The sequence below is a fragment of the Fringilla coelebs genome, assembly GCF_963513975.1.
Source record: "Fringilla coelebs genome assembly, chromosome: 3".
NCBI classification, from domain to species: domain Eukaryota; kingdom Metazoa; phylum Chordata; class Aves; order Passeriformes; family Fringillidae; genus Fringilla; species Fringilla coelebs.
The window spans coordinates 19,500,622-19,788,979 of NC_140030.1; the positions used below are offsets into that span (position 1 = coordinate 19,500,622).

Consider the following 288,358-nt stretch of genomic DNA (forward strand, 5'->3'; position numbering starts at 1 on the left):
TAATGAATGCCATTTAGATGTGAAACACTATGAGTATGAAAAAATTTTGTTGGTTTAATTTTGATCATTACAGGATTACTTGCAAGTAGTTCCCTGTACTAAGATGATCACATATGTGGGCTCATTTTGTTTCATTGTAGCCCTCAGTACCACCTTCCTCCAAAAAAGAAAGAAACCTGCAATATGTAAAACCCCAAAGAGCTTCAACAAAAATTTAACTACCACATGGCAAAGATGAACAGCATTCAATCTTTATGTGTTTGTATAGAATTTTGACATCTATTTAGGTTTGGCTCTATTATGAACTGCTGAACTAATGCATTTTTAGGACAGAGGTAGTGAACTGTCAGCAAACATTTAATAAGGTATAGTTAGGGGCTGCAATAGAGTATACTAATTCAAATGTTCCTTCTTCAAAAAGAACTTCTGAGATCATGCTGTATAAATTTTAAAACTGAAAATCTTGTGCCAATTACCTGCTGTAGATCACTTTTTTTCCCTGTTCCATTGACTGCAATATACTTGATTGTTCAAAACTTATGTCAGTTCTTGAAGAAAAGATGATCTTTTCCTTTCAATAAAAATTTACAGGGTATGAATAAGAACAAATGGCAATTAGAGGGGAATACCTGAGTATTATTTCCACCACTGACTATTTAATCCTAAAACCCTGAGTTCTTAAGGAATGCCCACTGAATTTCAAAGGCATGTCTGGGAGTGGTTTGAAATATTTCCGATAAAGTGTCTACATATCTTTTTCTTCTTTGGGTTAAAAAAACATTAAAAGGAATATCTAAAATATACACCTCTTTCCCCATGAACAACAGTAGCCAGGAATCAGAATTATGCCACAGGAAGGGTTACTGATCAGAATATGAATCAGCTCTGGACATCACTGTCAATGATGCTCATACACTAGAGAAGAGCACTGATTTCATTAAAAATCTCCACACTTCTCCTCCATCACATATTCTCTCAAGTTTTCACCAAGAAGTGGCAATTGCCTTTCACTTTGCAAACAAGATGGCATGATGGAGGGGCGGAGAAGCAACAGCTGCATATTTCAAACTGATTATTTTGGGATGGAAATTCCCACAGATGTACTCTTTGGCTCAGCTACTGATGGTGCCTGCCACTCACACTGAACAAACTGGGGTATTTAAGATAGTAATTCCTGGGAATATTGGTACAAAAGCACATGTAGGAATGTTCCTAATACAAATTTCAAAGACACATAACAAATAGGTTTTTTTCAAATGAAAAGTAACATAGCTTTCCGTTCTTTTCACTTAGCACTTTCAGGAAAGTAGAATAAAGTGGCTTCCATCTTTTACATCTAAGTATAACCTGAGAACATCCAGAGAACCTTAAATTCCTTACCTTAAATCATAAGTGATTTACAGATTGTTATCTCTATCAACATAAGTCATTGGTCATATTTCTGTTGAAACAGGACTAATATTCAACTAATATACTACAAAATATGCAAAAATAGTTAAATTTAAATTAACTTCCCCAATGTCATTGTGAAATGTTTCTTTTTTTTTTAAATTTATTTTCCAGTCAATATAAAGATAAATACAGATCTGAGGATCTAACATCATCAATTATTATTCCCTTTAAAAAAAAATATCATGGCTTGCATAACAAATATCCAATTTGTTCATGTAATGGAATAAAGAGAATGCAATAAGCATGAATAATTAATAATTTAAGTACATGTGATAATGTCATGTGACTGTAAAAATTTGAAATAACTGACATATTGTATTGTCAATATAGTAAGCTATCAGAAAATTCCAAATAGGGCTAAAACTCCTGTCTCCATCTGTCTTTGACAGATTTAAGAATTCCATAATATTGCTTGTAAATAAGAAGTTTTGATTAAATTGATTAAGAGAGGACAAAATTTGATTTCCAGAAGCACTAGACCAGATATGAAAAAACCCTCAACCACTCAAGGATGCTCAGTGAAAAAATACAGAAAACATCAGAAATACATTTAGTGAACAGACACCTGCCATGGGAACAGTGAATGCAGAGAAATGACATGAGAAAATATTCAGTGACCACCATTGATTTGACCTCTTGGAGAATGGAATTGCATCCTTTGAGAGAACGTTTATAATTTTCTCCAAAAAGCATAATTAATATTATAATCTCAGGAACAGGGCAGTGAATTAGACATTTACACTCTGCAAGAAGACATACAGAAGGTACTTGCACTTGCAAAATCACTAACAAGCACAAAAAGGAAACCAAAACACAAAGATTTCACTTTCTCTGATAAGACCACTCTTCCAGAACAACTGAGCAGTATTTCTGCTCACACTATGCAAGTAATTGTTGAAGAATTCTCCTTTCCTGCTCTCCACATTTGTAACCATGTATGCTGCCTACTCTGGTCTGCATAACAGCTTCTCAGGATTCAGCATATTCCCAAGCACCTGGTTCCATGCTGCTCCAGTTGAGCTCATTAGTTTGTTTATTTTGTTTGTTTGTTATCTGTTCACATCCCAAGTTTTTTATTTGAGAGTGTTTTTACAGTTTATATATATTTTCCCCCACCACTGAATTAATATTTAAAACTACTTTTAAGTATCAGTGGTGTACCTAACTGTTTACAGAGCAGAGCTCTTTATTTCAAACACTGCCACAGCTATGGCATAAAGAATATTATTCAACAGCAGTAAGTTGGCCATACATAAAAGGGGGTTAGAAGCACTTATTTGTGCTTTTGCAGAGCTTTGTGTTCTACAGACAAGAGCCTTGTGGATGCAGCTATCTCATTCACAAAATGGTTTTTACATAAGTTTTGCCTTTATGACTGTACTCACATCACAACTACTCTTTTCTCACAAAAAAATTAATTATGCAAATATTAAATGTTTGAAATAAAATGACAAGTCACTCTAGTAGACTGGTCTCTATTTATATACTTAAAATTAGCCCATTGTTGCCTTTACAAGGTGAATAAGGGACAACTGCACAAATTCTAGGCAATGAATTATCCCAGATCTATGTCTTGTCATGAACAGGCACCATTTTCAACAGTGGTGGGTGCTGTGATCATCATGGCAATGAAAAAGCTGAGGATGTTCAGCTAAAATCATGGAATCATATGGAACCAAGACAATACAATGAGGAGATTCAGGCACCTCTCATTTTCAGTACCTCATAACAGTGAATTTTTAATGAAAATTGGGTATTTCCTTGTTTCTGACTGGTTACCCCTAAAGCTCTGCTGTTATTAAATGAGAAGAACTTGCAAGCATCTCTATAATCCAGGGCCTGTTTTCTGAAATGAAGCATGGTGGCAGGAAAACTGACAGCCTAAGAATTCCCCAAGGGCTGGATCCCAGAGCTTCAAGTGTCTACTGTCTGGACTTGGGCAGGTTGATTTCTGGTTGAGAGGTACTGCCAGATGCACAACAGTTGTGCTGGGATGCACGGAAATCTACTTTGTTCATTCATCCCAGTAAGTACTCCTCCAAATTCATCTTATAATTAGCGTTAGAGTATCAGAAAAACTATTTTTTTTTTATGGAGACAGAACAGTTCAACTAGGAAAAGAAGCCAAAAACAAAAGTATAGATGACCAAAAAAAGTACAAGAAAAGAAATCAAATTAGTATATGTTTCTCTAAAAATATTAATCTTCCTTCTCCTAGTAACAGTTGACAATCATACCTTTGTTTCACCCTGTGAGTGTAGAAGACAGGCTGAGGCCACACTTGCTTGCTGGCACCTTTAAACTGCTTGTAATCTCATTTGTCTAATTCATGGAGGCTTGGGGGAGTGTAGAAAATATTTAGGAACACTGTGCTAAACTAAAGGGGTTTTCTCCCCCTTTAAGATAGCTTTTAGTAACATAGGAACCATTTGGGCTGGAAAAGAATATTTACCTTTTTTTTTTTTTTTTTTTTTTTTTTTTTTTTTTTTGTGTTTTACTTTTGATACAAGGCAGGAAAGCATTTTTCTTCTTGGTCTAAACATAAAATTGCCTCACTTCCAAAATCTGAGACAAAATGCATAAAAGAAATGGTGGCTCTTTGCTTTCTGACATAGGAATGAGCAGGATGAAGGGCCTCCAGGAGTAAGTGGCCATGGCTCTGGATAATGACACAAATGAGTCAGGCATGCATTTAAAGAGAGAAACATAAGCAATGATGCAGCTGAACAAGCAGGTGCTCTGAATGACCTCTCACATTTGAAAATGTGACAATACCACAACTTGAGGCATGACTTTCCTACACTGCATAATTATGTTGCCTTCAGTACAAAACAGCTCATTTTTATATGATTAGAAATCCTTAGAGTTCCAAAACCTAAAGATGGATTTCAATAGACTTTTCAAGTACATCAAATGTGCTTAGTTTCTTCTACTCTTAATGCGACTACTTGCTTGCACTCACCTCACTAACAATATTTTGCAGAAAATTTCTTATATTTTTAATTTCATTTCAATCCCACCGCTGAAGCACACTTCTTGTGTGTCTAATCTATTTAACCTGAGAAGTCCAAGGATAGATTCACAGATAAGCAACCATAGGTAATCAAGCTATTACAGCTTAATGTCACCTTCCACTCATCAACTGAGGCACAGCAATCATTTATATGCACACTCCCAGCCGGCTGGAGTTATTACTGAAGTATGCTCAGAAAACAACTGTGAAGGTCTAGGAATGAAAAGTGACTGCCTAGTGTGAGTAGACTGTTGTGAAATTAGCGATTTTCATTTAGGGTGATCTGAATAATCACTTACACATAATACTAGAACTGCTAGATCTACTTCCCACTGCAAAATCTGCTCGACAAGGGGAAAGTTGATTATGAAGCTCTGTTTCTTGAGCTTCCTGTGAAGAAACCCCCAAGGACATTTAACAGTTTGGATTCTCACTGTTCTTACTAACTAGAGTTCACAGAGGGTGATATATACATATTATATATCTATATATAATAGAAAAGATATAACATATATAACACAGATATAATATATATATGTTATATAAAATATATAATATATAACATATCATATATATATGTGTGTGTGTGTGTGTGTGTGTGTGTGTTGATATAACTACAGTAATGTCAACACTCAAGGAAGGTCTTGCTTGACCAACCTGATGCTCCCTAATGACAAAGTGACCTGCTTAAATGGTGAGGGAAAGGCTGTGGATATAGTCTAGACTTCAGTGAAGTTTTGGACACCCTCTCCTAGAGCATCCTCTCAGAAAAACTGGCTACTGGCAGCTTGGATGGATAGGCTCTTCCAAGAGCAGAAGCTGCCTGTCTGGCCGGGTCAGAGAGCCGTGGTGAGTGGAGCTGACTCTGGCTGGCAGCTGTCACTAGAAGTGTTCCCCAGGGCTCAGCGCTGGGGCCAGGGTTTAACATCCTTATTGAGACCTGAGCACTGGGCTTGAGTTCACCCTCAGTAAATTTGGAGATGATACCAAGCTGGGTGGGAGGGAACATTGATCTGATTGAGGAAGGCAGGAAGGCTCTGCAGAGAGACCTGGACTGACTCTGAGGACAACTGCAGGAGGTTCAATAAGGGGAAGAGTCCTGCACTTGGGTCATAACAACCCCCTGAAGTGCTACAGGCTGGGGGAGGAGTGGATTGAGAACTGTTCAGCAGAAAGGGACTGGAGGTGCTGCTTAACAGCCAGCTGCACATGAGCCAGTGTGTGCCCAGATGGCCAAAAGGCCAATGGAGTCCTGGCCAGTATCAGCAATAGTGTGGCCAGCAGGACCAGGGCAGTGACTGTCCCCTTGTACTCAGCACAGCTGAGGCCACACCTTGAGCACTGTGTCCAGTTTTGGGCCACTCATTTCACAAAGGACATTAAGGTACTGGAGTGAGTCCAGAGAAGGACAACAAGGCTTGTGAAAGGACTGGAGAACATGTCCTGTGAGGAGCAGCTGAGGGAGCTCATTTTGTTTAGTCTTGAGAAGAGGAGGCTCAGGGGACACCTCATCGCTCTCTGCAACTCCCTGAGAAGAGGCTGCAGGGAGCTGAGGGTTGGGTCTCTTCTGCTGTGCCTGCAGGGAGAAGACAAGAGGAAATGACCTTAAACTGAGACAGGGGAGATTCAGATTAGATATTGGAAAAGAAAATGTCACTGCTAGGTTGGCCAGGCATGGGAATAGCTTGCCCTGGGAGGTGATGGAGTCACCATCCCTGGAGGTGTTTATAAGAGGCATCTGGAGCTGGATGGAGCTGGGTGATGTGGTTTAGTGGTTACAGTGGCAGTGCTGGGTGAGCAGCTGGACTTGATGATCCTGGGGATTTCTTCCAGTCTTGATGACTCTATGAATCTACCCTGGTTAAAAGCTCTGTATCCTTTCTGTGGGTGTTTAAAATACATCTTTTGCTTGTTCTTTGTTAGACGGAAGCTGATCTCTGATGGAAAATCCTACAGTCTGCAAATTGCAAGTAGCACACAGTGAATGTTGCTGGGTTATATTGTCAGGAAGAGTTCAGCTTTTAAAGTCTGGTATATGATGCTTTAAAATGACAGAGACAAGATGCCTGTCTACCCAAGAAATTTTCTGAAGAGTTGAATTACTCTGGGAAATTCCTTCCTATGCATTTTTTACCGGTCCCTGGCTTTTCTAGGTGACAAAAAACAGCCAGAAACAAATAGGTGGTTATGTCCACATGGTTTGAAAAACATTTTAATATAAAAAACCCCCCTGTGCCTGATACCAAAATGTCCCCTCTTCCTTATGCTATAGAAATGTTCCTAGTTTTTGCAATATTTAATGAAACACCCATTTCCTCAGTTGCAATTTTATTTGCAGTTCATATAATTAGAGCTCCACACAGTTCTGGCAATTTCCAAATTCTGGCGTCAAACAATAATGTACAGTGCCCATGTATGTACTTGTGAGGTTATTTCACACAGTTTGAATTCTTAATTTTTGATTTTGGATGGTGTGTTTTCCTGCCAGAGAGACAGAATTCTGGGCGTGTTTTGGATATAAGGATTAAAAAGGAATGTGGTAAAAAGAAAAATAGGGCAGAGCATGCAACTTATTCCACATATGACTTTCTTATTTTTTGTCAAAAGAAAAAAAAAGGAAAATGAAGAGAAAAAAATAACATCGATGAAGCCATTGTTGGAGAAAACTACAGAGATTTTTTTTTCAGGAAATTGAATTTTTTCAGACCAAGAGATGAAATGTACCTGTAAAAGAAAAAAGTTTGATTGATTTTTTTGAAAGAGCTGTGACAAATGAACACAACATATGATCTTTCAGAAAAATGACCTTGATAAAATGGCCGTGGTATGATAAATCTAGGGGCAGTGTTTATTGCAGATTAAAATGCACAAATAAAAATTAAGAAACTGATTAGTAAACATTTGGCAATAATAGGACTCACTCTTAGACACAGTTTACCGCACAGGCATTTTCAGCTTATTGGCAAAGTAGTGCAGCTTTGGATGGTAGAAAATAGACTGTGCTTATTGAAAATAATTGAAAAAAATAACATCTATACCTTACCTACTTGCCAGTACTGTTACAAAACAAAAGATGTCATGTCCAGCTGGGAGAACATTTTCTTTGAAGGCAGAGGAGCTAAGAAATTCTGAGTGAAAAGAACCACTTGGTGACTGGCCCTGCTATTTAAATAAAGAAAAAAACCCCAGAAAACCTATGTGTCTTTAAGATTGATTAAATAAAATCCCATGAAAGCATGCCACATAAATGGATTTACTACTGATGAAAGGCCCATACTGTTGAAGGTTGTATAATAATTAGCATGGAAAAGACCTACTACACTGCTGTGCATACTATGACATACCAGATAAAACTAAAGTATGGTAGAAGAAGAAAATTAGTAAAAAATCTGCATGATTAAAGCCGAGAAACCTTGTTTAGATCCTTTTCATATCAGCTTTCAGAAACTGTCTCTTTAGGGATAATTTCCTAATTGCAATTGCAGATATTTCTCTACAGTATATAAAACACTGAGTGAGAAACTTATTAAGAAATTAAAAGGAAATAAAAAATATTGAAAGACTAGAAATGTTTAATGGGACAACAAAAGGCATAGATGCGCTTGGGTTACAGAATTAGGGTGACAAATATTGTAATGAAACAAAAGAATGTTAAGAATATTTTGAGCTATTAGTAAAACTCTAAAGTGCAAAGGAATACAACAAACAAATAAACTCAGGGGAATTATTTGCAGGACTGGGAAGAAATGAAGTCTGACTGAACAGGAACACAGAATCTGATGCTGTCATAAGAGAGCATTTTTACCTACCATATGGTGAAAGTTAAATGAAATTCCACAGTGCCTTGGTCCAAAGGAAGGTAAAGGGCGAATTAAATATAAGTTTGGGTATGAATCTGATTACTTTTCCTTTCAACCTGCTATGAATATGGGGATGGGGAGAAATAAATCTCTAATAATAATAATACAAATGCTGATAAAAATCATTGACTTGAATAAAGAACTGAAGCCCAGAAATGTCTGTGACATTTGCAATCATTTGGGTGTTGCTGTTTCCTACTTCTCTCTGGTTGCACATACTTCCTCTTTTGAGTTCTGTGAAAGCATCAATATATCTCAAGCAACATGATGTGATATCTGCTAATAACTGCTGGGCATTTGTGGAAGCCACTGTTCTTTTAGTTTCAGGCAAATGAGGAAAATTCCTGACTTTATTCCAAAGATTCTTCATTGTATTGAAAACAGAGTACAAGACAGATGCAAGTCATAACACTTCTCCAAGTCTTAGTGAGAAAAATTTAAGAGCAGCTTTTTCCAGTTCTATCCAGCAATAAAACACACTGGTTCAGTAAAGAACTTTTACTTTAAAAGACAGGGAAAGTTTTATCCCTGAAACCAATTTGGTATTCATATTTGCTCCACCAGGGAATACTTGTCTGTCTTCTGTGCAAAGGAAAACAGTGAGCTGATTATGTACTCTACTTATGGATGTTGTAGGGTAGTAATTTAGCTCAGTTTTGAATGTTAATTGAACAAAGTGCTTAGAGATACAGTAGAATGTCTCTAATATTTTTTTTATGAGTAGCTCTGTGTTCCAGGAGTCAGAGCATCTCCTGAGACATGGAACTCATCTATGAATTAATACAATTTCTACTATATTATCTTAGAAATTTTTTCTAATATGCCCCAGGTAGTAACTCCCAGCTAGTAAAACAGGCTAAGATCTTTTCTTCCCTCCCCCTGCCAGTTAAATGGGATGACAAACTTCTGATTTAAATTTCATTCACTTCAGCATTGTTTTATTTTATTCCCATAATCCTGCAACATTGCTCATGATTGCTACTTTTACTGTATTGGTACATAAATCTGATATTAAACCTATCTATAGAAAATTGAGCTGTCAAAAATCTATGTGGTAGTATAGTTTGTTGCTGGAGAAAGATGCCTTCTCAGAACATTATTTATTCCATTGGTTTTAGGCATCTATTGCTGTAAGGAATAAAGCACTCAGATTTGCTGGTTTCTATCCACTGGTAATGGGGTTGAGACCAGATGATTAACACAGACTGGACACCTAATTTCTAAATTAATTACTTAGTAAATATCGACTTTAACATTTCCATCATAGTTGGGAATTTAGAGACGTGTAAGAAACAGTCAGTAGCCTAGAAATAAAACAGAAACAATGTTCCAAGAATAATCAGTAGTGAGGAAAGAAAAATAAAGTTCTTACATTTAACTTCCTTTGCCTGCTTGGTTGCCTTGCAGTCCTAGAGATCTATGCAGCTGAATGTAGCCTCTGAGATGCTTCTGCCACTCATACCTCCTGATGTGTAGACTTGCACAATGGATCATGTCTTTGCACTGAAAAAAATATCTGTGGTCCATTTAAACTGGAGGTCGGAGCACCCCCATAAGTGCAACTTGTACAGGGCATCATGACACCTGCTCCAAAAAAAGATTATGGCTTTAGCCCAAATAGCTCTGATTTTGATTCCCTACTGAAAAGTCAGCAGTTTTTCAGTAGGAATGAATCCTTGAAGTGAACATGTAGGCAGCTGTGCACCAAAGGAATATTAGAAAAGCATTTTGGTTCCTCTGTCTGTTTATTATTTAAAATCATGTATCTTTGCTTCAGGCAAAGTCCTGTATGATTTACTGGAACTTAAAACAGCAGTGGATTTTGGCTTATGTCCGTGGAACTTGATAACTTCAAATTTCATAAAAATATTTTACTTAAGAATTTTTTTGTGGTTGAACCATATTAGAATACATATTTGATTTCATTTTGCATGCTACACAAATCTGTTTTGCACTTAATAAATTTACTACAAGGTCTTTAGTTCACATAAGATAATTGCTTCTCTACATGCTTCAACACAAAAGTATCTAAACATTTTGAAGCATTGTTTAAAAAAAAAATACAGTTACATGATACATTTTACATTTTTTCTTTGCAGTCTTTAACTATTCAGCATCCATGGCTCAATAATAGCAATTCAAAGTAAGAGAACTACACTGAAAGATAAATTTCCTGAAGTTCCAAAAATGAGTCAACTGAGTTCCAAGAGGTGTTTTGTATACCTAAGTGAAGAAGTTTTTTAAGATTTCACAGTCTGTCTGTCTATTCCTCCCCTGCTTCCATTTTTTCAGTGCTTTCTCCCATTTCTCAGGCACAGGAAAGAGGAACAGAAATCACCACTTTGCCTCTCATGAGAGTTTGGAGAAAAGTGCTTCCTTCCTAAGATTCACCCTCTCTGCTCTGACAAAGCTTATTGGAGGACACAGGCAAACTATATTAAAAGAAAATCACCCACAGAAGTAAACAGAAAGCAGAAAAGTTGCATTGCCATTATGCACACCTCACTTTGAGCACTGTGACAGAGGAGATACTCAGGTGGGCAGGGAAGTGTTACAAAATACTGACAGCAGTTTGATAGAGGCATTGATGGATATGTACTTAAAAAGAAATTCAGGCAATTTTAAATTCTGCTTAGGCCACTGCAAAAATCAGATTACACATTAAAGGTTTTGTGGAAAAAGCCTACCTTTGTCTGAAGTTGCTTATGAATTAATGTAGTTCAGATATAATACAGGATTTTAGATTAATTGTTGCAAAATTTGGCAGAGCTTAGTCTTCCTCCCATGGAAAATTATTTTTTAAGCTTCAGGCCTACTGGCTCAAGGTTAAGAGTAATTTTGAAATATTTTTTCTAAGATCCTAACCTTAAAAGAATTCAGTCAGATTTCCATACCTTGAGCTTTGGATCAGCACAACCTCAGCCTCCCAGATTTTGATTACAGGCAAAAATAAAACAAAATATTATAGATCAGATTAAGTCCCTGAAATGCTCTGGTAACATCTAAATTTATAACTAAAATTGTCAGGGCTTGTTTTTTATCTCTGAGGCCATCTGGCACAGCCTGGCCATGTTCCCTCTATTAAATGCTCTGGTGTTTTCACAGGCTAGCACAATCATGCCATGCACTGAGAACAGAGCTGAGCTGACTTTAGCTTGATTGTGAATGGGATTTTTTCCACAGATTTTAATCATGTTAGAGCAAAAAATGCCAGAAATTAACAAACCATCAGTATGATTCCAGTCCAGTGCCTAAGTACAGGCTGTACCACTCCTTTATTTATAAGTCACTGATGAGACTTGTTCTAATTTAAATTAACAATACTACCCATTTGCTCAAAATAGTGTTTGTAGATGGGATAGATTTTAGCCTTTTAACCAAGTCTTGAGTTTAAATAAAGGCATAAAGATAATTTGGACATACAGAGACTGTCCTGGCTTTACTCTTTTCTAATCACAAGTGGCTATCTTTGTGATGGGGCCCAATTTTGTAACACTATGTTTGTATGCTTCCTTCCCCAGCCTGCTGTTTATGATTCTGCTTCAGTAAATGGTTGTCTTTTCTTACTCCATATTCAATTCTGCTACACCTTTTTCACCCTAGAAAAATATAAAGGAAAAATATACACAAATACATAATGAGTTTGTAAGACTAAAGCTTAACATATCACAAGAATGTAACAAAGAATATAAAAATGTATGATCTCATTAGAAATTAATATTTGACATTTGAAATGCCTTAAGCATTTCAAATGTCCTCAGCCTGCAATTCCTGAGGGGTGACTGTGGAAGGTATCTACCAGCAGATCTATTTGTGAATCCCACTATTTTCCTATTTTGAGGTGTTTTGTCAGCTGAAATGTGGTGCAAATACTCAAAACATTGATAGAAAAAGATATATATTTGATATATGGTCCACATTCTGAAGGCAATGACAATCTAATATGCATTGACAAAGAAACATGAGCAATGGAGCAAACTGGGAATGCAACATTTTCAAATATCAGGTATATGACTAAGAAATACAAGGTGCTATGGAAGTCCTAAGCAGCCCATATAATAGCTGAGCAACTAGCAATCCATCAGCTTTTCCCAGCCTCTGGCAACTTTCTCAAAAAACTGGCCTTTAGTCCCTGCCTTGAGAGTGTTGCAGAATGTGAAAGAAAGGAAAAAGCAAGTAAGCTAATCGGGATCTTCAAGTTCCTCATTAAAAATATGTTTGGAGAATTATTTCTAAAATACAGTGCTAAATTTCAGAGGATGAATTTATAAGAATTTTTTATCTAACATTCCTTGAGATTGATTTGGGCATGCAGAAGAAAACTGCATGTAGCATGCACAGTAGCATGATATGCATGATATGCTACTGTGTTGCAAAAACAGTAGCATATCAAAAGAATAAAAGAATTTAGAAATTCCATTAAACAAATAAAAAAATTAATTAAAATCAGCATAAGCAACTTTGTATAAGAAATTTGAAAGTGCTAATGAAAAAGTACAATATCCAGCTGCTTTGGAAAAAAAATCAATAATTCTCTTTTTGAATTGCAGAACTTTATTTTGGTAGAAATGAACGATTACCTAATAAATTAGGCCTAATTTAATTTAATTTAAGGTTTTATTACAGTATTTGGGGGAGATATGCTAGTTTATGATCACATGATTCTTAAAACATTGTCTAGATGTCTGACTGTAGTATCAGTTCAGAACTTGCTGGTACAGTTTTCTACTATAACTAGAATGTTAGTATTGAACTTTGTCTATGAGAAAATATTAGGAAAAAAACCTGAATTAATTCCATAATTCTTCATCCTACAGAAAATGTGATGCTTCTAATTGTTCATGCTAATAAACAGAATTGAGAATTGGCTGTAAGAAAGATATTATAATGTTAATGCTGTAATTTGTGACTGTTAAAACCTCAGCAAATACAATGAGCTGAAAATAAAAAAAGAAAGCTGAGAATTAAATGAAACATTTTCAATAAATGCCTGTTCAAAAAAGAAAACTTGTAAAATTATTTTCTTGAAATCAAATTGTTATAAAATTGAGCTTATGTATGTTAAAAAATACAATAATAGCTATAAAGATTTTTTTTAAAATAATGAAAAATATTTCTCGCATTTGTTAAATACTGTTTTACCAGGAGTTAGCATGCCTCAATTCAAACAGCACTGGAATCCTAAACAACACCAGAATTACAAACAGAGTCTGAACCATTCAAATTAATTTCTCTATGGCTAACACTTAGAAACAAGAAATCCTCCTGGCAGGATTAAATCACCTGCATCAGGCACTTTATTGTGCCCAAGCTTTAGGTGGACAGAGAACATCCCTTTGAAGTAAATGCCCCACTGCAGTTTGAAAAGACAGCTCAAGACTCGAAGGAGAGAATTTAGATGACTAAACTTTAGCACTGAGTTTATGTAAAAACACTCCTCACTTAAGACCTTTTAAAAGCACCAACCTCTTTTCGTTAGGCTACAGTAACTTTAGGTTGTAACTTTATCAGGACACCTTACAAGACTCCTAAAATTTAGGGAGAACTTTGATGAATTCACTCCTTATCCATGGAATCTACTTAAGATATTCTACTTGTTCAATTTTGATTGCTTTATTTTCTTGATGCTCCCTCAAAAGTACAAGCGAGTGAGAAAAACTGAAGCTTCAATCACAAAAACCAACAATATCTGGTATCACTTACAGGGAATATGCTCTAAGATTAAATGTCTTCTTTTTTAAATCATTTTTTCAATAGCAGAAAGTATTATCTATTATGTGCATTTAAGATTATGATTTCAGAAGGAAGTTTAGGCATATGTGAAAAGTAAAACGATATTTTTTCCTCAGCAAGGACAAAATCCACTTTTCTCGAATAAGAGTCAAGGTTAAAGCTAAAGGAAAAACAAAGGCAGATGTCCCAGAAAAATATTTATGTTTTGTTATGTTCATCTTATCTTGGAAGCATGTTCCTCCAAATAAAAGCTCTTCCCAAGCCTATGGAGCATTACATCAAGGATAGGTGTCAAGTCAATCTATTAATAAATAAATGAATGGGTCATGGAAGCCTTATTAAAAGATAAGAAAACCCTATGGCAAGTTTCTTAAAACTAAGTGTCTATAGTAAGGCTTAGCTGAGTCTGAAGCTCTTCACAGTTGATAGTTAAATACACTTAAAATTACCTTCCAAATACACTGGGGCTACTGAGTATTCTTAGAGCCAAGTGTGTGCTTAGCCATGTTCCTAGATCTGAAATAGAGTATTTAGTGTTTTGCAAGAGCTAAACTTTCAGGCCTTGAAAGAGTTCAACCACAGAACTACAATTTTTCAAAGATAAAGGAGGAAGATGAAAGTTCAATTCCTACAGCAGTTGTCTTCAATTATTACTTCTTTTCTACAGTGAAGACTGTAGTAATTGTCTGTATGCCCAACACTTTTCAAAACAGACTTAGAGGCCAAATTTTGGACATACACTTTTCAAATGTTACTCCACTTTACTATGTAATAAGGGGTAGAATGTATCATCATGAGAGCAGAATTCAAAATGATTCTACAAATATTACTGAATGAATATTCACTCGAAATTTTAGATCAATGGTGAAGATAACAAGCTTTGACTTAATATTTTTTAACTCATAGATTCAAAATATTTATCAGGTTGTGAAAACTCTTAACATTACAGATAACACAACTATAGGCTTCTTATAAAATCACCAAGTTGCAATATCGTGAAGGAAATAACTACTTTTGTTAAGAAAATAATTTATTTTCCATAGTCACAACATATAATCTAGTATCAGTTACTGTACATATATTTTCTTGCAATACTCTGACTGTCTATGAATACTGGATCCACAGATGCCACTTTTGCTGCTATAAAGGAGTGAATACAGTGTAAAACTGCCGTCAGATCCTGAAATTCAAGTTCCTGAAAGAAGTAAGAGAAAAAAAGAAAAAAAAAATTCAATTCAGGCTTATAAACATTTTACATTAATAAAGAGCATACTAGTTAGAAAACAATAATGGCCTTAACATGAAAATTTATTTTTTATAGGAAACTGTAAAATGAAAATTGTTAAGAATAAAATCTGTATATCCACATTCACTGACAGTGCTATGTGTCAATTTACTTTTCAGTCTGTGATACTTTATTGTTTACATTGTACTCAGCTTGTACAATGAAATCAGTCAACTTGAAAGAACATTCAAATATTGCAACATAGAAAAATTCAGGTTGGAAAAGATCACTGAGTCCACTATTAACCCAGCACTGCCAAGTCTACCAGTAAACCATGCCACTAAGTGCCACTCTACACTTGACATATTTCCTGGGATGGTGACTCACCCACTTCCCTACGTAGCCTGTTCCAAAGCTTTTGGTGTTCTGTTCCACTTTTGGCGTAGACATTTTTTCCTAATATCCAGTCTAAACTTCCCCCGGCACAAGCTGAGCCCATTTCCTTTCATCCTATCCCTTGTAACTTGTTTGAGGCAGTTATGGAAAGTGGTAAGACCTTTCCTGAGACTCCTTTTCTCCTAGCTAAAAATCCCCAGCTCCTTTAGCTACTCCTCAAATGTCATGCCCATCCAATCCTTCACCAGTTTCATTGCCTTCCTTAAGGTGAAGGGTCCAGAACTGGACACAGCACTCGAGGTGCAGCCTCACCAGTGCTGAGTGCAGGGGGACAATCCCTGCCCTGCTCCTGCTGGCCACACCATTGCTGATACAGGCCAGGATGCCATTGCCTTCTTGGCCACCTGAGTACAATGGTTCATGCACAGCTGCTGTCAACCAGCACCCCTATCCCACCAGGCACCCTTTCCCCTGGTCCTTTCCCACCAGGCACCTTGCCAGCCTGCAGAAAAAATTCCCAAAAAGTAACAAAGCTGGTGAAGTAGAGGGTGCTCCATGGCAGAGCAGGTAACACCCCTGAGAGGATTGAAACTGATGGAGGAGCCATAGTGGAGTAGAGGAAAGTGTGAGTGTGTTTGAGCCCATGACATCTTTGTCCTAAATTTTGGGGGCAAAAAGTTCCTGTTTTTTCCATTTTAACTGACACTTGAGGAGCAAATATGGGAGGAAGTTTCTTAAAATACATTTTATTGACAGCAGATGTTGACTTTAAATATTAATATAAATTAATATAAACACTTCCAGGAAAAAACCCTAAAATGCCACTATTTAAATCTCCTTATCTAAGTTTAATAAAACTAAAGTTATATACACAATCATGATTATTAATGAAATATGAAATATATGAAATATGAAGTATATACCTCAATACATAAGTTTTAGCTCAATCAAATGTTTAACATCTACTGAAATTCCATCTTCAAAACCAAGGAATTAGAAAATATAAACATTCCCATTAATGTTAGATTTGCTCCAAAATCAACTGAAATCACCCAACAATTTCACCTTAGGTTCTGATATTCAACATACTGACCAAACACAGCCAAACAAACTGAGAGAAGGGAGCCCTTCACAGAGTTCCCATTTCTCTACTCCAGCTTTATGCACTTCCAATCTACAAATGTTTATGGAAATAAGCAAACAGAGGGAACCTAACACAGACTGTGGGCAAGGTTTCAGACTGTTCTAACAACATTATTTGGAGAGCTTTGGGATTAGAAAAGGACAAAGACAGGAACATCTCATCACTGTGAATCAGTCTTTCCCAGTGTCCCAACTGCAGATCCTCTCTGTTTCCATCACAGTTCAGAGCATGGATCAAACTGCAGTAGCCCCTCCTCTGTATCTGAGAGAAGTTGTCTAATCTGTTGTGAATAACCTTTTGAATAGTAATATGCTCTTGTTTCTGTAAGATATAATCTGCATAGAGGTGGAAGACTAGCAGTAACACTAAACCTTTGTTTTATGTGACAACAGCACTACTTTCCGCAGTCCATACTGCAAGTCCCCTATTTCTAGATTATTCTCAAGAGTGGTGCCAATTTTGAAAGTTATTACAGAGCTGAAAAGCAAACTGTGTGGCATATATAAGTACTCCCCATGCAGTTTACCAGTTGGTCCTCTTGTCTCTTCACTATTTTATGTTAGGTTTGTGCAAGGATGAGCAATGGATCATAAAACAGGAGCAGAGCTCTGGAGATCTTGTATTACAGGCCTCAGTTAGATGCGGCCACCCACGGTGGCATCAGAAAAGTGGGGCTCATCTAAGGCCTCGTGCACCAGAAGCTTCTAGAAATGCAGCTTATCACAGTAGTATTTGATGAAGAAGCCCACTAATGGGGTAAGGCTGTGGAGCTTTGTGTCTGAAGGAGGTTTGATGCCTGTTCTGGCTGCCTTTGCAATCCCACAGCTGGCTAGTCAGGTGTAGGTAATGAGGAATAGTCACACATACCTAAGCACAAGCTGGGGTAAGGATTTGCTTACATGTGGGTTACAACAGGGAAAGGGGAAGAGGACTGGGGGTTAATTTGAAAATATGGATTTAGTAAAAGATAAGGGTGGCTTTCTGACTTAGGAAAATGTAGCTGTTGCATAGCATGGCATTGCATGAAGACTGGGACACAATATGTCACTTTGCTATCTTGAATATAGTTTTATAGATGGAAATGCATCCTCTTTATCTTTGGAATATAATATGAATTCTTCCTAGAAAATAACACCAATGACACTTCTTTCAAACAAATACATTGCTCTGATAGTTTATTTTTTTAAAGTAACCTTTCTCTCTGTAGTCAGTCAGGCAGATGAGTAACTGATCATTTTATTTGTGCTGTACCATCTAACAGCACCCTTATGTTTGCTTTCCTTATCTGAGTTTGCTGCTTTTTTCTTTAATTGAGATTGTCAGTTTTTAAGGAGAATCTGTGCATGTCTAATATTTCAATAACCAAAGCTCTTTCAGTTTACTGTATGTTCTGTAATAAGTAGATTAAGTACAACAAAGGCACTGGAAAGAAGACACTGAGAAGAACACAAAAGATTGGATTAAAGCAGTGGGAGGACAAGACTGCAAAACTTCCTGCTGGTACTGAAAATACAAAAAATGAGCACACTGCACTGACCACCTTCACTGTGTGTGCACAGCCAAAGAAGAAAAATATATGTTCTTATTTCATCCACTCACTAGGAGAGTTGGATTTATTACAAATCATAAAGAGCTTGACAGGCCTGTTGCATTATTACCATGCATGCAATTTTATTGAGAGCTTCTGAGAGCTGTTGAATCACTGTTTGAACAAGACCTGAGCCTGCATCACATGAAAGGCAAATAATGGAGATGCTGACAGACAGTGTTATTGTGCCCTGTGCATTTCATTACTTTAAGGACACTGGTAAGTGTATGTTATTTGTTGACCAGAGCAGAAGTGTTACCACTGGATTGTTCAAGATATGTTTTCCAATCAGACTGATTTTTTTAGTTGTTGTGGGATTTTGTTGTTTTTGTTTGTTTGTTTGTTGGTCTGGTGGGGTTTGGGTTGGGTTTTTTTTCAGGTTAAAAGCCCAAATAAAGATATTCAGGTTTTAGCTGCAGACAACATCAGAGTCAAAATGGAAACCAGAATTCTAAATTTGATTCTATCTCTCAGCAAATATAGCAGGGCTTGGTTGCCATATCATGGATGAGAAGAAAATGTAGGGTTCTTAAGTTATCTTCTTGTAATAGACAAATTTATGAGATCAGCAACATCTAGCTGAGACTTCAGTATGGCTCACAATACTCTATTGACCACAATGGTTTCTTATCTTTTTTCAATAAATATTTAAGACTAAGTAAGATGAAAAGAAGAGGGAAATGCTCAATTCAAATAGGCTTGGTAAAAAAATCTTATTTTTCAGATATATAGCTACAGTTTAGCAAAGGGAAATAAAGCATCCATACAAACCTGAAAGTGTTAATCTTATTTTTTTTCTTTTTTTATGAGAAACCTTGAAATTTTGGGTAAAGAATATCTACTATTACTAAGATTCCTTGTAATTTCTCAATACTAAAGGCGGGGTAAGTTCAGGGAAGTACTGAAGTGGGAAACTATAAGAAGTTGTAGGGAATATGAAGAACCCGAAGGAGAAAAAACTGACAGGAATCTTTTCTTTATTACCATCTGTCATGGTTTGACCCGGAAGAGAGGTTTTTTTTTGGAAAGTTATGGTCAAACCAATCAGTGGCCAGATGTGAAATTGGCATTTGGTGTGGCCACTGAGGATTTGGGTACGCCTCCGAGAACACACTCAGTGGGTTAAAAAGCAGAGGATTTAGAGAAGACCTTCCTTTTTGGAGTCCGGCTGGTGAGTTGCTCTGACCTCTCCCCTGCCCAGCGGCGTCTGGGCGGGGGAGGGGAGGCCATGCGGCCTAAGAAGGGAGGCCGGAGCCCCGGCAAGGTGCAGGGGTGGAGGAGTCCTGGGATGGTTTGGGCAGCCCCCCTGGGAGAGAGAATGACAGAGACTGTGCAGGCTGAAATTTGTTATCTTGTGCTGGGAGCACAGCCAGGAGGAGAAAGTGGGGGGGGCGGCAGGTGCCCAGCTGCCAGCAGACCGGGCCGAGCTTTTAACCTTTTTTTTTTTTTTGTGAATTTTTGGAAGCTGTAAAAACACTGATCCTCCCTAGCTGAGGAGTGAGAGGGGAAAGAGGATGGGAAAGAAGAAGAAGTTTGATTGGGTGAAGGAATGCTTGCAGATGAGAGTGCCCTAGGTGGAGGAGATGATTGGAGTGGCTTTGGCTGGACTTTTCTCTTACACAGCCACGGGCGAAACCAAGTTCTTCTGATAATACAGAGACTGCTCCTTGGGGGAGGCGGTTGGCTAGAAGCCAGGAGTGACAAGGCCGCGAGGAGAAGCGGAGAGAACAGAGACTGAGGGGGAGGGTGTGGTGGAGCCCTCTGCCTCCAGCGAAGGATCTCTGTTCCTGAGAACCCCAGGCCCCAGGGGAGATAATATGGGGGGGACAGGTGTCCCAAATGGTGAGAGGCGGCCACTTCTTGGAACTGGGCAAAGCATTCTTAAAAGGACCTAAGGAGCAGTTTGGATCCATGGACAGTGGTGAGAGCACTGAACATGGAAGGAAGACGGTCACCGCTACAGATTTTCTTCGGGCGGCTGCAGTGTGTGACATGGAAGCACTGGGGACTTTGCAGTGTTTTCCTGGGGAGGCCCATGGTGTGAGAGGAAGACTCCTCTCTCCTGATGAACTGGGGAGAGTGTGTGTGAAGGAGGGTATTGGACTGAGAATTGATGTGTTAGAGGGGATTTGTTTGTTGGAGAGGTGGGGGGAGGAGAAGTGTTTTTGAAGATGTTCTATTGTGGATTGTTGTGTGTAGTTTTTTTCCTTTTCCCTTTTGTGTCTATGTAGATTAATAAAATGTTGTTTTTTTTTCCCTCCATTCCCAAGTTGGAGCCTGTTTTGTTCTGTTCCTGGGTCACATCTCACGGTAACCATTTTGGATATCCACCTTTCATGGGGGCGCTGGCACTGTGCCAGGGTCAACCCATGACACCATCTTTCAAAACTTTTTAAATGGGGGAATATACCATTCACCTAAAACTAAAATGCGCAGGAAGAAGCACTTGGCTTAAAATTTAGAAGCCAAAATAGAAGAAGAAACATCACATCTAGCTAGTAAACAAGACACAAAAATAGAATTCCCAAGTGTGATTCTTTTTACTCCCAAGAATTCATAATAATATAGAATTAGACATAGTTTGGAAAACTCTTTTGCAACCTTGACTTTCTGTTTTCCACCAAGGGAATGTAAGTCATCTGCATTAAGCTTCTTTTGTGCATAGTGGCTCATTTACCCAGGAAAAATAAAACTTCTATTATTTGATAACTTTTTTTTTTCTTGTTATTGGCTGCATTTCACCATATAGCACCATCTGGCCCTATGAAATCTCTTTCAGTGCAATAAGCAGAGGCAAATACTGGATTGTACTCTGGGTATTAGTGCTGGGCATTTTCTAGCCAGCATGGAACTCTCAGGTCTAAGAAATCACACCATTTGAGTGGTGGGCATGCAGTTGATGATATGTACCAGTTATCAGAAATGGAGAGGCTGCACAGCTGTGCCCCAGCCCCATTAAAGGTGAAATCCTAGTGGGTACATTGCACTTTGCAGAGGCACTTGTAAAAGGTGTAATCGCTGAAATTCTGATCAATCCTCAGCTACTTAGTATCAGCCTTTCCTCTGGCCTTTAATGAGCTTTTTCTGGGATCTTCCAATACTTGCAACACATATGTACTTTTAGGTACATAGATATTAAGAATTCTGTATGAACCAATCCCGTATCAACTTCCATCTGATACTTTCAAGGAGAATTTTGCCAACTACAAGATGTTTTCATTAGAGCTATGTAAAAGAATAATTTTTAGTGTTTTAACAAATCTGTCTCTTGAACAAAATTTACAGCAAAATTATCATAAGGACTCGCTTATAATAATTTTACAGATAAACAAATTTTCATAAAAATGCTAAAATTTACAATTTTTCTATCTAAGAGTAAAACTGGGTAAAACCAATTAAAACAATCTAATTTGCACAAAAATAAAATAAAATTTTAAAAATCAGATTGTTTACTACAACAGAAAGAGGAATTATACAGTATTAAAGCAATAGAATTCCATTACAAGCAATGGAATTGCAGCCCTTGGCTAATCACACACAGGGTCTATCTAATGATTTAATGCACAGAGATACACAAATAGTTTATGCATGAGTACAGTCTTCCTGTCTGACCTGAAACCAGTTATGTAAGCTCTCAGCAACAGATGATCACGTCTAAAATGAAGACAGCAGTCCTTTTCTGTCTCCAAGGACTACTGTGAGAAATGAAGTGGAAATAGCCTGCTACTAGATGAATTATTATACATTGTACCTTTTGTAACAGATATTATAATGTCTTTTACAGTAGAGCCAAGAGGCAACACAGGTCAAGCTTGCTGATGAAATCCTGAATAATTTACTAAAACAGATGTATAAAGAAAGATATATTGCATGTACTGTAGCTTTGTGACAAATAAGGAAGGTTATGGACTTCCTTACAATTATTTTAAACATTAGAAGGATAGGATATAACTTTTGTGTATGGTCAGTATAGAAAAATATTACTTTATAAGTGACTTTAACCTGTGCAACTCCATGTGAGAGTATTTGAAAACTTTCATAGGTCTTCAGATACTTTTCTCTTGTTTCACTGGCTTTTGTCAAACAAAACCCCATTGAACCACAGTCTTATCTTCCTTTTCTATGTCATATCACGCCAAAGTTCTCCTCCTTCTTTTTAAAAACCACATAACTGAAAAACTGTCTGTTTTTTTTAATTCAAAAGCAAGCTTGGGATCAAATTTTATTTTTACTTTATCTTTTTTAAACACAATTTTTAGACATTTTATCTACTATAGTTTGACAGAATAACTCCAGAGAAACTATCTTTCTGAAAAAGTAAAATACTATGATAACGCAACTTAATATCTGGCTTGTAGAAATAGTGCAATAATTCTATGGGTATTACGTTGCTTCCATTTACTATGGAGTTTCGAAAGAATTGGCAAAAAAAGATAAGCTGTGATGTGTTCACCATATGTATATCCCAGTAAATGGGATTTCTGATGCCTTGACAATAATTTTATGTCATATTTAACTAAATTGAAAATGAGGATGATGCTTACCTTTGTTTCAATTTGTTTGGTGTCTATATTTTGAAAAAGAAGCTTTACTCTTGTTTTCCCATCATCTGATGAGCCTTTGAGCTGAGAGAATTTAAACCTCCACAGCACATTCTAAAGAAAAAGAAATTTGATTAAGGACTTTGCTACATGGTTTTACCTAGAACTATAGAATGATAATCAATATATGTGTACTAAAATAAAGCACTACAGCAGTAATGTGGTGCATGGTAACAGGCTCTTTGCAGAACAGGTAACATTTCTGTACTCTTTGTGAAAGCAAAATATGCAATATTAAAATTCGTTCATTAAACTATTTTGAAATTCTCTGAGACATAAATGTTTCAATAGCCTACATCACATAAAGTTGGCAAAAGCTTAATTCCATAAAGATCCATTTGTATCAGTTTCAGTAGGAATACAATTCCATGCCATATCTTGATCTTTCATATTTCAGTTGGTTAATTTGCATAACTTAGATAATTGGGACTTACACAGATACTGCAAAGTTGAACTTACTGATGTGTGAAATGTGGTTTGAAGTTCACAAAAAAAGCCATAGAAATGCAAAAATATCATTATTGAACATAGTCTCAGAAACCACAAAAATGTGTCCTGTATTACATAATGCTTTGTAAAGTATATGACTTCTAAGCTTCTTGGTCTCCCACAGGTTTATCCATGGCATCTTAGTAGTGCTGTCAAACTCTAGATTGACAGATATGCTTTAATATTTATGAAAATATTTTGTAAAAACAAAAATTGGGAAATTATTTTTGAAATCAAGGTTATTTTCTGTATTTATCTGAATGTCTTCAATTCATCACCTGAAAATGCATAATTTAAAAAAACCCTACAAGGTAACAACTTACACCTGGACTTCCTGTTGATGTTTCCTTTAATACCTATAATCTTAATGAAAATTCTCTGCACATGTTGAAGTGTGCTTCAGTTCCTGGAGACTGCAGAAGAAACACAATTTAAATACTTGGGAGCTTATTTCAAAAGCACACATGGAAAAAAGTTTGCTCTGTTCCATTTTCCAACATGTCTCTTCTCCAAATATTTTTGTTAAATAGACCAATGCTACTAGTGGGCTTCAGAACCCTATTCATAGTTTAAAATGGAATGTCCTATAAAAAAACCTATCTCCTGGTTCCCTGCAGACATTAATGTCACTGAGTTCTTAGAGAGATATAACAAGTGAAGAAAAACTGAAGTATGCTACAGCACTGTGATGGTGCTTAAACTTTACAGTCATGAACAGATTTTAAGTGGGTCCAGAGGGCCTAATTAGACCACCTGAAAAGTGTTAAAAGCTTAAATGAATTTGGCTCTAAACAGGATAGATGAACGTTTGCTATGTAATAACTGCTAAGGTGGAGATGAATCAAGAACTTAGGAACAATTTAGTAATAATAAGCATTGCTGGAGTCATCATCTCTCTCAACAGTTGACACTGAGTGAGAAAGATGAAAATTAGAGACCACTGGAAGATGGCAGGAAATGCCCACTTTGGGATCCCTTCATATTGGAGTAGCGGCACTGGAGGCACAGGATGGGGAAAATGAACCAAGCAAGCTGCCAAGATAAAAAGAATCTCTACAATGAGGTAAAAAGCAGATGCAGGCTACAGATGTAGTCCAGTGATGAGCCCAAAAAAGATAAAAGCTGAATGAATTAAGTTCCATCAAGAGCTAGGAATAGAATATGCAGGAAAATAAACTGTTCTAGAAAAGGTCTTTAGAGATATTTTTCTTGTGCTGGAGAGATGAATGAGAACATGGGAGAGGAAAAGCTGGGCAGACACCATAGTCAGGGAAGAAGGGGGAGCAGGTGCTGTTCCTGAAGGATCGCATCCAGTGGGAAGGACCCATGCTGGAGCAGTTCATGAAGAGCTGCAGCCCACGGGAAGGACTCACACTGGGTTCTGGAAGGGTGTCTCCTGTAGAAGGGACTCCATGCTGGAGCAGGAGAAGAGTGTGAGGAGTTCTCCTCCTGAGGAGGAAGGAAGGACAGAGACAACATGTGGTGAACTGACTACAGCCCCCATTTCCAACTCGCCTGTGCTGCTGGAGAGGAGGAGATAAAGAAAATTGGGAAGGAAACAAGTGTGGGGGGAAGGTGCTTTAAGATCTGTTTTTTATTTCTCATTATCATACTCTGATTTGACTGGCAATAAATTAAACTGATTTGCCCAAGTGGAGTCTGTTTTGCCCACAATGGTTACTGATGAGTGACCTCTCCCTGCCTTTATCTGGACCCACAAGCCTTTAGTTGTATTTCCTCTCATTTGCCTGACTCATGAGGAAGCCAGGGTCAACCCCCAACACTCCAAAGCAAAAAGTTTTTGTGCTTTTTATTTCAGAATTTGTAATAATAAGGCCCTTTTAAAATTGTTTTTCAAAGTGTAAAAAAGAATGTTTTTCAATGACTACATGAGCTGGTTGCCCAAAATTTGAGATCCAGATTTAGAGTCATAGAGCAGACAGGGAACTGGCCTTTATTTTAATAATCCTCTTTGAACAGCTGCTGGGGTCTAAGAGCATTCTTTACATCAATAGAAGACTTTATTTTTTTCATTAAATTCGAGAAGATTCTTTAGTAAAATTTCTATGTCCCTAATGAACTGTTAATTGCTTGACCACTTTAAGAATCTTTTTTGCATTGGTAAGAAATATTCTAAAATAGCTATGCATATGGGAAAACACAGTAAACTTCAACTGACAATTGTGGGAAGCAAGACAAGCTGCAGAAGCTGCCCATTAGTGCCTCACTCAGGCTTGAGGATGCAGAGAACATCTCCATCTCTCATACAGACAAAGAATAAATGTACTTGAGCTCTCCGGAATTTTTACTGTTTAGCAATGGAATCAGTCTATCTACTGGTATTCTGTGTTTCTCCTTAGGTAAGCAACAATAATTCATCTAAATCCTCCTCATCATCAATACTGAAGGTAGGTACTGTGACATGAAGTCCTATTAATAGAGTAAGGTTAAAATTTTAAAGGTGAGAGTACATGCAATCATTCTTCACATTTAAAAGAAACCTTTTCTATACATTAGAGAGCTTACTTCTTACAGTTTATTTGTGGTGACATGCAAAATGCATATAATTGTGCGAGAAGCAGGATTCCAGAATGCAGTATCACCTGAGGGAGAGGAGTGTATACAAAAGTATGTTCTGAAATTTTATCCTGCTGCATGGGATGCACACTTCATTAGTCTAAATTTTCATGCAATTTTGATCATTATTTCTCTGCACTAAGATTTTGATAGATTTGAAATTTGGGGGCATTTTGGTCCCAAACCCCCAAAATGCCAACATGCAAAAACTAGATCCTGCATCAGTATTTCAAAATGCAGTGTTCCCTCTTTTCTCAGAATGACTGACTGAATTTAAAAAAAAAATATTTAAGAAGACCAACTTTCTACTGAACAGTTCTATTAATGCAGAAACATTTTTTATATATGTTTTCTTCTACTCCCCCAAAAAAAAGTTAAAATCCACTTAGAATAATATAGATTAAAGTACCACTAAATTATACAGAAAATAGTAGCATTATAGACAGGTCTTGGAAGTCAGCATGTATCATTAACCATTCTCTGCTGGCACTTCCTATATAGCCACTGTTTTACAGTATAAGTGCATGTAATCTTTTAGATTCTGACTTTGAAAAACATTTGCCTTTATTCTGTTTATTTTAGACATGACCTAAATTTCTTATGATGGAAGAATAATTAATCCTATTTTATATTCGTAGCTTCAAAACAAATAGAATCAGGTGACATTTCATTTTTTTCATGACCTGTAATCTTTCATAAATCTTTAAGTTTCTTCATTATAACAAACCGAGTTCTCTGCTAAATATAATTTTCCTTTGCTTTTATTACTTGAAAAGGAAGTTACTTTTTTTATATCTTTCTTCAAAATGCATCTTTACATGCTATACAACTATAATTGCCCCTTTGAAGTCCCAAACTGACTACATTTCAGTAGGGGTAAAAAATAAATAGTACAGGATATTGGAGTAATAAATACTGGACATAAACATAAAGAAAATGCAATAGATGATAACTTCAATAACTATAAAACAATACAGAGTTATATTTTCCTTTTCTTTTGCTCTTACCTTTGTTTTACTGTCAAAACAGGTAAATCCTAGAGCAAAGTCGACTGTGAAACACAGGGTATCCCCTTGGCAACTGCACATATATGTTTTAGACTGAAAAAAAAAGGTATGATCTTTGAGAGGACAACCATCACTGTAAATGATCGTATTAAATAATATTTTATGCAGGCATTTTTGGCTGGGAAGACACTCAGCTGACAGCACTGGTACTGCTTTGTATTACCATGTTTGAAAATGGTCAAAACCTCTTACTGTAAATCAGTGTCTCATCTGTCAGCTAGACATTAACTGCAGGTTTTTTATATTCAAGTCACTCTTCTACAAAATTAATATATTCTTGAAAACCAACCCTTGCAAAACACAATACAGAACAAACAAACCAGATCTGACTACTCTAAACTGCTTAGACCTGAACTATTAATGACTTCTGATATCACCCTAAATGTTCAGTCATTGCAATCTAATTGCAGAAAAGCATTCTCCCTGCTTGACCTCTCCATCTGATTTAAACTTTGTAGAGAATCTTTCTATTTTACAACACTTTTTAATTTAGGTCTGGTGACATGCTGACGCAGTCCTATGCTAAAGTTAGTTAACGTCATTTCATAGTAAGATCTAATAGCTATCACATCTTGGTTAGCACTGATACCTGCCAGACACTGCTATCTATTCACCAATTCCATGAGAAGATTTCAGATTAGAAAGGAAAAATTCTGTTTTATTAACAAAACTCAGAAGTTCTGGTTAAACTTAGGAATAAGCTTTACAGTAAAAAGTCAGTTAACTCTTTCCAGGCATTTTTAAGGCTCACTAACTTAGGTATATGACAGATTCTGGAAAGGCATGAATGAGATTTGGTGTGATATGGAGCAGCCTGATGACATTCACTGTTGACAGACATAATAGCAAAAAGCCCATTTCCTTCAGCACAAGTAGAGACCAGATCCTGTCCCCAGACTTTTCTTGCCACACCTTACCAGCTATTTTTAAGATTTTACCATTGTGCCTTATGACATTTGGACTTTTTTTGTTTCTTCCAAGGAAGCATTACTTCCCTGCCATTGATATATCATAAATCTCAATGTTGCCTCATGCTTAGACATTTGTTTACATGGAAGTTTTGTATCTGGATAGTTTCTTTTAATTAAAAAAAACCAAAAAAACACAAAACAAAATCATTTTACATGCAAGAATTCCCTAGAGGAGACTGAAAGCATTAATAAAAGTTGCTTAAAAATGCAAACTGCCATTTTAAAATTTTTTAGTATAGGCTAAAATTTCTGGATGATTGTAAAGGTTTCCTCACTCCAATATTAATATAAAAAGTTAGTTATACTATAATAAGCATTTTTGAGTTACAGTTATGACATTTTAAAAAGGTTTTTGAAAGGGCTAGGAGTAATATCAGTTTATAAGTGCAGATTAGTATTATAATCATCTCCACAATAATGGAGATGTATAACATTTCTGAATAAATTAATTTGCTCATTGGTGTTCAAAGATCATATTATTTGGCATTTAAAAAGATTTCAGTGATTGATTTTCAATTAGAATGACATTTACATATCCTTACATTTTATTCAGTAATTAAAAGGTGGCATTAAGCACCAGCCATAACTTATTCTCTATTATTCTCCAATTAAAAAGGTCATACTAGCTGAGCACTGACTGAGCAAAACAATTTTTAAAGAGGATAAAATTAGATTCCCCTAATGGGTAAGCATAAAATTGCTCAGCTACAAATGTGAATACTAAAATGAACTATGCACAAATAATGAGCTTGGAGTGCTTTAAAAATATTCACTATTGGGAAATAATGGAACCAATTTTGAAATTATTCGCAAATAATAGAGACAAACATAATATGCTTAATTTTCACTGTTATTAAAAATATATATGTGTTTTGTATTTACAAAACTCACTGGGTTTTCTTTACACCAGAATTAGTTTGTATTTTGCCATATAAATTTAAAATCCTGCTCATGGCATCTCCTCAGTGACTTTGAAGAGATTCTCAGAAAGCTCTATGGTAAGAATCCTCATCTTGACTCACTGACTGTAGGACAGAGCCTTATTCCTTTCCATTTTTTCCTTTGGAATAAGATTCCCATACACTTGCAATTTTGACCACCCTTGGCTATCTACAACAATTGTTTGCAACAATTGTGGAAATTTAACATCAGAGGTTTAGGTTCAGGTGCATTTAAGTGCATTTGGAAAGAAGAAAAAAAAAAAAAAAGCACTGAGTATCAGCCAGCTTGCTAAGTCACAGTTTAAACAACAGAGAGAACAGGCCTCATGGTGCAATAGCTAACAAAATTGTACTATATGATCTAGATCAATCATCTGATGTTTTCTGAGCAATGTAAAGATCCATAGAATATTACATCTGTAATAAAAGACAATAAAAAAAACTTTTACCTGTGTAATGTTCAGGTATCAGCATCTCACTGCATATTCTTTTAACTCATAAAAAGATCATTAAGTTGATAATACCACTGTTCAAATATCAAAAGAACACTGTATCTGACTCATTTACGACAGAATTCCTCAGACTGACTTCCTGTTGCTGATCAGAAGCATGACTCCTGTCTATCTCTGGCTCTGTCATCTGTCCTCCAAGACCCTGAGAGGGCTTCATAGCTACAATGACCACACATACACACTCATTCTCATTCCCACAGAGATTTCCCTGAAATAATTCAGCTTTGAACTGTGTTTGGTGGTCAAGAAGCATCCAGGCACAGCACTGGGTCCATGCGGTCTTTGTGGTCCATGGTCTAGTTAACAAGGGTGGTGATCAGTCTGGTTGGAACTGATGATGTCACAGATCCTTTTCACCAGTTTTTACAAAAGGGCAAGGACATGGGACAGTTTGCTTCAGTACTCTAAAAGAAAGACTCATATAGGATTCTGTCTAACAGCAAAAGACATTACAAATATAAACAACGACAAGCCAATTAATTCCCAAACCAGTTTTTATGTTTATGAGTTACCATGACTCTTTCCCTCATGGGAGAGAATGTGTTTGTAAATAGATCAGCTAACACAAAAACAAGGGCTTCAAACTTGGTTTCTGGGTGTTAGGGACCCAAGACAAGAGGTGAGTAAACACTCAAACTAGAAAGTGAATGCATGGGAGGAGATAGCAAGAGGGATGTATTTCCACTCAGAGAGGAGAGCACCAATACACTTCAGATATGTGTGAGAGACAAAGACAAACAGAAGGAGTGACTCTTCATGGGGAGTCACCAGGCTGTGATGAGGCTGCAGCACAAAGACTGGGTGGGTAGCAAGCACCACTGCAGGCCAGACACAGAGGTCTGGGGAAGGAAAGGCAAGAATAAAGAGGAAGCATCCGTCTGGGGAAGGAAAGGCAAGAATAAAGAGGAACCATCCTCTTCAGTGTCCTCCTTTGTGTTGGTGTCCTTGTGTCCTTTAAGCTAAAGTACAATGGCAGGAGGAACATAAGGTCCTCTGGATCACAGAGAGGCCTTCTGATGTCTCCACACACGTGGGTCTCCCATGCAGGCTAAAGCCATAAATATGTTTGGTTTCTTCTGGGACTGTGAAGTCCAAAAGCTTCTAAATAAATCATGACATGCAATGGATTTTTTTTGCAGTAGACTTCTGCTAGAATATCAGTTTATTGCAGTGCTTTAGATGGAGGGTTTAGATTTGCCCATGTTCTGCCACAGGCATCCAGGATAGTATCTCAGGATTCTTTTTTGAAGATATAGAGTCCTTAATGTTACTTAATGATGTGGGATTGTATTCTGTCCAAGAAATAGGGGTTCAACTTGGTTTTGTTTTTCAGTAAAATTATTTAAGATCAAGATTAGTAACAATAACTTTCAGTTGAGATAGTGTATTCTGAGATCATCAACAAAGATTCTTAGTAAAAATACCATTTCACATCATTTTTAAGAATCAGGGCACCAACCTTTTCAGTCAGTACTCCTTTTCCTAAGTTCATGGTAGTAAGTTTTCTAAGGATCAAGTGAGACTCAGTGATGTTGCTCATCTAAGTGTAACACAGAAAAATGACACAGTGTATATTCATTTTAAAGGATATTACTTTTACAACTCTGATGCTGTTGGTCCAAATGTCTCATCAGATTTACAGTTTCAAAAATTCAGCTGGTGATTGGCTACATTGCAGTTAATTATTTTCTTGCATGAAGGAAACCCTCATTTTGCTTTAACTATGGCACTGATATGCAATGTATTCATTAATTTTGGACTCAGCCGTGTTCTATTGAGCAGGCATTTTAGTGTTTTTAATCAGCCAAAATGCAGAAATAATACTTACCTTCTAGTCTAAGCGAATACAAATTGGGCATGCACATGACTTTGCTTGTTTATTTCCCAAAAGCAATTGGAAATTTGGCAGTACCATTATACTTTCCTGCTTGAACTACATATTTTCCCTGCTACGCTATTAACTACTCTATAGATAAAGATATACATTTGCTCTAAGATGAGCTGTAAAGGTTTATAACATGTAAATGGGATCACAGATATTATTTCTCACTATACTCACGATATAGAATTTAACACACATTTTCTAAAACTATATTCTAACCAGACAGGACAGCATTTAGGCAATAGCCATATCCATGCAGTGCACATACTGCATATTGTATTCATTTACTCACTTTCAGTTAAAGTATTTCCTATGCTTCTGTGTGGAAATAATATGCCATCAATGTAAAAAATGCTAAAATCTTTCTGAAAATTTGCCTTTTCTTAGAAAAAGTATTTACATTAAAATTGAATTATGCTATGAAGCCAAAGAATATATTTTTGAAGACTCCAGCATTGCCAATTTGAACAGATAAAATTTTAGTATCCTCCAAATATTACTTCTATTTGTTTCTTTTTACTTCTGAGACCAAATCTCTCACCACCTTACATTTAATATTTTTCTTCATTTTTCTGTCAATGTCAGTAAAAACTGGAAGGAACTTTGTAGGACTTGTCAGAGGAACTTAGATGCATGAAAGAGAGAAGGACTTCAACAATGTGTTATTTTATTCTGCATTAGAAATAAAAAATAATGTACACCAGCATTTAAGATACAGTGACAGGGAGGGAAAAAATTATTTTGAACACAGATTCTTACATTAAGACTTTATATGGCAGCTTTTTAAAGGCTTCTAAATCATACAGGAGTGACAGGAGTAAGGTGTCTTAATGCATCCAATGTATTTACAAAATTATAGAGTTTGGTAAAAGCCTTAATATGGGACCAGATATGTCAAAAAAAGTCTTTTTGAAAATTTCCCTTTTAGCATTAAAAAATCCTAGCAGGATGTGAAAATAAAGATAAGAGCAACCAGAGTTATTACGGTTGTACTGAGAAATATATATCAGCCCACACACAGAGAGAGTACTAGAAGGCAAAATTAATCCCCTTAATTCTGAACACAGCCTGCAAAACCTCCAAGAGTCTTTGTGCATAGAATGACTAATGCTAAACAGAAAGGTTTTCTAAACTCTTTGAAACAGCAGAATCACTGAATTAAAAATGTAGATGCTTTTGCTTTCACATATTTAAAAAAATTGGGGTTTTGGCATAAAATATTTTATATACAGTCTTTTTTTAAAAACAAAACTTTCAGAGCTTGTTTATAAAGTACACCAAAAGCATTGTTTCTCTGAATTCACATTATATATGAGAAAATGAAGCAAAAATGAAATCTGTCATTCAGCAAAAGCATGAGAGTTTTCAGAAATTTCATCTATAACAGACTCCAAAAGCTCAGGTGTATTCCTGTTCCATATATCAGTAAAAAAGGATCAGTGAAATAATTTCAGTGAGAGTGATCAAATGAATATAATCTTCACTTAAAACCACGGCAGATCCACTCATTTGCCTATACCCTTAAGGAATTCTTCATGTCACAATTAAAAGGTTACATAATTTTGATAATTATGGATAGAGACAAATAAAGCCACTTAATCAAAACAAACCAGATCTGATTTAAAATCTTGGATATTCCTTCAAGATCTGTTGTTCCTGCTGCCAAAGGAATTACATCTTAATATCCTAAAATGACTCTTTTTTGCATACCTTGCTGGTATTAGTATGAAAAGTGCATTCTCTTATAAAAGATGGTACTGTAATCTGACGATTTCAAGAAGATGTTATAGTTGTTTTTTAAAACATTTATGCACATTTGTGGTTCAGCATATATGTATACCAGAGACACTCTGGCAGTAAAAGTAAGATTTTTCAAAGGACTCAAATGATGGCTCATTACATTTCCACTGAATTTCAAAGAAAGTTTCTATTTATTTCAGTAGGAGTGGGACTAGCTCAATGCTTTAGAAAATAATACCTAGGTTTAATACATCCATGTTTTAAATGCTCACTTACTTAGGATACTGCTCAACTTGGAACTTTTCCCTTTAGGTCATCTATTGAAAAAATTATCTTATCTATTTGTAATTTTTAATTTTTAATGCTCATGGCATTATAGCAGCTAACTGCAAAAATGATTTGCTTAGTAGAGTACTGATTGGACAGACTGTGTTTCCAGAAACTTTCAGCATCACTGAGATAAAGCATTTAACCAGCATTCAAATATTAGGATTACATGTACACGTGGGATGAAGTGAATTTTACTCCACAGGGAATTGTGTTCCTGTAGGAAGACTGAGGTGAACCTGTAGGTTCAGCTATTTCTTGGCAAGACAGATAATGCAGTGGTGGATACCAACTCTTGGCCGTGGCATTCTCTCCGTGATATGAGCCTATGGCTAAAGTAAATCTGACAGAAGAAAAGACTTGCTACCCTCTTTGCTGAACAGACAGACAATGGCTTAAATTTGCTGTAGGAAAAAGCAGTGAGCAAAATGGACGCAGAAGGACAAAATCTAAGAGCAGAAACTAAGAAATGGTTATCTTCTAGCACAGATAATTCAAATTGTGTTTAGCCTTCACTTATGTCAGAAAGAGATTGTACTTCCTCATCTCTGTGTCTGAGGAATACCTTCATTGTTTTACAGCAACTCATTTTTCCATAAAGAAAAGCAAGAATCAACAGTGATTTCATGTTAGGAGTTTCCTACATGTTTTCCTACATGTCCCAAGCATATTTTCATAAACCTGAGGCAGATTCTAAGTGGTAATCACAGTAATCAAGCTGACACTGCTTGTTTTAGTAGAACCAGTTGACCACTACTAGCTTACTTCATAAAAGACAACGACTTCATTCTGATGCAGTTTGTTATTACATAATAATAAACACTTGTCTTCTCTGGTGATTTGTAAATTCTGGAATTTCACAGTTGAAGAGGGAATTAATCAGAAATATCATCAAGAGACATTCCTGAGTACACAGTTCAGTTGTGAATCAGTGACACTTTCACTGGGATTTTCTTCTTCTGCCTGATTCTTATAAATCGTGGGTGGGGAATGATAGGGAACACCAAAATTAAAACCATAAAATCCAGCATCAAAATTCAAAGGTTATATTACTCTATAAATTTTAAGTTCTGTGACAGTAAATTCTTCACAGCAAATTCTTGACAGATTTAAAAGAATCATAGAATGATTTGAGTTGGAAGGGTTCCAAAATGGGCACACCCACCATAGGCAGGCACACTTTCCAGAACACCAGGCTCATCAGAACCCCGTCCAACCTGCCTTGGACTCCTTCAGGGATGGGGCATACACAGCATCTCTGGGCAACCTGTTCAGTGTCTCACCACCTTCCTGTACAGAACTTTTTCCTAACATGTAATCTAAACCTGCACTCTTTCAATTTAAAGCCATTCTCACTTGTTCTATCGCTATGTGCTCTTGAAAAAGTCCCTCTCCACCCCTCTTGTGGTTTCTTCCTTATTCAAGTCTATAAGATCCTCTGGAAAATAATAACAAGCCTAGATTCCCACGACATCATTTGTATCTAAATATTTGGATTTAGAAATAAATATATGCTATCTAAAATTATTAGATTTCTTCATTTAATATAAATAAATGTAATTTTAAGAGTATGTAGTATTTTCAGAAATAATGGTCAACATTTTATATTAATCATGTCAAAAATACTGAATATAGAAACAAGTTTGAGTTCAATAGCCTTGAAAATTGGTACATCCTCTCACTGTTTTAAAAGTTCTAATAAATGCATTGTTTGATTTTCATCTGTTATGTGAATTGCTGAATTATTAATAATTATTGAAAATGTATTTACTATTAATCTGTATGGTTCTCAGAACTTTTCTTTGTGTTAGAGAACGGTGAGTTTTTTGCATCAGTGTGGAAATGAATTAGAATCTAACACCATTTCTAAAGGTGACCAGTTAAATTGTAATTGTAATTGTAATAAGCTTTCTGTGCATAATGAAAACAATCTAAAACTTAATTGTGTAATTAAACTGAGTGCTTCTTGTAACAAACTGGAGAGTATCTTGTAATGACACTATAAATCTCACCTAATCTAAATGCTATTTAATATCTCGCCTGAATATAAGGAGAATATTTCCTTTGCTTAAATGTTTGTCTCAGAAATTAGTTCTGAAATAAGCAAATGGTGGCATTTCCACGCTTAAAGGGACTCCTACATATAACTCTGTCTCATATATGCTTTGCAATCATCACAGAATAAAAAAAAAAAACAAAACCCAAAAAACTTAGCCAACTGTATTTAATATTTTTGCATTTCAATACAGTATTTGCAGCTCACAAGGCTTACACTGTGATCAACCAATCATTATTTATTCAAACTCTCAGGTCACCATGAAGAATTAATAAAATCATAATTGTCCAATAATGGATCATAGAAATGACAATTGCTACCTATCAAGATTACCTAATTTCTGCTAGGTTGTCTTTATTTAAGTAGACCTCTTTTGGCTCAGTCTCCGAGGGTGGTTTAGTCTACAATTTCTGCAGCACCACTTAATTCCCAAAGATGCCCAGAAACAATGAGTGTGTTTGTTTTGATGTCAGCATTACTGAGAAACCAAAGTTCTGAGTATCTCAGGAGTCAGGTTGTTGGAAGACTTAAGTAAGCTGTGATAGGTAAGTGGGAATATAACTAATCTCTGACCAAGTTCCAGTGGGGATACAGTCTCTAAAATCTATTCTGATCACATCTAACTTGAGCTGTAGTAAGATCAATTAAAAATGTCACTAGAGAATGACTAGAAAGCACATTTTGTATAATGTTGCAGGAAGTAGGCACAGGAACTGAACTTATTGTAGGCCATCTTGATATGAATATCACAAACTCTTCTGTTTTCTCTAAATCCAAAATCTTCAATTGAACTTGTACCTTTCATGCTAAAAAATTAGTTTCAGATGGGGCTAATACCACACTTCCATGCAGCTTGGCTCCCATACACTGGGAATGCAAAGACTCCATAACCCTGACCAGCACACATCACTATTTATATTGGTGACTTGTTGAACACTCAGCGTTAAGCAAATATGAAGGCATGTTGATAAAATATGCATGAAGTTCAGTTTACAAAAAAAAACATTTAGAAGCCATTTGAGCTTCAATGTAAGGGATTTTCTCCATCTGGCTCCTAATTTTGAAATCATGAAGAATTTGTAGTTATCTTCAGTGGACAAAGAATAAATGCCTAACTAAATTAATTTTGGCTCTTTCTTGAGCTGCTCAAGATATGGGAGCTATTTATCCATTAATTTTGTGAAAATGTGAAGTCTTAAAATATCAGTGCAATTTTGTGCAGTTCTTTCTTTTGGATCTTTCATCATTATGTGGTTTTACATACCATAGAAGCAACTATGTGATTTAAAATATAAACACTGCTTTTCATGCTATGAATCAGTTATTGTTTGTGACTGGTTAGTAAGTTGCATGTTTACATACAGTCACTATTACACTGTTATTTTATACAATATATTCAACTGAATGCTTTTAAAGGGAAATTATGACAAAAACCCCTGATTTTCTTGAAAGGTTGTTGAGGTCAATTGGAAAGAACTTATTCACTTCTCTATGTCTTAAATTAATTGTAGTGAACCCTTTAAGAAGATTTTTAACAAAGATATGCATCTAAAGTTAAGTAACAGTCTAGAACAAACAGCAAGCAGGTGCAGTAATGAGGAAATTGCACAGATTATTTCCTGAGCTGAGAAGGAACGATGAGAAGGAAGCATTACATGGACAAGTTTTATAAAGGAAACTTTAAACTCATAAATCTTTACTAGAAAACCAAGGGGTGAAAATCAACACCTGTCAACAGTATTCTGAAAGGATTTGTACAATGAACAATACATTTTTCATGGAAAGAAACTTAATTTTCTCAGATGAAAATATTATGAATACAGTAGAAATTTATTCAAACTGATGAACTAGCAAAATCTATGACAAGGTATTATAAAGAAATTAAAAAGATGGATAGAAGAGAGGATGCCAAAGATAACCAGGATCAGATAATTAATGAAAAATAGTCCATCAAGCAAAAAGGCAAAGACATATAAAGCTGAGGAAAGGTTATTGAGTTAACCATTTCTTCAAAATAGATATGTGATTTTATGGTTGATTGGTTGGTTTTAATCATCAATAACATGATTGCAGATTCCTTATGCACTTTGTACTGATCAGCTTGAAGAAGACACAGTGTATAGGGGGAAATGTTGAAGTAGAATAGGAAGATGGTGAATTAAGCATTGTGTAAGCTATGTCACTCTCATGTCTGTCACCATTTACAAGCATGGAAGACTCAAGTTCACAGGAAAACAGTAACTAGCTGGAATAACTAATATGCAAAAGCAATTAATAGTTGCTTACAAAACAAAACAAAATTATCAATTGCACTTATCTATTATATAATATTTTAGGAATTTTCATCATGGTGTTTTAGTAGCACAATATTTGTAGAAAGAAAATTAAAAGTCTAATGTGGGAATCCTATAAAAAAGAAGCACTAGGTCTGCATGCACAATTATTCCCAATAATTATTTTTGCTTTATCTGGGAACAGATATAATCTGTCTGAGAGCAATTCTGAGTCACAACAATTCTTAGTCATATATGCAGCACCAAGAATCTTACCATAGAGAATGGTTTGGTGTTGACTTCTCAGAAAATAAAAACGTATTAAAAATGCATAGAAAAACATAAACATCCACAGAATATGGGATTTATGTTAACTGGTTTTAAAAGAGGGAAAACACAGGAAAAATGCATTATAAATTTATGTTCATTATGAAATGATTTTGGATTTCTAATTGTGTTAACTGAAATAACTTGCAACATTCATTAATCTTCATTTGTTTGCTTTGCTTGCTTTGTTTACTTTGATTTTATTTGTCATGTATATTCTTCACATGAGGACCCTGTATCATCCCAGGAATATGAATTTTACTGCTAACATTTCCCTATACATTCATATCCCTGACTTAAAAAAAATAAACAATAATTTTATTTCAAGGGTTTATTTATCTGAATCATGTCACTGAATCATGGAACAAAACGGAAAGAAGTTAACTAGAAGTACTTACCTTTAAGCATAGAAAATAATGAGGCAGCAAAAGTTCTTGATTATTCTGGTATAATTGAATGGGATCCAGGCTATTTCTAATTCTTGGAGTAACTCATATTAAACAAGTATTTTGTCCAAGCAACACAAATGGTGTCAATACTGTAGGTTATTCAGCTGTATGAGGATTGGAAAGAACTTGCAGCATCTTCATCACAGCTGGAAGTAGGAAGGGGAAACTTTCTTTTGTGTTAGAATTGCTAGTGAGGAGAGTATGCAACCATGTCTTATCACTATATACCTACTGCAGGTACTTTAGAAACACTGTGGTAGATGATTTGCCCACTGCATGGGTTTTTTCAGTCTCCTGATACTTCTTTCATTTGTAAAGTAGATTCCTCTCCAGCCATCAAACAAAGCTTCCATGTACAAGGTTTCAAGATGACAAAACTGTTGGTCCAATTTTTCTACAGCTGGCAGTAAAATATATTTCTGTCACTTTTTCCTCTGTCCACTATTCCAATACTCTCCTCCATCCTCCTACTCAAGAGAACTGATCCAAATCATCCCTTTGAGATGTTTCTGCATTAATTTAATAATCATATCCAAGACTGATGAGTCAAAATAATTACCTTTGGAAAAAACTAGTCTGAAGTAAAAGAACATACTGATTTAGAAATTTAAAAAGAGACATCATTGAAAAAAAATGTGGAATAATATCCTGTGCTACTGACAAGACCAACCTGAAGGGTCAAAGAATTAGTAAGAGCTCTGAAAAATGTGCTAGGCTCTTATTTTAGAAGATTTTCTGCACCATAAAAATCTTGGAAAAAAGCAAAAGAAAAATTACCTAATCTTAGCATCCTCTATTCATCTTGCACTGTTTAGGATGTTCCAGGTGATACAAGCATTCATGCTGGGATTTGCAGGAGATGATTTAACTTCAAGATATGACTGAGAGGATTTCATTGCCTATCTTCCACCATTGCAATGCTGACTTTTATTACCAGCCTCATGGAAATACTTTTTAACAACTCTTTTTCTCTCTTTCAATTGCCTTTCTGCCTCGCTTCTCCTGCATTTTTATTGCCGCCATCTATCCAAGTTATGCCATCAGCAACTACAATAGTTTTTCTAGGAAAAAAACCCATGTATTTCTAGCACATGGATTCAACATCTCTTTGTTTGTTATCATTGTCTGCAAATAGATTATTTTCACCAGGGTCACTTAATTTCAGAGCTTCTCGATAAAATTTTTGTAAACAATTGTAGCTTGAAATAGGGGTTTGAGATAGCCTAAAGGGGAGTAATATTGTGAGGGGTGTTTCTTCCTGCTTTATTGCATTCTTTCTATCACCTACTGCTGCTGCCATTTTCAAAAGAAATGTAAAAAAATCACACAACATGGGCAGATAAAATTCAAAAGGACCATTGCACTTTAGAATTTCTCTTCATAGACTGTGTAAGGACAGAATCTTCTCAGAAATACCGCTCTTATTATAGAAACACCAAATACAAAGGGTATGTACAGGAAAAGGTTAACAAAAACTCATAGGCAAGATCCTACTTGCCTAACTACACTCAACATCAAACAGGAGCAAGCTCCATTTAAATAAGAGTGACTGAAATGGCACAATGCAATCCAACAGCTGCCATGAATCTTGCCCAATCATTTATGAATAAAAAATAATTTCCAAAATTCTCTAAAATAAAGAACTTTTACAGACTGACACACCAGTGAAAAGCTTGAATTTTCTGAACACTGGAATGCCTGTTCTTTTTCTATGACTTGAAATATTCTATGTAATATTAAATTGTACCTCATTCATGCTGCTCTTGACATCATTCTGAAAAGAAAGGCACTCACGACAGAATTTATGGTTTGAATGGAGAAAGAAAATAGTGCAGTAAAAAGACTTTTCACTGCTGGAGACTGACCACAGTAATATGAACTCTACTGACATAGCAGTTTGCAGTAAATTTGGATGTATCCAGCTATGTGAGAGAAAATGAAGACATAGGAAAACACATATGGAGACTTGAACACTGTAATCAAGATTTTATTTGAATTACTTTCCTGGAGGTTTCAGATAGGTTAAACCACAGCTGCAGAAAATTTCACACAAAAGTCTTTTGTGTGAAATGAGTTTAGATGACTGATTCAAATTACAAAAGATCATTCCACAAGCAAAGAATCATTCCTTAATTTTAAGGATGTAATGGAAAAGCAAGTTTTTAGATTTAACAATAAATATTCAGAAATTTAATCAGATAAAGAGCCAGCTAATCTGCATGCTTGTTATACTTAATTTCAATTATATGTTATTCGGTTTTATATGGATAATATATACGAGGATCAATTTTTTCCTGAAGAACTGCATTCCTTCTCAGGAGTTCAGTATTAACAAGTGTTACAAAATCTTTTTGTTCCTTCATCAGTCTAAAGAGACAAATAGAAGTGTTCAAAGTAAGTACCTTGAAGGAACCCAGAAACTTGTTTAGAATCTCAGAGATTTGGAAATTTAGACGAGCTGATTAACCACCTGCGATAGGACTCCTTCTCCTTGCAAGTTGTGTTAATACAATGCCGTGACCCACTGTTCTCAGAGTTTCAAATGTCTTTAGGAGGCTCACAGGGCACTGGGCACCTGAGCATACCAAATCAAGTTTGCATTTGTGTTAAAATGTGCAAATATATTTTTAATTGGAGAAGGTCTATAGTCTCAATGAATATACTCCAATAACATTCGCCCAGTTCACTTGAGAGTATGGATCTAGATTTATTAGCCAGCATAAAGTGACAATCTGCTGTTTAACTTTGAGAATTCAAGACTATTACACACTTCTTTTCACTTTTATACTGTCTTCAAACTCTCCCAATGTTAACAAGGACAATCCCAATTCCAATTAACAATATAAGAGCAAAATATTTCTTTGAATACAGAAGCAATATATCAAACATCATATTTACCTTATGTGAGAAGAAAATTAGCTTTCTGGAAGAAAACGTTCAAGTTGGACTAAATAAACTCCTGAGAGTTTTCCAGTGGTAAACGATACTAATTTCCAGTTTTTAATAATCAAGGTGAATTTACAAATTCTTACTTTCAATTTTCAATCTGTCATAACATGCCCATTGACTGGTATTATGCAGTCATTGACAGAAAAATATTGATGTGATGATGAAGCTTTCAGAAGTCTTCAGTGTATTAAATGTACTGAGATACTTACTCATGGAGGATATCAATTGAATGAAATTCTTAAACATACAAATCAAAATTTTTTACTATTATATTTATTTTACAGATTAAATGATTTAAATTGTTCACTACTTACCCCTGTTCTTTGAACTTCCAAGAAAATTGCTCTTTGGAATGATTTCTCCCACACTGCCAATTCACTGCCCAGCTCTACATTGAAATAGTGGCTCTTGCCATGTCCAACCATTACACTGAAACAATACGGCCTCTGGTCTTCAAGATCAAAGTCCTGGTGAATACCTAAGTACAAGTTTGCTTGTAGCCAGCAATCATCAGCAAGCCAGAGCTGAAAGATATTTTTCAGTATGTGATTCTTCATCTGGCAAAACCAAACAATTGAAGCAACACTGTCTTCTGTAAGTGATGGGTACTTGGGTATACTATGCCATTATGTCAACAATTATGTTGAAGAAATGTTCTAGGAGTTAAATAGTTATGTCAAAGACAGCTTCTCTCTTTGTTTCTTATTTGCTTTATTCCCTATATTTTAATCCAAACTACTACTGCAGTTCCAAAATACTGTCAAAATGACCTAAGCAATACATATGTAATTTAAAGGGAGCTTGTACAACTATATTGTTTACAGTGAAAAAAGAAGGAAATCCCTGAATGTTTCAATATATTCCAGGAGCTGTGTACCAGCTCTACAGGAGATGATAATTACTCCATTCTGCTTGGGTTCCAATATGCTAAACCCAAGGAATGCAGTAATTTACCAAGCACCCCAGGGCTAATTCTGGAAATGACAACATGAGCATGTCCTGCAATAGCTGTCAATGCTGTTCTGTAACTACAAGGAGACTGAAAAAAGATCCTGCCATGACCTTCAAGGTAAAGAAGAGAACCTTTACATTAACTTTTCATAATAAAAATATACCTGTAATACAATGTTTTGTAGATGTAAACAAATTAATACAAGAAACTTCCCTAATATTTCAAGACTTCATTGATTAACATAAATATAGAGGAAAACTAAATTTAAAAGCTACAACTTATACATTCTAAGTACTTTCACAGCTTGAATTTCCAAATTACACATTTTATTTTTATGTTTTTCAGATAGAACCCTTCCCTATCCCCATTTCTCTGTGATATCATGAAGCAGAAAAGACTGAAACCCCAAAATAATCAGCAATGATTCATGGGGTATCTTGGGAGCATCACATATTGCCACCAGGGTACAAAGCACTGTGTTGTCAAAATTGGCCCTGCTACTACCTGAGGAGAGAACAGACTTGAAGCTCAGTTATTTTACAACACTCGTTTGCGCTGTTGAAAAGAAATTTGAACAAAATTCCTGCATATATTCTGGTGTTCAACAGCCATGGAGTGACAGGTATTGCATCTGCTTCAAGACTCAGTGCTGCATATCCTGGATTTTAGACTATTCTATAAGCATTTTTTTAAATTTGCATGTGAAAATACCAGACAATAAAAGAAAATAAAATGTTTTTAAGACAAATGACTTTTAAAAATGTACAGGATTACAGTAAGAGTTTGAATTATGAGGCAAGCAATAGGAATAGACACATGCAATGCAAGACATTACATTTCAAATCATCTGGCTGTTACCACCAAATGAACAGAAATATGCAAAGGCATATTATATATATGAATTTTAATTCACCTTTTTGTGTATTTATGTATACATACATCCAAATCTCAAATATATCAAACTTTCTGTTTTAAAATTTCAGTTCCATATCGGATTGGTATTTTCCGTGTTTAACTCTTGCATCATAATAAACATAGATGAGAAGCTTACAATTAGATGTGTAACAAGAACACTGCTCCTTAAAATCCACCCTTCATGAAAAGATACAAAACACACTCTCCCACAGCTTTGTACCAGTTCTAACCAGCTTCTGAAAATCCTCAAGAACCCCCTCCCCAAAAGGCAGCTTTTACAACATAAGTCTATCATTCTAATGCAGAAACCTTAATGTCTTTCAATTTTTTGGATTTATTCTGTTTGCCTCATTGTCATTTATACCAAAGAATCAACAGAAAAGAGGTTAAGGAGTTCAATTCGAGCTTTTGCACTTTAGCTTACGTATTCATGAAGACTGGCAATTAAGCATTCATTTACTAAAATGTCAAGAACATTAAAGAGTTGAACCGTGAGTAGTTTATTTCCCAACTTCTTTTTCTTAATGAAAAAGTACTGCAGAAGTTGCAGAAAGACAGAATATCCTTGAAATTACCATAATATTCCAGGAAGAACTGGGTTTTAGCAGTGACATTTATAGGCAAAAAACCAAAACCAAAACCCAAGCCACAGGAAAATCTTCCCAAAAGGCTTAATGTGTATATATTTCATTGGTGCCTGACTTATTTATGAGCCAAAAGTAAAATTATAAAGGAGACTGAATAAATAATCTGTGCCAGAGCATCTACTTTTTGTTGGTATGTTAGTGATGGGAAGGACCTGAATTTGCCCATATGCTCCCAGCTGGAGACATGGTCACACAAAAATAATGCCATGACTACAAGAATATGGCTCCTGTGCCTCTGGAGTTGAGCTCTAGTCCTGAACTCCAGGACTGCTGTTTTACTGGCATGGCAGTGCCAAAACACTTCCTTCCCATGTCCTGAATAACCTGCATCAGAAAAAAACCCCAACAAATAAAAAACCCCTACAACATAAAAAAAAACCTACACACACCAAACCAAACCAAACCACCCCCACCAAGACCAAATCCAAAACCTTGAGCACTTTTGCCTCAGTGCAGGATCTGTTACAGGTAACAGCAACAACCTGCCTTTTCTACCACATCATTGTGTGGTCAAAGAGAAACAGCAGAGAAGGGCAGCAGCTGGTGAGAACTAAAGATGAGCTTTAATTTTTCAGTGAAATAGTATTTTATCTGAAAAGACAGGGTTTTTTTTCTGAAAATATTCTTTACTCTCCTAGACAAATAGGCTCTCACAGTAGCCTTACCTCACCTGCAAAGGTTTTATTTTTGTTGGAGAACAAAAGTAATCTCTCTGATGCAACTTATTAGACAATATATTCCATAAGTCAATTATTTACACAAAGTGCTAATATTTTTATGCAAATCTTTAATTGGGACAAGCTACACAGAAAACACAACTTTTTCTAGTTGGGGGAACAAACCCAACGTGTTGCCTTTATAAAGGAAAAACCACTACAATACTTGATACAACAATCAATACATATGATACGACAAGGACATAATTTTATATTTTTAATTTCTAAAATGAAAATATCTTTACATGGATCAAGAATTACAGCAAGAGTATTTTTCATCATGCTTGCTTGAAAATCTGCCCCACTAAGAAAAAACTAATATCATTATGCTTAGCAGTGTGTCTCACTGATACTTCATACAGCTCTAATACTGAAAACTTTCTTCAGTAAGAAAACATGTTAGTAACTTGCTCACTTAACCTATTTTCCATATTTTCTTATACCTGCACAGCTAATGCACTAGCAATTGCAAATAGCTTTTTATAACAACAGATAAACTATTTGAATACTAGTTATTCCTAGTTAAGATTAATTTGAGCTTATCATCAACGGGAAAAGGTTAACTTTACTAAATAAAATCACTGGAACTGTTGGGAAACCTACCTTGTGAATTTTAAATAGAACCTCACAGAGGTTATAGATTTTTTCAGCTCGTACCCAGTCTAGTGTGCTCACCTATAATATAAAAAAAAATAATTATTAACACATTTTTTATTTGAAAATTGCGGTCAGATGAAAAAAAACTGAAAAGGCTTCACCCATCATTATTCTACTCAATCTTTTAAATACAGGCACAACACTACATTTAATATCCAGCATTTAGAAAAGACTGTCAAATAGTATTAAATTTTTACAGAAACAGGAATTAAAAGGTGTTAAATAATTTACTTTTTCTTTTCCTGTGATGGAAATGTTTTTGTAATTTCTGTGGTTAGTTGCATAAGCATTTTTATTTCTCAAGATGTTAACACAGAGAACTCAGTCTCAAACATGGAGTCATTCAGCTTCATGTCTCAATAGGAAAAAAAATCTTACAATCAAGATGTATTCCCAAATTCAGTTTTGAGTTTACATGCACTAGGGAGGCAATAACTCAATCTTTATTCTAAAACTGGAAAATGACTATGTGACTGCAATATTTATAATCAAGAAAAATATCAGCTGTGTGCTCAGTAACATCAAAACACCTATATTTTGTTTTCTTTTGATTTCATTACCTAATCCTGTTGACATGACAGGCTGTTAAAATCTGAATAGCAAGAATGATTGAAGTTTTTACCAAAATTCTACCTAACAATATGATGTGATAATCTGTTTTCTTTTAAAAACAGTACCCAGCCTACATTGTTCAAGAAAAAAAATAACTCAGAGGAAAAATTCAATGGGAATATGTATCATTTTTGGTTGTATGTTTTAGTGCAAAATCCTAGCTCTTGGGGAATGCACTGGAATGGCTGCATAGATAGATGAAGGATTTGACTAGGTTGCACCTCTGAGGCTTTTGGCATATAGCAATAAGTATTTTGGTAACTTCAATAGTAACTTGGATAATTTAAAATTCTAGGGCTTGTATGGCTTTGTCCTATTCCCACAACCCAACCAAAAGGAAGAAAGCAGAAAAAATAAATTAAAGCGATTAACATGAAGAAAAACTTTTCTGTCAAACATCTGTTTTATGTGGATGAAACTTAGCTAGAAAATAACTATGAAATGCAATTAGAGATTCTTTTTCTATGTGTTCACAGTAGCACATAATTTACCTTTAAAAAATTTAGTATTTCTCCTGATGATTTGCATGGAGCTATCAACATGTTTTGGTTCTTTTAAAATTTATATAATGTTTAATTTTCAAGTCTCTTCAAATTGTAAGCTGTTAAACAGAATCGTAATAACTTGATAAGAATCCAAACCACTACAAGACTAACAGGCCTCCAGTGGGACTTGTCTTAGTTATGAAATGTAACTTCAGAGTTCTTTGGAGGAGTAATGTGAACTTGGTGTTAGTTTCTTTCTAATCTTAACAATCTAAATGAATTCTTAATAATCTAATTATTAAGAATTAAGTCTAATAATCTAATCTTCTCCCACCTTCTCTTAGATTTAGAGTAGTTTTTTTAGATGATTATATTTAGATATTATGGATCACCTACTGAAATGGGACTGAAGAACTCTAGAAGTTCTAGCACTACATCTTTTCAGGATATAGAGGGATTCACATTTTAGGATTTTCCATTTCATATTTCTATATTTTAACAATCAAATGGCAAACATCACTTGAATGCAATACAGAATATATAAAACAGATTATACATTTTGTTTTACTATAAGCAATTTCTCAAAAAATAAAGCTCAAAACATTACATATAGGTAATTTTAAAGCTACATGATAAAAGCATATAGTACTACTTAAACTTTTTCAAATTTAAATCTAATGTCAGCTGGTTTAGAAAAGAAATGTAAAGAAATTTTAGGTACTAACTTGTCCTCCCATCACTTTATAAAAAGGGAGCAATTTTTAAAGATATACCTTTCTATTTCTTAGGTCTCCATTTCTACTTATCTTCTTGTAAGTCCATTCAATATTTTATTTGAGTTTTGCAATTTAATTATTATACAAATAAGAAATAACCTAAGTTTTGAAACAACTGAAACAGAGGACTTATAAAGCCAATTCTTAAAGAAATGTACATTTAAACAGGCTCACAATAGAATAAGCACTGCAGGTCTTTGCTTAATCCTATGTTCAGGGAAATATTTTGTACTTTGATGGCTGTTTTGAAAAGAAAATAATTAAATAATACATGTTTTACCCCATTACTGTTGATCCTCCAAAGGGATATTCATGCTTTTTGCAAAATAAGGTTTAGAGTAGAATGGAGGCTAGTTCATTATTTGGTCTTGAATTTCTCAAAGGGAAAGGATCTTTTCCATCTCAGTTAACAGCAGGAGAACTCTTTATTGACATAGAAGACATAGAAGGATAAGCACTGATTCATTTGCTGTTTATGCCACTGGCCTTGGTGACATAGGCTATGACCTGAAAGCTGTTGAGATATGAATGGACTTTCATTTGCTCATATAATTTGTTTTGATTCCTGAAGATTAGTTTTAACTGTTGGAGATCTTTGCACTCTTAATGATGGATGAAGGTGACACTGCTGTGCCATTAAATTTACTCTGAGTACTTCAGATTTCTTCCTATTATTCCGCACATCTCTTTCATCTTTTGATGCTGTGTAACCTCATATGACTTTTTCAGCAGAGGCAGGCAGTGATAGTGACAACTGCTGTCACCTATATAAGCCTAGGTTTTCTTTACCTGTCTGTGTCAGAGAAAGGCCACCACACTATGAGAGTGAAACAGTCTCAATACCACTGTGTGCAAGGTGCTCAGAACACAAATGACATGTTGAGAGGAATTTTAAGGAGTCAAAATAAAGATATTACAAAGGCATACTAGAATCTAAACAGACAGCTGACATTATTTATTGTTTTATCAGCACTATCATAGTATGTCTAAATTTAAAACGTTACTGTTGTAGACTGCTATACTTTTAAAACCCCACAAACAACCCTATACTCCAGTCAAGAAGAAAAGCTGGAAATAATCAGGAAAGTTCATGAAAATTGCAACATTCTTCATTCGATTTAAAGAATGTTCCAGTTTATTCCAGGCTATCCATCATCACACATGTAATAACTGGTAACAAGTACCTAAGACAAATGAGATACCCAAGTATATTTCTTAGTCAATAAAGTAGTTTTTCCTCATTATTTCCCCTTGGACTTGTTCCTGCAGGTATTTTATACATTGCAATTTCTTGGCATGACAGTGTTATTATTTTTTATGAAGCATTTGACAAAACATTTCAAACAACTGTATTCAGAATAGATGACTCAATGATACATGCTTGCATTCAAATGAATTTAGTTCAGACAGTTTCAGAAAGTCTCAAAATGCATGAGAGTTTCAATTAGCATTCAGTAAGCCTCTACTTTAATTCGTGTTTGTCTACTATATGACTTTATGTCCAAGAGGAGCTGAATGTTGTTTACATTATTGGCACCTCCTTAGCTAGCCCAGTGTAGTATGTGTAGAGTACTTGGTTCTGTAGACATTTAGCTATTTTAATCCTTTCAGGATTAATACATTGCAAAGCATTGCAAACATTGCAAAACTAAGACATTTGTAAACTCACAGGTAACACTGAGCTGATCAGAAAGATAATAAAACAAAACAAGGTTACAAAAAATAGGAATCTGAAATTGCAATTCCAAGTCTCTAATGAGAGATTACAATAGGTACATAGAGTTACAAAAGTTCCAAGTGTTGCAGAAATACTTTAGCATGAGTTTTTTGCAATTTCCTCATGGTTTAAAAACAAGCATTACAGTGGAGTTCTGAAAATAAACAAAATTTTTAATGAAAAAAATCTAGTTTTACACAGACAAGGATTTCATCATCAGTTCAAACTCCTACTCCAAATATACTTACCATTCAATATGTGACTTAGTCATTGGCTTTTCATTAAAAAGTTATGATTTAAAATAGAGAGAAAACAATAAAGTTAAACTCATTTTGACACACAGTAAACAATTAGCTCACCAAATTACTCCCTAGAAGAGAACTCTGCAATTACAAAATAGGTGTTGGAGTTCTGGATGCTGAGAATTTCAGATTTTCTGTGCTGACAGACTCTGACTCCCAGGAGAGCACTTGACCTGAGGCCATGGAGAAGGCTTCCAAAATTGACTGATAGCACTGGGATTACGGGTGTGTCATTCAATTAGAAGTGTGCAATATTGCAGGGTGGAAAACTTAAAGTTTGGGGTCTTAGAACATAGTAATATATATGGAGCAAGATGGAGGTTTTAGGGTGGAGGGTCTTTCTGCTTTACCTTCTTCTTCTTTACCTTCTTCCTCCTTCTTCTGTATGGGTTGGGGTGGTATTTTGTAATTGGATAGAAAAGACTGCATTGTGGACTTTGAGTGATTGGTTTTTGGGTTAAAAGTGGAGATAATTTAGGTACCATTTCTTTAATTGGATAGGTTAGCCTTAAAAGACCTTGTAATAAAAGATAGTTAGCCATTTTGCACCTTGTTAGTGAAATACTGCAGAACTCATTGCCTGTGAGACTGTAACATGGATATGAAAACATAAACCCCTAAGTCTGAGCACAAAATACCATCTCGAGTGCCTTCAGTCCCAACCTTGACAGAGGCAGAGAAAAGTAGCCAAGAACCAACAATAGGCATAAAACACTTTCATGCCTGCTCAGAGATCACCACTAAAGAAAGAAATAGGGGGTGAATGCAAAAGAGAATCATACTTCAAAAATCACTAAAATCAAATTAATATAACTTACTCTTGGACTCTTTGAACACAGAATCTGATTCTAGAAGTCTCCAGAGTCCCCCAAAATATTAAAAATATTTTAATAAATTTAAAGGAAAAAAAATTAAAGTGCCAATAGTATTTATTACTGGAGTACAGCAAATGCTGCATTATCTAAGAATTAAGCAGAAGCATCCAACCTGCCTAGAAGTACTAAAAAGGTCTAAGGAGAAGATGAAATACTTCTAGGTAAAGTGTAATTAATTTCACTGGTCTCTTCACTCCTTAATGGAAAAAAAAATAAACTAAGAATATTTTTTTAAAAAAATATTCTTTTTAATATTTAGAACTTATATGGCAACATGAAAAACACTGCTTGTCTTAATTACATTGTGCAAGCTCCTCATACTGTCACATGTGGAACTATTTCTGTCACTTTCACAATATTCTTCCATTTATTCTTTTCTTAAAATTATACACTGCCCATGCAGTGATTGTTTAGCTGCCTTCATGTTAAATAACTTCGGCGCTATTTATTTAATTACATTAAATTTATTAAATTACATTATTTATTTAATCACATTAAAAAAAGTTTTGCAATTAAGCGTTGCACAACAGATCTAAGGTTAGGGCTACTTGAATACTTTTATGTAAAAATCATAATGAACTGTAAGGGAAACAAAAAAATCAAACAGTAGAAATCTCCCCTCCATCTAGCCCATATTTCATAAAAACATTAAATTTTTTTCTGGAATTTTTCAAAGATAAAAAAAATAGTTTGATTTTGAATGATAACTTAGAATATTTATTCCTCAGTTTCTTCTGGGATATGAATTTAGAACTTTTCCAATATCTGAAAATTGACAAGAATTTTATAGATGCTTTTAGAATGTAATAAAGAACTGATTGTGTATTAAGACTGACACAAGAGTAATTTCTACTCGTTCAGTGGTGTTTTTTCAGATATTCAGGTTTCAGAAATGGGTCACATTTCTAATATAGCACTGTGTAAGTGAAATCTGTAAATTTCTTAAAGACAATCAGCTAAGCCACTTCAGGGATGCAAAACGACCCTTCTCTGTTAATCACATGATTCTTGATATTTACTTCTGTGGTGAAGCCTCTACATTTCTGGAATCACCATGTGGAATATTGTAGAAATAGCATATAAATAGAATATTACTTGTCATAGTGATTTATTTCATAGTATAATATCCACTTTTTTCCACAATTTTCTTTATTTTTGCTCATATATAACTATATTTCCATTCTTATGAAAATTAGCAGCTGTATTTACAGTCATGTCATCTTTTACACACAATGAAATAGAAAAAGAGTGGAAATTGTACTGCATACTTTTACAAGCAGTTGTAAAATTATAGATAAAGATAAGTCTAGAATTTATAGGTCATCTGCTCTGTGCACGTTATATGGATACACTGATATGCAACATTGATTCAGAATACAAATAGCAATAGCAACATCTCTGAAATAAAACGTTAAACTGGGATCTTGTAAAGATCAAGCAAGTTGAAACATTTGTATTTTTGTGATTGAACAATCTTTCTTTTTTTTTTTTCCTGCTTAAAATAGTAAAACCACCAAACCGCAGTAGGAGCAATGGGAAGAGCAGCAGCATCAAATGTCTCTAAAAGCAGTGAAAGAGCTTTATGGGCAGTTTTGTGGGGGGACCTGTGTTTCCAGTTACAGAGCTGGGACACGTGGCACAGAACCAGTGCTCTCCGGGAGCTCCCCGGGGTCTGCCAGGGCAGGGTCCCTGACAGACAGGTCCCAACTCATGGCCCTGCAGTGGATTGACCTTGTCACACAGCCAAACACCCACACAGCCCCTCACTAACTCCCCATCCCCCTGCTATGGGGCAGGAGAGACAATAGGAGGAGCAAAATCGAGAAGATGCATCGGGCAAGAATAGGACAGTTTAATAAGTGATGGAAAGGGGAAGAAATAAATTCATGCAAAGGCAATTGTACACTGCTCACCCCGAGCAGACCAATGCCCAGCCATTCTCCAAGCAATGGCTACTTTTGAATACCAAATCCTCATTGTTTTATTGCTGAGCATGATGTTTCATGGCACAGGAAATCCCTTTTGCTCTATTTAAATCAGCTGTCCTGGCTGTGTTCCCCCCCAGCCTGTCCCAGCCCCAGCAGTTTGATGGGTGAGCAGTGAGAATTGACAGGGCTGCACCAGCCCTGCTCAGCATCATCCCAAACAGGGCTGTGTTAGCTCTGCTTCAGCCCCAGGTAAGAAACCACTGCCACATGGGCTGCTCTGAAGGGGTGGCCTCCATCCCAGCAGGGCCCAGGCAGGAGCAGGGCAGCCATGGGTGTTATGAGTAAAAAAAGGGTTACCCATTTTTTTAAAGATTTACAAGTTGAGCCAAGTTGAGGTTGCTGGCAGAGTTCTTTGTTAGTTTCATGTTGTAATCACCTGTTAATAAGTCAGTTGTTAACTCCCTATTGTTGAGAATTCCCCTTTGTGTCAGTACACCCTGCCTGCTGGCAGGTGGATGGCATCCCCCCCGAAGGTGAAAGGAGGGGACATTGGAGTTGGCATGCCACGACTTTGGAGTCATCATGCCACGGGAAAGCCACCTTGCCAAACCTAGCAAATAAACCCCTAAAAACAACAAGCCAACCCAAAATTGACAGATCAAAGTGATGTCTAGATGTGAGGAACAGAATCCAGAGTTGGCTGAGATGCTGAGACCCGCTTTACCTCTCACCCTAACCTAAAAAGATGTCAGCTGGAAATAGGACCCTGAATGTCAAACCTAAAAAGTCAAGGAATCCCTGGTGCTCTCCTGAGGACAGAAGCCCCAGCTCTGCCTGCAGACCAGCGGACAAAGCTGCATTTTCCTCTTCCTCCGTGCCACCCCTGGGAGCAGCAGTGACGTGAGCGCAGACCCACTGGTTCTCCCCACCTGAGCTGATCACTTTTAATAAAGGTGTTAAAAAGGAGGAAGATCTCCTGCCCTGTTTAATTCAATGGGGACTGGGGCAGCCCCAGCTCTGGGCACCAACCGTGTCCCTGGGAGCAGTGACAGGCTGAGGATGGGCTCGGACATGGGCCCCTGGGCTGCACTGCTGGGCTGCAATGGGATCAGGGAGTGAGCCACACGGAAGGGCATCAGCAAAAGCCAGGCTGGAGGTGGCCTCAGGAGAATGATAATCAGCTTCAATGTGTGGCTTTAGATCCAAGTTTGAAGTCTCCAGATAGGAGGCTGCTGGAAACTGTGAATTTGGTCTTTAGTTTATGGGGTTTTTTCCTTGATGAGAGACATCTGGGGAATGCTAAAAGAGCAAGAACACTGGTGAACAAGTTTTATGATTTATAGACTCTTTCACATTTACTGGTGCATCATAGTATTGAGGACGCAAGGCATTGATCAAAGGGATCCCCTTTGTTCATTTTTTGAAAATCAAGGCTCCTACAAAAAAATTTTTAAGAGGGTAATAGATTCTATCAAGTAATTTCTACTACCAGTCATCCCCACTTTTCTGTTCTTAATAGAGTGCTGAAAATGGTAAATGAAGTAGTTTATCCCAAATTACTACCATATAGATGTACAATTTTAATTATATCAAAAATATGTCTTAGAAAGAGGTCTGAAGATAATAATTAAAATTGATAGAGGAAAATAATTTATGTGGTGTGTTATTTATTTGTTTAATATTTATTAAATATTTTCACATTTTAATGAAATTGTAGTAATTTAATCAAATTTTAGTTCCTTGGCTTAACATATGAAACGCCCAATTTTCAGAGGGGAATCCCCCTGCTGCTCCCAGATGTGTTGTCTCATTTTAAAAATTATATTATTGGCCATTTTAGAATGTTTGAAATTAATTGGAATGATTGGATTAGTAATTTTAATCTAGAGAGGGGGAAATTTTACTTACTGCATTTCATTGAGGTTCACAAATAACTTTTATGCACTTCCCAAAGGTACTGCAGAGAGTGCACATATAAAGGATCAGATTTTCTTTGTACCAGCAGACAAAATTGGGAGACTGAGCAGAACTGTAAAAAAGTTTTACAATTGAAATTTCATGCTAAGTTCCCATTTAATTCTTTTATGATTTGTTTAAGGCAAAAGTTTTCTGGAGAAAAAAGAAAGGATTAAATATTACCTTGTGGTAAGTGTGGGTAATTTTTTAAAACAGTTTAGAATTCTACAGCTCATTTCCATTTCACCCTTCTAAATTAATTTTTAGAAAAAATATTAGATAAGGCACCTGTTGTGAAACAGAATTCTTGTTATGAGGTATATAAATTATCAAAGCAAGACTTGTCCAAACTGTACAATCAGCACTTTGATCCCATGCTTGTGTGAAAAATCCACAAGTATCATCCAAAAGTATGGATTGTTTATTCCATGATATATCTTGTCTTTCAGAAAACAGAGTAGCTACCAGATCATTACATCTATGAAATACCTTAAAATAAGTAAGGGAAGAAATATTAGGCCTAACCAACCAAAATAAAACCTGACTTTGACAAATTCAAAAAACAAAACATACTGCAAGCTTTTCAGAGGACCGTGAAAGAAGATAAATAAATACAGTTTATTGAAAGTCAGTGGCTTCTGTGACATCTGTTTATAGTACATTGAAATCTCAGCTGAAAACTTCCCTTGATAAAGGAAAAAAAAACCCAGACATAACAAGCAGGTTTCCATTTACAATGAAACTGATACAAAAATTTCAATTTTTTTACCGGTGGAGTGCTGAAAATGTAGAAGGAGGAACCCTTCAGGGCCAGAAACTTGAATTTGTAGAGCTGAGATGAATCAGTTCCTTCAAGTCTCTCATTTACCCATCCCATATGTATGACCTGTAAAAGAAAATAATTGAAAATTAAACTTCTCTTTCTCAGTGGCTCATGAGTGGTTTTAGTAGCATGGGATGCATCATCTATTTCACATTTGCCTTGCAACCATTTCCATATTCTTGAAGCATACAGCATAATGCCAGTGTGTCAGAAGTCCTTGAAGGGACTTAAACTTGTAGTACAGGTAGTCTGAATCTTATCTGAAATAATCCCTGTTTTAAAAGCCAACTATGCAGGTCAGAGCAGACTCTCATTTGAGCCAGCAGAAAATCTACATGTACCAAAGCAGTTCAGTAGTTCAGCAGTTTATAAAACCATAATACCTTCTCTATAGCAAACTTGGACATACTGATATTTCTACTACACATACCTCTAAAGAAATCCCTGATTTATCTGAAATCAAAAAGCTTTCACCAGGCTCACGTTTGCAGCTGTTATTAAAAGTCTTTGTCACACTTGTTGTCTTTCAGAGTTTATACAATTTTATATATGCTTTATCACATTTATGTTTTCAAAGAATTAGGTATCAAATCCAGTAGTTGTACTGCTACACAACGGTAGCAGTGTTGCAATGCATGCCTTTAATTTCCAGATAAATGAATGCTAAGAAAAAATGAAATTAAGAAGTAAGATTGCATGCTTCCTTTTTGAAGTAAATACAAATTTATAACAAAATGCCATAAATAAGAATGCCATGGTGTGGTAGCAGAATATCATGAATGTCTTTACTGAAAAATAACAAAGCAAAAACATTCCAGGCTCCATTTTGCATACATTAAGAGGAATATACTGCTCTTGAAACAGGTACTTAAATCTAGAGTGAATCACCAATCTGAGTGTACAAGTATTGCTGAGCAGCTTGCTCATTTTCAACAAAGGCTACACTTAGAAAAGGAAATTATTTACAGGGGGAAGAAATGTCAAAGCCCTCGCTAATTGTATGGATGAATTTTCATACCTACATTACGAAGACCTCACAAATTGTTTTCTAATGCTGGTATTTAATGTATCAATTATGTGTTTTGTCAATCAATTTATCAATAAATGAATAATAAATCAGTATCTTGAGCCAGACAATCATTCTCCATACTGTTCTTCTGACCTACAGCACTAACATTTTAATGAGATCTAAGAAAGAGCAAAATAAATAAAGTAGCCCTGCAGTTCTTGATTTGCTGTTCTGTAAATTGAATAACTCTCACCAAAATATTGTTTCTATAGTAGTCAGCAAAACTGTTGAAGCAGGATGTTCAGACATTGCATCACTTTAAAAAAATACTATATTATTGTTACTACTCTACTACAATGATATTATATATTCAGTTTATCAGGGTCTTAATGTCAAATAATACAGACAAAAAGAATTATATCCAATATAATTTTAGGGGTTTTTACTTTCTTTCTATATATCTTTCTCATTGACTGGTTTATTTAATGGTCTTTTAGATTTCAGAAATGGAGAAAGAATTATTCAGTTCAACAAAATCTGTATGGAACAAAAGCAAACAAATGTTGGTACTTAATTTCAAGCTGTCTGCAGCAGTTTACTGGGTTAGTGAGATTTTAATGTGATCATAGCATGTGGGTGGGAATGTTAGCCTGGGATAAAAAATATTCTGTTTTTTTGATTGAAACATGCCATTTGAAGTTTTCAGGAGTGGTCACAAGGCATTATACTACAAAATGTCCCTTCTCGTCACTGTTTTCACTACTGTTTGAAAATTACCCATATATCATTGACATATTGTTAAGTTTCTAACATGCTCTAGTACACTTTCCAAAAGTTCCTGTAAGAAGAAAATGAGCAATGGCACTCATTACAAGAAGATAAAACAAGTAACTAATAAAATGTAATTCAATCATAGCAGATAAATGAAAGTTCTTATTTGCACTTATTGTTTTCCTGCAGCAATAAAGCATCTAGATGCTGCAATAACTGAAATTTAATGTGTTAAATTTAATAAACAGTCAGTAAATTTTGTATATAGTACTTTTAGTTAAATACTTATGAAAAGTAAATGATGCAAAACACTCAGGAGGGAATTGCAGAAAGAAAATCAAGTAGATGTCTATGTATGACACATCAGAACAGACAGATACAGTTATGTAATTAAAGTGGGATAAGAATCTACAAGAGATGCCAGACTGACCTGCAAGTTAAGAACCAGAGTCATACCATGAGGCACACTGGAACTACAACAAATTAAGAAAGCAAAGAGAAGTACATCTTGAGGCATCTTATATAATTTTGGGGGACCTTTTCCAAAACAAGTGGTAGATGGTATATTTTGAAGAGAGCAGCTATTGGGGCAGGACCGGGAGGGGGGACAAGCAGTCCTTACACATACATAAAGTTTAACTAAAAGTAAAATAAAAATAAAAAATAAGATTGTAATGCTGTAAGTTTTGATATATTACATTACTGTTTTCCATCGTGCATCAGTTGCATTCAGTTATGTCTGAATGGCTACTATTCAAAACAAAATGTTCTAGAGACCAAAGCATAGAGGAACTTAGAAATTATGTCACAAGTGTTCTTTGTGCTTAAGTTCAAGAACGAAATTTATAACTCCAAGCTGGGCACAGTTTGAACACCACAAATAGCAACATATCCACACCATGCTGAAGGGAACTATGAAGATAGGTTTGAACCTGAATTCATGCATCATCCCAGGCATTGTCTGCCTTGTCAAAATTTAGATTACAAGTCCTTTTGGGTAGTGATAAAGATTTCTACTCTTTGTTTGCTTGTTTTAAAAGGAGGCTGGCAAATTGGACCTGATGTCTCTCACCTTTACTCATTACAGCCTTCTTATTCAAGTTAGTGTCCAAAGCACAAAACTCTCTCTTGAAGACAGCTACAAGTAAATTGCCTTACTGGTTATGCATTCTTATATTATAGCAGATCAGTAGCATTATTTATGCAGCAGGAACTAAGCAAACTAACGAAAAATGCAAAACTCACATCCTTCACAACTTTTTTTTTTTCTTTTATATCTGCTTTGTATTTTAGCAGTATTACAACAAGAAGTGGAAAAACAAAGAAGAAACTATTTCAAACTATAGCTGTATAACTCACAGAGCATATTTACCTCACAGCACTGCATATCAGCTGACTGGGGGTTTAAAAGCTCAGTGTTTTTAAGTGATTGTTCTTCTGTTAAAGTTTTTTCAGTTGAGGATTTGATGTGCCAGAAAAAGTCTCTGAAGCAAATCCAGGCAATTTCATTAGGAAATAAAAGCTGTCCTCCTACATAAATAAAGCGAAAAAACCAAAGAAGATCTCAATTCTATCTCTATCTCTATCTTTATGCTTAAAGGAATTTAGTCTTGCTCCCGTTCTACAGGTGTAAGTTGTAAAATTATAGTCTTCAAGAATCTAACTTTTCCAGACTAACCATGAGGATTAAGCAATTTTATTCCTATATGTTATATTTTTAGAAACATTTTTCTCTTTTTTGAGAAAAAAAATAGAGAGAAAGAGAAAGGAAGAAAAAATGCTCTTTCACAAACAGGGTTTCTTGTATGCTGCAGGATGAAGCCAGGCAAACATGTTTATGGCGCACCTGCAGCAGCAGTTCTGCTATGAGGAACAATGAGAAAACCCTTCATACTTGAAAAGCTTATTATATAGAATTATGATTTTATAATTATCCAAAAGAGAGTAGAAAAGAGGATTCTGAAAAACTTATTACCCTACCCTCTCAAGAATGCAGTAGACCTGATACCTATTTTGTTTTTAAAAAATGCTTCCTTAATATTCTCAGGACCTCTGCTATAGTGGAGGCTGCCTATTTTCTCTAAGTAATCTATTCTAGCACTTTATTCTCAACTGAAGCATGAATCAGCCTCACTATAATCACAATTATTGCCCTATCCACTAAAGACTCAAATGATTTTCACCTTAGAGTGGAAGAATTAAATAAACTTACTCAGTTCACAAATGGAGCAAAAATCCACGAAGAAGGATATGTAGCTTGTGCGGCCATCATTCTTTGTTGCTTTTCACATGTTATTCTCAGAGCAAAAAGTTATCATTATTGAATATTTCTTTAATACTTCTGTATTTTTTCAGCCTGTCCACAGAGGCCACAGAAAAGCCCTGGTCAATGCCTTTTCAGAAACACAGTGCACAAAAGCAGAGGCAGTATTCCTGCCAAGTCCTTACAGCAACAGGAACACTTAGATGTTCTGCAGTAGCTGGCTTGGGTACAGCCCACAATACCTGCCTTTCTCAAAAGCCACAGGCAGACATGGCAGTTCTGGCATGCAGGTGAGCAGCCAGCCTGGCCTGATGTTAAACTGACAAGGTAACAGCGTCAGAAACTGCTGGACATCGCTCATGATGTGAAGGGAGGTGCTGGCTGGAAGCTGAAGCCAACAAGGGGGTAAACATCAATAAGGGGGTAAACCAGAAGGTGAAATACACTAAAAGAAAGTGCATAATGGGTGAAGACTGCCAAAAGATAATGAAAAAGAGGACTGATTTGCAGACAGCTGTGGTGCTATCACCGATTAAGGCTGAAATAATCAAATGAGCATGTGGAATTCAGAAAAAATAAGGGCCAATGGAGAAGCAGTAAAGTGTGGGTGAATTCCTTATTTGCAAGGGGAAAAGGGGGAAAAAAGGAATATTAGGTATAACAAAGGAATTCAAGTTTTTGGGGTGTCTGTTGGTCAACCCTGTACCTGATTACAGCATGCTGATGTAATAATAAACCGTCATAATAAACCATAGTAATATGTTCTTTAAAAGGAACCTGTTGTTTTTCATATTATGTCTGACTGGCCTCTGCAGACAGCATCATCTCTGAGTTCTAGTAAAACAAAGGATGAACCAAAATTTTCTAAAAGAATTTATCCCTCCCCCAGATAACCATCAAGCATTTTGCAGTAAAAACCTCTTCAGATTTTCCCAGTCTTTTACATATACTTAATTATTCTTGCATATATGCCATGTCCTAATTGGCTTCAATCCTGGTTTTCAGACTCACTTTTCAATACAGCAAGACCATTCATATGTTTAACATGGTGTTTTAAAGCTTAGTGTCTGCAAAATTAGTAGGCTTACTTTTGCTAATGCACCATAAAGGCAGTATTCAAGGGAACTAGATCCAGGTCACCTCTTCAGAACTTCTAGTCAATATGTCAGTTTTGAAAGTGAACCATCTATACCTAATATTGGATTATCCAACAAAATCTGTACAACCAAATCCATATAATACTTGTTTAAAATATTTAATGTCATAAGTTGTCAAAAACCTTGCTAGAATCAAGATATGTTGCAGCAACATCTTGTCATACATCCACAGGATTTGTTATATATTCACAAGAGAAAATTAGATTGGTTGTCATGATTTGTTATTGAAAAATCCTTTAGGGCAGTTATTTGTCATCCTTCTGCTCCACACAGGTATTTTGTTTATTTATTTCAAATTTCTTTACAGGGATTGAAGTCAAATTGAGTAGTATCTAATTGTCCAATTTCTCCTTCTTTATTCCATAAGCAATAATAATTTTGCCTTTTCCTAATGTTTAGATATGTCACTTGGCAGACACAAATCCCCTGAAATAATAATGATAAAAGTTTAGGTCTTAAAAACATAAAAAACTATCCAGCAAACAAACAAAAAACCATTGCAAGTATTTTTATCTGTACAGAGATAGAATTGGCTAATTTTACTTTCATAAAAAATAAAAATCAATCCAGCGGTATGTATTTTTTTGAAAATTGAGTCCCAAATCTAACAAAGTAACAAGTGCTTTCAAATCTCTAGCATATTATAATAAACGATATCAAGCAAAAACAGAAGTTATGATGCTTAGATGCTGTGTGTTTCATCATTGACACAGGTTACATAGACATTTAGAACCAGAGCTTCAGCAGTGCTACCTATTTAATACCTTTCAAATTTGTGTAATCCCTGAATATTTCTTAAAATCTTGTCATCCTTGACTTGGAGTAATTATCATGACAAGTCCTTGTATAACTAGAACTCGCCAAACAAGTTCCACAGATAGTGTGGGATTTTAGCGTTGGTGGAAATAATTTCCAATAGGCAGTTTAAATGCAAACACCCTACTTTGGTGGGAAAAAGGAATTTAAAAGTGTGGAAGTAGCCAGACCAATTAACTTCATGACCTGGTACTGTCAATATAAATTGATGTGTTTAACAATATTGATATGTTTAACAATATAAATATATCAATAATTACTACAAGTTCTACTACCTTGCCTAATACCTCTAACTTTGGGTCATAGACACAGAGCAAAGTCATAGAATCAGAGTCATAGAATATTTTGAGCTGGAAGGGATCCACAAGGATCATCAGAGTCTAAATTATGGCCCTGCACAGGCTAAGAATCACACCATATTTGTTTGACATCTTTTGGCAAAGAGACCCATAAATAAAGCTGGTTTAGACCCAAGGACCAAAATCTTAGTCCTTTCCCTTTTTCTTTATTTAAATGTGTACAGAATTCATTATGTTCTGGAGATTCAGTTTGCAAAAAAAAACAAAAAACAAAACAGTCAGAGGCAATATAAAAGACAAAGAAAGAGAATAAAGCCAGGTTTAACAAAGTAATTTTTTGCATTCTTGATAACCTTGAAGCCTAGTTTTTTAATGGCCTAAGAAAAACAGAATCTGAAAGAAACCTATCCACAGCCAACCTTCTCCCTTTATGAAAGATTAAGTTGGACTCTAAAAGCAATGAAGAAAACTCACCCCAGGCAACACAGTAATGAAACTCTAAGGACCTGTTTAATTCTTCAGGAATGTCCACCCTCAAAAGGAAAGATAAATTTGCAGCTATCACAAATTTTACTTCAAGGCAGTTCTTCAAGTTACCTTCAATCTCTTAAGGTTATCTTTTCTCTAAATTTTAAATCAATTGCCTTAATAAGAGCTATTCAGGTCTGCACAAACATTATGTAACTGACACTAATAGGCTCCATTAATCTAGGCCAGAAAAAATACTCTTCTTGCCAAATTTTATATGATGCCTTTGTGGTATATATATCTGAGAATTCACATTTTGATTGCTTTTAAAGCAAATTTTAACAGGGCATATAAATTCGGTGTTGATCACAATTGCTCCTTCAATATTTTTATGTTTTCTAGTTTTGTTTTCTTGATCTGCCCAAATTCATTATAAACTTTTTTTTTCTCAGTTTTTGGCAGAGAACAATCCAAAGTTTGTTGCTGTCATTTGTACCTTAAATTTTCAACTTTCAACTAAAATTAAGGTCCTAATTGGTCTTTTCATACTTGGAATGGAAAAAGTGAGATAGATTTGTACTGCCTAACTTTAGGGACCTACTTTGGATGGTAGGCTGAGGCAAGTCAAGATTAGCAAAAGTGACTCCTCTAAAGGATGATTTAAAGCACTGATACCAAGTTTCACACTTGAACATCTCTCTGGAACAGAACACATTTCTGCACTGATCATTTAGGCAGTTTATGGAGACTACTCTATTAATTTAGGAAATCAATTTATGTATCTAGTGGTATGTATATAGTTGCATGATTGTCTCCAAAAGTTTTTGAAAACTGAGGGAGAGTATGCCTTTTTTTTTTCAACTGCACTCATTATGTGTGCCCAAACTGATAAGGAAAAAACTTTGAATAGTTACTAAAGCACTTGCAGTAGACAGTTAATCCAATAAAAGATATCCAAATCCAATACCTTTTCCCCTGGCATTCATAATCACCTGTTTTTTATGTTGGTTTAATTAATAATTAAAAGCCATGACAAAGAGAGCAATTAAATCACAGAATTATAGAACAGTTTGGGTTGGAAGGGAGCTTTAAATGTAATGGAGGTCAACCCCACTGCAAAAAGCTGGCACATCTTCAAATAGATCAGATTGCTCAGAGCTCCCTAACTTGACCTTAAATGTTTCCAGGGATGGGGCATGCACCACCTCTCTGGGCAACCTTTGTCAGTGCCTTACCGCCCTTAATGAAAGAAAAACTTTTTTATGGCTAAACTAAATCAACACTCTCTCAGCTTAAAATTAGTACCTCTTGTCCTATTACAGTATGTTCTGCTAAAAGCTTGTCCCAGTCATTCTTATAGGCCCCCTTTAGATACTGAAAGGCTTCAATAAGGTCACACTGGAGCCTTCCCTTCTCCAGGCTGAACAGCCCCAGCTCCCCCAGTCTCTCCTCACAGGAGTGGTGTTCCATCCCTCTGATTATCTTCGTGGCCCTCCTCTGGATCTGTTAGAGCTGGTCCATGCCCTTTTTATTTTGGGAGACCTCAGGTAGAGAGGTCTCACAAGAGCAGAGTAGAGGGGCAGAATCACCTGTCCTGACCTGCTGGCCACTCTACTTTTGATGCAGCCCAGGACACTGTTAGTTTTCTGCTCCCCAAGTCCTCCCTGCCCTTCAAGTGCCTTACCACAACTTCTAGGAGGATCTGTTCCTTGATCTTCCCAGGAACATGGATGAGGCTGACAGGCCGGTAGTTCCTGGGTTCCTCCTTTCTATCAGTTTTAAAAGTGGGTGCAATGTTTCCTCTCTGCTTCTCACCAGGGGCTTCACCTGACTCCTACAACTTCGCAAACATCATGGAGAGTGGCTTGGCAACTACATCAGCCAATTCCTTAGGACTCTGGCATGCATCTCGTCAGGACCCATAGACTTGAGCGTGTTCAGGTTCCTGAAGTGGTCACAAATCTGATCTTACAGTGGGAGGGACTTTGCTCTCCCATCCGTGATCTTGCAGTCCATCCACTAGTCAGTTTTAAAAATGATTAGATGTGTATATGCAAGCTCTACAAATTTTCCAACAATGTAATCACACAAATTTAAAAAATTGGATAATATAATGGAAATCTTACCTGGTCAGAGGGAGAACAGCATTTATTTGCCATTTTCATCTATGAAAGAGAGAGGGAAGAACATATAGAGTTATTGATATGCTGAAGAGTTTCTGTGATGGAATTAGCATTGATTGACTTAGTTATTGAATACTATATTAATACTTCCAAATTATATTTGTAAGAAATTTTATCATTCAGTGCTTAAACAGTAGATTTTTATTATTATAGCGAATTTGCAAAACCAAGGACTTGAAAGACAAAAGATTTTAATCAGTTTTCCTTAAATACCTCATAAAGATTTGCATTTATGAATTTAGCTTTGCCAGTCTGAGTGGAAATACTATACTGTACTGTAGACATCTCACTTAGGTCTCAGTTAAACAATTGCTTAAGCAGATTCTTAAATGACATCTGCAATTAAGTCCTTGTGACCATGGAGTGTAAGATGTATTTAAAGATGAAATGAAAATTGCAAGGGCTTTCCTGTGTGTTTACTCTTCAAGACAAAATTTTTCCTCTTTGTTTAGATAATGAAGAGTTTTGATAATTTTGACTTTTCTCTGGCAGTCATAGTCATATGAGTGGAGGACAAATACTGACATATATACTACACAAACACTTTGAAGTGTAACATTTTTTAAAGTGCAATTTTATGAAGTGTAGATAAGAATTTAGAAAGAAATATATTAGAGTGTAAAACCAGACTTTCCTACACGCTAGGGGTAAGCTGAAAACTGTCCTAGAGTTGATGAGTACTTCCAAAGGACCTTGTTGTCAAAAAGCTTGTTTTATTAGAAATGAAAAGCTTGTGATGGAAGACAAAACCCTACACCTGTGAACAGGGAAAACTACCATTGCCATAGGAAACGAACAGAGAATTCCAGGGCTGTTGCTTGTATCCTGGGCACACCAGATTTGTAAGATCAAATCTGTGGATGTAACTCATATTAATATGGTGATGCCATTGACTGCTGTGGTGGGTTGACTCTGGCCAGTAGCTGAGGATGCACACAGCTGCTCACTCCCTCCTGCCTACCAGCAGGAAGGGTGAGAGCTTGGGAAAAGCAAAAGCAAGAAAATTTCGGAGTCAGGATGGAAAGAGCTTAAATGAAAGAAACAAGAAAAAATCAAGTGATATGAATGCAATCACTCTGTGCCTCCCACAAGCAGTCTTCAAGCAACAGCCATCTTGGAAGACAAACCCACACCTCCTTTCTCCACGATGCCATTTCAATTGCTGAGCACAATGGTGTGGAATATCTCTTTGTCCACTTTCAGCCAGCTAACCCATCCATGTCCCTTCCTAATTCCTTGTTCCATCCTCTGCTGAGGTGGGTAGGGTATGTCAGAGGGAGAAAAAGTCAAAGCCTTCATTCCATACAAGAACTGTTGAGCACCAATCAAAACACTGGTGTGTTATTAACGCTGTTCTAGCCACAAATACAAAACACAGCACCTGCTGCTATGAAGAAAGCTACCCCCATCCCAGCCAGACCCAGTACACCTGTAGGGGTCTACAGACTTTGTGCTGTGGTAATGACACAGGCCTCAGGATGTGTCAGGATTCATACACACACACAAACTCTTGCACCTAACAGAGGACAATAAGAAGTCATTGCCCTCCACAGAGTGAAGTGTCTATGACCATAAACAAAATGACCTTAGGAAAAAAGGCAATGTGGAGGAGTGGGATGACAACAGGAGTCTTGACTGTATGGACAGAGGGTGATAGCAATGCCCAGGGCTCTAGTCAGTCCTAACCTATCATGGGCCATTAGGGTTTCTTCTCCCTCACACACTCACTTTTGCAGCCCTTTGGAACTGAAGTGTGCAGTTAAATGGTGCAGGTGTGCTGGGGGTGACTGAGGGCCTGGGGTAGAGGTGGCCAAGCTGCTGGGAGCCTCGGGCATCAGCCAGGCCTGGCTGTCACCTTGGGCTGTGTGTTGGGAGATCCTGCCAGGCTCCTGAAGTCCTCCTGCCAGCTCCCAGCCACCCTAGAGGAGGAGCAGGGACTATCTGTGGGTCACTGGCTGCAGGGCTGGCACCCACAGCTTAGCACAGGCAGGGAGCAGCCAGGAGGATGGAACTGAAATTCAGCTGCTGACTGGACAGAGGGGCCCCAGCAAGGCTCCTGGCAGGTGATGCACACAGGTGTGCCCTCCTCAGCCTGGCACGACTGCAGGGCTGCACTGTGCTGGAGCTGGCCTGGAGCACTGGCTGGGAGAAGAGTCTCCCACGGGGCCCCATCAGTAACAAACCAGCTGGAACTCAGGAACCTCACTCTGTAACTTGGTTAAAACAAGTTGGTGAAATGGCCAGTGTGGCAGAAGGAAGCAGTCACCAGTCTGATTTGGTGGTGGGCTTAATCCTGCTGGAAGAGCTGTGCAGGACACGATGAAAAGTCACCCGGAATACTTCAACGTCAGTAGAAATGCTGATACACCCTGCCCACAATCAAGTCCAACCTTTCTCTTATGCCTCAGACACAAATAAATACACAAAGTAACTACATAAAAGCCATGTCAGACACACAGAAAATATAATTTCCTTTCAGGTGTCCAAACCCATACTCAATAATAAGATTACTATAGCACAAACCAGTGCAAGTAAATGGGTTCAGAAGTGCCTGGAAAAAAGTGGGTCAGACTGGCTATGACTAGGTTTTCTGTGCCAAGCAGGGAGAATATTTTGAAGAGCACCCTAATAAACAGCTCAGCTTCCCACTGGAAAGGATAATAGGGAAGAATGCTTTGGACTCCACAGCTGTTCACTGCACAGGGAACTCATTCCCTGTTCCAAGCAGGATGGCTGCAGCCCTGATGTAGCTGTGGGGAGAGGAAAAAGATCTGCTTCTATATCGTATTACATCCCATCGTCACGGGGCTGAGAAGCATGAACTCTTCCCTTCACCTGGCACCTCATGTGCCCTTCACATGTCTCCACAGCTGGTGCAGACAGGCAGGAATACAGATGGGATACATTCACCTTGCTGGCACTGCATGAATTCTCAGTATAGAAGTGCGAGCTGGACACAGCAAGGGAACTAAAACAAAAAACCTGGGTCTGCAAAGACTGCAGGCTTCTTGGAAAAGGAACTATTATGCAAATTGTAATTCCTATGCTCTGTTCTAAATGGATACATACAGGGCAGGAACTAAAATTATTCAGAACCATTTACCTAAATCTAAATGCCTCCCAGGCTGGGATTTATTTCACATATAATATACCTTTGCTCTCTTTCAAGAAAACAGTGCAGGCTCTTTGACAGACACCTATTTTTTTCCTAGCTGTATTAGTATCCTATGTGACTGCTTATTGCTTGGCCAAATTTAGGGGACGTGGGTCCTATCCCTACTGACTTCCCTTTACAACCTCTACAGTATGAACTGTGGTACTTTCAACTGGAAATTTTGCATTTAAAACAACAAAAAAGCAGCAGTGAAGAAATATTATGCATTCTCACCCTGGGAATAGAACTGTTTGTATAATCATTGAGATAGTCGAATTTGTATACTTCTTCCTACACACAAGGATTTTTATTTCCATCTACATGTACCCCACAATCTGCTGTGTAAAGAAAGCAAGACCTTCTCAATCTTCTTTCTTCTTTTTAATGTTTGTTTAAAGCTCATATTTCATGTCTCCCCCTATTATAACAGACATTTCACACAACTGCAATACAAAACATCCCCAGATATGTGTTTACATGAAGAAATAAAACAGAAGGTTTACAGACTGTGACATATACAATTAAAAAAAGATGTCATGGGCATAAATGTGATCTGGATTCATAACCCTACTTTAATATCAAATTTTAAGTTTCTACCATCATCCAATGAAACTTCTGGAATGATTTACAAAAATCATAAATAATGTTTAAAGTGGAACAAGAGCATCATAACTTGTTCTCTGACCTGCTTATGACCTACTCATTATTTACAATTATTTTTAAATAAATAACACCATTAGAATTTACTGTGAAAAAACACAAACCCTTGAGAAATTTTCATATATATAAGAAACAAATCTCTATAATGTAAATGAACTGACAGCATTACCTTTAGGTGCCTCTACTGATTATGACTGAAATTATGCTCAGTGCTATATCTCAAAGACAATAATTAAGATCCATGAGAAAACCTGCATATATCTTATAGCTGTCAATCTGAATGGTGAAAAACAGAGAAAAATATAAATTATCCCAAAGACCTTTCTCCCAAAAATTCATAGCCATTACAGCACTGTCACTTCAGCCTACAAAGAGCCCTTCAGCTGAAGAAATTAAGAACAGGAGCAGTGAGAAGCACAGGCAAATTAATTAATTTCCTGTGCTTCATGTTTAATCATGGAAGATTCACTGCCAGTTTCTGCTGCCCATCTTCCCTCAGTTTTTTCAACTGCACCTCCTTCTGCAAGAAAAGAGGTGTACGAAGAAATAAATCTGAGGTGCTGATTCACCTGCATTTATTTCTGCCAAGGACAAATGTAAAAAGCTTTGAGAATATTGAAAATGAGGATTGAATGACAAAGAAAGATGATAGGGTAGTTTCATGCTGGTAGAAAAGTATGTGAAAAAACAGAATATGCACAGAGAGATGAATAATTTGGGGCAAGGGTCCTCAGAAATGCATGTTGCTTGTAAAGCTGACTGTAACTAGGAGATTTTCTGAGCTAAGCATACAAAGCATGTATCAGCAATGAGGGCTGAAAAGACACTCTTACATTTTTCTCCACATTGCAGCATTCCCTGTGCTCCTCTGTTATCTAAGAATTGAGTCCAGGCTGGTACCAGAATCATTATTTCTCATCTACCAAGTAACATTCTTTAAATATGAACAGGGGCAGCACTCCTATGCAGTGACAAGTTCTCACATCTCCACTGTTGAAAGATGACTCCTCCTCTACACTTGATCCCCAGAGAGCTTGCCTTTGTACAGAAGTTAGATGTTTCAGTAGTACTTCAAAGGATTAGTCTGACATTAGCAGAAGTGTCACATTGTGGCAGAGCTATTTTTGCACTACCTACACTAGGACTGTCTCCTGATATCAGCAGGAGATCTGACAAAGAACTACTGAACATGACTTTATTAGGGTAAAATAAAAAGAAAATAAAGTACATTAGGGTAAAGTGATACAGGAAAGATTGGGTGCATGGAAAAAAAAAATCCCTATTAGGAGCTCTTTAAGAATTAAAATTCTAAAATAAATTATTCAAAATGTCATGCAAATATGTAGGACAACAATGTATGTAAGAGTTACACAAATAGGCACAGTTTGAGTAAGAATGACTAAGGTGGGAGAAAAGTTGCTAAAGTCATGAAACAATTACCAGCAAAACAAAATGTAAAAATGTGTGGAAGTAAAACATAATTGGTAAGTATTGCTTTAAAACTTAGTAATAGCTCAGGTAAAGATGCTGACATTATGCCAACAGTGTTAGCAAAAACGTCCATTGTGATCATGTACCTAGCAATTAATTTCCATACTGAGATGATGGTGTGGGACAGAATAGGAAATCAACAGTTTTAACTATTTGGAGAAGCAACTGAACTTCGAGTCAGCAAGTACTCATGAAAATAACCCAAAACCAGATAAGGAGCTCTCTGAAACAATTTCTGAATGAGTAATGATTATCTTTTGTCCGGGAGAATGGGGAGACATCTTACAGAAGTGAAGAAATGCATTAACAGGAAGAAGCCCTGAAGGAATTACAGATTCATTCCCCAATGTCAGTGTCAGAGGTAGGATAAGAAAAGAATAATTTTTTAAATTGTAAGACTAAGGTAATCAAAAGGATTCCAAATCGACTTCCAGGAAGCTTGATTCAAAGGCCCTGTCCTAAGCACTGTGGAGAGTGGTCTGTGTTTTCTTGCTGCTCAGAGGCACAGAGCTGTCCAGCCTTCTGCTGTACTCCACCCTCTCAATCCCCATCTTAAACACAGTTTGCAACAAAAGGGATTCTCACTGACTACTGCATCTCCCTTTCTGATGATCAATAATTAAATAAATGCTCTGGCTTGACTTTCCAGTTGTACACAGGCTGCATGCCTGACAAAACCTGTAAAGCTACTGTCCAAACAAAAAATTTACATGCTTCTCATATGAGCTGCATAAAGTTTACTTTGTAACTCACTAAGAACACAAAACATGGATATTCATCATCACGGTTGTTTCTCAGACCCTTCTTGGGAACACCAGATGGACTACTTTGTTGACAGAGTTCACTAGTATTAGATAGTGGAGAAGACTAAGAAAGTCCTCAGTTTATAATAAAATATTGCTGCTGACAGGTCACAGCACAGTGAAGATACTGTGTCAGGACACATAATTACTGCACATAGTCCTTTGAAAAAAACTGACTAGCATCCTATGACTAACAAAAGCTGTCCTCATTTATTTTTATTTTTATCCACTTATATCATTGGAGTGGCTTGTATTCAGTAAATTTCTCTAGAAAGAAAGAAAAAAAAAAGGCTTAGTAACTATGAATTGGAATTGCTCTAGAAATATTAGCATCCACTTTCTTAGAATTGTTACATAATAATACCCTGTACATTATGTGAGTCACTAAATAGTATTTAAAAAGAATACATCATAAGCAAAATGTCTGATTTTGACAAAGAGATTGTTTAAGCAATTGAATATTTAAAAAGAATTAATGGAATAAATGAATATTTTAAAAGAATTAATGGAATAAATGAACTATTATGATCAAATGTGATTCATGTAGCTTTTGAAGAATAGGAAAACAAATTAAATATTAAGTCCATTTTAACCAACAGACTTAAAGATTTATGTTGAGATTTAATACAAATTCTACACAATATAATCTGGAGACCTAAGCAACAGTTCATTAAGGGTACAAAGCACAAATAAAATTCAGGCCACTAAATCATAATTTACTAAAGAAGTTAACAGAATCTGTACATGTAGAGAAAGAAAAGATTAAAACCTGCACAGGCAATTCATTCAGGGACAGCTGTGCTATTGTATTTTCATCACTGAACTTTATCATTTCGTAAAGACAAATATACTTTCAAAATTGTACATTATCGAGTTCCCTATTTAGCTTCATAGTTAATTCCATAATAATCAATGTTTTTAGCTGCTCTTTGATGGAATAATAAATGTGCTGTCCCAATAGTAATTTTCTGTTTCTCTGGGGATTAGTTAATATTTCTGCAAAGGCAATTGTTACTTAGTAATTTACAGGAGTAATTTAAAGTAGCATAAGCATCTTTTTATCTAGGAAGTGAGATGGAACAACCTGGCCTTAAATAAATCAAATCTTAGACAACTTAGAGATGTAAAACCACTGTCCAGTAAGTCTCAGTAAATCATTCTTTACCAGCTACAGAATTTTCACATGCTTGTTTCAAAATCAACAAATGCTAATTTCAAGCACAGTTTAATTACAAAAATGTGAAAAGGAAATATTTGGCCATGTTAAAGCTATGTGAAATGACCAGTATGGATACATATATTGCCCTAAAAATCTTTAAAACAATAAACATAATCTGATTTTCTATTGGTTTCTGTTCTATGCTAACACTGCAAGCCTTGAAAACTTCTTGCTATTTTTGATCAGGCAAGCTCTCCCTACTTTGTCCTTTCTCCTTTTCCTCCCCATACACAAGCATTTTATATATTGTATTTAAAGCTGAATTGTTTTTTACCCTTTGAAAACTAGAAATAACTTTACAATAGCATAAACAAGAAAATATGCGGAAAGTAACATACATTTTGAAGTGTCAAATCACTGATGTTAGTAGACATTGCTCTCAGCCAGTCAGCACTCTCCTGGGCTGTATAAAACTGAAGTATCCCAGTACTAACTCCATCGAGTGCCAGCACTTCAAATGCATTAGATCTGCAGTAAGAAGAAATACATCCGTAAAGGAAGATTCGTCAGTTGTCTGAAACTGCCCGATATTTATCAGTGTTCAAGTGATTTTTATGCCTTTTGACAAGTTTTTGAGTGTTTAATTTACCAATCAATAGAAAGGCAACAAAACCAAGGATAATAGGGCAGTACCAAGAGTAACAGATACAATAAGTACTTTCTCTGTACCAATATATACATGTGCTGATGATAATTTACTTCCCCTGGGGTTACGTATTATGTTCATAATTATTGAACTTAAGGTAGTGTATTCAGGAAATAAGAATTGGGTCTTTGTGAAAAAAAAAATAGTGTGTTTTAAAACCAAAATGCCAATTTTATTTATTGCATTTTGGCTTCATTTACTGGGAATGTATCAAGATTCAAAGCACTGTCTTCCCTAGCTTTCATTTCTTGGATTCCTAAACTTTTTTTATGTAGCATTCAAAGCAATGCTTACTTCAAGCACTTTTATGTCATAGAAATTTTAAAAACCTTCTTAGAAGTTTCTTCAAAAATTTTCCTTAAATAGTCTTCTCAAAACAGCATTGGCACAGGCTAATGTGCAACTTCATTTTATTAACTTTTAATGCAACTTTTATGCATTTATAGCTGCTTTATTCTGCAAATGCCAGTGCTTTCCCTTCCTCACTATCTGCAGTAAATTAGGCACTGCGTATGTACCTTTGAAATCCCCTGCATCTGCATGCTGGTGGGATATGCTTTTTTTTAACTCTTAAAATTTTCCAATAGGAACCACAAAAGCTCATTAAGTAGTGGCATGGAAGTGCACTGTTCTAAATTTTAAAAAAGTGACACACAATAGTTGCAGTAACTAAACTTCAGAAAGATAACAAGATTATTTAAATGCCTATGATTGCCAGGAGAATTAGATTTTAGTTATATCCTATTGTGAAAGACAATTATAATTAGCTCAATGATTTTGCATATGTTTGTTTTGTGTATAATATGGAGAATATCACCACTACCTCCTACATTTGTAATTTAGATATTTATACTTATATGCTTTATTGCCCCATTTCTGGTACCAACCCAGAAGAAAGCCAACTACTGAATCAGAATACTCCTCTGTGAAGTTGCTGAGTCTTCCTGGGGTTGTCTGATCGAAAGTGTAGTCCTCTACTGCTTAATTGATGATATTTGTAAACATTCAAAATGACATATAGAGGTTAATGGGCAGGTATTCATTCCTGACTTAGTGAAAAAGTTTTTAACCTAACCTTTGTAATTTGTAGGGAGTTTGATGGTGAACATGAATTCTGAACTCTATATACTTGCTAGGAAAGGTAACATGAACTACCCATCATACACAATATAAATAAGACAATCTATCTGAATAGATATGTGTGAGATGCTTTGCTTTTAAAGGAGTTGTAAAGCACCATATCTGCTGTTTGCAAAAATTACCATGCTTGGCCTGAAGACTTAGATATGTATCAGCCAATTGCCCATTTTTCTTTCATGACTGAATAATCATGGGAACTACTAACACTTGATGGTAGTGGCACAATTCTGTGTCACTTTTATTCCAGTAATCTTTTTCACCGCTTCAGAAAGAAAGAAAAGATTTTTAAAAAATCCTTTTTTTACCTTCAAGTAAACTTAGCAAAATAATCACGCCCCAAACATAATGTTCATTTTACCTAAGGTTCTGACAAAGATCCCAACAGGGCTGTAATAAAATGACTTATGGTATGATCTCCTCAACATCCCACTGAGACAGTGAGAATCTGTCAGCCCTTATGCATTGATACACACTGGTGCCTGGAAACAGACTTAATTTAATGCTGTGAAGAGAAGCCCTTCACAATGCCCAGCTTAGATATCCCATTCAAATATCAAAGCCAAGATGCTAGGATCCTTACACAGCAAGAGGGCTGTCCAGAGCATTCAAGAGAGCCAAGCAATGGTATGTGCTCTCCAGGGAACCACAGGGTGTCTAGACACTAACTCAGCTTCTGCAGACACACAAAGACCTGAATGCCTAAATCCCAGTGGCAAAAAGTTCCCTAAGTGGCTCATGAAAGATCACAGAAGGGAACTCCTCAGTTAACAATTGAGGCAACCAAAATAGACAATCAAAATTTAAAAAAAACCCCTTTTATTATAAAAATTACCAAGTATCTTATCATTTGAAACAGGGTTCTGGTGATAGAGTGAATTACACTAAAACTCCTGTTCTTTATCCTTTTTAAAATATGGTGATCAATTACAGACAGTTAATAATATTCATTATTCATTTAGAGAACACTTCACTAACATGCTATTTGCACAGAATCAAATAGGGTGTGAGGAATCCTGCAAGTCTCTTAGTCCAGCCTCCTCATTAACTTTCTTAAAATGCAAATCTTTTCCACAGGAACACAAAAACTGGACACAGAGGAAGATACCTTAGGTGTGGCCTCAGGAATGCAAGTAGATGAGAAGAGATGAGAACAACCATTTTCGTTGACTTGTTATCTATGTTATTGCTAACACAGCCCCTTATATGGGACTTCATCACTGAAGCTGTGCTCAGCTGACTCCTGCTCCGTGGGGAGTCTGCCAGCATCCCCAAGCCCTGCCTGTAGAGCTTGTTCCCTTGTTCCAGCACACCGACACCAGGATATTCTTTTCCAAGGCTCAGCAAAAGAAGGGTGGTTCAAGGCTTCTGATGAGCCAGTGGTGGTCACATTATCTGGCACACGAGATTGAGACCTTTGGGACACTGCTGTCCCCACTGTGCTGGCTTGGCAGAAAGGTGGTTTTACCAGAAAGCAGTTCAGTGTAAATGACATAGGATAAAAAACAGCCAGGGCTTTCCAAACCTTACATATGCCCCTCATGATGTCTATGGTAGCAACACACTGTTTTTGCCCTGAATCCTAATCAACTTTACTATGATTATTTCTTGCTTTCAGTTACAAAAGTTTCTCTCTGAAGATCCCATTATATATTGATATTGTTCCATGTACCACACTGCGCTCCAAAAAGCATAGTGTGCAGAAGGCTACAAGTAAAAACAGATATCCAAACTAAAAATAAAAGCTTAACAAAATAAATCCTGAGGCTTTTGTTTTAAGTGAAACAATCAAAGCAAGCACCAAGATGGCACTGGAATTCATGAGAAAATAAATCCCGCAGGCTTAAATGACATGCATTTCCCTCTGCCATTTCCTCAAAACAGAGAAAAGAAAAAAAGAGAAAAAGAGACACAACAAAGCACCTACTCCTGTTAGCTGTCAAGGAGGAGCTTTCCATTTAATACCAAATAATAAGTTTGAAAGGTTTCAAGTGCTATAAGTTGCTGTAGGGTTTTTATTTTCTTTGTTGGTTTGTATTTCTTTTTTCCCTGAGGCCCTAAGATAATTTAAAAACACATACAGAGGAAATTTATACATCTTCTATTACTGAAGGTATGCGACTGACTACTGCAAGTAGAGCAAGAAATTAATATTTGCATTTCCTAAATACTAGAAATTTTTGTTGCACTGCCATCACATTTCTTACTTTGAGATTTGTCTCCCTATCTGAAAATTTGTTTCCTTCAAGCATTTCTGCTAAGGAGCATGAGGCACCATTTTCAATGCTCAGTGTTTTTCTATCTGACTTTCATGGTGAAATGATGAATAGATCTGCATTTCTGGTCTCTTCTGGAGTTTGTTTATGGCATTAATTTCTTGTAATAAAATAAACACTCTCTTTGTGAGCATGGCAGTCAGAATAACAGATTAGCACTGGTAGAGTTTATGTTCTCTTCTTGAAATTGACACCTTTAAACAAGTACTATTAATTAATATTAGTAAGGAAATTTTTCCATACAAGCAGTTTGCTACTATAGAGGTGTTAAATCCAAAGACTTTCCTAGTATAAAAAGTATTTTCAGTGCCAGCTGAAATGGAAGGAGCTGAACTTTTACTTTACTGGAGGCTAAGAATTCCAGCAAAGCATACATTTATATTTTTTAGTATCTGTGGCATGTGAAACCATCTCTTGTAGACTTATATAGGTATTTTATTATATAGATATTTCTACAAAAATCTAGATGTAGGCTTGACTGCAACTCTTTCACTTTTACTACCATGCTGATACAGACAGATGGATTTGATCAGCTTTGCATCTTCCCAGGTCCTGAATCAGTACTCCCTCCTGTTTGTATGATTTTTTTTAATGTTTGAGTTAGTTTTTATTGCTTTTGTTACAACATTTTCTTGTGGCTCATTTATAATACTACACGGCCCTCTTGCTAGAATGTCTACTTAGACTGAAGCTTTAAGGACTGTGGGTAGACCTGAGTGGAAATTCTCCAAAAGGAAGGATCAGAATTACTTCATCTTTTTGAAATGCCATGTTAGAAGTAATGGGATTTTTTATTGTAAATGTCACAGAACCTCGTACCTTACAAAATGTTTAAATGTGCGCATAGAACTGGACTATTGACAGAAACTACGTAGCTCAGAAGATATCAAAACATTAAATATAAACTTGATTGCATTTTGCATCTGTGGTTTTGGGGGGAACATTTTGATTCCAGTATTGTAACTTTTATTTTCATTAAACTTATAGCAACCAAATAAGATAACTGAAGTAACACTGACATTTATACTTCTACAGATATTTTCTAACTGACGTGTCAGAAAACTGTGAGAAAGTTCATTCAGTTTTGTAACTCAGTGAGATTGTGCTTAATTTCTAGATGTTTTTCAAAATGGCTTATTCAATTTCTAAGTTTTCAATTTATTTATCTAATTAAAGGCATTTTGTTAACTTACTAAAATGGTAAATGGAAAATAACATTCTTCAGAAAAAATCTGTTAAGAAACCAGTGAATGCATGAAAAAAATTAATAATACACAATACTTTGGAGTAATTGCAATGGTCATAATACCAAGAAATAGAAAAAAACCACCTAAATCTAATTAGGTTTTTTGTAATTGACACCACAGATACATGGGCTCATAGCTACTCGGCGTGAATTACTTTCATTCCACTCACTATTTCAGTCTCCCATATTTGAAATAAGCATTTTTTCTTCAGTCTCTAAACTCAAAATATTCAAGATATTCTAGGTGTTGGTCTTTTATTCAAAGCTTCTGTCAATAAAAATTATTATGCATTGTTACCAGTATCAACTGTGAGGACTAAAACCAGTTACCTGCGTTTCCCCAAATAACAATTCCATAACAAAAATGAAAGACTACAGTGCATGAACTGTGCTCCCCACCTTCTAAAAGACTACCTATCTTTACTTTTCTATCTTAAAAAAAAAAACCAAAAAAACCATGCCAAACTATAATATGAACCACAAATTCCTTTGGGTGAGAAAAACTCACTGGTATTATTTCTCTGTTAAGCTTGCATCACATTTATTGACCAATTCAATCCTCAACAGTCAAAAAATGTTTCTGTTGCCAACTAGCAATTAAGAGTATTCACAGCAATAGCATTCTCACTACATTTACATTACCTTACTTACAGAGAAAAATTACATTGATGGATTACTGAGGAGTCTAGAATATTAGAAGCAGTAGTGCTATATAATAAAGGCAAATGAAGAAAAAGTTATTGAATTGCTAACTAATCAAAAAGACTAATTAGCACGTTATATATACAAATATCTTCAGACAGACTCCAATCATATCAACAATGTGAAATACACGAATTCAAGGTGATTTTAGTAGTTAATACAAATTTTAATCTTCCATTGAGAACAGGAATGACATCTACTATGTTTCTTATCTTTCCTTTAAATATCCTGAGGAATTTTTTTTTTTTTTTGTTTTGTGGTATTGATAAACATATTTCACAAGCCCAGTGTGCAGTATTTTCAGCCATTCCTTTATACGGAAGGAAAATATTTATCCCATTCTCTCCTGTTTCTGTTAATACATATGGTGTTAACAGAATTTAAAATATATGAAAAAAATATTCTTGTGTCATTAAGTCATAGTCTAAAGACTTCCTGTGAAAAATACATTTAAAAGTCAAGTGAAATGAAAAGCCAAAGGCAAGTTGCCTTACTCTTCACATGAACAACAAATAAGAATCAAACAGATACATGTGATCTTGCCCATCTCATGACACAGGAGTATGCTGAAAGTGCACTTTTTTTGGAGGGCAAAGCTACCGGAAAACTCAACTGAAGTACAGAAGAATTTAAACTGCACAGTTTAACCACAAAGGAAATAATACAGCTTAATATGATTCGATTAGATCAGATTTTATCTAAGGCACACTAAAAAGTATACTGCAGTATAACAGACAACTCTGTCTATGTAAGGCATTTCAAATGAAAAAATTAATTTTCAGCAAAGTGCTGGCATGCTTTGTAATATTCTGTATTTTTTTAAATAAAGGCAAAAAAAGAGGGCCTTTAAAAAATATGTAACCCTTAACTTATAGGAGACAAGCCCAACCTTATAAGAGACAAGATTTTTCCTGCTCTAAGGTTATATGAATGGTACTTACACCACCAGGAAAAGAATGCTGAAAACAGGAAAAAATCTTGAATATCAGGGAGAAGTAAAGTGAATGAGGTCAGAGGAAATATCCACACATGCAGATGGCAGTTTACCATGTCAGAACAGCAAGAGTAGTAGAATTTACAGGTACTATACATAGGCTAAACAATACTATATATTTTAAAAAATCAGAGTATACTAACAAAAGTGTATTAAGTTCTGCCACAGCCAACTGCAAGAATTCCACAGGTAAAGAAGATGGTTTTATGTCAGGGAAATGAATGATTGAAGAAAGCAGAGCGTGCATTTCCTGTGAGTTGATAGACAATCTTTAATAACTTTTCAAAAGTCATAATATTTTGCATATTTAAAAAGATATGTCAAAAGCCATGAAGGAGAGGTAATTTCTGATAGAAAGAATTGTATAGACCTCTCTAAATGTAATTCAAGTAGGAAGGAGGAAAAAAACACCTTTTATACAGCCCATCTGGCTGAGGAGAAGGCGCTCAGCTGCATATGTGATGCTATAGATGATAGTTCCAATACTTCAGCAACACTAACTTAGAAAGTAATCTGGCTGTTCTGATGCCAGAGCACCTTTGCAAGACCAACTGAAAAAATTTAGTGGATAAAAACATAATGAAGCATTGCAACAAAACACAGTTATGAGAAAGAACGTGCAGGAAACACATTACAAGTTATGACAGACTCATAGACTCATGTAGTACAGGAAAAACAGGCATGCTGCCAACTCATGCATGCAAATAGGCTCCCAATAAATAATCAAGGTTTGGTAAAATTAGGAAATCAGTCAGAAGGATCTGTGATCCATTCAGGGGAATGAATTTGGGCTGGCGCCAATGGCTTTAGACTGATGGTTGCAATGTAAAAGGAAACAGAGATGTGTAGATATGATTGAAAGTAGGATTTTTATCTAGACTGATCAGAGGTTTTATTTAATGCACAGCAGATATTTGATTTTAGAGAGTAATTACAGAAGACATATTTTGGACACTGTGTATATATGAACAGGGGGAAATGCAAAAAAAAGGTTACAAGTTGGATAATGGTAAAAATACATACACGCATTTCGCAGTACATGGTAAGAGCAGTCTATTGTCCCTCAGGCACGAAAACCCACCTTTTAGTAAGAATATGGGAAACTCCTCAACCACAGTTAACCTCAAGGCAATATCCCTTTAATGCTCATATAGCTGTTTTTGTTGGTTCACCAAAACAAGCAAGGTGCACTTACTTTAGAAGTAAAGTATTATGGGGTGGTGGTAGGCTTTATGGCATTATTTCATATTCCTTCAGAGTGTATACAACAATAATAAAAAACCACTAATAATTAAATAGTAGAATATATACTAAATATATATGGGAGTGAGATACATCACAAGACAATATGTCTACCCAAGACTAAAACTGAAAGCACTAAGTTCTTCAAATATTACACAAAAACACATCTGTGATGGGTTGATCTCAGGCTAGCAGCCAAGCATCTACACTGCCATTCACTCTCCTAGCCCTCTCCAGAGGCATAGCAGAGGATACAAAGAAGAAAAAACCTCATAAACTGAAATAAATGTAGTTTAATAAACAAACAGAAGAGGAAAAAAACCCCAATTAACTAAATGACAATAAAACAAGTGATGCAAATGCAACCACTCACAATTTCTCACAAGCAGAATGATGTCCTGTCAGCCTCCAAGAAATGGCTCGCTTTCCACAACCCCTCTCTGCTCAGTTTTTATTGCTGAGCAAAGATGCTACACAGCATGGAATATTCCTTCGGCCAGTTTGGTTCACTGGTCCTGCTTGTGCCTCCTCTAAAATTCTCGCCTACCCTGGGCCCATTTACTGTGCAGGAGCAGACCAAGAAAAAGAGAAAGCCTTGATGGTGGGCAAGGCCTGGTCAGCAACAACCACTATACTGGTGTGTTATTAGTATTGCTTTAATCACAAATCAAAGCACAGCGCCACATGGACTACTGTAAAGAAGATGAGCTCCAACTCAGCCAGACCCAGTACAAAGCTGAAGGCATTTTACTTCAAAGAATTCTCAAAACGCACATGCCGCTCTTTTGGGAACTGGAATCCCTTGGGATTTCTCCATCTAATGTGTAAAGTACACAGCACAGGAATGAAAGCACTTCAAACAATCAGGGTGGTAACTGAAGGGAGAGGTTTAAATGTTCTATCCTCTTCCATTTATTCTTTAAATTCTAGAATACTGATGATAAGTTGATGCCTAAATTTGAACACTGAGATTTTTTTATTTAATTCACTGAATGTCTAAGCCTTGAATGGTTGGAGGTCTGTGATAGATTGGACAAGAATGGACAGCATGAACTTGTCAGTTAAAGTAGGGAGGAAGAAAATGGTGGAGGAAGTGATGAGACACTAAGTAGAAGAAAATTAAGAGTTCAAAGAATGTCTGTGGAAGAAACTAAAACTTTTCTGGACACTATTATTCACCTGTGATGCTTTAACATGAAGTCTGGGAGAGGAGCTGCCAACTGCCTATGAAGATGAATTGCTGTAAGTTAAAGCAGCATATCTGTCCTACTAGAAAAATAATGCTTTTTAGGTCATTTTGGGGAAACAGGTAAAAAAATCTGGCATAGGTCTAGAAAGGTATTCACATTAATTTCTGGTACCTCCTCATAGCAGGTGACCCGTATATTGACTTTTCAATAGATATTCCAATTCTCTCTTTAATATGTATTAAAGTCAAATAAAAATAGGGCAACTCATAAAGACCATGGAAAATAATGACAGTGAGTGATCTCCTGTTCTGATACATACGGAGAACTATGGACTGCTTGGCCTACAACTACTGATAAATTTGAGACAGTTGTACCACAGAACGGTTTGCAGAAAAAGCTTATGTACGCTGCAATGTTTAAAACTTTCTCAAGCATACTATTTATTGAAGCTTTATTAAACTTCACTTTTGCTTTTATATTTCCTGAAGCCCAGTAAAATAGCCTCTGACATCCTATTCAACAGTTACTTTATGAACCATTAGTTATGTCTCTGAGATGCAAAAAAAATCTGTGATCAAAAATACAGTATTTTGTACCAGTAATTTGCCAAAATCTCATCAATATGAGTTTCTTTATGACACTGATAAAAGCATATCTATATGACACGATAGCACAGGTATGATGATTATGCACTGTGCTTTCATTTAAAATGAAAAAGGAGAGTTAATTGACAATATTAGAATTGGAGAATATAGAAGTATCCTATTAGGTATAGTGAAGGAAGTGTAGTAGCTTCAAAATTTATTCACATAACACCGGGATTAACTTTTGTGCTAGCTGCTGATGCTAACTGAATTCCCAAGATACAACAGATTATAGAAACGTATTTGTAGGAGCTTTACCTTATCTTTGGTAATCGCCATGAATACCATTAATCTTAGGAGAAGATGAACTGCACAGCTTTTAATAAGAAGAATTTCATATCTCCACTCAATTCTTATAAAGCTGAGAATCCATAGAAAAACACTATGTACAGCTAACTAACCCAGTGCCTCCCCTTTTAGATTACAAACCTTAATTTATCTGTTCCGGTTTTGTACCTCGAGATTCGAGCCATCGACAGAGGAACTGATAAGGTGTCTAGCCAGCGCTTCTCGTATTTTGGTTCATTAGCTATGGGTGAAGAAGGTGATGATGGAGCCTGTGCAGAATAAATGAGAAACAGTAGGAGAGCTTATAAGACAATATAGTGAAAAACCCATGAATATGCACCTCTGGCTCTGTTTGTCTCAGAAGTGAATAATCATCACAATAAAAGTATTCAAGAAACTCAGGATGTGGTAGGGAAACGAAAACCTGTATGTTACCCATCTTGATATTTTGCTCTTGATGCAATTTCAGTATTACTTTAACATTAAACACATCTAAATTTTTAATTAATATTAATAACTGATACTAGAAAAGAGTTTTCAGTCATAAATGCCATGATTTTTTTCTAAATGCAGCATAGTATACATTTGTAGTTTAAATTAATTTGTTCTGTATAACTCTTCTGCATCCTTCTATCATCAGAGAAAAGGACATAAATAATATCCTAATTAAATACTTCACTAGAACATTCATTTGTGCATTGTGTTCTTGTATCATTTAAGAGTAGATTTAAAATTTTTATTCTGGTGTTATCATACTAAAGATGGATGACTTTTGAAATTTTATCTTTGAAGTCTTTCTTCAAATGCCTCTACTAGAAAGGCAAGAGTTGAACATTTCACTCTTTTATAAAGATACCAGTAAAATTTACACAAAGTTGGCTGAGAAAGATTTACAGACATACATATTTAGGTCAAAGTTGGGCTGTTTCTGAACCAAAATTTTTTATCTTGCACTGTGCAGAGAACTTTCCAGTAGAAAAAAGAGTTGAAAGTTAGTTATTTATATATATGAGCTGTAAATAAGCACTGAGTAGTATTTATGAAAGCAAAGAAACCATAGAATGACCCAGATTCAGTTCTGTTCTGCCAGGTGTTCAGAAGCAATAAAACTTACACATAATAAAAAGCATTCTGGGAATTGCCTTTTTTTTTTGCTCATAAGGATTTAGGATTATTTTTTTCCCCCCTAAAGCCCCTTCTTACAGTCAACTAGGACTGATCTATTTATTTCTTTAAATAAATCAAAATAGTGAGTTTCAAACTCTAACAGGATGACTGACAATTAATGACAGAAGTATTATTTTCTAGTAAAAGAATAATTTGTAATGAAATTGCTGGAGTTGGTAGCCTGAAGGAATGTTTTAGACAGCAATCATTTTGGGGACAGGAATTTCATTTAGAGCATTTGCTATCCCCTAGAAGCATACAGGTTCATTTGACTGAGATCTCCTGGTGTTTTTGCAGTATGAGTATTTCATAATCAAGTCCACAGACTAATTTTGTTTTATGAAATTAGACGCAAAAGGCTAAGGTGTCTTTAAAATTTAGAATAAATTTATTAGTATCACAATAAAGAATCTGACACATATTACAGAATTCTGCATGATTTAAAATAATTGAAAGAACCCCATGCAATCTGAAGTTGAAAAGGATCAGCATAATCTAACATTGTCTGTCTGGAAACCAAAATGTCTGGGAATAAAACAGAAGGTATCTTATTGCAGTCAAATATAAATACTTGATTATGATCACTGAATCCAAGAATGAGAAAATAAAGGAACATAAAAATTCCTGCAACAACATGATCATCTATTGTTCCCACTCTCTAAACTCTCAAGATGCAGAAAACATCTAGACAATTTAAAACATAAAAATATTTTTCTTATGAACTATTATTTTTACTTCTTTTATCAGGTTATTGAACAACCTGATAAATCTTCTGCAATATTCTAGGTCATTTAAGAGCATTTGGCAACAAAAAAACCAAAAAACAACAAAAGAGTAGGTCACATAGGCAATTTAATTTTTCCATTTGAGTCCCTTACACTTCAAGCAAATACTTCAGTAGGGTGTCAGCATAAAGAAAAGTATCTGAATGCAAGGAAAAGATAGAATTTTAGAAAATGTACATCACAGCTATTTATTAGGTTAATGAATTCAAGGGGAAAATTGGCCAACAACACTTGGTCAAAAATCTATTAACCCCAAAGCTATGAAACTGCAGCATAGAAATATTCATGTCAAAATGCTAAACTGTTAAAACTGCTGTGAACTCCTAAAGCAAATGGGTCTTCCCCCAGACAATTTCAAAGATTTGATATTTGAAAAATACACTAGAAGGAGTAATTTTTATTTTTTTCCCCAGTTCCTAACTACTTATATCTGCAGAAACCCTGCTGCATGATCTGAACATTAATGGCCAAGAACAGCAAAAGGGTATGAAGGGGTCAAACTAGTCTAAGTTTCAAATATGTATTTCTTATGAAGCCATACTCTACTAACCAGTTTGGTAGAGCATAAAGTAGGAATTACCCCTCTTCATCTTCATAAGGACAAAACAGGGAATGTGTATACCTGTAAGACCATTGCATTGAAACAAAATACTATCATAGGACCAGCAGCTCATTTTGTTCTATTTAACCTATAACCTATTAACCACTCAATCTGAGATTCCTTGGCATATTCTCTTCAGCACACATGGATAAAAATAAGAAACTGAGAAGGAAGCAAGTGAAAGAAACTGAGAAGGAAGCAAGTGAAAAAGCAAGAGAAAAGGCTGTGGAAGAAGCTCATTTTACTGAATGAGAGATAAAAGAACTGCTAACAATATAGTAGATAAGTGTATAGCAATGCACATGAAGAAAAACAATATTAACTTTTCCCACACTGTAATGGCATATGAACAGGTGATTGCAACTCAAAATTTTGATCTTGAAATTTAGATGCCAGACAGAATTTTTTTAACAATTAGTTTAATAAAGATTCATTAGTCTAGAAAAGAAGCTGCAGAGGGAATTTTATGACTGAGATATGTAAAAAAATAAATAACAGAGAAAGGGGTTAAGAAACAGTGGTTCACTTGGCATTTTCTCATAAGAAGCAGGGGCATTGATTAGAAGTAAAAAACGTAGGGTAAAAACAGAGAATGAATGTGTTAGTCTATATAACAAACTGGTTCCAGAAGCATCTCTGTCCGAAGTCACCAGGGATGCAGGAAATATTCCCTAGAAATAACTGCACATATTTCCTGTTCTTGCATTCTCTTGAGGGCATCTTCTGGGAACAAACTTTTTGGCTGGATGGTTCCTCGGTCTGACCCAGTGCTGTGAGCTGGCTGACCTTCAAGGCATTTCTCTGCTAAACAGCTGCTGCTGCTCTTCTTGAAAACTCTTCACATCATTCCTCCAATGCACTAAAATAGAGATCTCTGTAATCATAGCTTTTATGCTCTCGATCATTTTATACCATCAGTTTTCTGCTGAGGTCACCAACAATGTTGCCAATTAATGCCAATTTGCTTGTAACACCTGCCCATTAAGAAATGGATTGAACCCAAAAACCTCGTTTTTGAAAGAACAGCGAACAAGAATCAAGTTTTAATGACACATAATCACTACCTACCTGGGACAGCTGTGTACTGTTGACATGGAGGAGGGATTGACTCTGTATGCCATTAGCAATCACTGACCTATGAATGACACTGTAGGCAAGTGCTTTAGTGCTTTCTTAAACAATTATATAACTACTCATTATGGTGCAACCAAAAAGTCTTCCAAGAGGTAGAATAAGTCCAGAAAGTCCACTACTAACAGGGAGATGTAATCAGACATGTCTCTACAATTAAGTTTCCACTAAGAGCATAGGAAGGAAGGGAAAAGATCCCAGCTGGCTGGGACTGTCAATTTTTTCCTCTTTTTGTGACATATAATTTGCAGAGTTTGAGAAACTCAGTTTTTTAACCTTACTTTCTTTTAAACTGTCATTGATTTTAAATCTCTGCAAGAAAAATATCATTTCATTGGAAGAAAGTATTTCTGAACCTTCTCTAGTAATTTAATTTCCAGCGGCTGATAGGGCCCTACCTTGAAAGTAGCCACAGTGTTATTTTAAGTTGACACAGCTTTTTCATTAAACATGGGCTTCAGGAAGGCTGAAGCTGGGTTAATTCGCTTGGAATCAGAAATATTCAGGGTCACATTAATCAGCAAGATTAAGCTTGGTTTTAAACGTATTTTTACTCTCATATTACAGTGTCTGCTTTGCAGAAAGGCAAATGATGCCCTACCTTTGGAAGTATCCAAGGTCAGGCTGAATGGGGCTTTGACCAGCAATCATCCTGAGTGCTACCATGTGGCACATGCAGAACAACCACCTGATCAGGCACATCCAGCATGGGCTTAGGAAAGGCAGGTCCTACTTAACCAGCCTTATCTTCTCTTACAAGACCTAGTGGATGAGGGACAGGCTGTGCATGTTATCTACTTGCACTTCAGTAAAGCTTTTGTTACTGCCTCCCACAGCATTCTCTTGGAAAAGCTGGCAGCCCATGGCTTGGAGAGGTGCACTCATCACTGGGTAAAATTTGGCTGGATGGCTGGGCCCAGAGAGTGCTGGTGAATAGAGTTGCATCCACCAGGGATCCAGTCACAAGCTGTGATCCCCAGGGCTCAGTATTTGGGCCAGTCCTGTTTAACATCTTTATTGATCTGGAGGAGGGGATCAAGTGATAGAACAAGAGGAAATGGCCTCAGTTGCACCAGGAGAGCTTTAGGTTGGATATTAGGGAAAACTTCTTTGCAGAAATGTTGTCAAGCACTGGAGCAGGCTTCCCAGGGAAATGATTGAGTCACTGCCCTTGGAGCTATTTAAAAGATATGTAAACAGGACACGTAGAGACATGGTTTGGTGCTAGACTTGGACATTCTTGGTTAAGCTCAGGCTGGATCTGATGATCTTAGAAGTCTTTTCTGACCTAAATGTGTCTATGATTATACCATTTTATGAAATAAGAATCAAGTGTGACATCCATTAGGAAAAAATATAACTTTTTACTGATAATTTGGAATTTATACATTTTCTGCTTTAGAGGATTTAATATTTCAAAATACATCATTAAAGCCTTGATCCTTCTCTGTAAATTTATATTTCTACAAAGCACATGTAAGAGGTATGACTAATCTTGATTATTGCCTTTGTCAACACTGGTTCAAAAAAAGATGATCATGATGATGCTGTTATTTATTTCCCAAAGTAATTTTTGCTTTCTCCATTTTAGTGCGCATTGCTGAGAATTTCTGAAAAGAATAAAATATCTCTCTGTAAAATATGTATATGAAAATGGCAGCAACATTCCCATATTTAATATTTATATATTGATAAATTTTCCTTGTAACAAAAAACTCTGTGGCTTAAATTATAGAAACAAAAAATATAGAGTATCTCAAATTGAGGGGGTCCATAAAGATTACTCAAATCCCTGGTCCTCACAGGACTACCTAAAATTAAATCAAGAGTGTCTTCCAGAAATGCCTTAAACTCCGAAATGCTAAAATAGCTTGGCATAGCTTCATTGCTTTAAGCTATAACTGAAAACATTGGCCAGTAAGTTTCAGTAGATTTCATGACAATATCTTAGATTAGAAAATACTGGCTCTCATGCATCTTTTTGATGCCAACTGTGTTTTGTCATGTGTTTTGTCAAAGCTCCCTTACTAAAAATGTTTCAGCATTCTCAAAAAAAAAAAAAGAGCCTTTAATAAAATACACTTTTCAAATAGACAGACTTGCCTTACACTTATTCTGAAAAAAGAGAATTAGTGTTACATAATTTATTCCAACAATACCCAGCAACATTCAACTCAGAGTGAATTCAATGTGGTCTCTCTACAGTTTTTAGTCCAGTCTGTGATTGAAAGGTATGTATATATACATATATTGGTAGGTTGATTTTCTGTATATCAATGAACCTGTTTGACCTACGTATGGCTGAGTGTTTGCTAATACTTATTACAGGGACAGACAGAAAGCAGGGGCTTTTTGTTGACTGGAGAAGAAAACATGACTGCTCCATTTAGCAATAAGAATCTCACATTAAATTGCTTTAATCATTGAACAACACAGATACCAATTTATAGCCAGGAGTAGAGACATGAATGAAACTTTTGTGATGCCCAGACACTAAAGCAAATTAGGGTGATATCTACTGGAGATAGGAGTCAGAGCTTTCAACTTGTCACAGAATTCAGAGGGATTTAATTACGATATCAAAATACCTGTGCATCCTTTGATGCAGCATGAATTCAGAAGAGGGTGTGTATTTATTTATTTTTAATGGAATTAATAGATGCAGGTGCACAATTCTGTGACAGTTTAAGAAGACAGTAATTATCTGGTAAAGTGTGCATCACCAAATCATTTAATAGATAAAGGCTTCTATAGAAGAAGCATGCTCTTTCAGGTGAAGCAACAATTTGGAGTTGTAATATGATGTCTTCAAAATTCACTGAAAGCACCTTTTAATTACACAGCTCTATCTACAGTATTTCAATTGACAGATGTTTAATTAAATGGTAGGAAGGTGAAAAAGCATGTGAAAAACTCCTTTCCTATTAGAGAAAATAAATACTTTTAATTCTAATGCTGCATCAGATACATGCTTTTGAAATATGATTGGTCTTTAAGACATGTAATTCTTTTAATTAATACAGGAGTTTACAGACACTGAGCACCTATATATGATGTTTACATAGAGCCTGTATAGCAGTACATGTTATGGACTTACATTGCCTTATTCACTGCAATAGCTATGTATTTAAATCAATTAGACTACTATTCTACCAGTGAGGAACAAATGAAAACCCTTTCAATTATATAAATTCCTCTAGAGGTGATTTACAATATAAGTATTAATGAATATTTCATTACATCTGTGCTGCTAGGTGCTAATACATTATTATTTTTTTAATGAACAAATGGCGTAAAAGTAGGATATTTTTAGAGAACACATATGGACTATTTGTCAGAATCTTGCACCTTTTTCTTTAATTTTGTTTCCCTTGAGCTAGTATGTAATTGGTTTCTGAGTAACCTCAACAACCTTGCCTGGAACACCTTTCCAGATATATCCTTCCTTTGGGAGTAGGGGACAGGGACCAGAGTAGTTTATATTAAATCTCAGCACAAAAAGTAGAAAGTAATTATGACTGCTCAAAAACCACAATAGCAGTCAGAAATCAAAACCCAACATTAAATGTATATAAGGAAAATGCTGAGATCATTATAGGTTTACACTATAAATGCAAGTGTACCCAAACTTCAGCTTTTGGCAGTCTTTTATATCCCCAAATGGGGCATGCTGTCCTTGCTTAGAAAAATTAGCTCAATTTTAGGGAAACTGTCTGAATTTCACAGTCTGCACACCCCTCAGGATAAATCTGAGCCTTGACTCTTGCTTCTCTCTCTGAGATCAGTGTCAATTTGTTGCTGGAGCTTGTGGAAAGACACTGGATGCAGCTTAGAGGGAGAACTTGTTGCCTCAATTTTACTCTCAGTTTTCTCTATAAGACACATACACATGTACCTGGACTGTCAGGGTTTACCTATGCTCACATCAAACTTAGAAACATTTCCCTTTTTGCTGCTGCTGCTGAAAACTTGAAATGAACAAATTAATAAGAACTGTAAAAAACAATGTATTTACATGCAAGGGTTGTGTATGGGGACAATATATCTATAATTAAGAACTAAAATCTAAGAAACTGGGGAATTTCTGTGCAGAAGAAACAATCAAGCTGATCAATCAAATGTTTAATACTGGAAGAAATAACACTGCTGAAAGGATTAGCAGTGACTGTGGGCATTAATAAAAGGAAAGGATACGACTTTTAAAGATACTTTTTATTCACTTCATCAATGTCATAGTGAAAGTCCCAATCAAGTCTAATCACATTCCGAAAAAAACAGTACTTCTGTACAGCTAAATCTAAATAAACATTTCAATCCAAAAGATTTTCCTTACAACTCTGTTGTAGTGTAGTAGGAAGGTGTTATTTAAATGTTTTCTTCCAGATTTTATTGCTATGATTTTTGAGAGGTATCATTAGAAACAGAAAATCTGGATTATCTTTCACTGAGTCATTGTAATAATTTCATATTTTATTAATTGAGGAAAACTTATTTGCAGTGGGTTCATAAAGTACTTCAGCACAGCAGAAGTCCAAACTACTGGAGTGTAGCTGGCTGTGTTTATCTGTTTTACCTTTCTCTTCAGCAAAAAATGGAAGACATGGTGACAATTAATGAGAGTAACCATTGTGTGCCTCTATGGGAGATACTTTTTGTATTTATTACATGAATAATTTTATAAATTTACATTGCCAAATGATACTGTGAACTGGAAGTCAATTTAAAGTTACCATGCTTTCATATTACATGAGAAAATAATGGATTTTCAGATCAAGAGTTGGCAGAGGCAACTGAAACATGAACACATGAAATCATCCCAATAGAAAAGATATTGAACTGAAATTCTGAAGTTTCTCTTCTTAAAGCAAGCTACAGGATGACAAAAACTAAAGAATAAAATCAGCTTCACAAATGGTGTGTTTATACTAAAATGGAAGACACTACAGGAATATTCAAAAAAGCAAGAGTATTGAAGCTTTCATACATAGGACATCCATTCAATCTCAATTCAATGTTCTGGTCATGCATTCCCCGAGGGTGTGCACCTCCCTGTCTTGAATCCTCTTCCCTTTTTACCATTTAGTGCTTGGGATTGAGTCATATCCTTCTCTAACTCGGGAACTGGGACTACCATAGACATTCAAGATGTAGCATTCTACTGGTCCCATCAAGAGCTGAGTATTTGTAATTTTTTTTCTTTTTTAAAAATGTGATGATGAAGTAGGCAATGTATTTTTTAAAGCAAAACTGTTTAATTTAGCAGATAAAACAAAGGTGTAAAGGAAAAAATATTTTAAAGCCATTTAGAAAAATGTAAGTGCCTGTTTAGCTTCATCTAACCAACTAACCTTGACATACACTATCAAAATTAGAGTTCTCAAATTACATGAATACACAGAAAAAACAGTTTACTCTGGTGTTGCTTCACTTTTTAGAACATCACTTTTAAATAATTCAAGGAAGCCGGATTCTCAAACAAATGAAAACCTAGTATATTCTGCCTTTGCATTGTAACTGTCATACTACCCCATGGTGTCTTAAACAGTAATTTGTTTTACTTACAGTATTTTTTTTCCACCACTATTTTCTCCAGAGAGCTGGCCTGGATGTCTAGGATATTTGGATATCTGGTAGGAGATCTCTAAAACACTTTCTTCATTGTTTTAGAGTTAGAAATCTCCAGGTAAACAACCTGTACTCACTAGCCTTGAAACCACTTCCTTTGTATGTTTCATGTTCCCCTCTGGAAATTTACATTGTGTTCAATAAACTACTTATAAGGTACAGATGAATGTGACTGCCACTGTCAATCCCTGTAGCATTTGTCACAGTAGTGCCCAAGCACAAAATAATCAGGTGTGAAGAGAGCGTTTCAGCTCATTTCTCTGGGTTTCAGAGAACCCCGTTAAAGTGCTGTACTGCAAACTGCTCTGATATTACAAAAGATGCATATAAGTCCTGAAGATTGCATCACATCACATGCAGCAGATACTTCACAGCAGAGGTGACAGAGATTGGTCCAACAGAAATAAGACAGCACGAGAACTGAAAATGGTAAAATCCTATGAGGCAGACAGAGCTTGCTGCTGAGATGGCTAAACTACTGCCTCTATGCTACAAGTCTTTGTTTTTCAAAGTCATCCAAAATGACAGCTGAGTAAACCTGGAGTAACACTAATTCCCTAGCTCTCTTTCCTTTATATGGTGTGTTTTTTGGAGTAGAATTTCCACTTATAAATATCCGCGCATTGTCTATTATGGCATGGACCTGAGTGTGGTTAGGAAGGTACATAAAACTGCAACACACACTTGCAAGATGCAGTGTTCAAAGTGGCTCAGATCTCCCCTGCCAGGGTGATGTAAAAACAGGATTCAAATATCATTAGCCTTATCAGGCACTAGCATTACAGTAAATACCAGTTCTGCTTTTACTTTACCATAAAATTGAAAATATTTAATTGATTAAAACAGAAGTGCTCACTAGAGGTAGTTGAAACACTTTCATAACTACTTTTCAAGATACGATCCCAACTCAGTTACACGCACAGCTTGAGAAAAGTTTGACCACGCAGTGGTCATCTCAAAATCCAGTCATTCCTGCTCAAAATATGTAGGGCCTTGCTTTTGAGTTTCACAATAAGATTCTAGCAATTTTTCATTTTGTTTTCTGTGAAGAGAGATCATGACTTTTATGATCTATGATGTAGATTATCCCGTTTGTTCCACTTCTAGGTCATAGTGTCTATTTTATACATAGCACTTCATGTGAGTTTATGTCAGGCTTCAGAAAAATTAAGTGCTGTATAAAATCAACCTAGTACCTTACCATTACACCTTTTTTAATTTTTGCTTTTCTGCTTATATTTCAAGCCTATACCCAGTCTTTTGTGTGCTATTTTGTGTGCTAACTCTAAATTACTCTGTTAAAAGTCTACAAAACTCCAGCCACTTATTTTTATTTTTATGAGAAATTACAAGTGTTTAATTCCCACAGTAGTAACAATGATTGTTAAAAATCATCACAACACACTCATTCTAGCATTTAGTAGGTACTAATTTACTAAAATGTGCTAATGCAATCACTGCCATAGCCCTGTTCTTATAATGTAAGCTCTTTACAGAAAGGACTTCCTTTGCCTGCAGAGAACCTGGTAGACAGGCATTGCAGAATGCTGGATCCTGAGGTTCAGATTCTTTAGTAAGACAACAGTACAAGGCAGTTCAAATTAATGGTCATCTGGATAACTGCAAACAAATAAACATGAAACCTTTTGTATCTATGGCTATTTTGGACAACAAACACTGAGATACAGGTTTCAGTACAGAAAAGCATATTTTTATTTGTTTATTTATTTATGTATTTATTTATTGTACATTATGCCTTTATACTATCATATATGGATATATTTTTAGCAGATGAGAATAAGCTTTAAGGATTAGTAGAGAGAGACAGTACTCAAAGAAGTGTGAAGCTTGAGAGAACTACAGTAATCATCAGACAATTATATCACTGTCTGAGAAGAAAAGGGAAAACAGGAGAAGCCTTCTGTCCATTCTGTGGGTATTCTTTCTGTATAATTTAATATCCAACTGAAAGACCAGAGCTGAGATTTTTTAGGTGTTGAACAGGTTTTGAGCATGAAGGTCCATGTCCTTGTACAGCTAGTATTTACATCTTCATTACTAAAAGGACAGCACTGCTGCTTACTAAGACATCCTAGGTTCTTTGGTGATTAACACTTTTCCTGAAGAAAAGAAATTCTTTTATTTCCCCACAATGTTGCAATAATTTAATCACAGTTGTTCACTGCAGCAAAAAGAACTGAATATCCTCTGGGTTAAAGAAAGAGACTTTTTTTTCCCCTCTTTTATTTCTTTCTCTTTTTCTACCTATCTTTCCTATTGAAAAAAGTTTTCTTCAAGAATTCAACTTCACATTATTTTCTTAATTTCATGCATGTCCAGCTGGATTAAATTAAACAGTGTAATGCAACAAAGTATGAAAAAAGTTCACATGAATTCATGCCTAAATAATGTTTAAATCTTACTGTGTTCACTCTTCAAAGGTCTCAGCTGTCTCAGTGTAAAAACCTAGCAGTTCAGGGCCATGCGTTGTGGACTTTGTAAGTACAGAATTTTACAGTGTAAGCACTTAAAAATCAATCAAAGCAAGCAACAACAAGAACAAAACTAGGTTAGTCTTACTCTAACATTTTGAAGCTCAAAATGGGAAAAGAACTTATAGAGCTCACATCCACCATGCTTTTATTATTCATTTGCATACCGTGTTAGTTGAGTTTCCATTTAAATGTAAGCCACTGTCAAAGAGAGGTGATGAAGTTCCACTGCTATGATCACTGGATGGTCCAGGGGAACCTGGAAATTAGTTCAAGAAAAATACCTGCTGATGTTAAAAATATATGTATATACCAGACAGTATCTATTCCAGACAATATCTATTCCAGCTGTAAAACACAGGAAGAATTTTTAATATAATTCCCCACACCAAGACAGAAATACTACTTGTAATTTAGAAAGACAATAAAATATTCATATGCTATATTTAATTCCTAGGAATAAAAAAGGTTTCTAGATACCATAGAGGGGCTGTGCTCATCGGATCTATTTGTATGCTTAACTGTTTGCAAGATTGAGCCTTTTCTCACTGAGAATGAGATATTCAAAACAGTCTTTGTCTCATCCTTCAGTGATACTTAATCAGTATCTATGAATAAACCCGTGTCAAATTCTGGTTTTTTTGTTGGCAATAACGAAGGAGTGGAATAGATAAAAAAAATGCTGTGAGAACTGTAGGTAGATATTTCCATGTTATGACATCGTGCACTTTTGCCATGACATGAGATGGTGTAGGGAAGGGAGATGTATAAGAAAGGAGCAGGGGAGGCAGATGCTCTCCTGATGATGTGCTCATGGTGATGATATGGGTTGATGGGAAGAGACAGTATGATTGCAGTTAAAATGAACACACACAGCACTAAAACTGCCAGCACAGCAGCTGGTCTGACCGAATGCTGGAAGGTAGGGGACCGAGTGCCTGAGTCTTCTGGGATGGCCGGAGTAGCCAAGGCACTTCAGAATTATGCATGCATGCACTTAAATCCTGCCTGCAGTGTGATTTGGGAATTTCTTTATTGCATAATGGAATTGCTACTTAGCTTTCTAAATCTGTCATTGATGCTTCATGACTGGAATTCCCTTTTGTGCATGGACTTGTGAAAAGCTCTTCTTGAAATGGGGTGCTCTCCTCTGTAACCCATTACTATTCTCTGTAACTCCAGTTTATGTATTGCATTAAATCATAACTATTTTCCATAATTTTATCCACCTTATTTGCTTATTTTCTCACTACAAGAATGAATATTTATAGCAAGCCATTTACCAAAGATCGCTTGACTCACAAACCTTGGTTTCAGCCTCTATTGAATGGCTACACAGAACATTCTAGAGAGGTGCATGTAAGCTCTTGTGGAGGTCCAGGTTCAGTTCAGGAGAAGGGTCATTTCTTAAGTTCCTTACATGTCTGATCATACCTAGCAAGTTCTTTTTTTTGAGCATGTGGTATAAGGCTGGGGTCATGCATGGGACTGAGGAGGGTAGTATAATGCTTGCCAAAAATTTCCTCATGCTCTGCATAAAGGAAGCAAATCTGATAAGCTGCCCAAAATAAGCAGTTTGTCCAGAAGATGTCTCATTTCAGAAGCACTGTTGCACTCCTTGATAGTCTGGTAGCTTGTCTCAAATGGCACTGTCATTGCACTTCCAGAAAATGTTTTCTTTGAACAGTAATCAGGGGCAGACCCCAAAAACTGCTAGCTGGTCCCACTGATATGGGAGATGGCCTCCCTGATGATAACTGCTTTCTGTTTCCAGAAATAGCACTCCATGGAAGCAGTGCCATGATCTCAGCCTCCTAGACAAAGATGCTGCAGAATCAGCTGGTGAGAAAGCCAAGCTCCCCATGATGCCCAAAGAGGACACCAATATTACTGGACCTAAGTGAACTACTCGTGAAGGTGGCAGACAGCTTGTGTAGAGTGTGTACCAGGTCTTAGTGGCACGCATGGGTTAATTGGCTGGGATGTCTCCAGAAGTGGGAAATGGTTGGGGCTGCTCTGTGTCAGACCCAGACAGATCCAGCCAGATCCCACATTACCACTGGGCTGTGTAGCTGAGCTGGTAGCACCTCTGGGAAACTATTTAACAAAGGATAAAATGCAGAAGGGCAAAGTCAATAGTAAGGAAAAGAGCGACACAAAAATCAAATGAACCTCAAGGTCAGTGAAAAAAAGGTGATGGACAATTTATTTGTCTTTGTTTCTCATTGCCTGAATCTATTTTAATAGGCAATACATTTATCTAAGTTTCCCCACATTGCCTCTGCTTTGGCCATGATGGTAATTAATAGCTAATCTCTTTTGACCTAAGAGCTTTTTTGTTCTATTTGTACACCACATTATGTTTGAGAGCAGGGAGTGAGAGAGTGTCTGACTGGGAGTTTGGCTCTTAGCTAGGGTTAATCAATACAGGCAATACAGCTCAAGGATGTGGTGACAGTCTACAAGATGAGATACAAGTTCTAGTAGCACTTTAATAGTCACAAACAAATATGCCCAACGACACAGACACTATGGGTAAGTTGCTGCTAATTTGCCAAAATCATGTTTAAGCTTGGACACAGTAATCCAAGGAACAGTCAATTTTAGAGTTGTCTGATGATCTAGCAGGAAAAGTAGGAAGACCAAACCTGAAGACTCATTATAAGAAACACTGACCATATATTTTCAAATGAAAATGATAAGTAGTAAGCACTGAAAGAAAGGTTCTAGCATGAAATGTATAGTTCAGCTTAGTAGAGGCCTGTCAAGTTGGCTTCTGACCGGTATAAAAATCTAGATTTAATAACTGACACTCTTCTAATGGCAAGGTCTAAACTATGACACCTATGAGTCTTCTGAAATTAGGAAAAAACAAGTATATAGTTAAGTGCAATTTAAATAAATAAAATCTAAATCAATCCAAAGAACAAGACATATTTCAAAACTTTGCTTATTTTGGAGGGAAAACAATCTGCTAAAATAAACTAGTGCAACATTATTAATTTGATTAAAATAAGGTATTCATTATGAACACTTTTCTACTTGCAACACTGATTACAACTCTGCAACTTGAATTTTTTATCTAATAACCAAAAGAGCCCCAAACTTCCCTAATCTGTATTGTTCATACACTTTTTAGTACTGCTACTGTTAAACTACTCAGCTGTTTCAACATAATTCTGCTGACAAAACCAATCAAAATAGTAAAGGAATTTATGAAGTATACATAATTAATGTTATCCATTTGTTTGGTAAGTATCCTCAAACTAACTTTCAGAGTAAATGTATGATTCAAATGTTTGCAAACACTATTTTATTGTATTCAGGCAAAGCTTTTATTGAAAAACTTTCAGCTATCGCCCATGACTGTACTGCATCTTAATGATTTTTTTCAGTTTTATTTTTAATAAATTATACATAAGCAGCAAGGCAGTATGCATTTGATTCTCATATGTTAAACAGTAAAGTAGACAGACAATTTTCTATTTCTTCCTGTAAAGCACTCAAGGATTGAATTTCTATTTCTGTCACTGTCAGCTTATTACAAGAATACTGCAGAGAGAAAAACAAATTACTCCCATTCACTAATTTCCTCTTACCTAATGGGAGCTTTAAAAATGATGGAGCCTCCCTGAGGTATTGAACTGTGATGGTAACTTCATCGCCAGCATTTCGCAGTAGGTGTACCTGTCAAGTGTGACAAATAACAACTACTTTAAACCAAAGAACAATCAGTCATGGAACGTTACTTACAATGAAATCAACATTCCTGTTGATCTATAATAAACTCAGCATAAGCATTTCTGACTTAGAATGTAGAATAGTTGAGGATCAAGCCACAGCAACAATGGAAAAGAGTATGCAAGACCAGTAGAACAACCTGAATAAATAATTTGCTGGGAAACCTGATAGTACATACCAGCTGAACACAACTTCCAATAACTGATTTTATAAAACTGACATAGGACAGTAGGGAAATATGTGTTTATATAGATATAATACAGTAATTTTGTCTGTATACAAACAGAAGGATACATGGAAATATATTAATACATCATACACATCTTGATCTTAAGTATTTGGTTTGATTATATTGAGTACCAAATTAAGCATACTTTTGTGTTTCAAATACAGTCTTGAGTTTTGTGTCCTTATTGTCTGTAAGCATTCATTAATCAAAAGGCAACATATACACACAAAAACACACACACATATAGTCATGTTTTAAACCATCAGAATTCACTTTGGGGCATAGCACACTACCACATAAAGTGGTTTTTTTAAATGCAGAACTACAAATATTTTCTCTGATGGAACTCAGTTCCCACTACAGGGCAAAGGTGTAGCCCAGTTTCATATCCATGACTCTCAGGAAACAGGTATTGTGTTTGGCTTGCATGTGGCCTGTACCCACAGGGCTGCATATCCCTGACCCAGTTTGTCAGAAATGGATGCTAAAGCTTGTGGCCTCTAATCTGAGCACAACCAGAGCATTCATCCACCAAGCAGGAAAGTAACTAACTGTAGCAAACTGACTTTTATAGATGCATTTAATGTGCTGGAAGGAAGTTGGTGGTTGTTTTGTTCCAGATCTCTGTTTTAGCACAACGCCACATTGGCCAACATCATGAGATGCAGGATTACCTCAAACATTTTAAGTTTTCCAATTGTGTACATAAAATAATGCTTATACCAGAGACTGATGTATTCACTTACATGAAAACATCAAGCTTATGTCTGATGGAAACCAAGAACTTTTTTCTTTTTTTTCTTACACCCCCACTTTCCCCCCAGCTCAATCTGCTTTTAAATTATTTACTATGAAAAATACAACAGTCAGTGCCATCTACTCAACCCCAGAAATCTGAGTGTTGTGCTTTTGTGGACAACGTACTACAAGAGAACCTGAGGTCTCATTGTGGGAAAAAACACTGTGGAGAAAAATAATATGATCACTGATTTCTGACAAAATCATTTGAAGATAGCCACAGGAGTAAACAAGAGTAAACAAGAATGACAGTGTAGCAAACTTTGCATGCTTTTTTAAGGTCATACAAAAGTATGTTAGGGCTGCAAAGCAAACCAGTGTGTCCTAAATTCTAAGGTGCAAGAAAACTGTCTCCTGAAATCCTCTGCCCCTTATTTCCTGCAGGAAATGTCCTATTTCCTAGTTTAGGCTTTATTTATTACTCAATAAACACTGAAGATGATTGGTAGCTTTGCTAGTCTCACTCTACTGTCACAAAGAGAAGACAATCAATATATCCCCTTCCAAATTAAAAATGTCAGAAAGTATCAGGACAGGGAGAAGTCACAGTTGGCAAAAAATACCAGATCCTGTTACCAAGTGCTGCCGTACTTGTAATACCATTTTACTTTTCACTACATGGTAAATCTATTAAAAATGCCAACTTTAGTTTATATTCAGTACAGAAACAACAGTGTTTTGCATAATTAAATAGAAAATTTCAAAACCAACAAATTTCAAATGTGGTCCTGACACATCTAATGGGAAGAAATATAAAACAAATAAAATTAATACTGAGTACTCACTTTCTTATTAATGATTGCCTTTTAAAATAAGCTAAAGAACTGAAGTACTTTAATTTTACCTTTGGAATAGCAAGAAAGAATTTTATTTTCTTAATAGAAATAAACCTATTACAAACACAGAAGAACAACTAAGTTTCCTCTCAATTAAGCAAGGAATGTTTGCACACAAACATTTATATTTGTCAAGAGATGCGAGAAGACAGCATGACAGACATATTGCCTAATGTACTTTTGGAAGACATTAGTCAAATTTTACAAAAATAAATCCAAAAATTGTTGGAACAAAACAAAACAGTAGACTAGAAACTGTTGCAGAGTATGAGATTTCTTTTTTTATTTCAATATACTTTGAAAAGGAAATAACTCCAATATTAATGATTTGGTTTAAAATTTCCAAGCATCACTAGTATCTTAAAAGATATTCACTCTGTATTATACTCCCATGAAGCTGCTTAGTATTCTTCAGGTAGTGCCTGAAGAGGTCAGAGTGTTGAACAACACACATACTAACAGAACTAAATCAATTTCAGTGATCACAAGAAGGTCTTAACAGTCAGAATGTCACTAAATAATGCACTGCTCTGTGATGCTGAAGTTTTTGCAAAAGTCCACTAAGTCCAAAAAAGACAAATCCAGTATCTTTGCAGTAACATTCACTGCTACGTTGTTAAAAGAGAATTGCATTAGCAACTGGGTTTTGTTGTTTTTTAAAGGCCGATTAAATGCATTTAGTGCAGCTGACTCTGTGTGTGTGCTCCTGTGTATAAAGGAAACTCGTGTTCATATGTATAAAGGAAAAAAGGGCTTCAGCTGAAATGTTTGCTTTTCATGCTGGCTGCAGTTTGCAGGCTTTGTGTATCTCTATCAGCCCAGGGTTTATTGCGCTTCTCTTTCTCACATGCATTTCTCAGGAACAGAACAGAGAAAATGTTACAAATATAAATAGGAGATTCTATATCTCAACTAACTACAGGAGAGGGTCTGCAGAGAAAAATATGACTTATATTTTAGAAAAGTCTAATGACTTTTGTAATCTCATTTTTACTTTCAACACCCAGTTAAGAGAAATTCTATATACATCTATGCAGACAAGCCAATGGCACAATGCAAAGCTGCTGGCATTCTTTTTAAATTCTGGTTCTTTGTGTTTACTGTGATTTGATCTAAATATTCAAACATATCTGAACATTAATATTCACACTGCTCAGAGATTTAGAAAAGGTTTTGGCTGTTTGAAACAGGTTCTCTGTTATTAAGAACAGCAATTAAAATTGAAAATGAGAATGTTTTTGATGAATTATTTCACCTATGTGGCCCCTTAGCCAAATCTATTCTGAGTGCGGAAGTCAAATCACTTCACTGTGGCCATTTAAGAGATTCAACTCTAAAGTATTTGCTAATATATTTTCTAGAAATCAGTAAAGATCTTAGGATATGTAGAAATCCTCATTCACAGATATGTATCTCTAAATATAAAGAATCTGGATGGTAACCTAACACTTTAAACACAGGAAGTCAGATGAAATTAATCTTATCTTGCATACCTTGAAGAATATTTAAGTACATAAATTAGACTAAAAGTCCAAAGCAAAAATTATGAAGTAGAAGGATGTGAATCACCTGATGAATGCCTGAACTTGAGGTACAAGCATTTCCCAAATAAAACACTTGAAATTCACATGAAGTGAAAGTCTTGGACTTGAAAAGTATCTGGGTGGAAGGTTATGTACAAGCCTGCAACAGAGCAGGCAAAAAACTGAGATGCAGTAAAATATATGAAGAATTAGACCATAACATATCATAGTTAAAAAAAAAAAAGCCCAATGAAATATAGATAACTAAAAGTTTTAAAAATTCTTCACTCTTTAGACAGAACAATAGTATTTAACATTTAAAATGCCCCCTAGGCAAAAGTATACTTTGAGGCACTTTAGGAAATTTGGCAATTTCAGCTCAAAGCATATGAGCAGGGCTAAAAAATCTGGTGTTGTGCTTATATGTATATGAGTAGGCAAGGGAGATGTGTGACAAATAGACACCTTGCAATACAGGTAGATTTTAAAATGTCAGTAGACACAAAATGGCTTTAAATAGTTTTTAAAATTAAAATTGAATTGCAATTCATATTGGAAGACAATGATGCAGGATTAAGTTAGTTCAAGAAACAATGAATTCTTGATGCTTGTCTCTTTTCCAATGGTCAAATATGGAATGGTTTCAAACGAATACTTTTGATTCTTCTTTTCCTTAGCATTGCACTATTCAATGAGCAATAATCTCTTTTTAAATGCTTAGGTGGCTAAAACAAAGCAAGCCTTTGTGTCTGAAAATTTATACAAATTTGCTAGGAAAATGGCAGTCAATGTAGCCTTTGGAAATTTTCACAGATTTAAACTAAACTGCAACTTCTTAGTTTATTAATTTATTAATTCTTAATTCTAAATGAAGTAATTTCATTACTTAAACTTCTTAGTTTGCTCATTTCTAACTTTTCTCTAATTTCTGCCTATATAGTAGAAGACATTTTTACAGATAGCTTCAGTATCAATTTAAACAAATAATGCTGCTTCTGTATGATATAAATACCAGGCATTATGAACAAAAAAAGAAATTATTTCACTTTTTTTCATTGTTCTATACATATTTTTTTCTATTTAGTTACACACTCTAGCGTGTAATTAGCATTGTGTAAACAATGCTTGCAAAACTGTCTGGAAGATCAAAGGTGCTGTTACATACTATGCATTGGAAAATAAATTTTGACTCAACTTGGCTGTTCTCTGAAGCAATTAAAGTTTAAATAAATTTGTTAACTATTACCTGAAGCATTAAGACCCATTCCTAAGAAAATAACATTTTCAAAAAATTCCAAGAATATCAGAGTATTATGGGGAATTCTCTCTGGAAATGAAGGTCAGTCTCAACTGTGATCAGTGTGCTAAAAATAAAAAGTTCAAAACCACAGAACTCAGCAGTATGTTTTATTGCTTATCTACTGTTATGCATTACTTGTAAAAAGAAAGAATTGTCTCAGGTATCAAAAATTCACAACAGACAGATACACTAATCTGACTAGATGTGATTGCAAATGCATATGGTAAAGTGGAATCAGGACCCATAGAATTGCAAACATTTCTGTCGCAAAACCCAATTTCTGCAGTTCTTTTCAACCAAAGAAATTGGAACAGCCTAACCCTGCAGGTTCATAATCTTCAACTATATCCAGAAATTTTTCTAGATGATATTTAAGTGTTTGGGTTCATGCAAACTCAAAGGAGCACAGATTGAGCTAAAAAGACTAAATGCAGGTTTTCATGTATCCATTACTTTCCAATTTTCTTTGTTGTTTGCTGGTATCTGTAACACCTGCAAAGCTCTCAGAAAGAGATTTTATCTGACCTGAATTTTCTGAGGAGAGAGGTATCCACCAAAAAACTCTGCCATCATTTAATGGAAATTATATAAAATGATGATAAAGATAACTTCAGCTGAAGGATTTGCAATACTTAACAAAGGCTGTCTTGTTCTATCAAATGTACAAACAAGACCAGAAGGTTTTGAATTTTTCAAACCCAGCAGGTCATATGCTGCATTCTCTGATTTAGAAATTGCTAATGATTTGGACATTTCTTTCTTTTCTCTTTTTCACAATGACCCCTTTGATCTAGGTCTTCTAGCCTAATCTAGAGTTAATATAGGATTAAAGATAAGAAGTACCAAGAAGTGCTTTTGTTGCCTACACATTAACTGATGAAGCACAAGCTAGAAGACCCATGGAGTGATGAGTCTAATATGAGTCTAATGAAGTGCTCTGCAGCTTGAATCAGACACAGAATTTATTTATGATCACTCCTATCTTCATTCTTTCAGAGTTAAAGAACTGAGGAACCTGGAACACAAAAACATTTCTCCTTTACTAAACTCCTTACTGTTAGAGAACAGATTGTGGGAGAATAGGAATGGGGCTATGGCCGAGCCTCATCCCTAATAGGGTGCAGCTGTATAAGACAGATGAACAGCACTGAAGAAGAAGCACGGAATGCTGATGTGTATTGACCCATCATAAAAGAGTAAAAGAGCATGCCAGTGCTATGCATGTGAGAAAAGAGGTATAAAAAGTGCTAGTGGGGAATATTAAAGGGCTGATGCTTGCCACCATTTTCGGTGTCAGTTCTGTGTCCACTGCCACCTTACAGCATGTAGATGAACATAAAAGAACAAGAGGAATACCTATGGATAAAGTTCAGCACTATTTCATAGCAGTAGTACCCCCCTATGCTAGTCCTTAATGCTTGTGTTTCCCAAATTCCACAGACATGAAAGTGCTACTACCACTATAAACCTGCAGATCATCTGCAATATTCAGCACACATCAGAGAGAAATCTTTTTTAGGCCAAGTCCCATACATGAAACTTCTTTAGACTGTCTCAGGACTGCAGTCCTGAGAACATTATAGACCTGTTAATGATTCCTTGTACTTTTGCTACTGAATAGGCTTATATTTATTCTGCACAGACCACTGCAAAATATATTATTTCATTCAATACTAAAAATTTTCTTCACTGAGAAAATAACATGCTATTTGATAAGGGGAATAGCATTCAAATCCCATTGTCATGTTACAATCTTCTGAATTTGTTTCTCTTCCCTCTGAGTACTGATTATAGTTAGAGACATAACTGTTTAAATACAGTTAGGTATTTAACATGAATACATAAATACAGGGCTATACTTATTTTTTAAATACAGAGCTATACTTTTTTTAAATACAGGTCTATACTTTTTCTACTAGACATTTTTGTATTAGACTTTTTGATGCCTAATATCATATCAGACAAAAAAAAAAATCAAAACCCCTTTTGATTTTCTAATCCAGTCCTTTAATACTTTTGACGCAGTGTGCTAGAATATTTGGCATTTGAAGTGTATGAATACACTTCTGCTCTCTGACTGTTTTGTCTGCTCTCAGCAATAAGGAACAAGTGTAGGTGCTATTATTCATCCTCAAGTCATCAACTAAACAAATCAGTTTGAAATATTAGTGATACCTATAAGATCTAGTCACTTATTTAGATCACAATTCTATTAAGTCAATAACTTTTTGAAGAGAAATAGTACTTATGTACTATTATTGTACTATTACTAATAGTAAAATATACACTGTGATCTCAAAAGAGTTAATCTCCCTTGCGATCAGAAATACACCGATTTTATTAATGGATTCATTTTATGTGGTTGCAAGGCCTCTATATAACTTGTATTTCCCTCTCCATTAAACAAAACCTTAAAAATAGAAAATAACTGAGTTTCACTTATGTAAACAGCCTAAGTCTAATCTTTCACGAACATTTAATTAATCTTTTTAGAATCACCAGGGTGCACACTAACTCTTTCTTAGCCTGCAGCTCTATGTTGTGTTGATAACATTGAGCTAGAGTGTATAGCACTTCAAAATTCTCTATACCCTGATGAAATACTGAAGGTCACCTAATATAAGGGAGTAAATTATGAAGAGCACAATACCCTGTTCAGATAGGAAAAGGAAGACGTAAGAGAGAAATGAGATGGAGTTAAGTTAGCTTAAGTTAGTTTAGCCAGAGTGGAAAATGAGCAGAGTGACTAAAAAGGAAGAGATAGACTACTTTGGGCACAGTATATAAGGATCAAAGGAAGCAGGAGTCTTCATACTAATTATCAAGGATAAAAAGGGACATAATACAATATTGTTCATGAAGCTATGAAGTAGCTTTTTCTTTTCCTACCAGCCCTTTCAAAGACAATTCCCCCCATCTCCCCCACCCTCCCCACTGATTTACCACAGATAGCTTACACCCTTTTGTTCTTATTCCAAGTCCCTTTTTTGTTCGTGTATTTAACCTACCTCTATGACACTCAGTTTTGTACAGGTGGGAGGTGGAGGAGGAGGAGGAGGTGGAAGAACGTGCCCCTCTACTTATGAATAAAGTGGCTGGTATAATTTCTCATCAATCCTTTGTGCATCTTTCAAAATTTATTAAAGAAATAAATAGAAATTTGAAAGGGTTTAAAAGAAATGCATTTTTTAAAAAAATTAAATATCTTAATTCCTTGTAACCTTAGAAATTTTTAAAATTGTAGTTGTCCAGCCACACTGTTGTGCTTTACCTAAGTGATACATTTTGTATCCATAGCTTAACAAAGATTTCAATTCTTCCTAAAGCTCCTTTGTGTGAGGTACCTGAATTCTTCCACCAGTTTTAATTATAGTAATTCTGCTTTTGTGCTCAAAGATTATGTACATTGAAATGCTCATGATGCCAGTGTATTTGCTGCTTCTCTAATGTAGGAAATGAAGTTCCTGTGCACTGATGGAGGTAAAATAGCAAGGCTGAAATGAACTACTTAATGTGAACACTTTCTTAACATACTTAAAGCTTAAATTAAAATTGATTTCCACAATTGCGTTACAAAAGTTGCATAATATTTTGAGGTGTACATTTTACACAGGTACTTATGTTACTCCATTTAAAAAAAATCTTTCTCTGAAATTTTGCTATCTCCTACAAAAGCACAGTAAGGGGGCAAATGGATGCAAATTAAAATGGCAAAATCATGTTTTAAAGCATGTGCATTTTATCATTTGCATGTGAAAGACATTGGAGACCAAAAGTATCCTATAAATTGTTTCTTAGTGAGAAATGTTGCCAGATCCATTCGTTGAGGAAATAATCCCGCTTCTTAGAGCATCTGGAAACAATGAGGATGAATTGTACATTCCACAAAGTTGTAAAGTTATATTATCATTTGATGATTTTATGTAGCTTTATCTTTCTGCAGTGCCGGGATAAAGAATACTTATGGGAAATTAGCACCTGGAGAAAGGAAATTAAATTTAGACAGTTTTCATCCAAGCAAGGTGAAAAACTTTTAAAAATTATTTTTCTCACTGTCATGATAACTCCTGTTCTGCTGTGACTACATCTCCATGAAAGTAGATCAGGAAAATTCCATACAGTAACTGAAAGAAAACTGTCCAGCAAATATCACATATTAGCCTTTTTGCTATTGATGTTTGTTTCTGCCCACCTACGTAGCAGCAGCAAATTTTCTGAAGTACACAGTAAGTCTTAATGAAAGTGACTACACTAAACTCATTAATAAATGCTGCTCAATATAAGAGTTTCTTCACTTTGTTTGTTTCTGCCTCATGTCTGATGCATGCAGCTGCCCTGCAGATATACATTCAGCATTAACAGGTATTTGCTGTCCACATAATAGATGACTAAAACATTCTTTTAGAACTGAGGCAATGACAAATGAACAATGAGAACTACTACTAAGATAAAGTTAAGAAAGTAAAATCTTAAAAGATTGATAACTTTTCTTTGGTGTGTCTATGGTCCTATAAATATATAACAATGCATTAACTAAACATAAACTTTATGAATTTTTCATGTGTAAAGAGCTTCTCAATGAAAACCAACCTATAGAAATGATGCAGTTTTTTGAACAGTTATGTGTCAAAACTGCATTGTGCCTGAAAGTAACTTACAAACAGTTCCAATTCTATATGTTCACATTGGCTGATCCCAACTATAAGCCTCCTAATAATAAAGAAAGCAAGGGGTCAGTCTGAGATCATTTCAGCAAGCTCCCTGTTAATAATACTTTTGGGTTATGTATTCTACCTGTGATGTTTCTGTTCACACATCTTTAGGAAACTGGAGACACTCTCATAGTCTGGAGCACATCAAAACCTTAAGCCACTCAAGACACCCTTACTCCACACCCCAAATTGTCCATTTAAAGAAAATGATAACAGCACCACATTGGGAAGACAATATATGCAATCAAAAACAAGTGAAAGTTTCTTACACAGAAACTAGTCATAGAAAAATTGATATGTATAACCCCCTAAATGTCTTTTTGAACACCTAATGACAATGTAGGTCAGTATTGGAAATAAGCTAGAGTGAGAAAAGTATAAGATGCTAAAGGTTTTGGCTTAAACTCTAAGCAGAAATAGTTCACTATAACCTAAACCATCTGAATAACCAAAAGCACTCTACACAATCTAATAGCAAACCCTGGAAATTATTGAGGAAATGCGAGAGCCATGCAGTTGAAGAAAGAAATCAAATGGTTTCATGCAGAGGAATCACACCATCTTCACATGAGGTGAAAAAAGCTCAGTTACTGGTTCTTCTGGATCTGGTAGAATTACCCTTCCAATATTAATAGAATACTTTTATGCTGGGAAAACAAAAAAAATTGCAGTACAAAGTACAAACTATTCAAGTAAATCATGCAGAGCATTGCTAAAAGTAGTGTGAGGTTGCAATATTGGTACCATTAAGATAGACCTCCAAGAAATGAAACATACACAGTTTGTCTAGATACAAAAATATTAATTTCTCCTTCATTTAATACTCATTTTATACTTGTTGTACTTGAATTACACTCTTCATTTTTTACTTATTAACATCTTTTATGATGGGTGAAAAAACATATTCAAACCAAATAGCATCCCACAGGAAAAACTGCAGAAATGCAAGCAGTAATTTGAAGTTAATAGTCTAGGGTCAGAAAGGTGTGTAGGTCTGTAGGGGTAGCTCTACATGTTAGTGTAGCCACTACCTGGGCAATCTAGCTAAAAAAAATTTCCTTGAACTTTGGTCTGTATTGTTGACTATTTCGAGCAGTAGTCTTAAGTTTTTAAACCTTCTGTGTATATCAAATAAAAACTTTATTTTTTATTTCTCTAAATGTCATAAAATTGTTGCCTCAAATATTAATGAATTACGTATTCCAATATTAACACATGGTTTAATCAACAGAGCAGAACACTTCAATTTTCACATTGTAAATACATACCAATTTGTTTGAAGATTAATTATTTTAATAAATCAATAAAATCTACTTATTAATATAATCATATTAACAAGATATTCTTACACAGTAAAAATTTTTAATAAAAAATTATTTTTGCTACTTCTCAAGCATCTATTTGAAAACCTATTTTTTAATTTATTTTATTATTTTATTTTATAATCCATTACTCTAGCTCTATGTTTTTTATTATTTTATTAGTTTTTATCTATTTATTCAGTAGTTAACCATTATGTGCCTTTTCTAGTTATGCATTCTCTGATGTTTTTCTATTTGATTTCTTTTTTTTCTGATATTATATGGATAAAATTCATAATCTGTGCCATTCGGAACTGAATTCCAGAAGAACATGCAGAGAACTTCAATTCCAAAATAGCTAATGCACAAATGAAAATAAAGTTTCAGTAAATCAATGAAAATAAACAATTTTTGGATTCAATCCTTGAATCGCAGTTAATCAGCTTTATGAAGAACATGTTCATCACTTCCAGCCAGACATGCCAATTACACATTAAATAGCATTACAGTAAACATCTGAAGTACTAAATATTTTCTAAAAATTCATTACTATTAACCAAAAACTGTTAAAATTCTGAAAATCTAAAATTATTCCTACTGGATAGATTCTCTGTTTTTATGGATATTGTTTATTTAGCATTGTCCTTCTGTGACAATATTCGTAAATAAAAAGAAAAAAATGTTTCCAAGTACTTTTCTGGATCACTGAGCAAAATTCCAAAGAGGAATACAAAAAATGTGTAAACATACTAATTTACTATAAAATATTTACTATTTTACTATAAAATACACGAATAAGAAAAAAAAATAACATGCAGCACCTAATTTTCTATTTTTGTATAACTAAACACCCTCTCCTGCATTTTCTAGCTAATGGAAATAATCAGTTTATAAATCCTTGAAATAGGATTAATTTCATACAAAATTACATTTGAACTAATCATAGATTCATAGAAAGCAGTCTTCATGAGAGATTATGTAGAAACCTGTCTAATTCCCCTTTGAAAGGCAATAGAGATGGTTTTTCATCACATTTCCTACAATTTGCTTATGGTGGAAACAAGCAGGTACTTCTAGTGCATTTCAGCAGATGGTAGTGCTTACCTCAGGGACTCACAAAATTCTTTCTGAACCTCTTTCACTAAGAACAGGGAGAGAAAAGTACTCAGACTTGCACCACAAAATGCCAAGAAGTCTGCTCAGCCCTTTGATGGGTGAAGAAGATGCTCAAAGCGCTGGAGCACCTCTCCTATGATGACAGGCTGTGGGAGTTGGGGTTGTTCAGCCTGGAGAAGAGAAAACTCAGGGGAGACCTTCCAGACCCTAAAGGGGACTACAAGAGAGTTGAAGAGGGACTTTTTACAAAAGAATGTAGCAATAGTTCAATGGAGAACAGTTTTAAACTCAAGAAGAGGAGGTTTGGATTAGATATGAGGAAGAAATTCTTTACTGTGAAGGTAGTGAGGCACTGGAGCAGGTTGCCAGAGAAACTGAAGATGTCCCATCCCTGAAGCGTTCAAGGCCAAGCTTGATGGGACTTTGAGCAACCTGGTGTAATGGAAGATGTCCCTGCCCATGGGTGTTGGAAGTAGATGATCTTCAAGATCCCTTCCAAACAAGACATTTTCTGACTCTATGAATCTAAAAAATTCTGTTGAATCAGAAAACTGCAATCTCACGTTTCATTTCCTTTCACGGTTTATTGTAAATATCTTGAAAATTGAAGTCCCAGCCAAAGAACATCAAGTGGTACACCTTTGGAAACTTCAACCAAATACTCCTTTATCTTTGCTTCCCTCTTTCTCTCCACTCAGGAGATCTGACTGCTCCTTTCATGTTATGCACATTGACAACCTGATTAGCCACCAGGGAAAGAAAATTAAATTGCCTCTCTGATAAACAGTACAGTAACTATATTAATCTCTGAATTAACATTTTCTGCTTTCTCCACACCAGTATACCATTTCTAAAAATAAACTTAAGTTTCAAGGAAAATAAATTATTTTCAATTTTCCACACTATTGTATTACCTACTACAAAAGCAGAACTTTTCTTGGCACTGATTCTGAATTACTTATTCTATCCATACCCTTAGCCAGAGCTAATGTGTGATAGTAGAAGCTTGAATAATTGTGGAGAAAAACAAAATCTAGTATCAGAAGCAAAAAACAGGAGAGCCAGTTTGTTGTTAAATTGTTTGGCTTGTCCAGAAGTAATCACCTTTTAACACTGCTGGAGTTCAAGGGTCAAGAAATAAAACTACCTATTTGGTACAATCAGGACCAGCTAACTACATAAACATCTCAGGAGGGATGATGGTAGGTAGCAGGCAGAACAAACTGGCCTCCTTTGCTAAAGTTCTCAGATTTTGTAGCTTTCTTTCCCATGTATTAACCCCAATGGGTTTTAGGTCTTTAACACCTGGGAGCCATACTGATGTACATTACACTTAAGCTCCAGTTTTGTAAAATAAAGGTTTTCTGAGTGTGTGCTGACTGAGTGCACCTCCTCACATCCTGCAAGGGTGAGCCAGAAGACATTCTAAAATGGCAGAAAGTAAAAGCAAAGAGAGAAAACGTCTGAACAGTAAGGAATGCCATTGTGAAACAAACAAACAACATAAAAAATGGAAAGAAAATTTTTGAAAACATTTGTTAGAGTTACAATTTAAAAAATAAAATAATCAAACCACAACAAGACAAACAAGACAAACAGAAAAAACCCATCAGTTCAACACCAAAAAAGTAAGAAACATATTTGCTTCTGCCCTTAATGCCAGATGCATATAAACCAAGCCAAAAGAATGACTCAATAACCTTTGACAGGCTTCCATTGTATTATGTTAACAAGGTTTTGTGAGCTTGAGCCCAGAGTGGATTAAGAATACCCAAGCCTCACTGATGAGTGTGTTTTGAACAGAAGTGCTGGAGCACCTCTCATTTAACCTGAGCGACATTTGGGCCATCCTTTATAGAGAGAGAAGATGTAGGTATGATTTTCTAAAAGTTAGATGAGTTCTTCATCCTTAACCTCCTATTTTATGGACATCTACCCATAGTTACTATATTACTAGCTCAATATATCATAAGAAGCTTAATATGATATATACCTTCTTCAGTGGTGTTTCTGGTGCCTAAACCTTCTTTTTTAAAGCATTTTCTTCAAATTGCAAACCCACCATGTTCAAATAAAGAGAACTTTATCTCAACCATTATTTCATAAAAATGGTTGGACTTTATCTCAACCACTATTTTTTTTCTCTACTGCCTGACACATTTTTCTAACCCTATTCTGATCATAGTAACAGGCAGGGGCAGTAGCAATTATACTTAATGCTTCTACTGAATTCCAACGTACAGGGAAAGGAGCAGCACTTTGCATTTCTCTCTCATTCCTCATCTCTGTTGTGTTAAACTGACAGTTCTGGACACTTCTTGGTTTTTACAAACAATCCTTAAGGGAAGTAACTTACCATTTTGTGAGGAGTAGCTTTCTAGAAGTTTAATTTTTTTTCTGTGCAATAACAACACAGGCAGCAGGAGGGCAGTTCACCAATACACAATAGATCTATTACTGAGACTGTCTGTAAGAGAGTCAGCTTGATGGTATTAATCAACACCAAGAAAAGGACTGCAAGATCATGCAGCTGCACTTTATCTTGACCTAGAGAGATCACCTTCAAGTAATAAAAGCAAGTTTAGTTCTTTTGCCCATGAAATTTCTGCCCTGCTGATAAGACTGCCAAAGCTCATGTCATTTATGGTTCCTACAGATGTTATTCTGAGATACTGCCAATAAAGAGGCAACAGGGGTAACAATTTTTATCTATAAGGCCTTGCACTGCAGACCGGAAAGCGCTGCACATCGAGCAAATGTGAACTGGCTTTGTCCTCATACAGTCAGTCTGATAAATGAAGCAAATCTGTAAAACCTGACCACTGTTCAATAAATTATTTCGTTTCAGGTTAGACCAAACATTGTGGGAAATTTGATTTCAAAATGGAATTAAATAACTGGAAAAGTTTTAATAATCAAATATATGATGAGCCTGACAATAGCATTGTCTTTATAGTAAAAAGAGTAAATTCACTTGAAACAAGACCAGAAACAGAACAGTTCGGACATAAGATATTTTGTACACTAATAAAAAAATCAATGTGGAATGACTTACCACTTCTTCATGGGTAGCACTTTCTACATTTATACCATTAACCTAAAAACAGATACGATAGGGAGAAAATGATTTGTAATGTGAAGTTAGTTACTGAAATAAAAGCAAGTATGAAACAAATGTCTGTGGAAAAAAGCGAATGTTTACTGACCTGTATTATTGCATCGCCTATAAATAACATTCCTGTCTGTTCAGCTGTGGGATTACAGAAGGAGTAGATTTTAATTGATATTAGTACTGAAAAAAATGTTATATTCTCTTCCAGCAATTGCTTTAACACACTCTTTGTAATCCTCATTTGAAACTGATTTGGTTGTGAAAATACCAATGGCACAGCAATCAGTATTCATCCAAAAAAGCTAATAGATTCCTAGCAATTTTACACAAATTAAGAGAGCTACTTTCCAAGCATAAAGAACTTGGTTAGTATGGAATACAAATGTCAATTCTCACTAATGAAGGATTTCAATAAATTATGTGGAAAATGTGATTCACACTTTTCATTATTCTTCCACAAAAGGGAAACAGGGACTGCTGTAATTAATAAGGTTGTGACTAGAATTTAATACAATTCTAACATGAAGTTTGAGTTAGTTTTGTCCTTAAGAATAACATTATTTTGATCTGCATACAATTTGCATATTTCCTGCCTTACAGAGTTAATGGAGATAATGTCATGAAACTTCACTCAACTCTCCATAGATACAAACAATGGCATTTTTGACGTCTATTTGCTAACTTTCAAATTTTTAACTTTTTTTTTGTTGGAATTTGAGGATTTTTATCTCATGAATTGCATAAACTAATTAAAATTAAGGCTTTTATCCTTAAAAGATTGATAGCATTAAAGAAGGCCTATTAGTCTTAGACACGACCTCTAAGGTCACACCTTGAGGCTTAGAAGAATGCCATCAATGTTAACGAAGACAGTAATATGAGAAATGAAAGTAGAAGTAAAAAAATAAGAAAAGACTGAATAGAATATTCTTGATTTCTGCAATTTAGCTGCTGCTACTGCATATGTACCTTTGTTACAAAATAGCACTTTTTAAAATAGAAATTGTTCATCACTCTTTCGGCAAATAAAAATTATGGTTCATTAGTAAATACTTAGGAAATATTTCTCTATTTATTTTAAAAATCATGTTACAGGTGGCTTTGGAGGTCTTTACCCCACTTCTCATCCTACTTTGTATTTAAATCATGCATATAATTTTTGATAGCTGGCATAGAAAAGACATCTATGTACAGAAATTTAACAGAATAAAAGCAGTTCAAAACTGTCAGAAAGCAATTTGAAGTAATCTGTTCTGGGTACATACATTGGTAGAGATGATGAACATTAGTGTGGGCATCTCAATACTAAACTTCTATTTGAGATGTTAGTAATACATACACCAATAGTGAAAAATGGGAACAATTTTTAATTCAGTGCTTATATTAGGGCCACTGGACTATTTTAAAAAAAAGTGGAAGCATCTTTGAATTGGAGATAGAAGGAAGAGGATGAGTTTGAAATTCCAATTGAGGCAAAAAAGAAAATGATGAATTCAAAGGATGCATGTCTTGTACACAGTGTCTGATTGACTCAGAAGTGAGTGGAGAAATTTTAAGCATTGTTGTATCAGCAAGCTGCCATGGTTTAACCTTAGCTGGCAACTATTTACCATGAAGCCATTTGCTCAACCCTCTTTTCCAACCCTGTTCTTCTGCCCCATGCCACCTCCAGGGATGTGGAGAAGACTTGAAAAAAACTCCATAAAACCAAAACAACTTGTGGATTCAGACAAGAACAGTTTAATTATTGAAGTATAATGTAATAATAGCAATGGAAAGGAGACAATGTACAATAAAACCCAAGAGAAACAAGTGATGCACAATACAATTCCTCATTTTCTGCTAGCTGATGCCCAGCCCATCCCTAAGCAGCAACTAGCAGCTCCCAGCCAATTCCCCACAGTTTATATTCCAAGGATGATATTCTATGGGATGGAATATTTCTTTGCCATGGAATATATTTTCACTAGTTTGGGTCACCTCTCCTGGCCATGCTTGCTCCCAATTTCTTGTGCACCTGTTTGCAGGCAAAGCTTCGGACAGTGAAAAGACTTTGATTTAGGGAAAGCACTGTTTAGCTAGAACTAAAATATCAGTGTGTTATCAACATCATTCCCATACTCAATCAAAAACATAGCACTGTACCAGCTACTAAGAAGAAAATTAATCCTATCCCAGCTGAAAAGGCATGTGTGAAGAGGCAGAACAGAAAGAGATCATGAATCAAAGCAGTTAATGACGAGGTTCCTTATATCCATACTGTAAGTTTCAGGAATTTTAAATGAGATCAGACTGGTCCTCCAGTCTAAGTGCTCTCAAGCGAAGAGAAGCTGACCAAGGAAAATTAGTAGAACAAACTTTCTGTTTTGTGGACCCCTAAGCATCCTATCCTAGGGCACAACAGTGCCACACTGTGACACACTCCTGCTGCCAGTAACAGCTGCAAGAGGACCCAGTAAGCAGAAGCAGATCTTGCTTGCAAGTACTGCAATAGTCCCTGAAACTGGAATCAGTGTAGAACCTGTGTCGCCCTGATTTTTTAAGGTTTTTTAAGCCTTCTGATGTTGACATTCTTTTAGAGAACTTTCTCACACACTTTCTGTAAACAGCACATTGTTTTGCATTCCTTTATAGAAGAAGAGAACTTTGATAGACTGTTAGTTTGTCCAATGTCATTGGAGAGGTGGCACTGTCACCCTCCAATCCACTGTCACTTTTAGAAAACTATATATGTTAGAGTCATAAAATAAACTGCCTTTTTTTGCTCTTCACCTTGAGAGCAGCGGTGTGCGCCTGTGTTCTTTCATGTTCCATAGCGACAAACCTGGAAAGCAGCCAAACAAGGTGAAACACAGGGACAGTGTGTCCTCAGCCTCCTTCAGGAGGAAAACCCTAGCAAGCCAACCCTCAGATATTACTCTGGGCAGGGGTCACAGCTGGATTCATGGCCCAACCCCCTGCAGCAAGGCAGATGTGTTTGTTTGCTCTCCAACAAGTACCAGTCAGCTGCTCTGCAGGCCACAGATGTGATGAGGACAGCACATGTGGGCAGCAGCAGGGCTGCTTTCCTGAGGCCCCGTGCTGTTGGCTCTGCTGGGTGGTCAAAGCAGCTTTTGGGAAGATCAGCTGAAAACAGCAATGTAGGAAAAAGCACAGTAAATAAAGAGATGCGGAAATGTAAGAAACTAATTTGGGAAAAAATTCTGTAAGAGGTGGCAACAGAAAAATCTAGGGCAAGAAAGCAAATCATACTGAACCAGAAAATGTTTGTGCAAAATCTAGGGCAAGAAAGCAAATCATACTGAACCAGAAAATGTTTGTGCAAAAGCTGAGGTCCTGATGGAAGAGTGCATGATGAAGATTTATGGGCACATAGGTAGGTATTGCCATTTTCCTAGATGTTCATCTATCTGTGATCCACTGCATAATGACACAACAGCACAGTTGTGCAACACTGTCTGTCTTCTGAGAAAACTGCTGCATTGTAACAAAAGTTATAAGAAAATACAGACTAGTATTCATGCAAAAAAAGGAAGGACTAAATTCTAGACACAGCTAAAATTCTTGAAATAGCACTATTTAACAGCTTAAGGCTTAAAAAGGAAAAGCAGTGATATGAAAAGGTATAAAACCTCAAGGAAGAAAACTGGGTAAATGGAGGATTGTAACTTGGCAGCATAGAAGACAATTCACTTGTCTTCTATGGAACAGTGGAGACTGAACCTTTCCCCCAGGACTGTTGACTGCCAGGTCAGCAAAGAACCATTGCTCATTCCACAAGGGTGATGAATACTGCCATATCCCCTCATGTGTGTTAGCCAATAAATTTTATAGTTTAAGAGCACAAAGCAATTATATCCTGCTTGCAGAATCCTGAAAAACAATCAAGGCTGTCCACATAAGTAGATGAGAGAAGGAGCATTATGTGGTCAATACCAAAACACTCTATGAACTGAAACAAACACAGCATTTGGGACAATCAAAGAATTCTCTCTAGAGGTGCATTATGCTGCATACCAAACCAATAAGCTGGAAACCTGCTGCTTGCTGACATTTCTGTGATGGAAGTCTTTGGGTTTAGACAATGGTCTATAATTTAAAATCAATGACGGTTACTCAAAAAATATGTTTATCATAAATGAAATTGTAGAGGGTGTGTCACTACAATGCAGAATTTACAATATGGTTTAGAAATATATTAGAAATAAAGTGACTGGAAAAACTATTTGGAGACAAAAGTCAGTCCTGTTTCTCTAAGGCATATTTTAAACCTGAAGAAATCTATTGATGTTTCCAGGAAATCACATTCTTCCTACATGACAGAAATATTAAGTAAAATCTTCCACACTTTGTGAAACTTTCTCCCACTGGCAGCATCCTCATATACAAAGGTGCTTATGAAAGGCTACTCTAAAGTTATCAGTCACTATGTGTAAAATGAAGCAACACTAAAACCAAAATACTTCAAAAAGAGCTTTGGGCTACCTTATTTACTGAAACAATAAATGCAACTTCTTCAGAATCCAGTTTGCCTCTTGAAGTTTTATATCACCTCTACTCTTCATCTTAATTATCTTTAAAGAGGTTTAATGCTGATGAAATGCTGTACGTTGATTAAATTCAAAAGTAATACTGAATGAAGGAAAGCAGGATGGACACATAAAAGGCCTTATGGTGAAGTGATGGTATGAAAATAATAATGAAAAAACTAAAATCTTATTTTGAGTACATTAGATTTGAAAAAAAATCAAAATATTAATGATCCATCATTCTAATCTGTAAAAAAAAAAAAGCAACCTCTAACAGCGCCATGAACCATTAAAAATTCTTTTGCACTCAGTGAGAAGGGAAATGAACCAATAATTCTAGCTTTGCTTTGCTTACTTTTCTAATCCACTAGGGCTGAAGAAGGGCTGTATCAAATTTTCCAAATTTCTAAGGTGGTGAAATGGTAAATTTACTGAACAGAGTCTCTGGAAATACTTACTTAGAACTAGTTAATTGATGCATATCTCTATGCAGATTTGAGTCTGTAGATAATCTGATGTCTTTATATTTTTCAAGACTGGTCACAGTACATATTTTCACTCAGTTTTTGTTGAATTCCTGAATCACATGAGAAACATACAAGGTACTATGTCTTATGACAAAAAATACTGCTTAAAGCACACAGTGATCTGCACTGACTTAATGGATTTCTCAATTCATAAGCTTAACATTAAACATATGCATAAGTATTTAATTGCATGAAGAAAATCCAAAGGAATAGTTAAGAAACTGGATGAAATGAAAAGATTGGAAAAATTAGCATTAAGGATGCGAAAGACAACTTCAATATATCCAGATGTATTTTTCCCCTCCTCTTCCATGAACTGGACATAATTACACTCATGACTGTAAAGATACACCTGCTGCAAGCAAGACCTTTTATCTGTGATTTAAAACACAACTATATCAACTCAATTATTTACAGACATTGGACCTTGAATACATTCTTGCTAGGTTGAATAGAAAAAAACCTTCCTGAATCAGAGGTCAAAATACCTTGCTTTTACTTGTTGATTTTTAATAGTTCGTTAAGATTTTCCTGTTATTAATAGGTACTGCCTTTCATGGCCAGTCTAGTCCTGAGAAGACAACAGTTAAAAAGAAATTGAAAATATTAAGAATGTTCTTCCTTGCCTTCTGAAAATAAGTTTGGCGATGAAGGCATAGGTCCATGAGAAGGAACAACGAGTATGCAAACTTCATAGATCATTAGCTTTCTAATAATAAAGAAAAATAATACTGTGAAAGAGAATAAAAGATTGATAGAAAATAAGATTGATGCTAAAACAAAATCCTGAAGAAATTTTAAAGTGATATTAGGAAATAATATCCAAAAATTAAACACCCAGCTTCAGCTGTCTTATATTCTAATGAGGGTTTATATTCCTATGAGGCTATATGTTCAAAGGTGGCCTTGTATTCAGTCTTCACCCTCATTAGCATAAGGTGTAACAAGTTTTTGATCCATTCTGGCTTCCTTATAAACCTAAATACCTCTGTTTGCCCTTAATTCATCCTTGCTATTGAGCTGGCTGGCTCAGTGGAATGAATATGCAAGGCTGAAGAAGCTAAGGTGAATACAGCTGCAGGGATGAAGAACATCAGCTGGGGATAGAACCATGCAGTTCTGTGCAGCTTGGTGCAATCTCACATCATGCCCACCACCCATGGAGGAGGTATCACAATTTCACACTGAACCATCTTTGGCATGTGAAACTGGTAAAAGCCCTCATCATACTGATGCCATGTCTTCCAGACAGTCCTGAATGCAGGAGCCAGGATGTGATACTTGGACACAGTCTGTGTTTGCAGAGCACACGGTTTTAAGCCAAGAATGTTTTGGTTGATGAATGTCTGGAGTTCAATCCAGTCCTGGACAGCATCAGTTAGAAATGGACTTAGCATAAAACAGAAGATTTTTCAACATAGCAGAATGTGAGTTATGAGTCAACTTTTGCTACAGAAAGTGGGAAAATGAGTTAAAAATAAGATTTTAATTAATTTTGTATCTTAAAGCTAAAGGAGATTTTTTTGAAACTGGCACAATGCAAACTAATCTTATTCCATTGCATTTTATTTAATTTTATTTACCTATTTCATCACGCTTCATGAGCTGAACCCACTGCTCTGCTTAATCATTGCTGCATGTCTGACTCCACATATTACACTAGCTATGAGCGGAACTCACAGCAGTAGACAAATTATTGCAAAAGGTCTCACAAAATGAAAAGTTGTATCAGATGAAAATGTGATTGTTAACTGGATAATTCTGCAACAAAACAATACTTTATTGTTTGATGTTTAAACAACCAGAATTTCCAATATTATATGTGGTAAATCATTTATACATAGGATAAACTTTGATTTCATAAACCATTCATTTTTACAACCTCCACCATCTAGATTCTACAAACTCATAAAGCATCTTCAGTAATTAAAAATGGGAATACACAGGGGAAGATGTAAACCTATGAAATCTTGTACACTTTATCCACATAGAGCATCTCAAGATTGAAGTATTTTTTATCAATCTGATGCATTCACTGTACAACAAAAAGCCTGACTGATATTATTCCTTTCCAAGTTCTGGACATTACATTATATAGCTCTAAGAATAGGACTCTACATTTATTTGACTGTAAGTCCACAGCACTATATGCCTTTAATAAATTGTTACTATGATTATACCACATACATAAAAATATAACACAACTGGAAATTAATAGCAAATCACCAATTAATGTACAGCGAGTATAATGTACTCCATCTTAAGCCAGTTTCAAAAGGAAAAGACAAAACCAATACTGTATTAAATTACATTAAAAAAACCCCAAAATCCAAATCAGCCTGAATCAGGCTTATAGAACATTACTTGGAAGTTTCAAAATCAATAATTCTTTCCATAACCTGGGACATTATCAGCAATGTTGTTGCTACCCTGAGTCAAGTGATTATTTGATATATGGGTAGGAAAAACACCTGGTTTTGGAAGTGAAATAATTTCCTATGGGATAAAAATTACTCTCAAGTTTATAACTCTACATTATATTTTAAAGTTTGCATTTAATTTTTCTCATTCTGTTTGACACAGAAATTTCTTCCCTCTGCAATTAACTTTAGCAAAAGTTTTGGAGGTAGGAAAAAAAAAGGTAATCTTTGCTAGAATGGAAGGCAGAATCAATAGAGAAAACTTAAAAGTCCAGACTTGGTGATAAAACTTGCTGTAATACTGTTGAGGAGGACCTGCTCAGGAAAAACTCAATGTATATTTTACTGTGATTTGCAATTCATCAATCTCCAGCACTAAGTGACCAAATAATCTTGTAGTTCAAAAATGCAAAGTTATGCTCTTGAAACTGAGTTTCTATGTGTGTTTCAGTAAACTTGTTCACTGAAAGAAGAGTGATCTAGATTAACTTGATTTGAAATTTATAAACAGTAATCACAGCTGAGAGGTCAAAACTATAAGAATAGTATTTATAAGTACTGCTGCTATGGATGGGCTTCTGTGAAATAATGGAATGAAATCCGACTGGAATGTTCATCCTATTTCAAAAACTGAAGCACAAATGCTCTCAGCTGATGCTTAGGTCAGTGCCAACAAAATCACTTATCCAATGTTTGAAAAAATTAAACAGTACAAAAATAGACAACTAATTACTTTATTTAGGACAAGTAATACTTTATTTAGATAGTACAAAGGTTATAAGAGATCTAAAAGAGAAATAACTGTTTTATTCTATTATACTTCTACCTTTGGAATTAAAAATAGTACTATATCCATACAAAGTAAGGTTGTAAACATTATTTTATAGTGTTGTCATATAAAAGGCATTAAATTTCATTAGAAGTACCACAAATTATCAAACATTTTAGGAAATCCGCTCTTTATTTACTAAGGAGAATTTTACTCATGTATGTTCAGGTGTTTTAGTCAAGTACAGAAAAAAGTAAAATGACTAATAAGAAATTGCTTTTTTTATCGGGTAAATTATTTATTTTCTAATGTTACTGCACAATAAAGCCTTTTTTATTTTTTAAAATTCAGCATATTTGCTTGAAGCAGCAATGAATCTCACTGCTTAACTAAGAGCCACTCTAAAAGCCAGTTTCACTGTTATTAGTACCTTGTGTAATGAAAATCCATTGGTGATTTATCTACATTATGAATATACAGATTTTCAGTCCAAAACATAGTTTTAGATAAATCTGCACCTGTCTCATCTCTCTGTCATGGATAACACTTCTCATTATATTAAACTTTTTACAGATATTCCTTTCTATGTAAATACATCTGTATTTTGCTATGTGCGTCTGTGTATCAATATATATATTATATAAATGGAGAGAGAATGCACATATTTATAGAACACTTCTGATTTTCCCTTAAATAATATTGCCAGATTGTTTTCTCTTACATTAAAACACTAGAATCTAAAACCAGAAATATTGCCTCAATGTCACCTGTGAGATAAATTTAGATATGTTCTCCTACTTTATTTCCAGTTATATATAATCCTAGAAGAGTAACACTGTGAATAGCCTTTGTTATTATCTTCCTCCTTTACTGAATACCAGCACCTCTCTGAGATTTGTGAGATGATATATCAAAAAAAAAAGATTCGCAGTGTAAGAAGGTTGAGCACTTCCAAAATTATTCTGAAAATCTTTTGAAGCTTTTTAGAAATATTTATTTTCTGGAAGAAACAAGCAAACAAAAACTCCACTCTATTTTCTTTTGCACAGAAACTCAGTAACTGAAATGGGAGTGTTGCAAGCCCCGTGCCCCAAAAAGCACTTCTATCTCAGATCTCTGATCTTTAGCACCTGCAGCACTACCTGAATCACAGACTCACTCAGGCTAGAAGGGATGCAGGAGCTAAGTGGAACCTGCCTGAATACTTCCTTCATACCTTGCCAGACGCGTCAATGTCTTCATTCCTCACTGATTCAGCCAGGAACATTTCATATGGTCTTGCTGTGATACAGCACTGCCAGTGGTTATATTCACTACTGATTTTGGAGTTTCCTCAGACAAAAGGTTGTAAGATCCTAAAACAATCACATTCTGAGGAGTGATTTTAAAATTTCAGGTAAAAAAAAGCTGACCCCATAAAATTGTTGTTGCATTTGTTTCTCTGCAAATAAATACAGATAAACTGCTCACAGTGTACACACAACTTTGAATGTAAGTATTCTACATACAAACTCACTAACCTTGGTTGAGAGTACTATGTCCTAAGAGAGCAGGACATAGCTTTCCTTGTTGGTGACTAATTTCCTGAATTACTTCTCTTCAATCTGAATGTTTATATTAATTTATTGTTATTATTTTAATGAACATTTTCTTGGTATTGTTGTAAATACTGTGTATTTAAGGAGCATATCACTGTTCCATATACAGTAATACAGTTGATATAAGAAAACCTTCTCTTCCTCACTGCAGAAACAATATTATAAAAAGAAATGTAAGTACTGTACACAGGAAACTTGAAGCAGTGTTTCCAATAGGATACAGGAATAGACAATCCATTCAATATGCATTAGGTATGAGATGAAATCAGGCATTCATTTCAAGTAAAAAAAGGACCCCCTGAAGAAAATGCAGAGGAGAAAAATACGCATAATATGTGACCTAGTAAAGCATAAGTCTAAACATGGTGTCAAGCAAATGTGCTTAATCTCCATTACAGCAAAGCAGGAGAAGAGCCTGATGAGCTAAAAAGATCATGTCAGTGGCTTTGAGACCTTTAAGGAGCAGGACATGCACTGAGGATCACAGTCTGTCTTATTCTGAAGAAAGGTGTTCCAGATTGCAAGGCAAGATGTATTCTATTGCCATCTGTATGGCAGTTGTCTGGTGTCAAGTGGGCAATGCTCCTTATCTCTCTTCCTGAGTGATCATAATCAACAGGGGACATCTGCTGATAAGGGGCTATAGAATGTCACCCCATGACTGATAAGAACTAGAGCATCCCATTGTGACATGCTCCGCCCAGAGGGAGGAGCCAAGCAGCGCCATGCAGATATAACCTGGAAGATTCTGACAGGCCAGGCAGTTTTTTCTCCACTGGACTCCCCAGAGGAACAGCAGCTGCTTCTACTTCCATGGATCTGTGGAGGAAGAAGACACCCCTTTCCTACAGGACCCCCCTGCTCCAACAGAACCACGCCTGACACTCCAGGAGGACTGCAGCCCCTTTTCCAACTGGACTGCTACCAACACCCTGACCCACAGGGTGTCAGGTTGTGTTCTGACTGTGTCAGTGTTGTTCTAGTGTATTGCATTGTTGTATTTTATAATTTTATTTTTTTCCTTCCCTATTAAAGAACTGTTATTTCCTGCTCCCATGTTTTTTGCCTGAGAGCCCCTTATTCATAGCAATTCGGAGGGGTGGGGAGGGTTTGCATTCTCCATTTCAGGGGAGGCTCCTGTCTCCTTTAGCAGGCAACTGTCTTTCCAAACCAAGACAGAAAGGTTACATGAAATGGGTAGATTTATACTAGGGAAGAGAGGAAACACATAGAAGCTTTGGAAGACAGCAAATCTTAAACTATGTAAAAGAATGCCTCAGAAACCAAAAGAACAAGCTTATCCCCATGTCCACATCCATCAGAGAAGAGAGCATGACTTTGCTTTTGATCATCTAAGACCCTTAGTTCATGTTGCAAGGCACTGTCCACCCACATGCAACTTCTCCTCACTAAAGAGTCCCTTTGTTTTCCAGACCAGTTCTCCAACTTTTTTAGTTCAGTTTCAGGTCTGAAAAGTTTTCCCAGAAGTTCCTTTTGCTAGATAAATGTCAAAGTAATACTTAACTGGGATAGACTGATTTAGGTGTGTTATCTTCACCATAATAAACATTACAAATTACTCTCTGTAGGCACCTAGGCACAGTTAGTCATACCATATAGCAGTGAATTTCTGTTGGGAATAAAAAAAAAAATTGACTTGTACTTTTTCTATCCTCTGCATTATAAAAGTTAAATACATCAATAGATTTCCTCTGTCATACTTATGTTTTTGCAAGTCACTTTAAATATTTTATTTAGAACATAACTGTCTTACTGAGGTAAAAACAGATTCCTGAAACTATTAATAACTACAGTACTATTTGAGTAAATAGGATAAGTTACCTGCTTGGTTTTTAAATATTTTTGATATGACGACAGGCACTTTGTGCTCAGCACCACCCTGTAAGAGAGAGATATTAATTGTGAGATCTCAAGACTGAAGCGGGCATACTGAAATTTAAAAGAAGAAAAGAGGTGTTACCCATACCTTTATGCTTAAGCCCAAGCCACCAACTGGTTGTCTACGAAGTGTAACAGTTCTGTGCTTTAAAAAATTGTAGAAAAATAAATTTAGGTAAAAATACAATATCTGAATGAGCATAAAAGATTTTCCTAGGCTTTCATTTACTTAAAAAAAAAAAAATTCCTAAAAGTAGTCTAGAATCTGAGTAATCAGTTCTGAAGTATCATTCAACATTGATTTATAAGCACTTAATTAATTCATTATCACAGAGAGCAGAACTTGTGAGTTGTGTATTCAGACTTTAGTATGCTTTTCTATCTCTGAAGTGATATTCTTCCGGAACAGAAATTTGTACATTCTTTTCCTTTGACAAGGGAAAGCTAAGTGAAAAGCTCAGATATGTGCATTTTCATAGCTATTATGTATGCATACTTGTTCTAATTTTTCAACCAGAAATACCAGTGCTTTCTAGTCTGTATCTTCAGATCTCTTTTTTTTTTTTTTGTAGCATATGCTGAAAAACTTTTAGTGATAGTCTACTTCAAATGTTTAATTTTTTCATTTCAGTTTTAAGTGCATAAGGAAGATAAACCTTTATCAATATTTTTCTAGAGAAACCTATCATATGTCTAACAGTATGCTGAATTTGACGTTTCAATAATGTGTAACTCATGGTGCCTGGCAACATAATAATAGCACTTCATCTGTTTACAATAATTATACAGTTGATGGGAACTTTTTCTGGAGCATGCTGAACAGTAGTGGATAGAATGCAATCTTTACAGTAATTCCTGAACATACAAGATAAAATATTTTTTCTTTCTATGTACATTAGAAATAGTGTATAAGATTACCCTACATGCATACTTTCTGTCTGGGTGTTTTACAATTTCACCAATTCAGATAAATATAGATTTTTATTTTAGTAGCCAAGACCATAATCTTATGATAACAAGTTATTTTAACATATATACCTTTTTTTTTTTGTAACACTCATCATGCCAGATATATGTTCACATTGACTCAGGGGAAAATGAAACAAAATATATCTGGAATTTCAGTTTCATTTAGGTGGATAAAATAAAAATAATCCATATGGTAAAAAAAAAATTAGGAATTGTTTCATACATTTTCAAAATTGCTTCTGTTCCAATGAATACTGTACTGCCCTAGTCTATGCCAAAAATTGAAAACTGCTGCATTATGAACCTTGCACCTGACATGTCAAAAGGTTTATATGATTCAATTTCAGCTGATATAATTCAGTTTCTTTGAAATCCATGCTAATGCAATTTTTTTCATAGCTTTTTTCTTCATTTGGAACTGCATCGTAAGTTTTGATCAAAATTATCCCACTTGCTGACCAAGCTCAGACCTGATCCGAATCAGGATACAACCCTAACTTTGAATTCAGTGACTCACTCCCAAGAGATGCTTTCCAGGAACTAATGGCTGTCTGCTTACTTAATTCTTGTTTTCCTCCACCTATACTCACATCTTGAAAAGATCCTATTATATCCCATGACAAGGAGGAGACGATGGAATAAATATTTTCACATTTTAGTTTGCTTTAGTAGGATCGTAAAACAAATAGAAAGCTGCTACATGAATAGCTTTAGAAGTTTTTAAAAAAGACAAGTAGGGTACTACATATTGGCATCTTATACTTTCAAATAGAGCTAACATGCATTTTTATATGATTGATAGGCAGTCCTATGAAGCAATCTATTTGCATAACATTGGTAAAATCGTGATATTTCTGTTTAAATAGTTCATAGTTTTGGTCATTACAGGTATTCAAATATTCCTATTAAAAGAAGGTATTAAACTCATACTTAAATGATTCCTACATAACAGCTTAGTAAAGGCTATGTTTAAAAAATGCAAAAGCTTTCGCCTTTTCAAGGTGTTCAAATTGCAAAGAAAAATGCTAAAAGCTGAGTATGATTAAGTATTGTGATCTAGATAATTTACACAAATTTATTTCAATTCTATGATGATATATAATTTGCTATGACTAGAAAAACATCACTTTCTTGCCCTGTTTGGCTTTTCTAAGGAAACATTAATAGCTGCTGTCAGAAAAAGGACAGTCAGCTCAGTAGACTTAAGGTCTGAATCAGTCCTGAATTTGTTATGCAAGGACAAAATTTCGTGATTATGAAATTTGGACTGAAACCCACAGTAGCTTTGCAAGTAACTATGAAAGAAAACTCTAGTCCAAAACATCTTGCCAAAACTGAACTGCAATGTTTGTGGGGAAATAAACAAACCTATCTTTTTGTGACATTAATGTCATGCACATATGCAGCTGAAAGCCCAATGTGTATGTCTCAGTCAAACAAACAAACAACTTATTTCACTTTTTGGTTGCCTGCAGGCTAGATATAATTTTTCTTTCCAGACAAATTTATTTATGGTTTTAGAGTGAAGTGAGACAGAAATTTGTATCAGTGTTAAAAAAAATAAAGAAATACAGTGCTATAGTTGACTGTGTAATTTTATTTCATTATAGGCAAGGAAAACTCATTAGACAGCCTTACTAATTATAAACCCGAACAGCAAAGCTGAAATTAACATTTTTTAAATTAACCTTTTTTGCTTTTTAACTAGCATTTTGTTGTGCTCAATAGTATCTATGGTTTCTTGAAACTCTTTATTCTCATGAGTTCCAAAGCACCTGATGTACAGGCTGTAACAATCACTCTTTACAGGTGTGATACCAAGCAGAAGCAATTATGTAACCCCCATGGCACGACAGCCTGTTTGGTTTCCCATTTCTAGGAGATTACAGGACAAAGAGGTACCCCACATAAAACTTCAGGATGCATTTGAATATACAGAATGTAAGAAATAAAACTGTAATTGGAAGGAGACCAATATGAAATATTCCTATATTTTTGAGACCTTATATTGTTGCAAGCTGTCAACTGGTGAGGCAGAAAATTTCAGGAACTCCAAGAATGATGTCAGACAGGGGATATATGGAAAAACAGATACAACAGAAAATTTTATCCATATAAGATGCAGACACCATTCAAAAGGGCACTACTTCAACAACTGTATAAAGAAGAGAATACTTGGTAACAGGTGCAGTGCTGCTTATAACAGCTAAAACTAATAATACAGCTGAAAAAATTGCTATATGTTTATTAGCTGCAAACTGAATGACTTACAAATACAATGGGAGAACACTATGGTCAAATACTCATTTTCTAGGTATGAGGTAGCTCTACACAGAAGACTTACTAGACTCTGTTAAAAAACAAAGATGATAGAAATTTTATCTCTGGGAAGGTCTTTCATGCCTTGCTATTTGCTCATATGAAGTGGTATGATTGGAGCTTAATGGGCAACATGAGAAGGCAATTGCAGTGCTTATTTCTGTTGCTGTGTTTTAGGAAAATTTCATATGCACCTATAGGCCAATGCCTACCTAATATGGCATTAGTACCAGGTTGTTAACAACCAGGACTGGCACTTGTGGTAAAAGACCTCTCATTACAAAAAAGTATTATATCTATCTATCTATCTATCTATCTATCTATCTATCTATCTATCTATCTATCTATCTAAATGAATAATGTACTATGGGGATTTCAGAAGAAGATTCTGCTTTGAAGCACTCCAAAATCATTGATATAAAGAGACATTTTTGAAAAAAGACTCTGTACAATATTTTAATTTTCTGTTCCAGTCTGCATGAAAACATTAATGAATAAAAATATTATTTCCAAGCATCAAACTGAAGTAGATAGCAGAACTGGCTGGAGCATTTAGCACGGTCCATGTTCTTCAGGTTTTGTAAAAACTGTTCTAGGAAACAAACCCATTCACAATGGCTAGGACAGGTTGGAAGAGACAGATCACCAACACTTTAATTTGTTCTTTTCCCTTCTACTGATCAGTAAGACTACTGTGATGACCCTACCAGTGTCCTGCTGGACTGCCCTCTCCCCATAGCAAGGAGGTCAAGTGGAGAATCCCAGTGCTGACTTGTGTCCTTCTGCAGGACCTGGATGCTGACAGCATTAAATTTGGTGGGAGTAACTCTCTTAGGGTAGGACATAGTTACGAGCTGGGCAGAGCTGCCAAGGTCACACCTCCTTGTGTCCCAAAAACAGCCTTGGGGGTAACTAAGCTGACCACTGCCCCAGTGTGATGGTGTCACTTCCTCTCCATCTTTTGGCTTCACTGACCAATAGCATTACAAGGTTAAATTCCTGCTACCAACTCCACTTGTTACCCTGAGTTGGTGCCCATGTGCTAAGAGCAGTTGGGCTAAGCTCTGCAATTATCAAAGGGCGCTATGTGCCTTATACTACTTCAGACAGATATGGGCAAAAATGGGTCAAACAATTATTATCGACAGTAATGTTCGTAATAATGGCCACACCAACAAATCCCATGGAATGTAGGGGCACCAACAGGCTCAGTACCATGACACATCATCAAAATCACCAAATAAAAAAAATCACTGTCTTCACTCAAGGGAAATAGTCACCTTTACTTAACCGAGAAAAAGAACATGTGCAAATTATATGTTTGATCTAATATAACACATATCAAACATATATTGTATGTTTGATAAATAGCCATGACTAAATGTGCCTCAGCCTATCTAGTCCCCACACTCCAACCACAACAGACTATGACCTAAATAGGTAATAAAGTAGTCCTAAAACATAAAAAGTAGATAAGCAAGAAGATAGGAAAAAGTGAACAAAGAGAAGAAAGAAATCATTGCTGCATTGTTTACAGGTTTTTTTAAAAAATAAATTTATTCCAACTTCTAAATTTGCATCTGGTATTTACTGAAAGAAGTAGTCTCAGAAGTTCTCCATACTTGTTGGAAGTAAGATGTCAAATTAACTACAGATACTACATGGCAGGTTTGCAATAGAAAAAGAAATGCAGAGTTGGCCACCCAGGCCCTTGGGAAACATACAGGGGAAAGGAAAAAGCAAAACAAGAAAGTGCAATAATAAGACTTAACCTGTAACCTGTAACCTGTCCTGCATGGATGCAAGGGGAGAAACAGTCTGATACCTGAAGGGGTAAGAACTCTATCCGTGTTTTCACTTGGGATAGAGTTAGCTTTCTTCTTAGAATTTAACATATCAGCCATATGTCTCTTTTCTTAGCAACTCTTGAGAGGTACCATGAGGAATTTATGAGATAGGAAATGACTGAAGAAACAGATCTTGTAAGAATGTGAGACCCAGTAAAATGTATGATAAAAGGCAGACATCCTGCTGTTGTTACACATTCCCAAAAGAAGAAAAGAGGATGTGGTGAGCAAGGATATGTTGAAATTCTCCAAGAAATTTTCTCCTCAAGATGGGGAGTACTCATGATGAGGGCTTTCTCAGCTCACAACCTCCACCTCTCCACATCTTGAGCTTCCTCAGCAAATTTTTCAGCAGGTATTTAGCATTTTTTCAAATAGATATTTCCACTTCTGCTCATACAACCCTCACTTCCCACTTATTGGCAGCAAAATCCCACCTACCCAGTGGCTGCAGGTTGCCAAGCTCCTGCTGGCTGGCTGTGGCAGGACACCAACCCCTCCTCTCTACCACAGATGACTGGTGCATATAGAAGAGATAACCCAGGGGCTAAAAGGCCCAGGAAGGGGCCATCTCTGGTGCCAGAAGGGCTCAGACCTCAGCTAAGAATCAACATCTTAGTCTGGAGAGCAGATGTTGGAAGAGATAAAAGAAATATTCCTGACTAAGAGACACTGTTTTACAAACTATAAAAGACACACAAGTTACCACAGAGGCAGAAGCCTTCTAGACACACACCCTGAAGCATTTGAGACTCCTCCCTAGAATTTGAACACAAATCCATGGTTACTTCCCTCTGGGAATTGAGGGAAAGGATCTTGATGTGTGCTGCATCAACAATTGCATGGTAACACACATAATAAGTTACATTATTTCTTCACTAGCTGTAACATTAATAGGTACCTTTAACCTTGCACTGTACACACCCATTAGTAATAGTTTCTCTTTTTATCCTTATTCCTGGGCAGTATTAGTTTAACTCTTATGTCTATTAGTTTTTTGTCTATTAAGTGAATAATTAATTCACTTAATAGACAAAAAACTAATTTATTAATTCACTTAATAAATCAGCCATTATTAAAGAACTTGTGAATGAGAGTGGATATTGAGGTGCTGAATGCCTCAATAAAGCCACTTCCTGCTGCCACAGGCCTGGACAAAAGGCAAGGACTTATCTAAACCCCCAGACCCATTTGTAACACTGACTTTTCTTGCAGAAATATGGATTTAAAAGTAAAATAGGGGCGGCTCTTGCCAAAATTATTTGCAGATGGAATTCAAAATAACATCATACCGAGGAGAGCAGGTATGTGCAACATGTAAACAAGAGATGGTGCTGGATTATGGTCAACCACTAAGTCTAAAAATATAGCACCTACATGACAAGGCTAGAACCAGACAGCCTCATGCTAATATGTAACAATATATAATAGATCATATAAGTACTCCAGATGAACTGCAATGCCAACACCTAGGACTGGAACAGAGATTCCTTCTTCCAGTATATGACAGTCAGGATCAAAAAATACTTGACTATAAGCCAAAGAGCACTGAGTTTTGATTGCTGCTTCCTTAATCACTGCTGTTACTACTTATGTATGTCCTGAGTACATTAAAAAATGAGTGCAGTATGAGGAACATGTAAATATATCATGCAGTTAGCCACAGTCTGACTGAACATGCCATGTCTGAATTTCCACAAGTCCTTAGTACTGTCCTCTCAGGAACTGTATCCATAATCATCTTATCATTTGCCAGGTAAACAACCAAAGACTGCTTTGAAAAATAATGAAGCAGCTTTTCTATTAAACTACACCTAGGGTGGGGTCTGAATTAAAGAACTTTATTTAGAGTAGGATATGCTGTACTGCTGGTTATAATGTCTGGTTTCCAGGAAAAGCATTTTTTTTCAGGGGGGTCTGTATAAACTTTAGTCCCAAGTGTCCATCATTTTTAATAGCCTTCTATATTCTTAGAAATAGTTGCATTGTTTAAAAAGACAGTGCAACTCATTAAGTGGAAAAAATTATTGCAATAATGTAAATGTAAGTCAAGAAAACTTCAGAAAAGAGAGGGAAAGACACAAATTAGTCCTCCACGGTAACACATGATGCCTCCTTCTCCACTTCCATGAAGTGAAGGCAAGATGTAATAAGGAACAGGCAGACAAAAATCAAAATATTATTTTGAATGTGAGAGTTTGAAGCTTAACTTCTTGCACTGCACAGGTTCTCACCCTCCCCTAAAAGGACAGGAAGAATGCAGTAAAAATTAACTGAGGCATGTCAGTCGATGTTCAGTTTTGTATAAAGTCAAAGCAGATCTTTTCATGTGCTAAAACAGACCTGGGACCTCTGCAGATTAAATATAGTAACATTTTTATCACTTTACATTATTATCTTACTGTAAATGTTATATTATCTTATTACTGTAGGTAAAAGTTGGTGGGTTTTTGTTTGTTTATGTGAGTTTTTTTGTGGGAAATTTTGGGGTTTTTTTAAGGGGAAAGTGGATTTTTTGGCAAATTTCTGTGGAGTTTTTTGGACGAAATAAAGTCACTCATTTTATTTACAAACCTAGCCAAGCTAAGGGAGGATTATACAACAAAATCTAATAACAAAACAACAAAAAACCCCAAACAATTTTTCTCACAGGTGTATAAAGAAAAAGCATTAGACACAGGTCACAACTTGCAAGAAAGGAAATTCCAGCTGAGCATAACAATGGGAAAGAACTTTACAGGGTTAGGCATCGAGAGCTGCCCAGAGAGCTGGCAGCATCTCCATCCCTGGAGATATCCTAAACTGAATGGACAAAGCAACTTGGAAGCTATCACCACTTTCAGCAGTGGGTTAAATCAGATAACCTCAAGAGGTCCCTCTCAAAATAAATTATCCTATTCATTATTTATTTTAGTTAGCATGACTGACAAAGCCCATGGTGTTTTATTCCTCTGAGTGAAGGAATCCTATTAATGTGTCTGAATGAAAAACAGTCTCAGTATGACTTCAGAATAATCCTCAGGCACTCCTCCACTGAATTGTCAAATATTCAGTTGGGGACAGGAGCTTTCTTCTGGCAAGTGGTGTGAAAAAGACCCCAGACTCTTCTCAGATACAAATTACATCAATGCAGATCATCTAAAAATGTGGATTTCCAGAGTTACTAATAACACACATAAGGCTCTGTGTATGATAATACTTTTCCCATCGAAAATTAGGTGATTACTTTCAATTTAAAAGGCATCCCATAACAACAAATTATAGCTAAATCCTGTCAGAATACAGGTTTTCTTTGAGTAATGCCAATCTGCATGCAACTTTGCACAGCATTTCACAGGCTGGCTATAGTGAAGATGAACAGAGGCTGAACCCATCAATATCCCAAATACTGATACTGGAAAGCCTCATGCTTCCATCACAGTCAGACAGTTTGCTTCTAACTGCTGAAAGTTTTAAATTGCTACAAGATCTCTCACGATGTCTAAGCTATAATTTACCAGTCCTGACACTGTCATAGCTTCAAGCATAATGGATTTATTGAAAATTCAATTAAAAGACACATATATTTATGTATATGTGTGGCTTATCAAAATAGTGATGCCTTTCTTTCATCTTGTTGGTATGAGTGCCCACCCTTAGCTGGACTCTTTCCACATTCCAGGATGAGATTGTTTTTCAGGGATATTCAAAGTGTCCTTTGCATTCTTCTGTTCTATTTAGCAGCCTTTTTTAAAGCTACTTATTCTTTATATCTTTAATAATAATAAAATTTTTTTGCCATGCTGAAAAAGACTGATATTTATTTTGTGATGCAAACTTCTAATTTTGCATCTAATTTTGGACTAAGATACCCCACCATCAATGGTAAAAAAGTCACTGGGCAAACTGCAATATTAGCAGTTCTTGAGACAGAAATTTCCTTGGCTTAAAAATAAAAAAACATAGAATTTTTTGAAGATTTGTTCCCTAGAGGTTTTCTAAGGTAACATTCTTCTGTGCCATTATTAGCATCTGAGTTATAAAGGAAAAGCCATAAAAATCTCATCAGGGATTTGAAAAGTATTTTCAGACACTGTTTCTATTCTTTTAATCAACAAAACAACTAATCTTGCTGCTTTTCTTTTTTATTCACCTACTTTACTTCATACTAAGACACAGCTTGTGAAGCTGGAACATGGAGTATCCAGCATACAAAGGTTTTTGTTATACTAATTCTATTAGACTCAAGCCTCTGAGGAGTCCTCTTCCCATCAAGATGCCATCCACCTGCATTCAAAAACTCTTTGCCTGACCCCTGACCAATTCAGACAATTTAGCTCTGTGCGAAGGACCAATTTTGACAAAAAACCAGATGGATTTCTGCTCCTTTTCTTACAAAAATAAAAGAGAAAATAAAAGACAAAAAATGCTTATGAAAAGAGGAGACCATAAAACTGTGGACTATCAACAGGAGAAGGATGAAGCAATATACATGGATGAGAAAAAAAGAATATTAAAGATGAGGTACGGTATGTAAGAAATGAATTTTAGCAGGTGAAGTGAGAAAGAGTCAGAGTACAGTAATACCTTCATGAAGTATAAAGTGTAAAAATTAATGTCTTCCTGTTTATCCTTTAACTAAAATTGATCACTCTCTGTCTGTCATGCAATTAATTTATTTCTGTGAGTATTGTTTACCTTTAAATCTGGAGGGAAACACATCTTCTGTTAAAAATACTTGACAGATAGAGAAAGCTGCCTATTTTCAATTCACCATTTCTGTCAATACTTTTGTGCTTGGATTCTATGAGCATGCATCAATTCAGAGAATCACAGAACGAGTCAATTTGGAAAGAAACACAGTGGTCATCTGGTCCAACCCCCTGCTCAAGCAGGGACATCCCACATGGGACAGGATTGTGTCCAGACAGTTCTTGAATATCTCCAATGAAGGAGGCTCCACAACCCCTCAGGGCAATCTGTTCCAGCACTCGGTTACCTGCCATGGGGGATCTGGTGACAGACAGTGACAAAAGCCTCACTGAAGTTGAGGTTCAGCTGTTATCCATCCAGGTAGCTCTGTCATCACAGAGGGCAATCAGGTTGGTCAATCATGATTTACTTTTAGTGAATCCATGCTGACTATTCCTGGTCGCTTGCTTGTCATCCATGCAGATAGAGATGGCCTCCAAAATTAGGCATGCAATCACCTTTCCAGGGATTGAGGGGAGGCTGACTGGGTGATAGTTCTGTGGATCCCCCTCCTCTCCCTTTTTGAAGACTGGGATGGCTTTTTTTTTTTTTTTCCCAGTCCTCAGGCACCTCTCCTGATTGCCACAACCTTTCAGGGATGATCATGAACAGCCTTGCTGTGGTATCCAGCATCCCTCTCAGCATTTGTGGATGCATCCCATCTGAGCCCCTGGACTTGTGGATGTCAGGCTTACCTAGGTGTTCTCTAACCCAGTTCTCCTTGACCAAGGGAAATTTTGCCTTCCAACAGTCCTTTTTCCTTGTTTCTTGGGTCAGAGATTCCAGAGGTCTCATCTTACCAGTGAAGACCAGTGCAAAGGTGCCATTCAGTAATTCTGCCTTCTCTATATCCTTTGTTATGAGGGTCCCTCTCCATGTAGTAATGGGCCCACATTTTCCTTCGGTTACTGGTGTATTTGAAAAAGCCTTTCTTGTTGTCATTGACATCTTTGCCCAGATTTAATTCCAGGAGGAACTTGGCCTTCATTTCATTTGTACTTCCTCTGACAACCTCTCTACATTAATTCCAAGTGGTCTGACTGCTTCCATCTCTACATTTCCTGCTTACACTTGAGTAATGACAGGAGTTCCTTCTTATCCATGCAGGTCTCTTGCCCCTTTGCTCAATTCCTTGCTCACTGAGATGGTTTGTTCTTCAGTCTGGAGAAAGCAATCCTTCAATATTAACCAGCTCTCTTGGACCCTTCCTTCCTGAAAGGCCTGTTCCCATGGGATTCTTCCAAGATCCCCTGAAGAGGCTAAAGGTAGTTCTTTAGCCCTGAAGAGGCTGAAGGATAAAATTTACTTGCTGCCCTGCTTCTTCTTGTTCTATATTGAACTTCACAATCTCATGGCTGCTGCAGCCATAGCTGCCCCCACCCTTCACATCTCCAACAAGGCTTTCCCTGTTTTTTAATGTAAGGTTGAGGAGCACACCATTCCTTGTGGGAACCTCCACTACCTGCATCAGGGAGTTGCTATCAATGCTCTCCAGGTTCCTCCCATCCTGTTTGGGTTTCACAGTGCTGCTTCTCCAGCCAGGTCAGGGTGGTTGAAGTCCCCCCCAGAACCAGAGCCTGGGACTGTGGGGCTGCTCCGAGCTGCTGCACAAGGTCTCGTTCACTCCTTCCCCGACAGGGAGCCTGCAGCAAACACCCCCAACAGCGTCACTCTTGCTACTCTGCCCTTTTACCCTAACTCATAAGCTCTCAATTTGCTCATCATCCGCCCCAAGACAGAGCCTGATGCATTCCAAGTGCTGCCTCACATAGAGGGCAAATCCACCATTGTGATTGTGATGCACCCATACATTTGCATACATCCTTTATCCTTGAAATCTGAACACCCCAAACATTATACCAAGCCATGAAGACTTGCATAGAACACTAGAATTTGCTAAATCTAAAGTCTGAAATGCATCTTGATGGAACGATTGCATGTTTAGTACACAATTTTAAATTATATAAATATTTATAAATAGTTATATAGAAAATTATTTTCTTAAGTATAATATTATATAAAAAAGCACTGCAAAATATTACTTCCCTAATTAGCTCCAAATCCAGAAGGATTTATAGAGCTACTTAAAAGCAGCTTGTCTGCTGAGAAAAAAATTGAATATGAAAAAAAAAAAGCAGCGCATTTTACATTATTTTGTCTATATACACCTTGAATTTCAAAACCATATTTTTCTCTCATTACTCTTTCATCAAGTCCAAGATTGCAGGAAGTGAAATGGGCTGAACTATCATTAAATTACAGTAAGCCACGTAAAAAATTTCTCATCAAAGCTGAAACTTTCTCAATGCTTAAAAGTAGCACTTTAATGAATGGCAGATGACAAAATATGAAACAGGAATAGACCTAGATGATGGTAGTAAAAGGTATTTTATAGTAAGAATCTCTTATGCTTGGGTATAATCTCTATTGCTGAAAGTCCCACTCATCACAGTAGCTTTAGTGATCACTGATGTCTTTGCCAGTCCTCAGTGTAGCATTCTGAACTACACCGGACTAGCCGAGCTAAATATGCACAGCTGCAAATCCTGTCCTCAGTGTTCCTCAGGATTAACCTGTCAGTAAAAGGGAGGCTGGAAGCAAATGCATCCCACAAATGCTGTCCCACATAAGTGGCTGAAGTATTACCACAAGTAGAAACAGACCTTTCCAATGACTTTCCATTCAGATATCCGACCTAAGAAGAAAAGTCATTCTACACACAGTTTTTTTTTCCTCCTATGCATTTGAGGTGAGTACAAAAGGAAGGCCAAAGCTATTTCTATTTTTGTTGAAAATGAACTAATTTGATGAATAGCCATGTGTAAAATAAAGATTAACTAGGAGTACCTGAGAATGAAAAAGTACAGAGAAAGGAGAATAAATCAGTAAGAGAATGTGATCATTTATGACTGTTATATAGCATTGACTTTCAGGTTACAATTTTCTATTAATATTTTGAATCATACAGAACAGGGATGAAAACTATTCTCTTTAACCACTTGAAATATAAAGCATTTATCTCTGAAACTTCTGTCATGTAACTGTAACTGTAAAAGTTACCAAACTCAGCACTAGACAACTACCAGCTATTTCAGCCTGATTTCAAATTCTGTTCTTGAGCTTCTATGTACTATAAATTTATATATGATAAAAAATGTTTATCTTCATGTTACACTCAATTTGCATTCATATTAAACGCTAGCTGTCCAGAAGTTTTTATTTGGTTAAAAGTATAATGCAGAAAAAGTGAATCTGGCCATGAAGACAGTCTAATTCATTTTTCTCATTAGAGTTTGACAACAGAATCCTGTGAGGACTGCAGATAACAATTTCAGAAAGGGACCTTGGGGAGATCTTGTAAGGGACACAGAAAAATAGATCAGACCCTCAAATTTTAGTTTTCAGTCTTCAGTGAGAAAATTTAGGGAAAATAAGGATAATGCTAACAATGTTTTCCAGGAAAGGGCAGCTTGGCAGAACTGCCCACTCTTATTTCTCAATAGTATGAGGGAGGAGAAATCCCTTCTGAATGGGTGTCATACCTAGAGCCATGTTAATGCTTTGCAACTCTAATCCAAATTACCATCTGAATTATACTTAAAATTCACTTACTTTTACACATTAACACTACATCTACAACCAAGAAAAACTGCCACTCTTTGCCACAGTCCTGGGAATCACTTCTTTCTAAACCGTACCCATTACTGTGATCACTACTGGTGATCACAAGAAACTTGGATTCCTTTCATATGCAGTGGCTGCATATCCCAGCTATGTCTCCTCTGCAAGGTGCATTACTTTCCAGAATTTATTTCAAAATTCAATTGCTTAAATATTATCAAAGCGTGTTTCCCTGCCCTGTCTTCCATCAGGAGATATTATTTAGGGTACGCATAAAATGTAGGAGTAAAAGCAACAAAATCTGCCCAAATCTTGATACTAAAAGGAAGAGGCAGACTTGGGTTCTTCAGGGTGGGTTTTTGTACTGCTTTAGGGTGGACATTGAGAATGTTGGGTGCGGGGTGACTTGCTGTGTTTTGAGTGCTGATCAATACATATACAGATTTGATACAGTATTTTCTCAGATGCACCTAGCTTGTGTTGATTCACTTGAGAAATAGCCTAGGAGTATGTAGGATACAATTTTGATTCTTCTTCTATAAGATTCATACACAAGGTGTTTAAACATCATCAAGTCCATAGTGATCATGTATAATTATATGCACAGACATTATATACTGAAGTCTCATTATATTTTACTATAACTCTTGCAACTAGTTTGCATACAACTTATCAGCATTACCAGCAATGCCTGGTAAAAAAAAATACAACTGTGTTTTTTAATGCTTCTCAGTGAAGCAGAAAGTATATGCAAAGCTGATGAATGAGGCTTACACTTATCTCAGCAAACCAACCACAGGTGGACATGCCTGTCACTGATCAACCTTTTAAAACATTTTAAACAGCAAGTCATATTCCACAGAATTCCATGGACAAGTACTTACTGTTTTGAATTGCTAAAAGCTCTTTCACATTATTATATGTGTGATACTAAACAATTTATATAAATATTTACTGCAGCAGGAATGAAATATTTACATATTATAGAGGCAGACTCTCTAACATACTCACATATACACACACAAATACCCATTATATGCTTTTTTGCTTCTAATTTTTAACAGTCTATCACAAAGCCACTTTGTCCCCAAGTGCCAGATTTTAAGATATTTTAAGATATTTTAAGATATTACAGGATGCAATACAGCATGCAGACAGAAATACTCTCCCTTGGCCCACTCTGAGGAGGTCGCCATGAATTGTGCAATCTAAGAAACACCAGCAAAGTTCATGAAATTGATTTTACTCAGTTAAATTAAGTACATGTATTCCAAATTCAAGAACACTGTTTATATGAGGAAATTAAATACATTACTTAAGGATGTTGATAACTTAGACGCCCTTGCTGTACTGCTTATGCAAAATGTCACCAGTTTATCTAGTGACATTACCAAATGGTCACACAGAATGTTCCTCTATAGCTCAGAGGCACCACAGGCTTTGAAAATGCAGCATAACTGAATCTTGGTTACAAAAAGCACCACATACATGCTGGAGCTGATTAAGCTCCATCTGTGCCTGAAAGAGAATTACAGTGAAATAAGTGCCCATCAAGTGTTCTCTCAGTCAGCTCAATGCCCTTGAACAGACATCCTGTCTGATACACAAATGAAGAAAAATTTGGTGTATCAGTTTACTCTTCAAATGCTTTCACTGGGAAACACTTTTTCCTTCTCTCTCTTAATTTAATGGCCTAGAAATATTTGGTGCAAGAATGCTTTAATTTTGGTATTTATAGACGTTTTTTAAGATTCGAAATGCCATGATAAAGTATGAACAGCACTGGTCAGAAATGTGGTTTTTGTACTTATGAATGTGATTAAGCATAGAAGACCCAACAACTGATAATTACTTGTATTTGTTACCCAATAAAATCTCTTGCACTCCAATACAATAAGGTGTCCTCTGCAGAAGACATTAAAAGTGTGCAGCCAAAAGCACAGAGATATAGAAGCACTTACATTTGCACTGTGATCACTTCCACTAACACAGACGACATCTTGTTTTTGAATTGTTAATACCTCTTTTGTAAGCTTCAGTCGGATGTCATAAGCATTTTCAGATACTTCATCATACAACAATGCAATACCAGTTTTAGTCTGCAAAAAAGAAAGGCATACACAAAAATTTAAGAATATGAACATTTCATAATGGTGAATAACAACCTCTATCCCATTCAATAAATAAAAAGCATACAAATGAGCATTATTTACAGAAAGCAGAAAACTGGTCTGCTTTGCAGTCTTCAAATGGATTAGACATAAAAAGCCTCTTTTGTACTGGAAAATACAGGATAAGTGGTCTTTGAAGTAGACATTAATATGCAAAAAGTAAAAAAAAAATATAATTTTTTTCCATTGTATTGTTACACAAAGAAGTCTTGCCAATAATGATGTCCTGTTTGACTTTATTGATACAAAGACTTATGAAAAGGTATTAGAAACAGATAGGGATGTATAAATGTACGTGAACATATTTTCCATTTTTGGCAAGTAGTGGGAAAGTGAAATATTGTTCTTGTCTTGAAAATGTTCATTCCACTCTGTCATAAAAAGAACTGTACCCTTCATAAAAACTGCCATTAAGATACAGAGTTCTATTACAGTAAAAAACTACGTTTTCACAATGTAAAATAATTAAACCCAGTTGTTACAGAATTTATTTTGTTTAGGATAAGATGAACAAACATTTCTTAAGTTATATCATCACTGGACTAATAACTAGTAAACACATTAGGATAGTCAACTATTTGGTATAAATAACGTTTTCTCCATTAGTAGTAAAAAAGAAACTTTATTTTAATTTCTGGCTTATTCCCTTAAATTTCCCACTAACATTCAGTCAGATATTTCCTGTTCCACAAAAAACTGTGGTCTTAGGACTGCTTACAGCTATTTGTTAAAATATGCAGACAAATGAAATTTCATATTTTTACATTCACTGCACAGAAGATAACACCTGTTCTGAAATTAATGATCCTACATAAAATACTATTTATTTATTAATTTATAATGCATATTACAGCATCATCACAGCACTGCACTTTATGTAAGTGAAGAAAAATCAAGCATAATTTAAGTTTTAGCTACGGTATTGTTTTTAAAAGAAGATTTAAAATCAAGTTGTTCATCTATGTTTTCTTAATGCAGACTGTACAAAAAACAGAGTAATGGAATTAAAGAAGAAACATGTCCAGTGTACTGAATGAAAGTTGAGGGATTTAAAAATAAAATTAAACATGAAAAATTAGCTTCAGAATATTTCCATTTCTATAAAATTAGGGAGAAAGGTCTGTGGTGATTGTTAATAAAACCTTTTGGGCTTTAAAAACAGAATCAGGTTAAGCTTAAGGCTCTTAAATTTGGTGTAGCTCTATTCTGCAACTGAGTGTCAAAAGCTCCCTTATAGTAAAAACAGAAAATGCAGTCTAGACAGCAATTACATTTATTCTGAATTATGTACACAAAGTTGCTCAGGTGAATTGTTCATGTAGTTGGGCTCTCCCTGGGCTCAAAGCAATTGTCCCCATGTAGGTCACTTCTGCCATTCAAGACGCTGAGATATCCTAAGACCTCTGAGCATGTAAAGCTGACACAGGCTTTTTAGGATATCCAGGTCCTTTTCTAGCTGGAGGCAAGACCAGATTTCCATGTTTATAATGAGATGCCAACATCGGTCATGTCAGCAGATATCCACATGTAAGCATCTTCAGCCTGTAATGGATGTCACAAAAGGTTTACAGTGCAGGAATCACAGAACAGCTTGGGCTGGGAGGGTTTTAAAATCATCTACTTCCAACACTTTGGAAGAACACCTTCCACTAAAACAGGCTGCTCAAAGCTCAAGGTCCAACCTGGCCCTGAGCACTTCCAGGAATGGGACATCCACAGCTTCTCTGAGCAACCTGTTCAAGTGCCTCACTACCCTCATAGCTAAGAATTTCTTTCTAATATCTAATTTAGACCTATGCTCTTTCAGTTTAAAGCTGTTCTGCCCTGCCCCATTACTACATACCCTTGTAAAGAGTCCCTCTCCTGCTTTCTGGAAGGTGCCTTTAGATACTGGCAGGCTGCTCTAAGGTCTTTCTGGAGCCTTCTCTTTCCCAGACTGAAAAACCCCAATTCTCTCAGCCTGATTTTGTAAGAGAAACCCACATCCAAGACAGCTGTTTAGAATCTGTCCAGGCAGCAGTGAGCAACAGATACCTCTGAAGCATGATTCTATCTGATCTCTTTTATACATCTATCTAGAAGGGAACAAGCTCTCTGAGTCATAGCTCTCTGAGTTATAAGGTAAATATAAATAACAAGTCAAATATAAGCATCTAATTGTGGGAAGACAAATCTATTCAGTGTTTGCTGGGTATGTCTAAGGGAAAGAAAGTTCAGTCATAGTATAAAGCCTTAATCACTCTCTCATATTTGGAATCCAACATTTATTTATTTTTCCAAGACTTTGAGTCTTTTCACATTTTCAGCACGTGTGAATGTCTTATCAATACATTTCTGGGAATGACAACATACGGAAACTATGCCAGTACCATCTGCCTAAAAACCATGCTGCCAGCAGGAAGTATTTCCAAACAGTAGAACTACAGACTTGAAAACCCACTGTCCCTGATTTTTGCTGGTTTTCAGATGTTGAGCATCACTGTCCCATTGGGACTGGTGACCACTGTTACTTTTGCTGTGTACCAGAGCATGCTTTAGAGAAACACTGCAAGAACAAAGCTCTGGAGCACTCTTTATACACACCCAGAACAACTCTCTTGTTGTTACATATGTTTAGAAGAATCCAAATTAAAAAAAACTCTGAACTTTCATTTGTAACAGATGATCAGGTAACAAATAAAATATGCAGAGTGACTTGTTAAATAGTTTAGCATTTGCCATCACACTATTTCAACTGAAGTCCCACTGAAGCTCATCTATTACTATTAAAATCCAATACCTACACTACACTTCATCTAACTGCTGATGTGATCCAAAATGACGTGCAGCAATACCTTATTTGCTTTCAGAATCAATAAGATTAATCTGGATTTCTCTCAGCCTTTCAAGTCTTTTTTTTTTTTTACCATTATAAATAGATTTGAATCAAAGTTCAGCACTTTGTTCAGCACCTTGTTCTCTCTTTATGTTAAAGAGATGCCATACATAACTCTAGTGGGCAAATTCCAGTCCAGACAAAGGGTTTCTTCAAGTAAGAAACTTCAAATGAGAACTTAGTCTTTGCATGTATATTTATATTTCACATTTTAACTAGCTATCTTCATCTTGATTTCTCATTTTAAAACTGTCTATATAGAGGCTGTTCTATGTAACTGATATAAAAATTGAGGACTGAAAAGTCAATATAACTCTCCAAAATGATATAGTATTGTTAGAGCTCATACATTTTGCAATAAAAAACAGGCAGAAAGTTCATAGGGAGTTGCATGTCAATAGGATTTCAGTGTTTACATTTAGAGGTAAGGGAATACTAATTTAAATTCACTTGGGCTGAAGAAGAAATCAAATGTTGATTTTCATATCTCTTAGTTTTCTAGACACTGGCTTCAGGAAGAGGAATGTGTGGGTGTTCAAGTGCATGTTCACCATGTGGTGGGAGGAAGAGAAAAGAAGAGCAGTAGTACAAGCATCACAGTGGCTGTGACTTTCACGAGAGCATAGACACTGCTCTGTTTCTCAAAAAAAGAAAAAACACTGCAACCTACTTTCTCAAACCAGCTCAAAAACTGTCAATACCACAGAAAACATTCATCTCTAGAGGAAGCTAGAACAGCAAATGAATCTTTTTTATCAGTTTTACTGTTGACTACTTAAGCAGGTCCCTAGCCAGTGTACTTGCCTTAAAGTACTCCCTGTTCAGCATGTTTTGGGCCCTACTCAAAGTAACATGACTCTTTTAATGTGCCATATCTGCAGTTTAAAGCTCACAACTGTAAATTATGTTTCAAGATAGGCATCTCTACAACAAACTTCAATCTTACTGGCAAAAAATACTTGTCTTCATTGCTGTTTTATTTTGAATTTGCTTGCAAAAAAAATCCTCTGCATTGACTTACTTTTGTTCTCCAGCAGAAAACACCATTTGCTGATCCTTAATAAATACATCCATAGTTACAAGGGCACTGCAGTTCAATTTTATCTGCTAAAATGAATTCATAAATAACCTTTCTTTATTTGTAAATAAAATTATTTAAGCACTATATTTGAACTTTTTTTCCCCATTGAAATGCCACATTATATTTCCAAACTAATATTTTATCAGCAACATGTATACCTCATGGGTCTAGTGATAAATTCTGTAATCCAATTTAATTTTTTTAAAATGAAATCAACTCTTTGGCGTACTTATAAACTTGCTGAAGATATATAAGAACTGGAGTCACCAATTTTTATCCTACATCATTTAGGATTAGGAAGAAATAGAACTACAGGCAGTCCCATATAGTTCCCTGAGCACTAAATTACAGCAAGCTCAAATCTACTTTCTCTCTCACAACTAGTTTGATGTTTTCTACAGCACATTTCCTATCATGATCAAAAGAGAAAGATACTTTCTCAGAGAAATTAAAATTTAAAATATCCTTGACTAGCATAAAAAGATTTAAAATGGGATAAAAATATAAAAGGAAAGAAGTGCAAGGTGTTACACTATAGGAAGAACAGTCATCTGTATGGAAGAAGAAAAGCTCTTCTTCACCATGTCTTAAAGAAATGGAAGCAGGTATGTAGGACTGAGGATTTGCAGAAGAATATGGGCATCAATATTTTGTTGTTGCAATAAAGGCAAACACTTGCTTTCTTTACATTCTTTCCTGCTGATTTGTTTTTTCTTAATCTTGCAAGACAGTACCTTAAAGTATAAATGAAAGTAAAATTTTTAGTTGGGTACTAGAGAAGGTTCCTTAAACTCTGCTGAGTATGAGGGAACAAAATTTCATGCACATGAAGTAATCCATCACCAGTGTTGCATTTAATACATCTTAGTATATTGTTTCCTTTCACACAGTATTATGTCAGCATTGTTTCATGGCTACACTACATCAAAGAGGTAATGAGCTAACAAGGGTCATGACAAAAAGATCAAAAGTGGACAAAGATATGTAGAATAGGATGTGTAAGCAATTCAGGTTATTTCATTTCAAGACAGCATATACAAGAATATAGCAACAGTTTTAAGTACTTCACAATCTATTACAAATAGAGCAATCAGGAAAGAAAATAATTCAGAAATCTCCTCCTTTGAACATACTCCGGTTATGAGGAAATGGAAGTCCTTGAACAGAGTGCTTGGATGAATTATGGACATCCATGGCTAATGGATTCTGAGAGAAAACTGATCAAACATCTGCCCAAATGGTACCAGTAATCCTCTCACAAGGCAAAATCCCAGAAAAGAAAATCTCCTTTAGATCTATTTCACACTAATATTCAAAATTATGTGACTTCTTGCATATGAATGAACTTCTGAATCCAGGAGAAAGCCTGACTGGCTTTACAAGGACACCTGGAATGAATAACTTGCAACTGCCATAGGATGGGTAAAAAGTAACTATTAAAGCCTGAAGAAGTTTATCACTTAGGAGCCTTGATAATGGATGAGTGACATTTACAACAAACTGTGTAAATAATCATAATTTTCATAGCACTTAATCTGAAAGATGACTGTAACCTAAGAAGAAATGTGCCCATGTCTTTCCTGATGAAAAGACAATTCCAGTCTTAAGGAGCCTTGAGTAAGAACAAAAATACACACTTTTTAATGGACCAACATGGGACAAATGGATAAGGCAGTAGATAAGCGAGAGATGCAACACATCTGCGGAACACAGAGAATCAACAATTCCATTAGCACCACAAACACAAAAAGAACCATTAGTAAAAATAAAAGCAGACAGAAATCAACTATAACTTGCTGAAATCAGTCATACAGCGCTCCCTTACAGAGGGTATTTTTTCCTGTAATAACACATGGAGTTGTCCTTATTCTCAGCTTTAACATACTACAACTTTTACATCTAATGACACTGTTTCACAAATGCAGAGAAAATACTCAACCTCAGTACTCCTTCCTTTCAGAAATTTTGACTATAATGATAATGAAGTCATTAAACAGACTATTTGTAGGATAGGTTATGGTTCCCCAGTACCATGAGGGTGAGGGGTTCTGCAAACAAGTCAGAAGAAACATCCCAAAAAATGTTGTGGAGAAGAAATGGTATGGATTTGTCCCATATCAGAAGAGTAGTTTAAGACTCCTATATTAGGAGAGAAAACATCATTTTACCATCACATGTAGGAAGGGATCCAGAAAGGCACAGCTTCAAAGCAAGGAAATTCCGTGACCAGCCTGACTGAGAGCCTCCAAGGATGGAGGCTGTTCCCCACTGCTGGGGAGCTCTACTGCTTGTCTGTCCTCATGAGGAAAGGCTTTTCATTGTGTCCCATTCCAAGTTCTGCTTATTGTCTCCTGTCCATCCAGACACCGTTACAAAGAGCCTCGTTCCATCTGGTTCCATCTTCTTGATCTCCTTGTTGACATGGAAGGGCTCCATTTAGGTCCCAATGAAGCCATCTCCAGGCTAAATAAGCCCAGTTCCCTCACATGGAAAGTGCTTCCAGCCCCAGTCAGCTTGGTGACGCCACAGTGAACTTTCTCTGTATCATAAGTGCTGTTTTTGTACTAAGGGAATCTAAACCGCATTCAGTATCCTGGATACAGTCTAACGAGCACTGGGGTGAGGGGGACAATCCCTTCCCTTAATCTCCTAGCTGTGCTCCTCCTAATACAGCTCAGGATAATGTTCACTTTTCTGCTGCTGGCTCAGGTACAACTCACTACCCATCAGGACCCCCCGAGACTCTTCATATGAGCTGCCCCCCAGACATGCAGGCCCCAGTCTGTGTCACTGACAGGGGCTCTTCGTTCTGAGGTGCAGGACGTAGCACTTGTTGGATTTTATGAATTTAGTTCATTAATTTCTTGAATTTCTTGGCAGTCTATTTGTTAGCCTGTCTACATGTCTGTCAATGACAGTAGGGGCTGCATCCTCCAGTTTGGTGTCATCAGCAAACTCTCTGTGCATTCTTCCAAGTCGCTGACAAAAATGCTAAAGAAGATGGGCCACAGTACCCCTCTGAAAAACACCCCTTGCCACAAGAATCCAGACAGAGGATACCTCATTAACCACTACCTCCAGTCTGAGCATCAAAGCAGTTGTCCACCCCCATCTAGATGGACACTATAGCAACAAAGTAGCAAACAAACATATTTATTTCCTTACACTAAAATACTACAAATACCAATAAAAATGATCATAATAAAACTGGTTCTTTGTTTTAAGACATGAATGCCTAAAAAATGTTAATTTTAAATAATTCAGGAAAAAGATCATCATGCTTATTGCCACTATCAGGTATCTTTCTGCTCTGAAGTACTACTGCCCACTTTTAGCAGTATCCAGTTCCCATGCACAGAAGGATGCAGCAATGCCTTTACATTCACGAGGCTCAGCAGTCCTGCCCACCCCATCTCAGCATCCAAAGGCCAGGACACACCTACAGTTATTGCAGGGCCCACAATCCCCCTTTCACACCCCACATGAAGCCCCACACGTAGTCCCCCAGCAGCTCCTGCCTCCCTTCCCAAAGGAGAAGCCCTGCAGCTGGGAAACAGCACCAACACCAGCACTGCTGCAGATGATGAAACCTGTGGCTGCCCCAGTGGTCTGGCCCATACACTACTGCTCATGTCTGAAGGGAAATATTTTGAAGTAGCTTGAAGGGAATTACTTCAAATTAAGATAAAACCAAGTTAAGTTGGAATTTCATTCCAGTTGGAAAGAAACTGTCAGTGTTAATTTTTAACACTAGATTATTTTTAGTATCACAAAATCAATAAAACTCCCCACCTTGTAAACTAGAATAATATACAATCAAACTGATCTAATAGCTACCAAACTTTTATGATGTACTGGGAACACACAGAGCTTTCTTTCAGCTCCTCCTATGCAAAATAAGTACACCTACAAGCCAAATGCACAGGAAATTACAGGAAAAATACCACAACTGCTTTATAGCCTTAGTAAGAAGCTAGTAAAAGTACTTATGTTTGTCATACCATTTTTCAAGACTGATAATAGATCATGCATTTTTATTAGAGCTGTAACTCCATTTCATAGTTTCATAATGTTCACAATCATTCTCAGTGAAGAAAACCACAAATTTCTGACAACTACTTTCAAAAAGGTGATTCACGTTCACAGCAAAGCTACTGTAATATTATTTGATGGACACCATTGATTATCATGTAAGTCAATTGAGACTAAAGATACTGAATTAAAATGTACTGTAAACTTTAAATGCACTCTTTGATAAGAGTGAGCATCAGAAATAAAGATGGTCTAAACTAGATTTTTAGGAAATATTTGAGTGAATTTTTCCCAAAACATTGACTACATCTGAGATTTGCAACTTCAATAAGTTACAGTTTTGATAAAGATTTTTTTTTAAATTTGCATTTATTAATAAAAATATTATGGATTGACATTTAAATAAACACAGTTGTAAAACATGTATTAGCATTACAAATCTTTAGAAGATATTAACTGCAGCATGACAAGACCACTTTCTAACAACTCGGAACAATTTTTCCTAAATTTTCAAGGGCCATACTCAAAGTAACAGAAGTTTGAAAAGATGGTTTCAATAGACAGAATTTAAAAGTCTATTTTGTTCCGTACATCACAACCTATTCAATAGTCAAAAATAGCCTTAGGGATACATATCTGCTAATAACATTAGCCTTGCAAGAAAAGTGATTAACAGCTGGCTCACAATATCTGTGATCTTAATCAGTAAGCACTAATATCTTGTTTAATTACTGCAGGCTCAGTATATCATGAGCTAATAAGGTATGATTGATTGTTGTCATTCTCATGCACCTCTCGAAACATCAGACACAAATATTTGAATTCTGTATTGCACATTTGAAAAATGAACTTCTAGAATGTCACGTCAGATTAACAATTGCCTTCTTAAAACTCTAACAAATGCTAATAGAGACATACAGTTAAATATGTTCTAAGAGAAATTTTAACCCAGAAAATTGCCAAGGCTCAAACTATTAGAAAAATTGCCTTGTTTTATTTTGATTTAGATAGTATCTTTAAGTACAATAATTAAGAATATAAAGAATATAAAAGCTCAGAAAATAAAGATGCTCCTATGCTTACAACAGTTTCCTACCTGCCAAAAAAGAAAGCATAAATTTCACACTTCAAAATAAACCACTTAGCAATAGCTGGAAAAAACCAACAACATTCCCTTTGGAGACTATTTAAGAAACAGATTATCAGAAAATTAATGTGATTATTTCTATTGGTGACACCATGAATCTTAACCTGGTGGGGCTTCAGATGATTAATAAATACTCCTGTTGTTATATCAAAAGGCAAACAAAAAAAACTAATAAAAACATCTCACCCATTTTCTTAACCTAGAATAGGCAAGAAAGAGCACTATAAAGGCATCACTTTTTTTTTTTTTTTTTTAATGGAATACCAGATGTTGATTCATCCTGCTCTTGTTATTCTTTCTGTTTTGACTGGTACCGGTCCACCACATTCATTCTTTTTCAAACTTTTGAATAAAATTCTTGGGTTTTTTTGTTTTGGTTTGGTTTATTTTTTTGTCCTGTTAAACTATTGTGTTACTCTGACAAAACCAAGAAGAAAGCCATATCTAACAGCTTAATTTCTGAATAAGGTGGAAAAGAAAACAAGTCCAACTAGGAAAAAAGTACTAAAGCTTTCTGCAGAAGACAGAAACAAAGCAAACAAACAAAAAACAACCAGAACAAAATAGTAATATATAACCAGTTTCAAGACCTTAAGCAGTTATCCTTCAGAAGCTGGAAGTATATAAAGAAAATAGCACAGAAGATACAGGAAACATAGGAAAAACGGAAGGATTTTTGCAATGCCCAGTAACTGAATAAAAACTGCAGGAAATTTAGGTATGGAAAATTCGAATTCAGACTTCAGACAAAGATTTCTTAAGATGGAGAATATGTATTCTAAACCCACTTTCAAAAGCAAGAAAACATGTAATCAGAAACAGCAAGTAGAAATACAGATTCAGCTCTCATTTTAAAATGATACATGGTCTGGGATGGATTAATGTTTGTCCAGAATTCAAAGCAACTGCTATTTTTAAAACATATACAGTCTAGTCTCATTAACATCAAGACAAATAAGAAGATCAGTGCTAAAAAAATAAATCTGTAACTGATGCTATGTCTGATTTTGGCAGCTGCATATAAACCTGTCCCATTTCTCAATTTCAATAATTTACTGATTAACAACCAGTACATGCAGCTGACTGATACACTGGCCCGGTAACCATTTGACTTAAGCCTATGGAGGTGCATTTACACATTTGGATGCATGTATCACAGAACAAAAAAAAAAAAAAAAAAAACAAACTAGGAAAATAAACTAGGCAGGAGACAAACATTTCTGAGTAAAAAGGATTCAAAAGTAAGATGCTTGACAAAAGAGCTGGACGTTTTAAGGTTATTGATAAAATGTTGCCGAAAATCTGTATTTCAGAGTGATTGATTCATGTGCAGCAGAATTTATTTTATCCACTATCATCTGTCCAGTGTTATCTGTCCTTTGATTCTGTTGGTCACAGAGCACTGGACTGCCACAGTGTTTGACTAACACATGGAAAGTCTCCTTCCCACAGGCTGGGCATAAAGCTGATCTGTATCACCCACTGCAGACCATGGCAAAGGACACTGAAGGAGCTCTGATGGACTTGTAGGTCAGCAGGGCACAGTAAGGGCCTGGGCAGGGCCTCTGCTGGGCCTGACTGTCGCTGTGCCCCCTCCAAGTTACCATGTGGAGTGTCCTGGCTCACCCTGGCATGGCAGAGGGCAGGGGACACTCTCCCATTCCTCGGGAGGCTGGGAAGGCAGCTAAGGCTCTCGCCTTGCACGGCTGGGACACTGAACAATGCTGGTGAAAGTAAGGAAGCAGACTCCTGACAGGAGTATAATCTGCTTTACTGAAGGAGCGATAGCAGAGGGGTAAGGGAAGTAGAGGGGAGCAGAGGGGTAAGGGAGCAGACTCCTGACAGGGGTATAATTTGCTTTACTGGAGGAGCAATAGCAGAGAACCCCACCTCCCAGGGGAGCTAAGCCGCTGAAGACGCAAGGCTGGGCTGTGCAACAGCTTATAAACTGGGGAATACAGGGGCGGGGCTCACCCATCTACCAATGAGGTTATGTGGGGCGTGGAAACAGGGAAACAGACAGTTTGGGAGAACCAATAGGAGTAATTCAGGGGAGGGACCCCGGTGCTTGAACCTATCACTCACCGCCCCGGTACGAGATCCTAGCGGGAAGGGAGGGGCTGCCAAGTGACGGACAGGACAGTGTGGCGGGGTTGAGGGAATGACTCAGCATTTCCCAGGGCGCAGGGGGCGGAGGCAAGGAGATTGGCAGGGAGGAGGAGGGAGGAGGCAACAGGGGCAGAACCATTTCAGCAGGGGGAAACTGGAACAAACCAAAGTACAAAGCATTACCACAGAACTTACAGAAACATAACACCTGACAGCGTGGGGAGAGCAGGCACCTGAGGAGAGGAGCACCAGCTTCTCCAGCACGTGCTGCAACAGCAGCGAGTCAGGCACAGAGGGCTCCTGCATGATCAGCAATCAATGCTCAGCAAGGTGGAGCATTAAACACAAGTCAGCTGGAAAAGAGACACCAGAATTTTTAACCCAAGGATTCACAAAATCTTCTGATAACCCTCCTGTCCCAGAAAGATTTTCACCAGAACAACACAAGCAAACTCCTATCCTGAGAAATGGCAGGAGAAAAGGATGGGATTGAGGGGATTCATTTTAAGTTCAGAATCTGGAGCCAAAGAACTAAAACAGACTCAGAAACACACAAAACCCCTGACAGTCAAAGGAAGAGAAAACAGAAATTTTCATTGTTCCTTTCCAGACAACATCAACAGCATCATGAACTCATACCAGTACCATGGCAGAACTACTGTCAGTTTATCCCAGTGGTATTTCACATGGAAAGGCTGAAGGAAGTAACATCCATGAGTGCACAAATATTTTGGTGATGAGACACTGAGAATACAAATTCCTTTGTTGTGTATATTTGAAGCATACTTATAAAAGGCCTGTGTTCAGGAAAGGTGCATGACCTTAAATAAACTATCAACAGTTTCACAGTTTTATGCAAGTATACAAGTCAAATTTGCAGGGTAAGAAACATGATTGTATTATGTGTAGGAAAGCAGGAGTAGCAGTATGGATGTGAAATGACAGGAGAATAGTTCTTGAGATAACAAAACAGTTAGTGAAGAGGAAGAGAAGATATAAAATAAGAACATAAAACAGTAAGAGAAATTAAAAGTAAAAAAGGGGAAAAGATAAAAAAGAAAGAAAATTCATATTAAAAAAGGTCGTTTCTAGAAATTGTATGCTTAAGAAAAAGAATAGCTCTCCACTGAAAAACACATTATTTTTTGCAGCAATGATCACCATGGGTTACTAATCCATAAAAGGATCTGACATATTAGCTATACTCAGAATATTAAAAATATGTGGAAAATGTAAACAAAATTTACAAAAGCTCTGTGCAACGACTGTGATATCCAATATTTGAAAGAGCAGCTAAACGAGAAGCCATAAAACACAGCTGGTGGTAACCAGGATCCTGCCTGAGGTTTAGCACTGCTTCTCCCACTGTCACACAGCCCTCCAGGATGACCATGAATGGAACTTTGCACTCTACTACTTCCTTCTCATGTTGTACCAGCCCAAAGATGGATAAGCCAATCCCTGAGCATTGCTTACCTAATCCCATTTTCGCTGTGACACCTATACTTATATGTGTTTTAATCCCTTTCACATACTGTCATACTTTCTACTACCCCTTTTCTGCACAAGAAAACTAGGTGCTTTTCTATGGATGTGTTAAGGGGATAAACAGAGAGGATATTACTGTTTCAGTCTTTCTGTGACATACTGGTTTCAGACTTCACTATTCCTACAGCTGAAAATTTACTGTGCTTTCTTTTTTTCTTTTTTTTTTTCCTTTTTTTGCAACCATGGCACATAAAGCATCACATATCAGGATTTTCTGTTTTGCAGATAAGGATTTTTTGATTAGAAGGTGCAGTACAGGGCACCTCCCCTGCTCCTGCTAAGGTTCTCTTCATTACATGAATGTCAAAGGCTTACTTTAGCCTTTGTTACTCTCCTTTGGTTTCTGTACTGCAGGGATACATTTTCTGTGTTCAGATGATTCTCACTGGTGTTCATGGGCCATTAAAAATCCTGGGAGTAATCTTAGATAATCTCTCTCCATTGCTTGTAGCTGAAACTCAGCTATTATTTTATTCTTATAAAAGAGGAACAGCATTCTAGCACAAATGCTCAAAAAAATCCTAGGGGTTTTAGTCCCAATGAAGCTGAAGTCAATTGAAAATTCTCAGTCAAGTCAGGCTTCCATTGTAAAAATAATTAGTTTAAATTTTGTCATAAATGTTGACAGCTTTTCAAGTTGCAACATTCATAGCATAGTTATTACCATAACTATAAAAATTCATGTAGAAGGACATATTTCAGGATTCTTGTATAAAATAGTTTTCTTGCATAAAATCCACCTAAACTATTTTGTCAACTGCTATCAAGACCTCCCAAACTATGCTGGTTTTCATACTCATTTAAAATCCCTTCAAGTTTCTGAACAAGAAAAAGGTACATTAACAAATTATAAACATCTGCAACATCATCATTTAAAAATAAAAATTACTTAAAAAACTATCTAAGTAGTATAGTTTTAGATTCCAAGGCAATCTTTATAACAAGGGCCAAATTACCTACTAAATACTTCAGGTTAATACAATGAAAATATTTGTTAATAAAGAATGAAGAAACAATCACACATAGGTGAAGCTTTAGTAACTGTGTTTTAAAAAAAGACAGTGAAAACTGAAGATAAAAATGAAAACCTAATCAGACAGTACAGGAACCTTTCAAAAAAATATAGTTGAACAACAGAATAGATTTCTATGGAGATGTTAAAAAAATATGAAAGAAAAACAAGGGGAAAAAAAAGAAACCAACAAAAAACCCAATCACAATTATACCATATAATCTACTTAAAGATATGCAAAAAAACCATATTAGTAGCTCTCCTTATTGCTTGTTTTCCAGATTGTCCTAGGGTTTGTTTCATTTTTTTAAGAATGATCAATTATTAAAACAAAAAGCAATGTGGATCTTTTTCTTCTGAAATCTGGTTATTATTATAAGCATGGAAATGCTACTTATATTCATTTTTCTGCTCTCAAAAAGTGAGGGTTTTTTGTTTGTTTGAGACTGTACACTGTGGTATTCACATGCCCTCTGAACAGAGAGAAGCTGTGAGACAAGCAGAGAAGAAGGAAAACACAATTCTTATCTCGCTTGCTGTGCCTGTGTTGTGCTAAAGTAGAATGCAATATGGAGATTGTTTACCCAAAGTGAGGATGTTTTGTTTCCTTGGCCTGTCAGGACCAAGAAGTGTGTCTGTGTCAGACTGTCACGGGACAGTCACGAGAGAATCAGAGATGAGTGCAGTTCTGTGCAGTTGTGAGCAAGAGTCAGTGCATGGCAGATTCAGTGTAGATTAAATGTACAGAGTATGGTGTAATAAAGTAATTCATTAGCCTTCTGATGACAGTCATGCATCTTTCTCTCTCCCCTTCCTCGGAGTTGCCTTCGATTTACAATAGTACACTTAATAAAAAATTCTCAAACTTACAGGAAAACACTAAGACAGAACCACTGAAGGGCTAAAGATGGAAAGAGCTTCTGGAGATCATCTAATTCAAAGCCCCATGCAAATCATAGAATTACAGAATGTTAAGGGACTGGAATGGACCTTAAAGATCATCTAATCCCAACCCCTCCCTCCATGGGCAGGAACATCTCCCACTAGACCAGGCTGGTCTGCTCAGGATCATGTGCAATCAGGTTTTGAGTACTTCCAATGATGGAAATATTGGATAAAACAATGTGGGACCTTTTCCAGTGTTTGACCACCCTCACTGTGAAAAATAAAAATAATCCTCATTCAACAGAATTTCCTGGGTTCCAGTTTTTGTTCATTGCCTCTTTCAGTGGGCACTTCTGAGAACATTCTGGCTCAGTCTTCATTGTCACCTGCAAACTGGAAATTTTTCCATGTTGGTAAGACTGCTCTGAGCCTTCTCTTCTTTAGCTCTACAGTCACAGCTCTCTCAACCTCTTCTCATATGTCAGAGGCTCCCTTGATCTATTTGGGCCTTTTCTGGACTTGCTCCAGCATGCCCTTATCTCTCCTGCAATAGGAAGCACAGGACAGACTCCAGATTCTGTCTCACAATGCAGTGCTGAGCAGAGGGGCAGGATCACCTCCCTCCACCTTCTTGGCAATGCTCTGGCTAATGCAGCTGAGAGAGCCTTTAGCCACAAGGCTGCATTGCTGGCTCAGTTCAGTTTGGTGACCTTTTCTGTGAAGTTGCTTTCCACCCTGTCAGCCTCTACTGTGTCTGAAGCTATTTATTCCCAGGTGCAGGACTGTGCACTGCCCTTTCCTGAACTTCCCCTCAGCCTATTCTCCAGCCAGTGCCAGTCCTCCTGAAAGGCAGCACAGCCATCTGATATTATCAGCCAGTCCTCCCAGTTTTGTACCATCTGCAAACTTTCTGAGGGCTTTCTCTCTTCCAACATCCAAGTCATCAGATGGTGAACAGTACTGGATCCAATACTGATTTCCTCACTATGGCACTAGTGACCATCGTCAGCTGGGACTTCATGCCGCAGGTCACAACAGTTTTGACTGTGGTCAGTTTTAAATTGCACCTCCCCATTCATCAAGTACATACTCCATCCACTTGTCTATGAGGATATGATGGGAGCCAGTGTCAAAAAATTTGCTATATGCAAGATAAACATCCACTCTTAGACCCCCATCCACCAATCCAATGACTTCATTAGGGATGACTATGATGTAAATCAGGTGACATTTCCCCCATATATATCATTGCAGAGTGCTTCCAAACACCTTCTTCTCTATCACATTTGGAAGTGGATTTCCAGGTGAATTTGCTCTATTACCTCTCCGAGGATCTTGCTAAGGATCTTACCAAGTGGCCCCACTATGGACCTCCTCTAATAGGTCCAAATCTTTCTTGTGCTGGGGAGCCCAGAGCTGGATGCAGCAGTCCAGGTGGGGTCTCGCCAGAGTGGAGCAGAGGGGCAGAATCCCCTCCCTTGCCCTCCTGGCCACACTGCATTGAATGCAGCCCAGGGTGTGTTCGGCTCTCTGGGCTGCAATTGAACACTGCTGGCTCATGTCCAGATTTTCCTCCTGTGCATCCTGTCTCTACAGGACCTCATCTTTCAGCCAAGCCAGCCTTTCTTAAATCAACTATGTACATTTCCATCCACAAAGATAATGTAAAATGAAGTGTATGGTGCAGACAGAAAGCCTTAGCCCTTGTCCAAGTCCTTAGTCATCATCCCACAAAAAGAATATAAAGGCACAGCATAAATGCTGCATGAATATCTGAATTTGGTAAAGCAGTCTCATGGATTTATTTCAGTAGCCTAATTATAACATAACAGTGGCTTACTGGGGTGGGTCGGATGGGAGGTCAGATTGAGTGTGTGTCAACAAATGTATTTTAAACCATTTTAGGGGATTCATTTAAAAACAAAGTGAACATCATAAATTCAAAATAACACTAACCATAGCAAGGTCAGGTTTTACAGTCAAGTAGAAATCTTTCCATACTCATACATAGGGAAATTTGTAAAATCACTGTAATTATTTCCGTTCTTATGGGGATACACAAAATGGCTAGAATGAAGAGCTGTCACTGTCTTAAAAAATATAACAATTTGAAGGTATTTACAAAAAAAGGGAAAATAAGGCTACCTGTAAAAAAAATAGGTGATCTAACAAAATAGGTGGCCTTTCAGTGACTCAAAACTTGCTCAAGACTGAACTCAGCAAACCACTTAGGTATGTAGCCAGGATTTAACAAGAACACTACTGAAATCCAGTTCTACTCCTGAAATCAACAGCTTAGCACAGGCCACCCGTGCCTAGCTGGGTGTGCCACACATGGGGACCTCCACCTCACTCTGCCTGCAGGATCTCACGGGGGCTTTTGGACCATGACAAGTCCCAGCAGACTGTGGGAAGTGGCAGGGGCACATGCAGAGCAGGAGCAACCACACCTCCAGCCAGGGATGGAAATGTGGTGTGTGTCAACAGGGATTGTTTAGAAGTTTTTTGGTCATACCAGTACTGAAAGGACAAGGAAAGACAAAAAAGAGCAAACCTTAGAAGCGAACTGTACTTAAGGAAGAACAAGCTTTAGGCTAGAGAATATACCCTCTAAAAAAAGAAGTGAATTAATTGGCTGTGAAATACTTCAGAATGTTCAGAGGCCCTGTTCTGTAATTTTGCACACTACTTGGTGGACTGTTCACAAAGCTAAGGTCTAACAGATAGAACAAATGAATAGAAAAGGGAAAGGATGCTGAAAGGAACATCAATGACAAAATGCAAATAAATGGCAGATCACCAGCCTAACAAGCATAGATGTGAGAGGTCAAGAGACCAAAAGAACTAAAAAAGAATAGCATAAGCAAGAAAGTAAGATTAAAGCATATCTTGGCAAAGTAGCCATTAAAGATAGAAAAAATAAAAATCCTGAAAGATTAGAAATCAGCAAAAATCAGACTTTATAAATTGCAAAAATCTGACAAAGTAAAATAAAAGCAGAATGAAGATAGGCTTTTAAAATTATGACAGTTGTCATCAGATAGCAATAGAGTCAGCTCACGACACCTCAGGCCACTGATGTTAATTAACAACTCATGGAAGAGGAGGAAAATTCCAAATGACTATTGAAAGCATACTGTTGCCCTATTTGCATAAGCAAATAGGACATCCTAGGTAACTAAAAACAGATTAGCAGCTATTATATAAAAGTAAAAAAAATCATCATTGTCTGATATTAACACAAAGTCACCAAAGTTAAATTAAAAACAGCTTCCCAAAATTACTTTTATTTCTTGGAGAATTTCACAAGTCAGTTTGATAAAGTGAGTGCATAATAGAATTTATTTATTCTATACATGTTGATAAATCTGAAAAATCTGAAGTGACTAGGTGAATTAAGTGGTTCCATGCGCAGTAAAGCAGTAAAACTGATCTTGCTTGGGTTTTCAAAGATTTCCATCCAATATCCTCATAAAAAACCCTTTTTTTATGTTCCCAGTTTACCATGTTCTCCCTTTCTAAATGTGTCACAGCATTCCTTGGATTCCACTCCATCCACAGGACTGGGCAAGCACTGGACACAAGTACACGCACCAGGGCATCCATGAGAGTAAGTGCTACCAGCCACACCACAGCCACAAGAGTCTTGTAAAGGCATTTTACTGCCACTGAAGTGACTAGTTTCAGCTTTCTCTAACAAGTTTAATTTTTACACAGGCTTCACTTGTTTGACAGTAGACAATTAAACAGTCAGCAAAGAAAAACAAAGGAAAGAGGAAGGTGGACTAAAGGACAATTAGATCAATGGACTCAAAATTGGCACACACAACTAATATTTAGTTTAACATAAAAGGCTACCAAAATGGCTTGTAGCAAACAAAACTTAATTGAATGATTCATGAAGAAAAAACCTTCATTGGGGAGTTATAATTAAAAAGTGTGATTTTTGAAAATGGATATAAAGAGCTATATTTCAAAGAATGTGTACAGAAGAATTAAAAGATACTTTGTGAAGAAGCAAGTTAAAATGATTGCCCAACTCAACCTTGCAATCCAATGTAACATATTATAAGAAATCTTTAGTGTAAGTGACAGCTGAAAACTACATAGTGTCTCTGCACAGCACAGGTAAACCCTTAAAAACCCTTTCTCCATTAATTTATGCTGTTATGTGTTAAAAAAGTTTAAAGTAGAAAACTGAGTAACAAGCTATAAAAATTGCCTTCAAGAAATTAATAATGAGAAAAATTAGAAACTTCTTAATTTTTATCTACTAACAATAATAAATAATTTGATAGGGACATTTATCTAAGTATTGCCAAAATATAATCCAAATTATCAATTTTTTTTATTAATGGATATTCCTGAGCTCTTGTATGTGTGGGTTTGTTGTTTGGTTTTTCTTAGACCTTGGCATCCTTTTCATTTAATGTCAATCAGTATGGTTTCCCAAAATTGTATCATTACATCTCTCCAGTCATCTAAAAAATTCTGCCATAAATTCTTCATAAAAAATATTTCATTTATTGATTTGGTTATGGATAGTTAAAATTTTGCACAGCTTCATGAAATAGAAGATGCAAACAGGAAAAAATGTTCCTATTCATGTTGAATAGCCAGTTCTGTACATTTGATACAGGTTGTTTGTCCTGAAAGCTGCATTTTGGTGAATACTGACTATAAAACCCTAGAAATTAGCAGGACATTTAAAATGAAAAAGTTAGGCACTTGAATTTGCTGTGTCCACTGCCTTACTGCCTCTCTTACCAGGGCAGACAAAAAATATCCAAGTGGAAGGACGCTAACATCACTCTTAATAATTTCAATTAACAAATATTATTATCCTATTATTGCAGGAAAATAAAAACTCCTTTAACTAGTAATTTTCTATTCTGCCATATTTTAATTCACCACTCAAGAGGTTCAGGATATCTCAAGGAGTTGGCAAGAGTCCAACTTGAAGCCAAAAGAAACAATTTCCTCTGAAAGAACAAAAAGCAAGGAATGAGATCCTTTCTCGTTCCTAAAATTCCCTGAAAATTCATGTGAAACTCTCACTTGTCTGCCATACTGAGAGAAGTTGTAACTTCTCTGTGCTTGGCTGCTGATTGCTATCACAGCCATTAGCCTTCAAAGCACCTGGCTTTTCTCATGAGCACAGGGATCCTCCAACTGTGGAAGGAACAACAGCAGGTAAGCCAAGGAAATGTATCATCACTCCATTGTTTATTCTGCACAAGGAGAGAAGGCATGGCAACCTGGGTTTATATGCAGGTGTTCCCAGATAACACCCATTACCTTCACGAGCCTTTAACCCTTTAATGAAAAAGTCTTTTTCATCAACAAACATCATAGTCAAGCAAAATCTAAAATCTGTCACTGGTAAGTAAAATGTAGGAAAAAAGAAAAGGAAAAAAGAGCCATGTCTTTGGACAATTGTCTTATAATTTGTCTTTCTACATTCATCCTTTGTTTTTTTTTGTTTTTAAATGTACATGATATTTGCTGGGTTAGCCAAGGAAGTATGATAAACACATTCAGAAGAGACAGACTAGATAAATTCAGCTGTTGCCAAAAAATTAATGAGTGGTTTATTGCATAGAATGCATTTAGTCTAAAAGAATTTACGTTATTTGCATTATTTAATTAATTTAAAACTGCATTTTCAAGCAGTAGCTTCCCATATTTATAACAAACCATTTAAAAAAGAAGCCACAAATCCAATGAACGCTGTGGGCTTTCTGAAGTTTTCGGTTGTGCTTTACCTTTACGCACACAAAGACAATAGTAACATAGTACAATATCTGAGTATGAGAATAATTTGAGAAAAACTATAACATAGTCCAGAAAGAATTCTCAGTATATAATGCAGTTGAATATAATTTGAGACTGTACACTTGATTTTGTCACTTGATCAATTTGTAAAAGATCCAACTAAATCACAAAGTCATCCACAAAATATAATGAAGACATTAGAGCAGGTAAAAAGAGAACTGTCAATATTTCACTGTCACTGTTGCAGCACTATCACTGTCAGCACTCTCACTCTTCCCTTCATTAATCTTCTTCCATATAGAACAAAACACTTTGATTCCCCTATCTTGCATCCATGATGGTGACAACTCTGCAAAGCCCTTGTGCCTGGCTGCCTGTACTTCCAAAGTCATTTGCATTTTGTTCAAAAAACTGTATTAGAAATTTGTAATGGACTTATTCAATAAATATTATTATAAGCTAGTTTTCATATCATTTGGACACATGATATTGTCATCTCATCTTTCTGTGCTTGTTTTACTGCCCTTCCATACTGTAAATCTCCAGTTGGGATCCCAGGAACGTTCCGAGGAACAGAACCGACCGACACCAACAGAATCTCTTACCCGTTAAGATTTTTGTTGGATCAACATTAACTAGCCTCATGATATTTGTATAAATTCGACATTCAATTGAAAGCACTTTAAAGGGCAGTACCCTTTCATGATCCCCTATCTGACCAGAGATCAAAGTCTGAAAACTATCACAGCCAGCACCACAGTTGGAGCTTTCCTTTCAGTTCCACTCTGCAGCAGGACGCTGCCCTACACAAATTACACTGCAGTGATAGCCCAACTAGATGCCATTATCTATGTTTTAAAATGACATTCTATACTGAAAAGGAATTATTTTGCCATACATATGAAAGAGCTCATTAAATTAGTCAAATACACTGAGCTTGAGTGCCTCCAGAAGTAAATAAACAAACAGATTCAAAGTCTTAGAAACATATTTGCATAGAAGTTATTTTGTTAGCTATATAGAAAGGAATTGTAAGAAAAAGTTATGTATAGGCTGAAAAAATCATAGTGTACTTCTTGGTAAAGTGTAAATCCAACCAAATCACTCTTCTATAAAAACATCACCAAGTATCTAAGAGATCATATGCAGTATTTGATGTAAGTCTACAATTAAAAAAACACCTGCTGTGTCACAATACAATAGACAGACTGAGTATCACATACTGGCAGACTCTCTCTACCACATTTTTTTCTTACTAACTGTAGATACCAGGATTGCTATTCTCAAATATTATTTCATCCTTTATCATTCCACATGTAACCACCTTTTGCAAAAGACACAATGCTATACTAGGCACAGTTTTAAAATAATTTATTTACAGCTCTTTGTTCATATTTGGCATCTCCACAAACCATAATTAACAGCCCTATTTTTGACATAGGTGTGAATGCAGACATGTACACTCCATGAAGCACCTCTCCCACAGTGCATGTACATAGAGCCTCCAAAAACCTACACAAGCCAGACAGAAATTCATTATTCAGCATTTACTGGATTCACCAATAAGTTATCTAATTTAGACTAAATAATGTGATGCTTTCACACAGAAATTAGCATCCATGAGAAGATGATTGACAGAAGAGAATAAAAGCAGAAGCAGAGCAGCCTCACAAAGGGGGAAATGAGCACATTTCAAGGTCAAGAGAGCAGCTCAAGCTTGTATGGGAGTATCTCCTACCCACTGTGAAGTTGTAAAGAGGTTCTGCACAAGTAATTTATAAAAAGCATGTCTAAATGTAGCTTTAAAAATTATTTTTGGTTCTGCAATAACAGCATAAAACATGCAGAGATTCTTCTGCATAACTCTCCCTTTGCATGCTCAAATAAACTAAGAATGAGTTTTAATTTCATTTCTGGTATCTGATTATTGCAGTGCCTCATTAAGGAAAAGCCCCCTAATACAAACATGAAGTTTAACTTCATAGAACAATCTTTAAATGCCTTGTGTTTCACCAGCCAATCAATATGTCTTCATAATCCTTGAAAGATACAACATGTAGAAATTTTGTTGAGTGTACACTGAGAGCTAGGGATCCTGCACATGGCAAGTAGTTTATCTGTTTAAATTTACAGAAGTATTAGATTTTGACTTTTTATTTCCCTTCTGCTGTGTAATATATGTGCTACTACTGTCAACAGCAATATACTTACTGAGTCACAATCTTGCTTGTAGATTGAATTTTGCTGGAATTAAGATTTTGCCATTGGGGGGGTGGGGGAAGTTGTTTGATTTTAGCTTTATTTGCTGTAAATGTATTAGTTTGTTTTGATGCTCATTTTACAGGAGTAACTTAAAATGTACCTATTGAGTTGTGTGCATCATCTTCTCCTCTCCCTGCACCCCCCCACCCCCAGTCCCCCAGTTAGGCTCTGATTTTTAGTAAATTCCAATCTCTATTACATAAAAATCAATACTGAAGGTATTGTAAAGGTGAATATGCAAAGGCTTATGAAGTCACAAGGCTATACTCAATTGAAAAAAAAAAAGCTGATTCTAGATGGAGCCATTTGACATACCAGATGTCTGTTAAGGCATTTCTGAATGAATCAGCAAGTACTTGAAGTTTTACAAGATCACCTAGTGTTAATGTATATCCATATCTATATTTAATTACGTATATTTATGTGTATCAATAAATTCATAATCCTAAAAAAATATCTTTTCTGAAGAAATCAAAGTGGATTGGCAAAAAATTTAGACCAGAATATGATCTTTCTAAATTCTTAGGTGTGGGAGACCTCTTTTCCTTTTGAGGTTCAGAACATGTTGAACCCAAATAAAGATACACCAGAGAGGTGAAACAGAAACCCTTGAAAAAGTCAGGTTTAGCAAGCTAAATCTTCTAGAAGCTGTGATGCCAAAAGTATCAAAATCAAATTTTCAACATTTCTCCTTGAAGTTAATATCTTTAAATTTGCCCCAGTCTTTTGATCCCTGCAAAACATAATTATATTAACTCTCTATCCCCATTTACATCCTTTCAGAAAGAAGAGTAAATCTGCAGAAAGCAAAGTTGAACTATTATGCCTACAGATTATGGTGTCACCCACATTTCATTGAATCTCATTTCTTAGAAAATTAATTACTTATTTGGACACTTAATACACTTAAGTCATTGTTCTTTATTGGTAAGACAGATGAAGAGAATTAATTTTGTGTATTCATATTTGTATTTCTTGTGAACCCCAATCTCTGGTTCCTTGGTATTAAGGGGAGACAGTGGAAAATACAGATCAATTCAAGAGGCAGCTGAGGGCACTACAAGTGTAGTACACTTCATAAACTCATCTCCATTTAGCATGGTTATGAAGTTTGGCTCTAAAGCAGACAATATAATGGAAACCATGGAAACTGCTCAACTATGGCAAAAGAGGCAAGAGCATGAACTATAAATATTCAAATTGCATGCAACTTATAATTTTGCTTTTAAATATCTGATGAACAGAGAACTATTTTACGTTATACAGAGTATGTTTTTCTGCAATTTCCACTAATGCTGAAGTCTCAAAGTTTTCAAAGGCTTCTGAGGCAGACACAACAGCCACAGTGCAATGAAGAGGCGGCAATCGAGTTATAAAAGTCTTAACCATGAGTCATACTAAACATGTTTTATAAATTAGGTTCTTATCCTATCAACACCACACAGCACAGCTTAGGACACCCCAATCAACACTTAGGTAAGAAGTCAGAGTTTCTCCCCACCAGCAGAAGGCAGCAGTTCAAGATGCCCTTCTCCTTCACCCTGGTCATTTGCTGTAGAAGATGAATTCTGCTTCTGAATTTGAACTAACTGCTTTTGCCTGGCCTCTTCTAGTTCATTAATGCTCTAGAAATAAAGACCTTCTTTAATATTAGTCTTTTGACTGCAGTATTTAGAAGTTACATGGCAAAATAGCCAATTGCATCTCTACAACAGCTTAAATGTATTTAGAGCAAGAGGTATTTTTCCTTTTCCAGTTCCACTTGTATATTCCACCTCTTGTTTCACATCAGATTGATGGAAGATCACTCAAAAGTTTTTTTAGGCTTAATTTTCAACAAGAGGAATGCCTTGGACTGACCACCAAAAGATTTTACAACTTGACTGCAATAGTGATCTCTGAAAATAGCTGCATTGAGTAAGATATGATGTTCTCAGATTCTAACATAAAATTTTTAAATTGTGGGGTTTTTTTTTGGTGTGTTTTATTCAGTTTCAATTGCTTTAAGAAATAAAATTCAAGCAAAAATTAGAAGAATATAATCATGCAGGTTGGGAAAGCATCCTGCATTCTCCAGATGCTAACCACTACAAAATGAGACTAATTTTCCTTTTACAGGATGAAATGGCAAATCATCTATTTTTACAGATGGCAATTCATTGTTCAAAGGTATATGTCACCCTGGGTTTTTGAGATTTCTAGAAAAGCCTTCTGATATTGACATTCTTGTAAAGAACTTTCCCACACACTTTCCTGTAAACAACTCATAATTTACATTCTTGTGAAAAACGGACACGGTTGACGGACTGTTGGTTAAACCAGTGTCTGTGGAGAGGTGGCACTGTCATCCTCCAATCCACTGTTACCTTTGTAAAACTATAAATTATGGAGTCAGAGAATAAACGCCCTCTTTTCCTTCTCACCTGGAGAGCGGTGCGTGTGTGCGTTCTTTCGTGTCCTACAGCGACATCTGGTGACCGCCGAGTGTACTGCAGCCCGGGCTGGGATAAGATACTGTGGTGAGGTTGTGTCTTCCCTTTCGGTGTTAGCTTACTGTTTTTTGGGGTGATGGCGACCTCTGTGCCTTCTAAGGAAGACTTCCTCGTTTTAGATCTATGGAAGTCTCTCCTGGAATGGAAACAGATTTCTGTTTCCTGGGATAGTCTTGTGAGGTTGTTTTTATGGGCCCGGGAACAAGGGTTTTTTTCGGTCCCTACGAAGGCGTTTTCCAGGCAGGAGTGGTCTTTCCTGGGGGATCGCCTTATGGAGGCTCTCCTCGATGATTGTACCACCGATGTGGCGCCGCTTTTAATACAGTGGAAAATATGCCAAACTGTTTGGCTCGGTTCCGGTTCTTGTAGTCCTTGTAGACTGCAGGGGTCCCCCTCTGTCTCAGACGTGGATGACGAGGAGTTTGAGTTTTTGCCTGAGGTGGCCCCCCCCCCCTCCCTGCCGCGGGACGGTGTCCTCGGGGGTGGTGGTTGCTCCCCCGGGGTGGACTGGGCTCCTGGCCAGCTGGTCTCGGGTTTGGGGGCTTCTGGGGAGTTGGCGGTCTGTCCTCGCCCCACCCCGCCCTGCGCGGGCGGCGGGGAGGGGGGCGGGACGCCCTCTCTCTATGCCTTCCCGGCTCTCGAGAGCCAAGACTCACCCCCGCCTGGATCGGGAACGGTGACGGCTCTATGCCCTAACTGCGGTGTCTCTGTGAGGTTTTCCCCGAGTGTGATGGGGACGGGCTCTCCCGCCCCCGGATCGGACCCTTCGGAGCAGGGGGAGGTTCCCCCCGTCTCTGAGCCGGCTGGGCATGCGCAGTCGGTGGAGATGGACGGGGGCGGAGTGCCAGTCGGCGCTCCGCCCGGCTCGGCCCCGGGGGGCGGGCAGGCTCCCCCTCTCCCGGCCGGGGGCGGAGTGTCAGTCAGCGCTCCGCCCGGCTCGGCCCCGGGGGGCGGGCAGGCTCCCCCTCTCCCGGCCGGGGGCGGAGTGTCAGTCAGCGCTCCGCCCGGCTCGGCCCCGGGGGGCGGGCAGGCTCCCCCTCTCCCGGCGGGGGGCGGAGTGTCAGTCAGCGCTCCGCCCGGCTCGGCCCCTCTCCCAGCAGGGGGCGGGCGGCCCGCCCCTCTCCCAGCAGGGGGCGGGACGCCGATCGGGGCTGTGCCCGGCCCCGCTCCGGGGAGCGGGCGGCCCGTCCCACTCCGCACGGTGGGGGCATTACCCACTGTGGACTCCGGTGGACCGAAATGGACGCTCATAGGCGGCCTGCCTGGTTCCCTTGTGCCACCCCCCGAGGGAAATGTCTCACAGGTTGCATCATTCTCGGCGCCCTGCCCCCCTCCCGTGCCAGGGGAGGGGGGCCCCGCGCGGGGTGCATCCTGGTCAGAGACAGAGGTGAGGGCTGTGCCGGCCCCCGTGTGCAGCGCAGCGACTCCTAGTGGGGCTGTGGCACAGCAGGGCGCTGGGGTGTTTACCTTTGGTGCAACTGCTGACACGGCTGGTGGGAGACCGGTGGGGGCCAGGAGCCGGGGTGTTTCCTCGTCGAACCTTTGGACCCTTCCTGAATGTCAGGTGACAGTTCGTCCAAGGCACCCCGAGCGTTTTTGGCGTGATACAAAAACAAAAGCCGATGAGATGACCGAACCTGCCTCTGCACGGCATTGGCAGGGTCACCCAGTGGACCCTTTTGGCTCTGCCGGTGCTGCAGGGGGTGCGGGGATGAGAGACGTTGACTTGGCTTTCGGCCGCTCGTCCTCTCTTGTCCCTGACCGGGACACAACAGGTGCAATGGCTTTGCCAGGGGCTCCCCAGGTTTTCCCTGTGCTCAGGGGTGTTGCTCAGAACACCTATGAGCCCATTTCATATAAGCTGGAAAAGGAGCTCCGGGAGGCAGTTGCTAAGCATGGCTTGGGATCTGCAGAAGTTATGCAGACTCTTCGCAGGATTGTTTCAGATGTGTTGACACCTCATGATCTTCGTTGTGTGGCACATTCTCTCTTTGACCCTGTGCAGTTTGGTGTTTTCGAGACCAAGTGGGGCCGGTTGGCGGCTCAAGCAGTGGCACAGAACGCAACGCTGAGCCCACAGGACCCCAGGCACAGAGTTGAAGCTGATATGCTGATGGGAACAGGACGGTATGACAATGTTCAAGGGCAAGTTGGATATGATCCCCTTGTGCTGGATCAGTGCCGCACACTGGGCATGGCGGCAATTGTTCAAACTATGGAAATGGCTGCTCCAAGGCAGCCGTTTTCGACCATTGTCCAGGGGGACGATGAGCCTTTCATGACGTTTGCGGCAAGGCTGACTGCATCCATAGAGAGGCAGTTGCCTGATCCTGTGGTAAGGACTGCTACGATTGCAAACCTTGTAAGGTACAATTGCAATGAGGCTTGTAAGAAGGTCATAGCAGCCATGCCTGGTGATCCTACCGTTTGGGAGATGGCGGAGGCCTGTGCTAGAGTCGTTCCTCCGAGTCGGAAGCTGGCTGCCGTGGCTGCTGCTGCGCAGCCGGTTTGGGCATCGCCACAAGGCAGGCAGCCACAGCAGGGGACTGCGCAGGCTGGGAAGAAGAAGGGGAAGAAAGCGCAGAAGGCCAAATTCCCCATGTTCTTGTGCGGTCGGTGTGGTAGGCCGAATCACATGTCCAACGTGTGTAAGGCGACGGTTCATGTTAATGGCCAGGCTTTACCGGGCTCGTTAAACCCCCAGCACAGCGCGCAGAAGGGGAGGCGCGCTCAGACACAAGTTCCTCCCCAGACCCTCGAGCCGATGGAGGTCTCCTTTGCCGGCTTGCAGCCAGCACCCGCGGATCCGCAGGCGTGGATGTCTGCACCGCAGCAACAGTTGTCTTAGAGTCTTCTGAGATACACAAGGTTCCCCTGGATGCCTTTGGTCCTTTGGGTGGGGGCATGAGTGCTCTCCTTATGGGGAGGTCTAGTGCCACCCTTCAGGGCATCATTGTTCACCTGGGGCTCATTGATGCGGATTTTACAGGGCAGATTTGTGCCATGGTTTCCACACCCACCCCCCCTGTCACGATCCCGAAGGGGACACGGATTGCTCAACTTGTACCTTTTAAGTCCTCTGTTCGCAGGACGGCTGACCAGTCACGTGGAGCTGGTGGCTTTGGATCCACTGGGCCGCCTCAAGTTCACTGGACTGCTGTTCTGACCAAGGACCGTCCTGAGATGCTGTGTACCCTGTCTGTTCCTGGCGCAACACCGTCGGAAATCCACCTCCGCGGGCTTCTTGACAGCGGTGCTGATGTCACGGTTCTCTCCCTTGCTGCATGGCCCCCGGAGTGGCCTTTGGACCCGGTGGGGACATCTGTCGCGGGCCTGGGAGGGACGGCGCAATGTTATGTGAGCCAGCGGCCGGTACTTGTCGTGAACCCGGAGGGACAGACGGCCTGGGTTAGGCCTCATGTTACTTCTACTCCTGCCAACCTTTGGGGGAGGGATGTTCTGTCTGTCTGGGGGGTGCGCATCGGGACGGATTTTTGATGGGGGCCACTGCAGTGAAGGGCGCAGGGTGTCCCACGCCTCCTATACGGTGGCTGGTGGACAAACCTATTTGGGAAAAGCAGTGGCCCCTTCCTCGAGATAAACTGGACGCCCTTCGGAATCTGGTGCAGGAGCAGTTGGACCAGGGTCATCTGGAGCCTTCCACCAGTCCCTGGAACACTCCTGTCTTTTGTATAAAAAAGAAATCTGGTAAATGGAGGTTGTTACAAGATCTCCGAAAGGTCAATGCCGTGATGGAAAGCATGGGGACGTTGCAAACAGGCATGCCGTCACCTACCATGCTTCCCGCAGACTGGCCGGTCCTTATTGTCGACCTAAAGGACTGTTTCTTTTCAATTCCTTTGCATCCTAATGACAGGCCGAAATTTGCCTTTTCGGTGCCAGCAATTAATGAGGCTGAGCCCGCACAGAGATATCAATGGACGACATTGCCTCAGGGCATGCGGAACAGCCCGGCCATATGCCAGTGGTATGTGGCTCGTGCCTTGTCTGGAGTTCGCAAGCAGTTCCCTGATGCACGTCTGTATCATTATATGGACGACATTTTGGTGGCCGCGTCCACCCAGGGTGAGCTGCTGAGGATTCAGCCTCGGCTGCTCGATGCCTTGCATGCTCATGGACTGCAGGTAGCTCCAGAGAAGGTTCAACAACAACCACCTTGGAAGTACCTGGGGGTCAAGATTCTGGAACGAACGATCTGTCACCAGGAGGTACAATTTGTGCATTCCGTGAAGACGCTGAATGATGCTCAGAAACTAGTAGGCGTCATCACTTGGTTGCGTCCGTACTTGGGACTGACCGATGCACAGCTGTCTCCTCTGTACGATTTGTTGAAGGGAGACTCTGATCTAAAGTCACCTCGCACATTGACCCCTGAGGCGCATAAGGCGTTGGAGGTGGTTCAGCAGGCTGTTTCGGCTTGCCAGGTCTATCGCATTGATCCCTCCGTTGATATCACTGTGTTTGTCACCACTCCAGATTCGTACCCCACAGGCATTATTGGCCAATGGAGTGACGAATGGTCTGATCCCTTGCACGTTCTGGAATGGGTTTTCCTGCCCCATCAGCCGCGGAAGACGGCAACTGCGTTGTTTGAGCTGATTGCTCATTTGATACTCAAATGCCGGCAACGGTGTTTGCAATTGATGGGTGCGGATCCTGCAAAGATCATACTCCCGGTGTCACGGGAGGATTTTGACTGGAGCTTTGCAAACAGTGTGTCCCTGCAGAGTGCTCTGGAAAATTTTTCAGGGCAGATTTCTTATCATCTGCCCAGCCATAGGCTACTGCATATGGCAAAATGCACACAGATCTCTTTGCGGCCTAAACATAGCCAGGACCCCGTGCAAGGACCCACCGTCTTCACTGACGGTTCAGGAAGGACAGGAAAGGCCATCGTTACCTGGAGGGACGGATCTGAGTGGCAGGTGTTGGTAGGCCATGAGGAAGGGTCAGCCCAATTGGTTGAACTGAGGGCTGCTGTCATGGCATTTGAGAAATTTTCCCAGGAACCTTTCAACTTGGTCACGGATTCCGCCTATGTGGCAGATATTGCACAACGGCTGGGTCATTCGGTTTTGAAGGAGGTCAGTAATCCTGCCTTGTTTCATTTACTGAAGACCCTGTGGTGTGCCATTCAGGCTCGGGTTCATCCATTCTATGTTCTGCATGTGAGGAGTCACACCAATTTGCCAGGCTTTATAGTGGAAGGTAACGCGAGGGCTGACAAGTTGGCTAACCCGGCGTGGGTAGCGCCTCAGCCTGACACACTCGCGCAGGCCAAGGCATCGCATGGGTTTTTCCACCAAAACGCACATACTCTGCAGAAGCAGTTTCACCTGACGCCGACGGAGGCTCGTGACATTGTTGAGTCATGTGATGACTGCCATGCACTTGCTCCGCCTTTGCCAGCAGGGGTAAACCCCAGAGGCCTTAGGGCCTTGGAGCTGTGGCAGACTGATGTCACCCAGATTGCCGAGTTTGGCCGGCTCAAGTATGTGCATGTCACGGTGGACACGTTCTCCTCTGCGATGTGGGCTTCAGCTCACACTGGGGAGAAGGCCCGTGATGTCCTTGCCCACTGGAGGCAGGCCTTTGCTGTTCTGGGCATACCTTCTGCTGTGAAAACCGACAATGGTCCTGCTTATGCATCACAAAAGGTGCGGCAGTTCCTGCAATTGTGGGGGGTCTCGCATAGGTTTGGTATCCCACATTCTCCAACTGGTCAAGCTATTGTAGAACGCGCTCATGGTACTCTGAAGCAGGTTCTACAAAAACAAAAACGGGGAATGCAGGGTGAAACCCCGCACAGTCGGTTGGCAAAAGCTTTGTGCACAATCAATCATCTCACAGTGCCGCAGAACTCAAATAATCCTGTCATTTTGAATCACCATCTCTCGTTGCAGGCTGCGGACGAGGCACATCAGCCTCGGGCGAAGGTTCGGGTGCGGAATTTAGTCACCAAACAGTGGGAAGGTCCCTATGACCTGATCGCTTCGGGGCGCGGGTATGCTTGTGTATCCACAGATACTGGGGTACGCTGGGTACCTTCAAAATGTGTTCGCCCTGACCTACGACCGCAGAGACAGAATCCAGCCAATGAACAAGATGGAAACCGTGACCAACCTGAAAGGCAGCAAGCGGGTGAATCATTGAGTGATGACTCTGATGCAGATGATGAGAGCGGTCACTCCGATGATTCCTCCGCAAGCGAGCACTGAGCATTGTTCATTTTTCTTTTCTTTTTTTTTCTTTTAAACAAAAAAGGGTGAGATGTCACCCTGGGTTTTTGAGATTTCTAGAAAAGCCTTCTGATATTGACATTCTTGTAAAGAACTTTCCCACACACTTTCCTGTAAACAACTCATAATTTACATTCTTGTGAAAAACGGACACGGTTGACGGACTGTTGGTTAAACCAGTGTCTGTGGAGAGGTGGCACTGTCATCCTCCAATCCACTGTTACCTTTGTAAAACTATAAATTATGGAGTCAGAGAATAAACGCCCTCTTTTCCTTCTCACCTGGAGAGCGGTGCGTGTGTGCGTTCTTTCGTGTCCTACAGCGACAGGTATACAAGATTATTAGTTTATCTTTAGAGAAAGCACATTTATATTCCTAATTTAGGATTGCAAATAAATTAATTTGGACTGAAACTCTGCACTATTTTTCCCTGTTTAATCCCACAGAATTTTATTAAAAGATATTAAATAGAAAACTGGTACTTCTATTTCATGCTTGGTGTGAAGAGTTTTCAATTCAAGAGGTAGCAGTATCTTCAAATCACAGAATCATAGGATATGCTGAGTTGAAAGGGACAGGACACACAAGGATCATCAAGTCCAACTCCCTCTCCCCACACAGCACTATCTCCATGAATCACACACCATGTGCCCAAGAGCTTTGTCTAAACCCTTCTTGAACTCTGTCAGGCTTGGTGCTGTGACCACTTCCCTGCAGAGCCTGTTCCAGTGCCCAAACACCCTCTGGGTGAAGAACCTTTCCCTGATATCCAACCTAAACCTCCCCTGACACAACTTCAGGCCATTCCCTCAGGTCCTGTCAGTGGTCACCACAGAGAAGAGATCAGGGTCTGTCCCTCCTCTTCCCTTCAAAAAGAAATTTTACATGAAGTCAGGTCTCCTCTCAGTCTCCTCCAGGCTGAACAGACCAAGTGACCTCAGCTGCTCCGCACACAGCTTCCCCTCAAGGCTCTTCACCATCTTTGTTGCCCTCCTTTGGATACTCTCTAATAGTTTAAATCCTTCTTACATTGTGGTGCCCAAAACTGCAGACAATATTCAAGGTGAGTCTGCCCCAGTGCAGAGCAGAGCGGGACAATCCCCTCCCTTACTTGGCTGGTGATGCTGGGCTGATGTACCTCAGGACAGGGCTGACCCTTCTGGCTGCCAGGGCACTGCTGACTCATGTTCTGTTTGTCAACAGGACCCCGAGGTTCCTTTCCATGCCACTGCTTTCAAGAATCTCATTCTCCAGTCTGTCTGTACAACCAGGGTTGCATTCTGCCAGTGCAGTATCCAGCACTTGATGAATTTCCTATGGTTGGTGATTGCCCAGTCCTTCAAGCTGCTGAGGTCTCTCTTTAGGGCCTTCCTGCCCTCAAAGGAGTCAACAGCTCCTCCCAGTTTTGTATCATCTGTGAATTTGCTCAGTGCCCCTTCAAGTCATGCAACCAAGTTGCTCATGAAGATGTTGAAGAGCACAAGGCTGAGGATGGAGCCCAGTAGAACACCACTAGTGACAAGTCCCCAGTCTGATGTCACCCCATTTTTGATAACCCTTTGTGTCTAATCCATGAGGCAGTTACTCACCCATTACATGATGTGGATGTTTATCCAGCTGTGTGCTGGACATTTATTCCAGAGGATACTGTGAGAGACAATATTGAGAGCTTTACTGAAATCACAAAAAATGCCATCAACTGGCTTCCCTTGATCAATAAGTGGCTTACCTGGTCATAAAAATCAGGTTTGATAAGCAGGACTTTGCTGCCATGAAGTGCTCACTCTCTACAACTCCCTGAAAGGAGTTTGTAGCCAGGTGGGAGTTGGTCTCTTCTCCCAGACAATCAGCAACAGGATTAGAGGACACAGTCTTAAGCTGTACCAGGGGAAGTTTAGGCTAGATGTTAGAAAAAAAATTACAGAGAGAGTGTTTGGGCATTGGAATAGGGTGCTCAGGAAAGTGGTGAAGTCACCATCCCTGGAGGTGTTTAAAAAAAGACTGGATGTTGCGCTCAGTGCCATGGTTTAGTTGATAATGTGGTGTTAGGTCAAAGGTTGGACTTGAAGATCTCCAAGGTCTTTTCCAACCTAGTTGATGCTGTGATTCTGTGATTCTGTTCCATCAGAGTACTGGCCAAAATATAAAAATGGTCCTTCCCTGGTTTTTAAAATAAAAATTTTCAGATTCAGTAACATTAATCTACAAGGTCTGTTACCTAAGTAAATAAATTGATACCCCAGAACATGAAACACATAGAAATAATTCTTCAATGTAATGAAGTATCTCAGGCAATTCTTATTGGTTACTGTAAGACCCACAATAGTTCTTTCACTAAATGCTCACTTTTGGCAGGAATGGCTTTCTAAATATAACCTATTTTGAAGTATACTCTGTCCTAAGCAGCCTTCCCTTTAAGTATACTTGCAGCCTTCTCTTTAAGTATACTTACACAAAGATTCTATCAGATCAACTAAACACCACAGTATATGCAATGATTTGACATCTACCTGTCCAGTAATTAAACATACACACTAGTGTTCTATAAAAATGCCTGCAAGATAACACAAATTGTCAGGAAAAGTACCTCTGAACATGAAAATTTAATTTTTTTTTCACAATTCCTAATTCAGTACAGAATTAGCCCTACACTCTTAAAACACCATATGCAGTTAGACCTGAAGAGAAATATCACTTAATTCTTCACCTAAAAGGCCTCAGATACTTCAACACTCAGATTCTGCTCAATAGTTCAGTTACAGGTTACCATTAAAATTGAAGTAGATGACCACAATCAATGTGCATCTTCAATCTTCTTTAATTTGATTTACAATACAAATAATATAAACATCATGTTGTTTTTAAGTACTCTTATCTGTTTTTCTCTTAATACTCCTACTACATCTTACAGATTTCCTTATGTGACATATCACACCCACCTTTCATTCACATTGTCACAATAATCTACAATGTAGTTCTTAAATATTATTGTAAGGATGTCTACCTACTATTGTTTGATCACTAATAATCCTGATTATACATCAGACATATCATGTTCTTAGGCAAGAGTCACGCAATAAATCAATCCATGATATACCTCTAAATTACTTGGCTATAGTACAGGAACTTTAATGGCTGGCAGTTCAGCAGAGTCTAGGCTATCTTCTGCCAGTGAAAAAAAAAAAAAAATCAAACTTCTCTTAGAGGAATCTAGTATTTCATATTAAGGACTCATTACCTGTGCTCCTGAATCAATGTAAATTACTATCCTATTGCTATAGAAATGATAAAAGAAATGGCCTTCATTAAAAAAATCTCCTCAGAATTGATGAAGCACTTATTCTTCCAAACTTAATATTCTCTCTATGCTCAAGACCATTAGGATCTACATGCACAGAGAGTTATTTCTATTTTTGTTTGCCAAGACTGCCAAACAATAACCCACCTTGACTGAAGGGGGCATTTGGCTGCCTTTATGAAAGTGTTGTACTCAAAACCTTTCATCCAACTGGAAGCTGTTCTTTGCTAACAAAATTATACCGACTGCACAATGAAGCTGGACTCTCTTGATGGCACAGACTGAAGATAATAGCAACATATGTTTATACCCATTTGTTAAATGCAATTTCAAAAAATCATTGGCCTGCCTTGATTTTAACCTGTGTAAGTTTTCAATTTCTTTTTTGTATTTCCCCTGTACTCTAATTGATCCTAATATGCAAATTCCTTCCCAGCTCCATCTTTGATCCCAGTGTTCTGAATGAGAAAGAAGAATCAGATATTGTGCAGACAGTAAACAAAACTCACAGCTTAGTTCAAAACTGTAGTCCTCTGAAGTAGCCACACAACGCACTAATTAGAAAAGGCATAAACAATTTTTTTTCCTATACTTCAATTTTCACAGTACCTCTTCACCATCAAGGCAAAAACAGTAAGATGAAGACACAGACCACTTCAGACACAAATTTGACTGCTTTATGCTAATGCTTACTGCCTCGTACTCATAGATAAAAGCTTGTTTCTTATCAAGTTCATTCAATCTTCTGCCTATATGTGCTTCATTTTCTGGTTCCATACTCCAGTGAGAGTCTGACCCTTAAGGGTGATGAACTGGCAGTGGATCAAACAGTTGGGAAATGCTGACACACAAGGTTTCTGTTTCTATCTAGTGTAACAGAATGTGGCTTTCAGTGTCTTACAGTGGTCTTTACACATATCTTTAATATACTAAAGACATGATTCTGGAGAGTATTTTTCTCCAGATCAGTATAATGACTTTTTTTTTTTCATAGTAACTTTATGAGGGGGCAAGGTAAATAAAAAAATTAAAAAAGGCAATTGCATTCCAATTATTGTACTCATATTTCTATACATGTCTATACCAGTATTTACACACGAACACCAATACATATGTTTTTGTGCCTATACACACACACACACACACACACACACACACACACGTGTATGTATGTGGGTGGCATGTTAATAAAGCAGAAGGCCTAAGATTTTTCTAGTATATTTACTCAGTCAGTTTACTGTGATGAGCACCATGTTAAGAAATTTGCAATGAGTATCCAAGGTTAAAACACCTTTACTCCGCTTGCACTTTTGCAAGGATGTATCATTAAAATCATTAAAAGCTCTTTTGACGTGCAAGCTTGCATTGCTATGGGATGTTTCGGTTATAAAAAATAAAATAATAAAATAATTACAAGCATGACAAATTATGCTGCCCTACATATAATCTTTTATACTTCCCTCTGTTTACTGCAAGCAATTAAGCAATTATTTATTTCCTTCATGAAGATTTGGAGAGACTACTGTGTATGAAGAAAGTACCTGTATTACCTTCCAGAGGAAGTTTAATTGGCAAGGATGTTCTCCTACTCTGATTTACTGATCATACAAAGAGACAGTACAATTTACAAAAGCAGTAATTAAAGAACAGAGTAAACACAAAGCATGATTAAACACATTATCATTATAACAACAACTGCCTTACACAACTTAATTTGGTATTGACCCTGTCCTTATAGATGGGAAGCTAGATAGAACTAACCTATCAGAGATGTCAGTAAAACAAGTAAATGGAAAGCAAGAGACAAGTCTTAGAAAACATGGCACAGTTTACTCAAGGAAAAAAGTATGAAACAGGGAGTGTGCTTGGGGAATTCTCCAAAGGATACTCTTCTGCCTAAATGTTCCTAAGACTGCATTTATAATCTAAGATTTTTTTCAAAGAATATTGGTAATGGCAGAGGGATAAAAGACAGCATTAGTACAAAAAAAAAAAAAAGTTTAAAATTACTCTTGTGCAATAAAATTGTTAAGATTTGGTACTATGTTAAGAGACTGCAAATGTCAAGACTAGAAATATTAGCATCTCCGTGTCTGGAAGAGAAGAAATGCACAGAGTTCTTCTGAACGACTAATGTAGTACACTCATCACACAAAAAAATGTCACAAGATGATTGCAAACTGGAGCATGATAAAGATTTAAAATTGTGCTTAATTCTAATGAGTTCTCTTCAAGGAGGACTGAATTAAAGATAAGAACATTACAAGGAAATAGCTTGCTTTGCAAAGCAGGAGAGGAAAGAAAAAGAAGACAATTGATCAAACATGGCTCAGGTTGAGGGAACATGGGTGAGGCAAGATCTAGTCCTCACAACAAGTGATATGAAAAAAGGAAAATTAAGCAGACAGAATTAAGCCTATACCTAAATAAACCTATCAAAGCTGTTTAATGTGTGAGTAGGAGCAATAGAAAAGACCCACTGATTAGGAAGTTTTCTTCTAATAAATGTTCCTACCTATTCAAATACAAACATATTCTAATACAAACTGTCAACTTCCTTGCAGTGTTTATAATCCCTGGCAGGAACATCACTGCCTCTTGTACAACAGAGACCTCACACCAGTTCTACTGTCTGTGAGCTTGGAAGAACAGTGTGCACCTCTGAGGACTTCAAGAAATTTCTTGAAGGTTTTATTCTAAGAAAAATGGTTTTCAGAGTTCTTCTGTTAAACCTCATATGAACAAGAACCAGTTTCAAATAAACAAATAAATATTTTTATTTTCATCATCAAAGTCTATAACTTTTAAAAAAAGTTTATATTTGACTTGAAGAAGCAACATCTGCTAATAAACAGAGGCTTCATTTCTGGACACAAAACATTTTATAGTGATATCTTAATGAACTACTATGTGAGGACACTGAACAGATGTAACAGTAGGAAACACTGAATACACCACTAGTTAGACAGAACAAAACATTACGCAGAAACACAGAATAGCTGGAAAATATTTCCCATGGATTATAAATCAAATATCATTCATTAGTCTTTATTTTGAAATTAAAGAAAAATACAGATAAATTTTCAATACATAGTCATGGATGCTAGATTGACAAAGTAAAAGAGAAACTCCAAGGGTTTTTTTTACTCCAGAATTTTTCAAGTATTTCTTAATCATGAATACTTAGATTTAGTTAATTAAATATCATAGAATGGTTTGGCTTAGAAGGATCTTAAAGATCACTTAGTTTCACCCCCCAACATTTTTAATATTTTATTAAGAAGAGAAATTAAAAATTACACTCTAAATCTACATAGAGCAAATCAAAAACTTGCCAAGTAATAGTGACCATATAATTGTCACTGTAGTTTCTAAACCTAAACTTCCATCTTTTCTTTCACTTAATAACTTACCTTAACACTCAATCTTCTCTTTTAGTTGCAATGTTGAGAGGCTGGCAAACAGAAGGGATGATATTCACTCCTCTGCAGTGCATTTGTCACTCACTTGATGACAAAAGCCTCTGATTGCACCACTCTGTCCACACTGGTTCTCAAGCATTTCTCCAACGTTTTTCCAGAACCTGGATGCAGTTCTTGTAGAGATCCTATGTCACATCACACACACTTTTGACTTGATGATAACAAGAACTCTACTCATTTGTAGATATAACACTTGAAACACCATTTGCTAATTCTGTTGGTGATATCTGAAAAGAAACCAGCTGTCCTGGATCCCTCTTTCCTCCAGGAACTGCATCCCATGGGATGAATCAGTTCATGTGACATAACCAGCAGGTCCCAAAACATGAAAAAGGATTTTATCTTCCTGTAAGCAGATGAGATGCTTCTTCAATACCCCACTTTATAATTTTTCTTCCCATAAACTCAGATTCTTTCTCTTTACCTTACCACTTCTCACCTTTATTTCACCATCTGTCATTCTACTCAAGAGAAGAGATAGTTTGAAAAAAATACATAATTTCTCTGCCAGCTTCTCTCAACCTGCATGACCACAAGTCTTAAGGTCTTCCTGCATTCTCAGCAAGAGATGATCAGCTTTATTCTCCCTCCCTTACTAATGTTCACTAACCCAGTGAAAATTTTACTAACTTTCAGATCTGGTCCAGATTTAAACTAGACACTGATTCTAGAAACCCCTTGGGTGGAAAAGGTAGAAGTGAGAGAAGGTGGCTTATCGAGCAGAGATATAAAAAGCAGTAGAAGATTTTTCTTGTAAAAACTTGTGTCAAAGAGACATCAAAGATAATAAAAATCATAAAGACAATTTTGAAAAAAGGCAAATTTTCCTGTACCATCAAAGTTTCATTTTGTTCAATGACAAGGGAAGCTTACTTCTTAGAACCTCCCCTTTTAAGCTTTGTATCATAATGATTCAAACTCTTCAAATTTCAACTCCCTTTTTTTTTTCCGGGAAAATTAACGTTAAGTTAATTTTAAGTTCACTGAACTTTATAATTGAGAAATGTTTATTTACAGATTAAGCCATTCTCACTAAGAAAAGATGACACAAAACCTCTGAATTAAAAGGACATCTTTTACAAGGAAATGCTAAGAGAGCTGGGCCTATTAAGACCTGAGAAAACATGACTGAGAGGGGACCTTGTCAAAGCCTCCCAATGAAGGGAGGGTGTCAGAGGATGTTTCCAGGCTCCCCTTGATGGTGCCAAGCAATAGGAGAAGAGGCAATGGGCAGAAACTGATGCACAGGACGTGAGGAAGAACTTCTTTACTGTGAAGGTGACTGAGCACTGGAACAGATTGCCAGATGACCCACTGTGGTCCCTTCCAACCATGCTATGATTCTGTGGTGTGTGACATGCTGTCCAACTTGAACATAAAATCTCTGAATATTCCTGTCTGCACAGAACACAATACTACAAGACATTAAGTGCAAAAAATCTTTGCTAACTTGAAAGGCAAGAAATAAATTCAGACTTTTTTTAACAAGATAGAATACGGAAGTAAATTTCTAAGTACTTTAAAGACAAATTTAAAAAATCTGGTTACTTAAATGATTGCAACAGGTACTTAAAAGACAAGATTTAGTATATATTTTCCTCCTGTTCTAAGTCATAAGCAGAAATATCTGTAGGCACTCATACATATAGATATACCCACATTTTAAATATTCACAGCACATCTGTTTATGGCATATGAATATTCATAATGAAATTACAGGGATGCTGACAGAGAGATGTGTAAATAGCTTCTCAAAGATACGAAAGCAGATAGTAAGCAGAGGTATAAATACACTGAAATTTCTGTGCTTTCATTGGGACTGCTGTCTACTGAGCCTACATCACTTCCCTGTACAAGACAAAGCCTCAGCTCTTCAAGTTAATAAATGCATATGAAAACAACCATTACAAGTTTCCATTGCTATAATATTTTGGATAGAAGAGGGGAAATTGCCCAACACATACAATAAACTTTCCTTGCTAGGGTATTTTGGAGATGAAAGGGGAAATTCCCTACATTCCAAGCTGTAGCTTCACATAAAATCAGATTAATTTCCTATAGGATATTAAAACCCCTAAAAACAAACAAACAAAAAAAAACCCAAACCAAAACAAAACCCAAAACCCCAAAAACCTCAAAAACAAACAAACAAACAAAACAAAAACCCAAACAAAAAAAACCCCGCAATAAATCCAAAATAAGGTCAGAGGGCTGGACCACCTCTCCTATGAAGACAAGCTGAGAAAGCTGGAGTTGCTCAGCCTGGAGAAGAGAAGGCTTCAGGAAGACTTTGCAGCAGCCTTCCATTATCCAAAGAGAGCATACAAGAGAGTAGGAAAGGGACATTTTACAAGGGCATTAAGTGATTGGGGAAGGGGGAATGGCTTTAAACTGAAAGAGACCAAGTTTAGATTAGATACTAGGAATAACTGCTTTACTGTGAAGGTGATGAGGCACTGGAGCAGGTTACTCAGAAAAGCTGTGGCTGTGCCATCCCTGAAGTGTTCAAGGCCAGGTTGGGTGGGACGTTGAACAGCCTGATGTACTGAAAGATGTTCCTGCCTATGGTAGAGGGGGTTGGAACTAAATGATCCTCAAGGTCCCTTCCAACCCCCTCTGTGAATCTATGGTAAATAAAGATCAATACATTTTAGGCTACAGTTGTAATAGGAAAGAAACATAGTTTGCCTGACAGTTTCAAACCACATTTAGTCTGATAAATGAAATGGATACAATTAGATAACCCATATGCTTACTTATATATTTAGCATTGATATCTTTCTTGAATGTATCAGTTTTCTGAAGAAGTGTTTTCAACTCTACATGACTCCAAATAATTTAAGTAAACCTTACATGTATACTGCCTCACAACCTTTAACACATAAACTGTAATTGAAATAAACTTTTAATTAATAGTGTAACAATTCCACACCATAACAATGAAAAGTATATTTGTCTTTGCATTGATTTTCTCTGCAAAAAACATTGATAGTAACAGATGCATCTCATACTTGCTTGACTGACTTAAAATTAAGTTCCCAGATCCGTTCTAAACAGAAATTAATGAAGCTTTGCCAAAAACATACTAGGTTCTAAAATTACTATTACATGTCATGGCTGTTGAGCTGGTAATGAATTGGTGCACCATCTTCTCCAGTTCTGGGGTTCTTATGAAATGAGTGCATGTGAGAACAGTCTCTACTCCTGAAGATGAAGTGTTGTATTACTCAATTGCAGAAACAATAGTTCTGAATACCAAACTTAAGATCATCCACACCAAACTTCACACAACAAACTACACCAGTGTTACTGTGGAATCTCTCTTCAACTTCCAACGCTAAAATTCAGGGCATCCATTTGACATAGCACAATTTCTACATGTAGTTCCAGTCTCTGAATCTCTGAAGTGTACTGCTATGGAGTTGAGCTGCTGCTCTACACATAAATAAAGATATTTGGAACTCTCAGCAGTAAAAGTCTGCAGAGAATATGAGCAAGTTTGTAAGATTGTAACAACAGTGGGTTAAGGTGAATACCAAAGAACTTTTCATCAAAAGCTCTGTGCAACACCAAAACACAGCATCAACTCAGTAAGCAAACAAAAATAACTAATTTAGACAGCAGGTAGCGAACTTGGGAAATCTGTCATCACAAGGGCTCTCCAGGCTGACAGCATTATCTGCATTATCAGTATTACTGAAAAGAGAAATTAGATACAATAAAGGAAATCAGTTTCTAAAGTTATAATATGGTTTAGCATCTTTCACTGTCACTATCAGAAACAGACTGGTGGGGTCAGACTGCAGCTCTCACCTTAGTAAGAACCTGCTTCTGTTTGAATTCTTAACTTCTATTTTCTTATCTTGCATTTGAAGCGTACTTAGAGGCACTGCAAATCCTGACCACACAAAGATCAGTTTTCCATCCTTGACTTCTGGCCTTCTTTGCAGAAAGACTGTCAGAAAAGCCTGATAGATTAATTTTGCTATAATATTTAAGAAGTGAGCAGCATTATATGAAGGACTTCATTCCATAATGCAGCTCACAATAGAAAAACTGGCAGCTTATCTGCATCGATGTTTGCTGAGCCCAAAAACATCACCACAGTACTGTAGCAATGCTCTTTGTGACATCCTGACAAGTGATTTTCTAACTTGAATTTAGGCACAACCAACTTCAGTTGTCAGGGTTGTTATGTCAACTCCTGCAAACAATTTTCACAGGATTCATTCAACCAACTGTGCGGCAACTCTGTGCAGCAGAGGTTAAAACCTGTAAGAAACTGATCTGCTTGTACAAGCATTCATATCATCTACTACTTATGTTACCTCACACAGAGACCTAGGTATCAAATCTTGATCCTCAATCTGTTCTCCAGGCTGCTTTATCAGATTACTTGTTAGTCTCAGGAAAGTGTTCCATGTGGAGATTTATCTGAGGGCGTTACTGCAAAAGAGGACGGAAGTCTGCTTGTCATTGAAAACTTTGCAAAGACAAAGGTGTGAGAAAGCTCATGTAGTCACTATAGTCCTAATTCCTTCCAAGCAATTGGAAGTTTATGACATCCAAAAGCCTTCTGACAGCAGGAAGGAGCAAAAAGTGCCAATTTTATTGCTGTGGGATGGACAGACTTAAATGTCGATTAGATTGACACATGAAAGATAAAGCAAGAAAGTAAAATAATTGGAAGAAAGGATAAAAATTACTCCCTGTACTCCCAACTATTCAGTATGGAAAAAGGTTCCATTAAAAACATTTGACTTCATATTGATTATTATTCTGAAAATGCCAAATCCAACTCCATGAAAGCTAACTAAACTAAAAAAGTTTCAAAGATGCCTTTGAAGAGGAAAAAAAAAAGCCAACCAAAAAAACCAAACAAAAAACCCAACCCAACCCAGTAATGCAAAAGAAATGGAAACATTCAAGTGTCCTCTTCAGTGAAGAACATAATTTTTTCAAGCCATTATTAGTATGCTATATAAAATTTGTGCGGTATTCAATTTTCCACAATAGTCCCTTTGTGGAAGAAATACCTCTGTGGATCAAATAAGACTTCCTATGTGAAAGGGTTCTGAACTTCTGCATGACAACATCAGAAAAAGAACAGAGTCAACAACAAAGATGTTTATTAAAGATAGTTTTTGCTGTGTAACAGAGCCAATGAATATGAATTCACTACCTTTCAATAGTCCATCCCTTCTCTATTTTTTTTTTAAATTTCAGTTTATGATTTTGGCATACAGTGTAATGTTTTTTCAGCTGGAGGTAAGATGATTACATAATTTTTGTTCCTATTTGTAGTGCAATTTACAAAGTCTCCACAGTAAATCTAATTTGTAGCAATTAAGTAATTGTGAAGATTGATTATTTCTTCTTTTTCTCAGAAACTCATAATTCTGAGAATATTCAGAGCACAGATTGCATTTCCTTTCTCAGCAAGTATTCCAGCCCTGCAGGATACTGTTCACATTTTCACTTGTTCCACTGAAACAATAAACATTTTACAGGGTCATTTTGTTCTCCCCTAAGTTGGCACTAACAAGTTGCACATTGTGTGCCCCCTATATTGTGTATATTATCCTCCTAAAAGCATATCTATGATATCATTAATTCTAAGTAAGATACCAAATCCATTAGTCTTTTCTGACTACTGCAATGCACACTATGTGCAACATGTATAATAAATGTAGCTATAAAATACTAATGGTACAAGGAGTTTTACTCACACTAGCATTCAATCTGTATTACCAAGAAGTGATACTGTATTCCCTTACTGAACTAACAACTATGATAAAGGCCACTAGGAGTGAAGCAGAGATTAAACATCAACATGAAGCAAAAATGTTGAGCAGAAAACTGATTGCCAATCTCCCCTCGGGTCTTAAAGCAAAACTCAACAATGTTCCAGAGATGATTCTGCATGTACCTATTCTGGCTTAATGCTGTAATTTCATAAGGAATACACCAGCTGGCCTATACGGAAGATCCTTGTATCATACTACATAACAAACATTTTCCACATTTGTCATCATATCCTAGTTAGACTATGTAGAAACTGCCTGCAAGGATTTCCATCCCTCTTGCAAGTAAGCCATTAGTAAGCAAACGACTTCCACTTGATCCATCTTCACTTGAAACTTATGTGATTGTACCTCTTTTCCACTCCTGACCACATGCAGCATCAAGCAAAACTACTCAGATGTGATCAAAACTGCAAACAAGTTAAAAAAAAATCCTACACATCATTCATGGTATAAAAGATCCTCCAATAACTGACATCACAACAATGCACCACGTAGCTGTTAGAAGATGCGTGGAACATAGGCATGAGTACGTATCTCCTAACCTTCTACTACAGAATGCTGCAAGACAAAACTTAAATATCTCACACAAACGGTTTCTGTTTGTTTTGGTTTTTTTAATACACAGCCCACATTGCATGCAAAGCAATTATCTAGGATGCTACTAAGGCATACAAGTCTGTACATATAACCTGTAGCCTAAACCAGCAGTTTTAGGTAAACTCCCACTTTTTAAAGTATATGATTACCATTTTGTCTCTTTTTCTCAAATACTCTCCCTCCTCACTGTATTTTCCATTTCTTCCTCATGCCCTGCAAGCTCTCACTGTCTCCACTGCACATCTTTTCCACCACTTTGACTATTTGTTAGATATTATCTCTCTGAATAGTCTTTCTGTCTGAGTCCAGCTCCACCTACCTTACAGAGGAATCATCACAACTGCTTGCCCTATTCTTAATATCTTTAGATAGCAATAGCGAAAACTTGTAAATTAAGCCCATGATGGCTGGCCCTGCCAGTCATCCAGATTTACAAAAACTCATGGCCATATAACAATACATACCAATATTTTAGTGAATTTAGAGAAGACAAATGTGACTGCACAATATCAATTTCAACTGTTTATCAGAATTTTTTCTAGTACTCCAACACTTGATTTTTGAGAAAAAATACATGATTGAAATCTGTTTAGACCATATTAAACCAACACTGCTTTTAAGTCAGTTGCTCTATGGCAGAAAGCACATGAGGCAAATTTAAAAATGATTGGCTTAAAGGTAACTGTACATAACTGCTGCAGAAATTATTTGGGTTTCCCTAGCACACTGACTTTTACAAGGATGTGGCCCATAAAATACCCTTAAAGAAAAGCTGAAACAGTCTCCTATCAGGTTTCTTTCATCATAAATGTTTTCTCATTTGCTAAGAATATTTTGTTTCTCAGTCTTTAATAGAAGTGCCTAAAGGAATCTGGAGAAAAAAAGGAGAGACTAGATGGAATATTGCAAGCACTTTTCTATAACAAGTCTTTCCGTAAGGTTTTATTAATGGGTTTTATTAATAGATAAGTAAGTTACAATTTATGAATATATCCTGAAATGATGATCATACCATTCATAAATTATTTTAATGTTTGCACAATAAGCAGAAAAAAACAAAACTGATAGATTATTAACAAAAAACACTTGGAAAGATCATGGTAGTGTTGTGTCCTATGCAAATGAAGGATGGTGAAAAAGTAACATGAATACACATGCATTTCAAAAGTGCTCTTTCCAAGCACTGCAATGGGACGGTTGGGTAAACAAGACTTCAGGATTTAATTATACCTTGTTTGGTGGCAGAGGCAATGTAAGACCAAACCAGCTCTCCAATCCCCCAATTTACATCTCTTCAGTTATTTCAACGAAACTCTCTATGGGGACAGGCTGTAAATTACCTTAATTACAGGAAGTGGTCAGCAAAACTTAACTTCATCTCCGCTCCAAATAAAACAATGAGAAACTACACTCTCATGCTCAGATTATCCTATTTTTATATCTAGGCATATTCCTCCATAGCTGTGCTGAAGTTAAGCCAAGCCTGAGCTGCTGTCTTGGAATTTTTTCAAGCATGTCATTGCACAGCCAACTTTCCTGCTGTCTTTTTCCACAGAGCAAGAAATAAACTACAACCAACCCAAACAGAAGAAAACTGAGATCATGAAGCACTTAGACATGAGGAAAAAAAAAAATCTTTTTTACTGCCTTGGTCTGCAGTTCCACATACCATTTAACTTTAATATAATAGTATGCTTTATTATATTTTATACCTTGGATGTTTTTCTTTTTTGAATTCCTAAAGCCAATTTTACTTCATTCCAAAGTATTCAATCCCTCTGTGATCAGTAACTGAACATTTCTGAGCTGTTTATGGCTCTGGGATATGTGTGTGTCATCTTCTGTGCTCGCAACTTAATTGCTTTGCTGTCACTCTACGCCCCTGGTCCTCTGAGCTATACCTTTCTCCCATGGTCATAGCTCATCTTACATGGAGTTTGCAGCTCATTACACCATTAGTCATAGAAGTGCATTAGAGTCTGTGGTAAAAAATGGTTTTTCAGTACACAATCCTACAATACTAAACTAAAATCAAAACAGGTAAGGGAACAATTTCTTGGTCACTATGCAATTGCTATTACAGTTGAACAAGCTGTAACAGAGCCCCAGGTAAGCTTAAGAAAAGTGCAAAGTATGCCTGACAAGCTTTGTCAGGAAGCTAAGTAAGGTAAGACAAGTCTCTAGTGAGTGACAGACAAAGAAAATATTTCTTGTGATATAGGTATGAGTCTGCTACCTGAAAAGGGCTCCTGGTTGGAACCAGCAGCTCTGGGACTGCAAATAGCTGGTCTGTAGGCAGAGCAAACAGAAAATTACACCAGAGATTTTCAGGAGTCCTGCTGGGCCAGAATCAGCCCTACCCACTTTTTGCACTGGAGCTCTGTTAGATGTCCCATAGCTGTACTTAGCTGGATGCACATCAACCCCTGGCCACTGGGTGTAGATCTATTTTTTTCAGCCAATATTCAAAGCTCAGCAGCTATTCTGCCTGCAACACAAACCCCAGAGCACTTCCAGCAACTGCTTCCAGCTTTAATCTCAAGTAACAACCAGATTTACACATCAGGATCACTTTTTGATTTTATTGCTTAAAGTGGGAATGTTTCCATAATCAAGCTTCTCTTCCTACACCTTCTTCACCACCTGTGTCCTCTGAACTAATTCACCTTTTACCCAGGTATGTATTTGTAAATGAATCAGCCACATAAAATATGATAAAATATTTCTTGAAAAAGAGACAGGGCATCACATTTACTTACTAACAACACTAATTCATTGCAAAAATCCTATTGGAAAGGACTGAAAACAGTCAAGACTCGTGGAATAAAGAAAGCCATAATGGGAGATGAACATCTCCATTTCTTTGAAATAAAGTAATATAAGATTATCTTTTCTTTCTTTCATCCACTTATATGGGAAAAATTAAAAAATACATCTTTTGTAACCAGAAGTTGACAAGTAGAATGGCAAATTTCAAGTGAGAATGGACACCTATGTATTCCTCTAAATCCAGAATTTTCCAGAACTTAATTTCTCTGCACTGTATCTGCTGAATATATATAGTGTTTGCTGTGTGGATTTTGGCCCTCTTAATTTTTTTAATAATTCAATTAAAGGAGCAATGTATCCCTTTATTAAAAAAAGAAAAAAAAAAGAAAAAAAAAAAGAGTACTCACTTGAACTACAAATAAAGGATTCATCAGAAACCTAGTTCTACATGGAGGAAATCTGCCAAAATCTCATTAATTCACTGAGAGCTAGGTCTGAAAGGAAAGAAAAATCATCTTTTTTTAAAAAGATTGCTGTTCTCAATCATTTAAATAGACACATTTAAGCAGTAATGTTTTGTCTTCTAAGAAAGGCAAAGTAACAAAAACATCTTGTTCCATATACCTGAATAATTTTTTAATACTTAAGACGGCCAGCTAATATACTTGTGAAACTAAAACATAAAACTGTTTATAAACTTATAGTTCAAGCAATCAATTACTAGGTCAGCAATACACGCATAAGCAGGTGATAAATGAACCATTTTCCATATGAAAACACTGTTCAAGAAAACAATTTTTAAAGACTGCTCTTAATACATCAGGTTTTCATGTTTCAGTAATTAATCTGTTAGAACCATGCAAGTTGCCAAAAATTAAGTTTTTTCCTTCAGCATAAAATGAAATGTATTTTACTGAATGCTTGAAGCCTTTCTATATTTATTTGTTATTCAGAGGAGGTATTGCTCGGTAGTCAGTGGTATACACCATTGCACCTGTAAGTCAAAAAGTGGGCTCTGAGAAGGTGCACAGTCCATGAATTTGGATAAGAAATGGCAGAACAGATGAAAAAAGTTACATTATTTTGAGAAGCATATGTTTTCACTATTGGAAATGTATTCTTCTAGATGATCAAATGACATCATGACCCCCTGCAGTAGCACAGGAGACCTTCCTGCTCTCACTTCCCATGCCCAACATTAGAATAAAGTACTGCAACACCAGTAGATAAAAGCACATACACACAGTTCCTTTAGATTTCAAGACAATTTAGAGCTTTAAACTGACATTTAGAACTGAAAAACAAATTTCCTATTAAAACACTTTTTTTTCACCCTAATATATTTACTTTTTCATCATTTTCTATTCTAGTTTAGAGATTTTGCTGATGTAAATGAGCCATAACTTGACTGGCCTGCCCATACACACTCAACCATAAAATAAACATGAGTCTCTTCCTGATGCCTTTTCTTTACCTGGCTGCTCTTTATGTCTACATGCTACTGGTTTGATAAATTGATTCTTCAGTATTTGCAGTTTTCTAAGCAAGTAAAGAATATTTTGTTCAAAATATAAATTGCCAGCAACCAAGAGACAAAGCAAATTATATTTAAGAATGGTATTTATTCACCCCTCCCCACACACAGTTGCATCATGTTTCCACAGTTCTGAAACTATAGCCCAGTAGTGCCTTACCCACAAATTCCTGTTACTGCTCAGGCAGCAGCAACCAAGGGGAAGTCAGACTAGGCCACTAGCAAATTGAAAAAAAATTCAATTTCAAAAAAAATAATGAAATGAACTTATTTTCTACTGGATACATTGTACGCCTCTATAAGTCAGGTGTGATAAAGGAGCGTCTGAGAGCACATGGCTTAGAAAGAGAATGACCATGCTGGGCCCACTCCTTCCCATGGGAGGCCCTGGAGAAATAGGCTGAACTGAGTGACCACACGGCTGGAGTCTGCCTGACCCACTCCAGAGTCAAGGCACAGAACTGCGTCAATAAAAACCTCTGGAGATGCCCTGTATGATGTTGAGCTTTAAGTAGGAGAGTATCCAGCAAAAAGCCACCCATTCAGGTGTTGCCCTGTCTAGCTAAGTTTTGGAAATCATTCTGGGAAAGGTGTTCCATAGCCTTTTAAGCCATCTGCTCTCATGCTGCAGTACCCCATCCTCCAAGGGGAATTTGCCTGCCAACTCCTAAGCCAAACAACCCAGGCTGCATTTGTACCCTTGCTATAATACCTGGTAGTATAAAGGTGATATTGTCTCCATCAGCTTGGCAATCGCCCTTCAAATACCTGGAGGCAGCCAAAAGATCACCCTTCTGCTTCATCTACACCAATGTTTAGAAGTACAACAGCTACTGATGTTTTTCAAGACCTAAATTTAAACCCTTCAGAACCTGCCTGCTACAGAACATAGGAACCTGTAAGTTATTTAAAAAGGTTTGGAAACACCAAGTCTAGTAGTCAAGATACCAAAAAAAAGGAAGGTATGTATCTCTCAGAGTAAAGGCTGCACAGTCTCGGAAGAGATTCCCACCAGAGCCGTGTGAAAGCATGAGGGCAAACAGCGGAATAACTGACAGCAGATGGTTTTAATTACTGGACAGTTGAACAAATTACCACAACAATTTGCTCCAGCCACACAGGCTGTGCCTCCGTGGTGATCACCCTTCTCCACACCGCAGAAGCTTCTGCTGATTTCTTATACCTTGCAAAGCCTGCCCCTGAGATCCCCTGCGGAGATGCAGCTCTGCACTGCAGCTGGAGTAAGGCTGTACCGAGCATACTGCAAAGCCTTCAGGCTGTCTTTTCCACCTGAGTCACTGGCAGAGTTTTTTAGGCAAACAGGAGTAAATAAACACATAAAATCATTGTTTGAAATAAACAGACTTTATATTAAAAAATTCTAACTCTAAACTTTGCAGAAAAGCTTACCAAAGGGTATAAAAGCTCACAGTTTAACTGATAACTGTAGCAGATGTATCTAAAGCCCAGCTATAATTTATCTTTTTGGGAGGGAGAGGACACTTCTGCCAAGGCATAAACAAAAGACTCAGCATGTGTTGCTATGCTGGCATGTAATTCAGGGTCTTTGTCACAAAGTAAGGTAAAATTAATTTCTGTAACATAATTAACTCTCTATAAACTCAGGACCAAATGATAATTACTGTTGAAAATACTACTTAATGAGAGATTTAAAATTCCAAATCTGAGTTGACTTTATGTAATTCAAATTAATATAGCATTAACTATGTAGCATGTACTAACAAGTTTGAGAAAAGTATTTTCCTTAAGTGTCATTTGATGTTCTCTTTTTCCTGTGAAGGCTGTTTACATGGCAAAGACTGGTTTGTAGCTAAATCTAGAAACACCAGATAAAAGTGGAATCTTTGCAGCACAGACTCTGATATTTGTTATTCTAGGACACTTTGGCACTCCTAGTAGGAGGGAGGTGATCCCTCAGTCATCTCTTCCACGGTAAGAAACTTTCTGAAGGAGTAGGGAATAAAGGTTAGCTGGCAATTAGCTCTACTTGTTCTTATCTTTTGCATCCCCACCAGTCAATTTCCCTACACAGAATTAGAACAGATTTATTAAATTAGTATTCTTTCACGACCTTCTTGCTGACCAGACATTTTTAAATTATAGAAACTTAGCTGAAATTCATAAGAAAGATTCAGATAGTCTACTGAAACTAATCCAAATTAATTTTTGAAGAACAAAATAGATTAAGAACTTACATAATCACAATACATTACTTTTAGTATAAAATTAGAAATAAGATAATTTTTATTCTTATGTATTACTGTATTTTTACTGACTTCACTGGAATGCAGAAATAAAATTTTGGGTCACTAACATCGTAAGATGTGATATCTGAAAAAAGTCGAGAGATGGGAAATTACATTTATCAGAAAACATAAATTGGATAAATGCCCAAAGACATTACTCATTTTCATTCACTGCCTGACTCTTGTTGCCAAAAAAGAACAATATTAATGTGATGAGATTTCTAGAGCATCGTAAGGGACACTGAATAGGAAAAACAATTGTTGTAGACAAGACATGCTACCCTTCCCCTCTAAGAAGAACTGTTTCAAGGGGATTTTTAGCATTGCCTAATTTACTACAAAGTTTTACATAAAGCTTGCAAAGATCAACAACACCAATTACTGCATTAATCACAGTAATTAACTGATTCAGCTATTCAGGCAAAACCTCTTGAACCCAACATCACTTTTCCTTAAGACTGCAAAAAAACACAAAAAAGCATGTTCGGGGTACTTGAATTTAGCTTCTTCAGATTCTTAAATGCATTCAGTCATTTATGAAATTCAGAATATGAGTTGTTTATATTGAGTTAAGGATATATGAGATTCCAATACTATTATTTCCTGAATAGCATAATTCTCCTGTGGTTTCTATTCCACTGTATGTTTTGTGGAAACAAATAACTCAAATCCAAGAGCTTTTACTGTTTCTCCAGAAATATGAGGCAGCTCCAGGACAAGGCATTCTAGCATGAATGCAGAATCCCCTGCAAGCACCAAGTGCATGCCTCCAAAGACAAAAGAGGCACACTTTTTCCCTGCTGCTGAGCTGTGGGATGCCATGGTAAAGATTAAGATTGGAGCAAATTAAGTATTTTCTGTTTGACCACAATAGTCTCTACCAGTCAATAAAATAATCTAAACATTTTGAACAACCCAAAGAGAAAGGTTAGTGTCAAATACCCAGCAGCCCTCTGAGGGTGGGATACAACATTTCTACAAACTGTTTTCTTCTGAAAACAAATGCACCAGCACTTCAGATTCAATTTCTAGGCTTCTGGCTATTAAACTGAGAATTTTAATATGATCAGAAAAATATCACCCTTCTGTATCAACAAAATTTGCTTAGCACAGAAATAGGAGTTAACATTTTGCAAATATTTTCAATAAACAATATTACTAAAGATCAATTCAGAACCTAATGGGAAAATAAATATTATTTTAACTGTGTAATGAAATATTTTAGTTGAATACAAAGGTTGTCAGAAGCCAATAATGTGCATTTGTATTACTCTCACACACACTTTAATATCACATACCTCTTCTGTTCAGGAACACAAACGATGTAACAATGGAAAAATTCTATTTCTGCCATACTAATAAGATTTGTTATACTCATGAGTGGTATCATACAGACCCTAAATCAGGTTAAATATAAATAATACAGTGCTGACATTTCATGAGAACATACCGAGAAAAAGCTCTCAGGTACCTTCTCACCATTCCCACAACAAGCTAACAGACACGATGGGATAAAAACCCAAAAGAATCCAATCATCCTCCATCACTGAGGCCAGTGGGAGGAACAGCTCAGGTCCAGCATGATGATCTATTTTACTCCTCAGAAGAGGAGGTAAATATACCTGTTGTGTACTGGGGATGGCCTCTGGGTAGTCCTAGTGAACTACTGCAGGATGACAGATGGAGAAAGTTGCTTAGTCCACACCAAAACCAAGCCCAAGTAACCTACAGAATCCCTTGAGAACAGAGGGTTGACCCACCCAACCAGAAGCATCTCACCTTCCTGCAGCAGATGTTGTCAACAGCACAGAGAGGTGACACACTGGCAAAAATCGCATGATATTCAAGCATTTTTGGGGAGTTGTTACAAACAGCATCCATAATATATACATTTTTCCTTTACCACAGTAATGGTTTCTTTGTATTTGTCAATCCATGTCTTTTCTACCATATTATATAAGCCACCTGTAACTCCTGAGGAAGGGAATTTTAAGTCCATGATTACATCAGCTGGCTGCCCTTGATAAATGACATGGGTTACCTTTTATAGAAGGACAATGGCTTTGACAAGCAACACTTTCCACTCATGAAGTCCTGCTGGCTGTGACCATTGACTACATTGTCTGTAAGCATGTTTCAGTATCTCCCAGGATAATCTTCATAATTTTACCAGCTGATGAAGTGAGACTGATAGGCCTGTAAGTTTCCAGAGTCATATTCCTTGCCTTTCTTAAGAACTGGGACAAGGCTGGCTGGCTTCCAGCTGGGGCCTCTCCAGATTCCCAAGACCATTCAAAAATTATTAAGAGGGGCCTTACAAGGGCATCAGCCAGATCTTTGAGTATTCCTAGATGAATCCCATCTATTACCTTTTGGGTGGAAATCGCCCAATGTTTTAATCTGTTTAAAGGAAAGCTGTTTAGAAAATATGCCAGGTGGTACAAGAACTTAATCTGTATTTCCAGGATACTTCAAATTATTTTCTTACTTTCATAAGTAAATTTGAGTGCTAGAACATTTGAGATAAACACTGAAATCTGATCTTTCAAAAAAGTTCTATGTCTCTCCTTGAAAATGATCTAGGGTTTTCTAAAGCAGATCTTGCATCTACATCAACATTGATGCCTATGTTTCAAAAGGGTGTTTGAAGCAAGAGAAGATTTTATGAAGATGCTTATATACACTGAACTCACTTTGGAATGAGTTCAATGGCTGCCTCAAGCTTCTCACTGTTATAAAGACACAAATTAGATGATGCCAAGTATCAAAATGTAGCATCAGCAGTGCTAGATAAGACATCTTACTGATCTCAGATTTTGTAATGTAGGAACATCTTATTTAATTCCTGGTGCTTTATCTGAGCATCACCAGTAGTATAGAGCCATAAGCTAAATTCAGACAAACCTTTGTAAGAACAAAGTAGCACTTAACCTATGTAAAAGAATACAACCTTTCTCTGAGAAACTGACTCAAAAAGATATTGTCATTCAACTAAATAAAGTCAGGCTTCATTTGAGAAATTTCACTGTCTGTTTTTAGTCATTTTAGCAGCACAAAAATCTAGCTCAGAAAATTTAAATGTTCATACAAAACTTAGTCATCTTCAAAAATAGCTAGAAACAATGCTAACACACTGTGTGTCTAAGTGCAAGAATATGATTTACAAAACACTCTACATTAGCATCCATACTCTGAAAGTTAACCAAATATCTTAGAAGAAGATGCAAGAAAATTTAAAATTAGTTAATACATACAATCCACTTCCTTCTAAAAATGTTGCTGTGGAGATTACTGGATAGAGTTTCATTACCTTTAGAAGAATTCATTGTTAACTCAGTCTATGAATTCCCATTATCTTTAAAAATACAAGAAATAACGGCCAAACTGGTCTGCTTAGGGGCAAGACTGAAAAGAATTAGCTGCACACAATTACAAGCAATTATATTAACTGAAAAGAAATGAAATTTGCCATGCAGATCCTGAGTTCCAAGACTGTAGTAAGATATAATATTTTCCACTAGCAACAGAAAATTAATGTGGTCCTACTCTTGCAGTACACAAGATATCACAGAATCATTTTAGATAAATTCTCTTAGCTTACAAAGTACAACTCTCAAAGTGTTTCACACTACTTACTTCCATATATTAACACCTATTAAATCATGTGCATTACTTGAGATATGACCAATAAAACACCACTGAATCTTTTTGAATCCATTCTCTGATAGAAAAAATAACAACAAACATGGCTTGGCATTATTTTCATCCAATGCCCCTCAATCTATAGACCATAAGATCTCACAAGGTAAGTGAAGAACAAGGGCATTGTCTTCATAATTTTACTCAAGGAACACCAAGAAGAAAAATATTCAGCAACTATTTCTACAGAAATCTAGTTTTTCATATCTCAACTTTTTTTTTTTTTGTTTTGATAAACTCACCTAAAAGATATGACTGGGCAAAAGAACCATATGTCAACAATGAACTGCATGACATGGTGCCACAGAATATCATCTAATGTGCTGCAGACCACCTCCCACATGCTCCTTCATCCCATTAAATAATAATAATAATAATAATAATAATAATAATAATAATAATAATAATAATAATAATAATAATAATAATAATAATAGTGCTTTGAAAACTTTTAAGTAGTCTCGGTATTTAAACAAAAAATGGTAAGGAAAAGTAAAAAAGATTGACAGAGAAAACAACACTTCTACCAGTTTTTTCTGCCATTCAAGAAAAAGGGCCTACAGAAATGCACATTTCTTCAAGAGGCACCAAAAATGTCAGAAAGGAAAAGGCTATAATAATACCATTATCTTAACAAAGAGTAAACCAAAACATACTCAGAGAGACTTAAATTAGTTAAAAAACATCATGTAGAACAGAGAACTTTAACAGCCTGAAAGAAGATCTTAAATATTTTTTTCATTTAGCTGGTCACAGTAACAGCAGAACCTAACTTGCAACACAATTCAAAAGCTCCAGGACTTTTTCCCCCAGGCCAGAAGTAGTTGTCATGTAATGAAAAAAACCCACTGTATATCTTGCATTAGTGGTCAGTGAAATAGCTGGTTATTAAGAAACAAACAAGTATGTAAAGTGAAGGAAAGATTCTTCTCTCGTACAAGGCATGAATTCTTTTCTTCAGTGTCAAAACAATTAGTGACAGAAAATACTTGTGAATTGCATTTGTGCTACCAAAATGATAGAGTTCACAGTATCTATCAGACATTTAAAAAATGAAATAACCCTTTGTCAAAACCAGTATTATTTTCACCAGTGTCTGGCACAATGGATTACATCAATTAAAATATATAATCTGGAATTAATGAAATCTCTGCATAAGTAGAAGCAAGTAAATTCTCCACAGAGATGCAATTTATGATCAGATTTGAATATGAAACATGGACGCCTTTTTTCTCTTTTTAATGACTTTTAGTAAGCTGTAGCTTAAACAGCTTCTTTTACGGCTCTATTTGTAGCTTCTCTGTAAAGACTGTGCTCCAGCAGGACATCCAAGGCCACAGTCAGCCTTCACTGCAGTGACCATGAGACAGTGGGGTTCATGACCCTGAGAGGAGGGAAGAAAGCAGAAAGCACCGTGTTAACACTGAGCTTCAGGCAAGACTTTAACCTGTTCAGAGATCAGTTTGGAAGAATTCTGTAGGATATAATCATGGCAAAGGAAACCAAGAATAGCTGATTGATTTTTGAAGGATAACATTTTCCAAGCTCAAGAATGGCTGATCTGAACAAGCAAGAAGTCAAAGGCAACAAGATGCCTGCAGGGGTAAATAAGGTGTACCTGACTGGACTGAGACAGAAGAAGGAAGTATTCTGAAGGTAGAAGCAGGGACAGGTAATCTAGAAGGACGACAGAGACACTATCCAAAGGTTAGGAAAACCAAAGCCCATCTGGGTTTCTGATACTAAGAGATGCTGAGAATCTGGGACTATCCAGCCCAGAAAAAAAAAAATACTCATGCAACCCCCTCAGCATATACAGATACTGATGGGTGTAGCAAGGAAGACTGACTCAGATCCAGAAGAGACAAGAGGTAACAAGCACAAGCTCAAATACTGAAATATGACCCGCAAAAGGAAGAGTAGAAAAGAACACTGATTAGGAGAGCGGACTGTGAGGTGGACTGAAGAGCAGAGGCTGAATTCAAAGGGTAGTGATGAGCAAGCAGAAGAACTTCCAGCTGTAGGCTAGTCACTAGTGGAATATCCAGGAAGTAGATATTGGGACCAGTACTGTTTAACATTGCAATTTATGACCTGCTAATGGGACAGAGAACACCTTGCAAAAGTTTGCAGACTGTATAAAGCAAGCAGGAAGGGTGTTACAAAAGGTATTTGTGTTTCATTCAGATGAATCTTGAAAGGCAGGAAAAATAGGTCAACAAGAGTTTAAGGAAGTCAAAAGAAAAGTACTCAGTCCTGGGAAGTAATAACCTCATGCACCGATGCAGGTTTGGGGCAATTGCTACTGGAAAGTAACTTTGCAGAAAAAGATCTGGGGCTCTGGGTGACACCATGTTGATGATGATCAAGGATTGTGAGCCAGCAATACGCCTCTGAAGTAAAGAAGGCTGGCAGCAGCCTGGGCTGCATGAAGGAGATTGTTCTCTGCAGGTCAAGGGATGTGATGCTTTCCCTCCCCACAGCACTGATGTGACCTGGAAATATTGCAGCAAGTGCAGGGAATTGCACAAGGAGACAGACAGCTGGGACTGTCCAACCCAGAGAGGATAAAACTCTGGTGACATCTGCTCAATGTATATAAGTACCTGGAGACAGTAAAGAAGACTGGTCCAGAGAGATCCAGAACAGGCAAGAGTCAATGAGCACAAATTGAATACAAAAAACTGCATTTAAACATCAAAGAAACTGTTTTATTGACAGGATAGTTGAACACCAGATCAGGCTGCCCTGGGAGCTGTGGAGTTTCCACTCTGGGAGATATTAAAACTTAACTAACCACAGCCCTGAACAACCTGCTGCAATCAATCTGTTTTGGAGCAGAGGGGTTTGACTACATGATCTTCAGAGGTCCCCTTCCAAAATGAAAAGTTCTGTGATCCTTTTTGTTATGTGGGTGTTTATTCCATCTGTTACCAGTTAATTATGCTTAGGCTAGAAACATTATTTTTTGAATCTGGAAGCATGATTTTTACTATAGTACCTATGGTATTTTGAGGTGGAACACATACTTTCTATATTCTCTATGAATATTTAATGTATCTTTTATATAAATTATTCATTAAAAAAATTTTGCTAGGATTTTCAATCCAAGTCTTTCTGAAAAAATCATGATGCCAAAAAACAACTCTACAGCTACTGCTTTTGAAATCCTCTGTTACACTGACCTTAAAAGATGTTGGAGAGTTAAACCTGCAAGGAGAGTTTTCTGTTTTGTATATAAAAATTTTTAAATATAAATCCACTGGGAAAAAAACCCCAATGACATAGACTATGACCAATGTATTGAATAAATATCAGTTTATAATTATCAGCCACCACTACACTGTTTATTTCCTTGTTGTTTATAGCTATCAGATTTTTCTCCTCTTGAAGAATATGTTGCTCACTGTTAGAGATCCGTAACTTGACCTGCAGAAAACAAGCCCAAAGAAAACCCTTATAGAAACAATTATTACAGATTTTGTTGCAATTCAAGATCATGCATGTTCTTAGCATGAAATCAAATAACAACAAGCATATTTAAGTCACAAAAATGCAGTAAGTTACATAAGGCCGGTCACCTGAAAGAACATGGCTTTAGCCTGAACAGTAACAACAGGCTGAAATGGTCCAAGTCAGGTGCATGCTAAAATGGATGATAAACTCTGAGAAAAGCCTCTGACCTTTCCCAAAGCATATTCATTGTAACCAACAAGCGGGGCTGGGACGTGGACAGAAATCATGCGCACTAATTAAATGTTGGCTTGCTCCTTGGCACAGTTTGGCCTGTACTTACTAACATTTCCCAGCAACTGCCCCAGAGCAGGGCAGGAGACAGCAGTGACCAAAGACTGTGTCTGAAAGAGGGTACATATGGGGGAGAAAACTGATCAGCTGCTTTAAACTGAGCTGTCACTTGTCCTCAGGTAGCATCCTCATCCTTTGCATCCCTTTCTACCTGCTCAATACTTTCACTTTCAGCTCATAAACATAGAAAATTCAGCTACACACACAATTTCATAAGCCCCAAGCATAAGACAGTGAATAATGAATCTGTAATTCTTAACAGAAACTGTAAGTCAAAAGTGTGCACTTCATAAATTACAGAGCTAATTACCATTTTTAACAATATTTAATGAAATAACTGGTATTTTAAAAAAACAATAAAAACAAACCAAAATCAAAACAAAACAACAAAAAAAAAACAAACAAAAACTCAACTAAAACAAACAAATAGCAACAAAAAATTCCAAACTCCACCAGAAAACAATCATCTATGCAATATTAGTAACACTGCCCTTCTGTGAAGCAGTAACGGTAATAAACTGAAATTATAATCTTTAATATGTTATATAGCTCACTAAATGTTTGCATGTTATCATTTAGATTAAATGTTAACAAACATTAAGTTCCTTATTTATAAAAAGCCCTTGTTAGAAAACAATTACATCACAAAATATAAAATCTAATTGCAACATATTGAGAAAGTATATCATGCTTAAAGATTATAAAAATGAACTAAACAATTTTCAAGTATCAGCATGATAATAATATGAAGAAATTTAGCAGGACCCAAAGCTAAAAAAAAAAACAAACCCAAACACAACAAACATAGAATGCTAGTCAAAACAGAATCCACTTGCATTTTCAACATCACATGGAGTTTTCTTCAAACCCCAGTTGGTATTAATTAATGTATGCCAAATGTTCCAAAGTCACTACAGATCTGGACTGCTACACAGTTTACTTACTCATTTAGTAAATGCATTCCTCAAAACATCATCTAAGAATCAGGCTAGAAGAATGCGTTGGCTGCATTTGAAATTAATGTTTTATTGAGGAAAACTCCAGCCCTTATGTTCCACTTCATTTTAAGAGGAATTTGTAAGCAAGAATCACTTTTTAGCTCTCAAATAAAGCAAGATATGCATATTTTGACAAAAAGGGAATTCAGTTTACCAAATAGCTGTGCAAAAGTTCAACTGCAGTGTCCCTTTGACAATCAAGGGCAAGATAACTCACATCCTTTAGTCTGCTTGTGGACATTTTCATGCAGTCCTTACAAAATATTTATTATAATCTCCTAATTAGGCCAAATATTTCTTTTAGAGATCTTTAATTCAAAGATATTAAAAATTCTGCTCCTGGACCCTGAACAACACAAAGCATGATTCAAATCCACCCAATCAACCTTATGCTTCCAAACCTGTCCCTTAAACAAACAAACAAACAAACAAACCAAAAAAAAACCCAACAAAAAATCCCAAATAAACCTCAACAGTGGAACTTGCATTCTGAAGCACAATATACAAGTCCTTCTTGTCTCCATACTAGCTGAGCAACACAGCACAACATATGGCACAGGCATTATCATTCTGAGATTAAAGGAACAGATGATTCTTGCTGAAAACCAATGAATACAATGAAGAATTCATTACAACAATATATATTCAATATTTTACATTTAAAATAATGCCACTCCTAATTAGCACCACATGCTTCCGTATGTTACAGATGCCATTCTAACATGGGATTCTCCCATCACTATGTTATACCACCTACTGTTATCTAATTCTATAGGACTCCTCCCTCTCTTATTATCATCTGCTTTAATTATAAGCTCTGTGAACAGAATGGCACTTCAAAAAACCCTTTCAATATCTTAAACCTACACTGTAAGTCTAGAAGATAGAAAAAGCCTTATCTGTTGCTGCAGGGATTATGAAACCCAGAAATATGGTCTTTTTATTACTTGTACAAGGCTCAGAAAATAGTTTGCAAGGACATTCATAAGGACTGCTCAGAGTATCCTACAAATACCTTTACTCTACACGATCTTAAAGAAAAGTGTGTATTACCCAAAGAGCTAAATAGTCAAGAAACAAGCTAGACACAGCGTAGTTTTATCAAGAGTAGTTTTATCGAGGCTGAGTAAAGTACAAGAGCGTTTTAGGTTACAATGGAAGATATAACCAAAAGTATGTATTTTATTACCATGTACATAAGCCATTAAAATAGGTGATGCAGTGTCCTTTATCTTCTCCATGACCCAGTCCTGACAATTCCCTCTGGGAAAGCAGCAGCTACCCTGAGGGGGCCATCTCCACGAGTGGGCCATCAAGGTAACTCATTATATCACTACACTGTCAGATGCCCCGCCTTTGGGGGAGGAACCAAACACTCCTACCGGTATGTAATCTGAGATTTGGAACACCAGAGCAGCACTACCGCTGGATCCACAGAGGAAAAGAGCTCCCTAACTACCACTGGACCTCCAGAGAAGGACCAGGCCTTGCTAGAGGATCACCCAACAAAACCACATCCACCACCCCAATGGAACTGTAGCCACACTTCGACCAGACTGCTACCACCACCCTGACCAACAGGGTGTCAGGTTATTCTGACCTAAGTCAGTGTTTCTGTAGCCTTTATTTTAATTGTCCTATTCAATTCTAATTCTGACTTGGAATCTCTCACAAGATATTTGTGTTAATTCCTCCTGCTGGTCTGCCCTCAAACCAGAAAAAAGAGAAATAGGCATATCTCAAGACAGTACTCCCTGTTAGCACATGACACCTGTACTGGGTGGCTGGGCCAAGAGACCTGAAGAATGATCAGCACAGTCAGAGCTGATCACCTTGGAGTCACTTTTTCCAGGCTGTCCTCTCAGTCCATCCTGGTCTGAGCTTACGTTTTGTTCTGTCATCCTTCCTCACTTCACTACATCACCAACAACTATTTTCTCCTAAGGCCTGAACTGCCAACTGCAAAAAAGTGATCTGCAACCTATAGATGAAAAACTTAGCCCCTCCATATTCAGACATATCATATCTATGTATCTTGCTCAATGCTTTTCTTGCTTTAAGTTGAACAAGCGACAGCTGACATTAAATTAGCAGCTCACACTCTCAGCAACTCTGTTTCTTCACAGGGACGCCATCAAACAGAGGTGAGGTGGGCAGGTGCCTATGCACCTTTACCCCCTCCTGGGAGGAAGCAAGAGATTTAATCAGTGATGAGCAAACCCTCAGGACATGTTACAGAGAAATTTGCTGTGCCAAAAAAGATGATGCTTGGCTTCCCAGCTTTCTGACTGCAGCACACCACTGCCCAATGAACAGATTCTGTTTGGCAAGTAGGAGTTCGCTTGCTCCAGTTCCCCAGCCAAGTACTTTGCAAGGTCAAGAGTGCAGTCAGCTCTCAGTTGAAGCTGGAGTGACATTGCAGAAGTCTGTGCATAACATATCTAGTTTGCTGGCTGCTGCCCCTAGTACAGTTTCGGTCCAAAAACTGTGTCTAGACTCATGAATTTAATGTGCCAGAACTGTTCTCCAGCCTGGAGCCCTCCTGAGAGCCCATGTCATGACTGTTAACCTTTCCCTCTCCATCCCAGACAAAGAGGCCTCACTCTACTCTTCTGGTTCTTGCTAACCTGTGATTCTGCCTGAGGAGGCTTTGAGTCAGTTGTATCTCTTTTGGATCAAACAATGCTAGGCTTCATGGCGACAACATCCTAGTGTGGAGCACCAAGGTGCAATGCCCTGGAATAGTTATCACTGCAGCACAATGCTATATCTTGTACCCAAGTAAGGAGTAAGGCGTGTATGACTTGGCCAGATATCAAGACACTGCCTCTGCACTCAGTATTACACTTAACAAAGCAAAAACCTAAAATGACTTTGCCTGAAAATGTTGCTAGCTTAGTTTTCACCTTGACTGTCATTCTGTTTGGTACTTTTTTTAAAACACTTTTATTACTGAGCCAGTGTTAAAAATAAAAGTAAATACGTAAAAAGACAGCACTTTTCAAGGCCATATATAAGGCTTGAAAGTCACAGGGCTTTGAAAAGGAGGATAGTCTGCATCCAGCTATAGTGGCATCACCAGCTGAACAACTGTCCTCTGGCCCCAACCCTCTACACTGAGAGCTCATAAGCTGCATAAAGACAAAATGAAACACTCATTTTCTGAGACCCATTAACTACCCTTCAGACTCCTGGATCTAGAAAAATTTCAACATGCTACAGTTTTCTGAGACAGACGAGGAAAAAGGCTTTTGACTTTCCTTTAAAAGGTCACAGGGAAGGTCTGCACTAACTGATGGTGTTTAGTCTCTGCACTTCTAAGGATTTGGATTTGTTTTAGCTGTTCTTACTGTCATCTACCATTCAGGTGAATACTGCCCTACTTGTCCAGGTTAACATGGAATGGGTGTTTACAACCAAGATCTAACAAACAACAGAATCAGCCTTGGCAATGGCCAGTCCCTGAGCAGGTGGCTGAACACATTCATGGGACCATTCCCAAGAGATTTCACCAGCCTGGCCACCCCAGGGCCACTCCAGGCAGGGACCATGTCACAAGTGCAGACACAGAAATGGTGTAATGATCTTGAATTATCTCCATTGCTTTGGAAAAAGGAAACTGGGGAAAAAATTGAAAATATCATAAGGAATAATTTGTTCATATTTTAGCTAGAAATAATAAAAAAATTGTTACATTATTACAGAGATTTTTTTAAATACCAAAATCATAACAACTAACAGTTTTAAAAAATCCAAACTCTAGCATAAAAGACAATATGCACCTCTTGACAGTCCTACATAGTGACACATTCTACAAATTAAAACATACAATGAAACCAAATATTGCCATACCTTCATCAATATCCAAGCAGACATGCATTCTTCATCCCTTTTAAAACCATCAGTAAATCCCACCAAAGTGTGAACTCCACAAAAATGTGTCCATATGACACAGACAAGGCACTTGGACGTCTACACAAAAACAGCAAAATAGCTCACACTAGTGTCGGAATGTAAGGAGCAGGTGACAAACTAAATAATTCAATAAATGTGTTTTTCTTGACATTTTTATTTCTTATTTTTTCAGTTTTGAAATCAATTCAGAAAAACTTTGTGTCTAATCTTGCTATATATAGAAATCACTGAGGTGCAGTGACAGCAAAACCCACTTAAAGCTCTGCAGAATGAGGTATTACTGAAAACTTGCTCAAAAAGCAAACTCTGCTGAGCATCTTCATAAACATCAGAAAAATCAAAATCATAAATGCCAGTCCAGAAGGATCTGTTTGATTTTAACAATTGTTCTGTTGGAATATATCCCAGGGAATCATTTTAATTTCATAATTATGGAGAGTAACATAAGTGCTTAACTGAGAAAAGATTTCCAAAATATATATTTTCAGCACTCAAGGCATGATTTTGAATATAAGCCCCTTCAAAACATGTATTTGGTATTCTAGCCAAAAATGCTGCCTTGGAATGAGTGAAAGCCAATACTTGTGCTCTCAGTGAAACAGGAGAGAGCTGCTTGAGGTTGGTTGGCTCTGGGAAGCACTATAATATTAGAGTGGCTCCAAACTAGCTGGAGCCTTCTTCACTTCTCAGTAGATAATTGGTTAAAGGACACTAATGTATCTGTATTGCTTTGGGCCCTAAAAATACCATATTCAGTTAGGCCAAGTAGCTCTTCAGCAAACTGCCTTCCCTTCCATCAAAACTTCTTCAGAAGTGCAGTCCAGACTGGCTTTTCTGAGCATTACCAAGAAGCTAGAGACTGTTGGTGTGTCAGCATATACAAATAAGTGCTGTCTCTAAAGTCTGAGAACTTTTAACCTTCAAAATTTCTTCTCCTAGCTTCAATTATGCTATTTTGTTCCCTAAAGAAACAGAAGGCTTTGGTCTATAGTACATTGAACACATGGTTCTAAATTGGTTGGAAATAAGAATCTGAACCTTAAATATATGGATATGCAAAATACGCTCACACAGACTCAAACTAAAAAATTATTTAAACAATTTTTTGTACACCTTTATACTTAACAACTGATAGTTTTATCTCATCCCAGTCACTTCTCTTATCACTTTTCCCTGTTGTTTTTCTTTCTTTCCACCGTGCTTGTCTTCATATTCTTATCACTAATCCAGATGAAAATTCAAATAAATACTTTTCTCAAAATCAGTGATAGCAATCTTATTGACTCAATTACTGTCTTTTCACTTACTCCCAAGATTTTCCCTATCCTTCTTTGTGTAGAGTTGTGTTTTAATAATCACTTTGCAGTGCAATGGTTTTTAATCATTTGTTCAAACAAACCAATTCAAACTAGAGAAAATCTTTTCACTTAGTACAGTTGGCTGAAATCAGGTGTAACCAAATAAAATACTTTGGACTAATCTATCATAATATACTCCAGATGGAAAGAAACATGTTCTGAGGTCACCAATTTCTTTATTTTATCTACTCCCAACCATGTCATGGAAAACCATGCATATCTGGTTCCTGTTTGGAGCTGCTATATTGAATAAGGACTTTATTCACTCATTACAAAAACATTCATCTGGCACAACCATCCTCTTTGTTTTCAGTTTTATGTATGATTAAGCTAATTATTGATAATTCTAGGGAACCAGCAGTATTAACTATTCTATTGATTTGGTGTGGTATATACTTCGATACTTTCACATATTTCTTATTTAGAATTTATTTTATAATGTGTATTACTCATCTTATGTATCTTCTTCGATATCTTTTAATGGGTTCTTCACAATGCAAGAGAAAAAAAGAATTATTTAGAAATGAAAAGTACAGTGTAACAGCTTAATTTTTTTTAACATTCTATTTATTCTATGCATTTATTGGTATTATTGCTCTCTCTATACTCTCTCTTTTATTAGCTCTGGCTTTCTTTTAGGTAATATATAATACAGAGCTAAACATACCCTATTAAGTATTACCAGCCTTACTTTGCAGCTATCATGGTTTGGGAAGATAAGAACAAGAACAGGTTTGGCAAGAACAGCTGAAGGAATGGCACACTGCTGTACCTCATTATTAAATTTAGAAATCCTAGGCGATTAATAGACTAATTTTCTTTTCCCTCTGGAGGTTTGACTGTTTTTCAAAGAGAAATGAAGATAAAAATAAAATTCATACACTGATAAAGGTATTTTTCATTAGGATTGCCTGAAAAGACTGGACATGAACTCAAGAATCTAGAGCTCAGGCATATACAATGAAATTTTCACCTGGGATAAAAGTCATGGGAAAAAATAGCAAAAAGACTTACAAACAGACTTTCTTGGTGAGAATATATTTTACATTACACTGCAATTAGTTCAGGCAATAATTATTCAACAACCAACACAAACATTTCTAAATTTCAGTGCTCTCATTCTTTTAAGTCACACTGAAATTACATTTCAGTGTAATGACAGACAATACTCAGGGATCCATAGTCAAATCTCAAAAATAGATCAAGAATGCATTTCTCTTGTGGTCATGTTCAGCATCACTTTGAGGCTGCCCTCTGAAGTACTTCAATGCTGCATTCACTCACAACTGTCCCACACGACACTGACAATTAAAAGGCAACATACAGGTTTGCCCACCTCCACTGCAATCCTTTTAACACAAAGATTTTCCCATGCTGAAAATGGGAAAAAAAAAAAAAAATAAAAGTGGCTTGCTTATTCTGGTTTTCAAAAAATCACGGTATACCTCAAACTCTGAACATAGACAAAATAGATGCATGAGCAAAACTAGATGAGCTTCACTCCAAGCTAGGTTTCAGCCTCCCGATTGTTCAGGCTGCAGGTTTACAAGTAGGTACATAACAGGTATGCTTTGTCTGACACAACTTGCCTTTGTGATTAGCTGCTCTTTAAAAATAACAGAGCTTCAAACACCGATATTTTTGGAAGGTTTCTAGGAGTGTGAAGTTTGTGGGAAAAAAAAAAAAATATATATATATAAAGAAACATCATCCTGTCAGACATTTTCCATTATCCTTCCTCTTGAAGAGAAGGACAAGGTTTTATAGAAGGCCCCACAAATAAGAAGAATAATTTAAAACATACAAAAATAGCATGCAAGTTTCTATCTTTTCTCTTCCATATACACTGCTGTAATTAAATAGTTTCGTTAATGCAGCTCTCTTTCTTTTTGAGGTTCTTGGCACCCCAATTCCTTCCCCCAAGCATGTTGGAAATATTGTCTTTAAAGTTTTTGGTTTCCTTTCATTCTGACTTCCAAGTAACATTAAAGATTTCCAAACTCTTTTTTCCTTGGAGAAGAATAAACATTTTGTCCTTATTCTTTACAGTCCTATTTTTTTAACTTCACAAACTAAGCCACTCAGACTTCTGTGCAGCCTCTCCCTAGTCTGCTATGAGAGAGGAGTAGCAAGAATACACTGCATTCATGAGCACAAATATCATCTATTTTCCTATCTGATTCACAGGAAAGTCTTTCTGAGCAAAGCTGTTATTCTCTGTTGATGACCAAGAATATTTGACTAGTTTCACATTACTGAATCCTCTCTGTGGACATTAAATTAAGCATAAGACCCTGAGCTAATCTAAAAACAATGTGTAATCCCCATGAGGATTTACAAAGCACTGCACTCAGACCAAATGATTCAAATGGCACATGGAAGAGAAGACATTATTTTGTTTAGGAGAAAAGGACAAAAATTTTGGAGCAGCGTAACAAGTCACAACTTAGACCCCTACCTAAAGTTCAGCTGAAGGGGAAGGTTTATCCTTTATCAAAGGGAGTAGAAAGTAGAGTCATAAATTGCTCTGACTCTACTCTTGGTCATACTAAGATGTACCACTAAGAGATTTACTGTGAGGGTGGGTCAAGCACTGGAAAAGGCTAAGAAGATGTGGAGTGCCCAGCCTTACAGATATTCAAGACCTGACTGGACATCACCCTGAGCAACCTCCTCTTGGTGAGTCCACTCTAAATAAGGGCTTGACAAACTTCAGAAGTGCCTTTCCAGCCCAGTGGCTCTGTGACTCCAAGAATTGACACAGGCTGCCTGAAAGCTTTCACTGGAATGTCTCCCAAGTGGGTTCCAATGGTCTTCAATTCAAATGTCTACAACAAGTTCCTTAGACACCTCCTCTTACTACAACACTTCTAAATCCTGAATCTTTGCACCATCCTTTTGTCCTTTGTCTTCTGAAAAGGTTTTGTTTACAGGCCACTAAGATTAAAAAATAACTACTCCCAAGACCATATAATGAGAAATTTTCCTTTCCATACTAGAATTTAAATTCTCATCTGTGAATGCATCATTTGGTAGAGAAGATCAGATTTTTATGGTGTTTACATAAAAAAACAACATGCAAAAAATTTTAAAAGTAACAACACAAAATATAAACAAAACTAGTGCTGAGCAAGCAACATGAAAATGCTGTTGTATAACTCAAGTAATACAACAACTAAACAGCTAGGAATAAACATTCACTATGTATCTGGATGCAGAAAGTCTTTTAATCAGAAGTCACTCTAACTCATGCATGGAGTTTCTAAAAATCTGACCTACTTTCATTTTTAGAACAATTTGTGTAATGTGCATACATTTCAGTGCCTCATATTTAAACTTCACAATGCAACCTAAAATTTGCAGATTGACTTAAAAGTTTTCAAAAAGTTGCAGAGCAATTTTCTTAGTTTTACTTACTTATGATTACATTCTGCAGTTGTGTATAGGTGATGAGCTATCCTAAAAGTCTTCAATAGTCAATAACAGAAGACAAAAAGGCAAAGCACTATTGTGAAATATTTCCTTAGGAAGCATGAATTTTGTGTTTGATTGATAGAGTGGTCACATGAAAAAATGTAAACTAGCAACATTCTTCCACATGCATGTATTTGTATCATTTAGCAAACTAAACAGAGCTCACGTGCTCTTTCCCCAAGACTCAAGAGAGACTGTTTTCTGGGTTGCATGTTGTCTTGGTGAATTTTAGAGAAGGTAAAGTAGCATTGTAAAATTTAAAGCAAATAAAATTTGAGCACATCCGTTGCTGGATTGCATTTTAGTTCCATATAATCTGACAAAAATCCCAAACAATTATATTTAGAGATTTTGATAATGTCACAAAGGCATTTACATATAACATGTAATGATACGGTAATATTTTACAGAGGTTTTATAGAGGCCTCTGGAGATTTTATAGCAGCAAGTATTAATTAATTCTTCCTGACAACTGTTACGCAAAAAATACATTGAAAAATTTAATGCTCCATAGCTTCTCATTGTGCCTCTCCTGGTTAGCAGCAATCCCTTCAGTTCCTGGGGTTCCATAATCCCCAAGTCTCTGCCATCTCCTGGTATTATCAGTGTTTGTGGCACCTGCATGTTGAACTTCACATTTGATTGCAGCAAAATCTACATTGCTTCATTTTGTTTTCCATTTATGCAGCATCCCAGCAAACAGCAGTTATTTGTTACGCTTTTATACTTCCAGATAGTAATTAAAATTTTATATCTGAAACTTCCTTGTCTAGCAAGATAGCCAATGTTCCTCCCTTTTCACAAAGCCAGAAAACATTTTGAGGACATCTGCATATACCTCTGCTTTCTGAAAATCAATGGTTATTTGATCTTAGAGTCAACGCTAAGATTGATACTGATGTTAAACTGGCTTTAGATCAAATCTGCAATGTTGAATGTATTAAGCATCAGCAGTTGCAGATATCTAATCTTAACATTAAACATAATGACTTATGAATACTGGAACATTTGGTGCTCCATCTTATTTTTGCCTTTGTAGTTTATGTTGTAGTAAGAGAACCGCTGGTCATTAGGAAACAGACAAAATAATAAGTATTTATTGCAAGTGAAAAAAAAAATCAAAAAAATGCTAACTTTTGTAACAGTCATTCTTTTAAGTTGCCAGGTAGAAATATAAAATTTCTGAAATATTTAATCTAAATATACAAAATCCACAGCAGAATGTGCACCAATGCTATGTCTTAACTGACTTCAAATTAATTTTAAAGGAGCATTTTCTTTTAAAACTGACTGAATAATAAAATATTTGTCCCACATTCATCAAAAATATAATTTTGCATGTTTAAATTGTTTGAAGTACAACTCAGCCCATCAAAACTTCTATTCTGAAATCAAATTCAGTGGTGTTTGCAAGCATCTTAAAAAAATTGGTTTTCTCATAAAAAAAGAGACTTAAAAAAATGGGAGTATTTAAGTTGCAGAATGTTGCTAAACTGCTTTCCCTGTCTTCTATAAAAATGAAAGTTTAGTAGAAACTACATAAATAAAACTAAACCCTACTCTTTAGATACCATTTAATGTAAGTGCTTTTGGAGTTGTCCAAGCTGAAAGAAAACCAATCCAAAAACCTGCCTTGCGTGGAAAAAAACATACTCTTGAAATTTCTTTTCACTAGAGACACTGAGTTGTCAAAGTTATAGACAAGTCAAATAGAACAGAAAAAACAAAAATCCCTCCATGCCTTCTCTTTTTAGCTCATAGTTTAATATTTTCATCAACATAACACAGGAGCTATCTTGGCTTATTTTAATACACCATTAAAAAAGAAAAATTGACAACAACCCTTCCCAAACTGACAAAGGCTTTCCTTTCCAGGAAGAAAAAGAAACAAAACTGACAAGAAGTGACAGAATGCAGTTGTCATGTCATTCCCTGTGATAGAAAAAAAGTGGTTTTTTGAGAAAAAGCTTAGTTTTTAAAAGCTTGCAAAAAACTTTAAAACCTTTTCGCTGGCATGAACTAAAGCAGGTTCAGAAACAGAGTATTTGTGAAATCAATGTAAAAGCACTGGTTTCTACACCAAAAATACCATGAGAAATTATTCCTGACAGAATACGCTGTAAGGCAGTATTTTGGTTTGTATTAATCATAGAACTATTGCATCACTAAGGCTGTAAAAGACCTCCAAGAGCGTAGGGTCCAACTTTGAGCAAAAAGAGTTCCCCATGAACTTCTCTGATGTGAGTCCAACCCATGAGCAACAGCTCTCCGTGAACTGTTGCAACGTGAGTCCATCCCTTGGGCAGCAGCTCCCCCCAAACTGCTGTGGCATGGGTCACTCTTCCATAGGGTGCAGTCCTCCAAGTACAGGCTGCTCCAGCCTGGGAGCAGGGCCCCTCTCTCCACAGCCCCCCCACAAGCTCACAGCCTCCTCTCAGGTATCCACCTGCTCTGGTGTGTGCTCCTCCACGGACTGCAGGTGGGTCTCCATGGGCTGCAGGAGCACGGGTGCCTCCCCACAGTCCTCACTATGGGCTGCAGGGGAATCCCAGCTCGGCTGCCCGGAGCACCTCCTGCCTCTTCTTCCACATTGACCTTGGTGTCTGCAGAGATGTTCATCTCATGTTCTCACTGTGCTTTTCTCTGGCCAGAATGAAAACTACTTCCACAACCTTTGTTTTGATTTCTTCCTAAATATGCTGTCAACAGCGGGGTTTCTGCCATCTCCAATTTGCCCAGCCTTGGCCAGGGCCACATCCATCCTCAGAGCCATCAGGGATTTTCTCTGCTGGACATGATAGAAGCTTCTGGAAGCTTCTCAGAGAAGCTACCTCTATGGCCCCCTGCTACTAAAAACCAGGCCATGCAAACCCAATACAGTGTGCTAACTGGGATGAACAGAGCTTAGCATCATTATGAAGAATAATGCCGATCCCAGTAAAAATAACATCTTTCACAGGCAGTAATGTAAAATGTGTTGGCTTTCCTTTGTAGCATGTTACATCTCTGCATATTTTTTTTCAGTTTTCTGCTCTTTAACACCTACCCAGGACTTCAATTAGGAACAGAGGATGACTTCATACACTGTGCTTTTCTTCCATCTCCACAAGCACTGCATTGATGGAAGACTAGAAAAGTAATGAATTACACTATGCATCTTTTTATGGGACTGTTTTATAAAAAGCAAGCTGTTATTAAAATTTTCTAAAGTATTTCTTTATGAAAATATTAATAGCATGAATATATATTTTCTTGTGTAACATGTACATTCTACTACTTTATCAGTCTTGAAGTCTTGAACAATACAAAAATTCTGTTTATTACAAGCATCTAGAGGATAACTCATAAGCCTTGAGATACATATTAACAAGTTTTGCCAAGACTTTATTCCTCTGTTCTCCCAAAAAGTACTATGATGCTCCCTTTCAAAAAATAATTTAAATATAAAAGGAAGTCTCTTTAAAGCATTATTCACTAGAGAGATTTGTTATTTGCTGCTAAATGAAAAAAAATGCTTTCTATTAATACAAAACAAGAATATTTTCATAACTAATTTACTTTTGGTCATAATATGGCCTTAAAGGATTGCCAGAAGTATTGTACTTAATCATAACAAATTAAGTCTTTCATTGGATTTGCAGGAAAAGCCTGAGTGACAGCCACAATAGTACAGCATTACAGAAATTGAAACATTAATATTTTTCATCTTCTTGGAAAAGTAAGACTGACCCATCAAAAATTAATTTAAATTATTCCATTTAAAGCTGATTAAGACTCATACCTGGAGCAGTCAGTTATTTTTCTACACAATATCAGAAGGACAGTCTACTAATCAAAGAAAAAAATCTAATTAAAAGGATGAAGAAGATAAAGAAGTCAGTAAGAAAGATATTTAAGTGTCTTCCTAAGGACGTGAAAAAAGTCCAAATGCAGTACATGTCAGCAGCCCCTCATGTGAAGTCCTTTATAATTCCCTTTTTCACAACATCTAATTGTTTTAGAGTCTTGAAAGCACTGCACACAATGGGCTCATGAGGCAGAGCACTGTTTGCTGGCTCTGTAGATACAAGACAAGGAAGGCAGGGAAGGGCATGACTACAGGCTACCAAGCAGGCAGACAGAACTTCCACTGCCTTGCTCCACAAGGACCTACCACAAGCAAATTCCAAGCACAAGATGGCAGAGCTATGATTAATTGCAGAGCCATTCCCAAAATTCAAAATAACCGTGGTTTTGGTACAAACACTAATATGGCTCTACATAAAAATTTTTGTAACAGAAAAAAACCTGTGACGAATAAAGCAGTTAACTCACAGTTCTCTGAAGACACACTGAGTGAGCTGTGACTGTTCAGCCTGCAGAAGCAAAGGCTCCAGGAAAACCTAATTGCATCCTGAAGGGAGCCTATGAGAAAAGCTGGAGAGGGACTTCTGCATGGGTATGCAGTGATAGGGCAGGGGAGAATGGCTTTAAGATGAAAGATGGTAGGTTTAGATTAGAGACAATGAGGTACCCAGGCTATACCTTCACCGAGGGGCAACATTCTCCCTTCATTTTAGATAGAAAGACTCAAGACCCCTGCACAACTATTACCAGATTTGATTTTTAAAGCTCTTTTCAATGATTTTCAGACACATATGACTAGCAAAACTGATATAACTGTTCAGTGTGAAAAACCCCAGATTATTTAACAGAAATTATATGCAAGGAATACTTGAATTTTTAGTTGTACAAGAGACAATGACTTGCATGTTTTGATGTTCCTTTCACAAAATCAGTTCTCTCAACTTCACTTAAATTAAGATTGCGCAAACATTTTTCCCACCATTCATGTCTGCCAATCAGATGTTCATAGCTACTCGATCTCAGTAACAAGTTCTGGTAAGACATGCAAAATCTTCATAGGAAGCCAACAATGGTTAACCACACAATTTTTTCTGATGTCTGCAATGGCAGTTGAAAATTTATTCTCCACATTAATTTTGATCACAAGTTCCAAAAGGCAGTAAATCCAATTTTACCTGTTGAGATTTATTAAGTAAAAGATATGACATTTAAAGCTTATTCTGTCTTTAATTTTCTTCCAAACAAAAATTCTTTCAAAGTCTTTCATGTTAATAGCACTGCTGAGAGACTAATCCTAAAGGATGTTAACGGTATCTGGTAATGTAATTGCCTATGAATGTCTATGCACAACAGAAAGACAGTGAGAATGCAGGCTGTTCATACAGCCATGAACAGGACTTCCCTGTGACAGTGGCAATGAACTTCTGCATCTCCCAGAAGCACCCTCAGACACTCAACGCAGCTGTACATGGCCAAGGTGGGAGGAATCAGTGGGAAACTTTTGATGGCATGTGAGGAGTCCTGCAAAGATACAAGGATGTAGTTGGCCAGGGATATTTTCAACAAGCAGTGTTAAAAGAGAAGTAACTGATGGTGAAATAGAAGAAATTCCTTGCAAATTACCTTAAATCATCTATAATTGTATTGAAACTGGGATTATATGACTAAGACAGAAAATAATGAAGTGTCCTAATTGTGCCTCAAGACATTTGAATAGAAATTATATGTAGAGCTTGTATAAATGTCACTTTATCAGATGTTATAATTTTCATCAAAATGACTCTTTTAATTGTCTTACTTCCCCTGCTCCCCACAAAAGTACAGTTCCCAAATGACTATGTGAATATCAACCATTCTTATTTCACTTCATGAATAATAAAGTTAATCTATGGATATACATTTAATCAGTTAGAACTAGTTGAATTCTAAGATGTGTATTATGGAAAGAAAACAGCTCCCAGGAAACACAGCTTACAAACATGCCCTGCTTCTTTCAACAGCCTTCAGCACATGCAATTACCCAGCAACTCACTGGGGACAGAAGACAAATAGAAAATGTTTGGAACATTCTTGCTTTAGTTGCCGAAAAAGTTATTTCTTTCTAAGAAATTACTTTCACTTATCAACCTTTGTCTCTTTACGTGGTCGCTACCTGTCTTAGTATTACTTGTAAGCATTCTCTCAATAACTACAAAACATAAGCACACAACCATCCCTTATACTTCTGATTTTGTTAGCTACTATGTAGTACATATGTTAAGAAGTCTCTCTAAAGACACCAAATCACCTTTAATTGTTTATGTAGAGTTTTAGTAAAACACTCTGAAGCTAGACAGCCACTCTTTGATCTTTAAAAGCTTAAGTGAGAGACTCAAGTGCATATCCTCAAACTTGCAGTTAATCTGAATTAAGACTCAAAATGAGGGACTGATTCACATTTCAAATTAATCAGACATCTTAAGATGACAGTGGCTAACTGATTAGTGCCCGGAATATGTCATTCTTATGGAGAAATAAATCCTAATAAAGATTTACCCTGTAACTTTTATTGGTCACATTCTGATATGGAGACCAGACTCAATGTGCAATACACTCATAGAGAAGCAATTTCAATTCTTCTTGGAGTCAATAGATGCTGTACTTAACAATTCGCATGACAGAAAGATTTAATAATTTCAGTTTTGCTCTCAGAGCACAGCTAAAAGAAGGTAGTATTTCAAAATTACATCACTGCGTTTCACATCAATGTAGAAAATTCCACAATAACTGAAGAGTGAAATGTAACACTAGGTGGGTTTTTTCTTTGCATAACAGTGGTTTGATTTTTCTACATTCTTACCAAAAGGAGAGGCATTTGTTCACATCTTCCCCTTTCACTTCCATATGTCCAACTGTACTCCCAGCACAAACATACAGACACACACACCTATTTTAAGTGATTAAATCGGACATATCTAGGTTTGAAGAAAGATGAAAAGAATACTAATACAGTAATTCCTGATGTGTCAGTAACATCACAAAACACTCTTCCTTTAAAAGGACAACACACTTAGAACAGCTGTTCTAGTCGAGTTAAAATTATGCTTGATAGTCTCAAAAAAGGACACAGAGACACCTGGGTTTACAAAGAGACTGTGGTTAAGCCTGAAAAAAAACCCCCACAACTTAGTACAAGAAAGGGGAGCCTAAAGGCATCCTGCTATGACTCATCTCTTTATGGCTGGGGACCCTGCAGTCTCTAATCAGCATAAGAAGGAGACAAATATGTTAGACTTAGCCAGGCAGCTGCAAACCAAGTCCCCACACCCACCCAGCCATCCAGCTGAAAGTGCAGAGATTCTGGCTCTCTTCCAGAGCCCAGAACTTCAGCAAAGTCTGTCTACTCCACCATATCATGTTTACTGCCTCATACTGAAAAACAGGAAAATTACAAAAACATTAATATAGATACTAGGATCCTGTGACGCTAAAACATAAAAATAGTTTGGAAGAAAGGAGAGTAGGGGTCTGTGAAAACATCCAGCTTGGAATGATTTTGAGTCTTTCATCTTCACTTGGCGAAATGTCACAGGACTTCTCTCAGATGCATTTAATAAACCCGTACCTACTTAACCACATTCCTCACTGTGAGCGAATGCTGCTTGTTCTTACATGCAACATGGGACAGAAATCCTGAAATCCTCAGCTTAGTGTCAGCACAGAGCCAGCAGCTGACACTTATGTGTGCTACAGATGCCTTACATGCTCAACACTGGCCGTAGTCTTCAGCTTTTAATCATATCATGATTGCAGAGCCATGCTAATAGAAAGTGTAGGCTTCAAAATGAGATATAACTCCTTAATTTGTCATTTATTGCAAAAGTCATAAGGAGTTGCTTCAAGTTTTCCTCTATTATAGCTAGTTTCCTACTTTATCGTCTATATTTTAATATTAAAGGCTTATGAGTCTGATAGAGTGATATAAAGTAAATGCGCCAATTGATTATTCAACAACGTTCCATTGACCTCAAGAGGTTATGGTTGCATGCATAGCACAAAATATAAAGTTGTATTATCAAGTACATGAAACATGTATTCATATTTACACATAACGGATTTCAAAATATTAATAAACTTACAAGTGAGAGCTATATAGCTTCTCCACACAGAATATAATAACTAATTCATTTAATATCCTGTGAGACACTTTTGGGACCTCCAGACTGCTAGCTGACAGTCAAACATTGCAATCACATGGATCAGCTGTGGCCTCAGATTCAAGATTTCTGTGCTACATCCCACAGTCGTAAGGAACATCTGTCAGTCCAGTGCAAATACGGCTGTTCTCTGGACCACAGTCTTAAAAAAGAAGTTTCAAAATAGCATAGAAGCATGTACCAAAATCATTGATCTTGGCGGGAGAGGAGTTGGTAAGACAATATTGTCACAGATATTACAAGGTTTAAGAATCAATTTTCTGCTAAAAATAGTGAGATTATACATTCTGGTGTAGTCTTCAGCTAACTTTGGGCTCCAATGAGAACCAAATATGCCCTATATTTGCCCTAACCTCTCTCATCTGCATTTTCCACCTCACAACCTATTTCATGATGAAACTATATATTTTCAATTTGAAGTGTTACTACATATGGAAACAATTTGAAATTACCAAAAGAGATATGCTATATTATTTTTAAATTTCAATTAATAACAGTTTCCACCCCAATATGTGTTGCTTTCTTTTGAATTTTGGTCAAACTTCCTCCAGAACACAGAAAATTTGCAATCAAAAATCACTTCATGGAAATACATAGATCAAATACTTCTCATTTGACTCTTTATCTCCAACTACTGTTGTCATTTTATCAGACCCTTTAGTGGGCAGCACAAACACATTAGAAAGAAAATTCTGGTGGTAGAGATGACAACTATTTTGTAATGTACCATTACAGATTAGAAAGAAGATCAGAATCAATTAATTTCATTGTTCTTAATGACAGAACAAGAGGCAACACTTCGAGCTGCAGTAGGGCACATTAGCCGCCCTACCAGAGGAAAAAATTACACTCACCAGATCATTAAGCAAACTGCCAAGTGAAGTTACAGACTCATTATCACTTGAAACATGACACCTATCAGAGAAGCCAGAAATAATAAATTTGCCTTGCCAAAATGGTAATGGGTTGTCCATAAATTCCGGAAGAAACACATTTCAAAACTACAATGGCTTGATTACATTACAAGAATTACTTGTCTGCATCATTTTGTTTAGTCAGAAAGAAAGAACATGAGAAGTGCTACAGCAAACAGCCTCTTGAAATATTACTTGACTGGCAGTGTATTTAATGAAATTTTTTGTTATAAAGCTTCACTTCTTACTGTTTCAAAATTCATAACTTTGCATAACACAATGCAATTTTGGGCAGAGAATAAAATCCCTTCAGTTGTGTTCTTTGCATGTATTTTCTGTATACATAAAACACCTTGTGTCACCTGCTGTACACCTGCTTGTCATTTATCCCACTCTACATCTTATGTGAGGAAAAACATCAGGTGTGGGACTAATCACAGACTCGAGCAGCCACTGTGGCAGTGCCAGGGGCCTGGCTGTCACAGGCAGCTCTGCACAGAGGGGCTCAGTGTCCAGGAGCAGCCGGAGCAAGGGCTGCTCCCGAGGGGGCAGGGAGCTGGCAGCAAAGGGGGTTTGGGCACCAGACTCTGAGAACCAGGCAAAGGGGCCAGACAGGGCCAAGCCAGGAAGCCCAAACAAGTTGTGAGGAAAGCTGGTGCCAGTGTGGATCTATCTAAGGCAAAGGGTGTCAGGCTGGGCTGAAATGGCCCTCCAAGCCTGGCTTAAGCAGGGAGGCTGCAGCCCAGTGGTGTTCTCAGAGTAGAGACAAGCAACCTCTACCATAAAAATGCATTAGTTCTGGTTTTGAAGGCACAAGGGCTTTGTGAAATGCCATGCTGCGATTTAGATTTTACATTCTGGTTTGCTTCTCAGCTTTAAAGCAAGTTTTATTTACTATGGCCAGCTACTTGTGAAAATTAAACCATTTCAGTACAGGTAGGGTAACCTCTGCCAGCATGGTACAGCTATTACTGTACAGAGACAGGCCATGCTCAAAATGAGCATCTCTGCAGACATCTGCCACACTGGGAGGAGGCTTCCTGACAGCTTTAGTGACTTAAGTGAATGACACAGAAGTCAAAAAGTGAGAACTGTGAAAACATTAAGTTCACTAGCATGTGTATGTTAACTTAGATGGAATGAAATTAGCAAGGACAGTAAAAAGCACTACAGCAGTGACAAACACCACACTGCCAGATTTGCAAGCACTATCTTTGTACAGGTTTCCACAGTTAGGAGAGGCAAAATGAGGCCTGAAATTTAACCCTAACACTCACAAATTTTCTTACAGACCTCTCAAACTACACTTTAAATGGCTTTCACAGACAAAACATCAAAACACATGCACTGAAGCTTCAACAAGAGTCCTCTTCCAAACAGAAAAGTCATTGTCAGGTGGACAAAGAACTCATCTTGGTCCAGAAGGTCACACACTTCACTTTCAAGGGCAGCCCAGAATAACATTTTGTAAAGACCATGAAAAGGAAATACGTCAAAAATTAAAAGATAGAATCTTGAGCATAGAAAAATGCTAGCTGTGAAATAGCAACAAAAGTTAAAATGATTGACAATTTAGCAAGGTTCTCTTTTTCTTCTTAGATATTAAAGTTAATTAAAATTGGTGAAGTCATCAAGTCATTTGTGGCTTATCCTAAATGCAATATAATCTCATCTGAAAAGCATGAAATTGCTTTGCCTATATCTATTACTTCAATTCTTGGTAACTATTATAGTCATTCAATAATCCAATTACTATAAATTACATTTCAGAAGTAGGTCTATGCAACAGACAAAATAGAAGAGTTGTGAGACTGTCTGCACAACATTAATTGACCAAAAGAAACTTATTAGTTAAAACAAACTGAAGAAAGCAAAGCTTGTTTTGACTTCCCACAATACATATGTCTGAAAGTCTTCCAGCAGAACCCTCTATGAAAATATATACATTTTCAAATGCAAGAATCAAAATGTATGTTGAATCCAGAATGTAATAATAACATTTGCTTTTAATGCAGTTTGGAAGGTGCTGCTTGACATCAGTAAATATGCACTCTTGCATGCTGATCAAACAAACATCGTAAAATACAGGAAAAACATACTCGTCCAGGTAAAATTCCATTTTCTAGTGCCTGATACAAAAGGGTCTAATCTAATCCTCATAAGTATGGAGCCACTGAGATTCAAGATTTGCATGCAAAGAAAAAGTTCCCAGAAGAATGGATGTTTAATAAATAACGGTATTCATCGTCTACTTCCACTGGTTTAAAATCTGTTCTCAGTTCAGAGCTTTTTAACACAAATAAATATTTATCTTAACTTTATAAACACAAGGAATAGTCTACTTTGGCTATAGTAGCCAAAATGTCTGATAAAAATCTAGCATTTCAGTGTCAGCTCCGGAATCAAAGCCAAAACCATACATGTTAAGGGATACAATCTGAAGAGTTCAAGGTTGCAAAAGGTTTGACTGAAAGAGTGCATGGAAAGTAAATCAAAACTGTTTAATTGTCCAAACATCTCCAATAAAATCTTTAAATGTAAATTTAAACTCCACTAAGCTAGGTGGTGACAATGCTGTTGTGCAATATGGGCCCACATCACAAACAATGAGTTTAGCTGTTATGCAAAGTTAGAGAAATGCTAAATGTAAGAAACAACATTTGTATTTATCCTGTTTTACACTCCAGTTTATGAGGATGCAACATTCAAATGAGCAGCTCACTAAGCCTGATGGAAACCTACTGCCACTGATGTTCACAGCCAGCTGGGTTGTGTGCTCTTATGGCTCTCATCTACAACTAGAATCAATACGACCCAGTGTCCCCACCCAAAGCTACACAGCACTATCTTTCTTCACAATACAGAAAAACATATTGGAATTATCCTAAAAAAGTTAAGACCATTCCAAATTTCCTTCTTCGCTTGTATTACAGAAGATAAACACTTTACAGAATACTAAAAACAGTACTGGGAAACAAAAAGCATGGGGCGTTATTTTGCAGATAATTGGAGTATAATGATCACACAAATAACTTTTCACTACATATTTCACTAAATGTAACTAACAAGTTTTGAAAAATCCACACCCAGTAAAAGAAAACCTCCAAACAAACAAAGCATTAATTACCATTAGTTGCAACAGAAAAATAATTATTATTTTCCTTTTTGAAGTTGTGAAAAATATCAGGCAAAAATCTGAAGTTTTTGGAAAAGTAACTTTTCAGAAATTGTTGATGTTGTTTTCTTCTATTAGTCTGGACTAAACAGCCCAGAAAAAAAACCTGTTCCCATACATTTCTTTAAGGTATTTAGCTTTCATGTGTATCACAAATGAAATCTCTGTCTCATAGAACATGAAGTCATATTCTCTGAAATTCTTTCTAAGTGCAAAGCACAGTCTGGCTCTTAAAATCTCCAGAGCTACCAAGAAGTACTCTGAATAAGAGAAAAAAAAAAGAAGGAACATACACACTCATGCACAAGGTATAAAATAAGATGCAATCCCAAATCTGACAGATTAATTACAAATCATACAGATTTATAAATTGTGTGCCTTCACTCAAGTTAACACATGCCACAGAAATTGCACTTGTATGAATGAGACGTGGTGGATCTAAAATTACTGTCATAAAAGTGTAACAACTTATGTGGAATAAAAATGAAAAAAAAAGAACTAATGAAGCTACAGTCTTAATATAAGTTGTGAAATAACTGCAGATATTATTTATTTGAATTTCTACATGGAATTTAATATAGAAGAGAGATCTGCTTACTGCTTTAATGTTTGAGACAAAATATTTCTGTTACACCTAGAAAATGGTGACAACTACAGCCATGGAAGAAAAAAAAAAGTTTTACTGAAAATAAATAATATGTTTCACTTTTTCATTTTTCTCTGATATATCCCCTTAAGTTTTGCTTGGTACACCTCCTTCTTTTTATACCTCTGCATGTTGTAGTTAGTTAGTATTTCATCTTTTTAAATACATCTAATTTTTCTCCGTGATTACAAACCAGGTTTGCTGATTCTCTGTCCTGGCTGAGATTCCAATTTCTATTCAGCTGGTCCATGACCTGAGCACTTCTATTATAATGAAAATCCTGAACTGCACAACACATTTTTACCAGCTACTATTCATTTAGTTTCAGCTACTTTTTAAAAAGCTCTGATATGACGTAATTAAAAACTGCAACAGGAAAGCTAAATTTGAATTTGAAATGTAGTTGTGTCTGACCTAGTAATACATCCCTAGTATTTTGCCTATTTTAAATTGGTAATTTGCCAACAACACCAAGCTGTCTGGTGCAGTCAGCAAGCCAGAGAGAAGTGATGTCATCCAGACAGATTGGAGGTGGGCCCATGCAGACCTCATGAAGTTCAACAAGGCCAAGTTCAACAAGGTCCTGCTCCCAGACTGGGGCAATCCCAAGGAAAAATATAGGCTGAAGAGTGAAGAATGTACCTGAGCCCTGAGGAGAAGACTTGGGGGTGTTCGTTGGAGAGAAGGTCAGATTGATCCATCCATGTGTACCTGCAGCCCAGAAATCCAGAAATTCAAACAATCCTGGGCTGCATCCAAAGGAGCAAGGCCAACAGCTCAAAGGAGGGGATTCTGCCCCTCTGTTCTGCTGGTGAGACCCCACCTGGAGTGCTGCATCCAGCTCTTGAGTGTCCAACAGAGGAGGACATGGACCTGCTGAAGCGAGTCCAGGGGGAATCATGAATATGAGCATTGGGCTCCCCACAGAAGACCCTGGGAAAACCTGAGAGCAGCTCATCCTAAACCTACTCCCTAAAAGGGTCCTACAAGAAAGCCAGATTTTTGACAAGGGGTTAGCATGTGTTGGAGTTTAGGATTTTCCCATTTGTTTCTTTCCCTTAGGGAATTTTCTCCCTTTTTGTTGCTAAGAAACAATAAAGACTGGTACTTAAGAAAGACAAAAGAAGTAACCACAGAGAAGGGAGAGGAGTGCAGCTGGCTTTACCATCCTAGCTGAGGGACATTCTCCTGGGAAGGGCAGAGATATCAGGAGACTTGGGCTGGGGGAAGGGGCTGGGTGCAGCTCCCAGCTCTCTCTCAAGTCAGCTTTGGAGGAGGAGTTGCTGCTAACTGGAGCGGAATTCACTGCCAGGACCAGAGCCCAGCTCTGTCCTGCCTCTTCTGCCATAGGGGAGCCTTTGCTCATTAAAAAAGGACCTTATTAAAAAAGGGAATTTCAGCATTTGCTGGGGTGCCTCAGGGGAAATCCCCGAAACCCTGAGTCCTTTCCCCTTAAAGAGAGCCTTTCCTTGCTCTGTTCAGGAGCTGGGCTGCCACTACCCTGCCCTGCCATGCCTCTGCTACTGATCCCAAGGTTTTTTCCAGGACTAGCTCCTGCTACAGCTGCGGAGGCTCTGATACATCTCGTCTACCACTCCAGGATTTTCCACATCTCTGCCATTCCATCTTGTCACTTCTCCTGGCTCCTTTTGCTATCCAGAGAGGGCACAGGATCAGCTGCCCCGGGGGTTTGTAAAGGAAGCCCCTTCTCCGTCCATTTCTGCCCGCTGCGCCCGCCATTACCGCGTGGAGAGAGACGGCCGAGCTCGGCCACAGCGCCCCCTGCAGCCAGGGAGGAATCACCGCACCCACGCTGCCCGGCCAGGAGCCCCCAGCGCCCCTGCTGGCTGTGCCCGGAGCTGCACCAAGGGGAAGCGCCTGCGGCCGAGGGAGGGGCTGTCACTGGGGCTCCGGTTCTGTCTGCTGCTCCTGCTGCTGTTGGTGGTGTTATCATTTGTTTGCCTTGTTACATATACCAGTAGAGAACTGCTATTCCTTTTCCCATATCTTTGTCTGAAAGCCCCTTAACTTCAAAGTTATAATAATTCAGAGGGAAGGGGGTCATACTCTCCATTCCAAAGGAGGGTCCTTCCTTCCTAGGCAGACACCTGTCTTTCAAACCAGAACAGCATGGTAGGACAAGAAAGAATGGACTTCAAGTGGAAGACAGTAGATTTAGGTTAGTTATTAGGAAAAAGTTTTTCTCTATGAGGGTGGTGAGAGCTTGCTCAGAGAGGCTGTGGATGCCCTGTTCCTGGAAGTGTTCCAGACAAGGCTTCCACACCAGTCTACAATTTTATGATATGAAAATAAAATCCATTACTGAATGCTGGAAGTTTCAAGCTTTTAATAAATCTATTGCTGCAGAAAGGCATTATACATGTCACATTAAAGAAAGAAGAAATCAGAAATATAACATTCGCTTTCAGAATTCTCCTAAAATACTTTCTCTGTCCCACTGCTATATATCCATTAAGTTAAATCTTCCTGTTAGAAAAAACATAATATTCCTAGTTGTTGTTTAGTAACACATGTTAGTGTGCCATGGCAATTTTACCATGTGGCTTTCCTGTACTCTGACCTCCTTAGATCTCCTGCCTTAATTAATTTTATATTTAGCATCTTCAAAGGAACAAGAGCTTTAATGTGACCTTTTTTTTTTTCCCTGACAAAATTCAGACATTATTATACTAATTAGTACATTATCTGAAAAGAAAGTACTGGATACCAATTTGGTAATTCCATCAAGGTTATCTTACTTACATTTCACTTCTTGAAGTACCACAGAGAGGCATCAGGTCCTGGTATGAAACAACCCACTGCAGGGACCCCTGGAGATGTCTAGTGCAGCCTTCTGCTCAAAGCAGTGTCTGCTGTAAGAAGTAGACCCACAACCCACAACCACTACCTCCAGACTCCAGAAATTTAACTCATCTGACCTATCCAGATCATAATGTACCTGTATCCTTGCTATAAGAATACTTATAGAAGACAGTTTCAAATGCCATACTAAAATACAGGTAAACAAAATCTGCTGCTCTCTCCTTGTACACAAATCCCATCATTTTACTACAAAAGGGAACCGGGTTGGTCAGGTATGATCTACCCATGCAAAGTCCGCACCTGACTGTTCGTAATCACCTTCTCCTTCATGCACTCATGAAATCTGTCATATTCTAAAAGGAACCAACTCCTCAATATTGTGAGGACCCAAGCTGAGGCTGCCGGCCTCTATTTCCCCATATCTAACCTAAGGTCTGTTATTAAGATTGGTGCAAGGTATGCCTTTCTCTGTTTATCCAGCATCTCCCCTAAATCTATGATCTTTAAAAGATGATAGAAAGTGGCCTTGCAAGGACATCACTCAGTGGTCTCAGCACTCCTGGATGCAGCTATATCAGGTCCCATGACGTTCTTGCAAGGCAGCTGTGTTTTGATCCTCACTCATTTTCTTCTTTTTAGAACCCAAGTTCTTCTTTTCAGACTGCCCTAAAAATTAGAGGCCTAGGACACCTGATAGCTGAAGACTGAGAAAAAGAAGGCACCAAGCAGAACCATAAAATCATTTAGGCTTGAAAAGGCCTTTAAGATCAAGCCCAACCGTAAACCTAACACTGCCAAGTCCACCACTAAACCACGTCCGTAAGTGCCACATGCACATGTCTTTTAAATAACTTCAGGGATGGTGACTCCTCCAGGCAGCCTGTTCCAGGGCTTGACAACCCTTTCAGTGAAGAGCATTTTCCTACTAGCCAATGTAAACTTCCCCATGTAGAACCTGAGGCCATTTCCTCTCACACTAATTTGAGGCCTATTTTTCTCATTCCAAAATATCGCAGCTTTGTGTCGGCTTTCAGCTGCCCTATTCAGCAACAGTCCCACATTTCCCTTGTTCAGCCTTTTAATACTAATAGAGTGATGGAAGCTCTTCTTGTTGCCCTCAGTGTCCCTTGCAAGTCTTAACTCCAGCTGAGCTTTGATTGACCTGATGCCATTCCCACACAACCATGCGATATTTATAAATTCCTCCTCTGTAGTCCACCTTTGCTGCATTTTTGCATCAAAGCGTAGCCCATAAGTTTAACAAAATTTCTATTCTGCCAATTCTATCTGACATCCTGATTATTGTGACAGACATTCTTGCTCATGGAGGAGGTCTCTTCATGAGGTTTCTAGTCTGTCATTCCTACAAATTTCATCATGAAATAAAGTAGTCTCACACAGATAGGTTAAATCACAGCAAGACAGAATGTAATTATTATGTTTATTAATATGAAGTTACACTAAAATCTTACATCTCTTAGATCCAGAAGTTTTCTTGATCAAGAAGATGAATGCTATGGCCAAATCTTGACTTAATATACACTAAAACAATGTCTGCAACTGAGGGTTCTTTATTCTCTGTCATAAAAGAACTCTGATAGTCAAAATACTCTGGATAAGAATAGAGACAATGAAGAACGTTTCATAATCCTCAAAATTGTAGTCTTTGCCTGATTTTCTTCTTAAAGTAAAAGATAGTAAGTGCCAAAAGACACCCTTCAGAAAAATGGCCTTCATCTGCTTGTGATTCTTCATCTTCTTCTTTTTAGAAATAATTTTTAGAATTACAATTGGAATGCATAAAGAACACCCTCACCACGAAATTTCAAAGGAACAGATGGCTCAAATAACTTTGTTCATCTTTAAGGATGGAGATCCCATGAAATCTAAATCTGAACTGTGGATCTGGAAATCGTGATATCTAACACATCACCCAGATATTTTGGAAATCATACTTTCAAGAAGCATATGCTCCCAGCTCAAACTGAAAGTTTTTAGGTCCAGCCTAGAAAACCAGAAAAACCTAAAATACAGAGACACATATATGTGGTTATAAGTGGCTTTATATTATCAGCATATCAACCCTGAAAGGTTCCTGATTCCTGAATCAAAAATTGCCACTTTACTGCAGAAAGATGAAATAGCAATTTAAGTAAAATAATTTTTCCATAGAAATACAAAATAAATGGAATAGCAATTCATAATTCTATTCTTACATATGCCAAGGAAACAAGTGGTAGAAAATCTGTGGACTTGGTTGTTGTGTATAGCTCTAAATACTCTTTGTAGAACAAGCTACACAGAAATCACACAACTAGCTCTAACTCAAACATTTAAACTGGCTATCACTGTTTGGTTTGAAAGACAGGTGTCTGCTAAGGACTGCAAGAGCCTCCCTTAGAATGAAAATGTAACCCACTTCCCTCCAAATCATTATAATTTTGAAATTAGGGGCTCTCAGGCAAAGATATGATAATAGGAGTAGCAGTTCTTTACTGGCATGTATAACACAGCGAACACAAACACAGCCACGGCATCAGCCCCGAGCAGAGCCCGAGCCCCGGCCCGGCCCCGCCCCGGCCGCAGCGCCTCCCCTCCGCTGCAGTTCCGCGCACGGCCAGCGGGGGCGCTGGCGGCCAGGGCCGGTGCGGGGGCTCCCCGCGGCTGCAGGGGGCGCTGTGGCGCGGGTCGGGGAGCCTGCGGCAATGGCGGCCTGGCCGAGATGGGAAGGGATGGAAGAGAGGCTCTGCCTCACAAACCCCTGGGGCAGCTGATCCCGGTGCCCCAGCAGGAACCTCAGCAGCAGCAAGCTGGGGCGGCAGGATGGTTCAGCAGGCAGGGGGTACAGGGCTGCAGTAGAGCGAAAGCTCGGAGCAGTGTTGAAGAGACAGCGGGGCAGGGCAGTGGCGGCCTGCCTCCCAGCAGGGCAGGGAGAGGTGAGTTCAGGATCCCGGGCACACGAGCAGACGGTGTTAGTCCCTCTTTTAGTGAGGTGGGTGTTCGTAAGGCCCCAGTTCTGTGGCTGCTCTCACGAGCACAGGCTCACCCCACGGCAGAAGAAGCAGCTGTGAGCTGAGCTCTGGCAGCAGCAGTGAATTCCCTTCCCCGAGCAGTGACTCCGATCATCCTCCTCTGAAGCCAAGAGAGAGAGCCCCAGCCCCGACTTTTATCAGCCCAATTCTCTGGGTATCTCTGCGTCTCAGAGGGAAACTCCCTGATAAGAGAAGTGCAACATTTTAACAGTTATGATCAAACACATTTTAGTGCTTGGCACTCTGCCATGGTCATTTCGTGTTCTCTCACTGACTACATCTCAGTAGTGTAGGCAGTAGTAATTCCCACCTACAGAAGGGTACCATTTAAATGGAATATTATTTTGCTTACACAGCAGTTACTCGACATCCAACAAAACTCCCAGATCCCAAAGCAGGACTAGACCCTTAAGTCATAGGTTACCCTGTACCATCAGTGGAAAAGTTGGAAACTATTAAGTCTTGAAAAACTAAGGCAAGGTGTTATGTTCCAATTAACTGAACCAGTAATAAAAAGTATCTGCAGAAGTCATTAGTGAAAGCACCTTAATTTCACATAAGAACATGAATTAGTTCCACAAGATATCTGAGCTGTAAATATCAAGCAAGTTGATGAAAGACTGTTCAGACTGCAATGTATAACTAGTGTATCTAATTTTTAATTCTGTACAATAATGTTCAAATTGATAATTTTCCATTATATTTAAGCAATAAAATACTTTTCAATATTTCTTGCAGATTATATATATAGAGAACACAGAATGCTGCTTTGATTATTTTTTTAAGTCACATCCAATTAAATGTAAGATAATTAGTTCTCAGTGAGCAGAAGCCCTCCTAATGAAACATCAACACCACAAATAAAACCAGAGATTATAGTCAGACTAGTCAGTTGCAGAGAAATATTATTCTTAGACCTAAATAATGTTTCCTCATCTTTCATTTTGGAGAATGTTTTGATTACTTAATTTAAATGGAAAAGATCCCTTCTCCATAAGACAAGAATTTTTCAATTTATATTGATAATACTCTCTTGGCTGGCCTCTATTTGCCAAAGTTTCACAGAAATACTTAAAGAATAATGATGCTCTGCAAAACAATCCATTTTTTACCAATTATAAATTCCATCCAAAAGGAATTTATAGAATGTCATTATGTTAATCTCACACCTCATTGCCATAAACTATGACAATAGTTTGGTGGATTTGTTTTAGTTTTATTTCTTAGTTCTGTAAATATGCTGGGCTAAGCCATACTTTTTTTAAGGTAGAATAGTCTGCCTTACAAAAAACCATTTTTATAGCTTTCCCGAGCAGACAACACTAACACTAATTGCTTAAAATTATACATGAAGCACTCTCTGTTCTTCTTTGTGGCACTTGGCAATGAATCACATATTGGACTAATAGAGGGGAAATGTTAGAAATTTTAAAAGATGAAGTCTTCATTTTATGCTATAAATTGATGAAGGAAGAGATTTCTACAAAACAGAATTAAGCTGAGCCTGGTCGGATTAAAATGACACTGATATTATGAGAATTAGAGTCAACTCAAGCAGGTTTACTACATTTAGCTACTTTATGTTATGAAAACTTCAGCCAGTTGACACTGAGTTAAGCTCAGCAGCATTCATGAAAGTCTGTCAAACTGATAAAAGATGTAAAGAAGAAACAGAGATAGCAGAGATGCAAGTATGGACTTTCTCTATTACATGAAAATACAAATAATCCATTAAAAACAACCCAGTATTCCCTGGGGTCTAGGCAACATGTGTCTGTCCACTCACCCCTTTCACATCGATTCTCTTCTTATAACTACCCTATAAGGTTTCTGATTGTAGGAAAAAAAAAAATCCTCTGTTCATTTTTTCATTAACCGAATGGAGGATGAATGGAGGACCTACAAGAATACAGTTCAGCTAATGAGAACATCTGATTTATTTTTATTAGATCTACAGCAAAGATTATGAAGTAAGAGCACAAACTAGTGGAGCTAGAGGAGTACATAGGCACAATAGCACATAAGCATGATTAGTCACAATAAACTAAAAATTGAAGAGATTATAAAAAATCCCTATATCAAGTCAGCTTGTCAGCTGTGGCTGGTTTGGGTTTTTTCCTTACTGTTGGTAAAATATTACACTTTTTTTCCTCTTTCCTGACATTTGAAAGGAATATTCTTGAAGATTTAGTCACAGATGGGTCCAACTGCTACAAGACTGCCCTCAGGAAGAATTACAAATCTAATTTTTGTTTTTTTATTCAAAAGGTTTAATTACAGGTAGTAAAAGTACGAAGAACGAAGCATTCCTTCAAGCTACAATTTATATTATCTGACTCTCTGTCATAAATAACAGAGAGCTTCTTGGGAATATGCATTCAAATCCGATTTAAACTATTTCAGTGTAAGTTGAACCACTAGGTTGTAGCATTTTAAAGATGAGAAGACACAGTCTTAGGCTGCACCAGGGGAGGTTTAGGTTGGACTTTAGGAAGAAGTTTTTCACAGAAAGGGTGATTGAGCATTGGAATGGGCTGCACAGGAAGGTGGTGGAGTCACCATCCCTGAAGGTGTTTAAGACTTCAGTGCCGTGGTCTAGTTGACAAGGTCGTGTTAGGTCACAGCCTTCATGGTCTCAAAGGTCTTTTTCAACCTAGTTAATTCTGTGATTTTGTGATTTTGACAACTCAGACTTCATACTTTCTTCCTGGGCCATCTTCCTAAACCATCTATCTTTGGGAGTATCCACCTATTTTAAAGCAAAATATGCTTAAAGCAGGCAGCTTTCTTATTGGATTAAGCAAGTTTTCTGAAAAAAATGTTGCTTTTCAAAGTCCTTTGAGAACAACATATCCTGCTACATCCCCAACTTTGATTGTTTAAATAGTTGTGACAATGCCATGCTATTGTTAATGTCCCATTTTTTAACAAAAAAAACTACAGCTGTTAAAACTTCTGAATGTCAAATTTCAAGGAAGAAACTAATTTTTTGTAAATGGAAGGTACACTGAATAGATTTAAGTCTCAACTTCTATAATTTTATAAGTAGAAAGTTTTCTATCAAATTTTATTTGATTGGGAGCAAAGATGTGTAACTCTAACCAGTGAATAAATTAGCCAATAGACAATTTCTGCCATCCTTCCCTTGATACTATGGAAATGACACTATGGAATGAAATGGTAAATCAGCCTTAAACTAATGTCAGTCAATGATTTCATCTACAGTAAATTTTAGTAATTTTCTAATATAGAATGAGTGTGAAGTTTGTCTTAAATATATCAAAGAAATTGGATGTTTGTGTAGAGCTAGATTCAGTGGGCTGAAGTATATCTATTGACTACAGGTTTTCTGAAGACTAAAAAGGCTTTTGTTTAATGTTTGATAACCTTGGAGGACAACTAATAAGAATAAAAATTTATTGCCTTATAAATTGTAAATGGTACTACCATAACACATACTTCTGTGATTATCAGTCACAGAATTGGAAAAAGTATCTTATAGTTAGCCCATGTATAATGCAGTTTTTGACAGAGAATAATGTCTTTTTTACCTTTCTACTTTTCAGATATTATGAATACTGACAAATACAGTTATGCACACATGTTCCACTAGAATCAAAGATTCCTTTAATGATCACAAAATCCTGTAAAACAGGCTTGGGAGATTTTAGAACAGTAAAGTTACTCTTCAAAGCACACTAGGAAGTCTAATCCTTTAATGTAGTGTATTTTTTCCCTTATTATTCAAAAAAGAGCATTCTGTTTAGCACACCCAGCATATGAACCATATGATGCACCAGATGCCTTAGTAAATAATTCATCTCTTAATGAAAGTACAATAAATAGATGCATAAAACTGTGAGACGATGCAACTGATAACTACCCTTTCAAAACTAGAAAAAGAGGAGATTTCATTTTTTTTATTAAGAGCAATAGCTATATCACAAAACAATACTGTCAGACTGAACTGGAAATATATGCTTAATTATGCTTCAACTGTATTTTGGAAATGAGCACACAGCACAGATTACTGCATATCCTTATATTGCTGCTCCATCAGGGCTCATGAAGGGTGGCAGAATAATGTCTAAATGCTGCATTTACAATGCCTAAGACAGCAGGATAGGTTGAGAAAGAGAGGAAAAGACACATGACATAAAATAAGACTGTAATGCCTGCTTGAAGTGAGCATTTTACTGGTATAGAAGACACTAGCATTTTATTAACACAACATCTATGAGTAATTCCTAAAGCCTTTCTAAAATTGTGACTTAATACTGTTAAGATAGGATTTGTATGGAAAGAGGTGCCCATGAATTTCGTTGCAGCATCTCTGTCATAGCTGCAGCCAGTGAAACAAATGAAAAACCTATCTCTTTGCCTGTTGATTTAACAGGCTTGTTGGAGAGGAAGATGGCAACACACTTGTGACAAACAGCTTTCAAATATGCATGTGTCCTCATGCTATCCCATATGAAATCAATTCTTCTGACACTTTCCTCTAATAAACTTACTATTTGCACATATACCTAGAGGAAAAACACAGCTTCTATAGAGGAAACAAAATAATATTCCTTACTATCTCCCATTTTGTTTAGCACTGTTTTGAATGTGTATTTTTGTTCTTCTCTATTTTTCATGTCACATATTGTAACATGATGTACCCATGTTCATGGTAATCCTAAACATACTAGTCCTTAGGTAGACAAGTAGAAGCAGCCAATAAGTTAAATAGATGAGAATTCTCCAAAGTCTACATCTGTTACTAGATGGGACAGGATAGTGCATGATATAGTGAAAGGAAAAAAGAAATCTAATTGAGATACAAAAGAAAACTTTGAAAAATATTCTCTACATAATATATGGGGAAGTTTTGTCAGGTATTCACAAAATGTAAAGTACTGAAAGACAATTTCCTCAATCCAAATTCACAAAGAAAACCCCAAAACCTTAACTGAAATCTCTTTCCTTTAGTTTTTCCACTGATAAAGTAGGAACAATAATGCTTACCCACTTCACAGAGTGCTTTGGAACTTACCATGTTACTATTGACATTTTTTCCAGTGTAGAGATAGATATTAACATCAGTGAGTAAGAACCAGTGTTGCATCACTGTAGAAACGCTGTCCACCAGCATGCACAGTGTAGCCAACACACTGGTTTTTTACTGGCTGGGTGAGAACAGACCCCCAAAAAACAGAGGCTGAGCCAATCTGAGCCCCATTTCAACTCATTCCATATGCAAAACCTGGGCATAAACAAGAATTCCCAACAAAAGATAAAACCAACAAACTATTGTTTTATGGTACAGAAAAATCATCAAGAGCTGATACAGATTTGATACCAAAAGGTTTAGATTCCAGCCCTGGGTGAGACTGCTTCTGTGATCCTCAACAAATCAATTAAGCCTGTCTGCTGCACCTCATTTTAACTACTGGTTTCAGTCAAGGAAGTGCTATGGAATCCAGCCACTCAGACTCTGGGAAGTCACTGTGCTTACAGTAAGGATGTTAAGCACTCATGAAAAAAAGCTACCAGATGCACTTTGCACAGCAAATGGCATTACACAGAACTTGCCTGTTTACGTTAAAGGTTTCTCCTTAGCTTTTAATCATCTGGTGATTAAAATTCTCATATAAGCTCTGCAAAGGTAAAAATCACAAAGCGACAGGCATGAGATAGTCGTTCAAGTTTGGCATGGTGGAGGGAACCATTATAAAGGTAATGATTTTAGAGTATCATACAGCACGAGCATGTACAATGCCTCTTAAAACACAGTACAAAACCCCTGATGTTTTGCATTGATTTTTCTGCCCACAACTTCTCTAAATATGAGAAGTGCGTTTTGTCCCTACAACAATCTGAACTTCACAAGGAGATGATAAATGAGATAATATTGATTAGATTGTGCTAAAGGGTTCCCGCTCTTCAAGGTTATATCCTTTAGAGAGTTTGTAAATCTCATTAGAGAAATCTGCCTGTTGATATACATAAATAAAGAGTGGCAGAAGGGTTCCAGTATGACAGCTCTCACTGGAGTCACGCTGTTCTTCAGACAGAAAGTTCAGACAAGCAGGTACAGAAGAGCTCAATAGAGTAGAATCAGCTTCCCTTTTTCAAAGAAAACAGACCAATAAAATTTAGATCAGAACTGCTGTAAGAGTATTACTGACAAAAAGTGTCTGTAGTGAAATACAATCATGGGCCTCAGTTGGCTTTAACTGTCAGCTTCATCTGTAATGTGAAGGATGAGTAAGTCCACTAAATTGTTCCAAATAGTTTAACATGCAGTTCTTATAGTAAGTGAATCCTAACTTTAGGAGAAAGTCAGCAAGAGCATTTTCTTCCTTTTGGTGGTGGAAAAAATCCAAAAAATGTCAAGGAGCACACCAAAAAGAAAATGCAATAATCTGCTAATTTCCCCTGGAGTTCTGCTCTTAACTAAAGGAGGACAAGAAGAGGGACTTAAACTGGCCATCTGCTTTTTAAAAACTTCAGATTTGTCCCTGAGATGTGACAGGAAAGAGGGGGAAGGTGGGTATGTGTGAGGTGTGGGTAAGAGTATATGCTGAAAAGAAGCCGGGGTCCTTCTGTCCTGATGGTCAGGAGTCAGCAGTGCATGATGCCAGCCACAAATGCTGACAGCATTAGCCACAGCAATACAACAAACAGAGAGCAATCCATGTAATCATTTCCCTTTACTTGGCACTCATTACACTGCACCCAGGTTTGGGCCCTGCAACACAAGAAACACTGACAAATGAGAGCAAGTCCCATTCAAAGCCTACTGAAACATGCCAGGGGTGGAAGCACTTCCCCACTGAGAAGTGGCTGAGTAAGCCAGACCTGCTTGAACCTAAGGAAGTAGGGGCTTCGAGGGAGGAACTAACAGCACACCCCAGTTCACCAGGAAAACTCCAGCAGGGAGCAGCTTGCACAGAGAGGATGAGCAGTCTCCATCCTTGGAGGTTTTGAAGATGCACTGGGAAAAGATCTCTACATAGTCACTGCTTTCAGTGGAAGGTATCGCCCGTGGACCTCCCAAGGTCCCTTTCAACCTGAATGAAATCTGATTTGTGTTTGCTGTCTCCATTATTGTGATGCCACTGACAAGCAATAATAGGTGTCAGTTTTGTAGGAACTTGGTCATGCTCTGTTCCTTTCTGCTGACCTCTACTACCATTTCTATTCTAAGCAGTCTCTGAACTCTCAAGTGAAAGTGATTCTATTTATATTCATCTCATAAAACGTTTAAAACATCAGAAAAAGAAACCTGCCTACAATATGAAACACAGATCTGAGGTGTGAAAGGAATACCAATACTCTTCTTTTTCTGAGCGGCAGGTGGGCACAACTCTTATTTCTATTAAGATGTTAAAGCCATAGGCTTGAATATGGTTGTTTTTTTTATCACTTTGATAAGTGTTTTCCTGAAGATATGTACAGGTAAAAGCCATATTCAGATTTGGCTTGTGAAAGCAAGGAAGCCAAGTAAAGGAAAGTGAAACATTTGATCACTCTGATATTTAGTAACTGTTTGGCAAATCTTTAATAGGATCTTGAAACTATTAATTTCTCAGATTTTTTTGGGGAAAAAACATCTTCCCAAATAAGTGGGAAGACAAAAAGATTTACACTAGAAGGTAATTATTAGGCTTCACACAACAGAGTACACAGACACCTCCTCCCTGTCATGAAGATCCACCATCTGTTATCTTGTGTTTGCCATCCCCAAATCAGAAGACAAATTCTGTTCACTTTGCAGCAAAAGTTTCTGAAATTAGCTTTTGAAAAGCAAGGCATTTTAATAGAAAATTATTATCTGTGAGAAAAAGCTTTAATTAGTAAGTATATCCTATTGGTTTCTATTGTGGCATAGACAGATCTTGGAAACAATCTTGAAATTCATGCCACCTCAGTACTGATAGCTTCTCATTAAAATCAGAAGAAAATTGAAGCTTCTGACAGTAACATACAGTATAACTGAATGGATTCCAGACTTACTAAAATACTGGTGTGGGATAAAATGGTGGTCATCTATTTTACAAAACGATCAAGATTGACTGTTGACCCTGAAAAGACAGGGAGAGGACAAGACACCGAGGCTTGTGGTAACATGACACCTAGTGTTCACTTTCAGGAAGCTTCAGTATTGGTGGGTGCCAAATGCTGAAGAAACATCAATGCCCCACGACCTCTTTCCAAAGAAGAGGTAGATATTTATACTAGCATCTCTAAGCAAGTGCCTAAATCACACAGACACAGTGAAAACCGAGAGGAGGAAAGGAAAATCTGCCTGTGCTGCACTTGCCCTTCCTACTGAGTACACAATTTGGGTAACTGCAGAGAAGAGTGCTATCCAAATAAGTTTCATGTTGCTGGTTTTTTTCCTTTGGCTTTCTGCTACAAAAAGAAACAGTCTACCTATTGATCTTTTTCTGGTTGTGTATGAAAGCTAATAGAAAACTGTATCTACAACATATAATATGCCCAAGTTAAAAGAATAGTCCCCATTTAAAAAAAAAAAAACAACACAAAAAAGATCTATTTCTACATAGCAATGAAGTGTACATTTATTTCTTATTTTAAAATCGTGGTGTATCAACAGTACAAGTGCCTCTTACATTATCACTCCCTTCCAAGTTTCTAGCAACACAATGAAAACCACAGTAACTAATGCATACTAGATCAATGAGACCATAAAATCCGTGTAAAAACATGGCACAAGCACTCTAACATAGTAACAATTACTAAGAGATACAACCCCTTGAGTATTTCCTAGGGCAAAGGGTGGAAAGGATTATATGAGAAATTAGAACAAGAAGTTCACTACAGATAGAGGAAACATATACTGATTTTTAAAATCAATGAATAAGAATCCATGTCTGATACTGAATGAAAGAGGTGTTTCATTACACTGAGATTGGCAAAACATTAAAGACAAGGTCTGACTGAAACTTCAGTTCAACAGAACTGAACATAAACAACTGCACTTCAAGAAGTTTATAGATACATTGATATAGATACAAATAGATACATGCATGCAAAACAAATTAGTAGAGTATTCCAAATCTGGAATTGTCTTTAAAAGTATGCTGAGTATTTAACTGCTATTTTTCTGAGGAGGAAAATAAACCACAAAGACAACCCATCTATCTTTTAGTATTAATATTGTCTAGCTACCAGAATCCCAAACAAATTATTTGACTCAGCAAGCAATATTTAGTAAACACTAACTACTGTTATTATATCTTATTTCTGAGAAAAATGTGCACACAGTCAATATACAGGCATTAAAATACACATTTTTCTTTTAACAAGGTAAACAGGTCTAGATTCCAATACTGCTAAATAACTTAAGAAGATGCAAGTCAAGCACATGTCACACTGTGAATTATAAATCAAGTTCTTATTTTTTAATACATTTTGAGCATCATTTTCTTCAGAAGTTTAGTATGTGGCATATCTGGGGAGCCAAGCAATTATGAACTCACCTAAATAAATATCTGCCATAAGATGTCCCTGTTGAACTTGAGTCTAAATGGCTTTTTTTACTAAGACTATTTATTTATTCCTTTTTTCAATCAATCACATACCTCTATCAGAAATGGCTAGGAAAGTGAGGCTAAATTTGTCTGTTTGTTGGAAACAGACAGTTTGCCAAAGCCTTAGATTCATAGCACTGTTTCTCATTTAGGGTCAAGGTAAATTGTCTAGTCACAAGCCTTTAGTTCCTATTGCTCTTCTCCAAGAGGTCAGTTCACCATTCATGAAGTGCCTAGTTTGGTCCCAGGCAGAAATCCCATGAGTAACAGCAGAAATGGCATGTCCAATTTGGTTTAAACATACACGTTTGACACAACTACAAGAATATCAGTCATAAATTTCAACTAATGATAGTGATTTTCCCTCACCTTTAACACTGAAATATCCTGAACTGCCATACAACCTACTCAGCTGTTAACATTTAAGATAATTGCTGCACAGATTATTTTTGCAGTTCCTGAACAGATCTTACAAATTAAGAACTGTGAAACAACTTTAAAACACTGAGGATTCCACAGTAGGCTTAATTTCATTATTTCTTTTTGAATTATAGAAATTCTAAAAGATCAAAAGTTAAAATTATGCATCTTCTCACACACAGTCAAAAGATAGTTGCAAATACAGGCTGTGAAAGCTTCTCAGACAAGACAACTGTTTGTTTCCACAGATTTATATGCAAATGTCATACATGCTTACGATGACAGGTATCTTCTACCCTTTTCTTCTACACTTGAATTTCCAAATATTAGTTTCATTTTTATGATTACGTAAAAATGAAAGTAGTTCAAAGTAGCTTGAAGTAGTTACAAATGCACTGTGAGGGAGAACGTGTCTCTAAGTCAGCTTTCATGCAGCTGAGGCACCTTCTAAACAACACTCTGGACAAAACATCAGGAGGATAAACACAGTTTTTCTTTTAAAAATTGCAAGGTTGTGCTCACCGAAACAGCTCGAAGGATAGGGGCAAAAAAAAAAAAATATTATTTTAGCACCAGTACATATTTTATATAAATATAATGAATAATTTTGTAGCTGGTGGTCGAAAACGATTGCAATGACGCTTCAACAAAACAACTTTACATGGCAAGAAGAGCGGCGTGTTAAACCACGGAGTCTGTAATGATTTTAAAAGGTCCGCAGGGCAGACCTACTACATTTTATATAAACCAGGACAGCGGAGAACCGCCGTCAGAGGGCATCATTCATGAATGATTTGCCAAATACGCTGCCGTGAAGTAGCAAGTGATTTTCTAACTCCCTCACGGGCTTCTCCTAAAAGTGCATGAGGTGCTCAATACATCCAAGTAGCTGACCTTTGGGGGGTTTTTTTGTTTGTTTGTTTTTCCTGTTTTTTTTTTTTTTTCTTTAATTTATCTCAGGCTTGCAGCTGGGTTTCAAACTGAGTGATTCAGCGCGGTCCCCGGGTAACTCGACCCTCACGCTGCAGCCAGTCACAGCGCGCTGAAAATCGCGACCAGGATCAACCGGGACAGGTCTCGCCCGGCCGCGCTCGGGCCCCGGTGCCGCCCGCTGCGGGAGGGAGGCGGGATGGGCCGTCCCGCCCGGGGAGCCGCGGTTGCTGCCGCCTCGTCCCTGCGAGAGCCCCGCCGGCATCCCAAGCCCGCACCGCCCCGCTCGCCGTCCCTCCCGCAGGCGCCTCCCTCCCGCCCTCCGGGCAACGCCGCCGGCGGGACCCTCCCCACCCCCGCCCCGCCGCGGGAGCTGGCACCGGGACGGGCTGAGGGGGAGCGGTACTTGCCCAAGTGGGGACGAGGAGGCTGCCGGGCCGCTCGAGCGGTGCTGGAGGAGGCTGCTTCCCCGCCACGCTCATCTCCTCCCATGCAGCTGGCGTAGTCCTCTCAGTCGGGCGGCTCGGCGGGACGCGGAGCCTCCGGCACCGACTCCCAAGCGCCCGCCCCTCCCGGCAGCGCCGGCGTCCCGGCTCCGCGGGGCAGGCTGGCTCCGCGCTGCCCTCCGCCGCCCGCGGCCGGGCCGGGCGGGGTGGGGTGGCAGGGGGCGTTCGCCGAGGACTCGGAGCCGGGAGGGAAGAGGAAGGCGGCGGCGTGGCGCTGGCTATTTAACTTGGCTCTTCGCCGGGGGAAGGTGCCGCCGCTCCCGCTCCCCTCCCCTCCGCGGCCGCATCCCGACAGCCGAGCTCTTGGTGCTCCTGCGAGCGCTGCCGCGCTCCTCCCCGACACCGCACGGCTCCGCTCGGCCCACCCGCGCCGCCCCGCGGGGCAAAGGCGGGCGGGAGCTCCGCGCCCCTCCGGTGGGGCAGGGGCGCTGGTCCTGGGGGAAGGTGGTCTCGCCTTGTCCGCGCCCGGGGCGGGCGGTTCTTCCTCGTGCTGGGTCGCAAGCGACAGCCGCACATAGCCCTCGCTCGCTGATCTCTGAATCAAAACCAAGAGTAGTTTGACATCCCTCTAGTATTCTTGGTACCTTTGGCCAGGAAAAGCCCCCAGTCCTAAACAATGTAATGAGATTTTTATTTCCCATGCATCTTTAGCTTACATCTAATTCCTGATCATGGTCCATGGCCCAGACCATCAGTTTTGGGGGATCTTCTTGCTTCAGTGGTAGCAATGTTGAAGCTGATCCTAAGGCAAAGAAGTTCATCCTGGTCCTTAACATACTATACTTTATTAGGAGACATATATTTCAACTGTTCAGGAGAGACAAGGGAAAGCTTTTAATTTTTCCTATCGGTTGATTTAAAAATACATGCTTCGTGCACATACCTTTCTGTTTTCTTACCTAAATGTAATTTGAAAAGGCATCTCTGTTCCCTTTAGACACCTCTACCTTTGTCATGCACAAGTAGATAATTAAAGTATGACTGGACTATTGGCTAGACTTTTTATAAAGTTACTCTTGAAGTTGGGGTTTTTTCCCCCCCTTAAGCACCTGAGTAAAGCAGGAAAGAAATATGCATCCTCTTTCTCTTGGAGGTAAATCCACACAAAGTATTGCTTGTCACTGCTATACTTTACCCTAGAATGAATTCTTCTCTTTCCAGGTTTTCCTGGTCAAAAAATACCTGACATCATCCCTGTTTACTGTTTGATCTTCATACATACCAGAGCCCTAGGGAAGATGGGGAGGAGTGGACAAGAGGGCAGTTTGCTATGGGATTTCATTTGTTCTCCAGTGCTGCATGGGGCCCTCCACCTGTGCCTGAGTTGTGTTCTTTACCATGCACAGAGGTGTGGAGTTCGACATGCAGCAAGGAGTCAATGCCATTCTGCTAAAGAGCTGGAGTTTGTACCCAAGTCAATCTGCCCCAATCCATCCATGCGTGAAAAGGCATTTATCTCACTCCATGCCTGTAAAAAAGTGCATGACAACACACCAGAGTGTGAAATGTTGGAAGAGACGAGACTGGGCCACTGCTTTGCATGACCATCCAAACTTAGGTGCATGCAGGCGCTGTGAGAGGTATGAGTCTGCTCCAGGCTAAAGACAGCCAAAGGAAGCAAAGCAGCGCAGATGAGCTGCACTTGCTTTGGAGGTGGGCTGCTCCAGGCTTCATGGGAGTTGCCAGGAGCCAGCAAATAACAGCAGCAGTCCTGGCGGGTATTTGCTAGTATGGACAATAGTTCTCCTGTGACTACAAACTTGTTGCCTCATCTGGCGTTGCTTCTCGTGGTTCTTCTCCATAAATGTCACATATAAGTGGGGATTAAAAAGTGGAGATACACATTTGTGTAAATATAAAATAAATGGCAGCTGTATGATAATGTACAGGGAATATGTATGGGAAATTACTGGCAGAGATAAGTAAATTAGAAATAATTTACTTTCTAGAATGTTTCTCTTTACCTATAAGCTGTGCTTTTTAAACTTAAAAATCTTTGTCAGTTGATATAATTAAGCCTTGTATACAATATATGACTTCCTGAGTGGCGTATCTTAACACTGACAATTGCATAAATGATTTCTGGAGAAGCAGAATAGACTCAGACAGCCAAGGAACTATTAATGTTATCTGATTCTTCAGTGAATCATATTTTCCTATGGTATTGCTGTACTGAACGTAAGTGGGTACATATAATTTGGGGAAGGATTAGGAAAAAATAAATATTTTTACGTAAGTTGAGCTAAGCAAATTTGTGATAGCCTCATCTAATGCTTTATTTCAAGGGGTGATCAGGTTTAATAGTTTAAGAAACCCATGAGCTTCTTTAGGAGTTGATGTCTTGTCCAGCTTGTTACTAGTTGAAAGCATATATGCATTTTTCCCTTTCTTCTTTTTGTACTTTTTCAGTTTTACTGCATTTCTGATCCTGCAAAATCTTTTGCTTTTGCCATTTCTGAAATAAAGTAAATGGAAGCTGGCTGTCACATAGCTATTTTAGTGATGAGAGTTTTTGTTTTTCTGGATTACATTAAAACCTATAATTTGAAATAAGGGAATTATTTGAAAATTTCATGAAAATCTACAAAATATCAAGAAAGTAATCATGCAAAGAGACAGACGGCAGTTCAAGATAATGTGTAATGTTTTCAATAAGATGACTTTAAGCCAAACTCATTACTTTGGGGTGTTACATCAGATGATTGCCAAGAAGTTTCATTCAGATCTGACTTGGCTCACCACAGGAGAATTGAAAATTGTGCAAAAGATTTGAATAAAATCAGCATGCATGAAAACAGATGCAAATTGCTGAATCTGGAAGTTATCATATTAGACTTGTCTTTATTTCCTTCTGTTTTCATAGGGATGTTTTGCATTTGTACATGCGAGCACACACACACAGAGATTATACATGGCTTAGAAAATAGAAACAGAAGATCATTAGCACTAAAACAATAAATAATTTATTTTTCTAAGATGTCAAGGATAAAGACTTTTTCCAGAGAACTGAATGAAAAAGTGTCATTTGGTTTTCCAGGAAATGTAGGCTTGCAGACATTAAAACATAGATCTGTCAATACAAAAACCTTCATAAAGCTATTGAAGTCCATTTGTTGTCTTAATACAAACTCCAAAATTTGCAGATGCCATCTTAGTTTTTTGATGTTAATATTTTCTGCATTAATCAGGAAGTAAGTCTTGTAAAACTTAAGTGCTTTGCAAACTTTATTACACCTAATATTTTACTACCAAAATAAATGCTCTGCCATTTAATTTTGTGCTGTGGGAAGAGATCAAAGATATGGGGAAGCAAGCAAAGAATACTTTTTTAAGTATATTGGGTTTGCATGGCCAAGCTTTGGTAGTGGGGGAGCTGCCAGGGTGGCTGGCATCTTCCAGAAGCTTCCTCTGTGTCCAGCAGAGCCAATGCCAGACAGCTCCAGGATGGATGTGCCCCGGCCAAGGCTGGGCCAATTAGAAATGGTGGTAACACCTATGAGATAACAGAGTTAAGAAGAAGAAAAAGAAAAGTAGTTGTGCAGGTGCAATTTTGGTCAGAGCAGAGCAGGATGAGAACATGAGAGGAGCTCTCAGAGGCTCTGCAGACACCAAGCAGGGTCAGTGCAGAGGGAGGGGCAGGAGGTGCTCCAGGCACCAGGGCTGAGATTCCCCTGCAGCCCGTGGGGCAGCCCATGGTGAGGCAGCTGTGCCCCTGCAGCCCATGGGGATCCACAGGGATGCAGAGATCCACCTGCAGCCCGTGGGGATCCACAGGGATGCAGAGATCCACCTGCAGCCCATGGGGATCCACAGGGATGCAGAGATCCACCTGCAGCCCGTGGGGATCCACAGGGATGCAGAGATCCACCTGCAGCCCGTGGAGGAGACCCACACTGGAGCAGGAGGATGCCTGGGAGGAGGCTGTGACCCTGTGGGAGGCCCGTGCTGGAGCAGGGTCCTGGCAGGGGCCTGCAGGAGAAACAATGGGTAATAAACTGACCATAACCCCTATTCCCATATCCCTGCACTGCTGCAGGGAGGAGATAGAGCTGGCAAGAAGGGAGGGGTCAAGGGAAGGTCGTTTAAAGGTCTTATTTTCCTTCACATTATCCTGCTCTGATTTTGCTAGCAATAAATTTAATATGTCTAATAGGCATCTGTTTTGCCTGTGACAGTATTTGATGAGTGATCTCTCCCTGTCCTTATCTCAAACTATGAACTCTTTGTTACATTATCTCTCCCCTGTCCAGCTGCAAAGGGGAATGAGAGATCAGCTTTTGGTAGGTGTCTGGAATTTAGCCAGAGTTAAGCGACTACAAAAAAGAAGTTTTTGACTTGGAAATTGTAGGTAAGGCATTTATGAAAATGCCAGATGTCCCAAGGAAACTGATACCTATCCTGATGAGGATGGTGCCATTTAGCCACCTGTAATTTCCAATTTAGGAGGAGTAAGGAAGACACTGGTATGCTGACTATCAGCCTTAGGTACCTATCTCAATCTGCTCTCCATTTGCCACTTTTATTGTGTCATCAGGAATAAGGGGCAAATTCAAGGAAATAACAACTGGACAGCCTATCAGAGGACAGTAATGTTTGAGTCTTCTTAAAATACACTCTGGTAAATGACTAAAATTTCACAGATATGTTCTTTTTCTTCCAAAGACCAACATTCCCTTGCTCTCCAAAACTATAATGTGCATCAAATACCCTATAAGTTGCCCCAGAAATTTCTTCAGTTCATTCAGAAGGGTAAAAAACCGTAACTGTAAATATGACATTAGCAAACTGGAAAAAGATAGTAAAATTTTCTAACATTGAAGGAAAGGAAGAGACTGATATATTTCAAAGAAACAAACAAGAACTTTCCTTGAACAACTGTTCATTGAGAAAGGGTGATTGAAATAAGTGTCTCATGCTTTGGGGCAGGCAGCTTGAGCAGCATGTGGGAGACACTGTTAAAAAGTTTGCTGAACTGTCTTTCCCCACCCTTTATTAAGGCAAAGGTACATTTTACCAGGGCACCCTACTGCCAAAGTTAAGGATTGGCTAGGGCAAGCCAGTGATATTTTGGCTGTCACTATCACAAGAGTGAGTATTGACTACATCAATCAGGAATTCAGCATCCCAGGCTATTCCAGGCAGCAACTCAGCTGTCCTGAGCAAGTTATTACAAAAGATGAGAAAAATGGGTAACTGAGTGAGTGGACATCTAAAAGATATATTCCCAGTGGGTGTTTACAGAGGAACATTGAACCGATCAGTATGTGTTCAAAATTAGACGGTTTTGATAACACTGAAAACATCAATATAGACTTCCAGTGCTTATCACCACCTGAGAAAAAGTAGCAAGGGGCAACAAATTGACTAAATGGCACTGTGGAACCAAGTAGGGTTTTAGTCCTGCTACTTGAAGCTGCTGATAAAATATTCATTCTTGCCTGTCCTTGAAATCTGCCTTGTGCTGCCAAGTGGAGGAGCTGATGTTCTGCAAACTTGAGTATTTTGTGTGTGCTGGTCCTTTGCAGACACACTCTTTGCAGTGTGCCAAGACATTCTGTGGAAGCTCTGCCAATATGCAAAAGGGAATATGATATTTCATGGCCAAAGGAAGCACAAACAAGTGTTCACCTTGTGAGAGGGGGAAGAAATAAGTTCTGGAAACCTATAGTCATTACTCAGTTTTAGAAATTGCTTGGCACCAAAATAGTTGCCAGTTCTGGGAGGAGACAGTAGAATATAAAGTCCCTGCTTCTTGGGAAGTGCCTGTCTCACTGAGATAGGATGTGATGCTCTTTTCAGCTTTCTGTTTCACACTGGTTTCCACTCATTACATGTGGTAACCAATGTATAAGCATTACTGTGAGCTATTTATCATATCACGTAAGTTTGTTTGCATAGATTTTTTATTTGTGCTTCAACGTTTCTTGACCAAAATATCTCTTATCCAATAAATATATGCAAGATTCATTTATTTGAGAAAGAAAATGTGTTTCACAAAGAAAGCAAACATGATTGTATGTCAAAGCACTAGTAAGTTATAATCAATGAACCAAGGCAATGTTATGTGGTTTGTGTCACAAATAAATCAGATAGGAACTCATGAGTACATAATTCATGGCCAACTTCTGTCAAAAACTCCATAGCTTTGTCTATTAATGATTTCATTACAGATGGACATGATTTTTATGTATTTGTTGCTTCATTTGTGAGCAATTTATTAGCAGAAGCAACAGTACAATATAGTTTTTCAATTGTTCCAGTAACTGCATTCCCATCCCATCCCATCCCATCCCATCCCATCCCATTCTTATACTTAGATCAATTTATAGCTAATTTTAAAGGGGTTTCATTTGAGACAGACATTCTTTGTTAAGAAAAAAAGTAAAGTGGACAATTAGAAGAAAGTAAGAATTTTATTGCTGGTTTTATTGCCTGGAAAATGCTAGGAGAGCATATACTTAAAAGTCCCCATGGAAAATAGAATAGGAAATACAAGAAAAGGTTAATTGCAGTGGTACTATCCCTTTTCTCTCGTCTTTCTATAATAGTACAAAAGTTTTCTCTGTGTTCTAGCACCACAAAATATTAATAGTTTTCAACCATTTTTTCTCTAGCTATTAATCTCCTGAGGTTTAGAGTCATACTTGTGTATTAAAGATATAGAAAAAATACGTGAAATCTTCATACAAAATTAATTTTTCATTGACATTTAGGTACCAAGTTACTTTTAATCTTATTTTATTTCTACATATTCAGTCATAGTCCTAGATTGGACAAAGTGCTGATTAAGCAAATTTTCTCTTTTTACTGAGGAATTAATTGCAAGTATTACGTGAACCTAAACAAAAGCAACCAGTGTTTTTTTAATACACCCTTGACCACAGACCTGCTGAGAAACTTACCAACTGACTTCAGGAATTTTCATTGATGTCTTGGGTAACTGTGGGTGTGTAACAGCAAAGTGTCATAGGAGGCTATTGCCCCACTGCAATAGGTTTTGCATTAGCTTAGCACTGACTGCAGTTGTATGTGTGGTCCAAGAAAGTGTAGCAGTGAAAAAGTGGGTGGTTGTTGTATAACTAACCTGAAGGTAATAGGAAGAGGCAGGTCAGTCAAAGGGACCTGTATAAAATTACTCTAAGGAGACCCAAGAGCAGAGAGAACAGCAAGAACAAACTTCCCAGCAAAGAACTCGGGTCGCTGATGACTCAGTGCAAACTCTTCCTCTTCTGGAGTGAGGCTCACAGTGGCAATTTTAGTATCCTGAAGGTCATGGGGAGGGTAAGCATAATACAAGAAGACAGGGTTAGATTGCAAAAAGTCAGCATACAACTGAAAGAATCAAATTAATTTGGATTAGCAATAATTGGATAATTTGGGATACATGTGTTAGTATCATTGTAACTGGATTAATATATGTCTTTGTTGTATTAGGCTGCCAAAACACTAATTAGACTACTAATAAATTCATGGCTCTGCATATGATGAGTGCTCTGTTAGGCCAAAACAAATTGCTTGTGGTTAATGCAACACAGTGGGGGTGTATGAAGACAATGTGGGTAAATGTTGCTGAGAGGACTTGCTAAAAATTTGAGAGGGAGAGGAAGCTGAGAGTGAGGTGTGGGAAGTTTGTGTTGTTGATGAGAAGGAGTAATCTGAAGAATTCCTTTTAAATGTTCTTAGCCAAGCAACGGTCTTATTCTTCTTCCCTAGAGTAGTTCTGAATTTATAGGGTAGAAAAGGTGAAAGGTGAAAGAGATAAGGAATGAAACCCTATAGCCCTATAGAGGGGATAAAATATAAAAAGGGGGAAGGGAAGAGGAAATAAAACCCTGCTGGATCAGGATTTCTGTAGAAATTTCTAGGAGATTCACTCTGTCTCCCATCCACATTCACCCAGGCACTCCTGGATGACCCAGTTCAGTCCTGGTTTGGTGGGGGAAGGGGAGGTTCTGATTATGGAGAACAGGCTTTTTCTCTAAAGTGAAGTAAAGACCAAAAAGCTAAATGTCAATTGAAGGCGCTAAAATGTCCTGTAGTAGTAGTAATTGGGGATGCATGTGTGGAGCTACGAAAATAATTGCATGCAAACAACATGCATTTGGTTTACATGCCTTTAAAATACCGTAGGCCCAATATGTCCCAAATGACCATAATACCTCAGTGAAGGTAGTTATTCAACCAAAACTACTATGTGAAGTGTAAGTGGCTTTGATTTACTATCAGGAAGAAAAGGCCTGCTCAAATTTAGAGTATTTTAAATTAGTTTATGTTCTCAGACTTTTACCAGTTCAAGTGCAAGACCAGTATCTAATATGCTGCAGATACCCTGTATGAGGAATGTAAAATTATGTAAATTTTCTAAATCCCAGGTAGGATTTATGTAGTAGAGGTAGGGATTAGATACAATTTTAAGTGCATATCACAGCAGAAGTTCTAAATTTAATCAATATATAGAAGCGTGTCTATAATCCTGATATGTTTCCCCACGCACACGTTTTTGTGATTTCTTTTATCAAGTGACATATTCAATAAGAGACTTGTTACATTAATTTCCCTCAGATTTTCTTAACAATTTTGTTTTAATGTACTGAAAGACAGTACAAAAAATTAGTCACTGATTTAGTTGCTACTCTTTCTATCAAAGGTGAGCTATTTGCTCTAAATACTTATTAACATCTCTGTCCAAAGGAGTTTGCAATGAGCTTCACTGAGATGCAGGTCCAGCTGTAAATGTCATACTTTGTGTAAAAATGCTGTTACTATTCTGATCAGGTCAACAGCCTCTTCTCCATGTGCTCAGATCTAGTTTGTATTAAGCAGGGACAATCACTTAATTTAAATAATCTGCGTATAACTATTATGTCATGTTTTATACATACTTTAATTGATCAGTCATGACTTTGAATTCTTCTAATTTTTCTTGTCATCATCATTAACTTTTGTGGCTTCTTACCAATTGTCAATCTCCTTCTGTTTTTAATGCCAATTGGCATTTATGATTTTATTTGGATCTGAAATTCAATCCAATTATATATATATATATATAGATAGATAGATAGATAGATAGATAGATAGATAGATATATAAGCTATACACTGTAAAAAAAATCAGCTTTACAATTCTCTATTCACCAAGGTTGTATTGCAAAATACGTTTAAGAGGATCATTTGGGCAAGAGATAATTAATATAAACAGACTTTTTTTTTACTTAAAATTTATCTACTGAAGAATGAAAGGATTGTTTGGGTTGCTATTTGTATAGTAAGCAGAAAAATTATTTCTGCAGAAGTGTTGACAGGTCTTTTTTATTTGTTGGTTTACTTTCTTCTAGCATTCTTCATTCTATTTATTTTTTTTCTTCTCCTTTGAAAGTGAACTATTCTATTTTAGGTTCTATAAATTAAAGAACTGCTTTAGTTTTCTATTGCAACATTTAAAAAGAATGCAGTGATACATGTACCTGCATTATTTTTGTGATGGAAATAGAAAGTGTTTTTCAAGAGCTCAAATATATTTTTGGCCCTGAAGATACCACGGTTAATTATGACCAGATAAAAGCAGCATGAAGAAAAGGGAATCTGAACTTTAAAATGAACTATTTTAATGCCATTTTCAGTACAGAGTATTTTAATATTATGTTTTAGCATAGAGTATAGAACTCGAGAAGCACTCTAGGTTACTGAATAGTTCAAAAAGATCCAGAGACTCCAACCACATTTCAACGTGGCAAAAAAGTGAAATTCAGATCTAGGCTCTCACAAAGAGCAAGAAACAAGGCTACAATTTGGGTATTAATACAGAGTAATAAAACCGTATCAAATTTGAATTTGAATTTTTGTCTGATATGTAAGGGTGGATTGAGGAAATAACATTGCAGTGCAAGGAGAGCTGAAGAAGAATAACAAGAAAGCTCCCTTAGAAAAGTGTCATTGACTTCTGAAGTGTCAGTGGGCAGACAGCTTATTGTCTCTATTTCCACTATTTTCCCTCATATAATTAGGCTTAGTTTTTATTAGAGAAGTGTTTTGGGACAAACAAACTAGAAATATTGAGAAATAAAACTAACTTCAGGACATAATTAACAGAATTAACTCAATACACTTATTCCATTCAATAGAACAGAAATTAATCTGGTCTGCGGCGGTGCCTGAGAGTTTACATTTGTGGTAGAATGGGAAAAAAATCAACAATAGGTTATACAAAAAGAAGCATTAACTTAGGCTGTTTAAAGTTTAGGAGTAAAAAAATAGTGTTAAATAGGATGAATCACCAGATAAAGTCATATGATTAATTCAAAGCTGAAGGAGGAACGTTTTTATTTTGGCAGTTGATTAAGAAACTTTCACATCCTTCCTATGTGTGCTACCCCTTGACTCGTGTTGTAGACTACATCCATGAACAAATCAATGTTAAAAATTACCTAGTAAGGAGAATAAGCTACTGGGGTAGCAGATGTAGCAGTCTCCAAAGCCAGTATTGCTTGTAAATCCCTCATAAATCAAAACTTGAGACAAATTATTGGAGTTTGTCTCGGGAAACAAAATACTTGAAATGCTGAAAATAAAAACCAAACACCCAACCCAAAATATACCCTAATATTGCATCACTCCTTTAATTTATCAGCTATGACTACCCAAGCAATAATGTAATTAGTATGGTTCAAACATATGATGCAGAAAGAGAGAACAGGTGTGAGGACCTTATGCCTACACAATGCATGTTTCAAGGAAAGTAATTTTTGTCTGGCCTCCTGAGCTGAATACTGCAGCCTTTCAATTTATTTCCATATGACACATCATCATTATCCTGGAAAAATACCCAAAGGCAGTTTAAGCACTGAGAGTTCACTCCACAGTGCCAACCCAACCATGGTAAATCAGGAGATGCACTTCAGAAATTAATCCAAACTAAAACTCTATATAGGTGTATTTTTTTTTTCAGCTCTCTTGTGAGAAAGTGAAAAGATCCTAAAATTTGCTTATTGCTTCCCTCTCTGTGGTAGGAGCAAAGATCCACAGGAACAACCCACTGTGGGGAGCACATGAATGAGAAGAGTTCATGCTTAATATCATCTCAGTTCAAAGACCTTTGATTACTAAACCTATGCGCTTTTTTGAAACTTTGTGATGACCTAAAAACCACAACTGTGCCCTCCTCTTGATTAGGAAGAAAATCCCAGACAAGAGAGCCCTGTTTTCTGTCCTCTCACCAGTACAGCATTTGACCATACGCCATCTCCAATTTTGCAGTGTTTCATAAGGAAGCATGAGATTAATTGATTCTGTTACTTAAAGCTTATAAATATTAGACAATTTAATCAAAATGCTTGAGGCAAAGCCAGGGTGTTGGGCTATGACTTTCAACAGCACAACAGAAAAAGATGTGAAGAATCTTGCTGCCCTGATCTGCATTGTCTGCAACCAGTATTTGAGTTTAAAAATATGATACCACACTGAATGAAACAGAGATCATGACTTCAAAGAAATGGTAAGTCACCTCCTAAAAAGCCATGTCTGTAAAACTTCTTCCCTATATATATATGCAGTAGCTATAGGGTACTGATTAGGCAACCTACCTGCCCAGGTTAATTTAGCAAGAATTTACATGAACCATAAATTTATTTCTAGTGAGTCTTTCGCACTTCATGCAATATGGTAATTCATCAACACTATTCCTGTCACTGGGATTTTCCTAATTTATTTGTGTAACTGCCAACATCAAAGATTACTCATGAAATAAAAAATCATTCCATTTCATAGCAGAAAGAATTTAAACATCAAAGTTCACTAATGGTTCACTGAATTTGTATGTTAATTTTTAGTTCCTGACAGAAATGCCTCACTAGGTCAGAATTATAAAGCTTTTCCAGACAGAAGCAGTTTGCTTTACAGAAATATAGACTAATTAGTGCTTTCATAATTAAACTATTAAGTAAATATTTTACCTGAAAGAGTTGATATCAACATATGCCAAGTGCTTTGACGTACTTAGAAAAAAACTTTTAGTTTTAAACTAAGAATTTTTTTTTCTCAAAAGCATATTATTTATAGCATAACAGGGGCCTCAGTGTATCCATAAAGTTCAAGACACAAAGACTGTCTTCTCATAGAAAGGTCAGATGCTTTTTTAAAAACAAAACAAAACCAAAACCCACAGCCCCAGTTTTTCCTCTGATGTAAAGATATTTATCATAGTCAAGCATATTTCTCCATTGTATCCTAGAATGGAAGCCCACTCATAGTTCCAACATATGGTAACCTGGTTCATTATTCTTTTCCCTGCTTGTGTTTCAAGATCACTTAAATCTAAGAGCTTTAAAGCAAACTGCAACTAAAATTTTCAAGTTTTGTTTCCCTAACCCACTTCTTTGTATTTTAAACTGTTCTCATTTGTTAAAGGATCCATCTTCTACCTCACTGAGATCACTAAGAAGTAAAAACTAAAAATCTGAAGCCAATGGCCAGCTGCTACTCTCTTATCAAAAAGTTTTGGAGGGAAGTGGAATTTTCCTTATTAGAAACAAATATTAGAAAAAAAATATTAGAAACAAATAATATTAGACGTTTAGACTAAAATTCATGAACCCAGAAGACTATGAATAGATTTTAAAGTGGGCCAAACTTTAAAAGGAGTTTCTAATTTGCAAGCCCAGTTTTGTGTGTACCATTGATAGTATGTCTGTTTGAATCTGGAACTTATGTTTTGAATTGTGAAGGCTTTTGTCTAATTTGTGCCATTACTCTTTTCATAGAATCATAGAACACCAGGTTGGAAGACACCTTGAGGATCATCTATTTACACCTTCCTTGACAAAAATTGCAGTCTTTGGATCACCTTTTTGTCCCTTGTCTGGACTCTTTCCAACTGGTCCACATCCTTCTGCATAGTGTGAGCCTAAACTGAGCACCATGTTCCAGATGTGGCCTGACAAGCACTGAGTGGGACAATGACTTCTGTGTCCCTGTGGAGATGCCCTTGTTGGTGCAGCCCAGTGCCCTGCTGGCTCTCTGTGCCACAGCAGCACCGCTCACACTGAGCTTGTCATCCCCAGGACCCCCAAGTCCCTTTCCACAGAGCTGCTCCACAGAAGGTAGGTCTTCCCAGGTGCAAGACTTTAGACTTTTGAGTAAGTGGTTATAATATTGGTGATAAACGTTCCAGGAGCTCTGTTTGGGAGCAAGGTGTGCTATAATGTTAAGGTAATTAATTTAATGTTTACATTTCTTACATTTTTTTCTTCTACTTATCTTGAAATAGGCCTTTCATGGTTAAGAGAGTATGAACAGGTGTCTCCTCTTTTGAAATTTCAGTGTTGCTTTTGAAGAATACTTTTGGGCTTCTGTGTTCATTTACTGACATTATCACAGTTCAGTGGGAATTAAAATTTAGATTTAAAATGTAATGACCAGTTGTCATTATTCCGTTGTCCATATTCTGCCACTGCTGACATAGTGTATTAATTTGAATAAAGTAAATTAAGTACAGAAATTTATGAATAGGCCTCTAAACTATCTAGATTAAAACAATCTGGATATTCAAAGAAACACCATGAGCTGTCATCGTATTGGCTAGCACACTTGAGTAATCACCCCAGGCAAGATTGCCTCTGTGATTTAAGCAGGTATTTTCTGTGGACATACTATCCCATCTAGTTCCCATTGCCTGGACATGGTTGTTGACAAAGAGAATTGCAGCCCCTCCAAGGACTTTTTCTGCTTCATCCTTGGTGAATGCATGGCACCTTGACATATGCAGGTGGAATCATAACTATAATTTTAGAGATGGGTAAAACTGGCACTAAAAAGAGAATGTATGTATGTGCAATCCCTGAGCCTTGCAGTCTGTTGCTGTGGCAGAATATTTAAAAAACACTATCATTTCTTTAGGGGAGCTAGGGAGTAGAAAACAGCAGGGGGTTTGTGTTTTCTTTTTTTTTTTTTCCTTTTTACATGGGATATTACCTCTGCTTATGATGATGATGATAGTATTTCATCTTTTTGGCAACATGATAGCATTTTTCTCAGTGTTATTACAAGTGGAGATACTTAATGATAAACACAGCATCCATTAGTGACAAGAATTATATCTCTATATCTGTAGACTCCTGTCTTTTTAAATTTATCTCATTTGATGGATTTAGAATTGTTAAAATCTTGTGGTCACCCAGCTAAAACCCATTTCTATTTTTCTCTTTCAGCCTGCTCTCCAGTGTAAATATTTGTGCGTGTGAGAAGATTTTCAGGGAGTTTGTTTTTCCCCTTTGGTACACAGAGACTCAAGTAAGGAACATCTGTAATATCTGACCTTCTGTGCACAGATTCCCTAGTGTGCAGAGAAACATCCAACCCCCTTGTATTTTGATCCCTCAAACTGAAGGGATATGACATAAGTAAATCAAAATCAAAACATTTAAATAAATTCTGAGAATTTTAAATTTAAATAAAAGAAGTAAAATCCATGGATATCCTTACAGTTTCAAAATGTGCAGCATGTTTCAGAAAGATCTGCTGAAAATCAATTTTTCATTGCAGGAAGCAGTAAGTGCAATGAAGTCTCAAAGCACATATTTCACTTGCCCTTCACTTTCCTAAACTTCAAACTTTGAGGAACAGTTTTCTGAATCTGATCTCATCTCAGAAGCTTGTTGTTTCTCTTTAAACCGAAATTAACCAATTTTTAGAACATTGTGATAAAGAGGAGTGAAATATGTTTCTCTCATATTTAAAGAAGAGCACAAACCAAGAAAACCCAGTAGCTACCTTTTTTTTTTTTTTTTTTAACAGAACCACTCCCACTGCTGCTGGTATCAAATGATGACGCCTGGCATGGAAAGACCTCTTTCTGTGGAAAAGTGTGTCTGCCTGTTTTAGTCAACATTTGTTTTGAATTGAGTTCACAAATCACACACTGGGTACGTATAATACATTTACTTTGCACATTTTTGCTAAGTTTCTAATATATTAAGGCTATCTCCTGTGCTGGATAATGAAATATGTTCTGCACTTGCATAGGTCAGAGGAAAAACTTCAGCAGGAGTCCTGTCTGCTATTGATAAAATTCATCAAAGAAAACCCATCTATTGCAATGCAGAATGTGAGATAGACTAGAGAAACATAGAATCATTTAGATTTGGAAAGATCTTTCATGTTACTGAATCCAACAGTAAACCTAACACTTTCAGGTCCACCATTAAACCACTTCCCTAAATGCCATATCCACATGTCTAAAAATACCTCCAGGGATGAAGATTCAACCACTTGCTTGGGCATTCGGTGCTTGAGAATCCTTTCTGTGGATGGCACAACTTGAGGACTCCTCTTCCTATCATTGTTACCTGTGAAAAGAGACTGACCCCCCCCCGTTGCTACAAGCTCTTTTTGGGTACTTGCAGGGAGCAAACTCTCTGTGCCTCCTTTTCTCCAGGATAAATCACTCCATTTCCCTCAGCTGCTCCTCATGGGACCTGTCCTCTGCACTAATCAAAAGCTCCATTTTCTTTTCTTCCCAGGAAGCCTCAAAACTCACAGAGTTACCATTCTTCTCCTTTCCCCTCCTACATAATTTGGGAGTCCCATGCACGAGCACTGGTCTTGGGACGCTTTGCTCAGTGGGAATAGTTTCCATCTTTTGGGCATGAGGGTCTGGATCCTCACTGGGTATGAATGGCTTAGGTTTTTGAAGGTTGATTCGAGATCATGTAATTCCAAACCCATCTGCTGTGGGGGGGATGCCACCCACTACATCAGGCTTCCCAGGCTCACATCTGGCCTTGAACACTTCCAGGGATAGAGCATCCACAAGATGCCTCCGAGTGGGACACTCTTCTGCAAATATGCCCACACAAGCCAAGGCTGGGCCCCTATTTCAGATAAATAGAATGAATCCAGGTATTTTTCCTCTGTTACATTAAGAAATTCACCTGAAATCTCTGCCTAGGGGTACTTCCTTCAAAGCTACGTGTATTCTGTGATAACAAGTGTGATTCTGAGACAATGTTCAAAATATATTGTAGTGATATCTGACACAAGGGCAGGGGCAGAAAACACCATACATTACACCACGCTAGTCTATATTTTTAATTAATAACTGTTTCTTGTCAATGGTTCTGTTCTCCAAGATTTCAATTTCAGAACCTTTAATTCTTTGATGTATCTTGACTGGAATTCATTTTTTTTATACACAACTGGTGTTGTAAGGTAGTTGAAATTTTTCAGCAAAAACATATAAAAATTTCAAGTAGCTCTTTGAATGTGTGACTTGTTCAAACTGCTTTGGACATTCTCTCATTATTTTTTCGAGGACAGGTAGTGTTTAGTAAATGAGGTTTCTAATGAGTGAGAACATGCATGAGAGATGGACAATGTGAAAATATGGAAGCCATTGACCACATTTTTGCTGAATATTCACTGGAAATTTTTGCATGTCAATTTTGAAGAGTATGCTAGTATTTAATAAATTTTGCAAAAATGTTTCACTATTTTAATTTTTAAAGTCCTGTTAAGACAATGTGTACTGTAAGGGAATGAATAACTCTGTTACTAAAAGTATAGGAGGAATTTAATTTTATCTTTTGTAAACAAAGTTGCAGACATTTATTCAGCTCTAAAAACAGACACGTTCTACAAAATAACTATAATCTATGTGGATATTAAGATTTTATTTTAAATATTTCTATTAAGATAGTGTATAGAAGATCCAAATCCTATACATAGACATGGTTTTAAAAATATCATATGCGAAAATGCTGCTCTTGAAACTTGAAGAAAAGGCAGACAGACTTGGGAGGAAAACTCTTGGCAGAACTTTCAGTAAGCACTTAATTGACTTAGGATGAGAAGTCCATTAGTAGTGAAAGGCTTATGCATTTTTGGAAATTACAGATGTGGCAATTCCCCTAAGGTTAAACAGGGATAAAAAAGTTGTGAAGTGTATCCAATCCTTTTAATGGACATTAAAATGATACTTTGACTGGAAAACTCAGATTATCACATATAAACCACTAAATTTAAATAGGTGCTATCCTTATCCCCTTTTTTCTTGTTCACATGATCTATAAAAGTTGCAAAGGATCTTGTTCAGATTATTCCTAGATAATCAATCCTTCAGCATAAATTCAGCAGGTTTTATGGCAGCTTTATACTCCTGGAGTGGGAATAGAAAAAGCAGTGTTTATATTCCTGACCTGTAATCCAACCCCAAAGATGATTGCCCACCAGTAAGTCACATGTTTGGGGCTTTTTGCACGTCCTTTTTTACCATCTGGAGAGCAAATCAACAATCCAGGAGTTCTGCATTTTCTTTATATTGCTACTTCTATTTCAACAAACATAGCATACTCATTGTATATTAATCAGGTATTGAACTGAAGTGATTGCAGGCACTCACATTTTCAGGCACCTGTGCTGATTCACTGGGGGCTGAATCAGCAGAAACTTCTACAAAATTAGCTCTAACATGTTTAATGCAAAGGTGAAATTATTAATCCTGGCGGCATCAGCTCCTCCCTATGTAAAATACCTCACAAAGCTAATGAAATTATTTATTATCATATGAATTATTTGCTGTAACTTTTAAAACTTGAAAGCCTATTGTAACAATAAATGAAGCTATAAGGAGAATATATGATCTGAAATTAATATAAAATTTTATATGAGGATTTTTTTATTTACAGTACTAGGGTTTTTTTTCAATGTTCAAATGTTTTTTTCAATTTTCAAATATTTCAATGTTTCATATAAAGAAAAATTTTCATTTTGAGAAAATTGTCTTAAAAAACAGTAATAGAGAAGTAGAAACAATAACTGAATCACCAAAATAGCCTAAAAAGAGCAATGATAAAGCACCATCAATGTGAATTCACTTTAACCCCAGTGTCTCAGCAACAGGATGCCTTTACTCATGCTGGGATAGGTACCATCAAGAGATTATTACTCACACTCAGAACTGGGAAGGCTAAAGTAATATTCAGAATACAAGAAGGTTTAAGATAAGGGGAAAAACCCAACCAACCAAAAAGAGGCAAGTGAGATTAGTGCTATGAAAAAACTGCATTTTTTTGTTTTGCAATGTTGATGCTTGAGGAAGCATGAACTGCCCAGAGAATACACCAAGAAGAGGAAAACAGAAGGAATTAGAAAAGAAAGATGAGATATAGTTATTTTGTCTGTGACCAGTCTTTGGTATTTGTGTTTCCATTAAAGCAAGCAGTAAATGGGAGAAAAGGTAATGAAAATCAAAAACAGATGAAGTGTAAAAACAGAGATGTGTAAAGACTTTTAAATTCTAAGAATACAAATTAATTTTTTTTCTGATGGACACAATTAAGAAATTATAAATAGTTTTGAGATGCTCTGTTTAAATATTTGGAACTGAAGAACTCTTAAATAAATTGGAAAAATTGCACCCATCTGAGAGTACTTTCACATTTTTTGTATGATTATATTTAAAGTTGAATGTTTTCTATAAGTATTCCTAGGACTGCAACAGACCCATAGATGATTAAATTTAACTCCTCTCTTCCATATTTGATGGAAGTCCATAGAATGACATAGGCAGTTTAAAACAGTAAGACTAAATTTGAAAGCAAACTTGATTGGATTGAAAGAAAAACACAAGCACTATCTCACAGTTCTTCCCTTCCAAATGTTTAGCTGTTCTCTACCTTCTCTGTCCACCAGCTTGCTCTAATCTCTTACTGTTTTTTCATCCTGGAAAAAAACACAAAGTTAAAGTATCAGATTAAAACAACTGAGCAGCAAAATGCAAGTGCTGCTTAGCTCAAAATTGTATTACCAAACCAAAAAGAGAAGAAACAGAGTGAAGGTTATAGTTCATGATTTACAGGCTGTCAAGCTATCCAATTTCATGGCACCTTTTAATGTTACGTTCCACTGGAACTACTAAGACTTGCAAATTTTCACATCAGTGTAAAAAGTTGGAGGGTTCAAAGCATATTCAATATTCAAAGATAAGTGATGTGAATGTTTCACTTGATGTTTTGACTATGTTCATGATTGTATGGTAGCACTTATTAGTCAAAAGAATATTAAAATCTAGGGATGTAATAATTTTGTTAAAATGTAACTGAAATGTAATTATCTAAATTGGTTCATTCATTGAGGGTTATGTACAACTAAGAAGTTTGGGGTGCTCGGAATTTTTCATTTTAGAGCATTAACTGTTTCTCAATAGTATTTGCCTTTAGCAATACTCTTACTTTGTTCTTTATCAGTGTGCAGGAAAATGACAAATCTTCAATGATAAGTAACTCCCTAAGTAATTTTTGGATATATTTCTTACATGTGTAGTTTACACATATCTTTGCTGTGGAAAAAGCAATGTGCCTGAAAGGTTTTTATGTATTGCTTTGGCATAACATATTATTTTGGCAAGGTTTCATCCTGCTTCAACCTTCTAAAAACTTGGTATTTATTTATTCCAGGCTTATACAAGCCATTTTGGTAGTCAAAAGGGAAAAGACACCTAAGTGCCAAATGTACGAAACTCCTTAAAATTTGGTGTTTGGTTGATACAGTCTGGTGTTTGCAGAGTCTCTGGAGAGTTGCCCTGAGATAGTTAAAGCTAGACTGGATGGACCATTTTACACTTCCTTCTCTGGCAACTAGGGGGGCACACAGATGACAATCAGAATTTTTTAGAATCTCCTTTAATCATTAAGTTAGTATGAACAAAATCAAGGTGCTAGCTCCTCTTGTTAGTGGCAGGCAGCTGCTCACACACTTCGTTGCTCACAGCCTTCACCAGCACACTTTGCACACTCACTGGGTTATGTGCTGGTGCCCAGCAGGGAGGACAGCCCCAGCTGTTTGCTCAGAAGCTCAGAGTTAGGTGGTTCTGTAGCCCATAACAGGAAATAGCCTAAGTAATGCAAGATCTCCTTTCAGTCATAAAGATACCACTCGTGAAACAAAGATGGAAGCCTACACTTTTCTTTTGAGACCTGCAGAGTATACGTGTACTACCATCTATGTATTATCAAGACAAATGTCTGCTCACTGTTAGATGTATGACAGTATCTTTCACAGTCAGTATTATATAAAGAACATGCCAGATTAATGATCCAGCAGAGGTAGTCTATAGCAGCTGCCCCAAACTTATATTTTCCTTCAAAATCTGTGTAGCAATTACAATGCTTTTGCATAAGCATGCTTTGGGAGGATTAAAGGGTTAGTGTAGGATCCTAAGCACCAAAATTTTCCTTATGAATCTGTTTACCACTTGTTGATACAGGCACAATGTACTTAAAACCATCCTCTTTTGCAAAATATCTAAGTTCCTAACAATTACTTGTGCTTTCATCCCTGTCATTGTCAAAGTTGGAATCCGTGTCTAGTCTAGATATCAACAGTGCAGACTGGCTTTCTTGTTTCAGGTTCCTGAAACAAACTGATGTAACAATGGGAATAATAATCCAGAAGCAGGGTATAATTATTTCTTCAGCATAAATAAACCTATGCAAAACTTGCAGCATAAATTGGACAATTCTTCTCGGGCAATGCATTTTCACAGAGAGCTTAAGAGTCTGATTTCTTCTTTGTTATGCTTTGTCTTTATATATTTTTAGGATTCAAATTTCTTTCATTTGATTAATTTTTATTCATTTTTATTATTAATTTATTCACTTATTTTTATTTTTTACTCTTAAGCTGCATTTTTGTGTTCTTTATATATGACTTTTTTATTCTGCCTTAAGTGCTTGTGATGCCTTTCTTAGAATATATATAACTAACGTTGTACAATTTACCTGAGCTACATCTGAGTGATTCATTTGGACTTTTGCATCTGAGGCAAAAATGGGAAGAAATTGACTTCTAAGGTAGAGTTCATATTTTCATAGAATAGTCATTTAGGAGTCAAATTAATTATATTTTTAGGATGAGGTATTTCTCCAGCACTGACAGCCTGAGTAGCTTGGGGGAACCATCTCAGATACCTATCAAGAATAAGCCTAAAATTAGGTGAGATAGATCCAACCTTGAAAGTTTCCCAAACAAATTCTGTGAAGAGGTGCTGTTTATGCTGATGCATCTAAAATAATTCCTGGTGATCAGAACCTTCCTTGATTGCTGCTGCCATGTTTATACAGCCTGTGGCTGTTCTGGACTATGCTGCTTCCTCTCTGCAAAAAATTTAGCTTTGGTTCTTTGGCACTCCAGTTCAAACATTTACAGCAGTTCCAGTTAAAGGCAGACGCTGTAATGGTGTTTTATTCCACATCTGCTGTGGTACTTGTCTCTTGCCAAAAAAGGTAAGATGTTAGTATTTTGTGCACTTGCTGGAGTAAAGTGTGGGAGCCTGATTTTCTGTTCTGCAGTGCAATGCTCCCTTTTACCTTTCCAGAACATGCAGTCTGGGCTGAGTGAACTGCACTGGCTCCTACCCTGCGTTGACTGCTTCCAGTGCCACTCCTTCACTTTTGGGCTATTGAGGCCCATTAAAATCTGTTCCCACACAGAGCCTAAAGATTCATCAAAGCTCAATGTTTAACTAAATAACACAAAAATCTGACTGAAATATTTTATATTCTTACTTTGTCTTGCTTTATGAGATTAAAGAAGGATCTTTCAAAAGATTTGTTCTTCTTAGGAGTGCAGTGATCTGCGAACTTCTGTGGCTTTATCTGAGAACTTGTTCTTCCTGACCTAATTGAAGGTAGTTGCCGGCCTCCATAATAGCAATATATTTTTGAAAATATATTTATGCAATTTCTTTCAATGACTTCTCACTTTCATGAAGAAATTAATGGTTGGGTTTTTTTTTTTTTTGGGCCTTATTTCTCCTGCATTCCCAGTCCTGCATTTGAATTCTAAATTGCTTCCACATTTTAGTTGCTTTTTTCCCATGCCAGCATTTCAAGATTCTCTCTTCAGTTCTGCCCATTCTGTGATTTTTGCTCTACCATCACAGTCAGGGAGTTTTTTTGAGGTGTTTGTGAATAAGGGACTGTAATGTACAAGCAGTTAAGCTACCAGCGTGGATAGCAACCTTTTAAAATGGGAGATAAGATCAGTGGACCAAGTCTTTGGATATTACATCTTGTGTAAACCAGGAAGCTAATTTTAAGCAGCCATTCAAATACTTTGACTTCACATTGCCTCGTCAGGTCCCTGAAGTTGCCTAAGCTTACTTTTCAAAAATCCATTATCCTTATTTTCTATGCACCATTAAACAAAATTACCAATTGTTATATATCTATGCATTATAAATACTTGAGGGATTATTTCTTCAGCACAATGAAATGAAAATACTTTAATTTTGGGAAAATACTGTATCTCTATGCTTTAAGCTGCTCCAAGAATATTAAGCCAGTTTATTTTACTCCAGAGGGACAATGTTCTGAGCTCACTAATGACCTTATTTTCCTTTAGTAGAATATTTAAGTTGTAAGTATTAGTGAGCCTATTGCTGCTTTTGTTATTGCTTTATGTTTGTATGAGAATAATTCATTGGCTGAAGTACAATTAAAATCTTATCTTTAAAAATATGAGCATGATATATGGGATATGTACTTACATTGCTATAAAATTTTGTGCAGAATTACTGGACTTCTACTTTGTTTCACTTTAGAGTTTTGTTCCTTTGCTTTATAATCAATATATATACATTTTGAAATAAATCAGTAGAATACTTTCAAGTCATATTTCACATTTGCTTATGTATAATTACTGGCAGTCTGTATTGCAATCCTTCTGAACCTAAAAAATCACAGTAGTTCAGATGATGTCTTAAATCTGCTGTGCTCCTGACAACACTCTTCATAGACCCTCTGGCTATATGGATACTAACAAATTAAATATGCCAAGTACCATTCTCTGCCACTGAAGCTGTTAGCAAGCAACAATTAAAAGTTTAGGCTTGAAATTTGGAGGGGAGATGGCAGAGGCACACACTTCTTTCAAGCAATGATAAATTCTTTGGGAGATCTGTTATGTGACCTGGACCCAAAATCTGTTTGGGTCTGGTAGAAGGTTCTGTCCTGACTCTTATAGAAACACAGAGACCTGAAATGTTTTCTGATGTGGTATAGCCTACAGCTCTGAAGCTCAGCTGCAAACATGTCGGACCCTTTCCTCACTTTCTCAAAGCCAGAAAATTATTCTACTCTAAATGTGTATGGTTTTTTCCTGGCTTTGAGGAAGGGTTCACATCAGTCTGTTTCTCTTTAACCTCCTGCTCAGGAGGAGTGCCAGTGGCTGTGCAACATGGATTTTGCTGGGGCTGAATCTGGTATTTTCAGAGATTTTTACATATCTTTGCAGAAATCCTCTGATCCATCCATTAACAGCTATAGGCTTCTGAGGAAGCTATAGATGGCAGGATAGAATCTACTTTCATAAATTTATGCTATATGCAACTGTTGTACATACATGCAGTACTGGTTTAGCAGGAGAAAGTGTAAGCTTGGATGTTTTACCTCATATAGTCATGCTAAGAATGGCAGAAGCAGGCATTAAAAACTCTAAAAATAGGAATTTCAATTGAAAAATTGATATAATTCTAATCCCACTGAGGTAAATACCACTGAAACTTTGACTTGAGACATCTTTAGATGGTGGGGATTGCTGCTAGGCAGTACAATCTCCTTTTGTCAGTGTGAACATCTTGTCTTGCAGTGTCATGGGCTCAGTGCTGACATGGGCCATCCCTGTATAGCAAGGAGGAAAAGCAAAAAGTCAGAAAGGTTTTATTAAAGCTTAGGAAGCTCCTGTGGCACTGGACCCCACTGCTGCCTAGGGGAGAACTGCCCCTGCATTTGAGTGAATCTCATAAAAATATTCCCGGAGGTTCAAGTAAAACAAAAACAATTTACTGTTACATAGGCAGCTAACTACTAGTTTTGAAACCCAAAAAATGGTGCTCTCAGGCTACCTGTTTTATTCCTTATGCCAACTCACATATAATGTGATAATATGTTCTGCAAGAAGGAGAAGTGTTGAGGAAATCTTGTGGGAGTTGCTCATATAACTGGCATTACAGCTTTACCATTTCAAGCACAGCCGTTGGATATGTCTGTCTAAATGCTGAAGTCAGCCAACTTCCAAAAATGCCAGTGCTCTACCAATGGCATAAAAGTATTTGTATTTTTATATTCATGCATTGCAGCTAATTAGAAGGTTCTTCTGGCAAACCAACTGTAGAACAAGTATCTAGTCTGAAACTACCCTAACTCCAAGTAGCCCTAGGAGAATGATTCTGAATAAGGTGCTCTGGGGACTCCCTCTCTCTAACAAGTCAAATTCCTGGGACAGGTTAAAAGCCCTTTTGCAGTAATGTCAGTCCAATCCTTCAAACACCAAATTTGAAATATATATATTTTGAATATATTATACACACATATATATACACAGACATATTTCAAATATATTTGAAATATAATCTTAAAATATATTATGTATTTCAAATTCAGTGAATAAATTTCATATAGTCCACATACATATACCTTTGTATATTTACATTTCTATATTTATCATCTTTATTTATTCAGCTTTTTGTCTAATAGGTGTGTATTTCTCAAACAGATACAGCAGCTGGTCTCTTGAGAAGAGAAACACTATGCTATTTATAGAAAAATATTAAACAGCAACTCCTTTCATTTAATGCCCTTGGCTAATTTTTGCAAGCATCTCTGCTTTCAGTAATGGGATTTTCTTTAAAAGAGCAGTGTCAAAGCAGAAAATTTTCAAACCATAGAATTCACAGCTGAACAGTCAAACCTGCAGCAGCAGCTCAGAAATATGGGTGTAAGGAGGATCCTATCTGCTGCTAGTTCTCTAAAAATAAAGTACACAAGAAATATCTGTGAACACTTATTTTAAGCAACAGAAGTACACAAAAGCGGCAAATACGTAGAAAGAAATAGGGAGGCTTGTTAAAAAGAATGCTTTGTTCCTAATGAGGGATTTGTAATCTTGCTGCCTCTAAATCTGAGACCAGATGTTTCTTTCTCCTGTTATTCCTGCTTCCTCATTTCTCCCACACTAGTCTGTGTGCTTTGCCCCTTCCTTTCCTTGCTGCAGACCAGGGATGTCATTGCCATCCCGCTCTCTGCCTACCTTACACTTCAGCTCACACCACTGTTGCATGTCAAGCTGCCACAATAAATTCATATTGGTAGCATGAGTTTTTTATTAAATGCTTTTATGGATTAGCAATAAGTTTCCTTTGAAGTTTTTTATGCAACTTATTTTTCTTAATTGTTGCAATATAATAAGGAGAATACAACAACTGAAGGGGATTAAATGAAATTTTAGATCATGCTCTAAGACTGACATTCTCATGTTCCATAAAAGAAGGTTTGATAGGTAGTTTAGTAATCCTTTTAGAAGCAAGCCTGATTTTCTTCTATACATCTGTAATACTTAAATGCCATATTGTATACATGCCAATGTTGCTTATTTTTGGGGACAGTTTTGGAGATAAATAGATAACTTTGTGTCTCATTACTTATTGAAGTCCTCTTTTCATCTTGGCAAGAAGCATAGGCAAAATGACTACAGCACCTCAGTCAAAGCAAGGATTAACTAGATGCATCACTGGTTTGTGAAGGGGTAGGAATGAGTAAAACTGAAATCTGAATAAGTCCTAAACAACAAATCAGATTGCATAACACACTTGTAATAAGCAGTTATCTAGGTTTCTTCTTTGAGCAGAAGAATATTCCATGTTTCAAAAAATCTGTGGGGGACAGGTCAGAGACCACAAAAGGCTTCACCCACTGCATTTGGTCCCAAGTTCACAATAAGGAATGAGACAGTCAGAGACAGCTTCTCCTTATCCACATAATTAATTCAGGGAAGAATGAATTGCAAGGAATTACTGACCTGACTTCCTTTTTCAAGATCACGGCAGTTTTCATCAGTTCTGGTTTTTCACAAGCTTTTTTGACTTGACCAGCTAAACTAATCCAAAGCAGTTTTTATTTCTTACTGAAATAATTAGGTCACAAATATTTCAGTGACTGCAATATTAGTTAAATATATTTGCCTGTTCTGGAATAGCTGAATGTTCTCCCATTTAACACCAGACTTGAAAAAGGATTTGATTCTTAAAAATTGTGAAATTTCTCTTCTCTCGTGGACTGTGATCACCGCTCAACAACCAATTTAATACAAAAATCTAGAATATAAATTTAAAATTGCACAATTTTTTAACAATTTTTTTTGGCACCTCTTGTTATGAGTCTCAGAGGTTACATATGAAACTCTACCTGAAACTATAGACTAAGAGTGAAAAACATAATCAAAGTTGCAATGTGTCCATAGAGACAATTGTTTCAATGTGAGTGTCTATAGTACAATACAGTGTATATTGCTGCCGTTTTTCCAGTGAACATTCAATGTAATAAATTTTTACAGGTTTATATACACTTTTAATAAATTAATTTTTTATGTATGTTCTTGAATACTGGAAAGATAAGATGATGGAGGGCTAATAGCAAAGGAGCAAAAAGGCCTGAGGAAATAAATGAAGGCTTGACCTTGTCTCCTCCTTTCAGGTTCCTTGAAGTGCTCAGTGAATTCCCTGCCTTGACCTGGTCAGCTGCTGTCAGGATGGCAGCAGTAAAGCCATGCTGGAAAGCTCTGGAGTGGAGAGTTCTTCACTCATTTCTGGAGCATGAAACTGTTGTCTATCTCATGGCCTATTCACACCACTCATCTCACAGCCTCAGATGCAAAGTTTTTGCAATTCTGTCTGAAGAAAAATTATTTCATTGTGTAGTGCTGGATTTGAAGAGGGAATAAAGGGCATACTATCAATACCAAGCTTTGATAGATTCCTCCTCCAAGGAGGCAGAAGGAGTTTGGCTAGGAAAGGGCAGCTCTTGCCTTTTTCCTCTGAAATCACCTTCCTTCAGGGATCACAGGAAAGGGGCGAGCACGAGCCCTGACTGTGCTGACTAAAGTCCCACACAAGGCTGTGCCTCAGCTGGTCAGAGCACATAGGATGGCAGTCATGTCTCTGTTTTCTTCTCCAGTGAGAGCAGCTGAGAAGTGAGGGGACACATTGCTGCCAGCTGAGCCTCACTGTGGGTCTGCCACAAATTGATTAATTAGCTGGGATTCATGGGTCTTGAATGATTAGTAGTATAACAACTGCTCTGCGAGCTCTTAGAAGGTCCTAAAGTAATTCTTCTGAGCAAAATTGTTCTTACTTTGAGATAGAGCTACATGGACCCAGGCTAAAATAAGGTAATTTTCACTGCTGTTTTCATGACTGCGCTTTACTACAGGAAGTACCTAAAATACAGTGTCGCAGTGATTCCAATATCTGGGAAGATCTCATTTGGACCAGCAGGAGACCACAAAGAATCAAATAAAATAAGCAAAGACATAGTACAACTGAGGAAAATTGGCTATTAAAGGTCATGTACTTAGCACTGAAAGAGATTATCACCGAAAGGGAATTTTGTTCACAATATTTTCTTGTCTTTTATACATTTAGTGCCATCTGAGCATTTATTCACCAATACGGCTGCTAGAATAAATAGAAGAATCTTCTACCAAAAGCAGTTATTTCAGCAAGACACTTAACTGTCTAGCAATCTTTTCTCTTTGGGTTTCAATATAAGAGAAAAATAAGTTACATTTATAAAGTGTAAATTCTCATAAATCAATATAATCATCTGGGTTCAGGCAGGAAAAATCTTCAGAAATCACATCCCTGCAGAACCAAAAATCTCTGAGCAAAATCTGCCTGGGAGCACGTGAAAATAGGACTAATTATTTTTCCTTTCCTTTTCCCATATGTTGTTCAGCTTTTCATAAAATAGAATTAAACATTTCTGAGTCTTTGATGAAAGCAAACATATAGCTGAAATTTAGGGTACTCCTATATTTGTCTCAATGGTGTGCTAAATCAGAAAAGAAATGGTGACAGGCTCACTGCCATTATTGCTTATGCATATTAGATTGGTTTAGTCAAAAATACATAATTACTAAATGTTGAGAATCATTTAAATGATATACAAGTCAATGAAACTGAACATACAAATCTGTTTTAAATAGCCATAATTTAATATTGAATTATTTTGTCTTAAGTATGATGGGATCACAATCTCTGTTTTGCTTGTGTAGAATTGTTTCAGAATGTTTGAAATATCTTAGATATCCAGGTACAGGTTATGAACAGTCAAAGGAAAGAAAAAATGTTAAATATGTGTCACTGGGAAGTTGCTACAGTTTATTACAGTAATCAAGGGCAGACGATGTTAAAAGGACTGCCACAGCATAATAATGAAAATGAACAAACTAACAATGAAATAAGGAAAAGAACTACCACTGCCATAACTGAAAAACAGTTAGAATCAATGATCTGATGTGTTATAATGCCACAAGGAGGGCCAATATTTTTTCTAAGTTCAAAGTTGACTAGGAGATACAACTCTGAAGGAAATCAAACAGTAGTTCCCCTGTTCATGGAAATATATATTTTTATTCTAGCAAAAATTGAGGAAAATAACTGGTTTTATTGGATCCAGGGGCTACAAATTTAGGGTATGCATTTGCAACACAGAAGTAAAATTCCTGGGGTTCAGGCTTCCTCTGGCTACATTCTCCAGCTGTATTCTCTAGCTACAGCCTTTGATGTGTACAGGTAGGTCGAATACCCATACAAAATACTTTTTATACCACCTCAGATCTGGTCAGCAGCAGATATTTAGGGAAATAGTATAAGAACTATGTGATATCTAGAATTCAATAAAACTTTCTGTCTTTGAGCAAGTTGTGTTTTAGAGAATTAGCAGTCCAAAGGTTTCTCTGGCCCATTATCCTTCAGAGACATGACTGAATACCATCTTCTATGAGTGTCCCATCCCCTTAAACAGCATATGTACTTTTGAGTGAGTTCCTTTAAAAGAGACAATTTAGTCATGGCCTATTTAAAAAAGAAACAATTAAGGAAACCTAATACCTATTGAAAACTTGAAACTTACTCCATGACTTTTCTTTACTGTCACATGCTTCTTGTGCTACAAAAAAAAAAAAAAAGAAAAAAAAGTTTTTTTCTTCATCTTTTACATTTTCTATATTTTCAGTGTATCCCAGATTCAGGGCCTTTTTCTTGGTGCAGAAGTCTGTTTCAATGATGGTCTTTCCACATATTACTAATGGTCTTTCCAGCTATTGAGGCTGCCCTGTAGCACTGACCACTCTTGCTAACATTTTCATCATGGAAGTAGTTTTCAATTTTAGAAGTTAAAGAATTTTCTTTTTATAATACTGATTGTCAAAGTTTCCCTTTTTTGTAGAGAGTTGGATTAGAGATTGGCTAGACAGACTTAACACCCATAAATCCATAGGTCCTGATGGGATGCACCCACAGGTGCTGAGGAAAATGGGAAGATGTTTTTGGTAAGCCACTCTTCATCATCTTTGAAAACGTATAGCAGGAGAGGTGCTTGATGACTGGAGGAAAAACAATGTTATCCCCATTTTCAAAAAGGGCAGGAATGAGGACCTGGGAAATTCCAGTTCAGTCAGCCTAACTTCCACTCTTGAAAAGGTGATGGAACAGATCCTTCTGGAGGTCATCACCTCCTCATGAAGAGGAACAGAATGTCATGAGGAGTAGTCAGCATGAATTCACCAAGGGAAAATCATGTTTGGACAATCTAATTGCCTTCTGATGGCATGGTGGGATGGATTGGCAAGGGGAGAACACTGGCTGTAGTCTACCTTGACTTCAGCAAGGCTGTGGTTCTGTCTCCCATAACATCTTCAAAGGCAAACTCAGGAAGTGTGTGTTGGATAAATGGACAGTGAAGGGGACCAAGAAATGGCTGAATGGCAGAGCTTAGAAGGTTGTGATTGGCGGAGTAAATCCAGTTGGGAGTTTGTAGTTAGTGGCATTCCCCAGGGATCAATACTGGGTCTAGCCTTATTTGACTTGTTTATCAGCAGCTTGGATGAAGAGATAGAATGCACCCTCAGCAAGTCTGCTGATTATATCAAACTGAGGAGAGTGGCTGATACACCTGAAGGGGTCTGGAGCATCTTTCTAATGAGGAGAGGCTGCAAGATGTTGCCTGTTTAGTCTGGAGAAGAGAAGACTGAGAGGGGATCTCATTAATGCCTATAAATATCTCAATGGCAGGTTCCAGGCTCTTTTCAGTGTCTTCCAGCCACAGGATGAAGAACAATGGCTGTAAACTAAAAGTCAAGAAGTTCCATCTCAACATGAGGAAGAAATTTTTTTACACTTGTATTAGCTACACAGTGTCAGAGCACTGGAACAGCTGCCCAGGGAGGGCATGGATCTGCCTCTCCAGAGACATTTAAAACACACCTGGATGCATTTCTATGTCCCCTTCTCCAGGTGACCCTGCCTTGGCTTGGGGTTGGACTCAATAATCACCTTTTTAACTCTAACTATTCTGTGATCTAGCTCCTGCTACTTTATTCCAGAGGTGTAGTAGGGAGAAATGAGAAGGATGAGATATGTGACTCAAAAAAAACCAAACAAAACTGATGGGCCATCCACCTCAGAACAGAAGCAAAGGTAGAGAAACTGAGGTTTCTTCTTGAAAAATATATACTTTCCAGACCCATTCATCTGGATGTAGGTGAGGTGCCATGGAGTATTTACATGTTCATATAGCCACTTGGCTGAAAGGGAGCTGGAGTCCAGGCATCATTATTTGCAAATGCCAAAAGTAACACTTGTTCTTGCATTCAAACATTTTACTCCATACTGCAGAAGACAAGCTTTCTACTTGAGATTACTTTTGATCACTAACCAAAATAATTCACAGTTATCTCTCTCAATAGCTATCGTATTTTAAACTGTTTATCTTCTATTTTTATCTGCTTTGATTTGAAACAGATATTATTTACCCACATTGGTCCCATGAATTTGTAACATTTGTACAGTTATTAGAGCATCATTGGTCAAGGTATTATTATTATTACCATTGAAGTGTCAGTTATATTGCATTCAATCCAAAGTGGTACTGTGCCCCAGAGGAGATCTTCCTACACTTATCAGCTGTGCCAGGATTTGTGAATCTAGAGCCCATCAGAAATACTTAACAAATCATAAAAAAAAGCCCTAATTAACTAATTAAAAAAGAAGAAAATATAAATATTTGAAGCACTGAATACATTTGCACAAGAGCCTAGAAAATGCCTCAGTGACATTAATTTGCACAGCAGTTGGCAGTACAATCTCCCCAGCTAACTACAATTTTATTTGCCATGAAACTTGCATTCATGTACACCCTAAAAAATATGTGTATAAATTAAGTTGCTGATGATTTGCTGACAAGTTTGTATTAGCTACTGATGATATTTGCAAGACAGTAAGAGAATTAACAAAAATTGAATTATAGGAAGAGGGAATGAAAAATATGGCTACTATTCCTTTTACTGCAACAAAGTTACTTTTCTGGACAGTTCAATTATAACTTGTCTAGGCATGGCATTAAATCTTCTGTGTTTTGCAACATACCCCCAAAATGAGTGACATTTCCAGATCATTGGAGTTCATTTAAAACAAAATTTCAGGAGTAGAAAATCTGTGCTAGATCTATATAAATATCAAAAATTGTTATAGAGTAAAAGAGTATTTATATTGAAGTTTTTAAGATATGTTAAATAAAATATTAGAAATAACTTCTACTATACTTTTAAACTACTGAAAACTTTACCACATTAAGTACCAAAGCAAGGCCCTTACAAAGCTATAACACATTTTAAGACTTGTCATAACATTCATGTGTTTCCCAGGGTAGTCATTTAAATTGAAACTGATTTGCCAGACTATGTAGCTTTTAGGAAAGCTGACTGAATCACAGCCCAAACTCATTTGAAAGTGAAAAAAAAGGACAGGGAGTAGTTAACAAAATCATTGCATAATTTAGTTTTTAAGGGACCTCTGGATATTGTCTAATAAAACCTCTTGCTTGAAGAGGAGTCAGAGCAGGTTGGTCAGGGCCTCATCCTCGTGAGCTTTGGTTGTCCCCGAAGGTGGAGATCCTATGAAACTTCTGGACCATCTTTGACAATGCTTAAAACACACTGGGAGTGAAAATAGGTCTAGTCAAAATTTCCTTTTGGCAGCTTGTGTCCATTGTACCCTGTCACATTGCTACAAACTCCAAAGAAATACCTGCCTGTTTTGTTCTATATTCTCCCATTAGATAAAGGAGGACCAAAGTCAGATGCCACTGATTGCACAGATATTTATTTATAGTTGCATTGCAATAACTGCTACTGCTTTAAAGTTTTTTATTTTATATTTGTAATTTAGTTTCTTGCCCTTTGTCAGACAGAGATACTATGAAATTTGCAGTGCAGAAATCACTCTGCCTATAAATTAAGAAAGCAAAATAGTCTTTCAGATTCCTTCTCAATAACTAAGTATTCTGGGGTAGAAACCCCAGAAGAAGCACTTTTTCTGGTTAGCCCACTTACATCCAACATGACGAAAAGTAAAAATAGGCTTCTATGGAAGCCTATGTTTAAAACAAACAGTAAACTGGAGGATAAGAAAGAAATATGGGAGACCTACACACTTCCTAACAGTGAAAATGATCCCTGTCTCCTCACCAAACAGCCATTAGGTGGTCACCCACAGCAAGCATTTCTCCTATTGCTACCCCTTAGGTGGAAATTTCTAATAATGTTTTTTGAAGACACACATATATATATATAAACCTTGTTTATATATGAGAGCCTTGTATATAAAATACTATTGTTCAATTATAGTATACTCATAATAATTGTTGGCAAAACATTCCTCTGTCTGAAAAAAACCCCACATCCTTATAACATGATTAAACAAACATTATATTCATTATAAAATAAGGTTTATACATACATGGATTAGCAGAAATTCTTCTTAAAGACAAGAAACCAAACACAAAGCGGCAAAAGTATATATGCTCATTGTGCTATGGAAATAATATGATATTTGAAACCATGTTAGAAGCACACAGGCAAAGTGTACCGTAAGTCTTGTCCTTTGTCACGTGTACTCAGTAGCAATTTAACACAGAAATCATCCTCTTCTCAGAAAAGAAGGGTACAAGTTTGCAGCCTGTGCATCTCTGCCAGCTTGAGCCTATTGCCAGTGTCTGAACATTCAATGATTTAGCAGTTATAGATACAGCCCAAGAATCAAGGCTGTCAGGGTGTATAAATGAAATAACTCATATATAATGTCCACCAAAGATGGACTAAAATCTCAACCCTGCAATGCACTACAAAAAATTATATCAAATTTCCATTACCACCATCTTGCTGGTAACAGGTATACTTTGGGTGGATGCATGATTCATGAAAATGAGTAATTAATTATAAAGGACTCTCTCAAGATGCACTTAGCAGATGTCATCACAATAATTTAAGTGCTACTTTGAACTGAGTAACAGCAGCAGTCTAATTATGCCACGGAATAAAATTTCTATGTTAGACTAAGAAGTACCATATATAGAACTTCACAGAGCCTGGATGCTGGGTTTTAAGTATATTCTTCCACTAACCTTTAGATAGATGGTTGCATAATGTACCTAGATGCTACACCTAATGCTAAGAAATCTGCACCTTGGAAATGTTTTTCAGGAGAAGAGAAGAGGGAAAGGTATTCAAAATTCCCTCATTCTGAGTACTTGAAAAATATTGTGGCACTTCAATATAGTATTTGCTCTGCCTTAATATGAGAACTTCATGAAACAAACAAATGTTGCCGACTGATTTTAGTGACTATGTGATTGGCACTGATTAGATATCATGCCACTGTTCTGTACTGGGGTAGGGGTGAGGGAGGAGGGAGAGGAGGGGAGGGAGAGAGAAAGAGAGAGCGCTGAGCGCTGGTGCATTCATGGTGGTGTAGAATTCCTAAAGATTCTCAGTAACAAAGGCCCAATAACAAAAGCTAGAAACTTAACAGCGTTACTGAGACAGAGTAAGAAGGGGAATACAAAAAGCAAATCAATCTTATGCCACTTTAGTTGCTGGGCATCTACTGGAGATCTGTATTGGGTATTTGTATTGGGCATCTGTGCAGCACCAGACGACCCCACGTGGACTTTCCCATGTCACACTGCAGACCCTGTCCATGGGGGCAGGTCCCTCCCTTTTGATCATTTGAGGTATTACATAGTTTGTTAGAAAAGAAATAACTATTCATAAAAGATGTTCCCAGGAGAACTTCCTGCTGCACTTTTAGATGAAGTCAAGACTATGGAGGTGGGATAATTGCTGGTACAAAGTAGGAGCTGCCCCCAGGTTCCTCTGTTACAAGGAAAGAGCGGAGGCTGTCATACAGCCGTAGGATTTGTGCAGCTCAACATAATGTGAAGGTGCTAGAGACTTTGTGTGGATCACTAAATCAGGCTTATATCAGGGTTTTCTGGTCAGGATCACTGTAATCACCTAATGGACTTTCGTTTTGTGCAATAACACAAGAGGAAAACCCTGGAACTGTAGTCAGACAACTGTGATACAATAGTGGTTATTATTTGCTTAATCACCAAAAGATCGATTTAAGACTTTTGGGATTGTGGAGCATATGGATGAAGGCTAAAGAATTGTCCCCATTATGATGTTAAGTGCTTTGTCTCCCTATGTATGTCATGGGAATGACACATTGTCCTGTGTTCTCAAGATGTACACATGGAAGGAAAGCTTTTGTTGGGACTAAGCATCTTGTATAATGATCGTAATTCTTTTATCAATAGCTACTATATAAGACCCAGAATATTCCAGTGTATTGAATATTCAAGTAAACATCAAGTGCATTAATGAATGTCCAAGAAATAGTGAGAAAATGCACCTTATTGAATATTTCACCATTAACATTATGAGGAAAATAGATACACAGTGAAAAAGAAATTCAATTAAAAATTTTACATAAAAAGGCAGCTTGTACAATGCATTCATGAAGAACAATTGGTGGGACAAAATGGAACAATTCAAGTGCACATATTATGTGACAACTGAAGATGGCTGCTGATGAGATATTGATTATTAGTACATCTAAAGAACCTGCAATGTGTTGAAGATATTCAGAGAACTGTTTCTGACTCCAGGTTGCTTAAGAAGAAAATTGTAGGGTATGATGACGTAGATGTGCCTGCACTTTGCCTGTATTCAAAGCCAGCATGGAGGTGTGCTAGCAATAAATCTTCTGGTAGCTTGTTTGTCAGGTAACTATATGTTCAGCCACAGGCATGCAGCTTCTCATTTTGATCTGAACCTTCACTTCAAGCCATGGCAGCTTTCTTCCATTGGAAAGCAATTTTAGTAAAATGCCAGCCATATTTCCATAGCTCATGATGCTTATCCAAGTATTGTGAGTGTCTGTACTTCCTAACAGTCCACTCTGTCTATGAGGTGAACTATTCACTGACCCTTGAGCAACAAACAGCCCATTAAAGATTAGTTATGTCTGCAGCAATTCACCTCTGTGTAAGGAAAACTAGAGACTACAAAAGGGAAAGTCTAAGGACAGGGTGGCCATGGAAATACAAGAGCAGGATAACGTGAAAGGCCCTAAAGGTAAAAGCTGAAGTTGTAATTGATCAATTACTGATCATTTCAAAAAATCCAAATCTTTGGGGCTGGATAGGATTGATTTTAGGGTATTACTTCAACATGTATAGAACTCTGTAGCAACCAATTACTGCCATATGTTGAGTAATATGAGCATACTATTGATGGCAGAAACCCTAATTCCAGGCTGAAAACTAAGTTCTTTTTGAATTGTTAGTTTATCATTTGTTTTAAAAGGCTCAGTAGAGAATCTGTGTGACTGAAGTAACAACATCATAATCATATAGCATCAGGAGTCTTCTCTCACCTGCAAACTTAGTGGTAATGCCAGAGGCACCTTCTTTGGAGATTCAAACTGCCTGCAGAGGTCAGTGCTTTCCAGCCTACAAACTCAAGGAGGTGGATATCTGTGTTTTGGTTTTTTGGCTCTTTAAGGAACATGAGCATGGCTCTAGAATATACCCTTGTTATAGGAGGGCCTTTTTCTGTTAAGAGTTGTACAGTACCACCACAATATGAATAATAAAAGCAACAAGCAGGGAAGCCTTATCACATAGTCATTAAACAATATCAACATATGAGTATGAAACCAGTTTCTGCATACCAGCTACTTTTACTTGCCATAAATTGCCCAAAGATATAAGGCTTTGTGAATTTCTGAAAAGTTTGCATTCCATTTATGCAGAAAAAGCCAAATGTATAATTTTCTGAAATGATTCAAGTAGAAAAATGCCATGTGTATGTCAAGAACAGAATACCTATAAAGGCATAAGCAGTTGCAAACTCCAGTCCTACCACCAAGTTTCACACAGCAATTTGCAAAGTTTGTACCTTTACTGTGAAAATTCTCCCAAGGAAATGAAAAGGAAAGTGGAATTCTTGAAATTTTCATTTTCCTTTGAAAAAGGAGTGCTCGTTCTAGAAGATTTCTTCCAATACACCTAATTTCGTGCAGGATTTGTGTCAGTCTCTGATTTCAGACAGGAATGTAGCCTCAGTCAGTCATTATGTCTATGTACACACAGGACATTGGTAATTAGTTCAAGTGTTTTGCTGAATTGAGGTCACATAACAGCAAACCAATAAGAGCCCAACCTTTGGCAGGTCTTAACTAGGAACGCTTTAAGAGCTGATTTGCAGCTGCGGCTGACAGAAACAGGTTAGAAATTGAAAAATCATTAGTGAAAGCTTAACATTTTTATAAATAAAATTGAACAAAATCCTTAAGGCAGATAACTGTGGAAACAAGCAGAGTTGAAGACATGATTCTGTTTCATCACTAAGGACAGCAGTAAAACTGTAAGCCTTATGCTGGTATGGCATAGCATAATATATTAAAAAGAATTCTAATGTCTTTTTCTCTTTCATCTTTTTTTCATGTTTTCTAAGATAAGCACTGTATGAGATTAATATTAGAATGACAGGGACACTGAATTGGAAATTCATCAGGGGTTTGAAATACCACATTTCAGAATTTACTGAAAGGGTGAGGAAAATAAAACAGGAAATGGCAAATTTGATGCAGTAGAGTGGTGAGCTGCTGATATATCAATATTTAGGTTGAAATAATAGGCAAATCTAAGTAGAAATTGCTAATAATAGTAATAATAATATTAGTTATTATTATTATTATTATTATTATTATTATTATTATTATTATTATTATTATTATTAAGGCCTCCTGAAGGATGTTAAAAATAATATATATTATTTAATTGTATTTCTAGAATTTATTCCCAGAATAATTGGAAGAGTTATAATAATTCAAAGTAATTTAGGAAGAGCTGTCAAAGAAATCTGAAGTTTTGATTGCCTTTGAATAGACAATTTTGGCTTTTTCCATAGGTTGCAGTACTTTGTTTTTTTACAGTTTCTTTAACAGTTTTCATGGGAAGAGGGTATTTTAGAAGCATTCATAGAAATAAAGAATAATAACCAAGAGCAGTGGAAGAAAAATGAACAGTGGGGCCAAATAAAGGAACATATGCCTATATGCAGCAGCTCTTGAAACTGGCTGTGTGGGAGGCAAAAGGATGAAACAATATGAACCATGCTCTGCTATGTGTAGATAATTAATGTTTTTCATTCTAATGCCCATCAGAAGACAAACAGAAACTCTGAAGGTAACTCAGTTGAGCTTACAAGAGCCTCAGCTCCTGCTCATCATCATCACCATAATCAATAATTTATGGCATTCTGTCTGTCCTTACTGCTGACTTACACTGTCTGTGTAGAGAGGTGTAAAAATATGCTCACATAAATTCAAGGACTGTGTTATTGGAGTTCTTCATGAACAATAGTTTATAACCAGAGCTTTGTAGCGTCTTAGGTAGAAATTTTCTGAAGATGTCAAAAGGCAAAAAGAAAAATTATAAATGAAATTAAAAGAGCTAATAAAAGCTGAAGATATATATTCCATGAATATATTCTGAATTTATATATCCATACATATTTGTGCATATATAAATGCTCGAGAGTTTTGATAGTGTTTGAACAGACAAATGTAGCACTCAGGGGGGAACACCACTGAATTACCATATGCTGCAATCCTTCAAGTATCATTAGTGCTTCTGGTTAAACTATTCTTTGGAAACCAGTTCTTGGCTGTATTTAAGTCTGCTGGTTTTGGTTCTGTTTATAAAGATTATGCAAAACTACCCTCTCTTTCTGGCTGATGTATTCATTATTCAGACGGACAAAATAAATGACTTCTCAAAAATTTTCCAGATATGTATTCTTCACAAATTATTTATATTGACTACTCATTGAGTGCGATATGCCTCATAAATCAAATTCTATATTGTTTCTTTAGTTAAATGACTGAACCTCTTTAAAAAACAGAGAATAATAAATGGCAGATAGTGAAGGAAAATAAAAGATAGCTAGAGCGTATTTTTGACACACCCTTGTTTGTGCTTAACTTGTAATCCTTTAAGGAGCTATTAATATTTTCATGAATAAATAACTAGTCATAAATAGCAACTAATATGAGCTAGCATATAACAGTAAGATATTTCTTTTGTATAATATTAGTGAATCAGTTCATCCTGTATTTGACCAATCCAATTTACCGACAGAAAATTAAACTTAAATATCCCAAACCTTTAGGCAAAAGCTGTTAAAATTTTTGTGATTGTGGCATAAGAGGAAAATTTCCTATGATAAACAGTGATTTTTTTTTTCATTGCAGGTATTTACTGTAATTTTTAACTTCTCAAAACTCCACATTTAAAGTTTACAGTGTGGGAAGTCTTCCCTAAGATATCTTTAACTGGTACATTGGATCAATTAAAAAGTTGACACCATGATATCTTTGACATGTTTGCCATTTTTTATGTTTTGGAGTTGGGTTTTGATGTTGGATTTGAGTTTTGGCTTGGGGAGGGGAGGGGGGGAGGGTTGATTGCTTTTTTTTTTCCTTGAAATGTGAATTCCTGTACTACATAGGATGATTCTTCAGAGCTATTCTTGAAGTGCTGGATCAAACAATAGCACCGCTTCCAAAAATGGAGTGAATGTAACAAAGAAGGAAAAGTGTATATCTGTAAAATGCAGTTCAAAGATTGAGCTCTTCATCGACCAGTCCCTGACAGCTTCAGAGATCACTTCTGTTTCCATTCAGCTCTATTTGTTGGCACAGCTGGAGAGGTCAGCCAGTCCTGGGAGCCTCATGATCTTCTGAGAACCGAGCTTTCATTTTGGGCAAGAATTGATGTCCACTGATGCAGCAAAAAAGAATCACTTAAATTTTCACATGTACTCTAAGAAAACCAGCACTTATTTTTTTTGCTTATTTTCCCTTTGTAACATCCTGTCATAGCCATCCAGCTGTGTCTCCTTCAGAAGAGAGGCAAGAAGAGAAATTCTGCTAGATATGTTGCTCTGTTTAAAGGGTTGGGAAGCGGTTAAATACTGAGATGATAACAGCTACACTAATGCTTACACATACAAGTAGGTGATACATTAAAAATTATATATTTTCTTTTATATTTGAGCATAACACTGCTGTTCTTCTGCCCGAGAGTTACAGATTGAAAGAGTTGAGTTCAAATCCTGAATCCAGGGTAGCAGAGCTTTTTGACCTCAGAATAAAATAAATTATGCAAGATTTTCAAACTACAAGCTGTCTGCTAAGTAGACATAAAACTGATCAGAAAAATACTAAAAGGATAATCAGGGACACAAAAATACACTTATCATTGAATTGCAGAGTGCTTTTCAGCTAATAGTAAATTGTTCTGCAAATATATTTACGGGAGACTGAAGATAAAATGAAAATTGCTGCACTGATATTGTAGCTGAAAAGGGTTAGAAAGGATAAAAGAACACCAGATTTGCTGAACTGATGCTTTATTTATGTCTTTTCAGAGGAAAATGAGGATGGAGCACAAACAGTGACATCCATTCACACAGGGGTTAGAGATTCCTAAAACAGAGGTGCTGAACTCTAAGTTTTGGGGGGTTTATTTCATGAATTTGTCCAATAATATGCAGGTTTCAGAGTCAAAGTTCATTGATTTTAATGCCTGGCTAAAGTCTGTATCTGGTCCTTGTCACGACTTCCTGAACTCTGAGAGGAGCAGAGCATTCAGAATCATGGCTTTATCCCTGTGTTGGGATTTGTGTCTTTCTGGTGATCATCTTGGAGTAGCAACATCTGTGGGGGGATGCTGTATGGTCCCGTGTATGGCAGTGCAAAGTGAGGGGCCACTGTCAGTGCATATGTGTGTAGATGCAAATAGATTAGTTGGAGAGCTAGTAGAGCTTTCTGCACAGCAACAGGAATTTGAAGGGTAAGAGACAATGAAAACAGATACCCTTTTCTGGGATTAAAGTGCCTAGAGTGTGGACAGGAGTTGTGGAGGACAGTTGGAATTTCTATAAGGTTCTGTTCCTGTGGAATAGCTGAGACAAATGTTATAAAATTTTATGACAAAGAATAACTTGTTTCATGTTCAAAGACTTTATGAAGTATTTATCGAAATACAATATATAATGAAGTATGACTATGAAACATTATTATGACTAAAGAAACATTACATGACTTGTAATCATACAAGTTTTAAAGAAAAAAAAAAAGCTTTAGATAATGATGAAGACCCCTGAAGAGCAGATGTAACGAGCACTGCAGAACCTGGATAGTTGTCCAGGTTATCTAAATTTTTAAAGTGTAAGACCTTGCTGAATAGATGGTGAATAAACTTTCCACGACTTCTCATTTCATGTTTGCATAAGCAACATAATAAACTAGAAATAATTGTGGGTTTTTCTATTTTGTTTTGTGTTCTTGAAAACTGGTGGAATACAAGGGATGAATAAGAGATTTAAAATAGTAGATAGATTTGCACTTCAATACTAACATATGCAGAGCAATAAAGTGGACTTAGAGTACCCTGGATAGCATTAAAGCTCATCAGCAGTCAACAGCTTATGGTATTCAGGTTATGGCTGAACAAGGTGTAATGGTATTTCTTATGCAAAACTCTTGAATTTTATGATGACAATTATGCTTTATTGTAGGTAGAAAATGAAACTCAAAGAGCTGTGTCATTTTAGGTGTGACTGCATGGTAAAAACTTATAGTAAATATTGACTGTCCAAATTACATGCTTTATTTAACTGAGAACAAGGGTCTCAGTAATTTAAATATGTATCTCCTAGTCTTTTATTCAAATTGGTTTTAGTACAAAGGAGCAAGGTATGCTTAGGAATAAAGATCACATTTTGTTATTAATTAAGCACCTAGATTTAGTGCAGGGTTAGGTAGTTCTAGTGACTCTTCTTTTGGCTTACTCTGGGACTTTGAGAAAACACCTAATTTATTTAGTTTCCATTCTGCTGCCAGCTTTTCAGCTGAGTTAGGTTTAACTGGGATCATGAGGATTTTCACCCCACTTTTTCCAAAAATCCATTAATTCTTTTGGCAGCTCTTCAATGTTCAGTGTTCAGTATTTCATATTATCTTGGGCTCCTAAAACCAGTGAGAAGCCAGGGAAACCCTGCAACCCTGTGTAGAGAACACTTTACCAAGCCTGGAAATTTAGAAACTGTATTGAAAATAATTTGCTAGAATTTAATCTCAAATCTCTTCTCACAGTTTTCCAAGAGAAGAATTCCATTTAAATTAGTCTAGATTGTTTAGAAAGGACATTAGGTATGCCTTATGACCTTTTAAATGAAAATTTATTTTAATTAGAAGTGTTACAACTTCTTAGAAATTATATTTTTCGGTAATACGGCTGTAGTATGACATGGCTGATACACTGCTGGATGATTAATTTTTTATTATTACCTTTAAAGAAAAATGTAAAAACAGCCTAATAAAAAACCCTGATTATTCATATTTAGGAGCTTTAAAATCAATGTAGAGAGCTTTGAAATCAATGTAGAGTCTACGAATGAATTCAAGCCACATAGTGAATACATTAAAATATTTTCATTCTGAACTTCATTGCTAGAAAAGGTGCTAATTTTATTTGATACAAGAGATGAACTATCCTTTCATTATAATACACTACAATAACTTTCATGACATATCATATAAACAGGAATATATTTTTATCTAAAATGTTTAAATGAATTTATTTATTTTATATCAGGCCTTTATTGAATTACTAACATTCTTTCATTCTTATAATCGTGTTTATTCTGATATAAAAAAGTCTAAGAATGTTCAGCTCTGTTTCTGTTTTTTTTTTTTCCAGGAAAAACAAGCTTGCAGAAGAAAAAGGAATGCCAAAACTTGTTTAAAGCAAAGTTAATGCTCCATCTCCAGAATTTCTGTCTTTTTTTAATGGCCAAATATTATGCTATATCTGCAGAGAATAAATTACACAGCCGCTCATCTCTGCACAGTAATCTTTCTTGACAGTTCAACAGGAATACTTTCAGAGAAAGATAGGAAGAATCTTTCTTTTAACTTTCAAAACCAGTGATGTGTTACACTCCCAAAAATATATTCTCATCATGCAGAAACAAGAACGTGCTACACTTCTAGTGCTGTTCAAAGAATTTTTCACTGTTGTCATAACAGATAATAATACTAATACATAGTCCAACTTGCACATCACATACAATAAAATTGCAAATTGGATGACAGTTGAGAGGAAAATGGATAAAAATGTGCCAAAGCTAGTGGCCTGGATTTTGGCAATGAGGAAAATCTCCTTCTTGGCTTAAACGTCTCTCTGTTGCAAGCCAAGGAAAATGCATAATTTTTTCCTACTCAGTGCAAATGTAATATTCATTCTATGAATTTTAGGAATGTCCACTGTCATTTCGAATCCATTAGTATTATATCTTCTGTAGAATAATTAAGGTAAAATTAATTAAGAAGTGTGTGCAGGAAGAGATCTCAGGGGACTCCTTATGACGGAGTGCATGACGTTTCTTTTCATCACTTTTTTAAAGAGAAAAGAATCAGCTGCTGTTGAAAAAGGTGCAGACATCAAAATTAAATTTATTGTTGCTGTGAGAATTTAAAAGGATTTTTTTTTCTGAAGACAGGATTAAAAACTCTCTGTAATGACAAAATCTTAGCTGTTATTTTATTCTAATTGGTTTTTGGGCTATGCTGAAAGATGAAAAGTTGCTTCAATTTGAATTCTGTTAATGAGAAGAAAGTTTTTAAGTCTCACCCTGCACAGAAAATAACTGAAGACAAACTAGAGTAGTTATAGCATCTTATCACTTCCATGAGGATTGCAGTTGGTGCCTGCAGTGAATGTGAGACTAATGGGAGATCTACCCCATAGACTGAGCAGCATTTCCACATGTGAGACACCTGTTCTGTGTGAGGGGTTGGGTTTTGGGCCCTGTGGTGGCAGTCTTACCTCTGGCCCCTTTTCTGATCCACGTGTACCTCTTTGCTCCTGGCACTTGCCTTCCAATGTCTCTGAGCTCTCCTACAGTGCAGCATTGCTGTTAAGGCTCTCTCATGCTCTACAATTTTGAAAATGAGTGAGGTTAGAAATGAAGTAAATATAGTGGAGAAAAATAAAAAAAAAGTGAAAAAGGATTTGGAGAATATAGACAGCAAGGACAGCAGTGGCATATGGCTACCTAGCCTTCATGAGCAGCATTGTCCCTGTGTTTGGCTTGGGCAAAATAATCAAAAAACAATGTTTCTCTGGGAAGTTTTTATGGATTACTTGTAATTGTGGATTACTAGTAATTTACTTGCTGTAAATCCTTCTAAAACTGTAAATCCTTCTAAAAAGATTTTAGGGAAATGTTGATAATAATATCTATATAATCTATGAAGCAGTTAATATGTACCAAAAAGGACTGCACAGAGAAGTGTGCAATTAAAAACCAAACATGAATATGAATACTAGAGACTGATATTACACAAGCTAGTAAGACCTTTATTGTTTTTTTTTACATTTGGAACTTTATATATTTGTCAAACAGAGATGTTCAGAAATTAGTTTTGTTCTTTCCCAAAAACTTGTTGGCAAGACTATTAATATCTTAACAGCCTCAAGTAGCATTTCTTTTAAATTGAAATGTGATATGGTATAATAAGTACTGTCGTAACACAGACATTCCACTGCTACAATCAGAGCAGGCTGTGCAATTAAAATTGTATTGCTCTTCCTTCAGTATTTCTTGCACCCTGATTAGCAACTCAGCTAGTACTGTGTGACAGGTGAGTTTGTTATGGCTTATGATACTGTGAAGTATGTGACAAAAGGAAACCAGATGTAAGCATATGCTGCTTAAGTTCAGCATGTCACTTAGCATTTTTCATCTATAGAATCTAAGCAGAATTAGGGATCAGTTTAGGCAGAGATGACATCCTCAATACTTGAGCTTCTCTTGCTGCACATTATTAGATGTTTCAAATACCAGTATAATTAATTTCAGCTGAGAGGGAAGACCTTCACTGCATCATAAAGGCATGCTGTAAAGAGCACCTAAGTGATAGAAAGGAACAGCAGTTGATTGATGAAAGAAGTATTGCCTGGGATAAGCAGTATATACAAGAACTAATATGATATAAGACTGCGAAATATTGATTTCTATTGCCCCTATTTGCAGAGGTGCTATGTCAGATATTACTACCTCAGGAAAGTGAGGAATATGTGATAGACATCATAAGCAAGAGAATATTTCCTTGTTTTTGTTAACCAAAAAATCTAGGGGTTTGGGATGTATGCTTCTTTGTAAACATGAAGGCAGGTGGATTAAAACTTTGTCAGAGAAGTAGCCTGCAGTTGCTATTCATGTCTTTTAGGGGATCCTAAGGGCAAATTTTCTCTGAAAAATCTTTCCAGTGATTCAATCCTTCCCCCTTCTGCACTAGGACAAACTAGAACATTATGGGTGCAGTGAACTTTACAGTACCAATAGTAAAGTGTACGATACCACATTTTAACAGCAGAAAGAAAGAATTTCTGGTGTCAAAACTAAAATTCAAGCCATAGCTGAGAATGCCCAGCTGGTCACAGAAGGGAAAGTGCAATGACATGTCTCACCTACCTAGCAAGTGCAGTTGATCCTGCCATTGCCTTTGCCATCCTCTCTATCCAATCTGTAGCAGGGGGAGACATTGAAGAATTGTGACAAGAGAGAGTGTCCTTTGGCTCCTGGAGGTTCACCATTTCTTCTTCATATTCTGCTTACTTTCCAGAATTTTTCACACCTATAACAACAACAACAACAACAACAACAACAACAACAATCATTTAGAAAAAAGAGCAACCATCATGTTTATCTTACCCCACAAGGCACAAGGTTTTTTCAAAACAAGTCTAGGTTACAAGGGTAACATGCTGGGGGAAGAATTTCTGCAGCTGGAGATACCAATAGAGGCTCTTGCATTACTACCCTAAACCTTTGCAAAATATGCTGGATTTTTTTTTTTTTTTCCAGAAATTTGAACTCTGAGCATACTATGAGCTTTATTGCCTTCCTGCTAATGGGAACAGCAATTAAAGGGAAACTGTAGAAAACTGACAAGCACATCACTAGTGTTAAATGTGGAATGCAGAAAGGTTCTTTGGCAAAGGGAAAAAAAACAGTTGGGAAGTGATAGACAATGGGTGCTGGCAATGAAATATTTCGCAGAAGGTAGTTTTGGAGATAGGATATTTGAAAACAGCACAGCAGGCAAGAGGAAAACAGGGAGAAGACAACATCTAAATAACACAGATCATGCAGATTACAAAGTGGAAATGACTAGAGATTTCAGTAATGGTCATCAGCAAGAGGAGTCTTAATAGACTAAGAAATTAAATAATAAAATATCCAGTTCTAACTAATTTTATCTGTAATTTCTTCATTTCCTTCATCCATCTTATCACATTTGTCTGTCCTACTTTTAATATAGCTTATTTAAGAAAACAGTATACATATCCTCAACCTTCATTAACAAAACTGCTGCTTACCAGTAAGTAAAAGAGCTATTAGGTAATAGATCCATTCTTTGAACTGGGCAGAGTTCTAGGAAATACCTGTCTTTTATAGAAAACTGAAAATTCGGTGGAAAAAATGCAAAGATGTCTGTGCCTTGAAGACAAGATAACTTTGTGCTGTTTCATGGTAGTCTGCTGCAGAGCAGAAATCAGGATTAGCAGATTTTGAAACAATAACACAACAGTTTAGCTTGTAAAAGAAAATTGCTTTTAACCAATTTAACTTCAAAGATGAAGAAAATTACTGAGTATAAATAAATTTTAAAAGCCTTTGAAGAGAAGTAACATATAAAAATGCTAAAAACCTGTACACCTCGTGCATCAAATCTAGTTTAGCCTGCATTCCACTGAGGTACAGGAGACCATAGGTGAAGAATAGTCTTGGCCACCAATGAATAAAGGTTGACATGTCATTCCATTGCAAAGGGATATCTGAGAGGTATTGGCTGAACAAGGAATCTCTGAATGTTGCTAGAGTGCACAGGAACTTTAGGAGAAACGGAGAATATCAGGAAGAAATAAGTGCTATGCCTTTTTTGATTACATCACTGCAACTATTTAATCCAGTTCTGAAGTCTAAAGTTGGAAAGACTTTGAAAAAAAATTGGAAATAATTCAAAAGAGGTAGAAAAAAGAATATGAAAAAAAGTGAGTGAGGAGGAAGAGTAAGATGCTCAGTTCAAAAGCCAATATGTGAACAAAATATTTCCATAGAGAGACACAGAAAAGTCAGGTATCAAAATGATTGGTGAGGAATCTAAAAATGACTTATGGAGGAATAAGACAGGAATAGACTTTAGGTGCTGGTAAGGTTATCCCTAAGTGATATCCCCTATGGCCCCTGACAGGGAAGGACCATTGTGCCAGGAGGACAGTTGTTGTGAGGCAGTGTGGTACTCCTTGTATCTACATTTATCTCCTTGTATCTACATGTTCCTTCCTATGAAAAAGGGCCTTCCAACAAGAGACAGCGCCAGAGTGATAAAATAAGGCAGTACTAAAAAAAAGATAGGGCACAGCGTCTAATATTGATGATGATAATAAACACAACTTGACCTACATGGGAGATCACAGAGATTCATTCTGTACCAATTACAAGTCATTAAACAATCATGAAGATGTAACGCAGTAATCAGGTTGCAGGTGGTCAAAAAAATAAGATAATTCTTCAAGACAACTATGTGTGTTCTTTTAGGCTGTGGCAAATGAAAGAAAGTTGATCTGTCATATTTCTGCTTTGCTCTGAAGTATAGTAACTATCCTATAGTTTATTATCATCAAGTAGAAGTGTAGTAATTTTTTCTTTTATTAGATGTAGATAAATTTGGGAGAGCACTTAAGGAACTAATATTAGATGGAATAGGATAATAAAACACGCTTGTGTTAGGAAAAGTTTGCTTTCTCCTACCTTGTTTAATGCTTAGCATTGAAGAAAGGAACCTTGGGGGGATTAAACAAAAAAAAATTGTCTCTCAAATTCTTTTCATTCAACTCTGTAATGGTCTTTTTCTTCTTGTATCTTTACCAACGAGATGTCATCACTAGTAGATGCTCTGGCAGCTAATTGTCACAGTAAATTCAAGTAGTGCTTTGTGTTTTGTTATGTCAGTACACTTCAGCTTTGTAATATACTTTCATAAAGTTGTGGGTTTAGTTCATATCTACAAATTCAGCTAAATCATACGAGTCCTGGACAAACAAGGGCCATCCCCTTTTTTGTCTGGGGGAGTTTTCACAGCTTGATGCCATGAACAGCTGTATAGAGCAGTTATCTTTAATTAGGTAAGCCCTAATAAAGCTAATTGTGAAAGAACTTCCGAGATCTACAGATGTAGAAGTGAGAACCATTCATCTACACAATGTGTAAATACCACTTAGAACCATTAATCTACACAATGTGCGAATACCATTTACAGGGATTATAAAAGTTAATCTTGTCGACATAAATCTTTAATATTTGGATTAGACTGCCAGAATGCCTTTGCCATTTGATTACAAGTAAGGAGAGTTTGTTATGTGAAGTACATAATGGGCAATAATGTCAAAGAGCAATGCCTAACAGGTTGAATAAATTACTGAGCTATTAAATATATGGTCTATTAAGACACTAAATGAGTTTGTAGAATTCTGCCAAAGTCAATTAAAATAATCAATATACACAGAAACCAGCTAATTAGTGGAACTGATGAAGGTATCAGTGAAATCAGTGGGTATGTAATATATTATGGATGCAAAGCACTATTGTGTAACAGTGTCTTGTACTGTTTTAAGAGGTCTTGTTCTATATGAACCATGTTATAACACATTGACATTAGCAGATAGACAAAAAAAATGTAGTCAAAGGTAGTCAGTTCTAAAAATGAAAAAAAAGTGTAGTCAAAAGTAATGTCAGTTCTAATTATGCAAATTGGTGCATATACAGCATGTACAGAGCATGCTGATATGCCACTTTAGTGGTGACTGCTCCTACTGCTATGTGAAAAACCTGAAATTGTACGTGCACAGCCAGCACTCCCTTCACCTTCACATCTGGAGTGCTGAGTCCAGTTCTGTGCTCTATGGTACAAGGAACATATAGAATTAATGAAGTGTGACCAGAAGGGAGCCACAAAGGTGATGGAAGCACTGGGGCATCTGCTCTGTGAGGAAAGTCTGGGAGCTGGGACTTGTTGTTGCAGAGGAGTCAGGGGTGTCTAATAGATGTGTGTGAGCACCTGAGAGGAGGGGATGAAGCAGAAACCAGCCCCCTCTCTCTGTGCCCACCGGCATCTCAACGGGCAAGGGGCACAAATGGGAACACACCCCTGGGGATATTCAAAACCTGCCTGGATATGGACAAATGGTGACCCTTTGATCCAAACCAGCTTGTTTATGTGAACTGTATAAGTTCTTATTCCCTCTTGAAAAGAATTCCTATTTGAATGGCAATTATAGTTTTAAATCAGGACTCCATAAAGATTTGCATGTGTGTTGGACATTTTTCTGGCAGCCTAATTCCTTCCTTATTGCTGTGGATGTCCAACAGGCATTCAACTGAATCAGTATGTGAGGTTTTAATAATTTTAGTCAAATATTGTTTCTTAGAATTGTTTTATGCTCTATACTATTCAGTGTCTGCTGCTACTCTTCTTCACAATTCAATGTGACAAAATAATTTCTTTGAAGTATAATTAAGTTTTTCTACAGTAAACATTTCATTCTGACTGAAAAACATTTCATTTTGACTGAAAATCAAAAGCTGGCATTGCCCAACAGATTTATTAATTTATATTTGACCTTTTAAATGAGTGAGCATTATCAATTATGTATCAAGTAAATGTAGAATGTGGCTGTCTACCATCACAAAAAATCAGCCTCAGTATTATCAATCTCTGTATTGTACTACACTGTTCTCTATGTCATTAAACAAGGCCCATAAAGCTAATTATATGGACCTCTGGATCTTCGAATGTTTTTTGCTTTGAAAAAATACCCAGCACATCATTTTTAATCCATTATACCCCAAACTAGTTTTGAAGCCACTATTAAAGGCACTCTATTTGTAATGGAGACTGAAAAAAGAAAGAAGGTGTGAGTTACCTGGTCCTGCTGTGGTTTTACCTTGTTGGTGAAGGGACAGAGCCATTGCTCTGAGAGAGCAGGAGCACAGAGAGTGCTAAAGATCTAAAAGTGGGAGTGGGGCAGCAGAAGGCATCCCACCAACACCAGTGATACCTTTGGGCATCCTGCCCGCCCTATACAGAGTTGTGGGCTGCAGTCACCAGTAGTGCAGCAGGGAATTAGAAAGGTGGCCCTGCAGAAGGACTGTCCTGAGCAAAGCTAAGCAGAAATCTTTCAGGAAAATACACATTTTGTACTAGAAATGTCAGATGACTTTGCACCTTAGGGGTCTAACATGCTTCAGCTGAGACACAGGTGGGTGTCTGGCAGAAGCAAGTGCCTGCAGACAGGGCAGCCCAGACCCACCTTGGCCCTGCAATGGAATCAGTGCATCTGGTCATGGCACACCAGGATTTATGGCTCCAGGATACGTTTGCCATATTTTACGTAGTAACTTCATGGAAATCTTCGGATTCAACTGTCACTTGAATTGTCTCTAAGGAGCATGAACATTTATAAAAATAATGCATTAATGTGTCTTTGTGTGCATGAAATGAATATAGAATGCAAACAATATTCATTTATTGGTAAAATGCTGCACTAAAAAGTGCAGTTACAGCTGTCTTATGAACTAATCATTTTGGTCTTTCAAAGGACAACCTTACTCTAATTATATTCTTAAATATATATATACAGCTGAAGTTGAGCAAAGGGTTTTCAAATGCTTTCAATTTTTAAAGTATACAGGAATGCACTGTTTTTTAAGAATACTTGTTTGGAGGTTTTTTTGCATGGTTATTAAGTTCTCCTGTGAAATAAAGCCACTACTTTTCATGCAATTCTATCAA

The 288,358-nt window shown here is 37.1% G+C and overlaps 1 protein-coding gene across 1 annotated transcript; it reads right to left on the reverse strand.

The window, feature by feature from the left end:
* Positions 1-15,121: 15,121 nt before the first annotated feature.
* On the reverse strand, positions 15,122-237,952 carry SNTG2 (syntrophin gamma 2; the record flags this gene model as incomplete). The annotated part of the gene is made up of 17 exons (XM_084202591.1): positions 15,122-15,253; positions 22,956-23,066; positions 27,086-27,178; positions 41,887-42,096; positions 45,406-45,477; positions 54,880-54,996; positions 63,843-63,881; positions 71,565-71,694; positions 81,733-81,860; positions 93,560-93,651; positions 96,992-97,079; positions 112,004-112,045; positions 112,155-112,198; positions 123,746-123,803; positions 123,891-123,947; positions 139,251-139,388; positions 237,881-237,952. 17 exons carry the CDS (start codon positions 237,950-237,952, stop codon positions 15,122-15,124), a joined length of 1,623 nt encoding a protein of 540 aa, XP_084058717.1.
* Between the last annotated feature and the right edge of the window lie 50,406 nt (positions 237,953-288,358).